This window comes from Bufo gargarizans, chromosome 2 (genome assembly GCF_014858855.1).
Source record: "Bufo gargarizans isolate SCDJY-AF-19 chromosome 2, ASM1485885v1, whole genome shotgun sequence".
Lineage (NCBI taxonomy): Eukaryota > Metazoa > Chordata > Amphibia > Anura > Bufonidae > Bufo > Bufo gargarizans.
The window spans coordinates 345202285-345490642 of NC_058081.1; the positions used below are offsets into that span (position 1 = coordinate 345202285).

The 288358-nt window shown below is 42.6% G+C and overlaps 2 protein-coding genes across 51 annotated transcripts; both read left to right on the forward strand.

Moving 5' to 3' along the window:
• The first annotated feature begins 78165 nt into the window (after nt 1-78165).
• On the forward strand, nt 78166-212532 carry MYBPC1 (myosin binding protein C1). Of its 50 annotated transcripts, XM_044280647.1 has the most exons (41): nt 78170-78434; nt 98796-99038; nt 104845-104892; nt 111423-111467; nt 113366-113410; nt 116240-116281; nt 126837-126878; nt 128211-128255; nt 129868-129912; nt 137005-137040; nt 137391-137429; nt 141969-142001; nt 145117-145206; nt 146187-146335; nt 150360-150477; nt 152030-152081; nt 153553-153609; nt 156745-156908; nt 158287-158419; nt 158779-158903; nt 160184-160289; nt 161379-161545; nt 161779-161941; nt 164921-165027; nt 165110-165246; nt 165389-165548; nt 166283-166387; nt 166601-166789; nt 172060-172194; nt 174346-174750; nt 179270-179641; nt 190949-191116; nt 192000-192088; nt 192617-192812; nt 196644-196783; nt 198000-198159; nt 199145-199281; nt 202206-202392; nt 205956-205999; nt 207002-207041; nt 211969-212532. In XM_044280647.1, exons 1-40 carry the CDS (start codon nt 78410-78412, stop codon nt 207020-207022), a joined length of 4764 nt encoding a protein of 1587 aa, XP_044136582.1. In that variant the 5' UTR covers nt 78170-78409; the 3' UTR covers nt 207023-207041; nt 211969-212532. The 50 variants fall into 50 exon arrangements, with proteins under 50 accessions (XP_044136626.1, XP_044136581.1, XP_044136582.1 ...); XM_044280665.1 differs by lacking the exon at nt 205956-205999 and having other exon boundaries at nt 211969-212077; XM_044280646.1 differs by lacking the exons at nt 205956-205999; nt 207002-207041 and having other exon boundaries at nt 78169-78434; nt 174352-174750.
• An 11800-nt stretch (nt 212533-224332) lies between these two features.
• CHPT1 (choline phosphotransferase 1) lies at nt 224333-255141 on the forward strand. Its single transcript, XM_044280692.1, has 9 exons — nt 224333-224649; nt 236756-236903; nt 237044-237185; nt 245840-245924; nt 248930-249061; nt 249983-250141; nt 252061-252186; nt 252914-253024; nt 254979-255141. Exons 1-9 carry the CDS (start codon nt 224407-224409, stop codon nt 255021-255023), a joined length of 1191 nt encoding a protein of 396 aa, XP_044136627.1. The 5' UTR covers nt 224333-224406; the 3' UTR covers nt 255024-255141.
• Nucleotides 255142-288358: the final 33217 nt, after the last annotated feature.

Here is a 288358-nt window from a genome sequence, read left to right on the forward strand (position 1 = left end):
TTTTATTTTTTGGGGATGTTACAAGGCTTAGAAGTTTAGAAGCAAATCTATAAATTTTTCAGAAATTTACAAAAACCCAATTTTTAGGGACCTTTACAGGTCTGAAGTCACTTTGCGAGGCTTACATAATAGAAACCACCCAAAAATGACCCGATCTAAGAAACTACACCCCTCAAGGTATTCAAAACTGATTTTACATACGTTAACACTTTAAGTGTTGCACAAGAGTTATTGGCAAATGGGGATGAAATTTGAGAATTTAATTTTTTTGCCAAATTTTCAAATTTAACCCATTTTTTCCACTAACAAAGCGAGGGTTAACAGCCAAACAAGACTGTATCTTTATTGTCCTGACTCTGAAACTTTTTTTTGCTATTAAACTTTTTATTATGTAAGGTGACCAAAAAAATCTTTTTTTGCACCTTTTTTTTTTTTTCTGGACCGTGTTAATCTGGGGGGTTAGGTCATGGGGTATTTTTATAGAGGAGATTATTACCGATGCGGCAATACCTAATATGTCTACTTTTAATAAATTATTTTAGTTTTAGTTTTTTTGGGTGTCTCAAGTCTGAGAACCAGTTTTTTTATCCGATGTCAGTGCTAAATTGGGATATACATTTAGTACTCCATGGAAGTGTGATTCTCCCTGAAGCAACCAATATTGCAGAGGCCCGGATGATCGGGGCACGTGTCACATTGAGTAGTGGTGTCCTTCCGTATCCCCTTCCTGTGGCACACTCTGCACCTTTTTTGGGTTTGTCCCTTCTTTCCAGTATGGAGGACCACACCTGGAAAGTGTTGACCAGGGACGATCCGGGCACCTCCAGTTCCCGAGGTACTCCGGCCTGCTCTTTCCCGGTCCGAAAAGATCAGGGCCTTGAGGACTGCCTCATAGAACTAGAGGAATGTCCCTGGGTTGCCAGCGCTCCGGGACAGCGCAAAAGAGTTGTACATGGCAACCTGTACCAAGTAGACCGCAACTTTTTTGTACCATGCCCGGGTTTTGCGCATGGCGTTATATGGCTTGAGGACTTGATCAGAGAGATCAACTCCTCCCATATACCGATTGTAGTCGACTATACAATTGGGCTTGAGGACCGTTGTCACAGTACCTTGCACAGGGACAGGGGTGATGCCGTTACCATGAATTGTGGACAGCATAAGGACATCCCTCTTGTCCTTATACCTGACCAGCAACAGGTTTCCAGTGGTAAGGGCGCGGGTCTCACCCCTGGGGATAGGTACTTGGAGGGGGAGGGCAGGGAGGCCACGTTGATTTTTCCGCACGGTCCCACAAGCGGACGTGGATCTGGCGGCAAGGGACTGGAACAAGGGGATACTGGTATAAAAGTTATCCACGTAAAGGTGGTAACCCTTATCTAGCAGTGAGTACATAAGGTCCTACACAAGTTTCCCGGTAACACCCAGAGTGGGGGGACATTCTGGGGGTTGAATCCGGGAATCTCGCCCCTCGTATACACGAAATTTGTAAGTGTACCCTGAGGTACTCTCACAAATTTTGTATAGCTTCATGCCATACCTCGCCTGCTTGGAGGGCACATACTGGCGGAAAAGGGCCTGGCCAAAAAGGAGCCCGGGTGTTGAGCAACGATCTGTTGGGCGTACAGGTTCGTCTGCTCCACCATCAGATTTACCAGTGGGTCACATATGACAAAAAGTCATATTCAGTGTAGCCCACTGTGGAAATCTGGATTCCTGATTGGCCTACAAAATCAGGAATCACGGGCTCGTATCGCTCTGGGCTACACCAGACTAGTTCACCGGCAGCGTGCTCCGGTGGATTTAACTGGTGGGCCAGAAAACTAGTATGAGCCCCAGAGCTGCTCGTACTAGGCTGGGCCACAGGGTCCCTAACATGGCGGTCCCCTTGCTCCGCCTGGACCATCATGAGCCCCGCTAGATGATGAGGAGGACGCGGATAACAACAGGAATGTGGGGTCATCCTCGTCCTCACTGGGACTCTCGGAGTCGAAGGCAAGCTGGGGGTATGCCTCCTCGGCCGAGAACGTCCGGCGGGCCATAGGGGAGTGTGTGTCTGCGTGTGTATGTGCGTGCGTGTAAATCTTTATTTGGTGTGTGTGTGTGTGTGTGTGTGTGTGTGTGTGCACGGGTGTGCACGGGTGTGCACGGGTGTGCACGGGTGTGCACGGGTGTGCACGGGTGTGCACGGGTGTGCACGGGTGTGCACGGGTGTGCACGGGTGTGCACGGGTGTGCACAGGTGTGCACAGGTGTGCACAGGTGTTCGCGAACTCACCCTAAAACTAACAGAATAAAAATAAAAACTGCTGATCAACCATCCGAAGTTGATCAGCGGTGGGGTGTGCGATTCGCTAACAGTGGCTGGACGCTAAGAGTGTACACCAAAAAAAAAAAAAAAAAAAAAAAAAAAATCCTGCACCCCAAACTTTCCCTATGTACCTGAAGTTCAGATGGGGGGTGCTGGGGCACAGATCGGGTCCTGGGGGGCACAGATGGGGTGATGCTCGCACCGATGGACGACATGCAGGCAGCTCCTCTCTCCTCCGGCTCCGGAACACAAAAGGAGGAGGAGAGGAGCGCTTGCAACTTTTGAATATCCCTCCGTCCCACCCACCAACCAATCAGAGGCGATCCTGAGAGGTGATGTCACCATCACCATCCTGTTCCGGGTTATTGGGTCTTCAGAGAATAAGCCGGAAACGCAGAAACCGCAGGTCTGAATTGACCTGTGGTTTTCTGCGATCGCTGACTTGGGGGGAGGGGGGGGGTCACAGGACCCCCCGGCGCATTTAGCCTAGGTGCCTGCTCAATGATTTGAGCAGGCATTGGGTTCTGATCACCGCCCGCCGGGCGGCAGTGATCGGAACCATACATGACGTATCGGTACAACAGAGGTTAAAGTAATTTTGTCGCCGGGCTGAGGTACCAACACAGACATACCACATGCTGAATCACCTACCTCAGCCTCTGGCCTCGTCACCTTCTCCACGGCCTTCCCTGGATTCCGTCCCACAGTCCGTCCGGCAGCTTGTCCAGCCACTGCTCTTTTCATTTTCTTACCAGCTGCTTGTGCAGAAGCGGGCCTTTCCATAGCATCCTGCTTTCTCGGGTGCCGATTCAAATTGTCCAGAGAGGACCCCAGGCTGATTTCTCTCCTGGGACCCCTCCGGACCTCACCTGGTACTCCATTGGGCTCACTGCAGGTATCGCGGCCGCTCCTGGTAGCGGGGCCCCTCCTGCCAGCGGTTCTCCATTTCTTGTGAGCTTACGGCCGCTTGCTGCGGTGTCATCGTCGTCCACCTCCAGTAGCGCCGAGGTATCTAAGCCCAGGTCTCCAGTCCTGGAGGCCCTCCTCGCCACTCGCGCATCTCCGCTTTTTCTGTTCCGTTTTTCCGTATGGCATATACAGTGTACAGTAATTACATTGGGCTGGGCATAACATTTTCAATAGATGGTTACACAAAAATGGAACGGATACGGAAGACATATGAATGCATTTCCGTATGTGTTCAGTTTTTTTTTTGCTGACCCATTGACTTGGATGGAGCCACGGAACATGATTTGAAGGCAATAATAGGACATGTTCTATCTTTCAACGGAACGGAAATACAGAAACGGAATGCATACGAAGTACAAACGGTTGTGTGCATGAGGGCTTATCCTGTACATATAGAAACTGCATAGCACCACTTATCCTGTCCTGTATACTAAGTGTAATTCTCAGTATCAGCTCTTATTCTGTATATATGCACACTGCACTGTACCACTTCTCCTATTCTGTATACTGGGTGTAATTCTCACTAGTATCTGCTCTTATTCTGTATATATATATATATATATATGTGTGTTCGGATCGGCTATCAGAAAGGTGTCCCTAACCTATCTAACCCTATCTTCAACAAGCAGTAGAATTGTGCCGTAACTGCTGCTGTAGGGCAGCCTAAAGGGGGCCACCCCTATATGAAGTGACTGTAAGATGGCGTGGGTGGGTGGGTGAAATCAGCTGACCCGTCGTCAGCCTAGGCCTGCAGGAGCCTATAAATAGCCTAGTACCCACCCAGCCTGGCCTCACAGGTGCAAGTAAGTAGCCGTGTAATCAGCCTCTCCTCTCACAAATACAGCAAAATACTAGTATTTTGCTTAACACTTGTGTTCGGATCGGCTATCAGAAAGGTGTCCCTAACCTATCTAACCCTATCTTCAACAAGCAGTAGAATTGTGCCGTAACTGCTGCTGTAGGGCAGCCTAAAGGGGCCAAAAAGCATGGACCTTATTTAGAGTAAATATATACATACCATTACGATGCCCGCTTTGAACGCCGAAAACTCCGCCCGATGAAGGTGCGGAATATACCGTACATATCAGCGACTTCTATATACCTTACCTCTTTGTCACGTGCCGTTGTTTTAGGAGGTAGCTAAAGTTGATGTTTTGAAAGAGCGGTCGGTAGTCAGAAACGATTTACCCCTATGTTGACGATCATATGAACATATTGCAAGAAGGTCTGAACCCGGGAGCTGCGGACTGAAATAACAATGGTGAATGTGATAGAAGACTTAATGAAGTCCAACCATTCGCTAAGGGCCCTGCTCGGACACCAACTATTGCTGGTAGCAAATACTACACCTATACTTATCCCCCAGGCCACTGCTTAAATTATTTCTTATTATTAATAAAGGACCCAAAAACTTAGAGGATGGCATATGCCACTTAACTCTGATAATGGATCGGGACGTAATCGCCTGTAGTCGTGACAGGACTTATTAACCTGTAGACGTGACAGGATTTCGTAATCGCCTGAAGACGTGACAGGACTTATTAACCTGTAGACGTGACAGGATTTCGTAATCGCCTGAAGACGTGACAGGACTTAACTGCCAGGCGCGAGAGACCCTAATGGCGGGGCCAGGCGTCTGCGAGGGAAGAAATGTAACCTGAAGGAAAGCAGCTATGTTCATTAGGAGAACGGTATCAGAGCGGTGCACTGACTGCCCCCGAGAAAATACTGAGTAACCATGATGTAGCAATGAAAAGAAAAATGCGGCCTTAAGTGGAAGCCGAAGTGATGTATGAACAGGTGGGTGAACGCAGCTCTGGATGTGAGTAGTGCCTGAAACATGGTATGGGCCCAGCTGTGAGCATGAAGAGCACTGTATAACGCAGCTGTGAATGCAATCTGAGCTAACAGGGTATCAATGTTATGCAACAGCAACGCATGAACGCAGCTCTAGTGGTGAACAGAGTATGAATTGTAAATGCAGACACATGGACATAGCTATGAAGGTAACGCCCCCACTTAATGCTGCAGGCTTTTTTTTTTTTTCCCGGGATGGTCACCACAGCACCACCAAAAAAGAAAAACAAAAAACAAAACATAAACGTGTATGAACATGAACCTTGAAGCAACGACAATAAGGCAACATATAATGCACCTATACCCCAGCACAGAACCGCTGACACATGCGTGCCCATAACATACAGTTTATAGATAAACCACTCTTACCTTACCATAGGAGCATCAGAACTCAAATGCGGGCGCCTCGACTGATCTGCATGGATCCCCACATGCAGACCCCTGGTATACATACCCCAACTCCTTGCCTGTTTGGCATTAGCTACGGATGTGCCCCTGCATGCTAAAAACACACTTTTTTTTTTTTTTTTATAGAGGAAACCTGCGACCATACCTACACCAGGCGCCTGCTAGGCCAACAACTGTATGCAATGACCCCCAACAAGCCTCTAGACAGCCGAGCATTCCCTAGACCGTTAGCCCCCCGCTCTGCTTTGAACCAGAGTACTGCGCATCGCATGCCGCCCTGTAGGCACCATGCCATCAAATGCAATACCACAGCATTTTTTTATATATTTTTTTCCTTACCATTGATATAAAACACAGCGTGCATGACTTGAACCAACTAACAACCCTCATTCAACCGTTTAGCGCCCGACTCTGCTACATCTCAGAGCGCTACATGTCGCGGACCGCAGCGTTGGTCCCGTGCAAACCACTCCGATCCTACCGTGAATACCAGCGCCCTGCTAAGACATTCTGCCATCGCCCAGCCGTAAGGAGCCTCCACACCATGCTGCTGTATCCTAGAGCTGACTCACAGGTAGTGAAATCAGCTGAATCGTCGTCAGCCTAGGCCTACAGGAGCCTATAAATAGCCCAGTACCCACCCAGCCTGGCCTCACAGGTGCAAGTAAGTAGCCATGTAATCAGCCTCTCCTCTCACAAATACAGCAAAATACTAGTATTTTGCTTAACACATATATGTTCTTATACTTTATTTACGGGCACTGTACAGCATGGTTGCCAACCATTTGTAAATTTACAGTCCACAATCAGATGTTTTTTTCTACCCTCTTTAGTGTCTGACAGAAGAAAAAAAACCAGTCCTTGATTTATTTTTCAGTTTCCACTATTTGTGCTCGGATCGGCTCATTACGAGAGGGTCCCCACCCTAAGCCTATACTCCCCCCCCCTACCTAGAAGCAGCAGAGTTATGCCGAAACTGCTTATCGAAGGGTAGCCTAAAGGGGCCCACACCAATGATGAGTCCTGAGAAGAAGGGAGGGCTTCTGGGTGGGTCGAAAGCATTCGAACCGACAAGTGGGGGCAGGAGAGCCAGGTTTAAATAATTAAAGCCCCGCCTCCCCTCACACAAACACGGCACTCTTTAATTGCCTACCACTTGTGCTCGGATCGGCTCATTACGAGAGGGTCCCCTACCTAAGCCTATACTCCCCCCCTCTACCTAGAAGCAGCAGAGTTATGCCGGAACTGCTTATCGAAGGGTAGCCTAAAGGGGCCAAAAGAACCATGCATAGGAGTTTTGAAAGACTTTGATAACAGAAACTACAAAACCAAAAACACGCGGAACTCCAATGACCCAACCGTTTGATTACATGTGCTGGTACCTTATGCATGGACGCCGCAGCTGCTGCGCCCCTGTGGAAGGAATGTCCTGTGATCGAGAGAGGATCGACCCCTGAACCTGTTAACTAAACCCGAATGTGCTGAATACCTGCCAGGTATAGTTAACAGTGCTATAGGACAGGTTTAATTGAGAGTGGCAAAAAACCCGACGAAGCCCAATAGGTGAGTGATAGTCCCCCCGGCCAGCAGCCGGGTAGGTGTTCATATTTCTGATACAGGCGCCAAGCTGTCTTGTAAGCCCTCAGGGTATTACTGGCCAAGGAATTGGCCATCAGTCTGTTAGCTATGGTGAGATGAGAGACTAGTCCCAGCGCAGCTGGGCCTGGTGAGGAATTGGCATTGGCAACCGATCTGCCCCTGGACAAACCTGAAAGAAAAAGTGGATTTTTTTTTTTTTTAAACGGAGAAGCCATGCGTGAGACTCTAATGGCAGAGTCATATGTGTAAACCTAAAACTGAGAAGCCATGCGCGAGAGACTCTAATGGCGGAGTCATATGTGTAACCTAAACGGAGAAGCCATGCATGAGAGACTAATGGCGAAGTCATATGTGTAAGCCTAAACGGAGAAGTCGTGCGTGAGAGACTCTAATGGCAGAGTCATCTGTGTAAACCTAAAGCGGAGAAGCCATGCGCAATAGACTAATGGCGGAGCTATGCGCGAGAGACTCTAATGGCGGAGTCATATGTGTAAAACTAAAACGGAGAAGCCATGCGTGAGACTCAGATGGCGGAGTCATATGTGTAACTAAAACGGAGAAGCCATGCGTGAGAGACTCTAATGGTGGAGTCATATGTGTACACCTAAAACGGAGAAGCCATGCATGAGAGACTCTAATGGCGGAGTCATATGTGTAACCTAAACGGAGAAGCCATGCGTGAGAGCCTCTAACGGCGGAGTCATATGTGTAAACCTAAAACGGAGAAGCCATGCGTGAGAGACTCTAATGGAGGAGTCGTATGTGTAAACCTAAAACGGAGAAGCCATGCGTGAGAGACTCTAATGGCGGAGTCATATGTGTAAACCTAAAACGGAGAAGCCATGCGTGAGAGCCTCTAACGGTGGAGTCATATGTGTAAACCTAAAACGGAGAAGCCATGCGTGAGAGACTCTAATGGAGGAGTCGTATGTGTAAACCTAAAACGGAGAAGCCATGCGTGAGAGACTCTAATGGCGGAGTCATATGTGTAAACCTAAAACGGAGAAGCCATGCGTGAGAGACTCTAATGGTGGAGTCATATGTGTACACCTAAAACGGAGAAGCCATGCATGAGAGACTCTAATGGCGGAGTCATATGTGTAACCTAAACGGAGAAGCGATGCGTGAGAGCCTCTAACGGCGGAGTCATATGTGTAAACCTAAAACGGAGAAGCCATGCGTGAAAGACTCTAATGGCGGAGTCATCTGTGTAAACCTAAAGCGGAGAAGCCATGCGCGATAGACTAATGGCGGAGCTATGCGCGAGAGACTCTAATGGCGGAGTCATATGTGTAAAACTAAAACGGAGAAGCCATGCGTGAGACTCAGATGGCGGAGTCATATGTGTAACTAAAACGGAGAAGCCATGCGTGAGAGACTCTAATGGTGGAGTCATATGTGTACACCTAAAACGGAGAAGCCATGCATGAGAGACTCTAATGGCGGAGTCATATGTGTAACCTAAACGGAGAAGCCATGCGTGAGAGCCTCTAACGGCGGAGTCATATGTGTAAACCTAAAACGGAGAAGCCATGCGTGAGAGCCTCTAACGGCAGAGTCATATGTGTAAACCTAAAACGGAGAAGCCATGCGTGAGAGACTCTAATGGAGGAGTCGTATGTGTAAACCTAAAACGGTTAAGCCATGCGTGAGAGACTCTAATGGCGGAGTCATATGTGTAAACCTAAAACGGAGAAGCCATGCGTGAGAGCCTCTAACGGTGGATTCATATGTGTAAACCTAAAACGGAGAAGCCATGCGTGAGAGACTCTAATGGAGGAGTCGTATGTGTAAACCTAAAATGGAGAAGCCATGCGTAAGAGACTCTAATGGCGGAGTCATATGTGTAAACCTAAAACGGAGAAGCCATGCGTGAGAGACTCTAATGGTGGAGTCATATGTGTACACCTAAAACGGAGAAGCCATGCATGAGAGACTCTAATGGCGGAGTCATATGTGTAACCTAAACGGAGAAGCGATGCGTGAGAGCCTCTAACAGCGGAGTCATATGTGTAAACCTAAAACGGAGAAGCCATGCGTGAAAGACTCTAATGGCGGAGTCATCTGTGTAAACCTAAAGCGGAGAAGCCATGCGCGATAGACTAATGGCGGAGCTATGCGCGAGAGACTCTAATGGCGGAGTCATATGTGTAAAACTAAAACGGAGAAGCCATGCGTGAGACTCAGATGGCGGAGTCATATGTGTAACTAAAACGGAGAAGCCATGCGTGAGAGACTCTAATGGTGGAGTCATATGTGTACACCTAAAACGGAGAAGCCATGCATGAGAGACTCTAATGGCGGAGTCATATGTGTAACATAAACGGAGAAGCCATGCGTGAGAGCCTCTAACGGCGGAGTCATATGTGTAAACCTAAAACGGAGAAGCCATGCGTGAGAGCCTCTAACGGCGGAGTCATATGTGTAAACCTAAAACGGAGAAGCCATGCGTGAGAGACTCTAATGGAGGAGTCGTATGTGTAAACCTAAAACGGAGAAGCCATGCGTGAGAGACTCTAATGGCGGAGTCATATGTGTAAACCTAAAACGGAGAAGCCATGCGTGAGAGCCTCTAACGGTGGAGTCATATGTGTAAACCTAAAACGGAGAAGCCATGCGTGAGAGACTCTAATGGAGGAGTCGTATGTGTAAACCTAAAACGGAGAAGCCATGCGTAAGAGACTCTAATGGCGGAGTCATATGTGTAAACCTAAAACGGAGAAGCCATGCGTGAGAGACTCTAATGGTGGAGTCATATGTGTACACCTGAAATGGAGAAGCCATGCATGAGAGACTCTAATGGCGGAGTCATATGTGTAACCTAAACGGAGAAGCGATGCGTGAGAGCCTCTAACGGCGGAGTCATATGTGTAAACCTAAAACGGAGAAGCCATGCGTGAAAGACTCTAATGGCGGAGTCATATGTGTAAACCTAAAACGGAGAAGCCATGTGTGAGAGACTCTAATGGTGGAGTCATATGTGTACACCTAAAACGGAGAAGCCATGCGTGAAAGACTCTAATTGTGGTTTGAAATTTTTATTTTATTTTTTTTAAACTATAAACCACTTACGCAGCTCCAGTATGGGCACAGCTCTGAGTACGAGCACGAAGAGCATGGTATAACGCAGGTCACCTGCACGGACTAACTAACATCCTGTGCCTAAATGACCCCCTTGGAACCTTCTGTACGGCCGGCAGCAGGAAGCCAGCCACCGCCTATGATCTGCTCCCCCTGACCGAGCCTAGTACTCCTTCCTCCAATCCCTGCCTACCTAACGGCACGGCGGCCCGTGCCAGACTTTATTGAAGATGAGGAGCGGGGAAACGGTGTCCTGCACCTTTACCCCCAGCCGCGTGGGGAGCTCACGCTGCTCCCTGGCAGAGTGCACCAGTGCAGGGGAGCCCCCCCCCTCAGCCAGGGCCGACCCACCGCCGGCTGGACACTCGTCCCGCGTGGGGAGCAGCGCCGCTCCCTGGCAATGTGCACCGGATCAGAGGGAGCCCTTCCTTTACCGTGAGCCCCGACCCCCGCCGGTTTGAATCGTGTGCCGCGTGGGGAGCCGCATAGCTCCCTGGCATTATGCGCCGGCGCGGGAGTGCCCCCACCTGGGGGCTGGTTATTGTGACTGGAACCCGCTGGGAGACTAAGGCCTGACCGGACCTACCTGTGACCGTGAAGGCTGACCCCCCAGGCCGTGGCTGACCCGCGTGCGTAGACGTGACGCAACTACCTGTAGATGCCCACCCAGTGCCTGTAGTCAACGGGAGTGCGACCGAGTCTGTGGATGTAACCGACTGGCCCCTGTAGTCGCGAGGGGACCCTACCTCGGGAGTAGCGGTAACAGACCATCGCCTGTAGACGTGGTAGTATTACCTCACGAGTCTGTTGACATGAGACTAATGCCTGCAGTCGTGGCAGGGCTTTATAACGAGTCTGTAGTCGTGACAGACTAATGCCTGCAGTCGTGGCAGGGCTTTATAACGAGTCTGTAGTCGTAACGGATTTGTGCCTGCAGTCGTGGCAGGGCTTTAGAGCGGGTCTGTAGTCGTGACAGACTGATGCCTGCAGTCGTGGCAGGGCTTTATAACGGGTCTGTAGTCGTGACAGACTGATGCCTACAGTCGTGGCAGGACTTTATAACGAGTCTGTAGTCGCGACAGACTGATGCCTGCAGTCGTGGCAGGGCTTTATAACGGGTCTGTAGTCGTGACAGACTGTTGCCTGCAGTCGTTGCAGGGCTTTAGAGCGGGTCTGTAGTCGTGACAGACTGATGCCTGCAGTCGTGGCAGGGCTTTATAAGGAGTCTGTAGTCGTGACAGACCTGGCAAAGCAACATTCCTATCTATACCATTTTTTTTTTACTTCTTTCCCCCCCACCAAAGGCCACGACTGTAGGCGCCACCCTGTAAGAGATGCGCCAGAGGCCTGGCCATAATAGTCCACCATCCCCCGTCCCCCAAGCCTATGCAGGAGAAAAGGAGGGGGTTGGCCCACGCCTGCACCACCCCTGCACCACCCCTGACTCACCTGGCGGCCATGACAACCACAAACACCACAGTATCGTAAGTTAGCCAACCACCTGTGGACCTGAATAAACAAGGACAGACATGTGAGTGAGCGCACGGTGGCTGGGTGACCCTTCACTCCTGCTACCGCTCCTTAGCTGTCCACCGGATTATTGCGACTGCGCCTGAACCAACCCCCTGACTCGCCGTATGGGTGGGCTTGTGGGCGGCCCGGCTGCGTGCGCAAAGTGACGTGGCCAGCCCCCCTCTTTGGAGCCCTCTTTATATTTGATCCTTAAAACATATCCCAAATATATAATTTTTTATTTATTTTTTGGCCTGCCTTAGTACCTAGCCACTGTGCCTGAGCAAGGAGCCCTGTACCTGGACTGCAGTACCAGTATGGGCCTGTAGGTGTCGCCCTCTATCAAGCCAGGCCTGCTGGAGCGCAGCAAGCCAGTGAGCTGCGCTGAGGAGCCGACGGCCGGCGTGACCGCTGCTCTGGGTATGTGAAGGACGTGTGACCCGTCGCTGCTGAGCCACAGATGGGGGTGCCCGCCTGGGGGACGCTGCACGTAGGAGCAGGGGTGCTTGGCGCGGGGCCTGGAGCGGATCGGGGTGCCTGGAGCGGGGTGCCGGAAGCGATCAGGAGTGCGGGCAGTCACCAGCGCGGCTGGGGGCCGGCGGCACGCTCGGCAGCCCCCCCATGTTATACATAGCGAGACGGGTGTGCAGCCACCCTGCCTACCTAATCACCGAAGCGACGAGCCCGACGCAGCCGACCACCCGATTCTCCAGTGACGCACGCACTTCTCTGGCACCAACCCACGAGCCGATTCGAAAGCATTCGAACCGACAAGTGGGGGCAGGAGAGCCAGGTTTAAATAATTAAAGCCCCACCTCCCCTCACACAAACACGGCACTCTTTAATTGCCTACCACGTATGTGACAATACATGATGTACACAGTGCCAATCAGATGCTCTGCCTGTTCTGCAACCAGAGCTCTGAGGAAGGGATGCAAATTAAATGGACTGACCGAGAGTTTATTTCAAAATAAAAATATTGATGGGGACCCCAAAAAATTTGGGGTCATGATTTAGGAGTCCACGGGGCACAATTATTAAGACTGACGTCTTAAACGAGGCTCTAAGGGAACCAAGGAGCTTGAGCCCACCCCTTGGTACACTGAAAGCTTTCATTTGCATAAGGCCTCATGCACATGACCATATTTTGTTTCAGTGTCCGATCCGTTTTTTTTGCGGATAGGATGCGGACCCATTCATTTCAATGGGTCCGCAAAAAACGCATACCGTGTGCTGTCCGCATCAGTATGTCCGTTCCGTTGCTCCATAAAAAAAATTGTGCATGTCCTATTTTTTTCTAGTTTGCGGACAAGGATAGGCATTATTACAATGGATCCGCAAAAAAAAAACTGATCCGCAAAAAAAAAACGGATGCCATACGGAACGTCATCCATTTTTTTTGTGGATCCGCAATTTGCGGACCGCAAAACACATAAGGTTGTGTGTATGTAGCCTAAGAAATATGTTTTTTTTCCATATCACCACTACACATCACTACCACAAAGGCATGCTTTCAGTCAGAGGGATCAGCTTTAATATGGTTGGTCTTGCTTACTGATGCTGTTTTAGGATTGGGTGGACTATAAGCAAATATATCTACTGGAGACAAAGCCAGACACACTCATTACACTTAAAATATGGACTCCTAGTTTATGACCCTGAAACCATTTTACAAAATTTACTAATGTGGTCAAATGGAGGCACATCTCCATTCAAAGTGTCAATATCTGGAATCCAGAAAACGCCTTTAAAATAAATTCTCTTTTGTATTGCACGGTTCCGAAGGATCGTTTACAATTGGGGAAGATGCAGACAACAGTCATTTATGTTGAGTGGTAGGTTTTAAAATCACTGCATTTAAGAACTTGGGAATAGTGTAACACTACCATATAGTAAAGTAACAATCATATCTATATACTTACACAAAGTATTAGTATTCCTCACACAGAAAGCATATAAAGCATGTCAGCTTACTACTGCACAGATCCTATGTTATATCCAATGCTGCATTTCTATGTTCCGTTTTTTTAAATCAATGAATGGTTCTTAAAAAAAAGGGGGGAAAACATTTACATGGAAAAAAAATTACAACCCCCCAAAACCAAGATGCATCATTCAGCAAGAGGAGATTGTGACACTGTCTTGTTTGCCAGAACACATGTTGCAAGCTAGCAGATTGAACAAAGCACTTGGCATGGATTAGGTATGAAACAAACAAAACCAGCATTTGTTTTATAGCTGTCCCAGAATAGCCACGGCAAAGTACTTTAAAGTCTAAGGGATCTCAGGGGTGTAATTACTCTGGGTAGTTATTGTTATTGTTTTTTGGTTACCCCATTAGTTGTCTAACAGCTGTCCATAGATTACCCTCAGGGGGTCATGAAGGTAGAATTAATTCACCAGGTATGAGATGATGGTAGGTTTAATGGAGAAGAGAATTGTGGAAGGGTAATGTGGACCCAATGAGGAGCTTCACTTTTACAGCAGTTTACATGAATAAGTCTCTTAACAAATAGTATGTCGCCTTGCAACGTAGACCTGAAATCATTTGGACCTTCATTTTAGCTGTGATAGGCATTACATGGCCATAGTCTGCCATGAATAAAGTGCACTTTAATGATGTTTTCAGAGCAACAAGTACACCACCTCAACAAAACATGGAGCTCCCTAGGGAGGCAACAGTGCTATATCCTGGAGTCTGTTTCTGCATGCTTTGGTTGGGTTTCCCAGGGGGGATTTTTGACAGGTGTTAGCTCCATACTTGGACTAAAGTCACTGCTTCTGCAAATGATATCCTCATGAGTGCTTCAAACAAATACGTGCTGCATACAGCTCTTCCACCCCCACTTTTGTTGCCTCTCCTTGCATGTAAGTGGGGGAAATTTTATTGCTTTGTTCATGTGAAACTACTTGGCACCTAAACAATTTGAAAGATAAAGGTCATGAGTCAAGGTTTGAAATAGATCATGCAAGCAATTACTGGTGTCACTTTTCAGTGCAAGATAATGTAACGTGCCTCCACTCATCTGTGTTACTCTAATGACTCTGTAGACTTCTTATTTATTTCCTGCTACCATCTACCACCAACATATTCTGCGGCAACGTCTGAAAAATATTTTAAGAAATTACTATTCCTCAAACATTGATGAAATCCAGTAACATAGACAACTTACTGTCATTTTATGTCAGAGGTTTTACAGAGAGTGCTCCGCCCAACAATAGATGACAACCAGTGTTGGATTGGGATTTCCAGGGGCTACCAGATGGTATTATTTCAGAGGACCAACTCAATTATCAATAAACTTGAATGGGTTTTCAATCAAAGAAATAGACCCTAGTGGCAAGTGACTAGCTCCCAAAGGCAGCCATATGAGTTTGTTCTCCTGGATCTTGGGGCTCATTATGGGCCCATTGGAGGATCCTCTGGTACTCTACTGGGCCAGTCCGACCCTGATCATAACATACAGTCCTCTCTGACTCCCGCTCTGCACTGATATTTATGATAAGCATAGAGAAGGAATGGAAAGCTGATTAACTAGAGATAGGCTAACCTCAGTCAAATTTTATACAGCAGGACATCACAGGAGCCTGAAGGGGTCACAAGTACTATCTTAGACTATCTTACTATCTTAGACCACCAAGCTGACACTGCCCTACTTTTGTATGGGGGGGATACTAGTCCCTTTTTGGTTTGGAGCTCTCTCTGTTTTTATACAATTATTTGTAACACCGTCGTGTTCCCATGATTTGCTGTTTTTTGTATATGTTTTAATGATATACCATTTTTTGGATGTCTAATAAAGGAATGAATTGATTATAATAATTCTCTGTGTGGATGCTTTTTCAGCAGTGTAGGTGATAATACGAGTAACTCCATGTGAGATATTTATGATATTTTTGTTTTGGTGCTTTATGGGCTTACTAGATCCAGATCAGCTCTGCAGTGAATTTGAGCAGCCTTGTACAACCTCGTTGTGAAAATTTTTTTAAAAACAGACCATTTTCTCCCCTTTTCAGCATTTGACTAGTATAACAAAATAAAAACAAAAAATAATAGAAAAAATATATATAATCACTGAAAAAAAAAGACATAAAAATGATTTACGTAACCTGGTGGGATAAAAGTTTTGTCTTTCGGAGGTGCATGTTCTAAAAAATGGAAAATGTGTCTGCTATGAAAGGTGGGGGAAGTAAATGGCTTGGTCTTGAACTGGTTAAAAAAAACACTCCTGGCTTTGGCTTTAAATGCTGCATCGAAAAAACTTAAAGGTGTTTTCCAAGTTTTTACTGATGACCTATCCTTTGGATAGATCACCAGTCTCTGATCAGTGGAGGTCCAACACCCAGGAGCGAATCGGCTGTTTGAGAAGGCACTGGTGCTCGCAGTTGTGCTGCAACCTTCTCCAGCTTTTCCTAGGCCGTGTGACTACATGTTCATCGGTCGCATGTCCTAGGCGCAGCTGAACCCCATTAAAGTAAATGGGGCTGGGCTGCGATACCAAGCACAGCAGCTGTACAATGGACGGCTCTGTGCTTGGTATGCAGAGAGAAGATTGCAGCGCTACTATGAGCTCCGGTGCCTTCCCAAAAAGCTGATCAGCAAGGTCCCTGGGTGTCAGACTCCCACCTATATGATACTAATGACCAATACTGAAGATCAGTAAAAAAAAAACACTTGGAAAACCCCATTAATGTGGAAACCCATCCTTCAGAAAGGCAACAGAGGAAATGACACAATTATCATGTGTAAAAGTAGTAACCATAATAGCTAACATGGGGCCTGCAACAGCAGCGACTCTGGACAGGAGGACTGCTTACTACAGTAAACAGGTGCCCACTGGCAAAAGCTGCTGCCTGCAGAAGCACGTATATAATACATTTCAGCAGCACAGCACTCACCACAGGCTGTAACTGGATTACAATGGGCAGGGAGCGAGTGCAGCAAGTGTCCAGATGATCTTGACATGACTGTCATCTCTCCACTTCCTCCACTGTGGGCCCTGCCTGCTGACCTTTGCACTAACCACGCAGTGCAGTCATTGTCACACTGACACTGTAAACAGAGAGAGAGCATCCTTGCCTCTGGCCCATATTTTGGAGTCTGTGCAGAGCCTGGTGGTGAGATTTTGACATTACATACACTCAACAGTGTCATCTGTTGTGTTACGTAGGACTGCAGGTGATATCTACTACATTATCTGTACACAAAGAGTTATCACTGTGTTATCTGTTGTATTACATAGGACTGTATGTTACATCTACTACATTATCTATACACAAAGAGTTATCACCTTTTTATCTGTGGTGTTACATAGGACTGCAGGTGACATCTGCTGCATTATCTGTACTCAGAGAATGATCGCAGTATTATATTTGTACTGTGACATAGGACTGCAGGTGACATTTACAATATTATGTATTATCTGTACTCAGTTATCATTGAGTACACATGACACTGTGTGTTATCTGTGGTGTTACATAGGACCACAGGTAATGTTTCTCTGGTTCGTCTACTGCCATGTCCCTCAACTTATCATCTTGCTGCCTGCACAACAGATCAATTCCTGCTGGAATTTAGGCAATAAATGTCTGATTAGTGGAGGTCCACTGTGTCAGTTAATCATCGCACTGATGGGGGCCATGGCAATCCTGTGAGTTCTGCATCTCGTTCATCCATGTACAGTACAGACCAAAAGTTTGGACACACCTTCTCATTCAAAGAGTTTTCTTTATTTTCATGACTATGAAAATTGTAGATTCACACTGAAGGCATCAAAACTATGAATTAACACATGTGGAATTATATACATAACAAAAAAGTGTGAAACAACTGAAAATATGTCATATTCTAGGTTCTTCAAAGTAGCCACCTTTTGCTTTGATTGCTGCTTTGCACACTCTTGGCATTCTCTTGATGAGCTTCAAGAAGTAGTCACCTGAAATGGTTTTCACTTCACAGGTGTGCCCTGTTTAATAAGTGGGATTTCTTGCCTTATAAATGGGGTTGGGACCATCAGTTGCCTTGTGGAGAAGTCAGGTGGATACACAGCTGATAGTCCTACTGAATAGACTGTTAGAATTTGTATTATGGCAAGGAAAAAGCAGCTAAGTAAAGAAAAACGAGTGACCGTCATTACTTTAAGAAATGAAGGTCAGTCAGTCCGAAAAATTGGGAAAACTTTGAAAGTGTCCCCAAGTGCTGTCACAAAAACCATCAAGCGCTACAAAGAAACTGGCTCACATGCGGACCGCCCCAGGAAAGGAAGACCAAGAGTCACCTCTGCTGCGGAGGATAAGTTCATCCGAGTCACCAGCCTCAGAAACCGCAGGGTAACAGCAGCTCAGATTAGAGACCAGGTCAATGCCACACAGAGTTCTAGCAGCAGACACATCTCTAGAACAACTGTTAAGAGGAGACTGTGTAAATCAGGCCTTCATGGTAGAATATCTGCTAGGAAACCACTGCTAAGGACAGGCAACAAGCAGAAGAGACTTGTTTGGGCTAAAGAACACAAGGAATGGACATTAGACCAGTGGAAATCTGTGCTTTGGTCTGATGAAAAGGTGAACGGATGGACTCTACATGCCTGGTTCCCACCGTGAAGCATGGAGGAGGAGGTGTGATGGCGTGGGGGTGCTTTGCTGGTGACACTGTTGGGGATTTATTCAAAATTGAAGGCATACTGAACCAGCATGGCTACCACAGCATCTTGCAGCGGCATGCTATTCCATCCGGTTTGCTTTTAGTTGGACCATCATTTATTTTTCATTAGGACAATGACCCCAAACACGCCTCCAGGCTGTGTAACGGCTATTTGACCATGAAGGAGAGTGATGGGGTGCTGCGCCAGATGACCTGGCCTCCACACCGGACCTGAACCCAATCGAGATGGTTTGGGGTGAGCTGTACCGCTGAGTGAAGGCAAAAGGGCCAACAAGTGCTAAGCATCTCTGGGAACTCCTTCAAGACTGTTGGAAGACCATTTCAGGTGACTACCTCTTGAAGCTCATCAAGAGAATTCCAAGAGTGTGCAAAGCAGTAATCAAAGCAAAAGGTGGCTACTTTGAAGAACCTAGAATATGACATATTTTCAGTTGTTTCACACTTTTTTGTTATGTATATAATTCCACATGTGTTAATTGAAAGTTTTGATGCCTTCAGTGTCATGAAAATAAAGAAAACTCTTTGAATGAGAAGGTGTGTCCAAACTTTTGGTCTGTACTGTACATATGGCTGTATTTGTGCTTTTTCACTTAAACAGGACAAGATGCAGTGTTCGGCACAGCCATCTTATGGGTTAGCCATTGTGTCCATGTAAACAAAACAATGGGGTGCATGACTTGCAGAAGCACAGGAACACCTTTCATTTTGATGATTGGTGGGGGACCTGCAGTTCAGAGCCCCATGATCAGTATCGATAGCCTACAATATTGATGTATTGATGTGTGACTTGTTGAGAGATTCTATTAAGTTAACAACCCATAACAGATGGGTGGGTGGGTTATGTATGGAGCACATGGTCCAGCCTTTTCTAGTTAACAGAATGTAAGTGGGTCTATAAAGTAGAATCACAGATTTTAGCATTTCCATTTGGTATTAAGCTTAAGCAGGGTACTGGCCCTCCTTCAAAAGACCAGCTGTGTATGGTGTTATTGGCATTGTTCAATGGGAAAATAATATGCAAAGAGGTATCCCCAAGGTAAAGAGAACAAACTTGCTAGTGCCACATTTTGGAAGTGTCTCCCTATAAGTTAAAGTCTGACTTGGGACAAGGGAAAATTGCTAAGCCATAGACAGCTGTTTCAGTGTTCTTGCCCCTCATCAGTATGGAGTAGGATTCTGGCTAGCTGAGTACAATGCCTTGAATCAGCCAGCCAGAATCCTACTCCATACTGATGAGGGGCAAGCACTCAGAAACCACTGTCTAGAGATGGATATTTGGCTTGTCAATTTTTTCTTGTCATGTCCCAAAGCTTGTTAAAAAGTTGGACTCTGATTTATATGGCAGTTTGTATAAGAGAAGTGGTAATTCCAGGAATATTTAATTTTTCAAAGGTTTCATTTTCCTGGATTCCAATGTAAATTCTGTATGGTCTTCTACCTGTTATTTACAATTCTGATGTCTTGTTACATAGCAGAGGAGACTTGAAGCCCACTCAGGCAACTGAGCATTCCTTACTTTTGCACCCCCTATAGCTTTGCCACTACTCACTGTTTATGAAATGTGGCAATCTACTCACCCTTTCTTTGTAGGCCAGTTGCAGTTATTTAACAGGGACTGTATGTTAGGGCTAAAGTGAGGGAAGTTATTTACATGGGACAGTGAGGTGGAGTGATGTTCATTACATGTGACTGTAATTTGGAAGTGGCTGGGGTAGGGTGATCTTATTTACATGGGACTGTATGTTGAGGGGTAATGTTATTTATATGGGACTACATGTTGAAGGCAGCTTTGGGAGGGAGGAATTTTATTTACATGGGATTGAATGTTAAGGGGTAATGTTATTTACATGGGACTGCATGTTGGAAGTGGCTGGGGAGGGGGTGATTTTATATACATGGGACTGTATGTTGAAGGTGTCTGGGGGAGGGAGTGATGTTGATTAATATGGGACTGAATATTGAGTAGATGATGTTATTTACATGGGACTATATGTTGAAGGCAGCTGGGGAGGGGGTGATGTTATTTACATCGGACTGTATATTGTAAGGGGCAGGAGAGATGGTGTGATGTTATTTACATGGGGCTGTATTTTGGAGTGGGCTGTAGATAGAGAGGGATGCTATTTACATGGGACTGTATATTGGAGGGGGCTGGAGAGATGGTGTGATGGTATTTATATGGGACTCTATGGCGGAGGGACAGGAAATAGTGTTATTTATATGGGACTGTATGGCGGAGGTGCTGAGGAATTATAATTTCTGAGGACACTAAACGGAGGAATATAACTACAGGGGGCACTGCAGGCGGCATTATAAATAATGGGGGCACTTAAGGGTGAGCATTATAACATTAGGGGGTAACATAAATACTGGGGGCACTGTGGGAGCATTTTAAATCCAGGGAACATTAGGCATTCTTATAACTACTGGGGGCTCTATAGGAGGGAAATATAGATCCGCATTATTTCTACTAAGAGCACTATGGGGGGGTCTTATTACTACTGAGGGGTCTGTAGAGAGCTTTATTACCACTGTGGGGACAATAGGGGCCTTATTTCTACTGGGGGCTCTGCTCTGGGAGGGCATTATTAATACTGGAGGGCTCTTTTACTAATTGAGGCACTCTTGTGGAACATTTCACTGTTGGGTCCAGTAGGGGGCAGTATTACTAATGAGAGCATTCTAGAAGGGAATTACTATTGCTGGGACTATGAGGAGTACTGTTACTATGGGGGGCACTCATTTTTCTTCAGGATAGTATTTGGGGGTACCGAAAAGTAAGGAAGCTAAGATGTCTGTGCGTCACACTCTGCAGAAACGAGGGGGATGAGAGAAGTTGTACGGACTGAATGGAGACGATGATGACAGAGAAGATCTACATCAGGGGAGACGTCACCTGGGAGGCCCTGGAAGTGAGAGGTATGTGCTGCTGTATAGCAAGTACAGGAAAGTGTGATGTGTGTGGGGAGGGGGGGACTTAGAGAAATGGGGCTTGGGCCCCGGATCTTCATTGGGGCTTGGGCCCCGGATCTTTTGAGACTCTAGCAACACCCCTGCTGGCGTGACTGGTAAGCGGAGCAGGGTCAGACCCATTTTAAAAGGAAGATGATGAATGCCTAAAGATGGTGGCCGGGTTCCCGTGTGTCCTGGATATCCACCGTTGGTCCGGACTCTGTTGACGTTTTCTCTTTTATCATTGTGGAATATAGGACTTCTGATATAGCAGTGGACCGTAATTTTGCAGTCTTGCTGCATTATCTATATATGTCTATGTATTATCTATTAGATTGTGAAGATTTCATATAGAAGAGAATTTTCTCTATTTATGAGGTGCCCCCTGATGAGCCAGGAATTAAATAATGGCGAAACGCATTGAAACAATTATATATTTGTTTAGGAATGGGGATAATCTTTTCCTTCAGAAGCAATGAATAAGTATACAAAAATATACATCGCAATTACTTTATTAACCCTTTCAGGACCAAGCCATTTTTCACCTTTCTGCCCAGGCCATTTTTAGCAACTCTGAGTATGTGTCACTTTATGTGATAACTTTAAAACGCTTTTACTTATCCAGGCTATTCTGAGATTGTTTTCTCATCACATATTGTACTTCATGACACTGGTAAGATTGAGTCAAAATATTTAATTTTTATTTATAAAAAATACCAAATTTACCAAAAATTTGGAAACATTTTCAAATTACATTTTTTTTTATTTCTCTACTTTTATAATAGATAGCAATAACTCCAAAAATAGTTATTACTTTACATTCCCCATATGTCTAGTTCATGTTTGGATCATTTTGTGAATGCCATTGTATTTTTTGGGACGTTAGAAGGCTTAGAAGTTTAGAACCAAAATTTTGCTGAAAATTTCCAAAACCCACTTTTTAACCACCTCCCGACCGCTGTACGCACGGATGCGTCCGGGAGGTGGTTGATTTACTCCTCCTGGACGCATCCGTGCGTCATCTCGCGATAGCCGAGATTTCCTGTGTACGCGCGCACACAGGCGCGTGCGCTCACAGGAACAGAAGGTAAGCGAGTGGATCTCCAGCCTGCCAGCGGCGATCGCTCGCTGGCAGGCTGGAGATGTGATTTTTTTAACCCCTAACAGGTATATTAGACGCTGTTTTGATAACAGCGTCTAATATACCTGCTACCTGGTCCTCTGGTGGTCCCTTTTGTTAGGATCGACCACCAGAGGACACAGGTAGCTGTGTAAAGTAGCACCAAACACCACACTACACTACACCCCCCCCTGTCACTTATTAACCCTTTATGAACCACTGATCACCCCATATAGACTCCCTAATCACCCCCCTGTCATTGATCACCCCCCTGTAAGGCTCCATTCAGAGGTCCGTATGATTTTTACAGATCCACGGATACATGGATCGGATCCGCAAAACGCATACGGACGTCTGAAAGGAGCCTTACAGGGGGTGATCAATGACAAGGGGGTGATCACGCATATAGACTTCCTGATCACTTCCCTGTCATTGATCACCCCCCTGTCATTGATCACCCCCCTGTAAGGCTCCATTCAGACGTCCGTATGATTTTTACGGATCCATGGATACATGGATCGGATCCGCAAAACACATACGGACGTCTGAATGGAGCCTTACAGGGGGGTGATCAATGACAGGGAGGTGATCACCCATATAGATTCCCTGATCACCCCCCTGTCATTGATCACCCCCCTGTAAGGCTCCATTCAGACGTCCGTATGATTTTTACGGATCCACGGATACATGGATCGGATCCGCAAAACGCATACGGACGTCTGAATGGAGCCTTACAGGGGGGTGATCAATGACAAGGGGGTGATCACGCATATAGACTTCCTGATCACTTCCCTGTCATTGATCACCCCCTGTCATTGATCACCCCCCTGTAAGGCTCCATTCAGACGTCCGTATGATTTTTACGGATCCACTGATACATGGATCGGATCCGCAAAACACATACGGATGTCTGAATGGAGCCTTACAGGGGGGTGATCAATGACAGGGAGGTGATCACCCATATAGATTCCCTGATCACCCCCCTGTCATTGATCACCCCCTGTCATTGATCACCCCCTGTAAGGCTCCATTCAGACGTCCGTATGATTTTTACGGATCCACTGATACATGGATCGGATCCGCAAAACGCATACGGACGTCTGAATGGAGCCTTACAGGGGGGTGATCAATGACAAGGGGGTGATCACGCATATAGACTTCCTGATCACTTCCCTGTCATCGATCACCCCCCTGTCATTGATCACCCCCCTGTACGGCTCCATTTAGACTTCCGTATGATTTTTACGGATCCACTGATACATGGATCGGATCCGCAAAACACATAGGGACGTCTGAATGGAGCCTTACAGGGGGGTGATCAATGACAGGGAGGTGATCACCCATATAGATTCCCTGATCACCCCCCTGTCTAAAAATGCCCTCCTAAAGGAATTTGGGCCCCTTTGCACATCTAGGCTGCAAAAAAGTGTCACACATGTGGTATCGCCGTACTCAGGAGAAGTTGGGGAATGTGTTTTGGGGTGTCATTTTACATATACCCATGCTGGGTGAGAGAAATATCTTGGTCAAATGCCAACTTTGTATAAAAAAATGGGAAAAGTTGTCTTTTGCCAAGATATTTCTCTCACCCAGCATGGGTATATGTAAAATGACACCCCAAAACACATTCCCCGACTTCTCCTGAGTACGGCGATACCATATGTGTGACACTTTTTTGCCGCCTAGGTGGGCAAAGGGGCACACATTCCAAAGAGCCCCTTTAGGATTTCACCGGCCATTTTTTACACATTTTGATTTCAATCTACTTACCACACATATGGGCCCCTAAATTGCCAGGGCAGTATAACTACCCCACAAGTGACCCCATTTTGGAAAGAAGACACCCCAAGGTATTCCGTGAGGGGCATGGCGAGTTCCTAGAATTTTTTATTTTTTGTCGCAAGTTAGTGGAATATGAGACTTTGTAAGGAAAAGAGAAAAAAAAATCATAATTTTCCGCTAACTTGCGACAAAAAAAAAAAATTCTAGGAACTCGCCGTGCCCGTCACGGAATACCTTGGGGTGTCTTCTTTCCAAAATGGGGTCACTTGTGGCGTAGTTATACTGCCCTGGCAATTTAGGGGCCCATATGTGTGAGAAGTACTTTGCAATCAAAATGTGAAAAAAAAAAGCCTGCGAAATCCGATAGGTGCACTTTGGAATATGTGCCCCTTTGCCCACCTTGGCTGCAAAAAAGTGTCACACATCTGGTATCGCCGTACTCAGGAGAAGTTGGGGAATGTGTTTTGGGGTGTAATTTTACATATACCCATGCTGGGTGAGAAAAATATCTTGGTCAAATGCCAACTTTGTATAAAAAAATTGGAAAAGTTGTCTTTTGCCAAGATATTTCTCTCACCCAGCATGGTTATATGTAAAATGATACCCCAAAACACATTCCCCAACTTCTCCTGAGTACGGCGATACCAGATGTGTGACACTTTTTTGCAGCCAAGGTGGGCAAAGGGGCACATATTCCAAAGTGCACCTTTCGGATTTCGCAGGCCATTTTTTACACATTTTGATTGCAAAGTACTTCTCACACATTTGGGCCCCTAGAATGCCAGGGCAGTATAACTACCCCACAAGTGACCCCATTTTGGAAAGAAGACACCCCAAGGTATTCCGTGAGGGGCATGGCGAGTTCCTAGAATTTTTTATTTTTTGTCGCAAGTTAGTGGAATATGAGACTTTGTAAGAAAAATAAATAAAAATCATCATTTTCCGCTAACTTGTGACAAAAAATAAAAAATTCTAGGAACTCGCCGTGCCCCTCACGGAATACCTTGGGGTGTCTTCTTTCCAAAATGGGGTCACTTGTGGGGTATTTATACTGCCCTGGCAATTTAGGGGCCCATATGTGTGAGAAGTACTTTGCAATCAAAATGTGAAAAAAATGGCCTGCGAAATCCGAAAGGTGCACTTTGGAATATGTGCCCCTTTGCCCACCTTGGCTGCAAAAAAGTGTCACACATCTGGTATCGCCGTACTCAGGAGAAGTTGGGGAATGTGTTTTGGCGTGTCATTTTACATATACCCATGCTGGGTGAGAAAAATATCTTGGTCAAATGCCAACTTTGTATAAAAAAATTGGAAAAGTTGTCTTTTGCCAAGATATTTCTCTCACCCAGCATGGTTATATGTAAAATGACACCCCAAAACACATTCCCCAACTTCTCCTGAGTACGGCGATACCAGATGTGTGACACTTTTTTGCAGCCAAGGTGGGCAAAGGGGCACATATTCCAAAGTGCACCTTTCGGATTTCGCAGGCCATTTTTTACACATTTTGATTGCAAAGTACTTATCACACATTTGGGCCCCTAGAATGCCAGGGCAGTATAACTACCCCACAAGTGACCCCATTTTGGAAAGAAGACACCCCAAGGTATTCCGTAAGGGGCATGGCGAGTTCCTAGAATTTTTTATTTTTTGTCGCAAGTTAGTGGAATATGAGACTTTGTAAGAAAAAAAAATAAATCATCATTTTCCGCTAACTTGTGACAAAAAATAAAAAGTTCTATGAACTCACTATGCCCATCAGCGAATACCTTAGGGTGTCTACTTTCCGAAATGGGGTCATTTGTGGGGTTTATCTACTGTTTGGGCATTGTAGAACCTCAGGAAACATGACAGGTGCTCAGAAATTCAGAGCTGCTTCAAAAAGCGGAAATTCACATTTTTGTACCATAGTTTGTAAACGCTCTAACTTTTACCCAAACCATTTTTTTTTGCCCAAACATTTTTTTTTTATCAAAGACATGTAGAACAATAAATTTTGTGAAAAATTTATATATGGATGTCGTTTTTTTTTCAAAATTTTACAGCTGAAAGTGAAAAATGTCATTTTTTTGCAAAAAAAACCCTTAAATTTCGATTAATAACAAAAAAGTAAAAATGTCAGCAGCAATGAAATACCACCAAATGAAAGCTCTATTAGTGAGAAGAAAAGGAGGTCAAATTCATTTGGGTGGTAAGTTGCATGACCGAGCGATAAACGGTGAAAGTAGTGTAGTGCAGAAGTGTAAAAAGTGGCCTGGTCATTAAGGGGGTTTCAGCTAGCGGGGTTGAAGTGGTTAAGGACCAGTTCAGGTCTGAAGTCACTTTGTGAGGCTTACATAATAGAAACCACCCCAAAATGACCCCATTTAAGAAACTACACCCCTCAAGGTATTTAAAACAGATTTTACAAAGGTGTTCCACAAGAATTAATGGAAAATGGAGATGAAATTTCAGAATTTCACTTTTTGGGCAGATTTTCCATTTTAATCGTTTTTTTTTTCACTAACAAAAGCAAGGGTTAACAGCCAAACAAAACTCTATATTTATTGCAAATAAATAAATACATAAATAAAAATTGCCCAATAGTGAAGTGGGCAACAGTTCACATACAGAAGTTGCGTTTTTGGTTGGACCGCGCTTTCTCCAGATCACGGAAGAAAGTTCCTGCACCAGAACCATTCAGAAAAATTGGACATGGGAAAGCATTCAAGCCACACAAAGCCTCCCTCTCTCTTTCATCCAAGCTTCTGTGAAAGACCAAAGGTTGCGACAATAGTGAAGCACCTTTACAAGAGTTGAGTTAAAAGGATTTATTACACTCACAAACTCAGTTCGATAACAAGTAGTGTACAGAAAGATAAAACACCATCTTTCTGTACACTGCTTGTTATCGAAACTGAGTTTGTGAGTATAATAAATCCTTTTAAGGGCTCTTTCACACTTGCGTTGTCCGGATCCGGCGTGTACTCCACTAGCCGGAATTACACGCCGGATCAGGAAAAACGCAAGTGAACTGAAAGCATTTGAAGACGGATCCGTCTTCAAATGCTTTCAGTGTTACTATGGCAGCCAGGACGCTATTAAAGTCCTGGTTGCCATAGTAGGAACGGGGAGCGGGGGGAGCAGTATACTTACAGTCATGCGATCACGTCATCCATGCGCCTGGGGCGCCCTGACGTCACTCTGGAGCGCCCCGGGAGCCGCACGGATGGTAAGTATGCTGCTCCCCCGCTCCCCACTAAACTTTACCATGGCTGCCAGGACTTTAGCGTCCCGGCAGCAATGGTAACCATTCAGAAAAAGCTAAACGTCGGATCCGGCAATGCGCTGAAACGACGTTTAGCTTAAGGCCGGATCCGGATCAATGCCTTTCAATGGGCATTAATTCCGGATCCGGCCTTGCGGCAAGTCTTCAGGATTCTTGGCCGGAGCAAAAAGCACAGCATGCTGCGGTATTTTTTTCGGCCAAAAAACGTTCCGTTCCGGAACTGAAGATATCCTGATGCATCCTGAACGGATTTCACTCCATTCAGAATGCATTAGGATAAAACTGATCAGGATTCTTCCGGCATAGAGCCCCGACGACGGAACTCTATGCCGGAAGACAATAACGCAGGTGTGAAAGAGTCCTAACTCAACTCTTGTGAAGGTGCTTCACTATTGTCGCAACCTTTGGTCTTTCACAGAAGCTTGGATGAAAGAGAGAGGGAGACTTCATGTGGCTTGAATACTTTCCCATGTCCAATTTTTCTCAATATTTATTGCCCTGATTCTGTAGTTTACAGAAACACCCCATAGGTGGTCGTAAACTTCTGTATGGGCACACGGCATTGCGCAGAAGGAAAGGAACGCCATATGGCTTTTGGAAGGCAGATTTCATTGGGACAATTTTAAGCTGCCATATCACATTTAAAGACTCCCTGATGCACCCCTAGAGTAAAAACTCAAAAAAAACTAAAAACTCAAAAAAACTAACACATTTTCGAAACTTTGCTATAAGGTGGCAGTTTTGTTGGTACTATTTTAGGGTACATATGATTTTTGGTTGCTCTATATTACACTTTTTGTGACGCAAGGTAACAAAAAATAGCTATTTTTGGCACCGTTTTTATTTTTGGTTATTTACAATGTTCATAGGACAGGTTAGATCATGGGGTATTTTTATAGAGCAGGTTGTTACGGATGCGACAATACCAAATATGTTGATTGTTTCAGTTTTACATAATAAATCATTTTGTGTCTCTATATTCTGAAAGCCATATATTATTTTTTTTTTTGGACTGTCTTATGTAGGGGCTCATTTTTTTGGGCATGAGATGATGGTTTGATTGGTATTATTTTAGAGTGCGTATGACTTTTTGATCGCTTGGTATTACACTTTTTATTTTTATTTTTTTACGGTTTTTACCTGAGGGATTAGGTCATGTGATATTTTTATACAAAAGGTTCTTATGGACGCTGTGATACCTAATATGTATACTTTTTTATTTATTTATTTAAGTTTTACACAATAACAGTATTTTTTTATACATATTCTGAGAGCCCTAGTTTATTTTTTGGGGTGATTGTCTTAGGTAGGGTCTCATTTTTTGCAGGATGAGATGATGATTTGATTGGTACTATTTTGGGGTGCGTATAACTTTTTGATCTGTGTTGCTTGGTGTTACACTTTTTATGATGCTTTGGCTTTTTTGACACAGATTTTATTTTATCTTTTTTACGGTGTTCACCTGAGGGGTTAGGTCATGTGGTATTTTCATAGAGCAGGTTGTTGCGGACGCGGTGATACATAATTTAAAGTCTGACTAAATAATTTCCTGTTGGTATTTATCCTTGAGATGGTTTTCTTATTTCCGATTTCTTTTGTCATCTGGTGGTTGATTAGATGGGAGATTGAGGATGCGTGTGGGGGAGAGGAGCCTAGATGGGAGAGGAGATAGAGGTGCTGGTAAACAGCCGGACCTCTATTTCTCTTTCCCAGGGAGGCACCTCAATCTCCCATCTAATCAACCACCAGATGACAAAAGAAATTAAGAAAACCATCTCAAGGATAAATACCAACAGGAAATTTTTTAGTCAGACTTTAAATATGAAAGGAAAAAGTAACCCTAATTTCAAAATAAACTTGGATATCACATAAAACCACATTTGAGAAAAAACGCACATAAACCGCATCATAAACGCGGGGACTGCATTAATATCAACAATGGAACAACACCCTGTTTAGACACAGATATATACAATAGAAATAACCAGGTCAACATAAAATAAACCATGACTACTACCAAACTCCTACCAGGTCACAACCTGAAGTGATAAACCATATAACAGAAAGAAACCATCATGAATACCACTCAGACAAGACCAAAATAACAAAGTGACGACAAAACATCACACATATAATTCACATTATATTTACATCCAAAAATCCGATTTTAAACAAAAAGTAACATCCTGAAAAAAAGAGAAAGGAATAAAGCGCACTGTAACCGCATATATATATATATATATATATATATATATATATATATATACTTAAATAAAACCGCTAGCAACACACAGCGGAAGAAGAGGGAATATAAATCTAGGGATGAGATCCAAAATATATAACATAACTTTCACGTTTGTAATACAAAACACTTTTAATGAGAAATGGACTACAACACAGACAATGTGAATATGCACTTATTTATCTTATTTATCTTATTCTGGCCATCAAACTGTTAACCAAATCCAGACCAGGATTTACAGAACCAAATCCAGACCAGGACTTACAAACAACTCAATTAAATTTAAGGTAACACCCCTTAAAGAAACCAGCATTTAAATCCTCACTCGCTCCTGACATACCACAACTTGACCACTGAGGAAGGGACCAAAAGTGTCCCGAAACGCGTCTGGTCTGAGGAACCAGTGAGGACTAAAAGGAAATCCATTACTTGGAATTGAAAATCATTGGAAAATAACATATCCGTCTCAGCGATACCTTTTCAAATTTCCTGCAGCAAAAGGGATTGGCCAATCAGGAACTAAACACCGTGTGACGTCAACTTGCATCATCATCACGTGCAACATCACATGGTAAGGCGAGCGATCACGTGGGACGCCACGCAGGTCCTTGCACAAAGGAATACATCGGAACAGATGAAGAGGGGTAAAGTAAACTTTCTAAACTCTCTACTATTCCTCCGCATTTGAATATATTGATTTTGCCAAAACATAACGGATACACGAAAGAACTATATCGGGAAACCATATAATAGACTTGAATTATATATATTATCATCAGGAGACGTGCTCTCTCCTCAAAAGGCGGACGTCTTACTATTAGGAAACCCGGTGAATAGAAGAATAACCATTGCCGATTTCCAACCAGCAAGTATCTGACATTGTCTTAATATATATAAAAAACACTACCTAATCCATTTGAAATTCACTACTTTTAATCAATATTGATCTACCAACTTTTATTGTGCACAATATATATTTGACTGAATGAACACCATTTTTTACCCTTTTTACTTGTTTGAATATATTTTTTCACATATATTTTTTAACATTTTCTTGATTGGATTCTTACTGGACTGCCTCCTATTTGCAACTTTATTGCACATGTATTGAAGAACAATAATACTTCATAAAAACGAATCAACATATTGTATTTCGATCTATATGACCTTATATTCCAGGATCCGATGAATAGACTCCCCAAATACCTTGAACACTAGATATAATTTTATATATTTTTTATTTTTTTCTTTGTTCTCAATATCTCTAATTTTATCCCCATCTCCATTTTTATTCTATTTTTAATATATATACAATTATCTATTAACTATATATAACAACGTAAATCAAATATTTAACTAAAAATAATAAATACAGTTTATTAAACCAAATGTGAGTGTGCCATCACAATTTTTTCTTTTCTTTTTTTTTTTTTTAATAGATATCTCTTTATTTCCATTATCTCAAAATTCCTCATCAATAGATTGGATACAAGTTACATTTTTGAACCATCAAAAAAGAGAGGACATTCCAATCCTATTCCATACATATACAAATATTTTTTTACTCCCCAATTACCCCCCCTCCCACCTCCCTTGGGGAGTGGGAGAGGGAGACGTGTGAAAGAAAAAAAAAAACAAACAAACAAAAAAAAAGTATATCTATCCAGCCCTAAAGTAGCCACCTCTTCCATATTTCATCCATAGTTTTTTCTTTACTGCTATGGCCCTCCATCACCCGTTCTTCTTTAATCATATCATCCACTGCTTTTCTCCACTGCCTAACTGTTGGAGGGTCAGCACCTACCCATTTCTTAAGTATTAAAAGTCTAGCTTGAAATAGCACCTTACTCAGGACCATACTTATGTCTCTATTTAGACCCAGATGTTCGGTTGCCCCCAGAATACAAGTCATGGGATCTTCTGATATTTGAATCTTCAAAATTCGGTGTATAGTATCTGTTATTTCTGTCCAATATCTAAACAATCTGGGGCATCTCCAAAAACAATGCATTAAGTCAGCTCTCTCTCCCCCACATTTTACGCAATCATCCGAGGCTCTAACACCCATTCTTTTCAATATCCATGGGGATCTATGCAACCTATGGACTACAAAGAATTGTGAGATCTTATGTGAACCCCTATTTGAGACTCGAGAATAGTTCTTTAATGCGTCTTTCCATTTTTCTTCCGTAAAAAATTGGAGTTCATTCTCCCATTTTTTCCTAGCTAATATTATAACCCGTTTCTTTTTTCCGTCCATCAATATCTTATATCTTTTTGCCGTTATGCCTGCTCTTTCACCCACATTAGTGAATTTGTACAATAGCTCAGATCTTTCCATCTTATATTTTTCCTCTTGCTTAGCTGACCTCAATGCATTCCTAAGCTGAAAATATTTATATAAGTCCTTATGCGGTATACCAAACTCTCTAACCATTGTATTAAAATCTTTCAATTTACCCTGTTCAAATATCTGGTTTAAATATTTCATCCCATTTTTTTCCCAGTTTATATACATCTTAATCCCCTGCAGTTCTTTAAGGTTAATGTTTTTCCATAAGGGTGTGTATTGCAGAAACCCTTTAATCTCTAGTATTTTTTTAATCTCCACCCATATGTATTCCGTTAAGTTTAAAACTCTATTTCCAATACTATTTCTCCCCAAGGTGCCTGATTCCAGTACTTCTAAAAAGTTCCATTCGTCTTTCCATCCCAATCTGTTTACTACCTGCCTACCCACCAAACCATCTAAGCTACTCTTTATTTGACCATATTGCGTGATTATATAATAAAAAAAACAGTTCGGAACTGCTAGTCCACCTTCTTTCACTGGGAGCTGAAGTATCTCTCTCTTTATTCTGGGAATCTTACCTTTCCAGAGGAAATCACCCATTAAACTATCCAGTAATCTAAAAGTGTCCTGCGACAGTCTAATTGGGGCATTTTGAAGGACATATAATATTTTAGGGAGAAAGACCATTTTTATTAAATTTACACGACCCTGTATTGAAATTGGTAATCTACGCCAAACATGTATTTTGGTCCTAAGTTCTTTTATTAGGGGAAGTACATTAATTTTTCATATTCTCCTATGTTTCCGGAAATTTGTATCCCTAAATATTTAAAGTTTTCTTGTTTTCCCAACACCTGAACCTTGAAAAACCCCTGTGGTTGTGCCTCTCCCAGCATCAGCATATGTGATTTCCCCCAATTAATATTTAATCCAGAAAAGCATCCAAACTTATCTATTATATCTATAACTCTATTAAACTGGTCTCCAGTATTGTGCATAAGTAGCAAAATATCATCCGCATACATTAACAATTTTTCTTCCCCACCCTCATAGTGAAAACCTTTAATTTCCCTATCGTTTCTTATTATACATGCCATAGGTTCAATCGCGATAGCGAATAATAGTGGAGAGAGAGGGCATCCCTGCCTAGTGCCCCGAGATAGGGCAAGGGGCGGGGACAAGCTCCCATCCACCATCACTCTAGCCCGCGGATCCTGATATATTAATTGTATCCATCTTATAAATCCTTCCCCTATACCGACCCTTTTTAATACTGCCCATAAATATTCCCATTCAATACAGTCAAATGCCTTTTGGGCATCCAATGATAATACAGCTTTCTCCCCCGCTTCTGTTCTATTGGCTTCGATATTTAGATACAGCCTTCTTATGTTTGAGTATATCGTTCTACCAGGTATAAAACCTGTTTGATCTATGTTTATTATACCTTTAACCACCTTTGAGAGCCTATCGGCCAAAACTTTTGCCAAGATTTTAACATCAGTATTTAAAAGTGATATTGGCCTATATGATCCCGGATCCAGTTGTTCTTTGCCTTTTTTTGAAATAAGTGTTATAATTGCCTCTTTCATAGAGTCTGGAAGGTCCCCAATTTTTTTAGCCTCGTCCAATGTTGTTTTTAATTCAGGTACTAACACCTGGGAGAAGGATTTATAGATTTAAAATGGGAGCCCATCACATCCTGGTGCTTTTTCAGATTTTACCTGCCCCAAGACCTTATTTATTTCTGCAATTGATATTTCTTTTTCTAAGAATGTCTTTTGGGCCTGGGATATCTCCCTAAGAGGAATCTGATCTAAATACAAATCTATTTCTTGTTTTGAATATTGTGCCTTAGACTTATATACAGTCATGTGAAAAAATTAGGACACCCTTTGAAAGCATGTGGTTTTTTGTAACATTTTTAATAAAAGGTTATTTCATCTCCGTTTCAACAATACAGAGAGATTAAAGTAATCCAACTAAACAAAGAAAACTGAAGAAAAGTCTTTTCAAGATCTTCTGTAAATGTCATTCTACAAAAATGCCTATTCTAACTGAGGAAAAAGATAGGACACCCTCACATGTATTCCCTCTTAAATTGGCTCAGATCTCACACAGGTATATCACACCAGGTGCACATAATTAGTAGATCGTTACTCTGCATGTTGAATGAGGCTTGCCCTATTTAAACCTCAGACATTTAGTTTGGTGTGCTCCTGACTGTTGAAGTGAGAGTGAGCACCATGGTGAGAGCAAAAGAGCTGTCAGAGGACTTCAGAAAAAAGATTGTAGCAGCCTATGAGTCTGGGAAGGGATTTAAAAAGATCTCAAAAGATTTTGAAATCAGCCATTCCACTGTCCGGAAGATAGTCTACAAGTGGAGGGCTTTCAAAACAACTGCCAACATGCCCAGGACTGGTCGCCCCAGCAAGTTCACCCCAAGAGCAGACCGCAAGATGCTAAAAGAGGTCTCCAAAAACCCTAAAGTGTCATCTCGAGAACTACAGCAGGCTCTGGCTACTGTTGATGTAGAAGTACATGCCTCTACAATCAGAAAGAGACTGTACAAGTTTAACTTGCATGGGAGGTGTGCAAGGAGGAAACCTTTGCTTTCCAAGAGAAACATCGAGGCCAGACTGACATTTGCCAGAGATAAAGTTGACAAAGACCAGGACTTCTGGAATAATGTTCTTTGGACAGATGAGTCCAAAATTGAATTATTTGGACACAACAGCAGAGGACATGTTTGGCGTAAACCAAACACAGCATTCCAAGAAAAGAACCTCATACCAACTGTGAAGCATGGAGGTGGAAGTGTCATGGTTTGGGGCTGCTTTGCTGCAGCAGGACCTGGTCAGCTCACCATCATAGAATCCACGATGAATTCTACTGTGTATCAGAAGGTGCTTGAAGAACATGTGAGACCATCAGTTAGAAAATTAAAGCTGAAGCGGAACTGGACCATGCAACATGACAATGACCCAAAACATACTAGTAAATCAACCAAAGATTGGCTGAAAAAGAAGAAATGGAGAGTCCTGGAATGGCCAAGTCAAAGTCCAGATTTGAATCCCATTGAGATGCTGTGGGGTGACTTGAAAAGGGCTGTATGTGCAAGAAACCCCTCAAACATCTCACAGCTGAAAAAGTTCTGCATTGAGGAGTGGGGTAAAATTTCCTCAGACCGATGTCGAAGACTGGTAGATGGCTACAAGAACCGTCTCACTGCAGTTATTTCAGCCAAAGGAGGTAACACTCGCTATTAGGGGCAAGGGTGTCCTATCTTTTTCCTCAGTTAGAATAGGCATTTTTGTAGAATGACATTTACAGAAGATCTTGAAAATACTTTTCTTCAGTTTTCTTTGTTTAGTCGGATTACTTTAATCTCTCTGTATTGTTGAAACGGAGATGAAATAACCTTTTTATTAAAAATGTTACAAAAAACCACATGCTTTCAAAGGGTGTCCTAATTTTTTCACATGACTGTACCTCCTGGAAGTATTTTAGGAACACCTCTTTAACTCCTTCTGGTGTATTAATTGTCCTACCCATTTTATCTTTAATCGCCCCTATCCAGGATTTCTCTCTTTGATTTCTTGCTATATTTGCCAAGATGTTACCGACTTTTTCTCCCTCTGTGGCCAGACAGATCCCTTGAAAATGTAATTCTTTCCTACTTCTCTCCATATGATATACCTTTAACTTTTCCTGTTCTTCCTCCCATATTTTCTTATTGTAGTCAGTGGGGTATCTCATACATGTCATTGCCAATTCTTGAACTTTTTTTTCCAGAACAATCCCCTTTTCCCTGGTGATTTTTTTCCAATGGTTCACTTTTTTACAAAGCAATCCTCTTAGATATGCTTTAGCCGTATCCCAAACAATTAGCCTACTAGCGGAATAATTATTCTCCTAAAAAAGTTTTTTAATTCTTCCATTATACTTTCTTTATCTGGGATCATTGGTAACCAATGGGAGTTAAACTTAAACGGTAGTGAAACCTTCTTTTTGTTCAAATCTAGTTCCACTACCATAGCATTATGATCTGATAAAGCCATGGGAAGATACTTTATTTTAATCCTATTATAGGACATCAGGTTTTTATTTCCCAGGGCCAGATCTATTCTAGACCAGGTTTGGTGTGTTTTGGAGTAGCAGGAATACATGTTTTCATCCGGGTTCTGGAGGCGCCAAACGTCGATCCAGTTAAATTCCTGGGCTAGTTTATAAAAATCTACTTTTTGTATTCTTCCCCCTCTGCTAGATGTTCTATCCCTGAGTGGATCCATTACTGCATTATAATCTCCAATCGCAATCATTATAGATTCCTGTCTGTCCAGCATGAATCCATACAGTTGGTATAAAATCTCTGACTTATACGGTGGAGGGATATAGATGTTTGCAATTACCATTTTAACCCCCTCAATATTACAACATAGAAAGAGGTATCTGCCATAGTCATCGGCCTCACACGTCAGACACTCAAATTTAATTTTATTATGAACCAAAATTGAGACCCCTCTTGAATAAGTAGTGTATACGGAATGATAACTTTCCCCAATCCATCTCTTCTGCAACCATCTTAAAGATTCCTTATCCAAATGTGTCTCCTGTAGGCAAATGATGGCTGGCAGAAACCTCTTCATCCACTCAAGGATAGCATACCTCTTCACTCTCTCCCGTAAACCCCTCATATTCAGCGAGACAATCCTAACCATCTAGCAGAGGGGGAAGGAACGAAAAAAAGAAGAAAAAAAAAAAAAAAACACGTCTCCCTCTCCCACGGCCCACACCCCCCCTGCCCTCCCAAATAGTCCCCCTCCCTGCCGTCCAGCAGTCGGGGTGACTCCATACCTTAGCATAATAGCTCCTTCCCCCTCCGCACCCCCCGGTCTCATAGGCCCTCCCCATCCGCCCAATCGTTAACCTCCTCCGGGGTCTGAAAAAAAACAGTCCTGCCTTTATATTCCACCCTTAATTTTGCCGGAAAAAGTAAACTATACTTGAGACCTGCTCCCCTTAATCTTTTCTTAACGGCAATATATTCTTTCCTCTGGACGTTAGTGTGTGCAGAATAATCTGGAAATAACCTAATCTTTACACCCTGTATCTGGTACTTTTCAGAAGTCCTGGCATCAGATAATATTGTATCACGGTCCCTACTTAATAGACATTTGACCAGTATCTGTCTAGGGGATTCTCCTGGAGCCCTCTTTCTTGTAGGGACCCTATGTGCTCTTTCAATGGCAAACAATGGGGAAAGAGCACCTTCCGTACAATTATCCCTTATCCATCTCTCCATATATTCGGTACAGTTATCGCCCTCTGCGCGCTCTGGGATCCCTACGCATCTTATATTAGATCTCCTTGATCTGTCTTCCTGACTTATTATTTTTTGCTCCATCCTAGTATTCATTTCCTTTAACGAGACCACTTCTTTCTCCAATTTCTGTACCGAATGTTCCAGAACAGGAACCCTTTCCTCCATCTCATGTAAGCGCTGCCTTATTTTCTCCATCTCATCCCGGATTACACCAACATCTATTTGCACTGCCCCGAGCTGGGTCACTATATTCCCCATTACATTCTCCAACCTCGAGACAGTGCAAAATATGTCTTTCATCAACTTTGCATCAATTTCTGTAAATGCAACTGCTGTTCCCCTCTCCCCTCCTCCCCCCTCGGTCCCACTGTCCTGCACCAGACCATGAGACCCAGGATCTATCGTTCTCTCCTTCTGTGGGGACCCAAGACCCGGCGAGTTTGGAGTCAGAAATTTATTTAAAGCCTGCTGTTTGGGCCCAGTCTCCAATCCCGTAGCTGATCTCCTATTACTACCCCCCGTAGGGCCTTTCTTAGGTGGCATTTTGAGCTCCCCCTATCTCCCACTACAAGTCCCAGGGAACCGGAAGAGAGTTTAACAGGAGTATTGACAATTTGTTAATAATACACAAAAAAAAGAAGGAAACAAAGAGGAGAAGGAGAGAGAGGGAGAGAAAAAAAAAAAAAAAACCACAACAGCAAGAGGGGGATGGAGATATAGCAAAAAAAAAAACGTCCGAGGTTATAGATGATGTCCTTATTTTCCCTGAAGGAACTCGAAGTCACCTCTAGGGAAAAAAAAAAACGAAAAAAAAAACACAGCAACTTAATATCCACTTGTCCGTTAAATCTTCAGCATGAGGTAAGTAAAGGTGATAGATGATAGTCCGTTAATCCAGATTAAGTCCAGAGGGAGGGTTAGGGATGGAAGCGTTAGAAAAATTAAATATTAGAAGGGTTTAGAATTCATAAAGGGAGGGGTTCTTCAAACAATTAAGCACAATCAAGCTGGGAGAGTCAGGAACTGTAGCGACTACCATATGTTATCGTAGACCACCTGCTCAATGTTTCCTCTTCCCAGAACCCCCCCGGTTTTTTTTTTCCTTCCCTTTCCTCCTGTTTTCCTCTTCTCTTCTCCTTTCTTTACTTCCCTTCCCTTTCCCCTCTTTCACTTCATTACTTTATTCCACCGATATTGAGAAGACCGCATCGGCTTCAATCGACACTTTCCAGAGCATACCCCTCTAGTTTCACATTAGATTTTCATATTTAATTTCACTCTCGAACATAAATTTCTCCCCCATCCACGTCTTTCTTCTCCCTCATTTAAGGGTCCTCACCCGCTTTTTACTGGTCTGCAGGAATGCTTATCCAACTGAGGAGAGGGGGGCAGCTCTATCAGCCAACATGCCGGATTGCAAAACAACTTTGAAAAAGTACCTTCTCAACAGGTCCCCTTTTTCTACCGGGGTCTACTGTTACCTCCTGCTCACCGCCGGCTGCACCGGTCCTCACAGCGTCTGCACGCCATACCACCACTCCACCTCAGCAGCCTCCTTCGGTCTCAGCAATCCAGTCACCACTCCGGTGGCAGGGAGATGGCCAAAATATCCAGCAGACCGGCGGATCTGGGCGCCGGTGGGGTGGAAGACAGGGCAAGGGCAACAGCAGGAGACTCTCCCGACTTCTCACATTACAGGTCCGGCGGCGTAGCAGCGTCTCAGCGTCTCACTTTGGCGTCTCCATGAACACGCGATCCGACGGACCAGGCGACCGGCGTGCCGGAGGGGTCGGGGGGCGGAGCCTAGCGTCGCAAGTATGACGCTCTCATGCTCAGTTCCTCTAATCCCACAATTTTTTCTTTTCAATACAACACTTCAATATGTAGTATATACAAAATGTACATATGACTGTATAGAATTAGCAGTGATTCTGATTGCTGAATTCAATTTGAAGCCATTACAAAGTAACTTTCCCATGGCCCAGTTCCAACATTAGCTATGGAAAAAGCACCCAGTGTCCAGTCTTTGATCAGTACTATGCACTACAGAATTTATTTTACTGCTGGAAGTCACAATATATGTCAGCTTTACTCTCGTATGTGCTCCAGATTATCCTGTACCAATTGTTTTTGTTGGCTACATGGTTGACTTTGACTTCACTGATTTATTGTCTTCCAGGCAGAATCTGAACCTAAGCCTGAGTATCCAGTTTCAGAGGAATGAATATTTTGTTTGGTGCCACTGCTTTTATCCAGTCCCTCTTGTACATGATATCTAACATTTATCTACACAAAGTGTTCATCTCTATGGTGATGACTTCTCAGTAGCTGTAATGTTATATACCTTCATATTATAGCCAATTATGAGTTTTAATGGTAAAGGTAAAAATACAGAATGAAGAATAAGGCAGGGTCACAATGAAATAAATATGTAAATTAATTGTATAACTTCAATACAATATTCTACATTTATCTTCAGGGTCCTATATGAAGCCACAAGTAGAATATATGTTCTCTCATGTTTTGCAGTTTTTGATGTTTTAAAATGAATAAAAGACAAAGATTATGGCATCTCTTATGTGATTCGGAAAAATATGTAAATCCTGCTTGTTAACATCTATTAGCAATCCACAGCCTGTGACGCTGGAATTTCTCATAGAATCATGCCTGCAATGAAGCATTTTGGAAGTATATTTTTTAGCCGTTACATGTTGTATAATAGTCATGTACATTTTGCATCAAAGCTCTAGAGTTTTGCTGCAACTTCATCCTTCTTGAAATTATTCCAGAGTCATTTGAAACATTTGACATTTAGGCTAGGTCTACACGACGACATTTGGGGCGCAACGTTTGTCACGCAACATTTTGTTGCACTAATGTCGCGCGACAATTTTTATAATGGCAGTCTATGGTGTCGCACTGCAACATGCTGCGACTGCGACGCAACAGTTGCAGAAAAATCTATCTCGAATGGATTTTCTGCGACTGTTGCATCGCAGTCGCAGCATGTTACATGTTGCAGTGCGACACCATAGACTGCCATTATAAAAATTGTTGCGCAACATTAGTGCAACAAAATGTCGCGCGACAAATGTCGTCGTGTAGACCTAGCCTAACAGTGAAGGCAAAAATGAGATCCTATCTAAATCTAAAAAAAATTTCAACAATAAATCTGTCAGCTGTTTTGTCCTTGTCTTCTTGGGCCAATAGGACACCAGTAAATAGGCAACCGTCATATTGTTTAGTCATGGTTGATGGACAAGCCAAAGAACACAACAGCATGGTTTGTATGGGACTGACCACCTCAGTCTAGAAATGAGAGGTGGGTCTGTCCATGTTGTGCGGCAATTATTGCAACTCATTGAAGTGAATGTGGCTGAGCTGCAATACAAGAAACAACCAGTTTTCAGCAGCCACTGATAGCAGAAACTAAGAGCGGATGGAAGCGGGTTACTGCTGCATTTAAGTGAATGGGAGCAGAGCTGCAGTACACTGACACGGGCACTGCACAATGGCTAAATCCACTGTTTCGTTTCTAGTCCTGGGGACTGATCTGATATAAAAAATCTGGAATACCCTTTAAGTGCCCAGGAGGTGGATCTTCACTGTAAAATGTCCTCTGCATGGAGCTTAATCATATCCCCTCCCCTTTGCTCTGAGTGACAGCTCTAACACTCAGCCAGGAGACCGCTACCGCTGTCACTCAAAGGAGAAGATAGTGGCTGTGATGCAGCTTAATGTAGAGACCAGAGTGCGCTTCAAAATGAAGCTTAACCTCTACTTAAAGGGGCATTCGGATGACTGTAAGTGTTTTGCTGTCTGCCAACCGCGGATCCGCAAAACACGGATACCGACCGTGTGTACACCACATCACGGTGTGGACCTATTGACTTCAATAAGTCAGTGCTCTGCATGTCGTGGCAAAGTATAGGTCATGTTCTATCCTTTGCGGAACAACTGCACGGATGTGGAAGCACATGGAAGCCAATGGGTCTGCCCCATGATGTGACGCACACGCAGCCGGTATCTGTGTTTTGTGAATCCCTAGTTTGCAGACCGCAAAACAATTGCAGTCATGTGAATGCCCCCTTATGAGCAGAATCTGGCAGAATGAAAGTTTATATTCTCACTACTCCTGATATTAAAGGGTCCACAAAAGATAGGTTTGTGTTGCTCGCCCCAGCCCCTACCTAGAGCTTTTAGTACTTTGGCATAGTCAAAACTACTATTAGACCCTTTAAGATTGCAGTGGAACATAGCTTTAAAGCTCTTTGGTTGCCCTTTTTGAGATATTAGACTTAGAAAGGCTGAAAAACACTATATGGCACTCAGATCCAGATTTCATAATCACTATTTGCCTTTAGTCACCAACCAGTTCACTTTTTTCATTTCCTAATCTATTAAAAACATGGAAGCTGAAATCTCATTGGTTGTTGTGTGTAACTGCTCTTTTAGGTTACGTTTTATAGTATTATAGTACTATAAAATATCATAAAGTTGTATATAAAATACTATATAGTAGTATAAAAATGCTATATAGTAGAACTAATACAATAAAATATTATATAGCTTAAAAGCTGCAATCCTCTTAGTAAATTGGGTGCATTTGAAATTGTCTGTTTGAATTTCTTTTTATGTTTGCTGTAAGCAGCCAGACATTTGTACTTAAATTAGCATATTTTTATACCTATGCCTCTGATAAATGTGGCTAAAAGGATATTTGTTTTTTTACCAATTTTTTGGGAGTCAGAAGATACATGTGTGTACATGTGAAAGGCCAATTATGTGTATTCCACTGCAGCCTAGAAAAACACATCTAAGATACAGTATGATACCAATAAAATGGCATTTCAATCGCTCAGTTCTACTATAGTAGAATTAAAGGGGTATTCCGGTTATATTTAGTTATCCCCTATCCAAAGGATTTAAAGAAAAGAGGGAAGAGCAGTGCTCATAGGTGGGACTGCTGGATACCGGGGTAAGGGTGCTGAATACAGAGGCTCACCTGATAGTGTTGCGCTGGGAATGCAACACTCAAAACAGTGTCAGTATGCCGATGCTGCCAGGCTTTTCCCTAGAGGTACGGATGTGCACAGTCAAGAACAGTAGTTGGATGAACGGGATCGGCAGTGGCGCAACCAGCTACGTCCAGGATGACAGATGACAGATGTAGAACAGTAACGTTTATTGATTATGTTTCCTTTTATGTAACGCATTTTCAGGGCCACTTGGAACTGTGCCTTTTTACTGTTGGATGTACTACTACTCTTATTCTGCACTTTAGTAAAGAGAGACATATTTATTTACTACAATTGCCCTGGTTATTGACTCCACCATATGCCGGTTATTGCACTTACAGCTCCTGCCTTGCAACTGAACCAACACATAACACCAAGGGCACCCCAACTACCACCAGGCAGGATCTCCAACATCAGGGTGTGGCCTGAAGATAGAAAAGGGTGCTCCCTCCTGCCACTGCACTATCCTAGGGGGTACTGGTGTGAGGATTGCTACTGTGATTTATGTGGACAGCTATCATTGCCAGAGCTACTACCACTCTCATCCTCTATTCAGTGCTTATGTGCTCACTGCAGACCTGCCTAAAGTGCACTGAAAACCTTATTTGTATTTAAAAAGAAGCATTTCTTGGGGTAAGAGAATCAGATTTTCATAAAAAGGGTATGGTTATGTTTTGGGACACTTGCTCTATGTGGCGGTGTGCTTAATTTGAGCCCTATTTTGGAGGTGACAGGCTTTATTTTAGTGAGCAGGATTTTATAAAATCTCTTTCACACTAATCAGCAAAAATCTTAGCAAAAATGTAGACAATCTGGTATTTGTAACGCAGATTGCATGTAGGAACATGTTTTATACATTACCCATCACAGCCACTAAATATGAACATGGCCAGACTGAAAATGGTGTTCTAAAGTATACATGTGCTTAGAAGTTAATGGAATGGCAGAGGTCATATGATTAAAATACCTTTGTATTCTTTCTTTAAAAAAACACTGTGAACATAAATAGCAAAACAGCACTGCAAAAACATTTGTTAACTAATCTTGTACTAATCCTGAGTTACAGTATATAGCCCGTCCACATATGCATTCACAGTTCTATAGGGTACAACTGATATCACAGACACCAGTGATCAGCTGTTAGCCCCCTGAAAAGTCTCCTCTAAGCATAAATGTGAGCATCAGTGATGGCCAGTTCGCAGTGTTCGCCAGCAAACACATGTGGGCTGCTATCTTGACTCACCCATCCAGCGATGCACAGGTAAGCCCTTACCTGTGCCTGTGCCGCGAGACGGTCTGAAATCAAATGTGGTCACCGGGAGCAGGCAGTTCCGAGAACAGCCACCGGGGGCCTTCATCGGGCTTTTCTCGGAACTGCCTGCTCCCGGTGACCACATTTGTTTCAGACTGGCTCTCGGGACAGGTAAGGACTTACCTGTGCCTCGTTGGACTTGTGAGTCAAGATGGCAGCCCGCATGTGTTCACTGGCAAACACTCTGAACTGAACATTACTGGTGAGCATTACATGCTGTCCTTTCAAGTGATTGGCCATCCATGTAACGCTCTTACAGAGCGGCACATGAAGGGGGAGCTGAAAGGAACCCACACAAGACCCTTATGCCCTTATGGGTAATATGGACAAAGGTTGTTATTCTGAGACAAACCATAGGCCCTTTAAAATTTTGTTTAATTAGATGTAAGTTTGGAAAAGAGTTTGAAAAAGAGAATCTAAATGTTCTAGTTTTTTATATTCAAAAACTTGTCTGGGGTAGCCATATTGGAGTTGCAGAATATCGCTCTCATATTGTTTGTATAGACCGTACATTAAATTGTTCAGGTAATGGGAGTCAGTTGACAGAGAAATGTCATAGTTTATTACAATATCCCTGACGTAATAGAGTTTATTTCCTCCACCAGAGACCAGGGAGTGACAAGGGAGATGCATATAGAACCTCATTTAGAAAGTTTGAGGCACCATAGAGTTGTAATCAACTTGTCTACCCTCTGATAATGAGATGTCTCTGCTCACCTTATTCCAATCTATACAGAAAGGCAGCTGACAACAGATCTACAGAAAGCAGGGAGCAGTAACCTATTGTGTCCACTACAGTGGCTAGTATATAAACTGGAACATTTCAAGGTTTTACTTATTTAAGTTTTACACAATAATATCATTTTTGAAACAAAACAAAAATTATGTTTTAGTGTGTCCATAGTCTGAGAGCCATAGTTTATTTTTATTTTTTGGGCGATTGTCCTAGGTAGGGCATCATTTTCGCAGGATGAGATGATGGTTTGATTGGCACTATTTTAGGGTGCATATGACTTTTTGATCGCTTGCCATTACACTTTTTGTGATGTAAGGTGACAAAAAAAGGCTTTTTTGACAGCTTTTTTTTTCCGGTGTTCACCTGAGGGATTAGGTCATGTGGTATTTTTATAGAGCACGTTGTTACTGATGCGGTGATACCTAATATGTCAACTTTTTTAATTGTTTTTACATTTAACACAATAAAAGCATTTTTTAAAAAAAATTGGGGGGCACACGCCTTTTTGATCGCTTGGTGTTGCACTTTTAGTGGTGTAAGGTGCAAAGTAATGTTTTTTTAGCACAGTTTTTATTTTTAGTTTTTGACGGTGGTCATGTGATATTTTTTAATAGAGCTGGTCGTTTCAGATGCGGCAATACCAAATATGTCTGTTTTTCAATTTTTTTTACTTGAAACGTAATTTTTTTTATTATGGAAAACAATGTTTTGGTTTTACTTTTGTTTGGTCCCACTCTCGGACTTCAACTTCTGGAGGTCTGATGCATCACAATACGTCTGTATTGTAATGCATTGACTGTAAGTTTATTACTCACTGTAATACACTTATATCTTCCTGCCTGTGAGATCCAGGGAGCTGGAGCTCACAGGCTCTCACGGAAGGCAGCCAGGATACCTAAGGAAGGCATCTGGCTCCCTTCCCTGCCATCGGGTCCCCGTCCATCAAATTTTTCTTTGTCACTAAATAAATTATACTTTTGCTGTTATCCTTAAAAAACATACAATGTATATGGAGATGTATATTCAGATACCATTACATTATGAATGGGTAGAATACTTTAGAGGTTTATAGTCAGAGAAAATCCTTTCTACTACTAATTGGAAAGGTTTCTGCCTCCCATACAGCAGGCCCTTGGTTCAAGACCCAGCAGAGACAATCTGGAAAAAAGATGAATAAAATAAATATACAGTGGTGTCCTCAAGCACCATCCTCCTTTATGTCAGAGGTCCGAATCTGAGACTCCATAGAAAAGAGCAGGGACTCCTTACAGTCTCAGAAAGGGGCAGGGGCATTTGGTCGGGCTCCCCAACTGGGTGGGCCCCATAGCAACCATGTGGTCTTCCTCTATTGACTGTATACCACTGTGTTCTATTTATTTCTGAGTTCAGAAAACAGAGTTGAGTAGGTGTGCATGTTGGGAGTTGTATTTTCACAACAGTTGGAATGCTGGAGGTTGCCGACCTCTGCTTTATGTGAAATACTTATAATTTACCAATCTTTAGTCATTGCTCATACTGTTGATTGCCATTTTTTTAGTTTGTAAAAGGTGGGAAAATACTGCAGATGGAGGGGATATTGGCCCCATGTAGCAGTGTGGTCCAGCTGCCATATGATGGCCCCATGAAAAATAAGCTCTTTATTGCTTGGGGCCAAAAGCAGTGCAGTGAAAAACGCTGTCCACCTTGTCCTGATAAGTGGTGATGTGGCTAATCATATGCCTAATGCATCGCCTGCTCAAGGAGGCAGTTGTAGGAGTTGCATAAAAGAGAGGATGCCACCTCAACAAGCATGGGAGGAGAGGGATCTTCCTCTTCACAGGTTTACTGCCAAAGTTGGCTGCAGATAAGATGGCTTCAGCAAGTTTAGCTGTCCCAGCAGAAGATGAAAACCTGAGCTAAGGTACTTGAGGCCTATTGAAGCCAAATGTCACCCCTTAAATCACTGCACCTCCGTGGAGAACCATTATCTCTACTGTGCCTTTAAGGAACTGCAGCTGCCAAGCAACAGTTATGTGTACCCTGTGACTATGTTATACAGGAGATGTGAGCGCCAACCTATGAAAAGAACAAATGCCTACATTTTACAGCAAAACCTGTGTGTCTGCCTGCCCACACTAGCGGTAGAGGAACAGCATGATGAAGTTAATCATATCCAGCATTTCCGCATACCACCTTTCCCCGCTGGTATTGTAGGGGTATTTGTCAGCACTAATGCTGATGTTCTCCCTGGCCACTTCCCTATTATTCTTATCTCCTTCTTCCCATAGTACTGTTAAACCTTGTTTTGACAAGTATTTCTAAGCAGGCCCCCTTTGATTAATCCTACATAATACCAACATGTAATGCCAAGATAATGTTGGTAATATACGGCCTAACTACTACCAACACATAGGGCCAGATTTATCATGACTGACAGCTCACTCCACTTTAACATATGGCTGAAGTCAGTTTTAGCCAAGTCAGATTTATGATCGGCCCTTTAAGACTGTAAAGAATGTGGTTTGACTGTAGCAGTTTATCCATCAGTAAGCAGATTTACAAAAGTCGCACATATTTACGAAAAAGTCGCAAGTTTTTATAAAAAAGTCGCATGTTCTATTGAAAAGTCTTATAAGATAAGCATGGTCCTCACTGGAGTGAAATTGCGACTTTTTGCGACTTTTTTGCGACTTTTTAAATAGTCCCAATAGTAAATCTGTCTAGACATTAATTTACATAAGAAAACACGCCCACTTTCAGAAAACTGGCGAATATAGTGCAGAGCGGAAAAAAGTTGCAAATTTGTGTGCAGTTTTAGCATTTGGGACTTTTTTGGGGACTTTTTCACTCCATTATTCTGACCTGAGCTAATGATAAATCTGGCCCATAGTGTCCAAATGATATGCAGAATCCAAAAAATGTTGATAATACTACCATCAACTGCTAAGTAATACAGGATGGTTTTATCTAGCCTATCTAGCTAGGCGCAAATAAAATCTAGATGTGACACAATTTGGTACAATTTATGCTAGAATCTAAGTGCACTGACATTAATGTGGACCAATGTATTATAAAATCTTTTTTGCAACGTGTGCTCATATGTGAATAAAGTTTGCCATCCAGACCTCTTACCTGTTTTATATATAAAATACTACATTGCAGTAACATTAACCTAATAAAGTGTATGGCTAAGTACCTTGAATATATTAACTATAAACTGAGTACAGGGCCGGCGATTCCATAGAGGCAAGGGGGGCAATTGCACTCGGGTCCCCGAGTCCTTAGGGGCCCCCCCGCACCGGCACGCAACTAACTATAGGCAGGACAGTCACACGGAGATGAGTGCTTCCTCAGGACAGCTATACAGATGGCTGTGCAGCAGGGCAGGGGACGGAGAGGTGTGCCCCTTCCCCTTCCTCTGATAGGCTGCCGGCCTAGTGTCATGACCGGCGCGCCGATCACATACGTGACACAAAGGGAGGGAGAAGGGAAGGCCCTGTCCAAGGGAGAGGGAAAGGTGGTGACCCCTAACTCACCTTGAGGCTGGCACCTGACTGCCCTGATGTCACTAGACGGGTTCCTCACCCGTACGCCAATCACGTGCCTAAAACCCTGGCTTTCCCTAAGATGAGCCCTAGGTAGTGAATAGGGCGGTGGGAGCACTAGTCCGCACCACTAACACTAAAGGAAAACACCAAGGAGAGGACAGACAATACAGACAAAACATATAATCCCAGGTGGGCGACCACAATGGACAACAAAAGCCCAACAGGGATCCGGAGGGTAGCACTCTGGAACAACAACCAGGGATCACAGCTCCAGTGGGTCAGTATAGAAGTCCAGGCAGGAAGCTCTATATCTGGCAACCAGAGAAGTGGGAGAGGAGAATATAAGGAGGTTGGGAGTGACAGACAAGAAACAGCTGAGGAGAAGAAGCTACGGATCCCTGAGTGAGACAAAAAGGATTGCAAGGCAAACACAGAAAACTATCATTAAGAAACAGCATGATCTTTAGACATAGAGCGCGCAGCCACCCGCTGCGACTTCCTGACCCCGGGTATAACGGAGTCAGACGTGGCTCTTGACACCCTCGTGACACCTAGTGCCTGCAGCCTATCAGAGGCCGGCGCAGGCAGCGCGATGACGTCATTGCGCCGCCTGAGCCCTGAGCAATACAGTGTGGGACACAGGCCGGAAGAGGCCTGCATCAAATCGCTGCCAAGGAGGTAAGTATAAGCGTTTTTTTGTTGTTGTTGTCAATACTGGTGGCTACTGGCACATGATGGGGGGCTCTGGCTATTGGCACATGATCGGGGGGGCTATGGCTACTGGCACATAAGGGGGGCTCTGGCCACTGGCACATTATAGGGGGGCCCTATGGCTACTGGCACATGATAGGGGGGCCTATGGCTACTGGCACATGTTGATGGGGGTTCTCAGGCTACTGGCATATGATAGGGGGGCTCAGGCTACTGGCACATGATAGGGGGGTCTCAGGCTCCTGGCACATGATAGGGGGGGCTCAGGCTACTGGCACATTTTTGGGGGACATCTATGGAGGCACTTATTACTGGCACATTGGGGGTACTTATTACTGGCACATTATTGGTGGGCACTATAGGGGCATCTACTGAGGCCACAAAGAACGGTTATTTTATATGGGGGCTCTGTATAGGGGCATTTTATACTGGGACACATTATGGTGGGTAGTATGGGGGAGGTGGGAGAGGAGTACTATGGGCTCATCTATGGGGGGCACTAAGAAGGGGTATTTTATACTTACAAATTATGGGAGACACTGAGGGCATCTACTGGGGCACTATATATGGGGCATTTTATACTGGTACATTATTGGGGGCACTAGGAGAGAGGGGGGAGAGGAGCACTATGGGGGCATTTACTGGGGGCACTATATAGGGGTATTTTATACTGGCACATTATGGGGGCACTATGGGGACATTAGCTCAACTGGGGGCATTACAAAGGGGTATGTTTTGCACATTATAAGGAGAATTATTTCTACTGGGGGGGCATAATGGTGGGCTTTATTACTCCCCCATGGTATGACCCCCTAGTAGCAGCACCAGCCTCTCCCTGCTCTGCTATCCCTCTGCCCATTCTCCAAATCCTTATTATGAAATCTTTCTCATTAGGATAAAACACATCAGCTCCACCGAGCCCCCGGCCAAAGTGTTCAAGTGGTGTCCAAGATCCCCAAGGGTCAAGCCAAGTAACTGTAAGTTTTCATGTGGAATATGTTTATTATACACATATAACATACACTGTGCCACACAATATACAGTTTCTTCTGTAAAAGTCATCAAGTGTCATGGAAGGGGGGGGGGAAACCCTTATTGTTTTTCGCCCCAGGGCCCCATTTCACCTAGAACCGACCCTGACTGAGTACATAAGTACATGAAAGGCTAGGATAATTATGTCATTGGTTAGCTTAGGATAGTCTCATGTGTAAATGTATTACTGTGATAGATCGTACTGCTGACATATGCTGCACATATTTTATCAACCATTACCTGGTGTGACAGGAAGATTTAGATGACCGTGTGTGCCTGCCAGTAGGTGGCTCCAAGGCTTTCTGTTTCTCGAAACAATATTCTTAAAATAACTCTGCAAAGACAAAAAAGTCAGACACTAAGCTTGTAATAACAACGGCATGACCACATTATACATGAATGCTCCAAGGCCTCATTTGGTTACATGTTTGTATTGATACTGTTCCATTCTCCTAAGACCATAAGCCTTGCATTGTCTCCAAACGGAGCATTTATTTTTAGTGAAGGAATCTTGTAACAATAGGGTAACGAATGTGAGTTTTATTTGACTATACATCTATTACAGCATTTCTAAATAATACATTTTACTTATGCATTAGCAAACTGAATATTTAAAATGCTATGTCTGTGGACATTACTCATAGTTGAATTATTTTGGGAGCAAATTAAATCAGTTGTCGAATGAAGGAAAACATTTATTTCGGTACTTAAAGGGGTTGTCCCACAAAAAATATTCTAAATTTTTCAAACCAGCACCTGAATCGGAATACTTTTGTAATTGCATGTAATAAAAAATTTTGTATAGCCACTGAGTTAGGCCTCATGCACACGACCATTGTTTGTGTCCGCATCCGAGCCGCCGTTTTTGCGGCTCAGATGTGGACCCATTCACTTCAATGGGGCTGCAAAAGATGCGGACAGCACTCCATGTGCTGTCCGCATCCGTTGCTCTGTTCCGTGGCACCGCAAAAAAAATTGAACATGTCCTATTCTTGTCCGTTTTGCGGACAAGAATAGGCATTTCTACAATGGGCCGCCCGTTCCCTTCTGAAAATTGCGGAAGGCACACGGGCGGCTTCAGTTTGTTGCGGATTCGCAGTTTGTGGACCGCAAAAAAACGGAACGGTTGTGTGCATGAGGCCTTATTCAGTGAAATCTATCTGTATAGCACCGCCTGCTGTTTGCTCTTTTTTAAATTTCTCTGTCCTGCTAACTGAGATGGAAGCGCATGCTCAGTTCCATCCTTCAACTGTCGCCAGTTGAAAGGACATGCCCCCTGAGAAAGAACACACCTCCTATTCTCCCAGTTTGAAATATATCTAGCAGAGCAATCTCTGGATCCATTTGAGATACAGGGTTGGTTCTAAGTTTGTTAGAGAAAGATCGTCAATATGTTAACCCTTTAATGAATACTTATTAATGAGAGTTGTTATTGTGATCTTTAGATAACACTAAATACCTGTATTTATAATCTGGGTATTGGATTGGAATAGGTTGGATTTCGGAAAAGCCTGTCCATAAGATGCTGTCAGTACAATCTGGCATGGGGAAATATTATGGTACAGTAAACTACACGTTAAACCTTATGGTAAAGACGGTGTATGGGCAAGTTAGACGTTGTCCTAATGTAGGATAGGTGACAAGAGTCTAATTGCTGGTGGTCCGACCAATGGGACCCCCACTAATCCAGAGAACATTGTTCCCATGTCCCCTGTTGGAATGGAGCAGTTGTGATGTATGTTCACGACCACTATATTTATTGCACATTGACTAATGAAAATAGTCGGACACTGCATGGTTCCATGGACCTTTAATGGAGCAATAGCATGCATTTAAATTTGGGGCAATGGACCATTGTTTATGTGATGAGTGAGGGTCCCATTGATGACAAGTTGGGGTGTAGGCGACAACTGACAATTTTGGGACAAACCTTTGGAACATCCCATGTGTGCCCATCAAATTCAGCCTTTTATATTAACAAATTCCAACTCAAGATCTCAAGGAAGGCAAAAATAACCCAATAATAGGGTCCCTGGATAAACATTCAAAGGGAATATATTATCAGAAGTATTTTCAAGAAATGGAAGGGTTTATTCTTTTTTTTTAATGTCCATGTCACTCTCTATATGGGTTGGTATTGTATGCTATAATTTAGCTTCTGTTTGATAGACAACTTATTCTTTCCCATATCAATTGTGATCTATTTTAGGTATAACTGTCATGCAGTAATAGCCTTACAATGACTTCAAAGTCCAATGACTTTGACCTATACAATGAGTACATGTGAGGCACAGTATCAAATCTCAATACAAAGTCTAAGTTCAGTATATTACATCAGGTGCCAGCCCTTTGTCCATAACAAGTCTAAGTGCAGTATGTTACATCAAGTGCCATCTCTTTGTCCATACTTCTCCTTGGTTTTTATGTTTGCAAAACATTGTGGCAATTTATAAAAACTGGTGCAATATAAAAAAACGGCACATGCAGCAATGAGTGATGGCGAGTGGTAATGGTTCCAGCCAACTGCGGTATCTAATTGCTAGGCAACCAAATGCCTCTTCTTCTGGTCCTGATGGCTTCCTTGCCGGATTTGTCTGGGTCTCTCCTTACCACGGTTGGTGGTATCACTTTGCTGTCAGGCTTTTTCCTTCCTCCATTATTATTGCAGTAAGGAAAAGTAAGAAAATTGAAGCAAAGCTTCAGAAGCACTTCACACATAGCACTGCTGCCCCCAGAAGAGTCAGGTTCAAAAGTCCAACATAAAGTCAATAACAGACTGGTGCTTGCTGCTAATCACAACTATCCAGATAGAATAAGATTAAGATAAGTTGCAGGAACCCAGAGTCCACAGTTCTGTTATAACAATGTTCCTCACTAGTTCCCATGTTGCATGTCTGCAAAACCACCAAACACCTCCTGGTAGCCAGGTCAAACTGATCTCCCTAGATGAGGGAAAACAGGACCATGGCCCACGTGGTGAAATAACGCAGCAATGGATGAAATGCAACACACTTTATTATACTCACAGATGACACTGATAAAATCGCATACAAAATATCAAGAGACGCCCAACTCAAGTTTCACATACCACAAGACCACTGCAGCCAATCACTGGCCTCAGTGGTCTTGCACCATGTACTGCTAATGCCAGTTATTGCTCTAGTGAGCATGTGCGGTATACAGGCATCTGATCACTGCAGCCAAAAGTGTTTTTAGGACATTTCGCATGGAGTTTTTAATTTTGTGATATTTTGTACAGGAATTTTACCAGGCATTTTTGAAATACCATACTTAGAGCATGCTGCATTTTTATAAAGATGTCACCAACTCCAAAAATGCCAATGAAACCCCACAAATCAAAATGCTATGTATGTCAACAGTCTCATACATTACCATAGACTTTCAACAAATGGCCACTGCCTTTCAGCCCCTAAAACAAAATGTAGGAAACACTGCTGCATAAAAAATTATATGAAACATGGCTAAACACTGAGGGCTGTCTTTTTGCTCATAGTAACCACCATCACAGGACAGATTTCATCTTTAAGGAGCACAGCCCATGTGATCACAGTGCTGTAAGTCTGGGGCTACATGGAGATCTTGGCCATTCTGTTGCATGACCAAAGAACACTGTGTAGCAGTGCAGCCTAAAGGAACTGGGAGCATTTTACCAATTTGTTAAACATTATGAATTCATATTTATTACAAATAGCAGGATCTTTAGCCTGGGTTTACATGCTGCTGCAAAAAACTCAACACAAACTGCATAGTAAAATAAATATGCATGCTTTTACCACTAAGGCTGGGTTCACACCTGAGCGTTTTACAGCTCGTTCCTACGCGCTGTAAAACGCTCAACAAGGAGAAACCAATGATTCCCTATGGGAATGGTTCACACTTGGGCGTTTTACAGCACGTTCCTACGCGCTGTAAAACGCTCAACAAGGAGAAACCAATGATTCCCTATGGGAATGGTTCACACTTGGGCGTTTTACAGCGCGTACGATCGCGCTGTAAAACGCCCGACGCTCAAAAAAGTACATGAGCGACTTTTGGGGCGTTTGTGGCCATAGGACACTGTAGTGAATCACACAAACGCGCGTCAAACGCGCGTTTACTATTACAAAAACGCGCATAAAAATGCGCGACAAAAACACGCGTAAAACGCGCGTTTGCGCAACGCTCAAGTGTGAACCCAGCCTAATGCCTCATTTTTGTAATGCAGAAATTGTCCCCTTAATTTTTACAGATGAAACTCATGTAGTTAACATGTCCCTCCTATAAAAGCCACATGGGTGATTATAAACCAAAGTCGCAGTGATGGAAACCATTGGGGATTGAGTGGTGAGTATATCTTCTTTTATTACTTTAAGGGCGAGCTCACACGAACGTGTGTGATCCGTGGCCGTATTACGACCCGCAAATTGCGGGCCGCAATACACGGTCACAGTTCCGTGTGCATTCCGCATCACGGATGCGGACCCATTCACTTCTATGGGTCCGCAAATCCGGAATTGCGGAACGGCCGCACGGAACGGGACCCTCGGAAGCACTACGGCGTGCTTTCATGGAGTTTCGTCCCGTACTTACATTCCGCAAAAAGATAGAACATGTCCTATCTTTTTGCGTAACGGGCGGATCGCGGACCCATTAAAGTGAATGGGTCCACGATCCGATGTGGCTGACCTACGACCGGCGATTGCGCATTGCGGCCCGCAGCACGGGCACAAGTCACACACGTTCGTGTGAACTCGCCCTAACTGATTTAACCACCTCTGGACCGCCTAACGCATATCCGCGGTCCGGAGGCGGCAGCTCTGCGCAGAGTGACGCGCCGGCGCGTCATCTCACAAGAGCCGAGACTTCCTGTGAACGCGCGCACACAGGCGCGTGCGTTCACAGGAATGGAAGGTAAGAGACAGGATGCAAATTTTTTAACCCCTAACAGGTATATTAGACGCTGTTTTGATAACAGCATCTAATATACCTGCTACCTGGTCCTCTGGTGGTCCCTTTTGTTTGGATCGACCACCAGAGGACACAGGTAGCTGTGTAAAGTACCACAAAACACCACTACACTACACTAAACCCCCCCTGTCACTTATTAACCCCTTATGAACCCCTGATCACCCCATATAGACTCCTTGATCACCCCCCTCTCATTGATCACCCCCCTGTCAGGCTCCGTTCAGACGTCCATATGATTTTTACGGATCCACGGATACATGGATCGGATCCGCAAAACACATACGGACGTCTGAATGGAGCCTTACAGGGGGGTGATCAATGACAGGGGGGTGATCACCCATATAGATTCCCTGATCACCCCCCTGTCATTGATCACCCCCCTGTCATTGATCACCCCCATGTAAGGCTCCATTCAGACGTCGGTATGATTTTTACGGATCCACGGATACATGGATCGGATCCGCAAAACACAAACGGACGTCTGAATGAAGCCTTACAGGGGGGTGATCAATGACAGGGGGGTGATCACCTCATATACACTCCCTGATCACCCCCTGTCATTGATCACCCCCCTGTCATTGATCACCCCCCTGTAAGGTTCCATTCAGACGTCCGTATGATTTTTACGGATCCATGAATACATGGATCGGATTCGCAAAACACATACGGACGTCTGAATGGAGCCTTACAGGGGGGGTGATCAATGACAGGGGGGTGATCACCCATATAGTATCCCTGATCACCCCCCTGTCATTGATTACCCCCCTGTCATTGATCACCCCCCTGTCATTTATCACCCCCCTGTAAGGCTCCATTCAGACATCCGTATGATTTTTACGGATCCACGGATACATGGATCGGATCCGCAAAACACATACGGACGTCTGAATGGAGCCTTACAGGGGGGTGATCAATGACAGGGGGGTGATAACCCATATAGATTCCCTGATCACCCCCCCTGTCATTGATCACCCCCCTGTCATTGATCACCCCCCTGTAAGGCTCCATTCAGTCATCCGTATGATTTTTACGGATCCACGGATACATGGATCGGATCCGCAAAACACATACGGACGTCTGAATTGAGCCTTACAGGGGGGTGATCAATGACAGGGGGGTGATCACCCATATAGATTCCCTGATCACCCCCCTGTCATTGATCACCCCCCTGTAAGGCTCCATTCAGACGTCCGTATGATTTTTACGGATCCACGGATACATGGATCGGATCCGCAAAACACATACGGACGTCTGAATGGAGCCTTACAGGGGGGTGATCAATGACAGGGGGGTGATCATCCATATAGATTCCCTGATCACCCCCCTGTCATTGATCACCCCCCTGTCATTTTTTTTTTTGTCACAAGTTAGTGGAAAATTATGATTTTATTTTATTTTTTTCTTACAAAGTCTCATATTCCACTAACTTGTGACAAAAAAAAAATATTCTAGGAACTCGCCATGCCCCTCACGGAATACCTTGGGGTATCTTCTTTCCAAAATGGTGTCACTTGTGGGGTAGTTATACTGCCCTGGCAATTTAGGGGCCCTAATGTGTGAGAAGTAGTTTGAAATCTAAATCTGTAAAAAATGGCCGGTGAAATCCTAAAGGTGCTCTTTGGAATGTGTGCCCCTTTGCCCACCTAGGCTGCAAAAAAGTGTCACACATCTGGTATCACCGTACTCAGGAGAAGTTGGGCAATGTGTTTTGGGGTGTCATTTTACATATACCCATGCTGGGTAAGATAAATATCTTGGTCAAATGCCAACTTTGCATAAAAAAATGGGAAAAGTTGTCTTTTGCCAAGATATTTCTCTCACCCAGCATAGGTATATGTAAAATGACACCCCAAAACACATTCCCCAACTTCTCCTGAGTACGGCAATACCAGATGTGTGACACTTTTTTGCAGCCTAGGTGGGCAAAGGGGCACACATTTCACCGGTCATTTTTTACAGATTTTGAATTCAAACTACTTCTCACGCATCTGGGCCCCTAAAATGCCAGGGCAGTATAACTACCCCACAAGTGACCCCATTTTGGAAAGAAGACACCCCAAGGTATTTTGTGATGGGCATAGTGAGTTCATGAAAGTTTTTATTTTTTGTCACAAGTTAGCGGAATATGAGACTTTGTAAGAAAAAAATAAAATAAAAAAAATCTACATTTTCCGCTAACTTATGACAAAAAATAAAAAGTTCTATGAACTCACTATGCCCATCAGTGACTACCGTAGGGTGTCTACTTTCTGAAATGGGGTCATTTGTGGGGTGTTTGTACTGTCTGGGCATTGTAGAACCTCAGGAAACATGACAGGTGCTCAGAAAGTCAGAGCTGCTTCAAAAAGCGGAAATTCACATTTTTGTACCATAGTCTGTAAACGCTATAACTTTTACCCAAACCATTTTTTTTTACCCAAACATTTTTTTTTTAATCAAAGACATGTAGAACAATAAATTTAGTGAAAAATTTATATATGGATTTCGTTTTTTTTGCAAAATTTTGCAACTGAAAGTGAAAAATGTAATTTTTTTGCAAACAAATCGTTAAATTTCGATTAATAACAAAAAAAGTAAAAATGTCAGCAGCAATGAAATACCACCAAATGAAAGCTCTATTAGTGAGAAGAAAAGGAGGTAAAATTCATTTGGGTGGTAAGTTGCATGACCGAGCAATAAACGGTGAAAGTAGTGTAGTGCAGAAGTGTAAAAAGTGGCCTGGTCATTAAGGGTGTTTCAGCTAGCGGGGTTGAAGTGGTTAAGGGCAGTGTTGAGGTTTTCTTGTAAGTTGGTGTAATGCAACTGGTGAGGACTTAAGTCTTACACACACGTCCGTGGAACACAGACCGTGTGATACCGACCTGGACTTCTTCAGAGTGCAGGAGCGCACAGCGTCATTGGTTGCTATGACGACGTGTGCGCTTCCTGCTGCCGCCACAGTGCCAGTGTATTACTGTACTGCGGCGGCCCACACTGTGGCGGCAGCAGGAAGAGCACGGCGTCATAGCAACCAATGCTGCTGTGCGTTCCTGCACTCAGAAGAAATCCAGGCCGGTATCACATGGTGCGTGTTCCACGGATGTGTGTATGAGGCTTTACTCTGACACTGAACAGATTTGCCTAAGGGCTGCTTCTAAGGGAGTTGTATAATTGGCCCCCTGGTCTTCACCCTTAACATCTGTACAGGCATCGGTACACCACTGTAAGGGAACCTCCAGGTTGGTACTTCTAAAAGTTTTCTCTGCTGAGAGACAGTTGACCCAGACAGTGCAAGGGACACAAGTGTGTGGCACCAAGGGAAAAGACAGGCAGAAGGTCACGAGAGGAAGCACAATATGAATACGGACATCAGGCAAGAGTCAGGGAAGGCAGCACATGGTCAATCCGGTACACAGGTAGTAGACAAAAATTTAACAGTCAGTAACAGAGATGCCAAACAAGGCCTACAACGTGGGACCAAACTCTGAGGGCTACACCTGCTGGGAGGGTGCAGATGGATGCCGGAGAACATGAACTGGCAATACAGAGTCGCTGGAGGGATTTGTTTTCTGGCAGCCTTGGCTGTGGGCATGGACTTCTGGCATTACAGGTGGACAACCTGTTTGACTATAAAACCAGATCATCAACACAAGAAGCAAAATAAATTAAAGAAAATAGAAATACTGAGATATATGGTCAAGGACAGACATTATCTCACCAATAGCATACCACAGCACAGGATACTTCCCCAACAGTATAATATATCACAGTGTAGCACAAAACTCCTCCTCACCAGACGTGCCACAAGCCAAAGTGAAGCATGAAATATCTCTCCAGCAGCACTCAATACCACAGTGCAGTACAAAATACATCCCCAAAAGAACCAGATTCCACAATGTAGCACAAAATACCTTTCCAGCATTTCCAGTATAGAACAGCAAAAAATACCTCCTTAGCAGCACCAAACAAATCCACAGTGCAGCAATATCCCTATTCTCACCCCTTCCTCACCGGCAGCAGCATTCTCACCCTTCCAACTCCTCCTCCACTGACAGCAACAACACTCGTGTCCATCTGACAGCTCCCCCACTGGCAGCAGCATTATGATTAAAATCATATTAGACAACATATTGCTCTACAACATATACTAGTATAATGCAATATTTTACTGCTCTTCACCTCCCCTAAATAACCTTAAACTGAATGTTCTGCCAAGTCATTGGTTTAGTGGACATTAAATTATTGTTCGGGAATCAAGGGCTTTGGTTTTGGCACAAGTGAGAGCTCATTATATGAGATACAGTCTCAGCTGTCAGCACCTGAGCGGCTCTTGTTAGCACTGCAGCTAGAATAGTGGAATATTTGCAAGCCGCACCATAACATTCTACACAGTATATATATATATATATATATATATATGTATATATATACAAAGGAAAAATGGCGGCACTGGCTGTAATTAGATGAAGATAGGGTGCACGATCCTAGGGTATAGACTTCTCACCCCACAAGTAGAGTCCAGAAAAAGGACGGCACTCCAGTAAGATGAAAAGAAAAGGATCTCAGGTAGATGGCGCTCTTATGACGAGATCCTAAGTATAACAGATCCATGCTCTTTGGGCTTCTGGAGAGCCAGGCAGTTGACACATTTTCTATCTTCTATTCCGAACTCTACGGGATATGATAGGGCTCTCACATCGTTTGAGAAGATATGTGTTGGGGTAGGCGCCTATAGACATTCCCTTTCTGAATGTTATCAGTCTTTGATAGCTCCTCGTCAGGACTACCTTCCTCCGTTTGTGGCCAAATGGTCACAAGACCTAGGTGTTAACATCCCCCCCGACCACTGGTTGAAACTCTTCACTCTACTGTACAGGGCATCCATAGCGAGTAGGTTCCAAGAGGCGGGATACAAGATAATGTCCAGGTGGTACTACGTTCCAACCAGATTGCAGAAAATGTTCCCGTCTGCGTCCCCTAATTGCTGGCGCTGTGACTCCGGTATGGGCTCCATGTTACACATTTTCTGGGAGTGCCCAAAAATTTGTCCTTTTTGGCTGCTGGTCCATAAGACCCTGTCTTCAATTTTCCGACTCACGATTCCATTCACCCCTGGTTTCTTTTTATTATTTTTCTCGGATCTGCCAATGAGTGTGCTCCGGAAGTCCTGTCTGTGCTCCCTGGTGATAGCGGCTAGGTCTTGTATCCCCGCGAGATGGAAACTCTCGGTGCCTCCAACTGTCGGGTTTTGGATCCAGAAGGTAGAGGAGATCCGGAGAATGGAGGAACTTACCTCTCAGCTGAGAGCCAAACATAAAGCCTTTCTTGATTCATGGGCTCCCTGGTTTTCTTTTCAGGAGTCTCAGGAGTTCCAGGACCTTCTGGTCTAATTGGTGGATTCCACTTGATACTTTTTATTTACTCCTTATGTGATATCCTCTCCCTCCCCCTTTCATGTCTACTGTTTGTGTGTATTGTCATCCTTCACCTGTTGTTACTGCTTAAGGTCGCTCGTCCTGGTCTGTGCCCATTTAGGCATTTTACTCATTCTGGGAGTTTTCGGTATGAGGCTAGGATGTTGTCCGTGGTTTGTCTCTTTTTTTTTTTTTTTTATGGGCCAGTTATAAAGGGTCCTTGCTTGGGCGAGGTGCCTTCCATTATGCCACAAGTGCCATAAGATATTATTATGGGAACTGTTGTTTGGTGTAATTTTATTTTATGTGCTATATTTTTGTTACAAGGATTGTATGTCCTTACGAATGCATATTTGGACTTTGATATTTGCTTAAATAAAGAATTAAAAAAAAAAAAAAAAAAGAAAAAAAAAAAAGAAAAGAAAAGGATACCTTTATTCAACCATCCGATGCAACGTTTCGGCTCTGAATGAGCCTTTTTCAAGCAGGGTATATATATACTTTGATTATTACATTTTTATTAATAAAATATATAAGTCATGAGGCCCCCCCAACACATTGCGCTTTAGGTTATGGTCACACATTAAGACTTCATGGCCCATTTCATTGCTTATAAACAGTTTTACACATTGTGTGCCCCATTTATCAAAACTGTCTAACAGAAAGATTGCCTTTCTTGCCCACAGCAACCAATCAGAGCTAAGATTTCATTTTTATAGAGCAGTTTAAAAAATGAAAGCTGAGCTCTGATTGCTTGCTATAGGCGACAAAGACTATACTACCTTACTAGTTAGACATTTTAAATAATTGTGGCCATGTTTATCAGACCTCTGACAAATGATGGGCTACAAAATTCTTAGGACTATTTGAAGGGGATGAGCCAACCTGATTCTATAAATGGAATTGGGTAACTTCTACTCCTCAAACTAAAGGTAGAAATCTACTTTCAGTATTAGGGGCAGGCATTCCAGATTATGGGGGTTAGTTATTAAACAGAAATACGCCTATTAGGCGTATTTCTGGTGCAGATTTCAGCACAAAAAGTGGGCGTGGCATGGCCAGGGCCTGTCTCATTTACCATTTGTCTGGTCTAGGTGTAGAAAATGGTCTAAATGTAAGACGGCTAGTAAGCCGTGTGTGAGAAATTGAAACAGCTTATTGGAGTAGTCAGATGTACTTCGTAGACACTGATCTGGCACAATCCCACATTACCTGAATTTTTTTGATTGGAGGGCTTTACCCCTTGGGAAAACTCTAGGGGTGTTAGTTGTGGAGCAGTTGCATAGGGCCGCATAAATCACTTTATCAATATTGGCAATTGTGCCTTGCATGAAACAAGGAAAAAAGACATACCTGCTTGGTGGTACACGATTATTCCATCTTTTATATTCTTGAAAAAAGGAAAATATGCAGGGATTTATTACGTTTTATCACGCTCTATTAAGTAAAATCTTCAAATATCCTCCAAGAATTAAAGAAAAGTGGGAAAGAGATATTAGACCTATCTCTATAGAGCAATGGACAGCCCAGTGGCTTTCACTAATATATTTACTCCATTAGTTATATAAGTCTCCTGCCTTTTTGAATAATATTGGTATTTGTGCCAATTCTCAGTGTCCTTGATGTGACACCGATTCTGTAGATGTTTTTCATATGTTTTTGTCATGTGACGCTATTGCTCATTCTTTGTCAAATCTTTTAATCTATGTAATCTACAGTACAGACCAAAAGTTTGGACACACCTTCTCATTCAAAGAGTTTTCTTTATTTTCATGACTATGAAAATTGTAGATTCACACTGAAGGCATCAAAACTATGAATTAACACATGTGGAATTATATACATAACAAAAAAGTGTGAAACAACTGAAAATATGTCATAGTCTAGGTTCTTCAAAGTAGCCACCTTTTGCTTTGATTACTGCTTTGCACACTCTTGGCATTCTCTTGATGAGCTTCAAGAGGTAGTCACCTGAAATGGTCTTCCAACAGTCTTGAAGGAGTTCCCAGAGATGCTTAGCACTTGTTAGCCCTTTTGCCTTCACTCTGCGGTCCAGCTCACCCCCAAACCATCTTGATTGGTTCAGGTCCGGTGACTGTGGAGGCCAGGTCATCTGGCCCAGCACCCCATCACTCTCCTTCATGGTCAAATAGCCCTTACACAGCCTGGAGGTGTGTTTGGGGTCATTGTCCTGTTGAAAAATAAATGATGGTCCAACTAAACGCAAACCGGATGGAATAGCATGCCGCTGCAAGATGCTGTGGTAGCCATGCTAGTTCAGTATGCCTTCAATTTTGAATAAATCCCCAACAGTGTCACCAGCAAAGCACCCCCACACCATCACACCTTCTCCTCCATGCTTCACGGTGGGAACCAGGCATGTAGAGTCCATCCGTTCACCTTTCCTGCGTCGCACAAAGATACGGTGGTTGGAACCGAAGATCTCAAATTTGGACTCATCAGACCAAAGGACAGATTTCCACTGGTCTAATGTCCATTCCTTGTGTTCTTTAGCCCAAACAAGTCTCTTCTGCTTGTTGCCTTTCCTTAGCAGTGGTTTCCTAGCAGATATTCTACCATGAAGGCCTGATTCACACAGTCTCCTCTTAACTGTCACGACCATGGTTATGGTCGTGACTCCTGGAACCGCATGCAGTTGTCTGCGGTTTGGTCTTGTTGTCAATCACAGGTGAGGGCTGTAGTATGTTACCTCACCTGTGGTTGCCTTATGTATGCGGTTGCACCTGGCAACCTGTCTTTGTAGGTGTGCCTTTTATATGCTTGGTGTGCACGAGGTTTGGGTGTGTGCACTGTGACATTTTTTCCTTCACTTGTGGTTGTCTGCGGCAACGTGTTGTTTATGTACATGTGGTGGCAGTGTCTCTGCCTTTTGACTGGCTCCCAGGACATGGTTGCCACGCATGTCATTGCCGGTGGTAACAGCTGCTGTGTGATAGGTGTTTGTTCACTTCCCCTTTATGTGGCTGTTTTCCTATGCCTGGTGTAGGAAGGGTTAAATCCCTTCTGTGTGTGTGAACACTGGGTGTGTCTGTGTGGGTGTGGCTACTTGGGCCTATGTAGCTTCTGCTGTGATTCAGAAGTCTGAGGGATACTTCAGCTATGGTAGCTGGAGTAACCCTCCTTCTTATTTACCATCTGCCAGTGAGGGCCACCCTTGTGGTCATAAATGTTATATGTGATGTTTAGTTGCTGTTGCTTTTCTTTCTATGTTTTATGCAGCTATGGAGCTGGGTTCCTGTGTGTATATGTGTGTGTGTGCTGTGTCCATTTATGTTTGGTGTGGACATCAGCTTGTGTGAACGGTATCCAGTCAGCAAGGCTGTGGCAGGTAGGTTTGGAACTAGTGTAGTTCACCTGCCATATCCATATGTCTGTTTGTGTTCCCCTTTTCCTTGCAGCTTGGCCAGTGAGACTCCTGTTCCTCCGTGCCTAGGAGGAACAGGTCGTCTTACCCTGCTTCTTGTTCCAGGGCAATCCTGAGGGCTAGCAGGGATTATAGGTTCCGGTGTATGAGCCTTCCCACCATCAGGGTTGGCTCATATGGTTAGGAGTCAGGGTCAGATTAGGGACGCGATAGGAGGTGACCTGCTCCCTAATTCTGTTGTTCTGGCCGAGCACCCACTAACATCTTCTGGCATCGCACGGCTGAGGGTTTCCCCCATCCTCAGCCGTGACATTAACAGTTGTTCTAGAGATGTGTCTGTGTCATGGTCTTACCTCCTTGCTGTTCTCCTTCGTTTGACATGTGCTGGCGGCCATCTTGGTTTCTGGGTTTCTTGTAGCCTCCCACCCTGCGGCTCCTCCTTCCCACTGGGAGGAGCTGGATGCCTAGCTCATATATATAGGAGGTCTGTGGCTTCAGTTCCCTGCTTGGTCCTCCTGTGCTCACATGCTTCTAAGACTGCTGCTGCTTCTGGTTCCTGATCCTGGCTTCGTCTGACTACCCTGCTGATTCCTGATCCTGGCTTCGTCTGACTACCCTGTTGGTTCCTGATCCTGGCTTCATCTGACTACCCTTCTGGTTCCTGATCTCTGGTTTCGCAAGACCCTGCTTCGGTTTAGCCATCCGTTTGGACTTTTGCCTTACAGCTTTATTTTCAATAAAGCCTTCTTATTTCCACTCATCTCTTGTTGTACGTCTGGTTCATGGTTCCATGACATTAGGACCAAGCCATGAATTCTGACGGTACAGGGCCATCCTCGCTACCTACGCTGGTTGCCAGACTTGATCAGCAGGATCACCTGTTGGGTCGGTTCGCTGTGGCGTTGCAAACCCTGCTTGAACGCACGGCTCATTTAGCTTCCGTTGCCGATGGGTCGGTTGTCGCTCCTGGGCCCGCTCCTACTGCCGCTCCGGTTGTTGCGCCAGAGTCTACCCCGATACCTGTTGCTGCGCCTGCGGTGTTTCGGGGTATGATCGGTTCTGCCCCCCTTCCACAGCGCTTTGGGGGAGAGCCAACTCAGTGCCGAGGTTTCCTTAACCAGGTGGGCATTTACTTCGAGTTGCTGCCACATGCCTTTCCTACTGAGAGATCAAAGGTGGGCTTCTTGATCTCGCGGCTCTCGGACAAGGCCTTGGCCTGGGCCAGCCCTTTATGGGAGAACAACAATCCGGTGGTTGCCGAGTTTTCCGGTTTTGTTGCTTCTCTTCGGAAGGTATTCGATGTGCCGGCTCGTGCTGCCTCTGCTGCGAAGCTCCTTATGTCCATCAGACAGGGTTCACGATCCGTAGCTGAATACGCCATTGAGTTTCGTACCCTGGCAGCAGAGGTGGGCTGGAATAATGAGGCTCTGGTCGCTGCTTTCTCTCATGGTCTCTCGGATGCCTTGAAGGATGAGGTTGCAGCTAAGGACCTACCTGTGGAGCTCGAGTCTCTTATTTCTTTCCTGATTTTGATTGACACCAGACTCAGGGAGAGACCTTCCTTTCAGGAGAGCCTGCGGAGGCCTTCTAACAGATTGGCGCCTACGTTTGCTGTCCCACCCGTGCCTCCCTCTCCTCCCACGCCTCCTGGGGATGACTTGTCTGGGGGTGAACCCATGCAGCTGGGGTTTGCTCGCCTGTCCGAGGGGGAGAGGGTACTCCGGAGACGTGAGGGCCGATGCATGTACTGTGGTCTCGGTGGGCATTTTCGGTTGGCATGCCCGAACCGTCCGGGAAACGCTCGCACCTGAGATCCTGTCGGGGGCAGATCTTGGGTGGAGTCTCCTCGTCCCCGGTTTCCCGTGTTGACAAACCACTGATTACTGTTGTCCTCTCCTGGGTCGGGGGCTCGGTGACGACCCAGGCGTTGGTGGACTCTGGTGCTGGGGGTTTGTTCATTGATAGTGTGTTCGCTGCCACCAATTCCATTCCTCTGCAGCCTCGAGGTTCCCCACTGGCTCTTGAGGCGATAGACGGCAGACCTCTTCTGCCGCCACACGTGACTCATGAGACCCTTCCAGTGGGGATGGCCATTGGTGCCGTTCACAGAGAGTCGGTCTGTCTCCAGGTTATTTCGTCTCCACACTACTCGGTGGTCTTGGGGTACCCCTGGCTCCAGAAGCATAATCCGACTTTCGATTGGAGATCGGCCGAGATCCTCTCGTGGTCACCGCAGTGTGGGGCTAGTTGCATCCATGGGCCTGTCAAGTTGCTGTGTACTTCCTCGGACTCTCTGTTGCCTCCTGAATACGAGGAGTACCGGGATGTATTCGATAAGGTGCGTGCGGTTGCCCTACCTCCGCACCGCCCATACGATTGTGCCATAGAGTTACAATCTGGTGCCGTTCCTCCTCGTGGCAAAGTCTATCCTCTGTCGGTAGCGGAGAATGAGGCCATGGAGGAGTACGTGAGGGAGGCGCTTTCACGCGGACACATTCGCAAATCCTCGTCCCCGGCAGGGGCTGGATTTTTCTTTGTGAAAAAGAAGGGCGGTGAGTTGAGGCCTTGCATCGATTACAGGGGTCTCAATCGCATCACGATCAAGAACGCTTACCCGATACCCTTGATTTCCGAGCTGTTCGATCGCCTCAGAGGGGCCACGGTCTTTACCAAACTCGACCTGAGGGCGGCATATAACCTGGTAAGGATCAAGGCGGGCGATGAGTGGAAGACCGCGTTTAACACCAGGACCGGTCATTATGAATCCTTGGTTATGCCCTTTGGGTTGTGCAATGCGCCCGCAGTCTTCCAGGAATTCATCAACGATGTTTTCCGTGACCTGTTGCAGCAGTGTGTGGTGGTCTATTTGGATGACATCTTGGTATATTCTGAATCCATGGAGGCCCACATTCTGGATGTCAGACGAGTGTTGCAACGGTTACGAGAGAACAAGCTGTTCGGTAAGCTTGAGAAATGCGAATTTCACCGATCCCAGGTAACCTTCTTAGGTTACATCATTTCCGCTGAGGGGTTCTCCATGGATCCTGAGAAGGTTTCGGCTGTCTTACAGTGGCCCCAGCCCAGTGGTCTTCGTGCCCTGCAGCGCTTTTTGGGCTTCGCCAATTATTATCGGAAGTTCATCAGGGACTTTTCCATGCTAGCCAAGCCTCTCACGGATCTGACCAGGAAGGGCAGTAATCCCCAGGTCTGGCCGCCCGAGGCCATCCGAGCTTTTGAGGCTCTAAAGTCCGCCTTTGTGTCGGCTCCGATTCTGTCGCATCCCAACCCTGGGTTGCCGTTTGTCCTCGAGGTGGACGCGTCTGAGACGGGAGTAGGCGCCCTCCTGTCTCAGCGTAGAACACCAGAGGGTCCTCTGCTTCCTTGTGGGTTTTACTCCCGGAAACTGTCTTCCGCGGAGTGCAACTATCAGATTGGTGACAGGGAGTTATTGGCCATCGTGCAGGCCCTTAAAGAATGGAGGCACTTGCTCGAGGGCTCGGTGGTTCCGGTTCTCATCCTGACGGACCACAAGAATCTGACCTACCTCTCTGAGGCCAAGAGATTGACACCACGTCAGGCCAGATGGGCTCTGTTCTTGTCACGTTTTAATTACGTGGTCTCCTACCTACCCGGTTCCAAGAACATCAGAGCGGATGCCTTATCACGGCAGTACTCCGAGCTGTCCGGGGAGGAGTCGATTCCGACTTCGGTCATACCTCCGAATCAGATCCTGGCCGCCATTCGCACCAGCCTGACCTCTCCCCTGGGTGAGCAGATTTTGGCGGCTCAATCTGGTGCTCCCTCTGGGAGACCTAACGGCAGGTGTTTTGTGCCTGAGGAGTTGCGCACTCGGTTGTTGCGAACCTACCATAACTCCAAGGCCGCGGGGCATCCTGGAAAGAATCAGCTGTCCTGGGCTGTTTCACGTCTGTTCTGGTGGCCTTCTCTACGTTCCGACATCGCCGCATATGTAGCGGCATGCTCCGTTTGTGCCCAGAGTAAGTCCCCTCGGCACCTTCCGTTGGGCCTTTTGCAACCCATAGCCACCGGGGAGCGTCCATGGTCACACCTGGGGATGGATTTCATTGTGGACCTCCCTGCATCCCGAGGCCATACGGTCATTCTCATGATAGTGGATCGGTTTTCCAAAATGTGCCACTGTGTACCTCTCAAGAAGTTACCCTCTGCACAAGAGTTGGCCTCGATTTTTGCCAGGGAGGTCTTCCGGTTGCACGGTTTGCCCAAGGAGATTGTGTCGGATCGGGGGAGTCAGTTTGTGTCCAGGTTCTGGCGCGCCTTTTGCTCCCAGTTGGGGATTCATCTCTCTTTCTCATCGGCCTACCACCCTCAGTCCAATGGGGCCGCAGAACGATCCAATCAGGCCTTGGAGCAATTCCTTCGTTGCTATGTCTCCGATCACCAAGACAATTGGGTTGACCTCCTGCCTTGGGCTGAGTTTGCCAGGAACACGGCGGTGAACTCTTCCTCTGGGACGTCTCCCTTCATGGCCAATTATGGGTTCCAACCTGCCGTGTTACCGGAGGTATTCTCTCCCCAGGATATTCCGGCTGTGGAGGATCACCTTTCCGTCCTACGTGCTTCTTGGGTACAGATCCAGAGGTCCCTTGAGGTCTCTGCGCAGCGCCAGAGACTCCAGGCTGATCGCAGATGAGCGCCCGCTCCTTCCTACCAGGTCGGAGACCGCGTATGGATGTCCACCCGCAACCTCAACTTTCGAGTGCCCACTCCCAAGCTGGCGCCTCGCTTTGTTGGTCCCTTCCGAGTGCTTCGCAGGGTAAACCCGGTAGCCTATGCCCTTGCGCTTCCTCCTGGCATGCGGATCTCCAACGTGTTTCATGTCTCCCTCTTGAAGCCACTGGTGTGTAATCGTTTCACTTCCTCGATTCCTCGGCCTCGTCCGGTCCAAGTGGGCAATCGTGAGGAGTATGAGGTGAGCAATATCCTGGACTCACGCCTGGTCCGCGGCCGGGTGCAGTTTTTGGTCCATTGGCGTGGTTATGGTCCAGAGGAGCGTTCCTGGGTTCCCTCCGCAGATGTCCATGCTCCTGCCTTGCTCCGAGCCTTCCACGCACGCTTCCCTCAGAAACCGTTCCTTACTCCGCGGAGGAGGGGCCCTTGAGGGGGAGGTACTGTCATGGTCTTACCTCCTTGCTGTTCTCCTTCGTTTGACATGTGCTGGCGGCCATCTTGGTTTCTGGGTTTCTTGTAGCCTCCCACCCTGCGGCTCCTCCTTCCCACTGGGAGGAGCTGGATGCCTAGCTCATACTGTATATATAGGAGGTCTGTGGCTTCAGTCCCCTGCTTGGTCCTCCTGTGCTCACATGCTTCTAAGACTGCTGCTGCTTCTGGTTCCTGATCCTGGCTTCGTCTGACTACCCTGCTGATTCCTGATCCTGGCTTCGTCTGACTACCCTGTTGGTTCCTGATCCTGGCTTCATCTGACTACCCTTCTGGTTCCTGATCTCTGGTTTCGCAAGACCCTGCTTCGGTTTAGCCATCCGTTTGGACTTTTGCCTTACAGCTTTATTTTCAATAAAGCCTTCTTATTTCCACTCATCTCTTGTTGTACGTCTGGTTCATGGTTCCATGACAGTCTGCTGCTAGAACTCTGTGTGGCATTGACCTGGTCTCTAATCTGAGCTGCTGTTAACCTGCGATTTCTGAGGCTGGTGACTCGGATGAACTTATCCTCCGCAGCAGAGGTGACTCTTGGTCTTCCTTTCCTGGGGCGGTCCGCATGTGAGCCAGTTTCTTTGTAGCGCTTGATGGTTTTTGTGACTGCACTTGGGGACACTTTCAAAGTTTTCCCAATTTTTCGGACTGACTGACATTTCTTAAAGTAATGATGGCCACTCCTTTTTCTTTACTTAGCTGCTTTTTTCTTGCCATAATACAAATTCTAACAGTCTATTCAGTAGGACTATCAGCTGTGTATCCACCTGACTTCTCCAAAACGCAACTGATGGTCCCAACACCATTTATAAGGCAAGAAATCCCACTTATTAAACCTGACAGGGCACAGCTGTGAAGTGGAAACCATTTCAGGTGACTACCTCTTGAAGCTCATCAAGAGAATGCCAGGAGTGTGCAAAGCAGTAATCAAAGCAAAAGGTGGCTACTTTGAAGAACCTAGAATATGACATATTTTCAGTTGTTTCACACTTTTTTGTTATTTATATAATTCCACATGTGTTAATTCATAGTTTTGATGCCTTCAGTGTGAATCTACAATTTTCATAGTCATGAAAATAAAGAAAACTCTTTGAATGAGAAGGTGTGTCCAAACTTTTGGTCTGTACTGTATAGCTCATTAATTTAGCAAATTAGACTTTCCCTCTCTCCCCTGAACCCCTGTTTTAGCCTGGACAGATGTTAGAGTAACGAATGAACATGTCAAATTGGCTCTGAAACATATTCTCCACCAGGTGCAGAAATGAATGGCTAAAAACTAACAAGATTGCTAGGCCCCTACTTTATAAGAATTTTTGGGTAGGATTATTCTTACGATTAACCTAGAGGAAGCAGTTTACCAGAAGTGTAGAACCCTCACTAAATTTGAAAAAATCTGGGGGGTTATGGATACAAGAGCAAGAAGCTACTATAGTAATTTGAGAATAGGTAGAAGGTGTAGTGTTAATGACATAACTACTGTGTATATCATGAGGTCCATTTCTTGCCCATAATTAATAGTAACCTGATATGTGGGACACACAACTTTCTATAAAGACTAAAGAGGGGGAGGGGTTTTATGTTATGTGTTTTGCACTTTTTCTTTTAATGTAAAAATATACAATAAAAACTGTATTTGACAAAAAACAACTCTTTTTCTGAGGTTCTCAGAAATCTCTTTTGTTTGTCATGACATGATACACTTCCACAAATGTTCTGTGAAGATCAGACTTTGATAGATCCTTGTTCTTTAAATAGAACGGGTCATCCGCTCATACCTAATTGTTATTCTATTGATTGAAAACACTTGACTTACATTTTACTCTATATTTATATAGAAGCTGTCCATCATCAGTGAAGAGGGCTGAGATGGCCCCCTGAGCATTGGCCCACCTGTAAATCTTTCTGTGGGATCTATGGCTAGTCCACCCTTGATATACAGTGATATTCTAACAGCAGGTTTTCTTGATATAGGAGAAATATTAGAATATTGCTATCTCTCATTAAATACATTTAAAGATCTGACCATTTGTTTTCCTGTATTCTTTAAAAAGTATACAGCAGGTTGCTGTACTTCATCACCTAAATGCTGTCTCTTTTTTTAAGACTAATATCTTTCAGCTGTCTCTTCCAGAACATAAAAACTCAATGGTGAAACTTAACCTATGTAAGACTGGATGTCTAAAGCTCCCTCCCACACTTTTAAATATCAATTTGTGAAAATAACACCACTCCCACACCACAATCTCTTTACTTTGGACCATGTCCACATTATACTAGTGTTCAGTCTTCACTCATCACCTTCACTTTAGGAAACAGTCCCATAACTGGCATGACATTTTGGAATCAGCTATTCATACTAATTAACCTTTCACTGTACTTTAGTCCATTTACTGTAGGCCTTCTTTCAAGTTATTGGTTATTGGTTAAGTTGAAAGTTAATTTAAAGGGGTTGTGTCACTTCAGCACATAGCATCTATCAAGTAGAGAAAGTTAATACAAGCCACTTACTAATGTATTGTGATTGTCCATTTTGCCTCCTTTGCTGGCTGGACTAATTTTTTCATCACATTATAGACTGCTTGTTTCCATGGTTATGAACTTATGACCACCCTGTAATCCAGCAGCTGTGGCCATGTTTGTACACTATAGTAAAAAGCACCAGCCTATGTGCGCTCCCACAATCCCGGCCACCAGAGAGGCCGACACTTTTTCCTATAGTGCGCAAGCACGACCACCGCTGCTGGACTACAGGGTGGTCAAAACCATGAAAATGAGCAGTGTATAATGTCATGGAAAAATGAGTCAATGCAGCAAAGGAGGCAATATGGACAATCACAGTACATTAGTAAGTGGCTTGTATTACATTTTTCTACATGATAAATGCCAGTCATGAAAATAAAGAAAACTCTTTGAATGCGAAGGTGTGTCCAAACTTTTGGTCTGTACTGTATACTATACATCTGTACCCACTATGCAGTGTGTGTGTGTGTGTGTGTATATAGAGAGCAAGTGCAGTGTACTGATGTGAGAAGTACCAGGTATAATAGATACAGTGGGTACAGATATATGTTGTCAGTTATACCTTATAGTCACTGTGTGAGGTACATGAGGTAGTGGTGGTTGTAACTGTCTTCAATATTATATATGAGTGAAATATTAGTGAAAATAGGGAAGGTGGGGCAAATGAAGAGATAAGGGGAGGACCTCCTCTTAGCACTCCACTCTAGTCTCAATGGAGCACTCATCCTGTGCAGTTCTTCTCCTTGCTGTTGGGGGTTGAAGGACATCTGATGATGTCATCACTGGTCCTGGCAGATGCACCTTTCTAACCTTGGAACTACACCATTGTCTGTGCAGGTCCTTTACTAGATATTCAGGACCTATAATGAGATCATCACAGGTCCTTTAGCTTTCAGTTATGATAGTGATTCTAGACTCGAGTTGGACAGTAGCCTGTTTTGAATGTAATTAGGGGCAGGGCCTTTGGTTCACTGCAGGGGTCCCCCCTTACTCACGGGCTCCATAGCAGCTGCGTGTTCTGCCTGTCTTGGAGGTGCACCACTGGTTAAGGGTTACGTTAAAGGGGTTGTCCGGTGAGGAATATTTTTTAGGAAAAGGCTCGAGGGGACTAGAAAAAAGAAAAGTAATACCAGTTTCATTCTAGCACTTTTTGGGTCCCTGCTCCTCTAACAGAGCAGAATTCCAGAAATGACTAGCGCAATTGCGAACATGGTCTCAGTAAAGAATTTACCATAATTGGAACCAGGAACGAGAGAACTAGAGCCATCTATAATAAACAAAATCTTATGGTATATCATAATTCATACTTTTCAAAGTAAAATTTCTTAGTGCAGAAAATGTACCCTTATCTGCACTAACTTATTTTAGCAGCATTTTCTCTAACTGCGGACTCTCTTTAAGTTTTCAGAAACGTCTTTAGAGCCTGTGAACCCCCCCCCCCCTTGTATCGGTGATTGCTTTAAACCGCAGGTCAATTCTGACCTCAGGTTTACAGCGCTGTCCGAAGTTTCTGATCTCCGCGGTCCGTGACTGCGGTGCAGGCGGTGCTGGGGGGCGGGTGGACGGTCGCGTGATCATCTTGCCTGCACCCTCTCATTTCCAGGATGGCCGAGCGGTTAGTTTACAGAAACACCCTATATGTGATCGTAAACTGCTGTACAGGCACACGGCCCCCCTCCCTCCCCATCACCTGCTGCTCAGAGCATAACAGAGCAGCGGGTGGTGGTTACCATGGCAACCGGGCGCCTTCACAGGCTTCCGGGCTTCCATGGTGCTGATCAGACTTATGCTAAAGGCAGAAGTCTGATCAGACTAAGTGTAAAGTGAAAATACAGTACAGTACACTATACAGTGTACTGTACTGTATTATACAGAGATAAAACCCACTGGATCTTCAAGAACCAAGCGCGTTTGGGAAAAAAAGTAAAAATAAAAAAACATTTATCACTGATTAAAAATAAAAAAATAAAATGCACTACACATATTAGGTATCGCCGCGTCTGTAATAACCTGCTCTATAAAAATATCACATAATCTAACCCCTCAGGTGAAGACCGTAAAAAAAAGGTTTAAAAAAAAAAAGCAATTTTTTGTCACCTTACATCACAAAAAGTGTAATAGCAAGCAATCAAAAAGTCATAGCACCCCAAAATAGTGCCAATAAAACCATCATCTCATCCCACAAAAATCATACCCTACCCAAAATAAATGCCCATAAACTGAAAAAACTATGGCTCTCGGACTACGGAGACACTAAAACATGAATTTTTTTGTTTCAAAAATTAAATAATTGTGTAAAACTTACATAAATAAAAAAAAGATACATATTAGGTATCGCCACGTCCGTAATAACCAGCTCTATAAAAATACCACATGATCTAACCTGTCAGATAAATGTTGTAAATAACAAAAAATAAAAATGGTGCCAAAACAGCTATTTCTTGTTACCTTGCCTCACAAAAAGTGTAATATAGAGCAACCAAAAATCATATGTACCCTAAAATAGTACCAACAAAACTGCCACCCTATCCCATAGTTTCCAATATGTGGTCACTTTTTTGGAGTTTCTTCTCTAGGGGTGCATCAGAGGAGCTTCAAATGGGACATGGTGTCAAAAAAACAGTCCAGCAAAATCTGCCTTCCAAAAACCATATGGCATTCCTTTCCTTCTGCGCCCTGCCGTGTGCCTGTACAGCAGTTTATGACCACATATGGGGTGTTTCTGTAAACTACAGAATCAGGGCCATAAATATTACATTTAGTTTGGCTGTTAAACCTTGCTTTGTAACTGTAAAAAAAATATTAAAATGGAAAATCTGCCTAAAAAGTGACATTTTGAAATTTTATCTCTATTTTCCATTAATTTTTGTTGAACACCTAAAAGGTTAACAAAGTTAGTAAAAATCCGTTTTGAATACCTTGAGGGGTGTAGTTTGCAAAAAGGGGTCATTTCTGGGTGGTTTCTATTATGTAAGCCTCACAAAGTGACTTCAGACCTGAACTGGTCCTGAAAAAGTGGGTTTTAGAAATTTTATGAAAAATTTCAAGATTTGCTTCTAAACTTCTAAGCCTTGTAACATCCCCCAAAATAAAATGGCATTCCCAAAATGATCCAAACATAAAGTAGACATATGGGGAATGTAAATTAATAACTATTTTTGGAGGTATTGCTATGTATTATAGAAGTAGATAAATTGAAACTTGGAAATTTGCTTATTTTTCCAAATTTTGGGTAAATTTGGTATTTTTTTATAAGTAAAAAATAATTATTTTTTTTTACTTAATTTTACCAGTGTCATGAAGCACAATATGTGATGAAAAAACACTCTCAGAGTGGCCTGGATAAGTAAAAGCGTTTTAAAGTTATTCACGCATAAAGTGACACTGGTCAGATTTGCAAAAAAATGGCCTGGTCCTTAAGGTGAAAATGAGCCAGGTCCATAAGGGGTTAAAGGGGTTTTCAAGTTTGAGTCAACATCCTTTAAAATAATCATTTATGAAGAGAGCTATTTTCTGGGCTGTAACTTTCTTATTTTCTGTGATGTCAAAGCAGCAATAAGGACAGTAATAGGAGATTATATATTTAACTAGCTGGATAGGAGGAGCTATAAACTAGTTTGTGGCATGGTTAGAGACAGTGCTGGATCTGGGGCAGAGAAAAGAGAAGTGCATCATGGGCTTGGTTGGATACAGCAAGTGCTACATACAGGATGTGAACCACCCAGAGTGAGTGGTATACATGCTGAAAATGGGTCAGGAGAGTCCTAGGTTGATAAAAAAAATAGCTGAAAAAATGGTGTGGTGTTAAACAGGCAGGAAGTGCTCAAACCCATATGCAGTTGTGCATATATAGACAGGGGAGCAAATCCTGCCCTTGTGGCCCGTTGCTATTGGTGATCCTCAGCAAAAATGCATACAGTGGAGGATGCCTGTCTTTTCTATTATTATATTGATAAAAACAGAAAAAAAAAGTTTTTATAAAAAAAAGCTAAAATCAACCCCTTTCCCTAAACTTTAAATAAAAATAAACAATTTGAAAAAAATCATAGGCATCGCAGCATCCGAAAACACTTTTAGCATTAAAATATAAAAATATCCAATACGGTGAACGGCAATATGGGAAAAAATAAAAAATGGTTAATTTGCTATTTTCTGTCAATTTACCTCCCCAAAATAATTGAATAAAAAGTTGTCAAAGTTGTTGTTTTTTCAAATTCCACCCCATTTGGAACTTTTTTCCAGCTTCCAACTACATTGTATGCAATATCAAATGGTGCCATTAGAAAGCACAACTTGTCCCTTAAAAAATAAGCTCTCATATGGATATGTGAATGGAGAAATAAAAAAGTTATGGCTATGGGAAAGCAGGGAGAAAATGAAAGCAGGGAGAAAAGGAAAGCAGTGAGTTTTGTTTATTCAACAGAAACTCCCATTATAGCACCCACAGGAGCTGTGGTTGTTTAACATTACTGACATAGGGACACGAAATGTATAGATAGATTTTCTACTTCGGAGAAGGGGAATGCTGGGTAAGATCCCATGTGGGAGCTCTGAGTGTAGTAAAATGAGAGTCCAATATTGATGGCATATCCTCAGGATAGGTCATCAGTGTCTAATTAGTGGGGATGTGACTCCCGGTGACCCCCCCCCCCCCCTCCTGTTCAGCTGTTTGAAGAGACTGGGATGCTCCGGTGAACGCTGCAGCCTCTGCTCAGAATACCAAGCATAGCACCATACATTGTATAATAGTCGTGTTTGGTAGTGCAGCCCAGGCCCTATTACTTGGATGGGACTGAGCTACAAATAGGCCATATGACCAATTAATGTGATGTCACTGACCTAGCAAGAGGCCACAGTGCTCTGTAGAGCGCCATGGATACTTCAAACAGCTGATCAGTAAAGGTGGCAGAAGTCAGACCCCCACTGATCAGATATTGATGACCTATTCTGAGGATAAACTGTCAATATTCTACTCCTGGAAAACCTTATTAACCCCTTCCCGACATCCATAGTATCTGACAGGTCTTTAAAGATAGAGCCCTGCTCCACAGCTGCCAGATGCCTGATTTTTTTACACAGCAACCACCTGGTTTTTAATTCCCCATATTTTATGGTCAATTGAAATCCTGGGAACCAAACAGCTCCCCCCGTGAGGAGATTGCGAGAGAAATTCGGCTGTTATCGCAGCTTTGTGAGGGCTCCAAAGTTTCTATCAGGTCCTGTGATTCTCCCATAGGCTGCAATGGTAAATCACTGCAGTCTATGGGAGAAATGATCACACAATTGCCTTTCAAAGTTCCCTTAAAAAAAAGTGAAAAAAAAGTGAAAAAAAGCATAGAAAATATTTTAAAAATACAAACATAATTTAAATCACCAAATGATCCCATTTAAAAAATAAACTACAAAAAATACCAGTACTATTAAACAGAAAATTGCTGCTTCAGGAAGGGGTTAAGGAATTCCATGTGTCAGCCGCATATCTGTAATTTTTCTTGCTTATTCTGTCACTATAAATGAGATCCCCCACACCGGTGTAGTTTCATTGCTATATCTCCAGCATCTGAATGTGGCTTAAGAGAGACATTTTCCAAACCTTAGTTAATTGGACCAAACCTCTATCACAAAATTCTAGAACACAGGCTATATCAATGAGAATTTGTTCAAGCACAGAATATGGTGCCTCACAGCGTAGAGTTGTACTCCGCTTGCAGCTGTGCAGGGGCCATACCATGGACAGACTGTTAATAGACCCTACCAAGAAACTTCCTGATGATCTGATTCGCAGGGGGCTACCTGAGTCCATCTCACAGCCACTGGCTACATACATAATGACCTGACACTCCCAGCAAGATACCAGCTGGCACCTGCAGGTACCCTCCGGAATTCAAGTGTATCACCATCCTTAGGATAGCAATACAGTTGAATACCATGGGAGAGCAATGCAGCTGATGCCTTGACATTTACCCTCATAGGCCACTAGACCTGAAATCTGTAAGTTAGTGTATGACCGATGTGGTGGGTCACAAAGTGATGACATCATTGTGATCATCTGCGCAGGGACACAAGCATCTCTGCCTGCGTCTTTGTGCACAGTATAAAAGCGGCAGCAGGATGACACTGTTGAAGTACCAGGATGAAAAGTTTGTGTTGAGAAGGTGGTGGTATAATGGAAAGATGAGGAATCTAAGATGTCTTTATTGCAAACTTTGCAGAAACGAGACATGGCTTAAAGAAGTCATCATGGTGGTCTGGGTCTAAAGGAGAAGATGAGAGAAGAGAATGTCTACAATCAGAGGAGACTTTACTGGATGTAATAGGTATGTAGTGCCTTATTCTCCTGTATGTTTGGTACTGTTGAAAGACCAGGCAGCCTACTGAAGGTAGGCCTGGCTTGGTTCTTTGACCCATGTCTCACCTCTTTAGCTTCTCCACATCTTAATTAGAGACAACTGGAGAAGGAGGATAACAGAATCATCCCTTCATACAGATGATCGGTGAGGGTGCTGGCTGTCAGACCCCTGTCGATCTGATATTGATGACCTATCCTGAGGAAAGCCCGGAGAACCCCTTTAAACTTCAAATACTTTCCTGGTATATACACAGGATACACAGCTTTGTGATAAAATTGCATCAGCTTTATTTTAGCCCCTATAAATGAGGAAGAAAATTGTGGGTAAAGTAGATTTAAGGTTGATATAAGAGGCTTCATTTCTAGGATTTTCTTTAATGCAATTGTCCATTATATTCCTTTCAAAATTGCTTGATATTAAAAATATATTGGTAAAAAAATGTTATGCAAAAATAAAAGATGTGAAGTGCTGCAGTATAGAGTCAGAAAGAGTATTCAGAGCTAGGGATGCTTTGTACCCTTAATACCATCTCTGATTCCTATCTGTTTGAGCGAGCAGCTGAATATAGAAGCTCAGAGATGTTCTCATCGGCCACATGAGATGCAACAAAGATTCTTTCCAAAAGCTGAAAGAGCAGACCGTTCAGACAACAGATGGGAGAGTTCCCATAACTGTCAATTTTCTTGATATTTGCATAGTAAACAGAGGAGGTGCCATCTGATTGATATTTCAATGCTGTATATAAAGTGGAGGAATTCCTCTCCCCCTCTGCTCTCTGTCTGATCTTCATCTCTCTAGTGTGTCCACCTGGCTGCTGGTAAACTGGTGTTTTATTTTGTGGAAGGTTCAAAACTCTTTGGGAATAAAGAGTTTTTGATAAAATGCCCGAACCAACCAAGAAAACGGGTGAGTATCAGTGGCATCCTTGCCACATTTACTAGTGTACCCCACTTTAACATTTCCATTAACTCCTAACGTAGCAGCAAAATTACAACTATTGATATTGCAGATGCATTTAATATGAAGATCCATCAGCACCAGCTTTTACCAGTAACAGACTATTAATACCAGTACTTTGCTGATAGTCCTATGCATTATTAACCACTGCTTAACTGCAAGATAAAGGAGCAACCCACAGCATCCAATGGCAAGGCACAATGATGAAAGTTATTGCAACTTTAAAATTATGTTACTCCTGCAATACATTTTTCAGTTCATTCTAACAATACTATCTAAGTATATACTGCCTGTACCTTTCTCCACATGTAGTGATGGAGCTTGGTCTGTTACATGCCAAAACCTCTATAGTTTTAAACCATCATTATTTGTTAAAAATATTGTATTTTCATCCTCACCCAATGAATCCCATCCTAAAGACACTTCCAAACTAGCTACTAAATACCGGACCAGTACCTGTACATACCATGTAGTGGGGACTGATCCATAGCATGTTATAATGTGTCCAGTGTCCACCAGTCTTGACAAACATTGGACTATCATGTTAGAAGAAATGTGTTTGTATTATGTAACTATACATGTGGTATTACCGTGTAAGTAGTAGTTTATTTCATTTGAAAGTTTAGCGGCTTTGTTGCACACCACATAGGTAGTCACAACCTAAAAGTCTGCAACTGATATCATTAACAGTCCAAAGCTATTAGAAAAGATAAAGCAAACATTTGCTATAAGTTCTATTAACCCATGAGACATTCTTTCTCTTCTAGTTCAGTAATTGCCAACTAATGGTTGCTTATGGAATGGGAGTTTAAAATGTGAGCACAATACATTTTATTTAGTTCCGAAGTGTACAGTAATTCAAAGTTAGGATCGATTCTATATCTATCTATCTATCTATCTATCTATCTATCCATCTCATATCTATCTATCTATCTATCTATCTATCTATCTATCTATCCCATATCTATTTCATCTATCTATCTATCTGTCTATGCATCTCATATCTATCTATTTATCTCATATCTATCTATCTATCTATCTATCTATCTATCTATCTATCTATCTATCCCATATCTATCTCATATCTATCTATCTATCTATCTATCTATCTATCTATCTATCTATCTATCCCATATCTATCTCATATCTATCTATCTATCTAACTATCTATCTATCTCATATCTATCTCATATCTATCTATCTATCTAACTATCTATCTATCATGTATATATCTCCTATCTATCTGTCTATGCATCTCATATCTATCTATTTATCTCATATTTATCTATATATCTATCTCATATATATCTATCTATCTATCACATGTTTTTTCCAGATCTAGATAAGGTTTGGGTTTGTATAGGTTTTATCTTGCATTTTTCTATGGATAGATCTCAAATAAAGCGAGAGCATTCTGATGTGAGTGATCTTTCAGAACATGCCATTGGGAGTATCTTCACTGCAAAGCATTCCAGGAGATTATTTCAGAATCCTTATATCCCACACTGGAACTTTAAATATTCAGCTCCAGCTTTATGACTCTGAAAATATCTGTAACAGGCAATCTCTTGGCTCACAATTCTTACCAAACATAGCCAGGTTGATCACTATTATAAACCGTTGCCACATTGTTCATTCCATACACCCTGTGGAGGAACAGTCTTCATGTTCTGTTTTAACAACAGCAGCAATTCCAGTAGGACAATACTTTAGAGGTAGATGTAATGCATAATGTGCACACATTCATTAATCCAGCGTTTCAAAAAGTAGTCCAAAAATCTGTTAATCTGGCACTGGGGGTCGTCACAGAATTGCAAAATAATGTTAAATTTTACAAGATGAAAAGAAGACTGAATAGAGAAAACTATTAAGAAAACAAAATCATATTAAGCATAATTCTGTTTACATTTTAATTAGGGTTACCCTTCTGAGGTAGTTTGATATATGGGAATACCGATAAACCAGCATATCTGATAATGTGGAAAATTGGTTCATCTAGGTTTTTGTTTATTGCCCTATTTGTTATTCCTTTTAGTCAGTTTTAGATTTTTTGCCATGCTGAAAATGTCATTGAACATTTTTCGGTTGAAGGTTTGTGTAGCAGAAACAAATGGTGTAAAAATTGAAGGCAGAACACTGGTTTAAATTATTCCATTGAAAAGTTCCTTCCTTACCATTGCTCTCTCAATAGCAGTCTCTCAATATACTGAATTGTATACAGTGTGGTTTAGAGCAGTGTTCCCCAACTCCAGTCCTCATGGCCCACCTACCGGTCATGATTTGAGAATATCCCACAGAATGAATACCTGATGCATGGACACTAATTATATCACCTGCTCAATACTAAGGAAATCCTGAAAGCATGGCCGGCGGGTGGGCCCTGAGGACTGGAGGTGAGGACCACTGGTTTAGAGAACATAGCAGGACTTCTAATCATGGGACTAGTTTGGTGTTCTAAATCATATAATTAGGAAATATAATATCACAATACATAAATAGATTTCACAATGTGAACGACCTTTGAAAGTCTGTACACATAGCACAGTGTGGCAAGTACATCCTGCATAGACTTTCTCACCTATTGCTTTATACAGTTTGGATAATATGTAGACCACAATAGCTGAAAAAGCTGATAGCATTGAATTTCTTCATACGTATGTAGTATTGTTTTATTCTATTGGCCTTTTCTTTATGGCATATGACCTAGTTGTACCAATACTGGACTGTTAATGGTCTCATTAGCAGCACTTTTTGGAAATTTTTAATTTCTATTTAGAAAAGTAGTAGGACAAGATGTTTTGGCATTCAAGGCCAACACACCAGCATGTACCGATCTGTGTAGCCAACTAGATGTAAGTACTGTGGCTGAAGCTGACCTTAAAAGGGTTGTCCAGTCCTTTACAAGTGATGGCTTATCCTCAGGATATCTGATCTGCGGGAGACCAACAAACCGCACCCTTGCTGATCATCTGTTGTGCTGCTGAATGGAAGCAACTCTACAATACCCAGCTCCATCCACTGCACAATCAACAAAGCTGTGTAGTTCCAGTGCCAAAGCTTCTACCGAACAGCTTATTGGCAGCATACAGGATGCTGGACCCCTCCCGTTCTGATAGTCATAGCCTATCCTTAGGATAGGCTATCTCATGGAAAGGGACGTACAACCATTTAAAATTGATAATCCTGCTTTTTAAAACCTGTCATTTTGAGGTCCAACATTTTGTGCCCTCCTCCACTATTGGGGCGTTGTTTAAGAGATAGACAATGCCCCTAATGTCTCAGATGAATATACCTTTACAGCAACTGACATTTCATTTATGCCCTGCATCGACAATAGGGTTTATATACCAAAACTGTCCAAAAGTAAGACTTATTGTGTTGCCTATAGTAACCACAGTTTAGCTTTCATTTCTAAAGCTGCTCGGGAAAAATAAATGCTGTGCTATGACAGGTTGCTAGGGACAACTAGGAAAATTTAGCTAAATCTGCCCGATAATGTTTAGCTTGTGAGCTTACTGAGGGAGGGAGCTTGTGAGCTTACTGCATACTGTGTTTACTTTAAAGGGGTTCTCCTGGAATTATGGCCACAAGCAAGCCATTATAGAATGTAATTAGGATAGATTACGCCCACTTGTAGAGCTGCCTGGAGCTGAGGATGTGGGGCCTAATTACACACTGTGCTCGACACCACTACATGTGGCCTTCACTTTACCCTGAGCTTTCCAGATTCACATCACTAGAAAGCACCTCACTACTCAAGCAGGCTGAGTGAGGACCAAACTTGATTCAAACTAATTGATTTGCTTATCTCTACAAGAGACTGTTTGAAATGCTTCTCTAATCCCCACTGGAGCTGCAGATTCACATCACTAGAAACTATTGTACTGCAGGAACGCTCCTCTACAATAGATCATAATGATCAGATTCTGATTCCTGTTACTTTCAGGCTGCCCAGCCATGATGACATATTGTAGGCAGGATCACATATTCCCTTCACAGCACCAAGGTCTACATAAAGCTTTTCGCACGGTCAATACAGTATGGAAGCATTAGTTTTCTAGTAAAATAAATAAGAAATGCAAGACAAGAATAGAGGGGCAGCATGTGCAGAAAGAACAAAGGCAGGCTGAGAAGCCTGCCTCTACAGCACACAGGTATTCGTCTTCAGCATCCAGTACAACGTTGAAGATCGAATTTTTTTAGCAATGCTCAGTTGCTAAGGGAACACTTTAGGTCACCTGCACATGTCTCGGAATGCTCATGGTTTTGCCGCAAGAATTCACATCCAGAAAAAAACGCTGCATAATACAGTACCAACAATGGCATGAAATTACACAAATCTCAAATACACTTTGCTTCTTTCTTCCATGCAGAACTTGCTGAGTAGATTTATAAATCCGCAGCAAACCAATTACACATGCGGTATTGGTGCGAAAATAGAAATGTGCGCGGATCTTCTGCACGTTTACCCGCACCAGTGTGCAGGTACTCTTAGAAGCACTTTCTAATAAAGTTTAACATAATTAACTAATAAAGTATATTATAAAAATCATTTGTATCACTGCCAGGCATAAAATTGACAGATCCAAGTTAGATGTGCAACAGGCGGCCACGCCCCAGGGCCCTCGATGTCATGTCCCAGGTGTAGGAATACCCAGCAGTATCCAGATTAACTGGAGTCCAGACCTTCAGATGAAGCTCAATGGCAGCTTTACTTTGAATAAACGTTCTCCAAAACTGTTTACAGACTTTGTCTTGGTTCCAGCAGGCTTTAGCATGAAACTGGCAGGCAAACTCAACTCTGCTATATCTCTGTTTCTCTCTGACTCTGCTGTACTGACTGGCTGGCTGTATACCTCAAGTTCTTCTGTAGGCTGCACTTCTTCTCTGTAGTCTGACTCTAGGTTATGCCAAGGAATTTTCCTCCTGGCTCCTGAGGCTTTAAGCTTTGGCCTCTATGGCAAGTAGAGCTTAAGGTGCTCTGACTGGCGTGGGCACGTCCAGCAGAGACATGCCCCTGCACACCCTTCCCCTGTCTAGGGAAGACCTAAACTGGAACTAACTGATCCCCACTAGTGATGGACGAACATCAGCTGGGACGGTTCTCAAACGCTGAACCGAGGTAGCTGAGGTAACGCAGCAAAACCACAAACCAATGCTGCACTAACCAAATGCACTTTATAGAAAGTATATAATCGGTATATGACACCCCTGCTTCAATCAGTTTTTTTGAGGGGCAACTGGTATATCAGACCAGTAGACATTATTTGTTCCAATGGCGTTTGTCCTTATCTGTAGCTGAGTTAATGCAGCAAAACCGCAAACAAATGCTGCACTACCCAAATGCACTATATAAAAAGTATATTATTGGTATATAACACCCCTGCTTCAATCATTTTTTTTAGGGGGCAACTGGTATATCACACCAGTAGAAATTATTTGTTCCAATAGCGTTTGTCTCTCTGTGTAGCAGCAGACCTGCACACAACTGCTGCACAATACAAATGCACTATAACATACTTTCTATGTTAGAAATTATATTATAAGTATATTACACCTCTCTGTGTATCACACCAATAGATAGTACACCTATACCAGTCCTTAAAAGGACTTTTGTGGCCCTATTAGCTAGCGTTTGGTGTCCCGAATTGTCTGTCCCTGCTCCACACAGCAGCCTCTCCCTACACTGGCAAAAGACTGAATTTAAAATGGCAGCCAGATCAGGTTTATTTATAATGTAGGGGGTATGTCCATATGCTGAAAATGAAACGTCTCAATTGGCTGTCCTGTACCACCTGATGGATGTGTCTTGGGTCAAAGTTCTTCACAATGTAAAAGAATATGGCGCCGGTGGACATCTCCATATGTTCGCCTGGTTAGCGAATCGCGAACGAGCAAAATTTGCTGCAAAACGACCGCCAGGCAAACCGCAAGGCCATCTCTAGTCCCCACCCTTCCTGCAGGAAGTAGTACTAGCCCACTTCTCTCCGGGGAGGGGGTTAAAATGGAATGAAAAGTTCCATTCTATATAAGATAGCTCTGCCAGAAAAGCTGCCACCTGCTAGTGAACCAGATACATTACATGAACAGTTACATAACAACATTATTAGGAATGCGCAGGGTGGAGGACCTGGAAATAAATGCATAAGATGACATGAGGTTAGACCAATAAAGACAGTAGCAGGGTGCAGGAGTGGTAACAGCAGTCAATCAATGGGGAAAGGGGAGACTCTTGAGCAGCAGTGTCAGCTCCTCACTATTCAAACAGGCTGAGTGAGGACCAAACTTGATTCAAACGAATTGATTTGATCATCTCTACAAGGCACTGTTTGAAATGCCTCTCTAATCCCCACTGGAGCTGCAGTGGTCACGTGTCATGCATAGTTAACGTTACCCTTGTAGTTAATCAGTGGCCTCAGAGATAATAAGTGAAGGAATGGCACATAACTGCTACAGGCTGGGAAAGGATGGGGCTACAGGACAATTATATGGGTTGTCTCACTTCAGTAAATAGTATTTATCATGTAGAAAAAGTTAATACAAGGCACTTACTAATGTATTGTGATTGTCCATATTTCTTTGTTGGCTGGATTATTTTTTCCATCACATTATATGCTGTTCATTTTTATGGTTACACCCACCCTGTAATCCAGCAGTGGTGGCCGTGCTTGCACAATATCGGAAAAATCTCTGGCCTTTCTGGAACCACGGGAGCTCACATAGGCTGGTGCTTTTTTCTCTAGTGTGCAAGCACGGCCACCACTGATGGATTGCAGGGTGGTCGTAACCATGGAAACGAGCAGTGTATAATGTGATGGAAAATGAATCAAGCCATCAAAGGAGGCAATATGACAATCACTGTACATTAGTAAGTAGCTTGTATTAACAAACATTGTCAACATGATAAATGCCATTTGCCGAAGTGAGACAACCCCTTTAATGGGTGAATTTGGGACTTTTCATTTTATACAGCCCCCTGCTTGCTAGCACTCCTACTCAATGATGCAAGCTCCTAGTGTTTTGGGCAGTTAAAATGTTATCATTGAACTATTTGTCCTATCATTAGAAAAAAGTTTCAGTGACTATAAAGATAAATTAAGAAATATATCCAAAATATGTAATTCCCTAACTGATTATATAAATCACAACCACATATTTCCTATAAATCAGGAAGTTTATGATAGTTGCTCAGTACCGTAATTCATGAACCCCTACCAACATTGGTTAACCAACTGAATGTGCATAGATTGTACAATAGTTTATGGATTGTTCTAGAAATCTGGGAAGTCAGACAGTTTTGGTCTTTGCAACTTTTGAGCTTTTGTGGACAGTGCACAGTTGAAATCATGAGTATAGCATTCATTCCCCATACCAAACCATGCAGCTGCTATGGGTCTCAGCTGCTCAGAGCTTATACATCTTGGGGCCTTCATAACTGATACTAATTCATTCAGCCAGTCATGAGATGTGACAGCTGCTATTTAGGCTCCACACTAGTTAAAGTTTGATAAGTGCCTTTATATTGCTAAGGAATTATTTGTTGGGCGTATCGTTATTTTAGAAAATCAGGGGTAATTTCTAGCAATGTCTTCTCTAAAATTTTGTCAAAATATTCTAAGGAATCTAGTGGGTGGTCTTAGCGATTGACAGCTATCCCTGTATGCAAAGTACAGATCCTATATACTTTTTTATAAGTTTGTCCTTCAGTGCTATCCACACTGTCCTAGTGCCAATCAGTATTCAATAGCTGCAATGTCCTCCTTTTTCTCTGTTGTCACATATTTGCAGATGTGCAGTGGCCAGGTTTGGGGTGGCCCCAACGCTACACAGGATCCCTAAAAAACATTGCAGTTTTATCACATGTTGCTGCTCTCCAGAGGGGACAGTAAGGCATGGTGCTCCCCAATTTGAAATAAGTCCAAAGAGTCAAAGTTTGCCGTAAACTAGAGTGTTTCTTTACTGCGGGAACAATATAGACAGGGCATTGAGTTGGCTTCTCCAGTCGCCTCCCTGGCAGAAGATGGTTCTGTTCTGAGGAAGGACCTCCCTGTCCCTTTCACGCTCTCAGAAGGCTGGTATCTTGGCCATAGGACTGGTGGCTCAGTCATCTGGAGTGGAGAAGTACAGAAGTCTATGTGAATGACTAAGCAGTTTTTCCAAGCATAAACAAGTTTTCAGATGCAAACAACAGAGTCAGACAGTTAGGCTACTTTCACACTTGCGGCAGGAAGGATCCGGCAGGCTGGTCTCCCTGTCGGATCCGTCCTTCCGCTGTTTTGCCGTATCGCCGGACCACCGCTCCATCCCCATTGACTATAACGGGGACGGGGGCTGAGCTCCGGTGCAGCACGGCGGTGCACGGTGAAAGCCGCCGGACTAAAAAGTCGGACATGCGGAACTTTTTAGTCCGACGGCTTTCGCCGTGCACCGCCATGCTGCGCCGGAGCTCCGCCCCGTCCTTATTATAGTCAATGGGGATGGAGTGGCGGTCTGGCAATAAGGCGAAACAGCGGAAGGACGGATCCGACAGGGAGACCAGCCTGCCGGATCCGTCCTGCCGCAAGTGTGAAAGTACCCTTAGAAGGTCAATATGTCTGGTTTTTCCATCCCAAACTTTGCATAGTCCTTTATAGTAACTGTGGATTATTTCTAACTTCTCAGTGCATAGATAGAAAGTGTCAATGTCTCTCAGTATTAGCTGGCTCTGTATTAACCCTTTCCACAATGCAGTGCAGATATAGTGCAATAACAGTGCATAAGAACATTATATATTGCAATAAACGTATAAAATGCAGTTCAACAACATATAAAACAGTAAAAATGTAAACAACGACATAAATCATAGTTCAAGTTAACCATTCCAGGTGCACTAAAATAGAAAGTTGATGGTTTTGCGCAGTAGCAAGGACAATAGTCCAAAGTACCCCTGCTCCAGAATTCTACAAATATAACTTCAGCTTAAAGGGGTTTTGTCACTTCAGAAAATGGCATTTATTATGTAGAGGAAGTTAATACCAGGCACTTACTAAAGTATTGTGATTGTCCATATAAGGCTACTTTCACACTTGCGCTTGATCGGATCCGTTCTGAACGGATCCGATCATATTAATGCAGACGGAGGCTCCGTTCAGTACGGATCCGTCTGCATTAATAACTTTAAAAAATTTCGCAAGTGCGCAAGTAGCCTCCTGCGCGGATCCGTTCAGACTTTCAATGTAAAGTCAATGGGGGACGGATCCGCTTGAAGATTGAGCCATATGGTGACAAGCGGATCCGTTCCCATTGACTTACATTGTAAGTCTGAACGGATCCGCACGCCTCCGCACGGCCAGGCGGACACCCGAACGCTGAAAGCAGCGTTCAGCTGTCCGCCTGTCCGTGCGGAGGCGAGCGGAGCGGAGGCTGAACGCCGCCAGACTGATGCAGTCTGAGCGGATCCGCATCCATTCAGACTGCATCAGGGCTGGACGGAGGCGTTCGGGTCCGCTCGTGAGCTCCTTCAAACGGAGCTCACGAGCGGACCGACGAACGCTAGTGTGAAAGTAGCCTTACTTCCTCGGCTGGCTGGATTTTTCCATCACATTATACACTGCCCGTTTCTTTGGTTATGACCACCCTGCAATCCATCAGCTGTGCTTGCATAATATAGAAAAGCACCAGCCTATGTGAGCTCCCACGGTCCCGGTCACTAGAGAGGCTGACATTTTTTCCTATAGTGTGCAAGGATGATCAACACTGATGGACTGCAGGGTGGTCATAACCATGGAAACGATCAGTGTATAATTTGATGGAAAAATGAATCCAGCCAGCAAAGGAAGCAATATGGGTAATCACAATACATTAGTAAGTGCCTTGTAAAAACTTGATAAATGCCACGTGACAAAACCCCTTTAAGTCTCAAAAGCCATCAAAGCACTGGCATGAGTGATTTGTATGAACCCCCAATAAGGATAATCTTAATGTAGCAAAACAGAGCGCATAGCAGGACTTATGCCTGTGGATCACTAAATTTAACCAATGAGAATAGTTCTGCAATCTAAGTCTGCCAAAATATCATCTTCCACTGACATGTCTCACATGTGGTTACAATATTAATTGGTTCTAGAATGACCATCGTAAGATGGAAATATTGTAACCTGAGACCATAACTCTTTGGAAAACTGGTAATTGGTTCCAAAGCTCCAAAATGTCATCCCCAAAATAAGAGAAAATGAAGATGAAAGAATAATAAGCAGATAACTAATGCCGATAAAGCAAGAGACTCAATCACCGGATTCTTTCTTCTTTGGTATTTTAATAAAGGTCACACGATTCTTCTTTCATCATTTTCAAGTGATATTGCAGAGTTCAGGAATGCTGCAACATATACTAATTAGCACATATATCACTCTTCTGCTCTGTCCCCCTGTTCAGCAGGTCAATGATCCATTTAGTGAGTGCAATTAAATCTACTAATATGACTTTAGTAGAGCAGCAACATTCGATATTTCCATGAAGAATCAAAAATCTAAAATGTAAACTATCTACTACAGCCAGAAGCTGAAGAGGCCCTCCTCCAGCCCACACCCTGCCCACTTTTTGGAAAAGTAGTGAGGGTTGAAAAAAGCTAAAAAGTTGTAACTTTTGTTTTAAACCAGGACTTGAATCAAAAATTGCAACAACTGGCCTAGAAGCCTGATAAATCTCCCTCTCGTGTCTAGCATGTCATAATTGAAACAAATGTGTGGCACATACCCTTCGTATATATTTGATGCAGCGAGTGTGCACCACACATTCTGGCACAAATCAAGAAATTGATATATCTTCCCCATTGTGTACAATTCTGAGCACTTATGTATAAGAAGGACGTAGTGTGGGTGCAGAGGGCAGCCAACGTAATTAAGGGAATGTGTGGTTTGCAGTGCCAGGATAGGTTATCACACTTGGGATTGTTCATTTTGTAAAAAGTATGGCTTTAGAGGAGACCTAATTATAATATCTAAATAATAATGTAATAAATAAACAGTACAATACAAATATATTGCCAATGATGTTTTTAAAATTTACAGTAAGCCTGCAACTATTACATGGGGGAATTCTCTACATTTAGAAGAAAGAAGGTTTCATTGTCAACATAAACAGAGATTCTTTACTGTAAGAGCAATGAGACTATGGAACCCTCTTTAAGATGAGGCTGTGATGGCTGATTTATTGTACAAGTTCAGGAGAAGTCTGGATGCCTTTCTTGAATGTACAGTCGTGGCCAAAAGTTTTGAGAATGACACAAATATTCGTTTTCACAAGGTTTGCTGCTAAACTGCTTTTAGATCTTTGTTTCAGTTGTTTCTGTGATGTAGTGAAATATAATTACACGCACTTCATACGTTTCAAAGGCTTTTATCGACGATTACATGACATTTATGCAAAGAGTCAGTATTTGCAGTGTTGGCCCTTCTTTTTCAGGACCTCTGCAATTCGACTGGGCATGCTTTCAATCAACTTCTGGGCCAATTCCTGACTGATAGCAACCCATTCTTTTATAATCACTTCTTGGAGTTTGTCAGAATTAGTGGGTTTTTGTTTGTCCACCCGCCTCTTGAGGATTGACCACAAGTTCTCAATGGGATTAAGATCTGGGGAGTTTCCAGGCCATGGACCCAAAATGTCAATGTTTTGGTCCCCGAGCCACTTAGTTATCACTTTGGCCTTATGGCACGGTGCTCCATCGTGCTGGAAAATGCATTGTTCTTCACCAAACTGTTGGATTGTTGGAAGAAGTTGCTGTTGGAGAGTGTTTTGGTACCATTCTTTATTCATGGCTGTGTTTTTGGGCAAAATTGTGAGTGAGCCCACTCCCTTGGATGAGAAGCAACCCCACACATGAATGGTCTCAGGATGCTTTACTGTTGGCATGACACAGGACTGATGGTAGCCCTCACCTTTTCTTCTCTGGACAAGCCTTTTTCCTGATGCCCCAAACAATCAGAAAGAGGCTTCATTGGAGAATATGACTTTTCCCCAGTCCTCAGCAGTCCATTCACCATATTTTCTGCAGAAGATCAATCTGTCACTGATGTTTTTTTTGGAGAGAAGTGGCTTCTTTGCTGCCCTTCTTGACACCAGGCCATCTTCCAAAAGTCTTCGGCTCACTGTGCGTGCAGATGCGCTCACACCTGCCTGCTGCCATTCCTGAGCAAGCTCTGCTCTGGTGGCACTCCGATCCCGCAGCTGAATCCTCTTTAGGAGACGATCCTGGCGCTTGCTGGACTTTCTTGAACGCCCTGAAGCCTTCTTAACAAGAATTGAACCTCTTTCCTTGAAGTTCTTGATGATCCTATAAATTGTTGATTGAAGTGGAATCTTAGTAGCCACAATATCCTTGCCTGTGAAGCCATTTTTATGCAACGCAATGATGGCTGCACGCGTTTCTTTGCAGGTCATCATGGTTAACAATGGAAGAACAATGATTTCAAGCATCACCCTCCTTTTAACAGGTCAAGTCTGCCATTTTAACCCAATCAGCCTGACATAATGATCTCCAGCCTTGTGCTCGTCAACATTCTCACCTGCGTTAACAAGATGATTACTGAAATGATCTCAGCAGGTCCTTTAATGACAGCAATGAAATGCAGTGGAAAGTTTTTTGGGGGGATTAATAGTTAATTTTCATGGCAAAGAAGGACTATGCAATTCATCTGATCACTCTTCATAACATTCTGGAGTATATGCAAATTGCTATTATAAAAACTTAAGCAGCAACTTTTCCAATTTCCAATATTTATGTAAGTCTCAAAACTTTTGGCCACGACTGTACTGTAATATTTCAAGTTATGGCTACTAGAGTTTTGGAAATTGGAATTTGATTCCTGGATTTAGAGTTGGGAAGCGATTTCTATAGCAAAAATTGGGCATTTGGCATCTGCCTCAGTGGGTTTGGTCTTCCTCTGGATCAGCACATTAATTGACCCGTGTCTTCTTTCAACCTAATCATTATGTACAGTAATTATGTAACTCAGGCATTTTGCTCCTCTTCTGACCTCTGCTCTTGACCCTCAGGGATGCCCAGGCAAGCAGTGCGCAAATCGTCAGATGGTGAATTTGAACGTTTCTCTCTGCTGTCTTGCCTACTACAATCTCCTGACCATGTAAATGCTTCATTTGGCCTGGTCCTGATGCTGCTGATGTTCATCGAGCTGGGCAGCCTGGCAGAGTACGAATTTTTAATCTGTTGCTAGTAAAACACAAATATCAGGACTTGGGACACTCTGCCTGCAAACATATATAAAAGTTTGCAAATCTTACCATAGATTCTTACAAACACTAGCCAGTGCAGGTGAAGATGCTATTTTGTACCTGTGTTTAAAAAAGTAACAGCGTAGAGACGGGGCCCAACATTTATAAAGCCCAAAGAATTGGGACGCGTGACATCACTCTCAGGAGGATTATTAGGTTTTTATCCTATATGCTGTGCTTAATTTCAATCTCCTCCAAATATTCCAGGACTAGTGCAGCTGTACTATTCTTAAAGAACAATTCTGATAAGAGCTCAATTGCATGCCCTCTTCCCAGAATTTCAGAGGAGAATAGCCTGACCTATAAGACTTCTCATGTTGGTTAGGCATTCTCCATAAGGAGATATAGTATCCCTCAAATCCTGACTTGGCCTCTCACCCAGTTAAGCCAGTATTCTCTGCTCTGCACTGATGAGGGGCAGTCACATCAAAGCAGCAGTCTGCAGATGAGGTGCTGGCTTATTTAATATCCGAGTCATGTCTCGAGGCTTGTTTAAACGGTCAAACATTGATTTAAGGTATAGCTACTGTCACGACGGGGAGTGGGGGAACCCCCTATCGCGCAATGCCCTAAGCTAACGGGCCACAATGCAAGGAAAAGGGAGCTGGTCACCTCCTCAAGCTTCCCTCAACAGGCCCTAGTCTCCTAGCTGTATGAGCCCCCTTCAAAGGTAAGAGGACTCATACCCACGTGCCTAGAGGACTAGGAATCCCTGCATTGCCCTACAGATGGTGACAGGGCAGAGAATACCTGTACATCCATGAAACAGATGACAGGCGTCTCCAGAGGCCCAGTAGCTGACGGGGTGCAAGACTATGGGTGAAACAGTACGGCAGGTAAGTAACACACCCACCACACCACTAATCATTAACCCTGTGTAAACCAAAATGGAGAAACACCATAACCAAGGAAAAATGCCTCACATGCAAACCACGTTGCCAACGGCAACCGCACGTGCAGACACAGGGTCATGACCTTACCAAGGGTCGTGACAGCTACCTTACATCTGGTGGCATTAGCGGCAGATCTTGTTAAAAGTAGTGTTGAGCGTGAGATGCCATATTCGATTTCAACGAAATTCGCGAATATTCGCTACAATATTCGTCTCATATTCGTTGAAATCGAATATTCGTCATTATTCTAGTTATCGCGATTAATATGCGATTTAAATAATCGCGTATTGCGATTTTAACTTAATGCAACTGTCCTATTGTTTTGATATCTAGAATTAGCGAACATGACGAATATGACAAATGTATTGGTCATATTCCTCAAAACAAAGATAACAAAATATTCTGCATCTTCGTTTTAGCTCCATATTCGTCAACTTCGCTAATTCTAGCAATCATATAGGAAAGTTGACTATAGAGACAGCAGTGTTTAATTCGCTATGCAATTATATTACTTTGCTTTTTTTATAAATAGTATAATTTTAATAATTATCAAGTATTATAATGATTCTATAAAAAAAAAAAAAGTAATATAATCGCATAGCGATTTAAACACAGCTGTCTCTATAGTCAACTTTCTTATTTGATTGCTAGAATTAGCGAAGTTGACGAATATGAAGCTAAAACGAAGATGGAGAATATTTTGTTAACTTTGTTTTGAGGAATATGACGAATACATTCGTCATATTTGTAATCTTCGCTAATTCTACCAAGCCAACCATAGTAAACCAGGTCTAAGTTGAAATCGTAATGCGATTACTTCAAGGTATATTAATCGCATTGCGATTTTAACGCAATTCTCAAATCCGACAGTACATTCTAGTATGGAGGCGTTTTTTTATGGCGATGGGGATGCTCCATGAGCACGGAAGTCGTCAGAAGCGGCAACGGGCACTGACTGGAGCAGCCAGGAAGCCAAGAATCCTAAGGACAGGTAAGGTAAACTACTTTTGGGAAGTGGGAAAGAAAAAAATATAACAATAAAAAAAAATGAATATTCGAAATAGCGAATTTATAGCACCATATTCAAAATATTTACGAAAAAAAATTGCTATTCGAATATTCGCGCTCCACACTAGTTAAAAGCTCATTTGCAGAGTAGTATCCCCAAGTCCTAGTGATAGGCGTTATATCACCACTCAGTATGTTAAAATGGGTAGGTCATACTAATTACATTACCAACATTTATCATTCTTGGACAAGCAAATAATGACAAAGTCAATAAGTAACATGGATATTATGTATTTTATGTGGCATCTCCTTTAGGCCTCATGCACACGACCGTTGTGTGCATCCGTGGCCGTTGTGCCGTTTTTTTTCGCGGACCCATTGACTTTCAATGGGTCCGTGGAAAAATCGGAAAATGCACCGTTTTGCAGCCGAGGCCGTGATCCGTGTATCCTGTCCGTCAAAAAAATATGACCTGTCCTATTTTTTTGACGGACAACGGTTCACGGACCCATTCAAGTCAATGGGTCCGTGAAAGAACATGGATGCACACAAGATTGGCATCCGTGTCCGTGATCCGTGGCCGTAGGTTGCTTTCATACAGACGGATCCGAAGATCCGTCTGCATAAAAGCTTTTTCTGATCTAAGTTTTCACTTCGTGAAAACTCATTTCCGACAGTATATTCTAACACAGAAGCGTTCCCATGGTGATGGGGACGCTTCTAGTTAGAATACACTGCAAACTTTGTACAAGACTGCCCCCTGCTGCCTGGCACCACCCGATCTCTTACAGGGGGATATGATAGCACAATTAACCCCTTCAGGTGCGGCACCTAAAGGGGCTAATTGTACTATCATATTCCCCTGTAAGAGATCAGGGCTGCCAGGCAGCAGGGGGCAGACCCCCCCCTCCCCAGTTTGAATATCGTTGGTGGCACAGTGTGCGCCCACCATCGCCCCCCCTTCCCTCCCTCTATTGTAATAAATCGTTGGTGGCACCGTGTGCGCCCACCATGGCCCCCCCCTTCCTCCCTCTATAGTTAAAAATCGTTGGTGGCACAGTGTGCGCCCACCATCGCCCCCCCTTCCTCCCTCTATAGTTAAAAATCGTTGGTGGCACAGTGTGCGCCCACCATCGGCCCCCCCTCTCTCTATAGTAGTAACAACCATTGGTGGCAGTGTGCGGCCTCCCATTCCCCCCCCCCCCATCATTGGTGGCAGCGGAGTTCCGATCGGAGTTCCAGTTTAATCGCTGGGGCTCCGATCGGTAACCATGGCAACCAGGAAGCTACTGCAGCCCTGGTTGCCATGGTTACTTAGCAATAGTACAACAGTAGAAGATTCATACTTACCTGCTTGCTGCTGCGATGTCTGTGACCGGCCGGGAGCTCCTCCTACTGGTAAGTGACAGTTCTTTAGCAATGCGCCGCACAGACCTTTCACTTATCAGTAGGTGGAGCTCCCGGCCGGTCACAGACATCGCAGCAGCAAGCAGGTAAGTATGAATCTTCTACAATTGTACTATTGCTAAGTAACCATGGCAACCAGGGATGCAGTAGCTTCCTGGTTGCCATGGTTACCGATCGGAGCCCCAGCGATTAAACTGGGACTCCGATCGGAACTCCGCTGCCACCAATGATGGGGGGGGGGGAGGCCGCACACTGCCACCAATGGTTGTTACTACTATAGAGAGAGGGGGGGCCGATGGTGGGCGCACACTGTGCCACCAACGATTTTTAACTATAGAGGGAGGGGGGGCGATGGTGGGTGCACACTGTGCCACCAACGATTTATTACAATAGAGGGAGGGAGGGGGGGGGCGATGTGGGGCGCACACTGTGCCACCAACGATTTATAACAATAGAGGGAGGAAGGGGGGGCCCAATAGTGGGCGCACACTGTGCCACCAACGATATTCAAACTGGGGAGGGGGGGTCTGCCCCCTGCTGCCTGGCAGCCCTGATCTCTTACAGGGGGATATGATAGTACAATTAGCCCCTTCAGGTGCGGCACCTGAGGAGTTAATTGTGCTGATCACGGCCCCCTGTAAGAGATCGGGTGCTGCCAGGCAGCAAGGGGGAAGTCATGTACACAGTTTTTCAGTATATTCTAACCTGAAGCGTCCCCATCACCATGGGAACGCCTCTGTGTTAGAATATACTGTCGGAAATGAGTTTCACGATGTAGCTCATATCCGACAGTATATTCTAACGTAGAGGCGTTCCCATGGTGATGGGGACGCTTCAAGTTATGTTCGGGTGTCCGCCTGGCCATGCGGAGGCAAGCGGATCCGTCCAGACTTATAATGTAAGTCAATGGGGACGGATCCGTTTGAAGATGACACACTGTGGCTCAATTTTCAAACGGATCCGTCCCCCATTGACTTTCAATGTAAAGTCTGGACGGATCCGTCTGAGGCTATTTTCACACTTAGAAATGTTTTAACAATATAATGCAGACGGATCCGCTCTGAACGGAGCCACCGTCTGCATTATGAACACAAGTGTGAAAGTAAAGGGACTCCTGACTTTACATTGAAAGTCAATGGGGACGGATCCATTTGCAATTGCACCATATTGTGTCAACGTCAAACGGATCCGTCCCCATTGACTTGCATTGTAATTCAGGACGGATCCGTTTGGCTCCGCACGGCCAGGCGGACGCCAAAACGACTTTTTTTTCATGTCCGTGGATCCTCCAAAAATCAAGGAAGACCCACGGACGAAAAAACAGTCGCGGATCACGGACCCGCGGACCGTGAAAAAAAACTGTCGTGTGCATGAGGCCTTAAGGTAAAAACATTAATCATCTTACAAAAATTAGAGAACATGATTGGTTGCTTTTGGGTTACTTTTTCATGCATTACTTTTGATTTTTTTCTCTCAAAAACCTATTGGCAGAATAGTAAAAAATATACCACATATCCCAGTTCCAGAAAATATTCACAAGTCCGGCAGCAGATGTCACTTAGTCTTAACACGTATTATTCCATTACCAACCATACAACATGCCTCACCTTATTGCTAATCTGTTCAAAATCTCTACGAATACTGAATTAAAGTCCTTTTATACAGTGCAATTAGAATGGATTAAATGTTACAAGACCAACTATCTGTTTTAATCAACCATGAATAGCATTCAATATTGCAATTTTTTTTTGTCCCCTAGTGGTGCTTCTGCAAACCTCAAAGTCTTTACACGCTATTTTATACCATTAATTAAGAAGTGTATACGAATCACAGTAACTACTGTATGATTCTGTCTGTACTATACAGTAATCCCCTCCCCACACACACTGATCTATAGTTTTCCTACTGTACAAAGATCACTTGTTCCACAGTTATTACATGTACATATGTGTTCTATAGTTATGTTCATGTGACTGCATGTGAGACTGACTTATTGAGACATTTGATCTGAAAACACAAGGAATACATGTTTTATCAAGCCTATATTGTGGCATTGTACTATATCAAGAGAAATGGCTTAGTAGAGCATGGACACTTGTTCGGGACCCTCATCTTTTAACCAGACCATTGTCTCTCATTCTGGACCCCCTGTGTAATGCTTCATGTCTCCTCTAGTTGTGCTACAAGGAATTTAAACACTTACTGCTGGATTCACAGCTGATTGCAGGGAGTCCCAGTATTGGAACATTGTGTGATCAATTTATCAAGACATCTTTCTAATACTGGCATTTTCCAAAACTAAGCTCCCCTTTTAGGAAAACTCCATATATGAATTTAACTAAGTTTACACATTTTACCTTACATATCTCAATATGGAAGTGTTTCAAAATACGTTGCAATTATTGATGTTTAGCTATTAAGGTTAAAGGGGTTCTCTGACCCTTGAATATAGGTTGTTAGTGTTAAAGCCCTTAAAAGGGTTGTCCTCATTTGGAAGCCTTTGGCCAGACCCCCTCCACTTCACTGGACCCACGGATTGGAAGCATACTTACCTAAACCCGCTGGGTTCTATTTTCTTTGGTCCCCCACTGCCAGCTCCTGTCCCTGCTAGTAAACTTACTGTTTGATGCATCACATAACTGGGTGACACATGGGAAACATGTGACTGCTGTTGCCAGTCATTGACTTCAGTAGCCTTGTGACCCCCATCAAACAGAAAGTTTTCCAGTGGGTAACACAGAGTGGCAGCGGTGGCATGGGACTGAAGGCACCTGAACCAAACAACAGGGTGTAAGTATGTTTTCCTTTTGCAGGTCCAGAAACGTGGGGGTGGGTCTGGCCGAAAAGCCCCCGAAGGTGGACGGCCCCTTTAAGATTCCTTTTAAACATGTGCTTGAATCATCACATGTAGACATGTGTTTTTTCCCAGTGCCAATGATTATCTGAAAGCCTGCATTAAAGAATATAGGGGGGGGGGGGATTTATTCATATTAGTATTTCCTATGCCAGTCTTAATACAAAATGTGCTGGAGTAAGATGCTCCACATTTATTAGAAGGTGCATGCCAATTTACCGCAAGCTCTGCCAGTCCATCCGCCAGAAAAACAATCATATGCCAGCTATAAGCTGACATAGATCTGAGCTATACGTTTTTCTGGTGTATTATAGTAAATCTGTGAGGCCGCTGGAGGCCATGCCCCTCCCGATAAGCCTCATACACTTTTTCCAGAAGGGGAAAGTGTGGCATAATGCCACTTGAGCAAACATTTTCCGCTTTTGTATGGCAGAACATTAAATGAGGCCTCTCATAGGCACAAACCGTTCCGATTTTTGGATCATATAGAGTAGTCTACTGTAGTTTAAATAGATTGACTAGTTAATGGTTTCCTGCTTCATACAATGTACGCCTGCCTTACCATAAAAAAGCCAAGCTAAAATTAACTCATTCATAAATGCATGCTAACATCCACTATTTTTGTCACAAAGATCACAAGACAAGCAGCATATATACAGGGCAGCCCTGTCTGAGCTTCCTGGTAATTACATCAGAATAGCTATCATGAAAAAGTGAATTTGGCACTTGTCTGTGCTGCACCTGTCATAAAGACTAATAAAGCAGACAATCCTTTTGACGCTTAAAACATCTAAATATAGTACTGACAAAAAGCTTGTGAAAACACAGCTCTGTCCCTTCTGTAGGCAAGACAAGGTCTTTCTTTTTATATTTCAGGCTCTACTTTCACTGAACAACAAAAGACTGTTCATGTAGCAGGTGGAAGCAGAACGGAGATCACAACCCAGACCGTCAAGACTGGGGTCCAAGTCAAATGGCAGCAGGATGGAAAAACAGAAAAGACAGTCAGCCAAACAGAGCACACAAAGCGCACAGTAATGGTAGATAATAAAGTCACCCATCAAGAAGAGTTTTCCGTTGTGAGTGGAGACTCCAAAGTAAAAGGCGGCCTAAAAGAAGGTATGAATTCAACCAGACACACATACTTGTTGAGAATATACCGTATACTTTTTCATGGCCATATCTAGAAAAACACAAGCATGATATCCCTAATTGGACTCTTTCAAGTCTATCTTTATCAATGAACATTATTAGGTTATTTTCACACCAGCGTTTTTGCTGGACTCGTCATGGATCAGCAAAAGCACTTCCGTTCTAATAATACAACCGACTGCGTCCATTATGAACGGATCCAGTTGTATTATCTTTAACATAGCCAAGACGGATCCATCATGAACTCCATTGAAAGTCAGTGGGGGACAGATATGTTTTCTATTGTGTCAGAGAAAACGGATCCGTCCATATTGACTTACATTGTATGTCCGCAACACAATGCAGACAGAAAAACGCTGCTTACAGTGTTCTTCTGTCCGTGATGGGAGCGCAACCATACGGAATGGAATGCATTTTCGAGCATTCCGTTTTGTTCAGCCCAGTTTTGTCCCTATTGACAATGAATGGGGACAAATCGGAAGCATTTTCCCCTGCCATTGAGATCCTATAATGGATCTCAATAGCGGAAAGGGAAAGCGCAAGTGTGAAAGTAGCCTAAATTTTATATACAGTACAGACCAAAAGTTTGGACACACCTTCTCATTCAAAAAGTTTTCTTTATTTTCATGACTATGAAAATTGTAGATTCACACTGAAGGCATCAAAACTATGCATTAACACATGTGGAATTATATACATAACAAAAAGTGTGAAACAACTGAAAATATGTCATATTCTAGGTTCTTCAAAGTAGCCACCTTTTGCTTTGATTACTGCTTTTTTTTATTATTGCTACTACACTCTTGGCATTCTTTTGATGAGCTTCAAGAGGTAGTCACCTGAAATGGTCTTCCAACAGTCTTGAAGGAGTTCCCAGAGATGCTTAGCACTTGTTGGCCCTTTTGCCTTCACTCTGCAGTCCAGCTCACCCCAAACCATCTCGATTAGGTTCAGGTCCGGTGACTGTGGAGGCCAGGTCATCTGGCGCAGCACCCCATCACTCTCCTTCATGGTCAAATAGCCCTTACACAGCCTAGAGGTGTGTTTGGGGTCATTGTCCTGTTGAAAAATAAATGATGGTCCAACTAAACGCAAACCGGATGGAATAGCATGCCGCTGCAAGATGCTGTGGTAGCCATGCTGGTTCAGTATGCCTTCAATTTTGAATAAATCCCCAACAGTGTCACCAGCAAAGCACCCCCACACCATCACACCTCCTCCTCCATGCTTCACGGTGGGAACCAGGCGTGTAGAGTCCATCCGTTCACCTTTTCTGTGTCGCACAAAGACACAGTGGTTGGAACCAAAGATCTCAAATTTGGACTCATGAGACCAAAGCACAGATTTCCAATGGTCTAATGTCCATTCCTTGTGTTCTTTAGCCCAAACAAGTCTCTTCTGCTTGTTGCCTGTCCTTAGCAGTGGTTTCCTAGCAGATATTCTACCATGAAGGCCTGATTCACACAGTCTCCTCTTAACAGTTGTTCTAGAGATGTGTCTGCTGCTAGAACTCTGTGTGGCATTGACCTGGTCTCTAATCTGAGCTGCTGCTAACCTGCGATTTCTGAGGCTGGTGACTCGGATGAACTTATACTCCACAGCAGAGGTGACTCTTGGTCTTCCTTTCTTGGGGCGGTCCGCATGTGAGCCAGTTTCTTTGTAGCGCTTGATGATTTTTGTGACTGCACTCGGGGACACTTTCAACGTTTTCCCAATTTTTCAGACTGACTGACCTTCATTTCTTAAAGTAATGATGGCCACTCCTTTTTCTTTACTTAGCTGCTTTTTTCTTGCCATAATACAAATTCTAACAGTCTATTCAGTAGGACTATCAGCTGTGTATCCACCTGACTTCTCCACAACGCAACTGATGGTCCCAACCCCATTTATAAGGCAAGAAATCCCACTTATTAAACCTGAGAGGGCACACCTGTGAAGTGAAAACCATTTCAGGTGACTACCTCTTGAAGCTCATCAAGAGAATGCCAAGAGTGTGTAAAGCAGTAATCAAAGCAAAAGGTGGCTACTTTGAAGAACCTAGAATATGACATATTTTCAGTTGTTTCACACTTTTTTGTTATGTATATAATTCCACATGTGTTAATTCATAGTTTTGATGCCTTCAGTGTGAATCTACAATTTTCATAGTCATGAAAATAAAGAAAACTCTTTGAATGAGAAGGTGTGTCCAAACTTTTGGTCTGTACTGTATATATATAAAATTTAAAAGTAGTGTCCTTTTAAATGTATTGGTTAATTTAGCCTGTGCTGATCCTGATTTATTGCACAGTTGACATGCACATCTCATAGCAATTAGCTTCCTAGAAAATGACATCCAGCTATTATTCTGCCTGTGTGTTATATCCATGGCCGATTCTAGCCTTTCTGTGGCCTCAGGTGAAAATTGAAATGGTGCCGCCCTCCACTCGTACCTATATTCTCTCTCCTCTTTGGCCCTACTGTTAACAACAAATGTAGATGAACATTACATTCAGCGCTAACACACATAAAGGAGAATACTCCACCACATACCTCTTACATCCAGTGACATCTCTGATGTAGATGTTCTCATCCTCTCCATCGGAAGCAGACTGCCATGATGACATGGTCTCTGCAGAGTTTGCCACACAGACATCTTAGGTACCTCCCTTTTCCATCATCCTCATCCTCCTGGTGGCCAAACAGTGTCATCCTGCTGCTGCCCCCAATACAGTGCCCGTTATGCTCGCCAATGACCACAAACACTATACTGCAGAAACAATAGTGCTATACAGATAGTCCTCTCCACCGTAATAGTGCTCACAGACTGCCTTCAATATTAATAATGCCCCCCATAGGGCATTAAGTCCCCCTATAGTAACCCTAGCAGTAAAAAGGCACCCCTTTACAGCTTCCAGTAGTGATAAAGTCCCCATAGTGTCCAAAGTAGCTACAATGCCCCCAGAGTGACCCCAGTATTTATAAAGCCCAATGCCATGCCCCCTGTAGTTATAATGACCCCCTATAGTGTACTCTGTATTATAATGACCCCTGTAGTGCCCATATGTATAATGCCCCATGGTTTATAATGTATCATAATGCCCCCTGTAGTGATCCTACCAGTATTATATGCCCATTCCTGTAGTGCCTCTTGTAGTGTGCCGGCCTGTAATATAATGCACCCTGTAGTGCTTCCTGTATTATAATAGCCCCTGTAGTGTCCTGGACTGTATTATAATGCTTCATATAGTGCCCCCTGTAGCATAGCATCCCCTGTAGTGCTAGCATAATGCTCCCACCTCCCCCTCCTGTACTATAATGCCCCCTGTAATAGTAGTATATTTAATGCCCCCCCCCCTGTGTAATTCCCCTGAAGCAGTAGTATATATATAATGCTCTCCCTCCTGTAGTATAAAATGCCCTCATATATAAAATGCGCTTCCCTGTAGTATAACTCCCCACATATATAATGCTCTCCCCCCGTAGTATAACTCCTCGTATACATAACGCTTCCTCCCTCCTCATAGTATAATGCCCCTGTATATGTATTCTCTTGTTACAGAACCATATCATATCCCACCAGTATGACATATAACAAGTTGACAATATGCTGACAGCAGTAAGGTTTCGGTATACGCATTCATAATGTCACCATGAATAAACTAACACAACTGCTGTCAGCAGCAAACTGGTATCACTTGTCACATCTTGTTACCGCATGGCAGTTTAGACAGTGTAAGCAGTCGGTATTATATTAGTAAACAGATGAACACACAAGTTTAGAGATTTTTTTCATTAACTTTTTAAGGCTACTTTCACACTAGCGTTTTAGTTTTCCGGCATTGAGATCAGTCATAGGGGTTCAATACCGGAAATAAACACTTCAGTTTTGTCCCCATTCATTGTCAATGGGGACAAAACTGAATTGAACAGAACGGAATGCTCCAAAATGCATTTCGTTCCGTTTAGTTGCCTTCCCAGACCGGAGACCAAACCGCAATATATTGTAGTTTGCTTTCCATCCTGGGATGCGGAGGAAAACAGATCCGGCATGACCCCCAATGCAAGTCAGTGGGTACAGATCCGATTTCTCTGCAACAATAAAAAACTGATCTGTCCTCTATTGACTTTCAGTGGAGTTCATGAGGGATCCGTCTTGGCTATGTTAGAGATAATACGACCGGATCCGGTCATAATGGATGCAGATGGTTGTATTATCAGTAACGGAAGCATTTTTGCTGAACCCTGCCGGATCCAGCAATAACGCTAGTGTGAAAGTAGCCTGAATAACAGTCAATAACTTCTCTCCTTATAGAGGGCAATTTTCATATATGTATACAGTATATGAAACCAACTGGCACAAGAATAATGCTAAAGTGCTATATGGAGACAGCAGTATGAGAAAGATTACCAATACTTATTCCAGGTTAACGTCTCTAAATACACTAGTGTTCAGTCACTCAAGGTGGTTAATCTCTATATCTTCTGGGGGTCCTCTTTCTATCCCTTTGGCCTCTCTAGAAACGTTCACAAAAGTCTCTCGACTGAGCCTCCTGTTTCTGCACCGATCTCTTTACTCACAGTTCTGCAGTTTAAAGGGAACCTGTCATCGGGATTTTGTGTATAGAGCTGAGGACATGGGTTGCTAGATGGCCGCTAGCACATCGGCAATACCCAGTCCCCATAGCTCTGTGTGCTTTTATTGTGTCAAAAAACGGATTTGATACATATGCAAATTAACCTGAGTTGAGTCCTGTATGTGAGATGAGTCATGGACCGGACTCATCTCAGGTTAATTTGCATGTTTTGTTTTTTTTGCCTTCATCTGGATCAACTTTTGACGATGATAGGGTCAATTGGATAGAAATGTACCTTTTTCAGTTTTACAAACTATTGGGGTCATTTATCAAACTGGTGTAAAGTAGAACTGGCCTAGTAGCCCATAGCAACCAATCAGATTCCTCATTTCATTTTTGACAGCTCCTTTGGAAAATGAAAGGTGGAATCTGATTGGTTACTATGGGCAACTAAGCCAGTTCTACTTTGCACCAGTTTCATAAATGACCCCATGTGCACTATGTCCAATCCTTTTCTCTCTCTCTTGTTAACCTCTACTATCGCTATCTCCACATAGCACAACATAATACATAAAACATACCGAAACTGTAGCAACTTATACCATTCTAATAAAACAATTAAAGATGACAGTTTTAACTTAACTCTATCCCCTTGCACTAGCATACTAGAAAAACGTATGCCTTTTCCTTAGTACAATTTAAAATGCAGGGATAAAACATGAAAAGATAAAATTACAGGATGGTATAATGCCGTTATGGAGACTATAGCTGGAAGTTAGAAAGATTGTGCTTGAATAAGAATTTAGTGCATTCAAATGTTAGAGCAAGGGAGAGCATCGGAGCATGAAATACTCCAATGATCCAATGATCAGCTCTGAACCCAGACAACCCCTTTAATCAATGGACACTACCACTACACCTCATGAGCATTATTAGGTAGGGTGTTCAAGTCAATACATACTGTATAAATGAGGGAAATGCATATTGTTTGCTTTGAGAAAGGTAATGCTTCTATCACATAAAACGCTTTGTTTGCCATATACTCTATGTCAGATATCTGCTACACTGATCTACAATATGGAAAAGCAATTGCAATTTCTGGCAATTTCATATCTGTATCACAGATGAAGACATCTGATTAATGGAAGACGTATTGGTCTGAATATAGGAGCAATTATATGTTTCAAAGTCCTAAACTTTAATTTTATTTGTTACAGAGGGGAAACTTAAAGAAAGCCATGTAATCCCACCACCTCCTGGAGCAGGTCAGTATCCCGAGTTTTAGTGACTCTGCAATCATTTGTTTTTCACCATGTAGCCTGGAGGTATTACAGTACGCTAGTCCTGAGGACTCTCATTCTGACACTGGGGGCGTTCACACACATCTATTTATATAAAATCCTTATTAATAATTATAATTGCTATTCTCTTATCACTTATATAGTTATACACTAAATGTTGAGATCTAAAATGAATTCAGAACAATTCTGACCAATTTGGAGACACTTCGAAAATATCTCAATAGATATATTCCTTTAGACATTTTAGTATATTCTTGTACTTTTGAAAATTATGACTGCTGTATCTATCTATATATCTGTCTATTAACATACTGTGCAGTTTATATACCATTTACTTGTTTTTTTCATGGTGTATGATAGTTTTTCATATTGTATTGTATTGAATACCCAATATTAATAGAAAAATCCCATGATGCACTGATGGGACTGTATTTCTCCTAAGTATGACTTTCAGGATGGTACACATAAGATGACATTACACTTCATCCATCTAGGGGAGCAGTCAAAGAATTTCCATATAAATGAACCTACAAACAAACTCTCAACAGGGAGAAACAAAGGCATAAAGGCTGAAGGAATGCATAAAAAGATTTTATTGATACACATATACATAAATATAACAAAAATAAATCAAAATGAGGACAAAAAGCATCGAATTATGAAATGGTCTTCACACATGCTGCACTGAATACAGAATCCCTCACATGAACACTCTCCCACAAAAGCTGGAAATACGTTTTGCTATCATAGAGGTTAATAAGCCTGTTGCATCCAAAAGTAATCTGAGACCTATGTAGGGTAAATTCTGTGCAGTGAAGCCAACACTGCAGTGGGAGTAGGGTAAGACCCCCACCTAAAGATTCCTGCACTCCCCAGTCACTGTAGGACCAAAAAACTGAGGGGAGGGGGAAAAAGGAGCATGAAGAAGAGGGCCCAGAGTGCGCCTCAACGCGTGTTTCGCATAATAGCTTCATCAGGAGGGTGAATAGTAATTGAATAGGGCCAGATAAAAAAAATGAAGGATACCACCAATCTACTGTTGGATTTCCATAGGAAATGTGCATAAATGCCACCTTATTAAAGAGGTAGTCCTGCTGGTCAAAAAATCTAAAGTAAAAGTCAGAATGGCTTAAAAAAAATCAAGTATGTCATACTTACCTCATTCATATTCACACAGCCCCAATTCCAACACTTGTCAGAATGGAAAGGGGGTGTCAGTGAGGTTAATATTAAAAATATAATTTTTGAAAATATTTCACTGACTGGACAATGCCTTTAACAATGTTGTACACCCTCAGAAATATTTTTAATGGGGTTATCCTATGATTTATGCTGCTGCAGCACAGGGGGTGTCTCTTTTCTGCTACAGCTCTTTCCCTGTAACTGTCACAGCTTCTAACTGTGGATATGGCTGGTGGCAGTTGAAGGATGAAACTGAGCATGTGCGACCAGCAATATAAGGTGGGCATAGAAATAACAACAAATAGCAGGTGTCGGTGTTATATAGGTAGAGTTTATTGATTAACTCAGTGGCTATACTAGATTATTAATTACATGCAATTTCAATGATAAAAGTATTCAGATCCAGGTGCTGCTTTAAAATGTAGAATTTGTTCATGGAACAACAGCTTTAAATTGTTCCAATGCATCTAAAATGATAAATGAAGCATCTTTATTTCAGTTACAATTCTTCTATACTTACGTGTCCACAGCCCCCATGCAAACTTTCATATTTCCTAAATAACAGACTACAATCACACTCAAATTCATCTCTTCCCTACATCTTAATGGTGATATGAGCTGGTATATACTGGCGTGCCATTTTTACTGTATGAAATATTAAGCTACTCAAGAATAGTGTTGAGCGAACGTGTGGTTTCAGGTTCAGCGTACAAAGTTTCTGGTTATCTTAGAATTGTTAGATCACCCGAACCTGAAGGATCGTGGTAGCGGAATCCATAACGGAATTCTTAGATAACTTGAACCTGAAGGTTCGTGGTAGCAGAATCCATAACGAAAATACGCCGAACTTGAAACCACAAGTTCGTTCAACTCTACTTAAAAAACATCCAGTAAAAAAAAAATAGCATTTTCTTACAATGAGACCTTATGGTCAACGTACGTCACTGTATGCCTATACAGGAGCAGACATTGGAGAGATATGTAAAGAAAAATACTGTACCTCTGTCAGGAGAGAACCGCTTTTACTGTAAATTCACTTGCAAAATTCTTTAAATTTAATTTAAATACAGAATCTATAGAAAGTATAGCCTCCCTAAAGGCTATTGTTGCATTTGTACTAGAGAGATTGTCAAGGAGCACTTGCTGCAATCTAGAGTGCTCAGCAATGTAGCTTATACTGTCTAAGACCAGCCTGTCTGCCTTTTTGAAATAACAACCTACTATAAATTCTCTGTGCTTAAGCTCAAAGTATCCCACATATGGACGACCCGAGTTCCTAGAAAACAATTGCATTAGCACTTCTGTGAATGGCATTGTTGGTTAATTGACATATTAAGAAACCCCATAGAGCATGGTTGATAATGATTTTCACATTTAACACCTGCTAGATTAGCTGCTAGAGTAGGCATGATACAAGTTTAGCATCACATGTCTGCTTGTCTCCTACTGTTAATCCCATCTGAGAAATGGCATGAAACATGAAAGCATATTTGTTGGCATAATCCAAGTTCCAATTGTCTTATTGGAGACAAGAATATTATAATTAATCTATTTAGTATACTGTTTGATGTGCTGGATTAAATGGTCCTGACACTGAACAAGTAAATGCATATACTTTATTCTTTGTTGAAATCATGTGTCCCAAACAACCAGGACGCGTTTCGGCAATATGCTTTCATCAAACTGCATTTATGAAGACACAGCTGCTGGGATTTTTCGTATGTTATTGATTGGAGTTCGATCCTTCCCTGTGCAGCGTGCACACACGAGCGAGTGCCGGCCGGCTCTGCTGTTTACACTGCACAAGTAACACCCGCAGCTTTTTGCCTTAGGACATGAAGTTCTATTGTAAAAAAACAAAAACGAATAAAGTATATAATATATTATATGCTCAGCTGAGATGGTGTCAGGTCTGCTTCAAGTAGCGAATTCTGCTGTCTAAGACTTCCTAAAAACTTTTAACACTGTGGCACTTGAGGGACTGCCACCTGTATTGGAATGTGTGACGGAAGGCACTCATTCTTAGCACAGCATTGCCAGATTGCCACTGGCTTGCAGTGTGAAGGTGGCATGCCATGTGTTGAAGCCAAAATATGCCAGTCTACTGCTAGCCTCAAATGTAAAGCAGATGGGATGATCAGTGTTGAAAAATGGCTTTCTTAAAGAGTAAATAAATCTTTGTGTCAAATTTTAATTAAAACCATTCTAATATACTTTATTAATTACTTTTATACCTTTACTATACTTTTTCCACCCTAAAGCGCACCATTCACTGTGCGCTTAAAACTCAGTTCTCTATACACCACTGACAACTCAGCGGTGTACGGAGTACGGACTGTGAAGTTTATGAATGGGGATGCATAAGCAGCGAATAGGGGCACGTGTGCATATTGCTACCCCAAAAGTTTACTAACTGAGCTGAGCAGAGTGGGCTCTTGCTTTGCTAAGCTAGGAGAGCTGCATGTCAGCTCTTAGCTTAGCGAAGCAGGCAGAAGCAGGAGCCCGTTCAGCTAATCCTAGCATAGTACATGGTTACAGGGTACCCATGTGCTATGCCAGGAGTTAGTAATCCTCCAGGGGGGCACGGGCAGGAGCAGCAATATGCGCTCCTGCCCGTACTTCCTGCTTATGCGGCCCCATTCATAAACTTCACAGTCCGTACTCCGTACACCGCTGAGCTGTCAGTGGTGTACAGAGAACTGAGTTTTAAGTGCACAGTGAATGGTGCGCTTTAGGGCGGAAAAAGTATAATACAAATACAAAAAATATATATATATATATATTAGAAAAAGTTTTATTAAGGAATTAGGGACATCTTATAAAAATTTGACACAAAGGTTTAGTTACTCTTTAAATATTAGATTACTGATCTCCGATCTTCTGGATGGTTTGGGGTTTCTTTATCCATGGCAAACAATGAATAGAATTCTGTTTCTTCAGCACAAAACAGGGTTTGCTAACAAAAGGTTAAGTAAATTGAACTGTGGGAATGGTTTTGATGACAACTGAGAATTCAGTCCTTCAATCTCTAATGATATCCATAAAGTATCTGAAAACCAGAGACAACAAATGAATATCTGGGGTTTCTTGCCACGTACTTTCAGTATCTTGAAGATCTTTTTGGTCGCTGTCTTCTTGTCACTCTTGTTAATACATATCACCTTCAACCCTGCATGAAAGATGATCTAGTGTTTGCATGCTTGAAACTGTGGCAGGCTGGAAACTTGACAGATACTTCAATGTGGAAAGGGCAAGGATACACCCGGCAATTAGAAGTATGATAGACGAGCACTTTACATTTCTTACAAAAACCTTCTACACTGTACAGCTGAATATCACCTTGATTCAAATTGTATCTAAAAATTACATTTAGGGCAAAAGGTAAAGTGACTAAAATGCATAAGTGTTCTCCCCGTGTTTGCATGGGTTTCCTGCCACACACCAAAGACATACTGATAGGGAACTTAGATTGTGAGCCCCATTGGGGACAGCCTGATGCTAATTAATGTCTGTAATGCACTGCACAATATGTCAGCCCTATATAAGTGCATCAAAATAATTATAAATGCATCTACTGGCAGGTTCAGAATTGTATTTTTTTTATCAAAGCTTGTGTTATTAGAGAAGACTATATTCAAGAACAGATGATAATCAAGTTCATTAAAAGGGTTATTGCTAGTGTTGAGCGCGAATATTCATATTACAAATTTTTATCGCGAATATCGGCACTTCGAGAATTTGCTAATATTTATAATATAGTGCTATATATTCGTAATGATGAGTATTTGTGTTTTTGTTTTGTTTTGTTTTTTACACATACTGATGTGTACTACATCAGGTGATCATCCCTCTCTTCTTCTAGCTTGTGGGCCAATGAGAAGGCTTTGTCACAGCTTAGCAACATCCCTAGTAACCAACAGTAAAGTTGCCTACCCCTTACTATATAAGAACCTCCCCAGTAGCTATTTTCTGTAGTTTATTGTAGTTATGAAAGAGACAGCAGCGTCATTGCTGTGCTCTGTGCTTTGTTGTATTACATTAGACCAGGCATGTCCAAACTACGGCCCTCCAGCTGTTGCAAAACTACAATTCCCAGCATGCCCAAATAGCTGTAAGCTATCCAGGCATGCTGGGAGTTGTAGTTTTGCGACAGTTGGAGGGCCGCAATTTGGACATGCCTGCATTATACAGTTAACTTATATATACATAATTCAGATAGTTAGGGGGAGATAGTCAGTGTAGGTTAGATTGATCTATAGTGTAGGTTCCAGCTCAGGGTGTTCGGCAGTGTAATAGGTTCTGCTGTCCATACATACATGCTACAGACATACTGCTGTGATGTCACAAGTTGCACGTATTGCGAAAAAAATATGCGCATCATTAATTGCCGAAAATTTGCAAGCGCAAATAAATTGGAGCACTCTATCTGCATATAAAGCTATTCTAATGTTCTGCCGTACCAACCATTTTCTCCAGTCTCAGGAAACTTATACCAGCTTGAAAAATGTAGCAACAGTGACCCACACCAGTATTTTACGTGCATTGCGCAAATAATACATTGCCGATTTTTTCGCAATCAAGAATATAATCTCAAATTCTCGAATTCGCTAATATATGACGAATATTCTATAAAATATTCGCGAAATATTGCCAATTCGAATATTACCCCTGCCGCTCATCACTAGTTATTGCATGAAGGCATGAAACCCTTATCCATATTCTCAATTAGGGTATATGAACATCATGGAGGTGGGTCCCACGCTCAGGACCACCTCTATGAGCCAGAAGAGCTGCTCCGTAAGAATACTTCCCAATCTGGGAAGTATTCCATGTATTATATGGACAGCTGTTCACCTGAATATCATGTAATATTACATATCCCCTTGCAAAATCAGGTATTTGGTGGGGGTGCCAAGAGATAGATTCAATCAATGAGACAGCCCGTTTTATGAAGAATATGGTGTATTTGCTTAGGTAAGGTTTAGATCTTCTTAAAAATGTGAGTTACATTGATAAAAAAATAGATTGATAGGTAATGATGAGAAAACAAGTGATATAAAAATATGTTTAGGAAATTTCCATTGTTGAGGTTTATGGTGGCCCAGAGGATAGCACTGTTGCCTGGCAGCATTGGCTTGAATGCATTGTTTGCTATCTTTCCAGGCATACATAGCTTTACCTCAGGTATTCAAGTTACTTTTCACCCTCCAAAAACACATAAAAGTTGTCCACCATGTTTGTGTGCTTGAGCTATGAACAATAGACTGTGATTAGATTTATTTCTAAATCTGAAAAAAATGATTTCACTCCAGCAGAGGAAATCAAACCTCATGATGAAGTCCCTGAGAAAGAGAAAGGTGAGTGGCGCATGGGATATGGTTTGAGTTAAGTAGACCATGTAGAGGGCAGTAGTGAGTTTGTATGAATTTTGCACAATTCTTCTTTTTACGCATGATGCCACCAATGTATCAGAGAATGTTGTGCGTCTTTATTGCATTATCAGTTATTTCTGTTGGCTGTCATTTTACATTTAAAGAGGTGTCATGAATAAGTGATAGGGCCCCTATTCGCTGATTTTGCTATCCCCATTAACACTTCACCAAAATCATGACTGCGCATCCAAACAGCTATTAAAGTCTAAAGCTGTCACAAAAATCAAGAAAGCAGTACTCGACTCTTTCTTTAAAGGAGATGGCTTAATTCATTTTATTTATAAAAAATAAAAAAAACAGGGTACCACATATCCATGTGTGACTGGCGCCATGAATAAGGGACCTGTTCACTGATTTTGATGTCCTCATATACAGTACTTCAAAAAGTCATGGCCGCGCATCTAAAAGGCTATTAAAGTCTAGAGCAGTCACAAAAAGAGTCAAGAAAGCAGTACTTGACTCTTTCTTTAAAGGAGATGACCGAGTAATTTTATTTATTTAAAAAAAAGACATACGAGGGCTTATTTTATGTGGGATAAGTTGTATTTTCTAAGGCCTCTTTCACACTTGCGTTGTCCGGATCCGGCGTGTACTCCACTTGCCGGAATTACACGCCGGATCCGGAAAAACGCAAGTGAACTGAAAGCATTTGAAGACGGATCCGTCTTCAAAATGCTTTCAGTGTTACTATGGCACCCAGGACGCTATTAAAGTCCTGGTTGCCATAGTAGTAGTGGGGAGCGGGGGAGCAGTATACTTACCGTCCGTGCGGCTCCCGGGGCGCTCCAGAATGATGTCAGAGCGCCCCATGCGCATGGATCATGTGATCCATGCGATCACGTCATCCATGCGCTTGGGGCGCCCTGACGTCACTCTGGAGCGCCCCGGGAGCCGCACGGATGGTAAGTATGCTGCTCCCCGCTCCCCACTGCACTTTACCATGGCTGCCAGGACTTTAGCGTCCCGACAGCCATGGTAACCATTGAGAAAAAGCTAAACGTCGCATCCGGCAATGCGCCGAAACGACGTTTAGCTTAAGGCCGGATCCGGATCAATGCCTTTCAATGGGCATTCATTCCGGATCCGGCCTTGCGGCAAGTGTTCCGGATTTTTGGCCGGAGCAAAAAGCGCAGCATGCTGCGCTATTTGCTGCGGCCAAAAAAAGTTCCGTTCCGGAACGGAAGACATCCTGATGCATCCTGAAGGACGGACTGTCCATTCAGAATGCATTAGGATAATCCTGATCAGTATTCTTCCGGCATAGAGCCCCGACGACGGAACTCTATGCCGGAAGAAAAGAACGCAGATGTGAAAGAGCCCTAAGGGCACCATTTAATTTACCCTGTCTGTTATTGGAAAATGGGAAAATATTTGTGGGGTAAATAAAACAAAAACAAAAACGATTACACCAAAGTTTTGGGGGTTTGACATCACGGCATTCACTGTGCGCTAAAAATCGTCCTATTTACCCTAGTAGAGATCTATTAGGGTGAATAGGATTTTGACATGCTCCCTGCCTAGCTGAGCTTTGTGCACAGCTTAGTAGGGAGCTGAAGCTTGGGAAGCTCCAGTAGCACTCAAACACGGGCTTCAGCACTCTTGTGCTCTGTACTGCTGAGGCCAATGATTGGCTGCAGCAGTCACGTGTGGTATAGAAGTATGTCATTACTGCAGCCAAAACATGATGTGGTGGCTGCAGAGGTTTGGAGGAGAGGAGCAGCAGAGTTGAAAGTTGTCCACCATGTTTGTGTGCTTGAGCTATAACATTAGATTGTGATTAGATTTATTTTTTCCTAATTCTGGAAAAAATAATTTCACTCCAGCAGAGGAAATCAAACCTCATGATGAAGTTCCCGAGAAGGAGAAAGGTGAGTGGCGTCTGGGATATTGTTTGAGTTAAGTAGACCATGTAGAGGGCACTAGTGGGTTTGTTTGAATTTGGCACAATTCTTTTTTTTTATGCATGATGCCACAAAGGTTTTAGAGAATGTTGTTCATCTTTCATGCATTATCAGTTTTTTCTGTGGCCTGTAATTTTACATAAGCAACCTGAGCACTTAAAGGGGTATTCCCATCTTATACATTTATGCTATATCCATGTGTGACTGGCGCCATGAATAAGGGGCCCGTTCACTGATTTTGCTGTCCTCATATACTTCAAAAAGTAATGGCTGCGCATCTAAAAGGCTATTAAAGTCTAGAGCAGTCATAAAAAGAGTCAATAAAGCAGTACGCGACTCTTTCTTTAAAGGAGATGACTGAGTAATTTTATTTATAAAAAAAAAAGACAGGGAACCTATTAAACTAAGTACCGGGCCCATTTTTGTTTTGCATTTTTTCCTTCCCATGTTCCAATAGCCATAACTTTTTTTAAATTTTCCATTCATCTAGCCATATGAGGGCTTGAAAATGTAAAAATAAACGGCATTCACTGTGCTCTAAAAATGACATGGAATCCTTATTTTTCAGCTCAATATGAATATGTCAATACCAAACCTATTAACCTATTAAAATAGTATAAAAAGAAATGCTATACTTACCATCCCATATCCTCCGTTCCAGACCTCGCGCTCCATCCTCTCTGCTGGGCTTTGTTATCCTGACTGTAATGATTATGTGGCCAAACACTGCACATGACCGCTGAAGCCATTCAATGGTCTCAACTGAAGCTGTAGCAGTCACATGTGGTATACAGGCATGTCATTACTGTAGCCAATACATGATGTCATGGCTACAGTGGTGGGGAGGAGAGGAGCAGTGGCATTGGAATCAAAGGGGCGAATATAACATTATTTTATCTAATAATTACGGTAACTCAGTCACCCCCTTTATCTCCCCTAGTCTCCAGTGAAGTGCATAGTGACGTGTGGAAGACCCTTTTAAAGACATTTATCTATTATTTGAAATGCATGTTTTTGATGGCCGATGCTATTTTGTGGGCTAAACCATTATTTTATTTAGCCTGTCAATTTCCTGAAAAAACGATTGACGTGCAAGGCCAAAATAAAGTTTAATTATCTGAAATATTTCCATTGTGAGTTACACAAATTACACTTTAAAGGGAGACTGTCAAACTGGTAACAGTGCTAGGTAAGGGCCATGGACAGCTGTTTAACCCCTTAAGAACCGGTTTTCATTTCACACAGCCATCTGAGCGGAGGGCTCATTTTTTAGGGAGTATTGGAAAATGGGGAAGTTTTGGAAAATGGGGAAAACCACAAATCCGCCATGGTTTTTTAGGGTTTGATATTACGTCCTTATTCTGTGGGTCAGTAAGATTATGGTGATAACAAATTTGTATAGTATTTATTATATTTATTAAAAAAAACTCTTTGCATCGCCATTTTTTGACACCCGTAACTTTTTTAGGTTTCTGTCTACAGAGCTGTATGAGGGCTTGTTTTTTGCTGGACAAACTGTAGTTTTTATTAGTACCATCTTGGGGTACGTACAACCTTTTCATTACTTTTTATACAATTTTTAGGACAGACAAGATTACCAAAAATTGGCTAATCATGGATTTTTATTTTTCCTATTGCGACTTTCACTGTGCAGGAAATATATATTGATATTTTAATAGTTTGGACATTTTCAGATGTGGCGATACCTGTTATGTTTATTTTTGTATTGTTTATTTTTATATGTAGAATTGAAAAAGGGGTGTTTTGTTTTGTTTTTTTTACTTTTTATGGGACTTGAACACACAATCTTCTGATTCTGTGTTCTATAGAGTAAAATTGAATACTATTGCAGTCTGTGGGATTTTCACTGCCTGTCTGTCAGGCCGTGCCACGGGCTTGGCTTTTAAGGTAGTCAGCCATAACAGCTCTGGGGACCTTTACAAAGCCCCATGCTGTCATGGCAACCATTCTGAGCCCTGTAATTTCCCCATCATGGCTCCAATAGTAGTACAGAGGGAGCCCCATCCTTCTGTCTAAACTCACAGATGCTGCCGTTCTTATTGACTGCGGTATCTGAGAGATTAAATGACCAGGATCGGCATCATTGCTGATCCATCATGGTCACTGCCAGTGGGAGCCTGCTGGAATATACAGCCAGCGCCCACCATGTTTGGAGTGAGCTCAGCATGTGAGCTTGCTTTATATATCTTTTTAATGGCAATCCGGTACATGTGTGTGATTATGCTTTAAGGGGTTAAAGATAAGTTGGTCAGAGCTTCTGATATTAGAACGAAGCAATGTAAAAAGAACTTTGAGCTCCCACAAGTTCTCAGAAGACTTCCCCTCATACTGAAGTGCACAATGTTCTCATCACTGAACTGCTTCACAGCTCTTACCCTTTATTCTAAGTGATGGCTGTCACAAATCTAAACAGAAAATCGCTACTTTTGCGATTGCAAACAAACATCTTTTTCACAGTGCTGCTGATAATAAAAGCATTGACAATGTATGTCCATAGCTCTTACCTAACACCATCAGCAGTTTTGCAGGATCAGAACTAGTGATATGACCCCTTTAACCTCAGTGTTTCTTACAGAAATTGTAATGTTTTCAAATTTATTGAAATTCAAGTATTGCTTCAGTGGTGGTCGCACCTGCATCTTTTGACCAAATGCCCTATTAGGGCATGTAGAGTAGTAGTGTTAATCACCCACTCACAGCAAGCAGCAGTGCAGTGATTTTATATAAAAAACAAAACGTCTTGTAACATGGAAAATGATTATACTTCCCATGCAGAGCAAAGTAAGCCCACTGATGTTGAGTCTGGGAAAGAAACAGGTGAGTGGACTATAGCTGCAGGATGCCTGTGTAGAGCAGTGTTTCCCAACCAGTATGCCTCCAGCTGTTGCAAAACTACAACTCCCAGCATGCCCGCACAGCCAAAGGCTGTCCAGGCATGCTGGGAGTTGTAGTTTTCCAACAGCTGGAGGCACAGTGGTTGGGAAACACTGGTGTAGAGGACTACTGCTTGTCTGATGTCTCCTTATCTGCACCACTGAATGTAGTAGTAATAGAATTTGCATTTTCTGCATTTTCCATATTTTTGCATGCATTGTAGTAGTAGAAATTCCAGTTCACTCTTTTTACTAATCTAAAATGTTTGGTACACTGTCTATAAAGTATTCATTCCCCTCAACTAGTATAATGGTGCATCTTATAGGGCACAAAATATGGTACTTCCCCATCAAAACTAAATATCACAGTGTAGCATAATACACCATATTTTTTGCCCTATAAGACGCATGGGCCCATAAGACACACCTAGGTTTTAGAGGAAGACAGCCCCAGTCAGACCCCCAATGTTAATTAGTCCCCAATAAGACTTCAGATCAAACCCCAAATCAGACTTCTGATCAGACCCCCATGCCACAGGTCAGCCCCCCCATACTATACTTCAGCCCCCCATGCCGCAGATCAGCCACCAATGCCAAAGATCAGCCCCAATGCCTCAGATCAGCCCCCATGCCACAGATCAGCCCAAATGCCACAGATCAGCCCCCAGCTTCATATCAGCCCCCACCGTTAGAGCAAACAAAATATAAAATCCACTTACCTCTCTGTCATGCTTCGGTGTGGGAGGGAAACACCACACCAAGCATAGGAGGGAAGGGGGGAACAGGGAATCAGACCTGAGAACTAGGGAAGGAAAATGAACACCTCCTAGTGAATAGTGATAGACGATCATCGGCCAGGACGATTCGCAAACGCGGTCAAATGTTTGCGAACCACAAGTTTGCGGCGGGCCCCATTCACTTTAAAGGCAGGCGAACCTGAAAAACCTTCAGCTCATATTTGCAGCCACCAAATACTTACTAGAAGTTCACAAATAGTCCCACAACATGGACAGTGACATACTACAGGGGGATCAATGACAAAAATTCCCACAAAAAATATGTATTTTAATCATGGGCCATTTTTATGCGTCTTAAAGGGAAATTCTCAAAAATGTGCCCTACTGCAGCCAAATTTTTATTTTAGGCCACGGGAGTGCCGGGCCTAAAAATTTGGCATTTACCTGACATAAAAGAAATTGTGATTATGTGGCTCAAGGAACATTATGCAGTCACTGAATAACAATTTTACTGTAGCCCACTGGAGTAGAGGCCCCAAACATTAGGCATTCACCATACAGAAAAGTGATTATGTGGCTGGAGGTATATTAGACGGTCATTGGATATCAATTTAACTGCAGGCTAGTACAAATACATGTCAAATACATATGTTTAAAAGAACTAAAAATATAAAATTGGATTAAAAACATGGCTAACGAAATCCCCCCTCTTGAATAAACTCCTAATGATAATCATTGGATATCAAATTTACTGTTGGACAGTGGAGTACAGGCCCCAAACATTAGGTATTCAGCAGACAGAAAAGATCAAGTGATTATGTGGCTGGAGGTATATTAGACGGTCATTGGATAACAATTTTACTGTAGGCCAGTGGAGTACAGGGCCCAAACATTAGGCATTCACCATATAGAAAAGAACAAGTGATCATGTGGCTGGAGGTACATTAGGCGGTCACCGTAAAACAATTTTACTGTTGGCCAGTTAGATTATATGCCCCAAAAATTATGCATTCATTATACAGAAAAGATCAAGTGATTATGTGGCTAGAGGTATAATAGGCGGTCATTGGATAACAATTTTACTGCAGGCCAGTACAAATACATGTCAAATACGTATGTTTAAAAGAAGTAAAAATATGAAATTGGATTAAAAACATGGCTAACTAAATCCCCCCTCTTGAATAAACTCCTAATGATAATAAGTGATATTCGATAAAACTTGGTCGTCACAGGTGTTGAATTCCTCCGAGACCCCAACAATTAGGCATTCACCGTACAGAAAAGATCAAGTGATTATGTGGCTGGAGGTATATTAGACGGTCATTGGATACCAATTTTACTGCAGGCCAGTGGAGTACAGGCCCCAAACATTAGGCATTCACCGGACAGAAAGGGCCTTTTATGCCGCTGTATTTACATAAGACAGGGACCATTCTTTGTTATGTGTGGTGACGGATATGTGTGGGCTGGCATAAGGAAATTCAATTAAACGTGGTTGTCACAGGTGTTCCTAAAAGATCCATGCCTCGTTCATTTTTAGAAATGTGAGGTAGTTCACACTATCTTGAGCTAGGCCAGTGCACTTAACGGTCACGATCCCCCCTGCTGCGCTGAACGTCTTTTCCAACAGGACACTCGACAAGGGGCAACCAAAGAGGTTCAATGGCAAATTGTGCCAGCTCTGGCCACAGGTCAAACCTGTACACCCAGTAGTCCAGGGGTTCCTCGCTTCTCAGAGCATCCACATCGGCCATTAACCCGATGTAGTCGGACACCTGTCGGTCTAGGCGTTCCTGAGGCTGGATCCGGAGGGCTGCTGTCGATGGGTTGGCTGCAAGAATGATCTTATATCCGAAGTGACCAACCACTCTTCAAGTCTTCTTCCATGCGTGGTAGGATTGGTACCCGCAACTGTTTCTCTGTGGGTGGAAATTACTCTGCCAGCACCCGCAACAGCAGAATACAGCATCTCTTGCAGCAAGGCCTGAAAATGCTGCATTCTGACAGCCCTCTGTGATGCTGGAATCATGCCCGCCATTTTGTGTTTTTATCGGGGGTCTAAGCACTTTGCCACCCAGTACCGTTCCTTGTTTTTTAAGCTTTTAATACAGGGGTCCCTCTTCAAACACTGAAGCATGAAGGCCCCCATTTACACTAAATTGTAAGAGGTGGCTCCTGCTCATCGCCCAGTAAAGTGTCGTCCTCGGTCCCCAGCCACGGACAACACCAGGGATCCCCGAAAAGTTTAAAGCCTGCTCTTCTTGCTCCTCCTCCTCCACCCCAGGCACCACCCTCCTCTGACTCCTCTTCACACTCCTGCTGACTTGTCTCAGATGGAGTAGCCCCCCTGGGAATTCATTCAGCATTGTGACTTCCTCATCTTCCAGCTCCAGCTCCTGCTCCTCGACGGCTTGATCAATGACATGACGCAATGCGCGCTCCAGAAAGAAGGCGTAAGGTACGATGTCACTGATGGCACCCTGGCTATGACTGACCAGTTTGGTGACCTCATCAAATGGCCGCAGAAGTCTGCATGCGTCGCGCATGACAGCCACTGGTGCAGTGAAAAGAAACCAAGCTTCCCCGAACCTGTCCTTCTGCAGAGTTCATGTAGGTAGTCGTTAACGGCACGGCAAGCATATACAAGGTGGAGTTCCAGCGCCTGGGGCTGTCACAAATCAGATGTCAGAAGGGCAGGTGGTGTTGCCGCCGAATGTCAGCAAGGCGAGCCATGGCCATGTAAGATCTTCTAAAATGGCCAGAGATTTTCCTGGCCTGCCGTAAGACATCCTGGATCCTGGGGTATTTGGCAACGAATCTCTGCACGACTAAGTTCAGGACGTGTGACATGCACGGCATGTGTGTCATTTTGCCCTGCATGTGTGCACTCAGCAGATTGGTACCATTGTCGCACACCACTTTACCAACTGTTAAATTGAGTGGGGTTAGCCACTGATTGGCCTGTGACCGCAGAGTTGAAAGCAGTGCAAGACCGGTGTGGCTCTTGACTTCCAGGCACAACAGCCGCAGCACAGCATGGCAACGTCTCACCTGGCACGTCGAATAGGTTCTGGGGAGTTTGGGGGGTGCAGCGGAAGAGACAGTAACAGTGGAAAAGGAGGAGTCAGCCAAGGAGGAGACGAAGGATGGAGTAGGAGGAGGAGACATGCAATCCATGGCGGTAACACCAAATCCACACAGGTTGCATGCTTGACAGCCATCAGAAGGTTTACCCAGTGGGCAGTAAAAGTTATGTACCTTTCTAGCCCATGTTTGCTAGACCACGTGTCTGTGGTCAGATGTATCTTGGCACCGACACTGTGTGCCAAAGATACATTCACTTGCCGCTGAACGTGGCCATATAGCTCTGGGATGCCCTTCTGGGAGAAATATTTCCTTCCGGGGACACTTTTCATTGCGGTGTGCCAATGGCCAGAAATTTTCTAAAGGCCTCCAAGTCCACCAGTTTATATGGTAGTAGTTGGTGGGCTAGCAGTTCCGACAAGCCAGCGGTCAGCCATTGGGCAAGAGGGTTATCCGGCGTCATCTACTTTTTACGTTAGAACATTTGGGCCACGGAAGCCTGCCTTTTGCCAGATGAACTCGACGATGGCACGGTGGAAGATGGAGTGGAGGACAAATGGGAGGAGAGAGGAGAAGGAGAAGCGGCAGGACATAGAGCACCGGGAGTGTGGCTTTGTGGGTTCTGACGCTGTTGCTCCCACTGGGCCAGGTGCCTTCTTAAGGCAGTCGTCCCTAGGTGAGTGTTGGGCTTACCGTTATGTGTTGACAGCACAGGCTGCAAATAGCAACACTATTGTCAGCAGCTGACACGTTAAAAAAAAACACACTGCGGAGGCATGTGCTGGCGTCCTGGTAGTGCCAAATGTGACCGTGCATGGTGGATGGCTCGCTCCAGATACATTTGCAGTCTGCTTTTTGCCTCATGTGCACTGCGTGCTCTGCCTACTTCTCCTCCTTCTACCCCCATCTGCTGCTCTGTCTCTCTCTCTGAACTCCCCTCCTCTTCCTCTCTTGTGGGCACCCACGTGACATCCATCAACACGCAATCATCGTCACCTTCACCACCACTGACATTAGAGATCTCGGAGTAGGCAGCAACAGCGGGGACCTCCGTCCCTGGGCTGATCTGGATACTGTCGTCAGACCGCTGGGTGGCGGCCATTGCTACCTCCTCTTCCTGATCCGATGCCAAGAATGGCTGCACATCAGTAAGGTCTGTGATTGGATGGGAAAATAATTCCTCCGACACCAGAGGAGGGGCTATGGTGGTAGTGGCGGTGTCTTTGGGGGTGCACACAGCAGAGAGTGAGGAGGGTGCTGATACAGACGTAATCGCACGCACCTTCTCCAACTTACCACTTGGGCCCCAGGCTCCAGCCTGGGGCACCTGCCTGACCTCTACCACCCCTGCGGAATGGCCTGCCTCTTCCTCTGTCTGTCATTTTCAAAATGACCCTCTGACAAAGTCCCTATAGAAAAGCAGTATTTGTGGAAGCAGGTACATTGCAGGCCTCAATCAATATTTGGTGGAAGTCGGTATATCAATCCCCTCTATGAGTATTTTGTGGAAACAGGTATATAGAACCCCTTAATTAGTATTTGTTAGAAGCTGGTAAATCAAACCCCTTAATCAATATTTGTTGGAAGATGGTGTATCGCAGGCTTCAATCAATATTTGGTGGAAGCCGGTATATCAATCCCATCTATCAGTATTTTGTGGAAACAGGTATATAAAACCCCTTAATAAGTATTTTCTGGAAGCCAGTATATCAAACCCCTTAATCAATATTTGGTGGAAGCAGGTATATTGCACCCCTTAATCAGTTTTTTGGGGGGCAACAGGTATAACACACCAGTTGCAGTTAGTTATTCCGATAGCGTTTGTCCCTCTATCTAGCTGCGGTATCTCAGCAGAACCGCACACAACTGCTGCACAATACAAATGCACTATAATATACTTTCTATGTTAGAAGGTATATTATAGGTATATCACACCCCTTAATCATTTTTAGGGGGGCGGGAAGGGGGGCAACAGGTATGTCACACCAGTTGCAATTAGTTATTCCAATAGCGTTTGTCCCTCTATCTAGCTGCAGTATCGCAGCAGAACCACACACAACTGCTGCACAATACAAATGCACTATAATATACTTTCTATGTTAGAAAGTATATTATAAGTATATCACACCCCTCAGTATGTCACACCTATCGATAGCACACCTATACCAGTCCTTAAAAGGACTTTTGTGGCCTATTAGCTAGCTTTTGGTGTCCCTAACAATCTGTCCCTGCTCCACACAGCAACCTCTCCCTACACTGGCAAAAAACTGAATGTAAAATGGCTGCCAGATGTGCTGAAACATCTCAATTGGCTGTCCTGTCCCACCTGATAGATGTGTCATGACTCAAAATATAGCGCGTGCGAATATCGCTATATGTCCGCATGTTCGGCGAATCGCAAATAAACAGAGTTTGCCGCTAAACAACCGCTGGGCGAACTGCAAGGCCATCTCTACTAGTGAAAACCCTAACCAAAATCCTAACTGACTACCAGTATGACCAGACCCCAAAGGTAGGTGAGTTCATACACAGGAATAACTAGAGTCCTATCAAGTCCTATAGGACCCTGGTACTAATGGCAGGGACGAGACTACCTGTTCCTCCAAAAGGAAGGATGAACAGGAGTCTCCTACAGGCCTAATACAAACAATAGGGAAATACAACACACAGAACTCAAACAATGACAAAAGGAAAAGGAAAGACTTAGGGCTCTTTCACACTTGCGTTGTTCTTTTCCGGCATAGAGTTCCGTCGTCGGGGCTCTATGCCAGAAAAATCCTGATCAGGATTATCCCAATGCATTCTGAATGGAGAGAAATCCGTTCAGGATGCATCAGGATGTCTTCAGTTCCGGACCGGAACGTTCTTTGGCCGGAGAAAATACTGCAGCATGCTGCGCTTTTTGCTCCGGCCAAAAATCCTGAACACTTGCCGCAAGGCCGGATCCGGAATTATTGCCCATTGAAAGGCATTAATCCGGATCCGGCCTTAAGCTAAACGTTGTTTCGGCGCATTGCCGGATCCGACGTTTAGCTTTTTCTGAATGGTTACCATGGCTGCCAGGACGCTAAAGTCCTGTTTGCCATGGTAAAGTGTAGCGGGGAGCGGGGGAGCAGCATACTTACCGTCCGTGCGGCTCCCGGGGTGCTCCAGAGTGACGTCAGGGCGCCCCACGCGCATGGATGACGTGATCGCATGGACATGTCATCCATGCGCATGGGGCGCTCTGATGTCATTATGGAGCGCCCCGGGAGCCGCACGGACGGTAAGTATACGCTCCCCCGCTCCCCACTACTACTATGGCAACCAGGACTTTAATAGCGTCCTGGCTGCCATAGTAACACTGAACGCATTTTGAAGACGGATCCGTCTTCAAATACTTTCAGTTCACTTGTGTTTTTCCGGATCCGGCATGTAATTCCGGCAAATGGAGTACATGACGGATCCGGACAACGCAAGTGTGAAAGAGCCCTTAACTTTAAAGGAACAATGGAAGCACCAGGAACTCAGCTGAGATCCAACCACTATCTACCCAAAGGTCCAAACAGAAGCTATAAACCGCACAGCATTGTGGGAGAAGCAACTATAAATAGAGAAGGCTAAATGACCCTAATAGCCACACCTCGGGAAAGAAGGTGTGGCAAGCACCAGAAACAATACAGACGTCATTTGATCCAAATGGAAAACATGTCAGATCAAACGACGTGTTGCCAGTCTCACGATCTCCTGCCATCAGTTGTGGGGATGTCCGTGAAACTCTTCTGCTCTGGACGCCTCCGCTCCTCACTTTCAGTGCTCTTCTTCTTTCTGCCGTCGGCTGTGCTGTTACTCAATGCACATAACATGAGGTCAAAGAGCGCCCTCATTCTGTGCACAGCCACAGTACAGCTGACAGTAGAGGACCAGGAAGCAGTAAGTACAGAGCCCGGGGAGTGCTGCATTCACCGCTTCCCAGTCCTCCAGTACTAATGAGCACTTCCTTAATGGAAGCGCTCATTAGTATTTGTCCAATAAGACGCAGGGACTCCCCCCCCCCCCACACACACACTTTGTGCATCTTATGGGGCGAAAAATACACTATATTGTGCTACACTGTGGTATTTTGTTTTGGTGTGGCAGATTATTGTATTACACTGTGATATTTGGCTCTGCTGGGCAGTATATTGTGCCATGTTGTGATATTTGGTTCTGTTGGGGCAGTATATTGTGCTACATTGTGATATTTGGTTCTGCTGGGCAGTATATTGTGCTGTACTGTGATATTTGGTTCTGGTTGGTAAGTATATTGTGTTGCACTGTGGTATTTGGTTTTGCTTAGGCAGATTATTGTGCTGTACTTTGATATTTGGTTTTGCTGTGGCAGATTATTGTGCTACACTGTGATATTTGGTTTTGCTGGGGCTGTATATTGTACTACACTGTGGTATTTGGTTCTGCTGAGGCTGTATATTGTACTACACTGTGGTATTTGGTTCTGCTGAGGCTGTATATTGTACTACACTGTGGTATTTGGTTCTTCAGGGTAGTATATTTGTGCTGCACTGTGGTATTTGGTTTTGCTGGGGCAGATTATTGTGTTATATAGTGGTATTTGGTTTTGCTGGGACAGATTATTGTGCTACACTGTGATATGTGGTTCTGCAGGGCAGTATATTGTGCTGTACTATGGTATTTGGTTTTGTTGGGGCAGATTATTGTGCTGCACTGTGGTATTTTGTTTCTCTGTGGCAGATTATTGTGCTGCACTGTGGTATTTGGTTTTGCTGGGGCAGATTATTGTGCTGCACTGTGGTATTTGGTTTTGTTGGGGCAGATTATTGTGCTGCACTGTGGTATTTTGTTTCTCTGTGGCAGATTATTGTGCTGCACTGTGGTATTTGGTTTTGCTGGGGCAGATTATTGTGCTACATGGTGGTATTTGGTTTTGCTGGGGCAGATTATTGTACTACAGTGTGATATTTGGTTCTGCTGGGCAGTATTTTCTGCTACAGAGAGGTGTTTGGTTGTGCTGGGGTATTATTTTGTGCTGCTCTATGGTATTTGGTCCTTCTGCAGAACCAAATAATAAAGTGTAGCATAATATACAGTACTTTCACTTTATGGTATTGCTGGCCCTGCTTATTTGAGTAGACCCCCACCAACTCGTGTTGGCCCCATCTTCTGTTACTTTTGGACTGCCTACAACATTGGGACACTTTGTTTTTTCTAGGGCCACTTTAAATTCCCTGTCTACCCCTGATAGCTTGCCTAATTTAAGCCACCTATACGTTTAGTAAATCTGCCCCATTGTCTCTATGTGCAATGTAAAACAACGGAAGGTTCTAGCAGACAGGCAAGCAGCGATCAGCTGATAGCAGGAGCGGCTTTCCTTCAAGGTATATTGAGACATGGCAGATTTGTTGAAGAATGGGACCTGCAGAAATCCTTGCACATGCTGCAAAAACAATTCACATAGATGGAACAGAATTTATTTTCAGAAATTTCTGCAACAAATCTGCCTCTTGTGATGAAGGAGAGAGAGGCCTGTACATACATAGGGTGCAGTCACACAACTGTGTCCGTTTTGCAGACTGCAAACTGCGTGACTCTGGGTCCATGTGGCCACACCACAAAAGATACGACATGTCGTATCTTTGGCTGCAATATGCGGATGTCACAGATGTTCCCGCGGCAGGAGATCAGGGAGACTGGCAACACGTGGTTTGATCTGACATGTTTTCCATTTGGATCAAATGACGGCTGTGTTGTTTCTGGTGCTTGCCACACCTTCTTTCAGGTGTGGCTATTATGGTCATTTAACCTTCTCTATTTATTGTTTCTCCCACTATGCTATGCGGTTTATAGCTTCAGTTTGAGTTGTGGATAGCTGGTGTGTGGATCTCGGCTGAGTTCCTGGTGCTGCCATAGCCACTTGAAGTTAAGTGTTTTCTTTCCCATTTGTATTTTTTTTTTTTTTTTAAGTTTTGAAAATACTTTATTCTGATTCATGAGCAGAAAATACAAAAGATGCATCCACCCCACATCAGGGCACTTTTTATACAAATCATACAATCAGAGATGTAACAAATTTAAGTACCTACAATAGTGGGGAGGGAGGTGGGGGAAAAAGGGGGAGAGATGGGAGAGACAGAGGAAAAAAGGGGGGGAGGGGGGGTTAAGGGATTCCTACTTTCCCTAAATCACCTGCTGAAAAGCTCTGTCCACGTTAGGAGGAGAAGCCTCTATATTTTTTCCATGGGGACCACATGGCCTCGAACACCTGTGACCTTTTGGATTCCCACCCTGCAATCTGCTCCAATCTATACAGTGCATCACACTTCACAGTCCATTGGGAGATGGACGGGGCTCTGCGACTCTTCCAATTAAATGCTATAAGAATTTTTGTATGTTTGGGTTATTTTGTGTGTTGCATTTCCCTGTCATTTGTATTAAGGCCTGAGGGAGACTCCTGTTCATCCTTCCTTTTGAAGGAACAGGTTGTCTCAGTCCTGACATTAGTACCAGAGTCCTATAGGGTGAGTTAGGACATTAGGATTACCCTGGAATCCTATGATTCCCCAATAAATAAATCCATCCAATTCCAAATCCAAGTTATTTCACAGATTTCTATCTAACCATTAGTGAGTTACAAATCTTAAATGTTTTGCCACATGGAAAATAATTGCACTTCCCGTGCAGATCAAAGTAAACCTAAAGATGTTGACGCTGAAAAGGCAAAAGGTGAGTGGACTGTAGCTGTAGATTGCCTGTGTAGAGGACTACTGCTTGCCTGAGGTCTTGTTTTCTGCACCACTGAATGTAGTAGTAATAGGGTTGGCACTATCTGCATTTTCTATATTTTTGCATGCGTTTTAGAAATAGAAAATCCAGTTCACTCTTTTTACTCTTAAAAAACCTTTGGTACAGTGTCTATAAAGTATTCACTTCCTTCAACCAGTATAGTGAAGTTCCAATATTACTTACCAAGAACCTACCTGCACTCTGGATAAGTATGTTTGAGTAAATGCCTGTATTCTGTATAATATAACAATTCAGGATAATCTTTTCTTATAACTCTGTACCGTTCCTCCTAAATAGGGATAAACTAACTTGTGTTTTCAAGTTCGGCGTACAAGATTCGGGTTCAGTTTATCTAAGAATTCCGTTATGGATTCTGCTACTATGGACCACAACTTATTGTCCGTGATAGCGGAATCCATAACAGAATTCTTAGATAACCTGAACCCAAACCTTGTACGCCGAACTTGAAAACACAAGTTCACTCAATACTACTCCTAAACATTTATTAATAAATTGAGAAATGAAGGTTACCAGCTGGGGGCACGTTCCTGATGTGTTCAGTGTTCACAATTTTACATTATGCAGCGACAAAACCCTTTAACAAAGTAAATCCTAATACCCAGTTGACAATTTATTTATAAATTCCTAGCAGTAGTAACAGAGTTACTATATAAGAACAGATGCTCCAGTATCGACAGGTGCAATTTTTGCTTAGACATAAAGTATCAAGTGTGGAGACAGGTCCTTTTTAACCTGGTTTTCTTATCTGAATGTCCAATGGCCATATGCCCTATGTAGACCTTGTTTCCCTATCTATTAGCTAGAATGGAGAACCACTAGGAAAAAATAAAATAAACACTTTCATCGATATGAAAATGTACAATGTAAAACAGAAAAACTTTTTATCTCCCATAATAGCGGGAATCAGCTTATTGCAAGGGCTTCTTGGTTTAGGGTATTATCATATATGGCAGATTTGCTGCTGCCGTGTCTTTGACTTCCTCATGTATCTAAATGAGACCTGCAGAAATCTATACATATGTTGCAGAAACAACCCTGTTCACATTTATGGAACAGAATTCCAGTTGCACAAATCTGCCTCATGTGAATACACAGAGGTGGGTTAGAAGATCCATTGAGATCATTAGTGTTACCCTGGAACCCTATGATTCACCAAGAGAAGCATCCATCCAGTGATTTCATTGATTTATATCAAACCATCAGTGAGATCCTAAATGTTTTGCAACATGAAAAATAATTGTACTTTTCCAGCAGAGCAAAACAAACCTAAAGATGTTGCCCCTGAAAAGGCTAAAGGTGAGTGGACTATAGATGTGCAATGCCTGGACTGTACATGTGGACTACTGCTTGCCTGAGGCCTCCTTTTCTGCACCACTGAATGTAGTAGTAATAGAGTTTGCATTGTCTGTATTTTTTGTTTTTGCATGCATTTCAGAAGTATAAAATTATAAAACCTTTGGTACAGTGCCTACAAAATATTCACTCCCCTCAACTAGTATAGTGAAGTTCCAATATTACTCCAGATAAGTATGTTTAGGTAAATGCTTGAATTCCCCATAATATAACAACTTGGGATACTCTTTTCTTATAATTCTGTAGTGTATGTCCTAAACATTTATGAATAAACTGAGAATTGAAGTTTACCAGTTGGGGACGAGACCCTGTAGTGTCCAATCATTGTTGACAGATACTGTATAAGAAAAGATACCCCAGAGTTGACTTTTCTTGGATAATACAGGGGCAGTCTTTACTTAAACAGACATAAAGTATCAGGCGTGTTGGCAGGTCCCCTTTAAAGTGTTTTTCCTACTTGAATATCCAGTGGCCATATGACCTATTAGGAGATGAAGACCTGGTTTCCCATTAGCCATAGTGGAGAACCACTAGGAAGAATGACTCCCACTTTGGAAGACATAGTGTATTGACATATCGTAGTTTTTTTCCGTCCACCTCTCGGCATGTTTGCCATGCTGCGGCCCGCCCCTATTATAGTCAATGGGGCCGGAGAGGACTTCTGGCGGCGCAGTGCACTAGCGGCAGCACGGATCCGGCAGGCTGTTCCCCCGCCGGAACAGCCTGCTAGAGAAGGCTGATGCTAGTGTGAACATAAACTAAAACAGACAAACTTGTTATCCGCCATAAGGACAGCAATCAGCTGATTTCATAGTGGCTTGGGTATATTCATATATGGCAGATTTGTTGCTCAAATGTCTTTGACTGTCTCCTTCATCCAAATGGGACCTGCAGAATATGTGCATGCATATGTTGCAGAAACAACTTTATTCACATGCATGAAACAGAATGTCAGTGGCACAAATCTGCCTCGTGAATAAACATAGAGGTGGGTTAGAAGCTCTAATGAGATCATTAGTGTTACCCTGGAACCCTATGATTCAACAAGAGAAGCATCCATCCAGTGATTTCATTAAAGGGGTTACACAGGAAATAATATTGATGACCTATCCAAAGGATAGGTCATTAATATCACTTTGGCGGGGGTCGAAGTCCTGGCACCCCTGACGACCATCTGTTTTGGGAAGCTGTAGTGCTCACTGGAACTCTGTTAAGCACAGCAGTCTCCCGGGCACTTACTTAGCACAGTGCTATACAGTTTACAGTGGCTGTGCTTGGTAGTGCAGCTCAGCCCTATTGACTTGAATGGGGCTGAGCTGCAACTAGGCCATGTGACCGATGTACGGTGAGATCACATGGCCTGGGAATATACTGTGATGATCATGAAGCGCCCTTCTAACAGCTAATATCAGATAGGCTGATTTGATCTGATATTGATGACCTATCCTGAGGATAGATCACCAATATTAATTCCTGGATAACCCCTTTAATTTATATCAAACCATTAATGAGATAATAAAGTTTTGCAACATGAAAAACAATTGTACTTTCCCAGCAGAGCAAAGCAAACCCAATGATGTTGCCCCTGAAAAGGCTAAAGGTGAGTGGACTATAGATGTGCAATGGCTGGACTGTAGATGTGGACTACTTTTGCCTGAGGTTTCCTTTCCGGCACCATTGAATGTAGTAGTAATAGGGTTTGCATTGATGGAGTTTTCTGTATTTTTGCATGCATTTTAGTAGTAAAAATTCTAGTTCACAGTTTTAAGCTGCATATCCCAATGGTGTAGGCAATGCAGTGGCCACAATCCCGCTGAACTGCAGTGGCCAATGGCTGCCAATACCACTGACCACCTCAGGATGCAACATAGAGGCCACCTCATAGAAACCTTGCCTTATTATTAAAAAACTGAGTAACCTCTTAGATTATTTTGCAGCACCATTGAATCACAAAGGATTTATTTATGCGTTATTGACACTGACAAAATCACCTATTAATCATGTATTCCCAACTGCAACATATTCCAAAAATGCCTGATTGATTCAGGTCCCACCTCTGGGACCATCACCTATCTCTATAAGCATAGAACCATCTCACAGCACCGCCATGCTTTACAGTGGGGATGGTATGTTCTGGGTGATGTGAGGTTATTGTGAAACTTAGCTTAAGCTAAATAAAGTGTAACCATTTTTTCATCTTATTTTTTATATTGGTGCTAATCATTTTTGTAATATACTTTATTAGGAAGTGTTTTTTAATAGAAAACAGGGTGTAAAGAGTCTCCTTAGCATCCTTCTGAGCACTGCTAAGTAGAGTTTTTCTAGGGGCTTCCAGTCTGCGTCTTCTCACTACCCTTTCTCTCTATATCTGCCTTATCTATTAAACATTCCTGTCCCAACACTTTATTAAAAGTAAACCAATACAACAGTTTACACTTTAAATCAGAGGACCAGTCCAGTCCAGTCTCACTTGTACAAGCGGCAAATGCTTGTTGTCATAGGTTTCTTGATCTCCTTTCATCCTTCTTCCACTCAGTTTTGAGGATGACCTGCTGTGGGCAGATTTATAGATATGTCCTACCTCTTTTAAAAGGGTTACCTCGTAAATTATATTGTTTGTAGTAAAATCCAGTCCATAATTCTAAAGTGGTTTTCCTATACTTGGCACACTAGAGCTCAGCCCATTGAAGTGAATGGAGCTGAACATGGTTGGGCTGCAGTACCAGGGACAGCCACACTAGTATGGACATTGCTGTGCCAGGCACTGCAGTGAAAGAGATGCAGCACTCCAGCCCAGGGACCCCTTTATAAAAATAACTAGTAGGGGTCCCCGGGTTGGGTTCACACACTGATGACATACGCTATGACTGTTTTTACACTACATTTTGAAATGTACGTTTGTTGTCAAACATATTCATAGGCCCTCAATCAGTCAATGGAGGCCAAAGAATGTCCTTTTGGATGCTTTTTTTGCTGCAGCATATAAAATAGTATAATTCTTGAGTCATAGGCAGACCCTTTAGGCCTGCAATGGGCAAAACACAGTGGGCAGATTTATTAAAACTGTCTTAAAGAGGTTGTGCCATGACTGATACAAAAATTGTAAATAGTACATGACAAACAAACAACAAAGCTAAAACCAGCCCTGTACTTCACATGGATCTAGAGACACCCCCATTCATTGTTTTCTTCAGGCTGATAGCTCAGTGGGTATGTCCTTTCTGCTGCAGCTCTCTTCCTATCACAGGTCAGGAGCTGTTTCTTTTCTGCTGCAACTCTCTCCCTGTAATTGTCACAGCCTCTAACAATAGAAGGATGGAATTGAGCATGTGCGACCATCTCAGTAGGTGGACATGTGCATTACTATACAGCTTCAACACCAGGGCATCATTATGATGAAGTGAGAATATCTCACAACTGGAACATTTTGTAACCAAAAATAAATCACGAAAGTAAGTTTTTCATGCTGAATTATATTAAATTAACATTTAATGGTGGCACAACCGCCTTCAATTTTGACAGCTTTACCTCAAAATGATGTCCTCATGTTTAGCAAGGTGCAGAAAAAAATGTCTACAACACTTAGGCTTCTTTCACACTAACGTTAGACAACAGCCTCTCGGAGCTCTTTTGGTCCAGAACTGCTGGATAATACCATAATGCCCACTGTCCCCATTGCGCGTAGTGGTTTTGTCCAGCCGAATCCTGGCATACTTGTCAGGTAGCATAGTCTATGGGCCGTTGGGCATTGGGGTAATATCTGGCAAGGCCAAATCCAGAGAGCTACGTCCTGCCGTAACTCATAACGCTAGTGGAAAACTAGCCTTACTAAATGTGGTATATACTATCTATGCTATATCTGTCACTCGATTTGATTAGTAAATCTGCCCCAATGCATACAATTTGCCTGGAGTGCTCCTTTAAGAGATTTTCTTAATCAGCACAGTGTATTCTTTTGTCAGCATTATTTGCATGAAGCAACATGGTGTTAATGATAATGATAGTTTGGTGGGCTTTAATTGTAAGACCTGTATTCTGTTTCTCCACTACAGGAATAGATATGCTTCTAACCATTTATATAATATGACTCAATTTATAATTGTGGTCCTACAGCAGAAAGAAGTTGTCATAAGGGACCTGATTTGCAGTGACATTTTCAAGTAGCTGGGTAACTTGATAGATTAGTTTTCTTGGCACCTTCTTATAGGGCATAAACCACTGACCTTTGGCTCAACCTATCACTAACATTCCAAAATATCACTTTCGGCCGCTGCTTTGGACTTGAATGTTTGTTGGTGACACACTTGTCAGAAAATGTGTCCCTTGATTCGGCCTCTCAGTTGAAGGTTAATCTGTTTGCATTGCATTGTACCAATAATAGTCCTATAAAAATCTTGGGCACTTGGGGCATGGAAGTAAAAACTGGTAAGTTTTACATATACCCAAGTACGTTTTGGCTGTCTCTTCAGCCATGGTGTTGGATCCCTTCCAGGGAATGAAGAACATGTGAAGATGCCTGAGAGAAATGAGCTCATCATCTTGTCAGCTTCCTGCAGGATATGACATGCTTAATTGCTCGTCTATATGATCTTATTAATGCTATGTAGTTCAGCTCTCCTGTCTCATCAGGTTTCTTGACTTGGATTGCTAATTTTAGTATTAGAGTATCCATGAACGCAAGAGGTTATACATATAACATGCTTGTATTAAATGGGGTAAAGGCTAAGAATTGTCCAAGCATGTCCCTGGATTATATCACACCATACAGTAGCTCATTTTGCAGGAGGCCATCTAGACAACGGTGAACAGTAGAAAGCTGTATATATAGTATATATAGTTTCAAGATGGCCATATGCATTAAACAAAAATAGGTTGATGGTTGTACAACCATTCAGTGAACAATTATCTGGTAAACAATTATTCCAACAATACAGTCATACACATTTCAGTTCGGTTATTGACCATTACAGTCATTTCAACAGGTCATGCATGGTCAATAATAACACTGAGTGGAGGATGCAGGTCTTTCTGGGAACGTTCTGTCAAAGAAAAATATTTCACCCATGAACAATCTTTCGTTTGTCCAACTATCGGAGGAAAATTCCAAACATGGTCGACCTCTTTTCAGACAATGATGTTATATCATCAGTCAATTAAAATTATCACTCCTTAATCACAAATTGTTAACAAACATGATTAAAAGATAATGGTGCAGGAGATAAAAAGCGACATCACTGGAGGAAACATACAGTGGATATGAGTACCCCAGACGAAGGTATGCCGAAACGCGCATTGGGGTTGGCACCATCCTGGAGGAGACACAGTATGGGTAATTGTCCGATGTCCTTTGATATTGATGAATTTTCTGCATTTGCACTTTATTGATTCTGATTCTTGTAATATAATGATGGACTGTATATGGACTCATATCCACTGTATGTTTCCTCCAGTGATGTCGCTTTTTATCTCCTGCACCATTATCTTTTAATCATGTTTGTTAACAATTTGTGATTTTTGTAGTAAAATATTGATGCATTGTAAGCGGTCTGGCATTTTCTATGTAGGTTATATAATACGGTGGCATGCCATAGGCTTATGCTAATTACTTGTATAAGTAATCATCCCCTGGTTGGGGTATATATCGGATATCGTATTAAAATTATCACTCATTGTTAAATTTCACCTGATGAACAATCATTTTGGTTGAAACCATCCATGTTGATTAACTGTAGACTAACTATGATATAAACCTCTTTACAATTCACTAAAGATGTGAAGAATGTTTTTGTGCAGAGGTATAATCCTGATATCTATAACTCACTTTATGTCCTGTGCTCTGGTGATTATAACTGCTGGAGCACAGAACATAGAGTGTTATGATAGAGGCTCTTAAGATGAGCCTTGTCAGGCATTTGGGTCTATAATTTAAATAATGGTATCTCTGCGGTGGAATAAGGCATAAAGTGGTGAAAAGGAGCTTGCTTCATTATTAGGGTGCAGTAGGTGAGTTTTTTATATAATGCTTTTGGTATTCAGTTTTACACAATTGGTCAGATAGCAACTCTGATGGCTCAGTCTTTAGCCCTTAACTCTGGACTACTGAAGGCTTATTGAAGCCATATTCTTATTAGTTTGTTAAGAATCGAGCCATAGTGAGTGTTTAAAGGGACACTGACAGGCCTTCTGAGCATAATTAGCTCTTTATATGCCCCCCTAGGTCTTATAATAAGTTCCCAATTCATATAAGTATTATCCCTGTGCGCATTATGAAACGTTAAAAATAATCTTTATAATCACCTCTCTTTTCTGCCCAAGGGGCGTTCTTTGTGCCGCATTTGTGCCCAGCCGCGTCCCAACTGCCGGATCCTTAGACACACCCATCTCATTAGTATTCACTTGGCTCAATGTGATCCCGGCGAGCGAGGGTGCCGGGCGCATGGAAAATACCGCCCAGCAAAGTGAATACTAATGAGATGGGCGTGTCTAAGGATCCGGCAGTTAGGAAGCGGCTGGGCACAAATGCGGCACAAAGAACGCCCCTTGGGCAGAAAGGACAGGTGATTATAAAGATTATTTTTAACGTTTCATAATGCGCACAGGGATAATACTTATATGAATTGGGAACTTATTATAAGACATAGGGGGGCATATAAAGAGCTAATTATGCTCAGAAGGTCTGTCAGTGTCCCTTTAAGAGCTGTCAGGAGTTCAGAGATAATGGCAGATGGGACTCAGCGTAGAAAGAGTCAAAGTACCGTAATAGTCTGTAAATAGAAACTGACAGCTAAACAGAGAAAACCACAGAAAATTTTTAATAAAGACAAATTAAAAAAATGTTTATTTTTTTTTACTAAACTGTGTACAATGCAATAATAAAAATATAATAAAAATGCCCCTAATGCTGTCCAAAGCCTTTATGCTACAGTATAATACATTCATCTCATCCTCATCTGTACAATAAGAGAATAAGCGTCTTAGAAAATTTGGTCTGTTACAGTGTAGATTTGTAACAGATGGGACTGGAAACCTCAAGCCGTAAAAGATACCCTGACAGTTATGGCTGCCTAGTATGTGGTCTGTCAATAAAGATCAGGGAGGTTTAGTTCCAGATTATCACACAGCATCTTTGCCTTTATGAGATATCTACCACTTTTCCATATGTGGCGATAACAGTGATACTAGAATTATACTAGTATTCTAAAGTATAATTTTATTTTATTGGAATATAATGCATTATATTATATAGAGGGTCCGAACTACAAACAGAGAAATTATATAAAAATGTTATTATTAATTTACAATTTACATGCATGTAAAATACGGTGAAAAACATTTGAATTCATTCATTTTACCTACTACAGATCTGTGTTGTCTATTTCTGAAGTCTGTAGCACAATACACCTAAAATAAATTACTGAATTAAGAGATTTTAAAAGACATGGCTGTTTTATTCCAGAAACAGCATCACTCTGGTATTGCAGTTTAGTTCCATTAACTTGAATGTGAATGTCCTGCAGTATTAGATATAGCTCATGGCCAAGACTAAATAAAATAAAAACAACTATATATATAATTACTTTATATTGCTATTAAACTATTCTTCTTTTCCTTTGCATAATCTTATAATATAATGTATAGTCAAGTCTTCCACGGATGTTAGTTTTTTTAGATTTCACTGGAAAAGAACAATTATAAGACAAGAAAAACACAGATTTACTGAAGGCATTATACACCAGTCTTCCCTAAATATTAAAAGCATTTCCAATAAGTCATCAAACCAAGTCTTGGTTGGTTAAAACTACCGTATGCCTCTCACAATTATTTTTATGTAGGACTATCAAATTCAATTTACATGCACATGAATTATTGGATCTTTAGTCCAAATACATCCAATGTTCAATTAACTAAAAGAACACTGATGTTAGAGTCTGAAAGAGTGAACTGCGGCTCTGGCTCTAACTCGTTGTCCAGTTTCCCAAATTGATGACCTATCCTTATCAATATAAGATCGACGGGGGTCCAACTCCTGGCATCCCCACCAATTAGCTTGTATGACCACAGCACTCTCTTCATTGTTTGCATGCCGTCGAAATTGCAGCGGCCATGCAATGTAATTACAGCTTCTCTGTCCCATTAAAGTAAACGCTGCGATCATTGAGGTCTTTTGAAACAGCTGATTGGTGGGGATCCGTCTCCTGGCACTGATCTGATATTGATGACCTATTCTGTTTATAGGTCATCAATATGGGAAACAGGACAACCCCTTTAAAGGACAGTTCCTGTTACAACAGATTATACTGTATCCACTGGACCAACTGCTGGGACCCCTACAGATCACAAAAATGTGAGTCCTATGTCCCCTGTCTGAATGCAGTGGCATTCTAGAAGACATAAACCACTCCATTAGGATTTTAAGGGACTGGCAGAAGAGATGATGAGCCGAAGTGTACAAGCTCGACCATCACTCCATTCATATGGGTCCCTGGACCCCCATTCCTGTGATCGGTGGGAGTCTATAAGGTTTTACCTCTATCCCTTATTCAGTGCATAGGAGACAATGTCCACCCTTAACTACCCTGTTATAATGTCTCCTACTGTATAATGTAATATTGACCTGTGTTTAGTCTACTTGTCCCATTTTCAGGTGATTAATGTATTATTCACTGTGTATATGGTACACATTTACTTGCAGGCATAGAAGACAGTGATGTCACATCGTCTTCAGAAGGTCAGATGTGTGGTTGGCGATCATTTCGATGTGTTTCCTTTTCCTTGCTGATGTTCTAACATGTTCAAGGCTCCTGAAAGCTCTCCATGTTTTCATTTAATACTGTTCACTGGTTTACATTTCACTTTTTCCCTTTCATTTCCTCTTCACTGATGGTTGGTTTCTCATTTCAGCTAATGAAAGCTTTTTTCCCATCATTTTGCAGCTTCTTGAGTGTTTCTGGCTTCCACTGCCACTCAAATTTTTGTTTGCAGGGCTTTTAAAAACTTTTTCCACTACAAGGGATATACTCAACATTGCACATACAGTACATGTATGCATGGACCAATAACTGTATCTTATGTTTGCAGATGAAGATGAATCTTCTTCAACTAGTACTCCTCCTCCAGGTAGAATTTTCTTTGCTGATTTTTTTCTTTTTCTTTCTGTTAGCACTGAAATAATGGAAATTATTGCATAAAACTACTTTAAGTAATACAAAAGTTCTGCATATGCACAACTGGAAGCACAAACCTTTCAACTGTCCTGTTAATTTTATGGTATTCTGGGCGGTTACGAAGTGAAAAAGTCTTCGGAAAGTCCACAACTTAACAACATTTGTAATTCCTGTCAGTTTCAAAAGAGAACCCCCAAACTGTCAGAAACCACCATTTTACTGCATATTTGCACCCCTTTTTTGATCCAGTTCACAAACAAATCTGCTGGCAAGTATAACACTGGATACTATGGCCCACATTTGCTATGATAAGTGCATTCTTTTTATTTGCATTTTAGACACATTTGTTATTCAAAAAAGAATTATTTTTTTTCTGCCCTCCTCAACACTTCCTGGTTTTAAACTAGAATGGGGCATGGCAAATTTTTGTCTACCTTTTAGATACATTACTGAAGCTGAAAAATACAATTTTGATTAATAAAAGCAGCGCAGATTAGACCAGCTTAGAGTTTGCCTAAAGTTTTTGGTGGACAGAATTTTGCCCCAGAAGCAAAATTGTATTGCGGAGACAAAATTAAGGCGTGTTGGGACACATTTTCAGGTGGGCACCTTTTCAGAGTAAGTTAAACCAACAAATGGTATAAACTAGATTAGACAGTCTAAGTATGCACCATATTTATAATCCAGCATCAGCCACTGTGATAAGTTTGGCGCATTTTCATACTACCTGTGTTCAACTCTGTCTACAAATTTGGCCTTATGCACACAACCATGTCCATTTTTTTGTCTGCACACTGCCAATTCGCAAAATATGGATGCCCTTCTGCATCTTCTTTATCTGCGGTCCGTGTCACGTCCACATTTATAAAAAATTTTTGCAGACTCATTGACTTCAATGGGTTTGTGGTCTTTTTGCAGCATGGACATATTGATGTGGAAAGCACATGGATCATCTGTGTACTTTCCACATCCGTACAGTATGTCCATGAACCTCGTGTATGAACACTAGTGCAGACAAGATATAAAGGCATTGTCCATATTATTAGCAACACCTCCAGTTTTTGTCTTCACTAGTTTTCATATATAATGTGCATTAACTTTTAGTATGAAGTATGCCACCATTAATTTGCAGATCTTATATGCCACTCTTCTTCCATCAGAATGGGGTATTTTTGAACTGAATATTCATAAAAAAAACTAAAACTTTTAGTTGGTTTCATTTCAGCAGTATGATGATATTGAAAATTAAATTACTAATCATTGTCCTTCTGTAGCAGTAATCTCAGAGAGATAAAAGTTCTCAATTGGACAGCAAAGTAATATCAATTTATGGCACTTCTACACAGGGAAGGGCTTATCTGCAAGGTAATCATCATTAGAATGGTATGTGGAGGACTGGAATGACCGAGAGAATGACAACTCAATTGTTCTCATGATAGTCCTAGAAAAACATGCAAACAGAGGAGTGGTTCATTGATAAGAATAGTGAGACCAGCCACACTACTGGGATAGCAACGGTGAGGTGTGGTGCTCTTATTGAGTCACATCATCCTTCGGTCTGACTGCTGCCATGGTAAAAGTCTAGACAGAGAGGAAATGAAAGATTCCAGATAAGAACTAATATACATGTAGTGACTGTCCTGTTCCTTTAAGCCACTCACAAGTCTCAGCTGGTCTAGGAATACTCAGCCTCTTAATTTAATTGGCTTTCTTAATTAAACCTACATTAGTCTTTAGAAAGACCTCCACTTCGTATTTTAGTAAATTGTCAGATTAAAAATAATTATTGTTAATTAGACATATTTTATGCATTGTCCTTTATTTTTTAGATTGGTGTTGCTCGAGAACACGAGCTGTAAAACATTTAGAGGCAAGCATGTCTGTGAAAAGACATGTCATGCTTTAGAAAGTTTAGATCCGAGGTATTAACGCCTCAGTGCACCAAAGAAAGGATTAAAGCTGAACTACGTAAACCTCACATTAGAACAGTCGCAAATTACCGTAGGTCCTGTTATGGCACATCTCACCTACGCAACTGTGAATAAATAGCTGCTAAGAGTCATAGCATTCACTAATTGATTTTCTAATTTCCTTTGGAAACATTCCTTTACCTAAATACATGGTTTAGGTTAATAGTTATTGATGACATTTTAATTTAGATTGCTGTAGGGTCATTAAAACAACTTACTATAGACAGTATACTAAATAAACTGAATTTACTGGTACATTCCAACTAACTATAGATATAATGTATATCTAATATTTTTTAATATTTTCACGTTAGAAGTTTACAGGGTTGACTAATGTTATTTTTATTACGTATTGAATGACTCTTTTTATTTTGACTGTACTACAAGATAACTATTTAATGACTTATCATATCCACTACACAATGGGCATAACCATATGCTTCTGGTTCCATGGACTGTATAGCCTTCGATGCTGGCAGCTGCCCAAACCAGCTGATTGGTGGGAGTGCAGGTTGTCGGACCCCCACCGATCGACCCCCGCAGTCCCATTCAAACAAAGCTGAGCTGCAGTATGCTGGTGATGTAAATTACACTGGATGCCTTCTCTGAGCCTTTTATCCACTGAATAGTTTCTGGTGCTGGTGGCTGCCCAAAACAGCAGATCCATGGGGGTGGTGGGTGTCGAACCCCCACTGATCTGATATTGATGACCTATCCTGAGGAAAAAAATTACAGTCTGCAAACCTGATGGTCAGGAATATATGCATTAGATAAATGAGGTCTAGCAAAAGGAAAATGCTATTTCCGCACATACCTAGTACTGTTCTGGCCCCTTTGTCTACATGCAGTTGCAGAGCTGTGGAGGGTGTGATGATCTTTTCATGAATATTTGGGTGTGTCAGCTAAGACTGCTTTCCCTTCCCCTTGCACTGTCTTGGTTCTCTCAGCTGACACAGATCGCTCTTCTGCTGCAGCTCTTCACAGTAGTCACTGACCTCACACATTCTTTCTTCAGGTTGCTCTCCTGGCCATTGATATCTTGCTACTTCTTCCATTTATACAATCCAGTAAACCATTGGGGGCGTGGCTTGTCCCTCCAACAAGCACAGCCCACAAATCAGACTTCAGTGACGTTCTGTGTACAGGGCAGGACTGCTCCCTCCTGCAGCGATAGGCTAGTGCACGGAGATAGGCTGCAACACGATCTAGAGATGAGCTAAATTCTTAAAAATTTTATTTGGCTGCTTCGTTGAATCTTACAAAATTTTTTCCTTTGTGATGAATTACTCCGTCACTATGCGCATTTCTTTGTACGTAGTGGGTGCAATAACAGAAAATGGCGATTGCGCCGTCTTCTATCATTGATCGCCGATCGCAGAATTTGATGTATAAATGCAGGCCTTTAAGGGGGTTAAAAAAGAATAATACTCACCTTACCCGGTTGAGTGTGAAGAAGAAGCCGCCTCGGCCATCCTGCTAGAAGATCCTGCGCGAAATCACGACATGATTGTCCGGCATTATGACGTCATACATCACTGTGGATGAGATATAGCGCAGGATCTTCAAGCAAGATGGCCACAGCGCCCTCTTCTCACTCAAATGGATGAGGTGAGTATGATTTTTTTTTTATTTTTACCATTTCAGGGAAAATGTATTAATTACCACAAAGCACAAGGATATTTGGCTTTGCGTTGAATCAAATTTTTTCAGAAATTCAAATTGAAAGTCAACTTCAAATATTTCAATTAACTCAACACTAACGTCAGCCTTACTTTTTTCAGATCAGTACACTTAGGCTGTGTCAGAGGTATGGCCTAAGAGAATGTTTAAAGGTACAGTCTGTCCACATGTAAAACATTTTTGTAGATTTCTTCTGCACCAAATCTGGAATATAAAATGGCAAAGCCAAAGCAAATTTCTGAAAATCTCATTCATTTTAGTGATATTCGAATCTGTACAGATTTTCCATCCAAAAATCTGAATGGGAAATCCGCTGAAATTTTGTTATATGTGGATGAACCCTGACACTGATAGGCAATAACACTTAGGGATACTAAGGCCCTGATTTATCAAGACAGGTGTGTGCTACCGGCGCATGCTTCTTCATAAATGAAATGTCTCCTCCAGCAGCTTGCAGCTGACATTATTTCCACAATTTTTGGGAGTAAATGTTGATAAATGTTCCAGGGCCAATGGTACCACCCACACCCTACCCTTGGCACACACCCTTTTTGGAAACCTGGTTAGGGCGGCCTAAAATGTCGGTTGTGACTATAAAAGTCCCAATGGCATTTAAAAAGTCACAGAACCGGGTTTTGAGACTTTTTAACACCAGAAAACATAAGGGGAATGATAAATTCCCCCCTTTGTATTCCAAAGTATTATATTAGTGATCAAATGATCACAGCTTAAAGTACAGTACTGGGACGAAAAATAGCAACTGTAACAGATACAAATGCTTTATACAATTTCTGTGGCTTCATATTATTCATACTTTTATCACTACCCCATGTTTCTTCCAGATGATTCACGTTCTTCGGACAGAAAAGGCGCTGGTAAGTCACCATGGTATCTTCACACCAAATAAAACGAATACTCCACAAGCCATCAAAATATAGCTAATAATAGCTAAATAACCCTGGATCACAAAACTATAGGAGCTACAGGGTAGCAGTACATAAATAATTGTGTACAATTTTACATGGGTGAGTTTAGAATATATTAACCCCTTCCTGCTGCAGCAATTCTCAGTTTTTGCATTTTCATTTTGCACTCCCTTCTTCCTCGTTATTTTTCAGCTCACATAGCTATAGGAGGGCTTGTTTTTTTTGCAGGTTATGTTGAACTTTCTAATGGGACCATTTTATATTGGATAACAAGTAGTGGGAAGATGGAAAACTATCCAAACACAATTCCACCATAGTTTTAGGGTTCTCGTTTATACACAGTTCCTTATGCGGTAAAACTGACCTGTTACCTTCATTCTCTGGGTCAATACAATTACAGTGATGCTACGTTTACGGTATATACTTTTTCTTCTGTTCTAACACTTAAAAAAAAGCTTTGAAATTTTTCTTTCTTTGCATCACAATATTCTGACCCTCATTTTTTATATATATAGTTACGTCTGCAGAGCTGTGTGGGGGCTCATTTTTTGTGGGGGCAATCTCTAGTTTGTATTGAGAACATTTTGCAATGTGTATTATTTTTTGATCACCTTTTATTAAAAAAATTGGGGAGGTGAAGTGACAAAAAAATTATTTACCTTTGCAGCCTATGGAAGATTCACTATGTTCCTGGGTCTCAGCACAGGGCAGCCATTTGCTCCCAGAGAAGGACTTGTCAGATGCCATGGTCACAACTGGCATTGGCATCTGAGGGGATAAAAGTCTGTTATAGGCGTTATTGACAATCACAGACTTTGCCTCAGGGTGTCTGTTGGCTGTGGCGCCTGCTCGGTAGAAAACCTTACATACATCATATATATACGGGAATGGGTTAAAGGGGTTTTCAAATTTTCAAATACCTAATTATAAAATTCTGAGTTAATTTGGAGTCCCCTCTCCAGGACCTTCATCTGATAGAAGGGACAGCAGCTACAAACATGGGGGCAGCTTTACTAATTAGAAAGTGAAAACTTAGCCTAGGTAGTCTAAAGATCTGCCAGATTTATCACTGAATGACAAATGTGATGCACCTGTAGCATGTGTAGACTAAGTAGACACAACCTATTAGTTGGTTTACTTTGCACCACACTTTTGATCCAGAATTCTGGCACAATTTTGGTGCACTATGTCACATCTTAATCCATGCCCTTTCCCACTAAAACACACCTACATTCAGCTAAGCTATATTCCCTTGCCGAAAAGTGCCTAAAACCCATAATATTTGTTAAAGGGGTTCTCCAGAAATTAAGAAAATGAAAATACTTAAATATTACTTTATTGTAAATATATTCCCAAATACCTTTCATCGGTTATATTGGCTTGTATTGTCTGGGAAGTAATCATCAGGGGAAATAAAATGGCTGCCGTCCTATTAGTACACACAAAACCTGTCCTAATCACACAGCAGGATAAGTTACTGCACAACACTGAGGTAAAAAAAAATCCTCATCCTCTTCTACTTGTCAGGGATTATGAACTTCAGCTCAATCTCTGTGGGAATGGAGTTCATGAGGAGACATGAAGTACAAAGAGGATGGACAGGACAGACAGTGGTAATGTGGGGCTGTGATAACGGAAACTGCATACAACTGCTGATGCTCATCAGCCTCACCCCACCTCCTCTCTCTACTTCATGTCTCCTCATGGACTCCATTCCTTCAGATTCAGCTGAAGACCTTATCATCTCTATTCAGGATCATAATCCCTGAAAAGTAGAGCAGAGAGGAGGATGAGGCAAATCTTTGGCTCAGTGTGCTGAAGTAACTTTCCCTCCTTAGGACAGCTTTTGTGTGTACTAATAGGATGGCGGCCATTTCATTTTCCTATATGATTTCTTCCAAGACAAAACAAGCCATTATAACTAATGATAGGTATTTTGGAATATATTTATAATAAAGTAATATTTAAGCATTTCCATTTTCTTAATTCCCGGAGAACCCCTATAAGGAATTCTGACTCTATCTCAGCCACAATGATGGTACATTTCTAATAGTAAGTCTGCATTATACCTATGGTAGTTCATTGATTGTATAGGAACTATGTGCTGCTTTATTTAGGACACCACCGAGAATCTGAATAGTTGCTCTGGGCTTCCCCACAGATTACTGGTCATCTATGGGAGTCATACAATCAGCTCTTTGTCAGCTTTTAGCAACACCCTTTTTAATTCTAGTTTTCTGCATTTCTATCTGTTAGTACATAACCTACAACTAAAATGAATATTAGCAAATATAACTGTCTGTTTTGTTCATTTTAAATTCTTAAACTAGGAAATCTAGCTTTGTCAGGTGAAATAAAATAAAAAACCTGCAAAAAAAATCCTATTTACAACTATTTCAGGGCTCATTCACACGGCCGTTGTTTGGCCGCTCCATGCATTTGTGGTCCCCAATGCACAGGCACCACCCGTGCGGCTGCCACTACGGATCCAGATCCATTCAACTTGAATGGGTCCGTGATCTGTCTGCACCACAAAAAAATAAAACATGTATTTTTTTGCGGTGCGGAGGCACGGAGAGAAACCCCACGGAAGCAATCTGTAGTGCTTCCATGGGATTCCATGCCTCCGTCCAGCACTAACCTTCCAGATTGCGGACCCATTCAAATGCGGGGTGCACACTGCTGGTGCCTGCATATTGCAGACCCGTAGATGGGTAGACTACAGGAAAATGATAAATGCCCCCATAATTCAAAACCATACTAATGTTCACACTCCAACCAGTATATTTACTTTCTTAGGTCTTCATTACCAGGAAAACTGCATCAGCCCCGTCTTATAAGAAAAAAAACTAGCATATAACACTTTTCTTTCCTTCTGCAGATATTTCTTTCCAGAATTGTACATAGAAAAATTAATCCTGAAGTTAATTTTCTTTTGAATCCTCTTTTTCCTTCACTATTCTCAGTTATGACTTTGAACGACGGTGATAAGACTGGAAGTTGGTCAAAAACTGTACAGGCCTTATAGTTACCTTAATAACATAATTTTGTCAATTTTGCATAGCTTGGTCTCATGGAGAAGGACAACCAGATGATGCAAACAAGCAGGATACTTTATTTATTGAGAAGCCTAATAGTGGAACTGTAAGTGTGGGTAAGTACTTAACTCATACATGACTTTTAATATTAGCTTTATACATTTAAAAAAACAAAAATCACAATTTCAGACTATAGATATTTATTTCCTAACACTGTAATTTTTAGATCCAATGTAATAATTAGACACATAGTTTTGGTTCCCAGATTAAAACGCTGTCTTTCTTTTGTTGATCCGAGGCTCAGTTCCCGAGTTACTGATACTTTTTCTACATATGCAAATTAGGCCTTTGGTGCAATGAGGGTATCTCCATTGCTCTTGGTACACCCAAGCTCCGCTCCTTTCTGTGTCCAGCCCCTCCCTCGCTACTTTGATTGACAGGGCCAGGCAATGGTGATGTCTTGATTGCACCTAATTTGCATATTAAGAAAAAGTATTAATTCAGGAATGGAGCCTCGGATGAACAAAAGAAATGCTGCGTCTATGCAGACAGTTTGATAGGAAGGTCGCTGATGACAGATCCCCTTTAAGTTATATTTCTATTAAATAATATTTCTGTCACATACCTGTCAATTTTCTAATTTGTCTTTATGGGGAGAGGGGCCAAGTTATAAAGTGTTTTATATTGTGAGATTTTTTTAATTGTATTCACAGAGTGATCAGTAACCGTTTTAGGGGCTGGCAGAAAGAGTAGGGATCTGGATCACTTGGGCAGCAGTAATGAGGATGAATTGGAGGGTTGAAAGTCTGTTTGCGGTTAAGTCACCAAGGAGGTTATTACAGTAGTAGTCAATAATTCAGGTTTTGTTTTATTAAAAAATGTTGTACACATACTTTATGGTGGGAAGGGGGGTTTCGAATTTTTAGGCTTATAAAGAAAATATAGTAAAAATTAGTATTTTTTACATTTTAGCTAATATTATCTTCGCATAAACTTTTCTATCTTCTGTAAAGCTTGAAAACAAAACAACTGCATAAAGAACAGTCATAAGCAATACATGTATGTAAACTATTGCATGTTGTACATTTTAATGAAGGAGGTGATATAAAGTTTGTTGCAAAAGTGGAGGCAAAGGATCTTCTGCGTAGACCAGTTGTAAAATGGTTAAAAGGAAAATGGATGGACTTGGCAAGCAAAGCTGGAAAACATCTTCAGCTGAAAGACACCTTTGATCGTATTAACAAGGTATTGATGTTATGTATTTCCAGTAATAAGAGACTAATATTTGGCATGCTAAATTTGACAATAAAAGTTGTATGTGCAATAAAGCAAAGGCTTGATTATACTTACTGTAAATAATAGGATTTTATAACTAGTTCATAGACGAATTTGCTAGTTAATTTATAATCATGAAGTGTTGATGTCTTGGTATGGCCGGCCAGAACCTAATGAAGGTCAGAGTATTCAGAGTATTCGTAGCAGGTTGTGCCTCTCTGGCACAGCCTGCTGGTGGATGTCAGCATAGAACTGACAGAATAATACATTGCATTGCATAAAAAAAAGTTTAAAAAGTTTTATTGAATAAAAAAATTCCAAGTTAAAAAAATTACACCTTTTTCCATTAGATAAAAATTGCTAAAATAAAATCCATTCCTCTCACATATTTGGCATTGCGGCGTCCGTAATGACCCGAACTACACAATTATCACAATTGTCAAAAAGTGTTATATACCCCAGAAAGATACCTAAAAAAAGTACAGGTCCCACAAAAATGAAACTCTGTAGAAAGAAAAGTAAGAAAAGTTATGTCTTAGAATGTCACTCAAAAACATTTTCTTTTTTTTTTCTTTAAAAAAAAAAAAGGGCTTTATTGTGCAAAAGTAGTAAAATGAAAAAAATAAATAAAAACTATCGGGGAAATTTATCATTTGAGATCATTTTCATGTCACTTTTAAGTCTGGTTAACATTGTGTGGTTACAGAAAATTTATGAAATAGCACACAGTTTTCATGTATTTGGTGCAAGGCACTGTGTTATATGACTTATATGCTTAAAAAATGCACCAGAGGGCTGCCTGCCCTAGAATGTGACATTTTACAACTTTTCTGCGACATTTTAAGTGTTGCAGACAATAAATGAGCCATACACCAAGTCTAATCCCACTTTTAGCTCTTAAACATAGAACTCTGTGAAAAGGGGAGAGGATCAGAAAATGTCGCAAAAATGTTGCAGTTGTAATAGAAATGACACAAATGCGACATTTCCATGGCAACTACGACTTGCAACTTTCTTGCAACACAAAACTGACGTATCTGATTTAATTAATGACCCCCTATATGTATTAGGTATCACTGTATTTGTACTGGCCCAGAGAACAAAGTTAGGCTAGTTTCACACCAGCGATTTTCAATCTGGCAGGCTGTCCCGAGGATCCCTCTGTATTCCGCCGTTGCCGGAAGCTACTGCATCGCTGTCCAGCCCCATTGACTATAATGGGGACCGGTGGAGATCCGGCCACAACCCAGCAAATATGCCAAGAATCGGCCAGATGAATACTGCTGAGCACAGCATTTTTTGTCTGGCCTATTCTCGGCATGTTTGCCAGGTTGCAGACAGATCTCCACCAGCCTGCCAGAGATGTCTAACACTAGTGTGAAAATAGCCTTATAATATTATTTATGCCGACAAAATGAACGCTGCAAAATTTATATGGTAAAAACTCAAATGGTGGTATTGCTGTTTTTCCTTTTCCCCTCCAAGAAATTGTTAATAAAAGTTAATCAGTAAGTTATGGCTACCCCGAAATGTCCCACAAAAAACAAGCCCTCACACGGCTATATTGACAGAAAAGTAAAAAAGTTATAGGTCTTGAAAAGCGATTGTGAAAAAATGAAAGTAAAAATTATTTGATCATTAAGGCCCAAAACAGGTTGATCACTGAGGGTTTAATGGAATTATCCAAAGATTACTATACCTTTGAAAAATAATGCAGCCTTAAATGGGTTGACCACATTACGTATAATCTTTACAAATATGTGGGAAAGGTTATATAGGCAATTTACTAATATGTACACATTACAAGTGTCGCAATGCTTCATCACTCACCCTGATCATGTTAAACCACTCATCCTGATTAGCTAAGTCTTGTCCCCACAATAGCACACTTCCAAAAAATGGTGATGACAGAGGGTCATTCAACACACATATTAGCAGCCTTCTTTGAAACACACAGTGAATGTGCTAGTAACCTGACTTGGTAGTAAGATGACAAAATACTTTAAAGGGATTCTGTCATCAGATTTGTGCCCTATAAGCTAAACATATGGCCATGTCGGTGCTAATAACATGAATCCTAAACTGCCCTTATTAAACCTGCTTGTGGCTCTATTAGCCCCAAAAACAGGTTTTTATAAGCTGTCACTCACCTACCTAAGGTGCCCAAGGGGTTTTACGTTAATCCATGGTGCCCGTCTGGACCCCTTGCCGTCTGGTGCCCAGCGCCGCCTTCCTCACCTCAGCGCCGCCTCCTCAATCCACCCGTCCCTCTGCCAGATCCGGCGCCTGCGCACTAGGCTCAGCCTGATGCGCCGCGGACTCCTGGCAGCGGCTTTGTTGAGCAAAGTGCGCATGCGCCGGCATCCAGGAAGACATCCAGGAAGCTAGCACATGATCAGTGTATTTGGATACAATGGATGTTGCTGATGAACCTGTTATATATGACCCGCCACCTGTGGACATTGCTTGGACAAGAGTCGCATACTGTCAGGAGAAGACTTTGCCAATTAGAGATTCACATTATCAGGAGTGATAAATAGTACATTACTTCTAATGAGTATATGTTAGTGAGTTGCCTCTATTTCCCTTTCCTACACATTTTTGAAGATTAGGGTGTCATTTATCATTTAAGGTTATTTTTGAGTCAGTTTTAGGTCTGGCTTTGCTTTGTGTGCTTGCACCAATTTTATGAACGGGTGCACCTTACTAATATACGTGACATGCGTGCAATGTTGTTTACACCTTTAGGTGTAAAAGTACAGCAGGGTGTTGCCTAGCGTAGGTTGCAACTTTTGTTGCAACCTACACGAGGTTGCACGTAGTAAATGAGCCATAAAATCCAGGTCTAATCCAATTTTTATCTCTTAAACATAGACCACTTTGAAGAGTGCTGAGCAACTTCAAATGTTGCAAAAATTGACCAAATTTGACCAATCATCATGAGTTGCAACTTAAAACTAAAACTGATGTACCTGCCTTGATAAATGTCCCCTATAAGCATAAAGCAGCCCATTCCTTTAATTTCCTTGCATCCCCTCATATGGCAAAGGTTGCATGCTCTTCTGGTGTCCATTCCTTTCCCTTTGACCAGTCCTTCCACACACCATCTACTGTATACCAGACCACTTCTACTGCAGCTCTCTGAGTTTGTATTCACATCATGTTTTTCTCCTACATTTAACAAGAAACTGTATGGCATCTGCCTGAGGCTTCCATTTAATGTGTATGTCATGTATATACATTGAATGTGGGACAAAAATGTGAACACAGACTTATGTGTCAGACCATTGCTTCCTCATATCTTCTATGTACCAAATCACCACTTCCTGAGCTCTGCTGTGTCTGGTGGCAGATTTCATTCAAGCCAACTTTAATGAAATCCTGAAGTCCCCTCCTTCCTAATGTTATTTTTCAATACTACATTATCAATACTTTATGAATAAATATATTTAAAAAAAAATGAGGCAGCACTCTAAATTCCATGGTAAAAAATATGAAGTTTCCTTTATTCACCCATGAAACATTTCAGCCTTTTCCCAATTTTGGGGGGTATTGTTAGTAGGACGTTGGCCTTGGATCCTGGAGCGATAGCACCCACTAACGTGGAGCTGTGCTGCTTTCTTCTGACATATATGAATAAATATACATTTTTATACTTTTGAGTCACAGATATCTAAAAACAAAAACTGGACACATTCCACACCACACAATGTTTTTCAATATATGATTGGATATTGACTGTAATGAAAAGATGCCAATAAGCAGTTGTAAAAGGTAGAAGAGTTGTGAAAACTGATGGAAATCATTGACAGTCTGTTTTCAATTTGCTTCAAAGTGAACGTGATCACTACAATGGAACTCTAGTTGTTCCAGGATACACCTGTCTATTTTCACATCTTAAAGAAACAGAGCGATTGCTTAGGAAAATCATTTTCATTCAAATATGCCTTACCATAATCTCAAGTAATGAAACAGTAAACTTTTTTTTTTTCAGACATATACATTTGAAATGCAAATCATAAAAGCAAAAGAGAACTACGCTGGGAACTACAGATGTGAAGTGACCTACAAAGATAAATTTGACAGTTGCTCATTTGATCTTGAAGTCATTGGTAAGTACAAGCACTTCTAAGGTGTGTATTTAAGGGTAGGTTCGCATGACATTGTCATTTGTCAATAAGATCAGTAAGTATACGAAACAAAAAGAACACATACATCACAAAGAAGAGTTACAGCCTTTCTCAAACTCTATATTATTTTCTGGATTGATCAAATGTTTTTGAATCACAATTGGTATCCATTTGATGTGGAGTTTTTTTTTAAAGAGAAAGCAAATTTTTACTTTTGGATCCAACTGCAAACTGTGCAATGATACACTCATATATTGGATCCTTCGACCATTATAAAAGTAAAGGTAAGTTAAAATAGCCAACACTTAAGGCAAACCCAACCAGACTCATTGGGGGAATTTATCACATCCAGCACTCCAGAATTCTTGCTTCAAAAAGTTGGAAAATAGGAATTTAGCTAATTTTTGCATTTTACACCACTCACACCATTTTTAGAAAAGTGAGTGGGGAAGTGGGTATGGTTAGCTATGTTAATGTGTTCACTCCAGATTTATCACAACTTAAAAAAAAAAAGCAGAAAAGGTCACAAACTCACTCTAGTATTTGGGGTGTAATAAAACTGTAATAAAGTAGTATTTCTATACAAAAGTGTTAAAGGTTTAAAGTTTATATCTAACAACGTGTGCTGTTTGATAAATTTTGTCCAAAGTACTAACATATTCAAGCAAAACTGACTTCAAATATTATTCTCATTATTTTATCTAATATTAGAATTTTTATGTTGAGCTTTCTGAATATGTGATAGATGTTAAAGATTTGTAATAAATATAATTAATTGTTTATGCAGAATTGTTTCCAAAAAAACATACAGCAAGAAAAGTTATTTTTGTCATATTAAGATGTATATGAACCTGAAGAGGTTTTTTGGACAAGAAAGTATTCAAGTGTTTATGGTACCTGTGAAAAAATGTCTGAAGGGTCCTCTTTTCACACGTTTGGCCAATAGAAACCTGCAGTATAACAAAATCATGTTATTTTTTTGGAAATTCTGTTTGGGACCTAAATATTTTCTTCTGATAAAGCTAATAAGCTTTGTGTGAAAGGGTCCTTAACAAAATACCGTTATCTTCTGCCACAAAAATATTTTGGTCCTAATTGCCCAATAGGCTGACTAAAGCTGTTTTTCACAATGCTGTTTGTGCCATGCATATTCATAGGCTTCCCTCACTCAGGCCAAAAGAGTGTCCCTTTGGTCTCAATATGACTGGTATACATTGGCATGCCATGTACTGCTGTATGGAATAGTGAAGCCTAATAAATAAAATGCTGTGAGGAAATCCCATAGAGTGCCATCTTTTTGATCTTTACCACAGGATATCCTCCTGACACATAACTCTGATGGATATTTCAAATGCAGCCAGCTTACAGGGAGGAATAATTAATCTGTATTGTAGTATTGTAGTATTAATCTAATAGCTACAATTTTTGAGTTCCAAGAGAATAGTTTCAGCCAACAGTCATGCTCCCTCATTCTTATATTGTATACAGCTATTTGAAGATATATATATATAATGTCCTTTTCCCCCCGATATAGCCTCTTCTGACGCATCCCAAGCTCTAGACATCCGATCTGCTTTCAAAAGAAGGTAAATTATTGCACTGGACTTTTATGCCTGTTACATAAAAAATGCCATGTCAGACTAGAAGGAATTGAAATTATTGGTAATGGGACCCTCTGCTTTTCCAAATACATTCAATTGCTGAACACAACTGCTCAGAAGATGTTATTTCCATAATTGGAAAACCTTGACCAGAAGCCATTAGGCTGGGGCTATGCAGCCACTTTGACCATGACAAGCACCGCTGTAAAGCCATGCCTATATTGCAAGTAATGTAAGTGAAAGGTATCACATTGTGACCCCAAAGTTGCATCAGGCCAAGAATCACAAAATAAATTTGACCATGCTGGATTTTTTTGCAACTGTCAGATTGCAGCATCACGACGTGACCCCATACACTTAGATTGCTTATGATACAGGTAGAGCTAGCGATCTTTGGTCATGCAATGATGGTCATGGCCAAACTTGCCAGTTATCCCCAGCCTTAAACCTAGAAAATTAATACATAAATGAATAATTAAGCAGGGAAAGTCATCAGAAACAAACCTATGCAAAACATGAAAAGCAACCTTTCACCCATATTCCCATCTTCCATACTTTATTATCCTACCTTGCATTAGGCAGGAACCAATTTTCATGGGTTCTACCTGGTTGCCCAAAACAAGAGGTGCGTTGAAGGCAAATCTGGAGAATTTTTTTTCTTAATTTACCCAGGAGAAATGGGCACACACATTACATTTTACTTCACATTTCAAAAGTAGAATTCCTAGAAACATGTATTTTCCTATTTTGCCCGTTTTTCCCCAGATGATGTTCCAATTTGTATCAAATGAGAATGACAGTATGTTCCTTACAATCTTCTTTAGTAGCTTGCTGCACCAATGAACTGTTGCTCATTTTTTCATTGTCGTCAATGACTTTTTTTACCTAAGTTTGTGTTTGTCACACACATCGTGAACAAGCTTTTCTGCATACAAAAACTATGTCATGTAAAAAATAGTCTTGTGATAGTATCTCGAGATGCCGCAATATAGTAGAGCTTATTTATGTGGAGCAAACAGAAAACATGTTTTGCAACTGAGCCAGATATTACATATTACCTCCAGGGGTGCACCACCAATGAGGGGATCACCTCAGGTAGCACCAGGTAAGGGGCAAGAGCTGGGGCAGACAAAGGGCCATGGGCTGAAGGGAAGGGGTTTAAGAAATTGGCATCAGGGAGGGAGGGCACCATTTCAGTTTTTGCTTCAGGCAGCATAAAGGATAGGTGCACCCCTGATTACCTCCATCTCGGAAGTTAATATCTGACTATTTGCTACAGGTTAAAACATGGTTTCTGCTTGCACTAGTATGCGTAATAAGCCATATTGTGCTAACTTTTCACAAGCAACAGAGATGCGACTCCCTTATCACTTTTATGTTGACATCTCTGTGTGATGATATGTTCTTGATGAGTGTTGTGAATGTTCCATAATTGACATCTTTATATTAATGACAGCGGTGAAGGACAAGAAGATGCAGGAGAACTTGACTTTAGTGGTCTCCTGAAACGTAGGTGAGGAATGAAGTGATGCAGTGCACAGCGACAGCTATTACCAACGATTACAAAGCAGTTATCCCTTTTCTTATTCCCTTTCTGAAATTTAACTAGATATAATATCACATTTTCACTATAAGTTCCTCACATACATGTAAAATGCATGAAACTCCATGATTTCATGATGCCACAATTTCTGTATACTAATGCATGTGCATGTGGGTGTTTGTGCATGTGGTTCTTTACTGTTAGTAAGTAGCATAACTGATGCTCTATCAAAAGCTAGAAGGTCAAGAATTGTTGTATCACATCTCTATGCAACCTCTGAACTGTAGAGAGGTGTAAAACAACAGCCATGGAAGTCTATGGAGCTCTATTGTATCTCTGCCTGCATGCAGAGGTATTATCTCCATAATATGATGTTTTATGGATGCACTATATGGCAGTATATGGAGTGCTTGCCGTTCTACAGTGGAAAGACATGCTTGAATTTTCTCTGCCATGCACATGAATCCCTAAGCCTGCAGATTCATGCAGATAATTCTGCATGAATCTAACAGAAAATATATTGTACCATATTATGGAGCTATTCTTCTCTTTCCACTAGTGGAAAATACCTCTATAATATGGTGCTCTACAGAGGCACCATACAGCAGCACCAGGTATATGCTTTCCTACAGGCTCCATTAATTAGCTCTGCCATGTGCATGAGGCCTTATGCTGACAACCAAATACTTTACGATTACTGTACACCCATGGGGGTCTCAAATACTAAAATTCATGTTAACCTATACAAAAGAACTTACATTAAAATGTATATATGTTGTGTATATCTGTCTACATACAAATCTATATACATCTACCAGTATTTAGTCCTGCAGTTAAAATGATGGCATGCAGGCAACAATCATTTACAATGGGAGTAGTAGTATATGGATTTTTTTTCATATTCATTAAATGATTGTTGTATAGTCATATTGGATGACAATTTGTATCTTTTATGCTACTTTACTAAGTAAAAAATATAAAAGCATACCACAACCACAAACTTGGAATTTTCTTATAAGGTTTTTTTTACTAACATGATGTAAAAAATATTGGTCACAAATGAAGAGCAACCATTTAGATGAGTGCTTGTGCTAGTGAAGTATAATTAGAAATGTCATCAATGTATTAGCTGCATCACCTTATTAAAGGAGTTTTCAGAGATTTCTGGATAGGTCATCAGTATCTGATCGGTGGGGGTCCAACACCCGGGACCCCACTGATCAGTTGTTCGAGGAGCCACTGGCACTCTTGTGAGAACCGTGGCCTTTTCTCTGCTTTGCCTATGCCAGTGACGCCATGTTCATCGTTCACGTGGCCTAAAAGTAGCTCAGGCCCATAGAAGTGAATGGGGCTGATCTGCGATACCAGGCACAGCTGCTATACAGTGTACAACACTGTGCTTGGGGAGCTGTGAAAAGGCAGCAGCGCTCATACGAGCACTGGTGCCTTCTCAAAACAGCTGATCAGCGAGTTTCACGCGTGTCTGATCCCCACAGATCAAATATCCTGAGGACAGGTCACCAGTATTAAAATCTCTGAAAAACCTTTTAAATGACTCGATTATTATGTTCTTCCAATATAAAGAAAGTGAAATGATGGTTGTATCTGAGCCACTTTATGTGCTCAGTCACTGGATCAGAGCACGATACATTGTGAACTTTGAACTATTCAAAGGGACATTCAAGGAATAAGTGACAGTAATGCCTAGTGAAAGTGCGAAGGCTACTTGTATTATCTTTAAAATAGCAATGACGGAGGCAGCAATAAAACCATTGTAACCATTGTGGGTGCTGGACCCATTTTGTATTGTGTCCGAGAAAACGGATCAAGGCCATTGACTTACAATGTATTTGATGCCGAATCCTTGCTTGCAGCGGTATTCTGTCCTGTATGGAAACGCAACCAAATGGAACAGAGTGCATTTTGGAGCATTCCGTTCCCTCCAGTTCAGTTTTGTCCCCATTGACAACGAATGGGGACAAAATGGAAGCGTTTTTCTCCAGTATTGAGATCTTCTGCCGGAAAAGAGAAACGCAGATGTGAAAGTAGCCTGAGAGGGCAATGTATGACACAGAGACTGAAAGAGCAAAGACAATAGTCATACACCTATACGTCATGCGTCTCCTCAGACCCTTTACTAGGCATGAAACAGTGACCTACATTTATCAACCTCTGTACACCAGAAAATTTGAGTCAAAAGGTCACACAAAATCTGCAAGTTTTCAGGGGTTTGCACTCTTTCACCGCTTTCCCAAAAAGTGAGTGGAAAAGAAATTTACACCAGGAAATTGGCACAAAATATATCTGAAATCTACACCAACTCCCTATGCCAGCTAACCAATGTGGGATATGCATTGGTATGCATATTCATTTCACACATAAAACACATGGACTTTTTTTTTCAATAGATTTTTCCAATTGGATTACAAGATATAAAACTGATGTCATATTCCTGCATTTTTTATAAGCATGTCTCCTCAGAAAGACAGGGCCATGGCTATAAACCATAATTATATAGTTAGATAAGTGATAGGGCTGAAAACAGACACAGGACTATCAAGTCAAACAAAAAAATCCAACAGTGTTGATCTAGAGAATGGCAAAAAAAATCACTAATGAGGCAGATTCCAAATGTTCCATATTGGGGGAGAAAAATTCCTTCCCGACTCCAAATAGGACAATGCGAATAAATTCAGGATCAATGTCCCTTCCCCAGAAATCAAGTGCCCGTAACCTGCAATATTTTTACTTTCAAGAAAGGTATCCAGGCCCCACTTGAACTTGTACCATGAATGAACCATCACATTCACAACTTCCTTTGGCAAAGAGTCCTATAGTTTCAGTGACGTCACAGTTAAGAATCGCCTTCTGTGTTGATGGTGAATCCTTAGAAAATGTCCCCATGTGGTTATAGTCCTAGGTATAAAAAGATCTTCAGTAAGATCACTGTACATTGTAAATAGTAATTAATCTCCCCTAAATAGTTTTTTTCTGGACTAAACAAACCCAAGTTTGAAAACCTTATCCTTACAATTCCTGATCCCCTATTTAAAACTGATATGTTACTCAACATGCTGCATGCATTTTTTTGTTCTCGATGTAAAGAGAGGTTAAACCTGAAGAGGGTCCAGAGATAGATGTCTGGGAGATCCTGAAAAATGCAAGTCCCAATGAGTATGAGAAGATTGCATTTCAATATGGCATCACTGACCTAAGGGGCATGCTAAAGAGGCTGAAACGTATGCGCCGGGAAGAAAAGAAGAGTGCAGGTAATCTGCATCATTTTTACAGGAATAATTGAATAATAATGTAATAGTTATGTAAGATGTATAGCGCCACATACTTCTGAACAATGGTTTGAACAACATTTTTTCATTACAGAATAAATTAATTTGCAAAACATTTTTTAACCAGTTTTAATGCAATTTTACACATAGGACTATCTATCTATGTTGTATCTATCTCATGTCTATCTATCATGTATATATCTCATATCTATCTATCTATCTATCTATTGTATGGGATTGCTCTTTCAAGCAGGGCGGCGATGACAGATTTCCTTCTCAGACAATGGATTTAATGTCCAAACTGTGGTTTATTTTTAGGCACCTCAGCAAATACAGGTGATTCCTTCCCAGTTATAACTCACTGGGTGAGGTGAGGTTTCAGCATTACCGAAACATAAGCAAAACAAAATAAACTCCTGCCTGTCTGGGCTCTATCTAACACAAAAGCTGTCTCTAGCTCACCTATTGAGCGCAGGTCACACACGGGAAATCAGGCTTCAATAGCTAACAAGCCAGCCAGCTTCCTAGGCTTTTCCAGGCATAAGTCCTCAGGCTGACAGCCTGGAATGGGCTTTATTTCCCACTAACGATCCCAGCTGGACTCACCTGGGGATCCCTCAGGCTAAGGGAAAACATGCCCTGGAAGGGGGGTGGACTGGGGAGGTCCCACTATCAAACCTACCTTCCCAGTCCAAATAAAATACAGCCCTTGAACTTTAACAACAGCTGAAGCCAGCGCCATCTTTATGGATTTTACTTACCTCACCCTCTTGAGGAACCTGGGTGGAATTTACACCCCTTCCAGGACTTTACCGTACACTTTACTACTCTATCTATCTATATATCGTATCTATCTATCTATCTATCTATCTATCTACTCTATCTAGAAACCAAGAAGCATTCTCCAAAAAATAAAATGTAAAGTTCTTTTAATCACCTGAAATGATTGCAATGTTTTAGCTGACCTTTACAGCGGCTTTTTAATATTATCTATTCAATTTGGGCCCCGTGAGTTAAGTTCCCTGAGGCTTGCACCTCTATTTTGTGCTGCTATTTTAAGACTATTTTTATTTTATTTTTTATATTTCTATCTATGTATGTGATATCTATTGGATAGCTATCCCATATCTATTTGTATGTCTGTCTATCTATTTGTCATCTATCTATATCCATGTGATATTTATGTCTATCTATCTATCTATCTATCTATCATCTTAATCCTCTATATACTTTATATATCTATTGATAAATCAGTCTCATGTCCATCTTATTGTCCCTTAAATCCTTATGTCCTCCATGTTTATTTAGAATATAATTTTGTATGAGTGCACTAACCAAATAATTTGTTTTGTGTCTTAAGCATTTTCCAAGAAATTAGACCCTGCTTATCAGATTGACAAAGGAGGACGAGTGAGGTTTGTGGTTGAACTTGCTGATCCAACAGTTGAACTCAAGTGGTATAAAAATGGTCAAGAAATCCGTCCAAGTGCTAAGTAAGTAGAGTACTCTTAATTTAGTATTTTAAAGAAACATTCTCTTATTTTTTGCAGTTATGTTGGATATGCACAGACAGATCCTGACAAAACAGGATAAAATTTGATTTAGCCATCCTACATATTGGCATATTAGTTTGATCATGTCATACAGCATGTGTCACTATTGTGGAGGTCTTTGATACAAAACTAATAATAGGGCAGTGGATTCCATGCCCCATCAATATAAACATCAAGGACTTGTAAAAAAGAATTTGATTTACATTAACCTCTGGAAAAATATCTTAGATATTTGCATTCATATGTGACAGTGAGCATTTCATCATTACATAGAGATGATCATAAAATGTATATTTCAGATACATATTTGAGCACAAGGGAAATGAAAGGATATTATTTATCAATAACTGCACATTGGCTGATGATGCTGCTTATCAAGTGTGCGCTGGAGACGAAAAGTGCTCAACTGAGCTGTTTGTCAGAGGTAAGTTTTGATCTGTTGTTTCATTGGATAAATTTATATAACATTTGTGAAATTTATATGAAATTGGTCCTCACTGGACCTCATCAAAATGTGTTGCCTGAAAAAACATATAGTTTAGAAAATGAAAGCTGAATTCAGACCAATTTTTTTTTATAAAGGTTGAGGTAGCCATCACGGCAAGAATAGTGGGGTCCATCTTATGACATTTGGATCTGTGGTATGGGGATGCAGGAAACAGCATCGTAGCTATCAATATAAACAGGAGGGTGACAGCAGGTATCAATAAAGCCTAATAAAGTTGAAAGCTAATTTTATTTCCAAAGTTACCAACTCATTATAATATAGTTAACTATAATATCTAAATAATGAGATAAAACACGCTATAAATATAGCATGAAATTCCCTGTGCATTGTAAAAGAAAGACTTTTGTATGAAATGTTACCAAATGTACTGCTGTACTGATTTGCTCTCCATAGCAGAAGAAGGGAACAAAAGTGATGGAGCTACCTTATGTCCCAGTGGGCACCCAGAGATTTCTTTGGGGTGGAAAAACCACTTGATAAGTAGGGTGGCCTTCTTATATCACTATTTGAGCTAATTCATCTTTTCAGCCAGGCTTTCTAGCTAAACTGGAATTCAAGGAATGAGGGAGCCCAGACAGGTTATACCTAAGCTTCAGCTACTGGTTCTCCACCCGTGTTGCCTCCTGGCTCAGAGAGCCTGGTATAGCTTGGTCCTTCCCCTTTTGGTATGGCACTTTAGATGAAGAAAACACAATCTCAGGGTTTCAAATGATAAAAAGAGAAGTGATCTGTTCCACAATGCACAAGACATCTCCACCTGAAAACAACACATATGGGGGTTCTGACTAAACAGAGACAACAGTTGTTTCCCAAGTTCCCACGATGGAAAGCAAAGCATGCAAAGGCAATAAATAAGTAAAATAAAGATATGGCCAACATGTTCTTGACTGCTTAACATGTTAAGGCAACAAAATCACATTGCAGTAATGCAACAAATCGTGTTAAAGTGACTATTCTGGCATAACACTGACTACATCTGTACATCACCTAAATGCTTCCTTTGCACTTCCCTGTATATGAACCCAACATTGTATAGCTGGACCTACTCTTTAATGGGGTTGTCCACTTTTGGAGGCCTATCGGACAGACCTCCCCCTGCCTACATTGCCGGACCTGTATCTCCACAGCAAGAACTTTATATCTACAGACAGAAAAGTTATGTCTAGTTTTAACATAAAATCTTGTTTCTATGGCAGAGCCACCCATCCTGGTTACAAAAGAACTGGAAAATATTAGCACGTACTGTGGAGAAAGAGTAGAAATGGAATGTGAAGTATCTGATGCAGAGGCAAATGTGAAATGGTAAATTGTTATACCGTGATTGATGTAAACATATTAAATCCAATATCACATAGTATATGACTTTGTCTTTCTAACAAAGCTAGAACCAGCACTGTAGCTCACATTTGTCTAGAGATCTCCATATTCATTGCTCCAAATGATCTGCTAGATTTATTTCAGGCTGGCAGCTCAGGGGGGTGTCCTTTATGGTGTAGCTCTTTCCCTGTAACTGCCACAGCTTCTAATAGAATATATGGCTGGTGGCAGTTGAAGATTTAAATGTGCAACCACCTTAGTGAGGCGTACAAGAAATAAGTAAAAGAACAAACAGCAGATGGCGCTATACAGATACATTTTATTGAATAGCTCAGTGGCTATACAATTTTTTTTTTACATGTAATTAAAAAAATATTCAGATCCAGGTGCTGGTTTGAAAAATGTACAATCTATTTTGTGGCACAACCCCTTTAATCATTATATAAGTTGCTATTAATGCATGTTTAATTTAATTTTGGGCGATCTATCTATAAACAGATGCTGCAAAATGGTGTCACATTTTGGAAAGAATTCCAGTTGAGTCATTAATGAGATTCTTACTACAGTGTTAGTATCTATGGAGGATCCTTGCATTTTATAGGAGGGATAGGAGGGAAATTGCTATTTATGCTAACAAAATACTGCCCTAATAATAGTGCGATACTGTGCCTACAAAATGTAACCCTATAGTGCCATATAGTAGTACCAAACACTTAATACTTCTACAGGGTATCTACATAAAGTGCCATGGAGTGAACATTTACCAGTGTCATACTTTACCCATAGAAGAGTGTATACATAATACTATAGCTTTACACAATGTGATCAGGTATAAGGTGATGAGGTATAGTAAAAGCATAAATACTGTTTTATGTTGTCCTTAGTGTAATATAGCCTTGTGTAATAAAGCCTTGCTTTTTCCTGGCACATATGTCAAATGTGAAGAGAGTTCCCCAGCATGAAGAGAAATACTACGTGAAAAGATCCTAATACATTTGAGATCTCTCAAGTCACTAGTTCTCAGGATACTGTTGTACATATTTAAGTGGCACAAGTATCATTTCTATTTTCCAGGTTTAAAAATGGTGTGGAGATCACCAACGAGCCTAGATCAAGATACAGGCTGAAGGTGGATGGTAAAAAGCACATACTGATTATAGATGAGGCAGACCGAGGAGATTCAGCCACCTATTCTGTGATGACCACAGGAGGTCAATCAGCAGCACAACTCCAAGTGGACCGTAAGGGCTTGTCTTTGATGTCTCCTGTCTTCTGCTTTACAATCTCTTATGTGTCACTGATGCCTTGTTTGTCGCCGTTTCTTTTTGTATCACATATACTGTATGCAACCAACTATAGACTGATATCATTAATGTAAAATTGTAGATCTAATCTCTAATACTATGTAAGCAGAGACCCGCAGTGACACCTAATGTATACTTATTTCTTAGAAAATGTCTGTTTTTTGTTAAAGTGCGACCACTGAAGATATTACAGCCTCTGACTGATATGACTGTGAATCTTGGCAAGGAAATCCATCTGAAGTGTGAAATCTCTGAGGTTGTGCCTGGAAGATGGTACAGAAATGGGCAGCTCGTCCATGGTGGTGAACGTGTGAAAATATTTCATAAGGGAAGGTGAGATCACATAACAGAGCTGTATCAATGATTCTTTAATTGGTTGACGTATAATCATTTTACACAAAATCTTGTATAACTTTTTTTCTTTTTAATGTTTTGGCTGAGGTATGATATAAACCTTCATGATACAGGTTTAAAGGGAACCTCTCTCTAAGAAAATGCAGCATAACAGCATGTTATAGAGCAGGAGGAGTTTAGCTGATTAATATATCGTTGTTTGGGAAAAGATTCATTTAGCATGTATTTTAGTCATATAAATCTCTGTTATTTTTACTCTTAGGAGTCCGGTGGGTGGTCTTAGTAACTAAGAGACTTCCCTGGTATGTAGAGATAACTGTCAATCACTGAGTAGGACCACCCACTGGACTCCTAAGCCTAGAAATAGCAGGGATTTATAAGAATAAATCCCTGCTTTAGCACAGTTGGTGGTTTAACAGTTGTAACTAGGGATGAGCAAACTTGTGTATAACGGAACCAGACTGAGCAGTTATGCGGCCCATAGACTTCTATTATGACGGAATGCCTCTTAAAGGCATCCGTTATGTATTCCGTCATAGAATTCCCTTTTGGCCTGTGGCAATGGAATCCATAACGGAATTGTAATAAAACATGAAGCCCAAACTCGAACTTGTAGAACACAAGTTCACTTATCACCAGTTGCAACTTTTTTATTTGTTGGACCACCAAAATTGTTTTTACATTTGTTTTTTATGTGACAAATAGGGCTTTTTTTTTTACTATGTTTTAAGTAATTTTTTATTTTTAGTTTGATTTGGGGAAAACTGCAAAAAAAATTGATTTTGATATACATTATACAGTATATAGTTTCACATGAATGGGGCATGACGGTGACGGTTTCAGCTGGTGAGTAGTGATGAGCAGCAGTGATGGCCAGTTCGCAGTGTTCGCCTGCAAACACATGCGGACTGCTATCTTGACGCACAAGTCCAGCGATGCACAAGTAAGCCCTTACCTGTGCCTGTGCCGCGAGCCGGTCTGAAACAAATACGCTCACCGGGAGCAGGCAGTTCCGAGAACAGCCACCGGGGGCCTTAATCGGGCTGTTCTCGGAACTGCCTGCTCCCGGTGACCGCATTTAATTTCAGACCGGCTCGCAGCACAGATAAGGGCTTACCTGTGCATCGCCAGACTTGTGAGTCAAGATGGCAGCCCGCATGTGTTCGCAGGCGAACATTGCAAACTGACCATCACTGATGAGCAGCATAGGCAATATTCGAATTCGCAATATTTTGCTAATTTTTGGCTGACTATTCGCCATAAATTTGCAAATTTGAGAATTTGTGATCTCCAGTCATTATTTACTTGATTGCGAAAATTGACAATGTTATATATTCCCCATTAGAATATTGCGCTAAGGGGTAGGCAACTTTCCTATTGGTTGCTAGGGATGTTGCTAAGTGCTGATATTCGCAATAAATTCACGATAAATTAGCGATTTGAATATTCGCAATCATTACTATTCGCAAATACGAATATGTAGCACTATATTCTAAATATTTGCGAATTCTCGAAGTGGCGATATTCGCGATTAAAATTCACGATTCGAATATTCACCACTAGCTAATATCCAGAGTGACCAGGTGCAGAACAGACAGCAGTTTAGACGGACTGGGAGGGACTCAATAAGGTCCTGGTAGGTCATCACAGGTATCTGGAACTACACTGAATGCAGAGCATCCCACAACTGCTGGAGGGTGTGGGGGTTAGGATTCATAGAAAGAACATGATTATCGGGTGGTCCCAAACATGCTCAATTGGGTTCAAGTCTGGGAAATTAGTGGGCCAGGGTAGTACTTGGAATTATTAGTCATGCTCTTCCAACCAACGTCGAACTTTTCACATTGTCCTGCCCGAAGGTCCTCTCTGTCTCAGGGAAGACAATAACCAACTATGAGTGTATATGATCTGCAAGGATGGATGATAGTGCCTTCCACAGGGATGAGTGGCCACTGAAAAATAGATGTTAAAAACTGTCTCCTTAAATTGTATGGGGGCAGTAAAAAAACGGCAGACATGTTTGGTACCTGGACTTCTTCACAGAAGTTCAGGTTTGGTTTCAGTATTCTGTAAATTTCACTATTTTCCTTTATAACATGGTTATAAGGGAAAATAATAGCATCCTTAATACAGAATGCTTAGTAGAAGGTCAATTCAGGGTTAAAGGCCCTGAAGAAAGAACAGGAGACCAGCAGCTACGCGATCAATTTGAGGAGGTGAGTTAATTTTTTATTTTATTTGTAATCGTTAATTGACCTTCTACTAAGCATTTTGTATTAAAGAATGCTATTGTTTTCCCTCATAACCATGTCATAAGGGAAAATAATACAGTGAATAGCAACTATGCGTGAAAATCGCACCGCATCCGCACTTGCTTGCGGATGCTTGAGATTTTCACGCAGCCCCATTCTATGAAAAACACACAATATAGTGAAAAACACACAATATAGAGCATGCTGCAATTTTCACGCAATGCACAAGTGATGCGTGAAAATCACCGCTTATGTGCACAGCCCCATTGAAATGAATGGGTCTGGATTCAGTGCCGGTGCAATGCGTTCACCTCACGCATTGCACCCGCGCGGATATCTCGCCCGTGTGAAAGGGGCCTAAGAGTTCACCAATGTTATTTTCCAACATATTTAAAGGCCACCAAATGACCAAGCAAATCTTGTGCTTCAATTAAAACTAGCTCTTCATAACAAATCATGGCAAACTACATACTGGGGGACTGATTATTACTGGCACACCATACAAGCAGTGCCCACTTTCTCTGACTCAATGTTCAATGTATTTGGGCTAGATAACTTGCACAAATACATTGATAAATGTACCCCATTGGGTTTAAATGGATGTACAAGCCCACTCACATTAATTGAGCACCATCAATAACCGAAAGAGAAACGCAAAAATAACTTCTAAAGCAAAAAACTAGTGTTTCTTTTTTAATTTGCACAGGACTCACAGATTAGTAATACCACATTGTCTAGTGGAAGATGAAGGGGACTATGCGTTCGTTCCAGATCTTTATTTAATCAATATTCCAGCCAATGTACATGTTATCGGTAAGAATACACAACTACTTACTGGACAAATTTGAAATGAAAACATGGAAGTCAGGTTTCCTAACTGGTAATTTCTTTACAGATCCTCCAAAAATCCATTTTGATACTCTGAATTACCCTGATAACACTGTGGTGGTTGTAGCAGGAACAAAGCTGAGGCTTGAGGTGCCTGTAACTGGAGAACCGGCGCCTAAAATTATTTGGAGCAGAGGAGACAAGGTAAATTGTGTCTCCAACTCTTGTTGCTAACATACAATAGATGTGCACGGTCTGATGAGCTTTTATACTATGCAGTGAAGTATTTTCCAACACAGTACCTACAGTACATTTTGTAATATTCTGTCTTAATATATCTCATTAGTGGATCACAGATCTGAGCGGTCGTATCAGGGCAGAGTCATACTCTGATCATGGGCTCCTAGTCATTGACTCTGCAGAGAAAGACGATACCGGAGTATATAGGATGATGGTAAAAAATGAAGCTGGAGAAGCTGTAGCTCACATCAAAATTAAGGTTGTTGGTAAGTTAAAATCATTCAAAGTAATATTGTAATGTACAGTATAATTTTAGCAGACTGTTGGACCATACCATTTGCCAATTTTTATTCACCAACTCCTAAAAAATCACAAACTGGCACCCTTTGGAATTGCTGTGGATTTTTGATAAGGAAGTACTGTATGTGGATTTTCAAATCTGCACCATGCTCACGACGTTGTGGAAAAGCTGATGATTTTCACTGCAGATCACATTCCATAGTATGAACTCCACTCCAAATATTAGACAACATCTGGCCGTGGATTTTATTAATTGTAGATTCAGTTCACCAACTAATCTGCTGATGGGCATAACCAGGGGCGTAGCTATAGGGGATGCAGAGGTAGCATTCACTATCAAGCCCAGGAGCCTGAGGGGGCACAAAGACCCCTGTGCCACATAAGAAGACACTGGTATTATAGAAAGTGCATGCTGTTCAAGTTACATCTCTGGCTGGAGGGAAGGAGAAAGGTCAAGAATTTGGCATTGGCGATGGTGTTTCAATTTTTGTCTCGGGCAGCACGAAGGCTATGTGATTCCATGCCCCTGGCCACAAAGCACTGGGGAAGGGGTGGAGGGGGGGGGAGTTGAACTCTTGCACCAGGGCCCATGAGCCTTTAGCTACGTCCCTCGGTATAACACTGCATCTCCATACTGTGTATTTTTTTTAATAATATTTATTTGTATATTGCTAATACAATGTCTGTCACTTTTTTTTAGACATCCCGGATGCCCCCTTAGCTCCAGATGTAACAGAGGTCGGGGAGGATTGGTGCACTATGAAATGGGACCCACCATTATATGATGGAGGATGCCCACTTCTGGGTGAGTTAAAATGTACCCCAATTCTCATTTGTATGGTTCCAAGTGCGGAATATTAACATTTACCTGCATCTGACATAACTACATACATCAGCTATACCAAAAATACTGTGCATATTTCATAGAACATTGTAAGAATATTACTCATCAATATAAATTGCTGATTATTTTGGAATATTTTACAAGAAACAAAACGAATGATAATTTATTTTCTAGGATACTTTATTGAAAGAAAGAAGAAACAGAGCTCCAGATGGATGAGGCTGAATTTTGAACTATGTAAAGAAACAAACTTTGAACCCAAAAAAATGATTGAAGGTGTTGCTTATGAAGTCCGGATCTTTGCTGTCAACTCTATAGGAATTTCTAAACCAAGCATGCCCTCCAAGCCCTTTGTTCCACTGGGTAGGTATCTGTACTAAAGAAACAGTACAACATACTATGCAGTACTTAGAAATATTTCTAAAACTGATGTTCTGTTACAACTTGAGTATATGCTACAATTTGTGGGCTACTGCCGCGTGGAAAGTCGTTTACGTCCCAACAGGCCAGTTACATATTACTGTGCAGGTTTATCTTTGGAATCTTTTTATGTATGGGGGTGATGAGATGTTAAAGCTGGGCAGCCACAGTAGTATACAATTTCTCTCTGTCTCCCAGATAAATCTCATCAGTCCGCCTCTGCTAACAGCGAGGAGTTTAATTCACAATGCTCAAATGAATTCATTTTTGCTGAGATTTGCCATTCAAGATTCTGTAAGATTTTGCTCACTTGCTTCTAGCAACAGAGAACTGTCTAAAGATGAGAGTCACTAGTAAGGCCACTTTCACACTAGCTTTTTTTTGCAGATCCGCCATGGATCTGCAAAAACGCTTCCGTTACAATAATACAACCGCATGCATCCGTCATGAACGGATGCGTTTGTATTATCTGTAACATAGCCAAGACGGATCCGTCATGAACTCCATTGAAAGTCAATAGGAGACAGATCCGTTTTCTATTGTACCAGATTGTGTCAGAGAAAACAGATACGTCCCCATTGGCTTACAATGTGTGCCAGGACTGATCCGTTTGGCTCAGTTTCGTCAGGCGGTCAGCGTTATGGTGTCCACCTCCAGAGCAGAATGGTAACTGAACTGATGCAAACTGATGCATTCGGAGCAGATCCTTTTCTATTCAGAATGAATTAGGGCAAAACTGATCAGTTTTGTGCCGCTTGTGAGAGCCCCGGACGGATCTTACAAACGGAAAGCAAGTGTGAAAGTAGCCTTAGAAGCTAAGGAGCAAATGGGGATCAAATGACAGATTTGTGACTGTGGAAAAAGTTACTGTTGATACAGCTACTTATATAATACAGTGTTATACAGTATAAGTGGCTTCATCATCACTTACTAAATCCTTTTCCCAACTCTACACAAAGGTATCATGTCTGGTAGTAAAGGAGTTTTCCAGGACATAGATACTGATTACCTATTCTCAGCACAGGTCATCAATATCAGACCACTGGGAGGCCGATGCCCTGTACCTCCACTGATCAGCAGTTTCAAGCAGCCATTGGCTAACTATACAGTGGATGGAAGGCTCTGTACACTGTGCAGATTACAACACCGGTATACAGCAGCCAGTGGCATAACTATAGGGGTCGCAATTGCTACTGGGCCCCTAAGCCGGGGGGCCCACAGGGCCCTCCTTGCCAGTGGCGCACAGTGCACTTCACATTTTCCCCTTAAGGGTGCACCAGAGTTGATAAATACGGGCTGGAGGACTGGATGCTCTGTAAAAGAAGACATTAGCCATCAAAGAAGATGTCTGCATCCAGTCCGGTGCGCTGCAGTCTCCTCTTCTATAGCGACTGTTACCTTGCCCCCTCTGGTCATGAGACCTGCTTCTGAGCTCCAGTAGTTGTGCCCATCCCACACTCCCAGCATAACTTTTCAGAGCAGGAGCCCTCAACATAGGATGACTGGTGGCTGACTTTCCGACTGGTTGATGACTTTCCAGTTGTCAGCTGGACCTCAACAGGTCTGCTAGTCTCCTGTCACTGCATGCAGCTCGGCATGGGCAGGGAGTCTCCATCTACTTCCTGATAGAAGGGGTCAGAACTGGAAGAGAAGTCTGAGGAAGCAAGCTGACAGCAGACAACAGGTGACACAGGAGAAGGGGAGGCATGTGTGGCTTCTCATGCCTGCATGTACGGTATGTATTTAAGTATACATGCTTGTGACCTCAGTAGATGGTGGCTAATCAGGAATAGTATGGTTTCAGGGATTTATCCACATGTTCCCATCTCTCAAATTGGCCCTCAAGGCAAGAAATACTGTATTCCCACAATACTACCTTCCTCATGTGTATTATAGATGTTTTAAAACTTTACTTTATTGGTGTCTTTTTTCATAAATATGTAGGGCAAGTCAAGTGATTCTATTACAAAACTGCCTCTCCTGGGGGCTAATTAGGGTGCATTCACACAATCGTATGTATTTTGCAGTCTGCAAAATGTAGATCTGCAGAAGATACAGATGACGTCTGTGTGACGTCCATGTTGCATCCGTTTTTTTCCCCAGACCCATTATAACAACGCCTATTCTTGTCCACAAAATGAACAATAAGGCTCCATTCACACGTCCGTAATAATGGGTCCGCATCCGTTCCGCAAATTGCGGAACGGGTGCGGACCCATTCATTCTCTATTGGGCAGGAATGGATGCGGACAGCACACAGTGTGCTGTCCGCATCCGCATTCCCGGAGCCCGCCGCCGATCTTCTGGTCCGCGGCTCCGAAAAAAAATAGAACATGTCCTAGAATAGGCATTTCTATGGTGGTGCCGGCCGGGTGTATTGCGGATCCGCAATGCACTATGGATACGGACATGTGAATGGACCCTAATAGGACATGTTGTATATTTATGCGGGACTTCGGTATGGACAAAGGGATGTGCTGTTCGCATTTTTTGCTACTCATTTGAAATGAATGGGTCCACCATCTGCAAAAAATTTGGATTGGATGCAGACAAAAAAATATGGTTGTGTGATTAGTCAGCAATACATATCACACATACACTGTGAGCGCTCACCACTGATGTGTATAAAACAAACAAAGTATGTGGTAAAAATAATCAGAATCACTTGACTTGCCCTACACATTTAAGAAAAAAAAACATGAATAACAGTTACACTCTAAAAGCCTAAGTGAGGTTATGAACCTGTCAGTGCTCTGTATATAAACATGTAGTATTACACTGTATTGGTCATCAGCGATGGCCAGTTCGCAGTGTTCACCCGCGAACACATGCGAGCTGCCATCTTAACTGACAAGTCCGGTGAGGCACAGGTAAGTCCTTACCTGTGCCTGTGCGTGAGCCGGTCTTGTTGTGGAAATTTTATTAGGATGTGTATTTGATATATTGTGTATTGTCATCATGTCTCTCAGTGTCAGGGTAAACCATTGGAGTGGATATCTTCCCGTGTATGTCCTGTCACAGCTGCTGGGCGCAGGAGTCTCCATTGGTGAATGGTCCATGTGCTAAGCACTGGGCTGTGGGCCGGGGGAGACTGATGTGTTCAGCAGAGCAGGGTTTTGTTGGCTCATGTATTGCCGCTGGCTAGGGCCCCTGCGCAAGACGCGGATTTATTGGCTTGGCGTGGATGCATTTGTTAAGAGAACAATATAAACAAAAGGAACGTGTGTTTGTTGTCTCTAGTGCGCCTGATCAGCCGCTGGAGATAATGACCTTGTCCTGTAAATAAACCTGCATGTGGATCATAGTAACTTTATCTGGCATTGATCACTGAGCAAAGCTGGATAAAGTTTGCTCCGGTGGAAATGGGAGATTATTGTATCTAAATGCTTGTCTTCCTATGTCATCACTTCCTGTATTGTATACATGTGTTTGTGAGCTGGCTATGTTATTCTAAATGCTTGTCTTCCTATGTCATCACTTCCTGTATGTCATCACTTCCTGTATCCTTGTCTTGGGCCAGCCCCTTTTACACTTTTTGTTTAGTTAATAAAAGTGAAGACACTGAGCAAGGCGGGAGGAGAGGCTCAGCAGATTTCAATCAAGATGGTAACAAGTGGGTCTGTCTCTGACTGCAGATGATAAGAATGGATTTACCTTTTTCCTTACACAAACTTTGATGCGAGCTGATTACACTATTCATTTTTCTACAACAGATTATTACAAATTTCTATTTCAGTCTGAAATGAAATGCGGTCACCATGAGTTCCAAGAACAGCCTCCGGGGGCCTTCATCGGGCTGTTCTTGGAACTTCCTGCACCAGGAGACCGCATTTCATTTCAGACTGGCTCGCACACAGGCACAGGTAAGGCCTGTGCCTCCCCGGACTTGTGAGTTAAGATGGCAGCTCGCATGTGTTCGCGGGCGAACACTGCAAACTGGCCATCACTGTTGATCATGAGCAAGCAGATTGTTCGGCAGCCAGAGCCACCATCTGATTTCTTATGTGCCTGCAGGTAACATAGCCACTGTAAAATCAACACCCAGAAGTGCTATTAACAATTATTAGATAAACTAACCCCCCACCATAATTCGCTAGTAATTTGGCATTCCAAGGGTTTGGGGTTAATGACATTATTGGTTGCACGGTGTCAGGTGACAGTGCAGCACAAGCCTGAAGTGCGACTGGCAGAGAGGATGCTAGTGTGGAGAGTGGCAGCGGAGCAGGAGAGGTAAGTTAATTTTATTATTTTAAAATCTGATCTGATATGGGCATCTGACATGGAGGTCTAATGAGGGTCTGATCTGAGGTCAGATATGGGGGGTCTGACATGGAGATCTGATCTGAAGTCTGATGTGGAGGTTGACATTGAGGTCTAAAGGGGGAGCTGACCTGAGGTCTGGTGCGGGGGTCTGACATGGAGGTCTAATGAGGGTCAGATCTGAGGTCTGATATGGGGGTCTATGTCAGAAGAATCCCAGCAAACGCTCAGTGTTTCAATAAGGTATATTCTTTATTTCAGAAGATAATCAAAGATAAAAAAGGATGCGTTTGGCCCATCCAACCTTCCTCAACTGCTCTGTTACCCTGTATATTTCGTAGAGCTGTAGGTAATGTTTTCCAAGTATGTCTTCAACAGTAGGGCTGGAGTGAAGGGGTTAGGTTGAGAATTTGGCATGGGGGGGTGCCATTTAAAGTTTTATCTCAGGCAGAAAGGCAATGTGCTCCCCTGCCCATGGCCACAAAGCACTGAGTGACAGGGGGCCCAAGCTGAACTCTTGCACCAGGGCCCATGAGCGATTAGCTACGCCCCTGACAGCTGTCTGAAAAAGCTAATTTTGGGGGTGCCCAGTGACGAGTGTTGGTCCCTCATTAATCTGATATTGATGCCCTGTCCTGAGAATAGGCCACCAGTATCTAAATATCTAACCCCTTTAATATGTTACCAACTGAGGTGAAAAACAATACACTTTACAAAAATGCATACATTATATTCATTGTTTTCTCTCTATAATGGTTTTATAAAGGTTTATGCAGTGCTATCTGTTATCACTAACAATACCTGTCATGAATATATTAATCTAATTGAATTTCTCCATGAAAATGGAGAAGAGGATCAGTTTACTAGGCAGATACAAGTCAGTAGTAACTCTACAGCATATGTTTCCTATACAAATAGACAATATTGCTCTTTTTTCATTGGTTTCTTTCTAGCTGTCACAAGTGCTCCCACTATGCTAACAGTAGATGGAGTAACTGACAACACAGTGACAATGAAATGGCGTCCCCCGGACCACATTGGCGCTGCAGGTTTGGATGGCTATGTCATTGAGTACTGTTTTGAAGGCGGTAAGTATACAACACTTGCAATTTTTATCCATACACCTTGTACACAGTCGAGTCACATTATTATGACCACCAGCTAATATCCAGAGTAACTGCTTTGTGCAGCATGGACAGCAGCTACACGGGCTAGGAGTGACTAAATAAGGTCCTGGTAGGTAATCACAGGTATCTGGAGCCATGCTGACTCAATGCATCCCACAGCTGCTGGAGATTGCGTGGAAGAGGATCCAGAGGGTGAACATGATGATCAAAAGGGTCCCACAGATTCTCAATTGGGTTCAAATCTGTGGAATTAGGGGCCTTGGTAGTAATTGGAAGTCTTGGTGATGCTTTTCCAACTATGGTGGACATTTCTAGCCATGTGACATGTCGCATTGTGTTGCTGGAAGATCTTAACCTCCCCAAAGAAAACAATCAGTATGTATGGTATACGTGATCTGCAAGAATGGATTCATAACCAAATCGGTTGAGAGTGCCTTCAACATGCCCAGAGAATGCCTTGAAAATATTCTCCAGACCATAACGGTGCCACCACCAGCGTGTGTTCTTTCAGGGTTTTTGCCTCCAATGTTTCTTCCCTGACATGCCAACACCCATCTGTTCAATGAAGCAGAAAACGTGACTCATTGGAGAAAGCAACCCTTTGCCAATAAGTGGAGGTCCAATTCTGATACTGCCACAAAAATGTAAGTATTTTCTGCAGATGCAACTTCGTTAGCATAGGTGCAGTTGCCATCTCTCTGCCGTAGGGTTAGCTGAACTGTTGTTTTAGACACACATCTAGTAGCCCCCTACCACACTGGCAGCACCCCAACATATCACAAGCTGCTCAGTTTCAGAAATATTGCCACGCTTGCCCCAGTAGCCAATCATCCAAGCTAAGTCATGACTTGTAAATCCCTTCATAAGTTACACGCTACCAACGTTAAAAGTAATAAGTGGTCATAATAATGTGACTCGACTGTGTAGTACACAAACTAATGAATGGCAAATTTAAGAAGGGTAGCCTTAGTGATAATTTCCCTGAATGCATATTGTAAATAGTTACAGACTAATACCACTTTAACTTTTAGCATTGTCCAACAATGTCTTAATATAATCATTAATCTTTTTAAATTGATTGATACGTCTATATCATCGGTTTTATGTCAGGTAAGTGCTTTGAATAGACTGCAAGAAAATGGCTTGCACATTTTGCTGGAAAAGTAATACTGACAGTGGTTAGGAGCATGCGGTAGATACAATGTTTGTTATTCTAGAATGTCTTGTCTCTTTCCCTCACACACTTCATGATTGTGGATCTAAATACAGTGATCCCTCAAGATACAATGGCCTCAGGATACATTTTCAACATACAATGGTCATTTGTGACCCATCGTAAGTTGAAACTAGACTCAACATATAATGCCTTAGACCCAAATCCAACCAATCAAGGCCACTTCTCTGGTAAAATAGCTGTCTTAGTTATCTCCTTATTTTTCTCTTATCTTAGATGACATTTTGGGGCTTTAGAACCAATTACTCAAGTTACAATGGTTTCAACATACAATGGTCGTCCTGGAACCAAATATTATTGCAACTTGAGGGACCACTGTAATGACATTGAAGAGTATGTCCTATCTCAACATTTATGGCATCACTAGGACATGCTGCAAATGTCAGATAGATGCGGGTCCAACCTTGCTCTCCATTCACTGCTAAGGGATTTTCAAAAATATCCAAATGTGCTCTGTAGGCTATTTTTTGAAGGCCAATAGCAGTGAATAGAGGGTGGACACACATGCACAGTGTACTGTCCTTCATTTCAGGGCTCACTTCTGGAAATAGAGGTGTGTACCATAGGTGGGAGACACACCCATCTGACATTTTTGGTATATCCTAGCAATAAGCCATACATGTTGAGATGGGAAACCCCTTTCGCTTACAAAAGTTACTAATTTGCATACTAATAAACCCACTGGTAAACAGTGTCAGAAAAGCTGACCCTGGTGCGAGTGCCTGTTTTAATTCTAGCATGGATGAATTGTGCTTGTTATGTAACTCCAAAGTAAAAAAAAATAAAAAATACAAAACTAATGGACAAGTCAGACCCAACTGCAAGCCCAACCCTTGATCTGGAAAACAGCATTTCTGAGGTTAGTGCCTATTTACCAGGAGCAGATGACAAGCAGGAGAAGCCCAAATTCACAGATAAGGAGTTGGAGTTGTTAGTGGATTCTGTGTCAAAGCATGGGCCACAAATCTGTGGCGTACAGTCTGCGAAGACCACGAAAGCAGAGAAAAGTAAAATATGGGCGGAGATCCAAGCCACGGTCAATGCCAAGGGTGGCAATAACAGATCCATTGCAGACTTGAAAAAAGAGTGGAATGCACTTAAAAAGCATACCAAGGACAAAATATTGAAAAACAAAAAAGAAAGCAATGCAGATAATTCTGTAGAGGCTGACCCTACCAAGGATCTGTCGAACCTAGAGAAACTTGTGGAGGCTATGATACAGCTTCAGGAACAGGAAGGAATCCCTGACACTGAAGATGATCTACAAGATGATATAAATGGAGGTAAAACACTAAGACTGAATTTCTACCATGTAAACTTCCATTGTTAATTGTACTGATGACTGTTTTAAAATATCCAGCTAGTGTAGTGAAATTTGGTTTATATGGCAGTTAAAGGGTTTCTACCACTTGCATATGACATATTTGGTGTTCAGACACTAGCGATCCGCTAGTGTCTGATGTACCATACAAGCTAATTATTACATTAATCTGTTCGGCCGTTTTGTCAAAAAAAGCACTTATATATTTATGCAAATGAGCCTCTAGGTGCTATGCGGGCGTTTTTCCAGCACCTAGAGGCTCCGTCTACCTGGCAGTTTGCCGCCCAGCGCCTCGCTCCAGCACGCCCATCTTCAACTCTATTCGATCCTCCCCCCTGCTTCTGCCTTCCGAAATCTCGCGCCTGCGCCGTTCGTCGCGGCATTCGGCGCAGGCGCAGTCAATGTCTGACCACTCCGTGCTCAGACATTTCCACTGCGCCTGCGCCGATGACATCGGCGCAGGCGCAGTGGAAATGTCTGAGCACGGAGCGGTCAGACATTGACTGCGCCTGCGCCGAATGCCTCCGAATGCCACGACGAACGGCGCAGGCGCGAGATTTCAGAAGGCTGAAGCAGGGGGGAGGATCGAATAGAGTTGAAGATGGGCGTGCTGGAGCGAGGCGCTGGGCGGCAAACTGCCAGGTAGACGGAGCCTCTAGGTGCTGGAAAAACGCCCGCATAGCACCTAGAGGCTCATTTGCATAAATATATAAGTGCTTTTTTTGACAAAACGGCCGAACGGATTAATGTAATAATTAGCTTGTATGGTACATCAGACACTAGCGGATCGCTAGTGTCTGAACACCAAATATGTCATATGCAAGTGGTAGAAACCCTTTAATTTACTTTCCAAGGTCACTAAAGATGTGAAAGCATTGAAATGGAAAAGTCTTTCAATTGCATTATTGGATTTTTTTTTTCAGTCTCATATGTTTCTAAATATATGTATCTCAAAAACCATATACTGGAATGCTTGTAAGAGTATAGCAGTATTCACATACAGTATATGTAATTTAGTGGCCTTATATACTCCCATTGTATATGAAGGTCAAATGTGGTATATAATTAAAGAGCATCTGTCAGGTCAGTTGTTTTAGAATGAAAGGGTTTTATTCTTACATGACTTATAGTGCGACACCCCCTCCCTAAATTTTATATGGCTTTCTAAGGCTGCATGCAGTAGTAGTTTATTATGTGTGGATTTCCCATATTGATTTATCTATAAAATATATACAGTAAAATACATCAGCAAAGTAGACAATGTTAAAAACAAATGATTTGCAGACATTGTCCACACACAAAATTATATGCAAGGCAGCGTGTAAATTTATTTCGCAGACTTTCACGGTGGATTTTAATGTGAAATCTGCAGCAGATATGCTCGCCTCATGTGTAGGCACCCTTAAAGGGATTCTGTCACCAAGTTTTGTGCTATAGAGCTGCAGACATGCACGGCTAGATCGCCGCTAGCATGTTCGCAATATATCTGTCCTATAGGGCTATGTGGTTTTTAATTTCTTTAAAAAAGGATTTTATAGATATGTAAATTAGTCTTGTATGTGTCCAAGGGGCTGTACTAACCTTCCTGGAGCCCAGCCGTGCCCAGCCACGCCCGCTTGTGAAGGAGCCCAGCACCGCCTATGTCCTCCGAATCTCCTCCTTTCATCAACTATAGATTGCCGTAATCTCGCGATGCGCGAGCTCGTGCATGCGCATTGCCGGTATAGTGTTCCTTCCCTGTGCTGGCATCAGCCTCAGGGAAAGAACTGCGCATGCGCGAGCTCGCGCATCGCGAGATTACAGCAATCTATAGTTGATGAAAGGAGGAGATTCGGAGGACATAGGCGGTGCTGGGCTCCTTCACAGGTGGACGTGGCTGGGCATTGCCCTTACTCCTAGATGCTCAGCTCCCTCTGCAACTGCCACGCCCTCTGCAATTTGATTGACATTCACTCCAGGACCTTGTGTTTGCTGCACTGCCACAGATACTGTTGAAAAAGGTCATCATTGTGACCGAAACGTTCTGAACATTACATGTTGCTAGAATGATTACTATTGGATAGTTATTGGATATAACTACAGTCATGTGAAAAAATTAGGACACCCTTTGAAAGCATGTGGTTTTTTGTAACATTTTTAATAAAAGGTTATTTCATCTCCGTTTCAACAATACAGAGAGATTAAAGTAATCCAACTAAACAAAGAAAACTGAAGAAAAGTCTTTTCAAGATCTTCTGTAAATGTCATTCTACAAAAATGCCTATTCTAACTGAGGAAAAAGATAGGACACCCTCACATGTATTCCCTCTTAAATTGGCTCAGATCTCACACAGGTATATCACACCAGGTGCACATAATTAGTAGATCGTTACTCTGCATGTTGAATGAGGCTTGCCCTATTTAAACCTCAGACATTTAGTTTGGTGTGCTCCTGACTGTTGAAGTGAGAGTGAGCACCATGGTGAGAGCAAAAGAGCTGTCAGAGGACTTCAGAAAAAAGATTGTAGCAGCCTATGAGTCTGGGAAGGGATTTAAAAAGATCTCAAAAGATTTTGAAATCAGCCATTCCACTGTCCGGAAGATAGTCTACAAGTGGAGGGCTTTCAAAACAACTGCCAACATGCCCAGGACTGGTCGCCCCAGCAAGTTCACCCCAAGAGCAGACCGCAAGATGCTAAAAGAGGTCTCCAAAAACCCTAAAGTGTCATCTCGAGAACTACAGCAGGCTCTGGCTACTGTTGATGTAGAAGTACATGCCTCTACAATCAGAAAGAGACTGTACAAGTTTAACTTGCATGGGAGGTGTGCAAGGAGGAAACCTTTGCTTTCCAAGAGAAACATCGAGGCCAGACTGACATTTGCCAGAGATAAAGTTGACAAAGACCAGGACTTCTGGAATAATGTTCTTTGGACAGATGAGTCCAAAATTGAATTATTTGGACACAACAGCAGAGGACATGTTTGGCGTAAACCAAACACAGCATTCCAAGAAAAGAACCTCATACCAACTGTGAAGCATGGAGGTGGAAGTGTCATGGTTTGGGGCTGCTTTGCTGCAGCAGGACCTGGTCAGCTCACCATCATAGAATCCACAATGAATTCTACTGTGTATCAGAAGGTGCTTGAAGAACATGTGAGACCATCAGTTAGAAAATTAAAGCTGAAGCGGAACTGGACCATGCAACATGACAATGACCCAAAACATACTAGTAAATCAACCAAAGATTGGCTGAAAAAGAAGAAATGGAGAGTCCTGGAATGGCCAAGTCAAAGTCCAGATTTGAATCCCATTGAGATGCTGTGGGGTGACTTGAAAAGGGCTGTACGTGCAAGAAACCCCTCAAACATCTCACAGCTGAAAAAGTTCTGCATTGAGGAGTGGGGTAAAATTTCCTCAGACCGATGTCGAAGACTGGTAGATGGCTACAAGAACCGTCTCACTGCAGTTATTTCAGCCAAAGGAGGTAACACTCGCTATTAGGGGCAAGGGTGTCCTATCTTTTTCCTCAGTTAGAATAGGCATTTTTGTAGAATGACATTTACAGAAGATCTTGAAAAGACTTTTCTTCAGTTTTCTTTGTTTAGTTGGATTACTTTAATCTCTCTGTATTGTTGAAACGGAGATGAAATAACCTTTTATTAAAAATGTTACAAAAAACCACATGCTTTCAAAGGGTGTCCTAATTTTTTCACATGACTGTATAGAAACTCATTTAAACTTAGTCATCGGATATAACTATACTGTATGGAAACTCATTTATACTTAATTATTAAAAGCATGTGAAAAGACATCTCTGGAGTGCCGGAGGATTTTCTATATTTTATGTTCAACATCTCTTCAATACATTGGGAGTGCAGATCTCAAATTACCCACTATCTAGAAGCAACGGGGGCATTGCCCTTACTCCTAGAGGGTCAGCTCTCTCTGTAACTGCCATGCCCTCTGCACTTTTGACAGGGCCAGGCAGTGAAAACGTCATTATACCAGGCCCTGTCAATCAAAGTGGGGAGGACATGGGCTCTAGGTGTAAAGGTAACGTCCCCACTGCTCCTAGGGGCTCTTTTGCATATATTAAAACATCATTTTTCTCAGCAATGGCCAACACAGGTGCCTTCAGCTGCCAAGCGCACACGCAACAGGTCAGCCAGTGTCATAGGTACAAATCTGCTGACAGATGCCCTTTAATAAAAAAAATAAGCCAATCCCATAAAATAAATCTTAATTAGAATTTTGTGAAAAATTGTAAAATGACATATGGTAGTTTAATGGGATGCTCCCAAGCAAATAGAGTATTAAAAAAAAATGACACATGCTCTTTAAAACTTTTTAGACATCAGAGAAAAAGTTTTTTAATGTGCATCATGCTGCATAAAGTTATTTTTTTTATTGGCCAACAAGTGATCTTTGTTAATGCAGAGCTGTATAGCCTGGAGAATATGTGTATCAATAAATATGTCTGAGGTTACTCCATCTTTACCAGGAACTGCCGACAAGCCGAAATTTACTGATGATGAGCTGAATATTTTAGTGGATAACATTGCCAAACTAGGGCTGCAGCTCTTTGGAAGCCAAACAAGCCCAGCAGATAAGGATAAAATGTGGGCGGACATCCAAAAGCAGCTAAATGCTGTGGGGGGCAAAAACAGGTCAATTGAGGAGATTAAAAAAGCTTGGAATAAACTCAAAAAGCAAACAAAGAAAAAAGTAGAGCACAACAAGACTCAGAAGTTACTGGAAAGCAAAGGACAAGAAGCCAACTACATTGAGCTAACACGCATAGAGAAGCGGGTAGAAGTTATGTTACAAAACAAACAAGTCTTTTCTGAAGACTTCCATGAGGAGCCTGATGAAGGTAAACTCATATTCCCAAAATATGTGCTATGTGTGCTTCACCAATCATGCATTCATTCCTTGATTCTATATGTAGAGAATGCAAATGCTTACCTTTAATGCAGAATGTTGAACTTCTGTTAGCTTTCTATTATATTGTCCACTTTTGCTTTACATTATATGCTGTGCACTAGAATTCACTGTTGCCATGCTGTCATATATTTCCTGCTGTTACTAAATGTCATGTCATTCCTGCCAACGAAACAGGGTTCTTTAACTCTGACTAAATGTAAACTACCTGGTCTCCCATATGTGTAGACTAAGGTAAAATAAGTAGTAATGTAGAGTAAAATAACCACTAGTTTGCACTCCCTCCCATCTCCACATACAATATGTCAGTGTGTAATAGAAGGGCATATAAGTTGCACTAACTAGTGCAGACACTGCCAATCTGCCACATAAGACAGTGGTAAGCCACCTATAGCTGCTATTTGTATAATAAATACACCTGTCCATGGGATAAGGCAATACTAGCAGTAACAGCAACCACTACCTTTCATGCAACCATGATCTCGGCCTCGGCCATCAAACTTCACTGTGTATCCCGGCTTCTTTTTGCTCCTTCTTCTGTAGCACTGAAAATAGCCTGCTTCTCAGTTCTTTCCCACACTGAACTCATTGTACCACACATCTGCAGGAGCTGCCCTGGCAGGTGGCATGCTCCAAAACAAAAATGAAGCTAACCAGCTGACTTGGTGATGTCACCACTGTAAATATATATATATATATATATATATATAAAAGGGATTGTCTCTTTTCAGGGGGTCACACTCACAGTTATCTCACCAGAGAACGGATTTTCATGTCCAAACTGTGCATTTATTTTGACAGTCTTCTTATAAAGGATAGTCCAGTTATACATCACTGGGTGGGGATAGGTTTCCACACCGCCAACACTTAAAACACAAATAAACTCCTGCCCGTCTAGGCGCTACATAAACAAAATACGTCCCTACCTCACTCATAGAGCTCAGTTCACACATGGACATTATATGCGGCTTTCCTCAGCCAACATCAATACTGCAGCCTCCAGGCTGTGGCAACTCCAGTACCTTTTGGGGGAGTGTGGCCCAGTAGTCCTCCAGACGCTGGGCGTGCAACCCTCGTTCTTTAGGTGTCGCTAGGTCCTCCAAACCTCAGGCTATTCAAAGCCTTGTGGCCTCTCAGTCCTCCTGACTGAGACCACACACAGAGCCTCTGCTTCACAAAACAGTCTCGCTCTCCCTCCTCAGATTGACCTACTCTGAGGTGCTTTATGCCAGCCTGATTACAGCAGGCCCCACCTGTGATCCCCTCAGGTAGAAAGAAAAACCCGTACTTGAAGGGTGTGGACTGGGAACTCCCTCTACCAAGCCTAGCCACCAGTCCAAGTAAAATCCAGCCCAGAAAATGTATACAGAAATGTCTCAGCAAACTATGCTTTGCTGAGACTACTGCCACTCTCTGGATTTTATCTGTCTCACCCATCTGAGGTACCTGAAGTGGGACAACACACCTTCCAGCACTGTTCACATTACCACAATATATTATGTATATATATATATATATATATATATATATATTAGAGTGATGATGTCACCAAGTCAATCGATTAGTTTCATTTTTGTTTTGGAGCATGCTACCGGCCGGGGTGGCTCAGACAGATGTGTGGTACACTTAGACCCTTTCAGACATTAGCTATTATTGACCTCTCTTGACATTTGTCATTGCTGTATGTTGAAACTTCAATTTTATTGATATATGATCAAATCTAAATAATAATAAAAAATGGGTTAAAAATGGGGAACGCTTCCACCTACATTCGTATGAGCTACTTAGTATTCAGTTGCTTCCCTCTATACGGACTGTAAATTGCTAAAGACAGCGAGCCATTAAAACAGCTATTTGTTCGCACACTGCCCCCTGACATGTTTCGCCAGATCCTTGACTTCTTCAGGGGAATATGGGCAATGAGCACCAGTCACATCGCTAATGGGGCTTTCCTTAGACGGCATCCATGTTGTTGCCAATCTCCTAAAGTCGCATGTCATCCCGGCAAGGCAGGGCATGTGAAGTCATTGTGAGCAGAAATACATGGAGACAAAAAACTATTATAAAATACTGATAGGAGTTTGGAGTTGGGAGTTTTACTAAGGGACATAGATGAGGCGGAAAATCATAATGAGGTTGTTTTTATGGGGAACTTCAACTACCCAGATATAGATTGGGAAACTGAAAGCTGTAAATCTCATAAAGGAAAGATTCTTGGCAATAACCAAAGACAGTTACCTTCTCCAACTGGTTCACCATCCGGCTAGAGGCATGGCCATAGTGTACTTAGTACTAACCAATAAACCTGACAGAACAATAGATGTGTAGGTTGAGGAACACCTGGGAAATAGTGACCATAAAATAATAACCTTCCAATTGTAATCCAAAAGAGTGTTTCTTCAGGGAAGCACAAAATACCAAACTTCAAAAAAGCTAAATTTGTCCAGCTAAGAGAGGCCATTGGCCTCACTAACTGGGACAAAGTCCTCAAAAATAAAAATACAGCCACAAAATGGAATATTTTTAAAAGCATCCTAAATTCTAATTGTGAGGAGTATATATCTTATGGGAATAAAAGGGTAAGGGACGAAAAAAAACAATGTAGATACATAGAATTGTAAAGAAAGCAATAAATGACAAAAAGATAGCATTTAAATTACTAAAACAGGACACATGGAAAAACTAGTAGGAAAAAATAGAATATGTAAAAGACAAATAAAAGCAGCCAAACTGAAGACAGAGAGATTCTTTGCCAAAGAGAGTAAAACTAACCCTAAAATGTTCTTCAATTATATAAATGGTAAAAAGAATAAATCTGAAGGATTCGGACCTTTACAGAGTGATGAGAGGAGCTGTAGAGAGTGATAAGGAGAAAGCAAACCTATTAAATATCTTTTTCTCCACTGTAGTCATTAAAAAAAGACTGTAAATGTAAATTTCCCATTAAAAGTGGCCTGTCTCACCAAGGAAAAAGTGCAGCAACGTCTTAAAAAGATTAAAATAGACAAATCGCCAGGACCAGATGGCATACACCCCCATATCCGAATAAAGTAATGTCATAGACAGACCCTTATTTCTGATATTTAAGGACTCCATATTAAAAGGGAGTTTTCCACAGGATTGGTGCTTAACAAATGTGGTGCCAATATTCAAAAAGGGGTCAAAAACAGGGCCCGGTAAGTTTAACATCTGTCGAGGGTAAACTGTTTAAAGGTCTTCTAAGAGATGCTATCATGGAGTACATCAATATAAATTATCTTCTAACACAGTATCAGCATGGCTTCATGAGGGATTGGTCATGTCAAACTAATTTAATCAGTTTCTACAAGGAGGTAAGTTCTAGACTTGACCGGGGTGAGTCAATGGATGTCATATATCTTGACTTCGCCAAAGCATTTGATACTGTGCCACATAAAAGGTAAGTAACTGGCTCAGTGATAGAAAACAGAGGGTAGTTATTAATGGTATTTATTAATGATCTTATACATTTTTGCAGATGACACTAAACTGTGTAAAATAATTAACACAGAAGAGGACAGTTTACTGCTACAGATGGATCTGGATAGATTGGAGGCTTGGGCTGATAAGTGGCAGATGAGGTTAAACACTGACAAATGTAAGGTTATGCATATGGGTAGGAAAAATACATGTCACCCGTACATACTAGATGGTAAAACACTGGGTAACACTGACTTGGAAAAGGACTTAGGAATTTTAGTAAACAGAAAACTAAGCTGTAGAAACCAGTGTCAGGCAGCTGCTGCCAAGGCCAATAACATAATGGGTTGCATCAAAAGGGGCATAGAACATACAGTAGTCCTGCCACTTTAGAAATCACTAGTCAGGCCACACATGGAGTACTGTGTACAGTTCTGGGCTTCTGTGAACAAGGCAGACATAGCAGAGCTGGAGAGGATTCAGAGGAGGAATGGGGGGACTACAGTACCCTGAAAGATTATCAAAATTAGGGTTATTCACTTTAGAAAAAAGACGACTAAGGGGAGATCTAATTACTATGTATAAATATATCAGGGGTCAGTACAGAGATCTCTACCATCATCTATTTATCCCCAGGACTATGACTGTGACGAGGGGACATCCTCTGCGTCTGGAGGAAAGAAGGTTTGTTCACAAGCATAGAAGAGGATTCTTTACTGTAAGAGCAGTGATACTATGGAACTCTCTGCCTGAGGAGGTGGTGATGGTGAATTCACTAAAAGGGTTCAAGAGAGGCCTGGATGTATTTCTGGAGTGTAATAATATTACAGGTTATAGGTACTAGAGAGGGGTTGTTGGTCCAGGGAGTTATTCTGATTGCCTGATTGGAGTCAGAAAAGATTCCCCCCCACCCCACCTAAAGTGAGGAAAATTGGCTTCTTCCTCATAGTTTTTATTTTGCCTTTCTCTGGAACAACTTGCAGGATAACAGGCCGAACTGGATGGACAGATGTCTTTTTAAGCCTTACAAACTATGTTAGATATTATTTTAATTTTATTATGTATCAATAAAAGTTTTAAGATACAGCAATGACAAATGTCAAGAGAGGTCATTAATAACCAATGGCTAATTGTGAATGGGTGTAGAGCAAACACCCCACATTTGTCAAGGTCAATGGTATATAGCAGTACACTGAGACCAGTGTGGGAAAAAACAGAGAAGCAAACTATTTGAAGGGCTACATAATAAGGTGCAGAAAGAAGCTGTGATACACAGTGAAGTTTGATGACCGAGGCCAAGATCATGGTTACATAACAGGTAGTGTTTACTGTTACCGCTAGTATTGCCTTATCCCATGGACAGGTGTATTTCTTAAACAAGAAGGCCGGCAATGTGGTAGATTGGCAGTGTCTGGCCTAATTAGTGCAACTAGTATGCCTTTCTATTACATGCTGACATACTCTCTAGATATTGGAGGTTGTGCAAACCAGTGGTTATTTTATTGTGTAGTCAATTTATTGTACGAGGACGGGCAGTACATGGTTTTGCAGCACCCAGTTTTATTATACATTTACTTAGTAAGTAGCACCAATAATTATATACGTTTTTACTTTGTAATGTAGCGTGTTTTACTTCTGTACTCCTATATACAGGTGGTTAATAGAAGCCTTTAAATAGATCGGTGAATTATAGCATCTATGTGTTATACATACATAGATAGCTGTCTGTCACTGACAACTGTACACGGGGATGCGTTATCAGTAATTGATAGCATTCTCTGTATAAGAGTGTATACATAGATAGCTGTCAGTCACTGATAGTTGTACACAGGGAGGTGTTATCAGTGATTGATAGTATTCTCTGTGTAGGTGTGTATACATAGATAGCTCTCAGCCACTGATAATTGTACATGGAGGAGGTGTTGTCAGTGATAAATATCATTCTCTGTGTAAGTGTGTATACATAGATAGCTGTCAGTCACTGATAGTTGTACACAGGGAGGTGTTATCAGTGATTGATAGCATTCTCTGTGTAAGTGTGTATACATAGATAGCTGTCAGTCACTAATAGTTGTACACAGGGGAGGTATTATCAGTGATTGATAGCATTCCCTGTGTAAGTGTGTATGTATAGATAGCTGTCAGTCACTGATAGTTGTACACAGGGAGGTGTTATCAGTGATTAATAGCATTCTCTGTGTAAGTGTGTATACAGAGCTAGCTGTCAGTCACTGTTAGTTGTACATGGGGAGGTGTTATCAGCGATTGATAGCATTCCCTGTGTAAGTGTGTATACATAGATAGCTGTCAGTCACTGCTAGTTGTACATGCGGGAGGTGTTATCAGTGATTGATAGCATTCTATGTGTAATTGTGTATACATAGATAGCTGTCAGTTACTGATAGTTGTACACAGGGGAGGTATTATCAGTGATTGATAGCATTCTCTGTGTAAGTGTGTATATGTAAATAGATGTCAGGCACTGATAGTTGAACATAGATGAGGTGTTATCAGTGATTGATAGCATTCTCTGTATAAGTGTGTATACATAAATAGCTGTCAGTCACTGATAGTTGAACATAGATGAGGTGTTATCAGTGATTGATAGCATTCTCTGTATAAGTGTGTATACATATATAGCTGTCAGTCACTGATAGTTGTACACAGGGGAGGTGTTATCAGTGATTGATAGCATTCTCTGTGTAAGTGTGTATACAGAGCTAGCTGTCAGTCACTGATAGCTGTACACAGGGGAGGTGTTATCAGTAATTGATAGCATTCTTTGTGTAAGTGTGTATACATATATAGCTGTCAGTCACTGATAGCTGTACATGGGGAGGTGTTATCAGTGATTGATAGCATTCTCTGTGTAAGTGTGTATACATAGATAGCTGTCAGTCACTGATAGCTGTACATGGGGAGGTGTTATCAGTGATTGATAGCATTCTCTGTGTAAGTGTGTATACATATATAGCTGTCAGTCACTGATAGTTGTACACTGGCAGTCTTAAAGGTATCATCCAAGAATTTATCATGATAACCTATAGTGAATATATAAAACACACCACGTGGAGTTCCAAGACTGCAGGTCCTGTACACATAGGATCTGTTAATCCCCAAAAGAAACAATCTCAATCAAAAATGCACCAGATAAACGTCTTAGTATAAGGAAAGAGTTGTTATGACGCTTCTGTTTGTAATTGTATAACTAATGATGCTAGTCCCTTGACGCGTTGTAGGTGGCTTGCTCAATACTCTTTCCACCTTCCTACTATACCTCTGCCTAGCGAGACTGCAGCATCATGAATATGAAAGGCTGAATTTATGATCATCAATTTGATATAATGCTGTTCGTACTATATGGTTTTTAATGCAACAATACAGCGATATTTATGCTGAGAAGATTGTCTGATGCATTTTTGATTGAGACTATCCTCAGGATATGTCATCATTATCACATCAGCGTGGGTCCAAGTCCTGGCACCCCTTCTGATGAGCTGTTTCAGGAAGCCACCATTTTCCACTGTGCTCCTGGCAGCTTTCAAAGCACAGCACCATACATTGTATAGTGGCTGTGCTTGGTATTGCAGCTCAGCCCCATTGACTAGAATGGGGCTGAGCTCCAACTAGGCCATGTAATTATTATTATTATATTTTCTTTGTATAACTTCAACTGTGCTGTGTACTGCTTAGAAGTAGAAAAACAGCCTCTAAACTTGAATGTGAATGCCCACTGCAATATTATGCAGCAACTAAATTTCACTTACCAAAATGATAAATAATCACCCAGAAAAAAATACATTATTATTAAGAATCCGTCATTCTGCTTAGACATCATATACATAATCTTTCCTGACTGCAGGTTGGGATGTAGCAAGTATTCTGAGATGCTCATGCACATGACCGTAAGTGATTTGTGGTCCGCAAACCGTGGATCCCCAAAAACATGGATCCCGGCTGTGTGCATGTTGCCATTTTTTTCAAACTCCTGTAGAAGTATCCTATCTTTGTCCACAAAACATACAAAAATAGGACATGTTCTATTTTTTTGCAGGTCAACAGAATGGACAAACTTATGAGGACAGCACACAATGTGCTGTTCACATCTTTTGCAGCCCCGTTGAAATGAATGGGTCTGCTTTTGAGCTGCAAAAAAATGTGGATTTGATGTGGACTGCAAATATGGTCGTGTGCATGAGGCATTAGGGGGATATATGGAGTTTTTAGCTATCATTTGAAATATAACTGATTTTCTGTAGCATCATAATGGAGAAAGGTCATCAAGCGTTTTTAGATACAGTGACTGTCCAACAAGCCAGCTTACATTACTCCTGAATAATTACTAACCAAGGGCTAAAATGACCCAACCCCAAAAAACTTGTTTCGCAAGAGACCAGAAGATAAGAAGAAATGTTATTTAATACATTCCACAATACAAAGTACTTAGAACATGAGAACCAATTATCCATTATTTCTAAAGGCTCAACATATTCTACACAATGTACAGTACATAACACGTGCAGCTCCCATTGGATCTTAATATTTCTTTACATAGTAAGGTCTATTATGCATAAAAGCAAATGTACCATGTAGATAGAGACTATTCATATAACCAAAGTCAGATATATTTCACAAAAAATACACATTCTGTAACTATAGTGAACATTATAAAGACAATTTTATCCAGAAAGCTAAGATTATAAAGATTAAAGGGACATTCTGGTTTCATTATATTGATATTCAGGATAGGTGATCAGACTGGTAGGGCTCCAACACCCAGCACCCCCACTGATCAGCTGTTTGAAGAGGTTGTGACACTCTTGTGAGCTCTGCATCCCTTTAATGTACCTGCATGGTGCATTGTAATTAAAACTGTACATCCCATCTAGATGGCAGGCAGGTAAACACTGAAGAGGGTACAGCACTCCCACGAGCACCACAGCCTTTTCAAACAGGTGATCAACGGGGTTGCCAGGAATCAGACCCCCATCGATCTGATATTGAAGACCTATTTTGAAGATAGGTCATCAATATCATAAAACCAGACAATTACTTTAACAGTATACTTGCAATGTCCTATATATGGCATAAATACTGTAGAAATGTACTTGAAATTGTTAATAAGGTACCCATAGACTTCAGATTGTTGCTACCCAATCTGATTAGTATTGACAGAAATGATCCAAAGTAAAGAATGCTTATAGAATCTATAAGACAGAGAAAAGAAGACATCACCATTAACCAGCTTAAGATTTTCTTCAATACAGCTAAATCCTACTAAAAGCTGCTCCACCATTTCACATAACAGTCCATACAATAGCATCCATTGCTGTCATTGCTTCAAGTCATCATATGCTTTTGCTTGCTCCTGTGTCTCTTATATACATTTGAGTAATTTATCCCTAAGCACTGGACGATACAACATGAAGATGATTTTCAACCTAAAAGATTCTAGAAGACATTATTCAAGAAGCCTGGTGATTTCTCTTATGTGAGCCTTGCAGTTAGTAAGAAGCCTGATCTCCTGCTCCATGACGCTCTTGATCACTTCAATCCACTTAGAGAAAAAATCGGGAAGCTATTCTTATGACCAAGAAGCTGATGAGAAAAGCATCATGAAATCCTGGCAGAAGATCATCAGAAGGGAAATACCTCACAGACTACATCCAGTGTTATTTTCGGGCTTGCTATATAGCCTCATCTTCTAGTGTACATACAGAATGAATCAACATATAATAAGAATGACTGAAGACACGGAGCAATATATTAATTTTAATGTGTGATGTCTTGATAAAGGCAATGCAGTTGTCTCTCTGACCAGCTGCTGCTTGCTAATCCTAAAATGTCTCTGAAATAGAAATAATGGCAGAGTTGTACCTCCTGGACCCCTGTGCAAAATCTGAAATCCCCCATCTTGTGCGATTTATAACACCAGTCTCTTACGCAGAAAGATCCCTAGACACCGCTCGGCCCCAGAACCTCACTGTCTGCTACCTCTTCAACCACTTATTGTTACAGCCCTGAACTAATCCTGTCCTTTTAAGTTTTTAGCCTCTTCCCAGCTGTTAGACAATGATAATAGAGATTTAATTAAAACAATAACAGCATTAATATGCCTTCTTATGGCTTAAATACTTATTACATTTTGTTAATAAGCAAATTCACACAATGCATTTATACAGTAAGGACCATTTATACACAGTGGCCAGGGATCAGGTAGCATAAAATACTGTAGTAAGCATTGAGATAGATAAATAGATAGATAGATAGATAGATAGATAGATATGAGAGAGAGAGCTGAGACAGATAGATAGACAGATAGATATGAGAGAGATAGATATGAGAGAGATAGATAGATAGACAGATATGAGAGAGATAGAGCGATAGATAGATAGTACAGAGTGTAACGTCAGATCGGTACAAGATAAGCAAAACAACATATTTACGTTACTCAACTTTAGTTTTTTTTCAATATAAAATATTGTAATATACAGGGCAGCCCACGATAAAGTAGCCCGCCTCCAGCGAGAGTATGACAAGATGAGCGAGCAAGTGTATTGTTTTTTTAAATTACCCACAAGTCACGAAAGAAGGTGAAAATGGGCCCTGTTCACGTCTATGCATGTTTGGGCACATCGGATTATGTTGGCTGATACGGCGTGTTATGCTGTGGATAGTGTTTGTGATGTTTTCCTTGAGGTCATCCAGTGTATGGGGATTGTTAGCGGACACATTTTGTTTTAAATTTCGCATGTGGACAAGTCCTACAGGGCACTGAAAAAATGAAAGCTGAGCCCTGATTGGTTGCTTGTTTGATTTGGAGATATTGGAGGCGGGCTACTTTTTTGTGAGCCATCCTTTATATTTAGTGGGTATAAATGTTAATTTATACATATTATTAAAGTTCTTAAACCCACTCCCACACTCCTAGAAAGACAGTTACTGTACCTATAATAACCAAAGAGATTACAGAAAAAAAGTTGTAAAAAAAATAAAAATAAAAAATAGATCTGGTTGGTTGCTTTTTGCCTGCACTACTTATTATTCATACAGTAATCTGTGTTTTACTTTATCAAGCTCCGTATTACAGGTCCATGCAAGAGTCATACGTATGTGCCAAGGCTGGGATTGAATGTGGTCCTGAATGCAAGCTCAGAATAACTTCTCCTAAGGAACTGCATTGAGAAGGCATATCTGATCTAGCAGTATAGGGCCTGATCCCGTCCTTGTTTAGCAAGGCACTTGTTTAGATTTCACATTGAAAATCCTAAAGTGATGTGTCAACAGTGGCAAATATAAGGCACCTTGAATAACATTTTGTCACCTAAAACAGAAAATACATAAATTAAAGGGGTCTTCAGGGAGCACAATATTGATGACCTATCCTCAGGAGTCCGACTCCCAGCACCCTCACTGATCAGCTCATTGAAGAGGCTGGTGAGCTCCAGAGAGAGCTGTGGCCTCTTCCCGGGCTAGTGACATCACATTTATCGGTCACATGGTCTATGCGCAGCTCAGTTCCATTAATGGGCAATGGGCCTGGGCTGCAGTACAAAGTACAGCTGTTATACAAAGTACGGCGCTGTGCTTTGTATGCTGTAAGGAGACCATAGTGCTTACAGGATCGCTACAGCCTCTTCAAACAGCTAATCAGCGGAAGTGACAGAACTTTACTGATTAGATTTTGATGACGAACCCTGAGGATAAGTCATCAATACTTTACTCCCGGAAAACCCCTATAAATATGGAATTGAGATTTGAATACTATGTTACCTTACCTTTTTATCCAACTTTTTATTAGCGGAAGAGTGGATTGTTGCCAATCCAGAACTCACTGACAAAACAAGGTTCACCATTGCTGGCCTCCCTACTGGATCCAAGATCTTTGTAAGAGTGAAAGCTGTAAATGCTGCCGGTCAAAGTGAGCATAGATTACACCCAAATCCGATCCTGGTAAAGGAAGTTATAGGTAATGACCAGAATAAATGTTGTTGGCTTAACGACAATGACTAATTTACTTTGTTGTATGTATAGCATTTTACATTTGTTAATGAAGTACAAGATTTTTCTGCCACAAACCAGTTTTTTTGGACTGTGTCTACAGGTTGTATTACACCTGCCAATTTTTTGGCAGATGATTGCTAATGAACATTCATAGTAACGCTTGTTAGCGATCATCTGGCAGTCTAATACTGCCGCCAATTGCCCGATGAACGCTCGTTCATTGGGCAATCCAAATCTATTGACATGTTAAAAAATTATTGTTTGCAGGCGGCAGATAGTGGTGGCTAATTACGATCTTCTGCCAGCAAACAATGATTCAGTATAGGGAAGAGCGATGGTATAACGATAACTCCTTCTTATACTGAGGAGGAGATTGCTGCATGAAATTGCTGCGGTCTCCCCCGCTAGTGAGCAGACAATTGCCGGCTGTCTAATACACCCTTAAACAAAGTCAATTCAGAATCAAGTACCAAAGACAGCATGTTCACCGTGGTGGGTACAGGTGTGAGTAGGCCCATTAAAAAGAGTAGGCCCATTAGAAATACTTCATTGAAGTTACCTATGCACCAGACCCATTTTCCATTGGTAGACAAGCAGGTTGGCTCTACTCTCTGGCTAGTGTACCCTTCCCAAGTATATTAATAACTGATATGATGAGATCCATGAACTGTGAATCACCAGTTGTACTTTAGTTCAAGTAGAAAACTAAAGCATAATAGAATATAGGTTACAGAGGATCCCTGAAATAAAGTTTGGAGTGTATACCGTACATAGAAATTCTTTTATTTTTTATTTTTCCTTCATAAACCTTACTTTGCGGTAATGTTACATTCATGCTTTTCTCTTAGTGCCTCCAAAGATCCGCCTTCCACGGCACTTAAAGCAAACCTACATCCGAAAAGTAGGAGAGGCTGTAAACCTTGTAATACCGTTCCAGGTAAGTTTAGATCATTTTTCTATACATTAATTCTTATGGCATGTATTTACTAAATGTATTCCTTTAAGAGGTTTTCCTATTAACAACATTTAGCAGCTATACACTGACTAGTCTAGGTGATACTCTCTATAGGTTGCATGTCCTGACACTCTCTATAGGTTGCATGGCGGTTTAAAAAAATGAACAATTTGCTAAACCATCAATGAAAAGTAACTTCTAGTGGCAATAAAGCAATATCTATTATACTATCATAATCTGTATGAGGACATATTTTCAAAGTACAAACCACACTCAGGGCTAGCTCCGGGTGTATGAGGCAATAGTCCCAATGAGCTATTTGTCTGTCTCACCATCAGTCTGACAGGCAATTAAATCTGAGTATCTAAATTCCCATGTGCCCTCAAAACCTGAGGGCCCTGGCATCTGCCCAGGTTTGTATGTTGTCCATGCTGGCTCTGCACTTCAATTTTGTTCTGTCTCAATCATAGATGGCTGAGGGTAATGTGGTATTGATAACTTCATTCTTAGGGTAAACCCAGACCTAAGGTGTCTTGGAAAAAGAATGGATCACATGTGGACAAGACACAAATAAGTATTCGCAACAGTGAATGCGATACCATCATCTTCATCCGTAAAGCAGAGAGAAGTCATTCTGGAAAATATGATTTGAAGGTGAAAGTTGAAAACCTCCAAGATAAGGCATCAATTTACATTCAGATTGTTGGTATGTATTATTTATATCCTTACATATATGGTATGTATTATTATATCCTTGCTATATAGTACGACAAAGGTCTCCCAATTCTTTTTATGGCTATGAATAATAATGTCATAATAAGTGTAAAAGAGGTTTTCCATGCTGATCTTGATGTCCTATCCTTTCGATAGGTTTTGAGTATCAGATCAGTAGATGTCCTGTGCCTGGTACCGCCACAATCGGTTGTTTATGACAGCCACTGGAGCTAGAATCATAACAGTGGATGAAGATGGGAGAAGAAGGTTCCATCCACTGTGTAGTGTCCATGCCGGCATACTGCAGGATTAAAGTGAGTGGAAGCTGAGCTGCAGTATGCCGATATGGCTACTGCACAGTAGATAAAGAATTCTCCTTCTGCCTTTGTCCACTGATATGTTTCCTGTGCTGGTGGAGGTTTACGGGCATTGAATGGACCACCCTCTGAAACGAGGAGGGGACTGGGACAGGAGAATATTGCAAAGGGAGACATGGTGGATATTTTTATTAAAGGGCGATCCTAAAGGCCTTAATAAGCAACTTCTATATGGCTGTTATATCTGATACGCTGGCCTTTAACCCTTGTTTTTTTGTTTCTCTTTTTATTTGAGTAAGGGAATTTATCTATTGAAAATACATGCTCAGTATTTGTTATGTAACATATAATATACTGACTGTCACCAGTTGCTTTTGTGGGCCTGTAGTTCTAAGCCCTAACTCATGCTATTCGCAGTCACCAAACTGCGCAGGCGTATGGAAATTGGTATGTCGAGCTACCACATTAAACCTTAGTGAGAGCTCCGGAGGATGTAGCTATGTGCCCAGGGCACCTCCGTGAGCGTTCATCTAACCACACCTCCTTAGAGCGTTATTTGGAGGGGCGGATGCGCAGTAAATGGCGCACGCCTAGCTGAAGGACAGGACACGTGACGGGGTCTGATCACATGATGGATCACATGACCCATCATGTGTCTAGAGGGGGTGGAATTATCGGCGGTCCGGACATGTTAAATTGGGCTACCTGGATGCCAACCAGTTTGCTGCCAAACGCACCATGGTGGAGGCCCCACCGCATGTTAAGCAGGATCTTCCACTACACGCTTACCGGTAGTAAGGGCCCACTACTTATGACCTGAGCGAACCATAACTCGGCCCCTGTTCTTATTGTATGGACTCTAGCTTAAGAATATTGCTGAGCACATCTACACTTGGTTCCCCTAATGATTTGGCCCTAGGCCAATGAAACGCATTGGGACACTGATTTATATATTCATACTAGGATTTCCCTGTTTGCCCACTGATGAAGCTGGGCACAAGGCTACATAGGGACAACCAGGGACACCTAGGTAGTCAGGCAAGGCTCAATGGGTTAGTAAAATTGTAGTAATAAAGATATGGCACTCATATATCTGGAGGGCTGCTCAAAACAAATTCCTTTATTTAAATTCTGTTGCAGTTTTCAATATTAAAATAATCACAATATTAAAACGTCATACAAGATACGCAAATTGTACAGAAATTAAAAAACAAAAGGATAAAACATCACAAATGACGGTAAGGTAAAAAATCACTCGAGGTATAGATTATCCTATAAGTCAGACAGCATATAGGTGCTTAATAGATTCCTGATAGATTCACCACAGAAAGATCTGATTATCGATAACCAGATTTTCCTGTGGTAAATTATCGATAATTCACTGAAGTTCTCAATTAAATAGTCACCAAATCTTCGGTTAATATAATCGTCGATTCTTGGTACTATAATGCACTTATACACTTTTCGATTTGATTATGAATTCTTGGTTCGAATTATTGAAAGGGTCACATTAGTTCTTATGTAACAGTTCATAGGCTATTGAAATTTTGAAATTCGGGAGTTATTAGCTCTAGGTGGCGTCCCACCTATTGTCGAGCTATCTTATTCCCTTACCTCCAACCTCTGAATGCGGCTTGTTCGTTTGAGCGCCGTTCCTTCAGCGTCCGACGTGCTCGACTTCTCACTAGCTCTGATCAAGCTGAAAATGGAACTGTGTTGCTCCAGGAAGTTTGCGAGCATAGATTCTTGTATAGGATGAGTCAGTCACTTAAGAGGCTGTTAATAAGGAGGTAAAATTGCAGATGCTTTTGCGTACGCCAAAGTGGTGGTAGTGTGGGGTCCAGATTCCTCCCAGACGCGTTTCGAAGTCCCAAACGGTACTGACTTCTTCCTCAGTGAATACTCGTCCTATACAAGAATCTATGCTCGCAAACTTCCTGGAGCAACACAGTTCCATTTTCAGCTTGATCAGAGCTAGTGAGAAGTCGAGCACGTGGGAAGCTGAAGGAACGGCGATCAAACGAACAAGCCGCATTCAGAGGTTGGAGGTAAGGGAATAAGATAGCTCCACAATAGGTGGGACGAATTTCAAAATTTCAATAAGCCTATGAACTGTTACATAAGAACTAATGTGACCCTTTCAATAATTCGAACCAAGAATTCATAATCAAATCGAAAAGTGTATAAGTGCATTATAGTACCAAGAATCGACGATTATATTAACGGAAGATTTGGTGACTAATTGAGAACTTGAGTGAATTATCCATAACCAGATTTTCCTGTGGTAAATTATCGATAATAAGATCTTTCTGTGGTGAATCTATCAGGAATCTATTAAGCACCTATATGCTGTCTGACTTATATGATAGTCTATACCTCGAGTGATTTTTTACCTTACCGTCATTTGTGATGTTTTATCCTTTTGTTTTTTAATTTCTGTACAATTTGCGTATCTTGTATGACAATTTAATATTGTGATTATTTTAATATTGAGAACTGCAACAGTAGAATTTAAATAAAGGAATTTGTTTTGAGCAGCCCTCCAGATATATGAGTGCCATATCTTTATTACTACAATTTTACTAACCCTCTGGTGTTTTGGAGTTAACACTTAGATATTGAGCACCATTCTATCCTACTGATTGGTAGAGCCTTTTTAGGGTGAGCATATTACTTCCTGGGCACTACAATTTAGTTCAGGGTAAGTAGGGAAATATAGGGGAAGAGACCCAGCATTGGATCCCTCCCTCCTCACCCTCCCATTCCTTCAGTCACCACTAGACTTCAGGATGACCCTTGCTTTTTAGGCCGAATGCACACGACCGTGTTCCACGGCCGCTGTGGTAACCCGGCCTGCCATCCTGCTGAGAGCAGGAGCAGACGGCGTCATTGGTTGCTATGACGCCGTGCACTTCATGCCGCCGCTGCACTACAGTAATACACTCGTATTTATTCTGAGCACTGATAATCATTGCAGATCGTGCATCATTTTTATTTTATTTGATACCTTATTATGGGCTACTATTTTATATGAAGTATTTAATAAAAGTTATGTATTAAGAAGGTTGACCTTTATTATTTTGGTTTATCTAATTCCGTGTTGGTGGCTGCCACAAACAGCTGGGCGCGGGGTGTCTGATCCCTGGATAGGTCATCAATATCAAAAAGTTCAAGAACTTTTTATGGCCTCATGCACATGACAAAAGTCACATGCATGGAACCTGTATATCGGCACATGCAGTCCTGGAGGCTCCATCCTAAAAATTCATAGAGACTCTGCTACAATAAGTACCCCAACAACAACAAGCGACACCTTTACATCAGCCAACTATCAGGAATGGGCCGTTGTGGCATATGACAAAGCAACAATGCTTGGCTTAAATTCTTATGCATGTACATTTCTTTTAAATTAAACTATCAGTCAAGAGGTTGCCATTTTGGAGGTAGAGTTGACAACCATGTACTTCAATAAAACTTTGAATAGATAAATTTTTTGTTTTATACAGATCGACCTGGACCTCCAGACTCAGTAGTAATTGAAGATGTCTGGGGAGAAAATGTTGCATTAGAATGGAAGCCACCAACAGACAATGGCAATGCGGCTATCACAGGATACACCATTCAGAAGGCTGATAAAAAAACAATGGTTTGTTGTATTAAGTGTTGACTGATACGTAATTGATAAAGGTGTTTGCCATTACTAATCAAAAGTGAATGACTGAAAAGGGGTATACGGCTTTAAAAGAAAATAACAAAACTTTATTATTATATCAACATTAAAATGTAGAATAGAATTATCCCCTAACAAATAATAAATATAACAAGGGCTGGTTTGGGTGGGTGGCAGATGTGCTGCAGGACGGATGCTCAATCGTGTTCATGACCTACGCTGGGCACCACCACGTCCATATGGCAGCACGGGACATTCATAAACCAAAGTGAGAAGTCAGGCTGGGATTCTTGTATATATATGATCCCAGTACCCTGACCACATCTATACACATACGGGGTCCCTGTAGATAATAGAAGGGATCTGCACAAATTAAATCCCCCAGGAACTGCTGAGCTGCAATTATGAATAGCCTAACTGGCCCTGCCTAGTAACACTAGCCCTGCTCAATGCATTTCTGAATATTCTATAGCGAACTTCTCATCAGGAGCACGGAGGGAATTATACGCAGAGGCGCCCAACTAGCAGAGAGGATCGGCGTTCCCTGCACGTGGGAAGCACAGGAATTTATATATAGTGGTGGCCAAGTATGTGCTGCTGTCCCACATGTCTGTGGAGAGTGCCATAACCAGAAAACTAAACTGAAACTATAAATTAAAAAGGGGTTGTCCCACAAAAAAATATTCTACAGTTTTCAAATCAGCACCTGCATCTGAACACTTTTTTTATTGTATGCAGTTCAAAATGTAGTATAGCCTTTCTTTGAGTTATTCAATAAAATGTATTTGTATAGCGCCACCTGCTGTTCGCTATTATTGTAACATCTCTGTCTACCTCCTGAGGTGGACACACATGCTCAGTTCCATCCTTCAGCTGCCTAAGAGGCCAGCTTGAAATAAATATCGCAGAGCAATGAGTAGGGAAATCTTTAGATCCATGTGAGGTACAGGGCTGGCTCTAGCTTTGTTAGAAAGAGGTTATCATGCTCTGTGTTATGTCTGATGATGATATATTAATCATGGGATAACCCCTTTAAAATAGAATTAAATGCCAGGCAGGTTTCCGGCAACTGCACCTAGAGGTTTCCATGGATTAGAATCAAAATGAGCGAATAAACGTTCGATCCTTCTATGATCATATTTATCTTGATGACCAATTAACATTGCTGACCATGGTATTGTGTTTTTTTCAGGAATGGTTTACAGTTCTGGAGCACTACCACAGAACGAGTGCAACCATTTCTGATCTTGTGATAGGAAATGAATACTACTTCCGAGTATTCTCTGAAAATATGTGTGGCCTCAGCGAGACAGCGACAAAGACACCAAACAGTGCACTTATTGAGAAGGAAGGTCAGACATTTGGTTACATTTTAGTTATAATTTCCTACTGGAACAAAAGCAGAATTCTGATCTCGGTTATATATTGGTTCACTTCTTATAATTCTTTTAAGAAATTATTTGCGGATGCTTGAGATCCTGTTCAAATCATGTTCCAATGATCAGACTGATTTTTGATGTCATTATAATTCTTATATTAGCATCATTAATATTTGTATAGTAAGTGTTCTCTATAGTGGCAACATAAAGTTGCAGCAGGTCTGATTATTTTTCTCACTAATCCTAAAAATATACATCAGTTGGACATGGGCTTAGTTCAGCAGGTATTGTTTAATAAAAGCTGATGTAGTCTTTGCAAGCCATGAGGGTAGGGCACACATTGCAGTGTCCAGTGGCTGAACCTGCAGTAGCCAAGAGACATATACGTTTTGAAGTTAATATCTTAGTTTTACCTGCAAAATTGTGCAGCCATTGGCCACTACATGTTAACAGGGTCAACATGTGTCCCTACCCATAGGCTGAGCTCACATGCTGCAGCTACAGTGTGGCTGAGGTGTATCTGCAATGCAGCCGAAACTGCACCAACATGCAGATAGACAAGATTTTCAAACTATAATCCTAAAAGCTGTTATTTTCTTATTGATCACACAGCAAACTGAGTGCAGCTTAACCATGCAGCTATTAATAATGAAACTGCCTTTATCTAAAGTCTTGAAAACTGCACCAATGTGCTTGTCAGTCTAACTTGGTCCACATCGTACCTCAGGCACTATGCAGCCCAACCATAACTCTTTTATTCCATCAAAGTGTAGGTTTACTTAAAAGGGACTTTTAACAAATAGCTGGTAACCTTTACATGTGTAATATATTTGAGTTATGTTGGTCATGGAATGAAAAGCTGGTTACTGACGAGAAATCTGTGTAGTCTAGACTGCCCAATAGTATATTTTAAACCAATATGTAGATTTTGATAACTATATTTTGCTTTCACTTCTAGGAAAACCTTATAAGCGTCCAGAATACAACGATTTTGACTTCACAGAACCACCACAATTCACACACCCCTTAATTAATACAGTAGCCATTGCTGGATACAATGCTACATTGAACTGCAGCGTACGTGGAAATCCAAAGGTAAGTTTCAAATTAACGTTTATAAAGGTATTTTATTCTTTGTTTCGCATTACATAAGTGGCCAGGTTTTCATGTTGAGTTTTTTTTTTTAACACCTTGTAATGCCTTTGAAAATTAACTTTTTAAATTCATACAAACTCCTTAAATAGATATACCCATCACAGATGTTTCTAGGTCACACATATATAGTACCTTTTCATCCCACCCAAAAATGAATTAAGACTCTTAAAGGCTAGGTACACCATCGGGGGCAATTTTTTTCATTATTGCATTGTACTCAAGCTGATGATCGTTATTGATCGTTATTAAAAATGTTTAACCCCTGTCTCTTTGCAGCATTGAGTTTCTCTAGTAGCATGCTCGGAATTTCTACTTTGTTCAGTCAGGTAGCTCAGCTCCATATCTCTAATCTCTGACCTCCTAAAAACTCATTATAGTGCATTGCTTAGTTTACTGATTAGAATGTGGCTTAAATAAGTGTTTATGACCTTAGTAATTTAGGGATAAGGTTTATTAGATGACAGCACATATGTAAAGTGAAAGTATGATTCACACAGCTAGACAAACAATTAACCCTTTGTGACAGAACAGCTCAATATTTTTATCCCAAAATAAGTAAAATGCAAAAAAATGCAATAAGTAAAATTGCCCCCAAAGGGGTAAATAGCTTTTAACCAAATCAGAAAGCATTTTAAAGACATCAGACCAGGCAACACAATTACATACCTCTCCTCCTACGGTGTGTAGTTCTCTTTACGCCCTAGCATAAGCAACACCAGAGGAAGGAGTTAGGAGGTGGTGTCTGAAGCTTACTCTTCAGGTGCCCCTTTTTGAGGTTAATGTTTGGGATAGTAGGAAAGTATCACATAAAAAACCTTCAACAACCACCAAAAACATGGTTGAAAATCTCCCTTACTAAATATAAATAACCCACACAAACCCCAACTCTCTCTTAACCCAAAAGCCTATAAACTCCTCTAGCACACCAGATGCTCCTAACCCCTCTGCCATTGACTTCACAGAGAATCCCCTCCTCAAGCAAATGGTATCTGGGAAAGTGCCCCTCCTCATATTACAACACATGAAACTGCATCAGCTACTCACCAGTCCAAAAGACCTCAGAGAACCTCAGATCCTTTATGTTACTGCTTCCTGCTCCTCCTCCTCTTCATCCAGGCTTGTAGTGGATTCAATTCCTCATGCCTGTGCACCCCCCCCCCCCCCCCTGTATTCTGTAAGGGACTGTGTGATTTTAGGCATAGCTTCCCTTTTGCTAGTTAGCAGAGCATCTGTCAGTTACTTGGGCTGAGAAGCTTTCCATCCCTCAGAACTTCTGGGTAACTGCCTAAAGTAGATCTTGCCCTACAATGTCCAAAAAACTGAACAACATAACTCTCACTGATTTTCCCTCTTATTAAGTAAGTCTTGAGTTAGAAGCTTGGCCTCCTCCTGCCACAGGCCATATAGCAGCTGTCTATATTGCCTGCATGGTAGGTACTCTATTGGCTGGGGAAAGAAAGATTGGTGAAGTTGAATTTTACACCCTCTATCCTTTTCTTCTCAGGGATGGTAAGCCACCACCAGAAGTGTTTGGCAGTGGATTACTCCCCTTTTCCCATTCAGAGCACATGCACACCCAGCTAGCCAGCGTGCAGGTGTATGAGTTCAATGGGAGGAAGAGCTGTCGGACAACAGTGCTAAAGTCACACAGATGACATTTCTTACTTGCCGTCCTCTGCTTTAATTACTACCACAAGTTTGATTGATTATATGCATGTGTATAAGTGGTTCTAGAAAAGTGGCTTCTGAGTAAATTTCATGGAATGCAGCAGCAGAAGGCTTGTAAATAGATACAAACATCTTTCAGGATCCATCGCTCCAGTTTGGTACCAAAAAACTTCATCGCAGCCCAACCCCCACCTAATATTTCTTCCTTGCTGGGAGAAGATCCTTTACTGGCACGTTACAGCTACTGTTGAGCAAAGTGAGCTTCAGATCATAGATACGAAGTCACTTCGTTCAAAACTTCTTTTTAATACTGTATGGAGATTCGTCTCCGTTCAGAATTCAAATCTATGGGCTCCAGGGAGTAAAATTCGTTATTCCTGAAGTCTCGCAGGACTTCAATGATGAACTTCGGAATTTGATTGTTAAACTTTAAAACCATTTTAAAACATGGATCCAAAGTCAGCTTCAGTACCAAGGTATCAGTCAGTACTGAAGCCAACTTTGGATCCATGTTTTAAAATGGTTGTAAAGTTTAAAAATTGATGGCCGAAGTTTTTCATAACTGACTTTGCCTCGCCGGAGCCCATGTATTTTACTGCTGTACGGAGACCTGTCTCCGTACAGCATAAAAACGAAGTTTGGAGTGAATCGACTTCAGATCTAGGATCCAAAGCTCAATTCGCTTAACACTAGTTACAGCAGAACCTGTGCAACATAGTGTATTTATTAGGTTTATTATGCAGCTCCTGTTTTTCTACTTGTAAAGGATAAATATTTTGGACAGCTGTATTTCCAATACCATTCCATATATCCTTTATAGCCATTATATGACTATTTTTTTATGTCATGCATCTGCAGAACCACAGGCTGAACCAGTGCTGCTTTTCCCTCATTCTCAGGATCAGTGAGGTTTATAAGATGGGAAAATCCTTTTAAGATTCAGCCTATAGCTACAGTATATTTCAATAGCTATGTTATGAAACAATTTTGGTGAAAAAAACAAGCTTCCTATGAAGCTTTCATTAACTAAGACTTGCTATGCAAAACGTTTAATTGTCTATTAGACTTTTTCACATCATGTTTGGGGTATTTGTTTGACATAAGCTCTGAGTAGTTATCAGAGTAAATAGGAAGGGAAGCATTATGATGTGTACGTGAAATTTAATTTTATTTCAACTAGTTACTATTATTTGCAGCCTAAAATTACCTGGATGAAAAATAAGGTGGTTATAATGAATGATCCACGATACAGAATGTTTAGTAACCAAAGTGTATGTACCATGGAGATACGTAAGCCAAGCCCATATGATGGTGGCACATACACCTGCAAGGCCGTCAATGATCTCGGTGAGGCTGAGGTTGAGTGCAAACTTGAAGTGAAAGGTAAGATGTCACATGTTCATATATCCACATTATTAAAAACTCATCATAATTTAATCAAAAGTAGCATTCAAAATATTTTACGCTAATGTATTCTACCTATCAAAAACTGCATCACTGTAGCTTGAAACATTAGAAAAATAATAATATACTTTATTTTCTCATTGAAATAGATGACAAACCAAGGTGTTAAAAATGAGTCACACATGGAAAAGTGGTGACACTGTTGATGGAAAGTATAATCAAAATATCAGTATAAATACAGCACACCACTTATCAGTGAACTATATTCCAGCATAGCAATAACCCTTAAAACTAATATCCTTTATTCCAATTACTTAAAAAACTGGGAATTGGTATCCCAAATAAAGAAAGACAGTTATCAGTGCAGGTCTAATATGTATAGACCCAAGGGGGGAAATCTTTCCCTTTGCTATCCCTATTCTATTCCTCAGTCCAGCGACGGCCCCTAATGGTGGGGACTCCCTGTCCTCGAACCTGGGCTGTTGTTACCCTTACAAGACCATGAGGGGTACAAAAAGAGGGTATAAATAGCCGAGATACCCTAATGAGGGTGCTTAAAAAAAAAAACATTTGAAAAGAAACACAAAACATCCAACCCTATGAATAAGGGTCTATTGGTGGGTCACATTTACACTTTCAGTCACGGTATTGCCAGGGACCTGAGAGTGAATGTGTAATCCACCTCTTGATTTAAATAGTACAAACAAACCCCGACACGTTTCCCCCATTCACAGGTTCATCAGGGGGTCAATAGGATTTGGGTGATGAATACCAAAATAGATAGTATGGCATCCACAACTAGAAAAAAGATGCCAAAAGATATGCGATAGGGCACCGATAGTCGATGGCAGGAGGAACAATCATTCACTATAGGCAAAGCATAGCAGTATGACCAAAAGCCAGAACCAGTCGGCAGTTATGCCCGTCACAGGACCTATGTGAAGTTCACCGCATATATAGTCTGCATAAGATAACATGAAACGTCACAGGTCCAAGGGTGCATCTCATAGAATCCTTTAGCACATACCACTGAAATAAAAATACAGTAGCGAGCAAGTGCCACATGTAGGTATCACATGTTAACGGAGTTATCATAAAGAGGTTTTCATATTGATGGCCTATCCTCCGGATAAGTCATCATCAATATGGGCTTGGTGAGGTTCTGACTTCCAGCACCCCTGCTAATCAGCTGTTTGAAGAGGCCACAATGCTCTGTGAGCACTGAGGCCTCTTTCTAGCCCATGTGATGTGATTCATCGGTCACATGGCCAAGGTGTGGCTCAGTCCCATTCAAGTGATTGGGGTTGACCTGCAATACCAATGGGAATCAGACCCCCACTGATCTCAGATTGATAACCTATCCTGAGAATAACCTATCAATATGAAAATCCCAGAAAACCATTTTTAAATTGTCACAAATTGTGTCCAATAGAGTAAACCATTTTATATATTTTCCTGTGGCTTAATAAAGTGTATTAATTTTCTAATTTTCAGGCTGCATTGAGTATTTTTTTTGATAGGTATTCTGAATCGAGCCGTGTCATTTACCTATAATATTTATAGGCACCTTTCTAATTGACAATTTACACCTTTGTTTTGCTGACGTATACTCTGTCTCACAACGTACTCAGGCATGTACACATGTAAATAGTACTATTGCAGATTCTCAGTTTCTCTATAGTGTACCATTCTGTTTATTTTTTTATAATATACCATTTAAATGTTATTAATTGTATTTTTTAAATCAAGAAAATTGTCAACCCACTTTCCAAATGGCTAACATGAAGGAGTCATAATATGCAAACTTTTGTGCAAGTAGTATGACTCTACAGTCAAGCTCATAGACTGAGCATAGACATGTAATGAATGATTAGAGAGAAGAAAGCTGATCCAGGAGACCTCTGGCAGGGGCTAAATTTCCCAAAAACAAAAGGATTGGATGTAGAAATCCAACATGTCTGGTCCTTTTTCCTCTGATATTAGCCATCGGGAAAGAGTGGGAGCCCCCATACAGCTGAACCTACTGAAAATGGGCAGATTTGGCATACATAGATCTAATGTGTATGGCCAGCTTAAATAACTCAAGTGGCCATGAGATCTCTTAGATAATATCAGCATTTCCCAAGGTGCAGTAGATTGTAAACTTCTTACTGTCTCAAATTGACTGTATGCAATCGGATGTTTACTTCACCTGTAGATACCTAGAACTATATAACAAGCACATTTTTCCTCCTAATTTGCCAAAAAAGTGTTTTGTATAAATCTTACTCCTTTTATGATACAAAACTGAGTAACATCCTGTGAGAATGTTTAAAGGATATACCATTGGGTGACATAGAAAAATGATGGGTTATCAGGTAAGATTCGGAACGTACCATATTCTGGATGCATGTACGGATGTAGAAGTGATACATTAAAATCAATTGCAGTTGCTTTGGAATCTCAATGCTGATTTAGGGTACATCCACACGGAACGAAAACAAAGCAACGTAAATTGTCCTAAGATGTGGATTTTTAATCTGCAGCATGTCAATATATGCTGAAATCCCATGCAAAATTCCATACAACAATCCACAATAAATCCACCAAGCAACATAAATTTGCAGTGGAATTTGCACAACAGAAAATCTACCCCATGTGGCTGTACCCTTACAATTTAACTGAACCCATTCACAAAGGCCAAAAAATAAAATGGATCCACTGCCTCGTAACCGAAAGCTGCTTGCCTAGAGTCCCACGGTGCAATTCTGCAAAGATTGTGGAGCTTCTCTTGATCCAGAAGATAAACACAATTCATGGCATAATCTTTTCATCAACAAGAGGAAACGGACAAAAACTACCATCCATCTGATTACATTGTAGAACCCCAGGAATAGAAAGTTTTGGGGGCTGATCTAATTTCAGTAAAAACTGAATTCACCTTATCTTTAAATAATTCAGTCTGAATATCTGCATAGAAAAACTAACCTTAAGTAGCTTCCAAACCATCTTCGGCCTATGTATGTATAGCTAGTAGCTACCCACTTTCCCTCTCATATATGTAGTATTCTAATGTGAACACACCTCTTACACCAACTATTATGTCATATGACAAGGGGCCTGATGCTGCCTGAAATATATACTTAAAGCTGTTTGCACTATCGTTCTTTATGGGATCAATACCAGATAAGAAAAATCTACTATACTGCTGACAGATCCCATTTGCTAATGAGTCGTAAGGTTATTGTGTTCTTACTGGATAGAACAGACTGTGCAAACAGCAGCAGAATCATGATAGAAAAGAATGTAACGGAACCTACAAAAAAAATTCCATCGCCTTTTTTAGAAGACCAACCACCCAATCTAGACCTGTAGTAGATCGACAAACATTTTGCAGATTTCCGCTAATTCCTCGCCCAATCAACTGGTAAGAGTTCTCTTGTAAGGTGATATGGAGTGTCTCAGATTACATAAATTAACCAAACAGAAAATGACATTTCAGCCAGAAACTACTAAAACAATTCCATATACTGTATATCATTTGAAATGTTCTAATTCTACAGGGTCAATAGGCGGAGAACCATTCGACTTATGGAAACAGAAGCAGGTTTACCACACAAATATTACATTTAGCGATACTTCACAATGAAATAATCTCTGCTCTCGTTAAACCATACCTTGCATGTAAAATTGGCATTTGTAATCCAAGACCAGATTACAAATCCTGTTTCATGGTAAAACATTCCCATATATCATTTTACCATGAACACTTTAAATAACACTCAGTATGATTCTTAATAGCAAATAGTTGCAAAAAATATCTAACATAAAATAAATTAATATTTAAAAAAAGATATGGACAGTACATAATGGAGCTCATGTCTGATTTAGAGGCATCACTGCTCGTATCAACCAAAGAGAGTCACTTTATTCTCAATCTAATCTCTGCTTGGTTACTATGGGCAATGTGGCTTTTGTCACATGAGGCCCATAATGTCACATTTTAACTATTGATCAATTAAAATTGATCAACTATATTGTACGGTATCTGAATTTTGAAAGATCAAAGTGTCCATTCACAAAATTTTACAATACGGGGAAGCAAGTCCCTGGTTAACTAAATGCAATCTTTGTAAATGAACCCTTATCTGAAGGAGGATGAAAAATATCTATCTATAGTTCAACTATACATATATATTATTTGCATAATATATATGTATATATTTAGATATTAGGTGTGATGTGTCTGTATATATATATATATATATATATATATAGACATTTGTATATATATCTATATATGCTGTATATATATATATATATATATATATATATATATGTATATGTATATATATATATATATATATATATATATATATATACTATCAACTCATCTTTCCCAGAAAGGTTAACCAGGTTTATTTTAAACAGTCTGTGTGTATTAATATGATCAATTATTAATTAATTTATAGAATTTTGTTGGGTTCCATTTTTCATATGCTTTGACCACACTCACTAAGCTCTCATGACATCACAGCTTGCTCCATTGCATCACTATGTTCTTTCTTGGCTTCTAAATGCTCATTACTTCTCTTTCTCTCTCCCTTAGTTGCACAATAAGGATTATTGAATGTGTATTGTCATCTAAGGTAAGCTTTCATATGGTCATGTCATATGAAGCTTATAATTTTCCATGCAGAACATCACTAACTTTCCATATCAGTAGTTTGTTTCATGAGCTAACACATTGTTCTTGTTCATTCAGTGTTAAAACAATATGATCCAACAGTTTACTAATAAATATTGCTTCAATCTGGCTTTTCCAATCACAAGGTTCTATATTCTCTTAGAACTATTTTAATAACTGCGTAGACTTGACAACTGGGCTTTGTATTTCCCTTCTACAATGTCTGTGGGGACTTGACAGCTTGGCTTTTTGCATTTCCCCTCTACAATGTCTGGGTATAACAGTTAAATATGGATATATTTTGGAATCAAACCCATGATATGATCTAGGATCCTAAGTTCATTATATTGCACAGCCATAATGGTGGTCAAGTATGTACAAGTAAACTTTCAGAGTTTATCCTAATATCTATTCCTATTCTACAGCTTTTCCATCTAGAGGTTTGATTGCAAAGATCAAGACCAAGAAGACTTTTCAATGTATTGACACTTCACCCGCTTATATCATCCATTCCTTTACATAACAACTAAAATTCTCCATCTCATATGTACATCTTAATTTACATATGTAGATGATGAGTGTCAGAAACTATACTTGGGATATGATGGAAAATTGAGCTGCATGTAATATCTACAGCAATAGATTAATCTCCAGATCATGTGACAGCTCATACACATACATGTAACATGTAGGGTATGTAATAGCTGTTCATACACATGATATGATGATGGCAGATTAATCTAAATGTGATCTTATATGTAATGGTTTACCGGTTCACCTACATATAATACATAGACTCATCTACAGATACAATTCTGCAATGTATACAGTACATATACTCATTTTGAGTCCACAGATACTTCTCCCAACGCCATCATAAACATGAACGCTGGGCTCGATTGAGTGTGCTTGCGCTTTCAATAGGAGAAGGTAGTCTTTCTCATCTATTCCTAGATATCTGAGAGGAGGGGACAGTCGGAATAATCCCATACACATTAGTCAGCTAGCCCCACCAAAATGGTAAGGTTTGGCAACAGCTCAGCTGATTATGCACCAGATTCCCCAGCCTTAGTTTTAAGAACAATAACTGTCTGACAGCAACTATTGACAGCCATATTAGCTTGAAGGGGCTAGTTTCCCTTTGACCTAGTAATTTCCTCCCTCTCTCAGTTCTCTCTGGCCATTCTTTACTGTAAGTGACAAGGGTTAATTTGATACTGAAAGGGGTTCGCCACTTTTTGATTACTGTTGACCAATGTGTTTGTATGCTGATTATATGGCACTTACTAATATAGCCTTTGTTGATATTCTGCTACATCTTCTATACTTCATAAGGTACGCCCCCTTGTTTGCAAAGTATTTTGTGCTGTCCACACAGAGGCCTTGTCCATAAAATAACTGCTGATGGAGGGTCATGTGACCAGGTAAATCCACCTCTAAGTGATGTCTCCTCCATTCAAATACACTGAATCCATCTGCCATCTGCACTTGTACTGTTGAGAGTTTCGTGCAGGTGCACTGTGTTTGAGTGGAGGAAGCTAAGTGATGTTTCTGGTCACATGACCCTACAACAGCGGCCATCTTATGGACAGAACCTCTATGCAGACAGCATAGAACAGTGATAGTGAACCTTTTACAGACTAAGTGCCCAAACTGTAACCAAATCCCACATATTCATATTCATCTCAAAGTGCCAACACGGCAATGTAACCTGAATACTACAGTCCAGTATAGTAAATCTTCCATGTACTTTATCATTCAGCTATAATACCCTGCCTACATTCAGTGCGCTGCCTGTGCTGCACATAGTGTGCCCTGCGCTGATGAATGGCAGGAAGAGTCTAAGGCATATTGGTACACCATAGACTTTTTCCCGGGTGCGGGTGCCCTCAGAGAGGGCTCTCAGTGCCACCTCTGGCACCAGTGTTAGGGTCCATTCACACGTCCGTTTTTTCTTTCCTGATCTGTTCCGTTTTTTGCGGAACAGATCAGGACCAGATCTGGACCCATTCATTTTCAATGGGTCCTGGAAAAAATCGGACAGCACAATGTGTGCTGTCCGTTTCCGTTGTTCCGTTTAAATATAAAACATGTCCTATTATGTTCCGCAAAAATCGGATCCTGGTACAATGCAAAGTCACAGGATCCGCAAAAAACGGAAGACATTCGGATGTCATTCCGTATGTCATCCGTTTTTTGCGGATTCCGTTCCTGGAAACACATAACAAATTTTTTATTTATTTTTTTCAATTTTTTTTCAATGAATTCCAAACAACTTTATTTGATTATTGAAATTTATACATGTTTCCGTTTTTTGCGGATCCGCAAAAAACGGATGACATACGGAAACATTTTCAGGAACAACGGATCCGCAAAAAACGGACCGAAAATCGGGATATAGGAAAATACTGACGTGTGAATGTAGCCTTATAGGTTTGCCACCACTGGCATAGAAGATTTCCCCAACAAGCGGATATAGCTTATGAAATATAGCAAATGACACAGAATACCAACAAAGGCTACATTAGTTAATTCCATATAGTCATCTTACCAACACATTGGTTACAAGTAGCCAGAAAGTGACCAAGTGTCCTTTAAACTTAAAACTATTGGCATTAGTGGGGGTCATTCATTCCAGTCCATTGAGGGGTAGCAGAGCTATATTCCATATAGTGCCGCCTTGTACTTGCATCTTCTTTATTCTGTGATTGTGTCTTTTACTTCAGTGAGACTAAGCACACTTTGAATAGAATCCTATTTTCGGTAACATGACTATAATGACTTCCCTTTTACTTTTTGTTTTTAATACATCTAAAATGTGTTATGAACAAAAACTGTGCAATTCAACAAGTTTTCTAGAGACAGTACATATCAGGAAAGGAAATCAGCATTTTAATGGGATTATGTAGATACGTAGACAAATACTCATAATTATTAAGCATGGTTCCTTAACTGAAACAATAAATATGGATTTTCTGCATGCCAAATTGTTAAGTTGTTATCTGTTTGGCTGTTATTTAAGCTATATCTTTTTCTGGAATGCCGTGTGACACTTTTTTACCACTGTTACAGGTTTGCATAGAAACTATAATGTGAATCTGAGTCTTGAGCACTTTTTTCTTTTTGACTATAATTAGCTTCAAAACTTCACATTGTTCTAAAATATGTATTCCATACCACTTCCATCTTGAGGCTGCCAAGCTAGTCATCATTTGCTCCAAGAGATACCATTCTTTAAAATTGAAGGGTGTCATGGCCTGCCTTATTTCCTGCAGGGGATTTTTCTTTCTGTGATTTGTCCCAATAAATCTCAAATGAAAAAATAAGCATCTTTACAATAGGTCTTGATTTAAAGGAAACCTGTCACCTCCTAAAGTGATATAAAACTGCCAGCATTACCTTATAGCAGCCCCCAGTCTGTTACTGATCATGTGTGTGAGCCAGAAATGTGTTAATCCATACTTCAGAAAAACGCTTTTTTAATCTCCCTGAGCGCTCTGTTTGCAGTCAGGCTTGAAGTCAAGGGGGCAGCGGCCTCCTTGCTTCAAGTCAAGCAATGCCCGCCTCTTACCCGCCCCCTCCTGACTATGATTTACATATTTACCATTCCTTGGGATCGTGCCAGTCTGGCGCCTGTGCTGTGCGCCGCTTGTGACTGCATGATCCCATCTCGGGCTCCCGCAGTCAGTCGGGCATAATGTTGTAACTGCGCATGCGCCAGCCAGCTCAATTTGGCCATATATTTGTATACCGTCAATATCTAGTCAAAGCAGATTATCTTATGTACCTTCCAAAATATTATCTACTGTACTGTTATATTTGTCTACACCTGCATTAACAGTAGAGATGAGCGAATCGAATCCCACGAAGTGAATGAGATTAAAAAAGCGCCTTTCTGAAGTATGGATTAACTAAATTCTGGCTCACACACATGATCAGTAACAGACTGGGGGCTGCTATAAGGTAATGCTGGCAGTTTTATATCACTTTAGGAGGTGACAGGTTCCCTTTAAATAATTATATTGCTTTGTTTCTGCTTGAGACTGTGTCTATAGGTGCAGGCAGCAAACAAATAGATTGTAGTGTAATCCTGCAGTCTCACATTCTCCTGCTATCTTCCATTTGTCCCTTACTTTGTGCTAGCATAGATTTGGAATGTGACCTACGAATAGAGGACACATAGGAAGGGATATGACTGCAGGATCAGACTACGCAAAGTCTGCATGTTGTCTGTTACCATGGGGACGCATAGTCTGGATAGAAACTGCAGAATAAAAAGAGACATTTGTAATTAACACCTTCTTGAAAATTTACGTCATACGTCACCACGCACGGGATTTCAGGCGAGATCTTCGATCAAGATGGCGGCCCATTGATTGCACATAGGAGTTATGAATTTTTTCAGTTTTTACACTATTTCAGGTTAAATCGATTCGCCAACACGAAGCACAAGGAAATTCGGCTTTGAGGTGAATCGAATGTATCCGAAAATTCGGATCAAATTACACTTCGTGGGATTCGATTCGCTCATGTCTACTGTTAATGCAGGTGTAGACAAATAGAACAATACAGTAGATAATATTTTGGAAGGTACATAAGATACTCTGCTTCGACTAGACATTGACGATATACAAACATATGGCTGGATGAGTTACCTTTGTGTACCTTACATTTTTTTCAAGAAAAGCCCTTGATCAATGAGCATGAACATATGTTGTTTTTAACTGCATGGACGCAACAGTTAGTGGAAGGTACTTAACAATCAAATAATCTACAGTAGGATTATGATATTCAGTGTCATGCGCTTACGTGGAGGAGCACACCCCCTGCTTGAGGGTAAACTGAGATTACCAGGAGGATGTTTAAACCTTTCTTTATCTGCTTTGCAGGTGGAGTGACATTTTACCGCCTTCTAATGCAAGGTGTGCCTCTGTCTGTCATCGACTCTTATTTGCGAGAGCTGGATGCAAGTAAGCAGGAGAGAGCGTGAGCAAGTCCAGTCAGCTGCTTTCCTACTGCATCAATCTAGACATCAGCGTGAACGTGTTTGAGCCTGAAGCCGCATTTATAGAAATGTAGTCAATTTCTGTCTGCTGTTTTTCTCTGCTGCATACAATTGTGATTATTGCATGGGTTGGTCTAGGGAGGGATGGATGAGCTTAAAGCTTGGTTTGGGGCTTTTTTACATCAAGACAGTACCGATCATTGGTACCCTTACTTGGAGCAGCACAACACTTGACTTGTTGGTATGGACTGAACTGCTTACATAACATTGATAGATTATGCTAGATCAGTTTTCTTTCTCCGAAAAAAACTAATTACTCCAGTATTTCATTTAATTTGATATTAGACTCGCTGATCACTGCTTATTAATGTGATACTGCTGGTAAAAAGTTGGAAGCAAATTGTGTAATTCAAGCAATGTACAATAGATAAGAACACTTTCCATGTTTCATTGATGTGTTATCATTTTCTTTAATGCAAGCAGAAAAGATTTCAAGCAATGAGATGAATCTGCAGTGTATTGTTGTCAATAATATTGCAACTACATGTAAAATATTTGGAAAAATATAAAATCGACTATCCTTTCCAAATGTAGTGTATGTGACATTTTGGAGCGAGGAATACCAGGAGAACAGGATTTTTATATTAATAATAATGAGATTTATTATCATTACAGGAATAATATGATAAAGTTCACCAATATACTATATTGTCCATGTCAATGTGATGAAGGTATCATGTTGTAGGTCAGGGCCCCCTTTCTTAGGCCTCTATGTGTCTCTGTCTTGTAGCTGTCAGTGTTCTTCCAGCAGTGACCCTCAACAGAGGGAGAGAGCCCACCTGTCAGCCATAGCTAGGTGTGTCTTACACATGTATGTGATTTTGCCTTCTTATAGGAAAACCTTCAAAAATAGGACTTGACATACCCATAAAGAACTCCCCCCTTGTGTATTAAAATAGATGATGTCAGGTTTCTAGTGAATTAGTTACATACCAATTATCTTATAGCACATTACATTTAACACTACACTATCTATATGAACCTTTGTATCCTACAAAACAATTGACATCAAATACATTATAGTAAGCAAAATCTACACTCTGATTTCCACCATGTTATTTTTTTCCTTAAAGGGCATCTGTCAGCATGCTCAACCCCCCATACTGTCTGGTAGGGTTGATCATGCTGATTAAAACTATACCTTTCTTTTGTCTAAATGTTGAACAGCTGCAGAGAGATCTGTATTTTGTATCTATATGCAAATAAGCACGTTCACACAGCAAGGGGCTGGACAGAGCCCTTGAAGCACTACTTTTGTAATGCCCCCTTTGGGGCCGTTCATACGATGGCTTTTCCTGAAAAGTCTGGGCACTTACAACTGCGCCAACACCTGTAGGTGGTTGTGTTAATTCTGTCCCCTATACATCTCAATTGGAGGCAGTACTTTGTACTTTTATTCCGGCCACCTCTCGGCATGTGCTGCCGCCGTAACTCCGCCCAGCCCCCATTATAGTCAATGGGGCCAGAGCGGTAGTCCGGGGGCACACATGCACTAGCGGCAGCACAGATCCGATAGGCTGTTCACCCGCCGGAACAGCCTGCTGGAGTTCCTTGCTGCTAGTGTGATGTAAACCTCTTGATCCCTTTTGGATCACTATGCATGATATACACTCACCTAAAGAATTATTAGTAACACCTGTTCTATTTCTCATTAATGCGATTATCTAGTCAACCAATCACATGGCAGTTGCTTCAATGCATGTAGGGTTATGGTCCTGGTCAAGACAATCTCCTGAACTCCAAACTGAATGTCAGAATGGGAAAGAAAGGTGATTTAAGCAATTTTGAGCGTGGCATGGTTGTTGGTGCCAGACGGGCCGATCTGAGTATTTCACAATCTGCTCAGTTACTGGGATTTTCACGCACAACCATTTCTAGGGTTTACAAAGAATGGTGTGAAAAGGGAAAAATATCCAGTATGCGGTAGTCCTGTGGGCGAAAATGCCTTGTTGATGCTAGAGGTCAGAGGAGAATGGGCCGACTGATTCAAGCTGATAGAAGAGCAACATTGACTGAAATAACCACTCGTTACAACCGAGGTATGCAGCAAAGCATTTGTGAAGCCACAACACGCACAACCTTGAGGCGGATGGGCTACAACAGCAGAAGACCCCACCGGGTACCACTCATCTCCACTACAATTTGCACAAGCTCACCAAAATTGGACTGTTGAAGACTGGAAAAATGTAGCCTGGTCTGATGAGTCTCGATTTCTGTTGAGACATTTAAATGGTAGAGTCCGAATTTGACGTAAACAAAATGAGAACATGTATCCATCGTGCCTTGTTACCACTGTGCAGGCTGGTGGTGTAATTGGGGGGGATGTTTTCTGGGCACACTTTAGGCCCCTTAGTGCCAATTGGCCATCGTGTAAATGCCACAGGATACCTGAGCATTGTTTCTGACCATGTCCATCCCTTCATGACCACCATGTACCCATCCTCTGATGGCTACTTCCAGCAGGATAATGCACCATGTCACAAAGCTCAAATCATTTCAAATTGGTTTCTTGAACATGACAATGAGTTCACTGTACTAAAATGGCCCCCACAGTCACCAGATCTCAACCCAATAGAGCATCTTTGGGATGTGGTGGAACAGGAGCTTCGTGCCCTGGAAGTGCATCCCTCAAATCTCCATCAACTGCAAGATGGTATCCTATCAATATGGGCTAACATTTCTAAAGAATGCTATCAGCACCTTGTTGAATCAATGCCACGTAGAATTAAGGCAGTTCTAAAGGCAAAAGGGGTCCAACACTGTATTAGTATGGTGTTCCTAATAATTCTTTAGGTGAGTGTATATGTGTATACATACAGGATATATATATATATATATATATATAAACTATAAAACTGAGTGTATGTATGTATGTATGTATGTGTATGTCCGCTAAAGGAATCCGCATCGTCGCATTTACAATCACAAAATTTTGCACACAGGTACATCAGGTGTCCGGTAAGGTTTTAGACCGGGTTTCAGCACTCTAGCACGTACTGTTCCTGAGATATTCCCAAAAAATGCAAATATGGCACATCACAAGACCTACATTAGCCAATAGAAGCCTGCAGGTCTTTCTCTTCATATCCCAACTGCCATACACACGGTCACATGTCCCTTATCAGCTAATAAAAGCTTGCAGGTCCTTAGTCTCCACATACACACAGTTTTACACCAGGTTTCCATAACAACCCAGCCATGCCCCAGATCCGGTTAGGCAACGCCCCCTCCCACTCCGCAGCCGACAGGGATTGAAAAAATGAAGGTAAAAACCTACTTCTGTCAGCCCAGTCATAACAACCCAGCCATTTTTCTTCACTGCTGTAGGTCAGATTTAAAGGGGCAGGGCGCTGTGGATGACACTGTTAAGGGAGCGGAGTGCTGTGGTGGTCACAGTTCAGGGGAAAGTAGTGTGGCCATTTAGGCCACCCTCAAAAGACAGGTTTAAAAACCCTGCCCCCAGGTCCCGCTAATCCACGCCCCCTCCCACTCCGCAGCCGACGGGGATTGAAAAAATGAAGGTAAAAATCAACTTCTGTCAGCTACAGGGGTGGGAGGGAGGGTGACTTTCTCCCTGCAGCTCATGCTCAGACAGCACAGTTCTGCTGTCTGAGAGTGAGCTGTTCAAAAAAACATCCCTGTGTCCGTCCAGGCCCTGCGCCGGACGGAGGACAAGGAGTCTGAAAGCCGGACTGTCCTGCCTAAAACCGGACCTCTGCCATCCTAGGGGCAGGCTGCTGTGGAGGTCACGGTTAAGGGAACGGTCCGCTATGGAGGTCAGTGTTAAGGGGACAGGGTGTTGTGGAGCTCACATTTTAAGGGAACAGAGCTCTGTAGAGGTCACTGCTTAAGGGGGCGGGTTATTGTGGAAATCACTGTTAATGAGACGGGGTCCTGTGGAGGTCACTGTTAAAGAAGAGGGCGCTGTGGATGTTACTGTTAAGGGGGCAGGCCGCTGTGGAGGTCACAGTAAGGGGGCGGGGTACTGTAGATGTCACTGTTATAGTGGATACTGGCAATATCTTTTAACGACACATACAAACATTAAATGAAATAGATGAAATATACCCGTGCAAAGCCAGGTCCTTCTGCTATTATATATATATATATATATATATATATATATATACCCTTTTACAACCATATTCCTAAAGCTACTATTAGTATATTCAATAACTTTTTTTTTTAAGATTGCATTATCTATCAGGTATAAGTAATCACGTGTTACTTTTTAATATACGGTATATACTTTTTCATTGTAAAAACAACTGCCGAGGTACTAAAAGTACATACCTACGTGGGGATATAATTATTCATTTATTTTACTCACTTATATAGGGCTGACATATTACACAGAGAAAATGTACCACTGTGGAGGTCTTTGCAAATTAAAGGAAAAGTCTGTAGTAGAGATTTGAAATAAGGGGTTTTCCAAATAAGAAGGGCTACAATAGAGCAAAAAGAACAAACAGACAGACTCTACATGTAGACATGGAAGAACAAAAACAGAAAGATTCTAAAATCATTAGGGTTATAGGAACTTATGATAGTAATGGTATTTCAAGGACATCAAAAGGATCTTAAGAAAACATTGGTCCATACTTGTTTCAGACCTGGAGTTAAAAGAGGTATTACCATCATATCTTAGTTTGATATACCGTAGGAATCACTGAAAAAAACACCAAACAGATATACCACTGACTATACTAGCTGGTCATACAAGCAGATAATAAAAGCTGAGACTTTTGCCAATATATTCCTGTCAGGAAGATATCGGAGCCCATCATGCACCACGTCACGGTCACTCAGCATGGCAAGGGGTCCTACCACTGCACTAACTATGGTGTGAATACGGTCTGAAGGTGATGAAATCCAGCTCACAGCCAAGCTTCCACACAACCGCATAGCAGGTCAGCTAATGCAATGTGAAAACAGCCAGACTGTAAGCCACACCCATATCAGACCATGTGATGGAGGTTTCCAGGTGCAACAGAATGTTCAATTGCCAGATGGAGGCACATTCAATACATATAAAACAACATCACAAAAATATAGTGGCCAATATGGGGGAACTGTCTCAACCACAAACACTGTAGCGTGTCTTTCATTGGGCGAGCAGTCCCACCACATGTGAACCACAAAATACCGTGGCAAGTATGGGGGAGCTGCTCAAACCCCAAACACTGTAGCGTGTTTATCATTGGGGGAGCAATCCCACCGCATGTGGACCGCAGGAAACGACCATCCCGAGCAAGTAATGTATACAAAGGAGGACGCCAGCGCGGTCCACATGCACCACAAAAACATCCTACACAGAAAAGAGCATTGTACGGATGAAAATACAATCATATAAATCACTGAAAAAAAACACCAAACAGATATACCACTGACTATACTAGCTGGTCATACAAGCAGATAAGATATCGGAGCCCATCATGCACCACGTCTCAACCACAAACACTGTAGCGTGTCTTTCATTGGGCGAGCAGTTCCACCACATGTGAACCACAAAATTGGCTTACGGTCTGGCTGTGTTCACATTGCATTAGCTGACCTGCTATGCAGTTGTGTGGAAGCTTGGCTGTGAGCTGGATTTCATCACCTTCAGACCGTATTCACATCATAGTTAGTGCAGTGGTAGGACCCCTTGCCATGCTGAGTGACCGTGACGTGGTGCATGATGGGCTCCGATATCTTCCTGACAGGAATATATTGGCAGAGATGGCAGCAGAATCTCCTGTTTTAACTACACTACTCACAAAAAGTTAGGCATATTTGGCTTGTGGGTGAAATTTCAGGATGAACCTAAAATACACTCTAACCATTACTGATGAACTTGATGTGACCTTCTTTAAACTATTGAAAGCACATGTCCCAACTGTTTAAAGTTTCAGTACTTTTTGCACAACTTTATGTTCTGTAACAAAGAGCTTAACGCCAAAATTCACAACAGGTGTTTGATCTATGAATCGCCCAATACATTTCCTGGTTCAATTAGAATTGTTATTTAAACAGTCCTCTTCATCATACTGTTCACATTTTGACATCATGAGACCTAACAATAGACGACACCTAACAACTGATCAACAGTACCTCGCCATTGCGAGGCTTCAAGCACAATGTTCTCAGATGGAAGTGGCCACTGAGCTTAGAGTGTCATGAGCAGGTTGCTTGCTAGATGACCTGACCACACCACCACGCATGGGCGTCATTGTCTTGCATAGGCCAGGGAGCATCCATGCTGGATGAGGGAGCAGTGGGCTTCAGTGCTGTTCACTGATGAAAGTAAATTCACGCTGAGCAGAAATGATGACTGCCAACGATGTTGGAGACGTCAAGGAGAGCGCTATGCATCAGCCACTGTTGTCACCAGACGAGCCTTTGATGGTGGTGGTGTTACAGTGTGGGCAGGTGTGTCTACTTATTACAGAACTGCCCTAAACTTTGTGAATGGTACAGTGACAAGCCCATACTACTTGAATAACATCATTAATCCAGTTATTGTGCCTCTGCATGAACAACACAGGCCTAATTTCATCTTCATAGACAACAGTTCACCAGCGCATCGAGGTCTCATCATTAAGGAACGGCTGTTGGAGTCTGGGGTACCTCAAATGGAGTGGCCTGCCTTTTTTTCAGGCTTGAATCCTATTGAAAACGTATGGCATTGCAGTGTAGAGGCTCGTGACTCTGTAGCCCAGAACCTCAATGACCTGAGGGTCGCCGTTCAAGAAAGGTGAGATGCCATGCCTCAGCAGACAATAGGTTGACTTATGAACAGCATGAGACATAGTTGTCAAGCTGTAATGATGCACAAGGCCACATGACAAGTTTTTGAAACATTGACATTTTTTGTGGTGGTATATCCACCACTGTTGTTGGCTTTTGTTTCAATAAGTTGTTTGAGGTGAGGAAATCCCCATTGCATGCTTCTACTTAAATGCCTTACTTTCATGATATAATATCACTGTAGCTTGAAATGTTTACGTTTTCCATAAATGTCACCCAAAAGCCAAATATCCCTAAATTTCTGTGAGTAGAGTATGTGTAGTCTATGGGTAACATCATAACAGCTAACTTTCACCTACTAAAAATTATAGATTGATCCTGCAGAGGGGAAAACTGCTACAAAATGCTGGATACAAGTAATATAATGTCCAGATATAGTGTTATTCCTCATGTACAGAGAGATGGAAGCGAAAAAGTCACCTGAAACACTAGTTACATTTTAAAAGGGCTATCCCATGAACATAATTAATTACATAGCTACAGAATAAGGCCTCATGCACACAGCCGTACCGTGTTTTGCAGTTCACATTTTGCAGAATGGAAGGTCTGGACCTCAACAGACCAGTCCTATCCTTGTCTGTGATATGGACAAGAATAGGACATGTTACCTAATGGGGGTATGGACTCGGATAGCTCATTGAGTATTGTCCACATCTTTTGAGGCCCGACTGAAGTGAATGGGTCTGCATCCAAAGGTTTGTGTGCATACGGCCTAAGTGATAAATTATATATCTCTAGAGGTCCAATGTTGGTACCTCAAGGGATTCTGAGAGCAGGAGTTCCAAAGTACCCTGTCAGAACTGTCTATTTCAGTCCCATAGAAGTGACTGGTGTGCAGGATCGACATGCACACTACTGCTCCATTCAGACATGGACTCAGGGACTACTGTTCTTGAGATCACTGGCAGTCTCAGAGGTCAGCTCCCCAGTAATCTTAGGCTACTTTCACACTAGCGTTCGTCGGTCCGCTCGTGAGCTCCGTTTGAAGGGGCTCACGAGCGGACCCGAACGCAGCCGTCCAGCCCTGATGCAGTCTGAATGGAGCGGATCCGCTCAGACTGCATCAGTCTGGCGGCGTTCAGCCTCCGCTCCGCTCGCCTCCGCACGGACAGGCGGACAGCTGAACGCTGCTTGCAGCGTTCGGGTGTCCGCCTGGCCGTGCGGAGGCGTGCGGATCCGTCCAGACTTACAATGTAAGTCAATGGGGACGGATCCGTTTGAAGATGCCACAATATGGCTCAATCTTCAGGCGGATCCGTCCCCCATTGACTTTACATTGAAAGTCTGGACGGATCCGTACGAGGCTATTTTCACACTTAGCTGTTATATGCTAAAATAATGCAGACGGATCCGTTCTGAACGGAGCCTCCGTCTGCATTATTATGATCGGATCCGTTCAGAACGGATCCGATCGAACGCTAGTGTGAAAGTAGCCTTACATTTATCTCCTATTTTGTGGAAAGGATATAAATGCGGTTTGTGGGAAACAACATGCCACCGATTACAGTAATAACCATGCACACATGGCTAAACAACAATAAATTGTACCTTGTGCTCACTCTGTACGTTAGTTCAAACATCAGTGCCCAATTTGCCTAATAATATACATTAAACAAGTACAACTCAACTTATGTGAGAAATCAGAGATATTTGTAATATATATTTTAGTTGGATATTTTAGAGAACATATTTGTAACAAGGCTGTCAAAGAACTAGGGTATGGAGGTCTTACCCTAAATCACCTCTATCACTGAGTAGGGCCCTGCCTGCCCTACAACAGAATAACCACCCCAATACCACACAGGAACGTAAACTAGTTCACCTTGAATGGTCCCTGCCGGTAGTACGGAATCCCAGGTTGCATTTACAGGGTAGCTTCTAGCAGGTGGAGAGATCAAGTGGAGAGGTCATACTAGCCAGGTTCAGAACCAGAGGGGGAAAACATCAAAGCCAAATCAGTAACTAGTATCCTCAACAGAGACAAGTCAGGTCACATCAACAGAGACATAAAGTACTGGCACTGGTCAAATGGACAGCAGGATTTAAGCAGAGTACAGTCCTAACTGCTTGGCTCTGAAGCCAAGCCCCCTCTTTCCTTACTGCTCCATCTCAGAAGCTAGAATGGGTGAGTTCATCGCAGCTGTGAGTCTACACTCTTTCCTGCCTCTTTGCCTGGCTTCTGGAGCATAAACTGGCAAGGTTGTTACAGCATTGAGCAGACTATTTGAACACGTGAGTATATACAGGACACCTTGTCAGAGCTGCATCAGAATGATAAAGCTGCAGCTTAAAGCCACATGTTTATGTGTGACCAAGGAGCATCCTAACTTGTCTACAGGAAGTTAGGTGTTGGCCATTTATTGTCCATTTTTATTATGGAAACACCATTATATGATACAAAAATATAATCATTCAAGTTCAGCACCAATGCCTTGCTCTGAGAAGTGCCATCCCCTTGTTATTACAGTCCTAGGAATAGACAACATGACATTCCAGTACTATCAATGGCCCTTATTGAAAACCACTGTGCAAACAATGGATATGCACCTCACACATCAGGTCTGGCTGTGGCTGCGTCCCGATGGTTGAATAGTTAACACAGGGAGGGAGCTCCCTCCCCCATCAGGCTGCTGCGCTGCTGTGGCAGCGTCCCAATGATTACGATGGCAACCAGATGCCTTCACCGGCATCCTGCTTGCCATAGTATATCTAAGCCTGATCAGGCTTAGTGTAAGTGAAAATACACTGCAGTACAGTATACCGCAGTGTATTGTACAGTCATCAGAATCAAGTGGGTATGGGTCCAAAAAGTGCCCATCTCACTTCCCAAAAAATTGTATAAAAAGTGATCAAAAGTGAGCTATGTGGGTGCCAAATATCACTGTGTAACTTTATCATCACACTACACATTAGTAAGGCCTCATGCACATGACCGTATGTATTTTGCGGTCCGCAAAACACGGATCCGCAAAATAAACGGATGACATCCGCCTGCATTCCGTAATTTGCAGAACGGAATAGCTGGCCCCAAATAGAACAATCCTATCCTTGTCCATAATGCGGACAATAATAAGACATGTTCTATTTTTTTTCGGAACGGACATGCGGACATACAGAAACGGAATGCACACGGAGTAGCTTCCATTTTTTTTTGCGTACCCATATAAATGAATGGTTCCACATACGGGCCTAAAAAAAACCTGAATGACAACGGAAAGAAAATACGTTTGTGTGCTTGAGCCCTAAGTCAGATAATGGCATATCCAGCTCATTTGTGAAAATGGACAGAAAGTTACACACCTCTTTAAAGGGAGTCTATCACTAGGATATTCACCATTAAACCAGGCAGAATGCTTTGTATATCTAGCTCAACTTAGGCCCCTTTCACACTAGCGGCAAGGAGCTCCAGCAGGCTGTTCCGGCAGGTGAACAGCCTGTTGGATCCGTCCTGCTGCTAGTGCACGCGTGTCCCCGGACTACCGCTCCTGTCCGATTGACTATAATTTCGTACTTTTAGTCCGGCCGCCTCTTGGCATGCGCTGCCGCCGGGACTCCACCGCGCCGCCATCTTAGTCAATTGGGCTGGAGCGGTAGTCCAGGGGCGCGCATGCACTAGAAGCAGGGCGGATCCGACAGGCTGTTCACCCACAGGAACAGCCTGCCAGAGTTTCTTGCTGCTATTGTGAAACTAGCCTTAATCTAATGATACTTTTCACTTTGTAATCCGTTGCTTCATTCTGGGGAAATGCTTAATTTTCCTGGCAAATACCATATTGCTCAATGTATTTTCACGAGATAACTCTTGTATAAATATATTAATAATTCTACCTCTGATTGCTTTCATATAGTACATGATAAAACTGGCTGTCGGAAGCCACCACTAGATGGAGCTTAGCGCAATTTAAACAGGAAGCTCTATAAATCTTTGTGCACTGAGCTAACCCTAGTGGCAGATACCAGAAAATGCTGTGAATTTACGCAGGAACAAAACAAAGTCAGCACTTGTCCTTAGGAGGCACAAACAGTTGCAAAATTTGGTTAAAGGGGTTTTCTCATCTCAGACAATGGGGGCATATCGCTAGGATATGCCCCCATTGTCTTATAGGTGCGGGTCCCACCGCTGGGACCCAAACCTATATCAAGAACGGAGCCCCTAAAGTGAAGTAGAGCGCACTGCGCATGCGCAGTTGCCCTCAATTCATTTCTATGGGGCTGCTAAAAATAGCCAAGCACTGGCTCAGCTATTGCCGTCTGCCCCATAGAAATTAATGGGAGCATGGTCCGCGCATACGCTGCACGCTCCCATTCAATTGGGAGAGGCGGGGATTAGCGCTTGGTGGTGGACCGTCCCGGGAAATCTGGGGTCCTCCAGCCACAGCGCTCCCCGCTCCGCTCTCAATATCTCCTATCAGACAATGGGGGCATATCCTAGCGATATGCCCCCATTGTCTAAGGCTACTTTCACACTAGCGTTCGGGTGTCCGCTTGTGAGCTCCGTTTGAAGGCTCTCACAAGCGGCCCCGAACGCATCCGTCCAGCCCTAATGCATTCTGAGTGGACGCGGATCCGCTCAGAATGCATCAGTCTGGCAGAGTTCAGCCTCCGATCCGCTCAGCAGGCGGACACCTGAACGCTGCTTGCAGCGTTCGGGTGTCCGCCTGGCCGTGCGGAGGCAAGTGGATCCGTCCAGACTTACAATGGAAGTCAATGGGGACGGATCCGTTTGAATATGACACACTATGGCTCAATTTTCAAACGGATCCGTCCCCCATTGGCTTTCAATGTAAAGTCTGGACGGATCTGTCTGAGGCTACTTTCACACTTAGAATTTTTTAACAATATAATGCAGATGAATCCGTTCTAAACGGAGCCACCGTCTGCATTATATGAGCGGATCCGTCTGGGCAGACCCCAGACGGATCCGCTCTGAACGCAAGTGTGAAAGTAGCCTAAGATGGGAATACCCCTTTGAGCCTAGAGTTGTCAGCTCCCTGTTCCACCATTCAGTGGCCTTTGTTTCTCACAGTTTGTGACTTTTTATTGTCCGCATTATGGACAAGGAGAGGGCTGTTTTATTAGGGGCCAGCTGAATGCACATGGACGTCATCCGTATTTGTTTGTGGATCCGTTTTTTGCGGACCACAAAATACATATGGTCGTGTGCATGAGCTCTTAATCCGAAGTTTTGAACAAAGTGACTACAGATGTAACATGAAAAGCTCACTTTACTCATCACTTCTTACATATCATGACAGTCACACATAGAAGGTTTCAGTGCTATTTCCCCCCTAATAAGTGTATATGAAGATGCATGGCTGTGGGGCTCGGGTCCTGTGCACACACGGCCACAACGCCCCTGCCAGTGCTGCTCTTCCGGGGTGAAGCCTCTGGTCCGGCCCCCTCAGGCTGCAGGGACGGAAGGCGTGAGCTCGCGAGCAGGAAGAGGCGCCGGACGGGCAGGCAGCAGGAGAGGATGGCCGGGGTGTTGTGTCTGCCGGAGCCCCTCACGGCCCTGCAGCTGAAGCGGCTGGAGGGGCACAAGTACAGCGCCGCCGGCCGCTCGCTGCTGGAGCCCCTCATGCAGGTCTACTGGAACTGGCTGGTGGAGAAGGTGCCCCTGTGGCTGGCACCCAACACTATCACCTTGTTCGGGCTGGTCATGAATATTGTTACTACGCTGATTGTCGTCTACTATTGCCCCACGGCCACTGAGGAGGTGAGGAGGTCGCAGTGCTGCCATATGTGCTATGTACAGGTGTGAGTGGCAGTGCCAGGTCTATCAGTGTACTGTCAGTACCTGCTACAGTGGCAGTGCCAGGTCTATCAGTGTTCTGTCAGTACCTGCTACAGTGGCAGTGCCAGGTCTATCAGTGTTCTGTCAGTACCTGCTACAGTGGCAGTGCCAGGTCTATCAGTGTACTGTCAGTACCTACTACAGTGGCAGTGTACTCTTCCCAGTACCTGCTACAGTGGCAGTGCCAGGTCTATCAGTGTACTGTCAGTATGTGCTGCAGTGCCAGGTCTATCAATGTACTGTCAGTACGTGCTGCAGTGCCAGGTCTATCAGTGTACTGTCAGTACCTGCTACAGTGGCAGTGCCAGGTCTATCAGTGTTCTGTCAGTACCTGCTACAGTGGCAGTGCCAGGTCTATCAGTGTACTGTCAGTACCTACTACAGTGGCAGTGTACTCTTCCCAGTACCTGCTACAGTGGCAGTGCCAGGTCTATCAGTGTACTGTCAGTATGTGCTGCAGTGCCAGGTCTATCAGTGTACTGTCAGTACGTGCTAGAGTGGCGGTGCCAGGTCTATCAGTGTACTGTCAGTACGTGCTACAGTGGCAGTGCCAGGTCTATCAGTGTACAGTCAGTACCTACTACAGTGGCAGTGTACTCTTCCCAGTACCTGCTACAGTGGCAGTGCCAGGTCTATCAGTGTACTGTCAGTACATGCTACAGTGGCAGTGCCAGGTCTATCAGTGTAGTCAGTACCTGCTACAGTGGCAGTGCCAGGTCTATCAGTGTACAGTCAGTACCTGCTACAGTGGCAGCGCCAGGTCTATCAGTGTACTGTCAGTACCTGTACAGGTCTATCAGTGTACAGTCAGTAAGTGCTACAGTGACAGCCCTGATAGCGTACACTGTGGTGGGCAGTGTACTCTTCCAGTGCCAGCTCTGATATCTGCACAATCTCCTGAAGACGATTTGCAGCGAAACATGTTGGGAGGCAGGGTGTGCGTCTGTATGCGTTTTTAAAACCGTAGTAAGCAGTTAGCCTACTAGAAGTAGTGTCAGAGACTAGCAGGGTCACACTGAAACAAGATGGCGCAACCAGGGCGCGCACTCGCTGTATACTGCTACAAAGTTGCAGAGTGCTGCTCTGAAATATAACAGCAACACCTTACACACTTTTGATGAAAAAAAAACTATTAAGGCTACTTTCACACTGGCGTTTTGTTTTACGGTTTCTGAGATCCGTTCAGGGCTCTCACAAGCGGTCCAAAGCAGATCAGTTTTGCCCTAATGCATTCTGAATGGAAAAGGATCCGCTCAGAATGCATTAGTTTGCCTCCGTTCTGTCTCCGTTCCGCTTTGGCGTCCATCTGACGAAACTGAGCCAAACTGATCCGTCCTGACACGCAATGTAAGTCAATGGGGACGGATCCGTTTTGTTCTATTATCTGAACGGATCCGTCCTATTTAATTGTCTCGCAACTGTAAAGCTCTGATAGGGTACATCATGTATGTGACATTGTGCGCCAGTACATGCTATAGTGGCAGTGCCAACTCTAATAGGGTACTCCATGTATGACATTGTGCGCCAGTACATGCTATAGTGGCAGTGCCAGCTCTAATAGGTTACATCATGTATATGACATTGTGCGCCAGTACATGCTATAGTGGCAGTGCCAGCTCTAATAGGGTACCCCATGTATATGACATTGTGCACCAGTACATGCTATAGTGGCAGTGCCAGCTCTGATAGGTTACATCATGTATATGACATTGTGCGCCAGTACATGCTATAGTGGCAGTGCCAGCTCTAATAGGGTACACCATGTATATGACATTGTGAACTAGTACATGCTATAGTGGCAGTGCCAGCTCTAATAGGGTACACCATGTATATGACATTGTGCGCCAGTACATGCTATAGTGGCAGTGCCAGCTCTAATAGGGTACACCATGTATATGACATTGTGAACTAGTACATGCTATAGTGGCAGTGCCAGCTCTAATAGGGTACACCATGTATATGACATTGTGCACCAGTACATGCTATAGTGGCAGTGCCAGCTCTGATAGGTTACATCATGTATATTACATTGTGCACCAGTACATGCTTTAGTGGCAGTGCCAGCTCTAATAGGGTACACCATTTACCGCATATGACATTGTGCACCAGTACATGCTATAGTAGCGGTTGCATCCCTCGGTTCTCCAGAGTCCTTGTGTGTACAGCGCCATTACATTCTGTGATCATGTGACTGACTGGGCAGTTTACCAGGGCATGGTGCCAAGATTTTATGCAATCGATTCAGACTGCTGAGAAACACATTCATGAGAAATCATTACCCCTGTAAAAGCCGTTACAATAGAGTAGTAGGTTTACTGCAGTCCTATGCAAAACCTCAGGTAACATGAGCTATACCAAATTGTAGCTCTGCTACATTTCTGTGCTTGAAATGAATACAGGGTTAACAGGGTTTGTCTTCTCCGTTGTCACCTGATTATGTGTCACTGCCACCTCAGCAGTCACAGGCTGACAAATCCCAGGCCTGACCTTTCACCAGCACAAGGTGTCCTGGGGCATTGGATTCTAACATGATTGGGTGCAGGGTCTCCATCAGTAAGGTCCTGTGTACAGCGGGGCAGATGGCACCACACTCGTACTATTAGAGGCACCCTATGGGCACATGGATTGTCTTTATGGGCACCATATCTTCATGCTTGTCCTATAGATCCCAGTACAACCATGAGACTTGCTTTCTCTAGTCTCCTCACGGGCTCCAGAGTCCTATAAACTGCTGGGCCATGTCAGAAATGTGACTTCCCCGGCCACCCTGCTCCTAGTTTGGATCACGCCCATTTGTATTGACATGGACTCTGTTCCTTACACTGTATTATTAACCATAGGACCTCTACAAGTGGCTGAACTTAGTATTTAGGAGAGGGAGGTTTCTTGCCCTACTCCTCACCTCATCCATGGTGCCATCATGTCACTAAGGTGTTTTGCTACATGTGAAGTAAGAAATGTCTCATTGACTATGTACTGTCCTTCTGACAGGACAGGCGAGTGTCGTATTCCTTTCTCTACTCAATCTTCAGTTTTGGCTATTTAGAGTTGACCTCAGGACGGTTCATGTCAGGTCACTATTTCTAGCAGAGGTTATTGTGGTTCACATTTCCTTTTTGCAGAAAAGTCACACACAGCATGCCTTGTTCTTCGGAAAGAGCTCAAATTTCACCCTTGCCACTATAAAATCTGCTTCTAGGCAGAGCGGATTTGTTGCGTACGTAAAAGGCCTCTATTACATGTCCATGATGACATCTGTGACAAGTTAGTCAGTGGTTCATCTCCATGTGTTATCCATATTCCACGTACAGTGCCAGGCTGAAAACTGGTTTCCAGAGCACCTCCTACCAACGGTCCAAAAAAACCATAGACCAAACACGGGTGGCATCCGTATTGTGTCCGTGGTTTTCACACACCCATAGACTATAATGTGCCTGAGAGATCTGTAATCATGGACCAAAATAGGGCAAGCTTTCATGGTGTCACCATAGACCAAGAGTCCTTGGTAAACTACTGATGTGTGAATACACACGTTAAAGTCATTGCGCACGTGTGCTGTCCATGGAGACCACGGACAGCACACGTGAAAAAAGACTAAAGCTTTATTCACACATCAGTGTTTGGTCAGTAATTCCCATCAGTGATGGTGAGCCAAAGCCAGGACTGGAGCCTCCACAGAGATGAGGTATAAGGGAAAGATCTGCACCTGTTCTGTGGTTAGACCCGCACCTGGTTTGGGCTCAAAATTACTGATGGAAATCACTGACCGAACACTGACTGTGTGAATAAAGCCTAAGGTACTTTTACACAGTCAGGCGAAAACTAGGAGTGGAGCCTACACAGAGATAGGGTATGAGGGAAGGATTTGCACCTGGTTTTGGCTCACTATTACTGATGGAAATCACTGACTGAACACTGACTGTGAATGAGGCTTATGGCTGTATTCACGCTGTGTTTTAGACCACCTCTGGGCTTTTCGTGCATTGAGTTTGTTTCTGTCTTTTTATGTTGGGCAATTTAGTGTGGTAGAAAGCTCCAGACATTATATGTAATCTCATCTTTATTTCTGTCTAACACATCAGCTAGATCTCATCACCCCTGGGTCACATAAAGTGCTTTAGTTAGGGGTGCACCGAAATTCCGGCAGCCGAAAATGAGCCTAATCCATTTCGGCCGATATTTGTACATATCGGCAGAAAATAGCGGGGAGGGACTGGGAGGAGGAGCTGGGGGCCGGTGCGTTCACTGTGCTCCGGCCCCCAGCTCCAGTAGTTATAAAATGTGTACAATTAATAAGGATTCTATTCATGAGGCCCCCTCTGCAGTAGAACATTCAATATAGCCACATCCTACTCACAGGGCTGTTATCTTAATGCTGGCCGGCCGGGCAGACGAGCGGCAGCAGCGTCACGACTGACGTCATGTGCCCGGCCTACTTTCTGAATGAAGGAGGCGGCGCAGGCATGTGACGTCAGTCGTGACGCTGCCGCTCGGGTGCACGGCCGGCCAGCATTAAGATAACAGCCCTGTGAGTAGGATGTGGCTATATTGAATGTTCTACTGCAGAGGGGGCCTCATGAATAGAATCCTTATTAATTGCACACATTTTATAACTACTGGAGCTGGGGGCCGGAGAACAGTGAACGCACTGGCCCCCAGCTCCTCCTCCCAGTCCCTCCCCGCTATTTTCTATTAATTGTACACATTTTATAACTAGTCTGTACTGGAGCGGCAATGGGGGGGGGGGGGGTGGGTGGGTGGGGGTCTGTGGATGGCACTGTTATGGGGTGGGTGGGGATCTGTGGATGGCACTGTTATGGGGTGGGTGGGGATCTGTGGATGGCACTGTTATGGGGTGGGTGGGGGTCTGTGGATGGCACTGTTATGGGGTGGGGGGTCTGCTCTGTACTGCGGACCGAACAGAGCTCGGCCACGCTACACAGGCTACACTAGAGGTGACAAGGGAGGGGGGGGGGGGGTGTAAAATGAGAGTGACAAGGGGGTGTGTAAAATGAGTGTATGAGGAAGCACCATGTTATATAATATGATTTATTAAATTCATGAAAAATAATTATTAATAAAATCATTTAAAAAAAAGTATTTTAAAAGTATTTGGGCAAAAAGGCAGTTTCTGTTTCGGTCAAGGGGCATCCTGAATTTTCGGTTTCGGACCAGAATTTTCATTTCGGTGCACCTCTAGCTTTAGTGCTATATTCATATCTCTAGTGCCAAAATGGCCTCCAGATATTAGATCTGCAGCATCAACGGTGCAAAAGTATACAATAATTATCACCATAATACCAGAACAATAACAAAAGATTGCATAATACAATACCATCATCCGTATGTATATATAACAAGTGCTTTTTGACCCAAAGGGGATGACTGCAACCCAACGTACGTTTCGCCCAGCTTCTTTCTGGGGGCCTCCAGAAAGGAAGCTATTCAGTGTCTGAGTGAAGGCTCCCAGACTTATCATTGCTAAGTTCCCATTAAAGCCAGGGCTTCAAGAGACGTGGTGTTATTGTTTTAGACAGCAATATTATTTTATAGCAGTCTATGGTGTGAGCAATCCAATGATCTTAATACAATTGATGGAATATTAAAGGGAACCTGTCACCAGGATTTTGTGTATAGAGCTGAGGACATGGGTTGCTAGATGGCCGCTAGCACATCCGCAATACCCAGTCCCCATAGCTCTGTGTGCTTTTATTGTGTAAAAAAAACGATTTGATACATATGCAAATTATTCTGAGATGAGTCCTGTCCCTGACTCATCTCACATACAGGACTCATCTCAGGTTAATTTGCATATGTATCAAATCGTTTTTTTTACACAATAAAAGCACACAGAGCTATGGGGACTGGGTATTGCGGATGTGCTAGCGGCCATCTAGCAACCCATGTCCTCCGCTCTATACACAAAATCCCGGTGACAGGTTCCCTTTAAAGGGTTTCTGTCATGGGAAAAATGGGTATGTAGCTGACTGACCTTAGCGATGTGCTAATGTCAGCAGAACATAACTGTATGTTTTATAACTCCCTGCCTGCCGTCGTTCTCCTAAAAAAAAAACTGACTTTTATAATATGCTAATGAGCCTCTAGGTGCTATGAGGGCGTTGCTGCAGCACCTAGAGGCTCGGTCTACTCACCTTTTGGCACACCCACGTCCACTTGATTGACGTCCTTCTTCTCCTCATCGTCCTCATAATCCCGCGCCTGCGCCGTCCCGTTTAGTATTCGGCGCAGTGAATGAAGGAAGCTGGCAGCAGCCGAGCATCCTTCACTCACTGCGCCTGCGCCAAATACTAACCGGGACGGTGCAGGCGTGGGGTTATGAGGACGTCAATCAAGTGTTTGTGGGCGTGCCATAAGGTGAGTAGACCGAGCCTCTAGGTGCTGCAGCAATGCCCTAATGGCACCTAGAGGCTCATTAGCATATTATAAAAGTCAGTTTTTTTAGGAGAACGGTGGCAGGCAGGGAGTTATAAAACATACAGTTATGTTCTGCTGACATTAGCACATTGCTAAGGTCAGTCAGCTACATACCCATTTTTCCCATGACAGAAACCCTTTAATATTCCCTCAATTGTATTAAGATCATTGGATTGCTCACACCATAGACTGCTATAAAATAATATTGCTGTCTAAAACAATAACGCCACGTCTCTTGAAGCCCTGGCTTTAATGGGAACTTAGCAATGATCAGTCTGGGAGCCTAATGTCAGTCAGCTACATAACGATTTTTCCCATGACAGAAACCCTTTAAAGGCGCCATTAGAAAGTTTCGGCAAAAATCAAGCCCTCCTATGGCTGGCTATGTGAACGGAAAAGTAAAACATTTTGACTCTTGGAAGGCAGGGAGGAAAACAACAACAAAAATAAAAGGACTGTGGCCCTCTAACTATAGATTGTCAGATCTTAAGCTGAGAACCGAAACGGGTAAGCTAGGCGCTGTCACTTTTTGGTGCATTTGCTTCATACAACATTATGCTCTTTGCCCTGTGACTTTCTACTCCATGTAGTTATTTCCTTTCGTACAGATCAAGTATATTAGGAAAATGGGTTGGCAACTCCAGTTCATGATCACTTGCCTTCTGTTGCCATTCTTTACTCTCTATAGCAGGGCACTCCAGCTGTTGTGAAACTACAACTCCCAGCATACATACTTGCTCTTCTGAGAACTCTCATAGAAATTAATGGAGCATGCTGGGAATTGTAGTTTCAGAACAGCTGGAGTGCTGAAGGTTGCTGACCCCTGCTCTTTGCCTTTAATTTCATTGCCTTTCACTGCAGTCTGCTGACAAATTCTCATATATCGCTCCGGACTTAAAGGGGTATTCCTAACACATACAATGGAGGCATATCTCTAGGATATGCCTCCATTGTCTGATAGGTGCGGGTCCCACCTCTGGGACCTGCACGTACAACAAGAACCGAGCGGGGAGAGCTGTGGCTGGGGTTCCCCGGGGTCCGTCCACCACCAAGCACTGCTCTTGTACAAGTGAATGGGAGCGCACAGCACATGCGCGGCCTCTGCTCCCATTCATTTCTATTAAGCAGACTGAAATAGCCGAGCCAGCGCTCAGCTATTTTCGGCGGCGACATTGAAGTGAATGGAGGCCGGCTGCGCATGCACACTGCGGCCTCCATTAATTTCCCCGCTCCATTCTCGTTGTAGGTGCAGGTCCCACCTCTATCAGACAATGGGGGCATATCCTAGTGATATGCCCCCATTGTATGTGATGGCAAAACCCCTTTAAGCTCACATTTATCATTACCTTACACCAATTTTATGTCATCAAAAAGCCCCAAATTATAGTTTTTGGTGGGTGTGTGCCTCGCTGTCCAGTTTTCCAAAAAGTGAGCAGCAAAGCACGTTTATTCTAATTTACCCCAGGAAATTATTCCTGAAATCTAAACTAGCTGCGTATTGGCATAGATTCCAGTTCTGGCACAAACACCAGCTGGGATGCACCACAATTATCAACAGGGACATGACATCAGTGGTGCAGAGATTAAGACTGGCTCCTCTTCAGGGGGGCCTTTCTGCCAGATCTCCCAACAACCTCCACAGTCTCTGCATGTCAGTGACCCAGCCCAGTGATATGACACATGGGGGACACATCACCACTGTGGGCATATCACCCGTGTCAAACAGGAGCCGGGGAGCTTTCCTCTGCATCCCAGCCATGTGGGGAGGGGTCTGGCAGAAAGGCCCCCTGAAGATGAACAATCAATGTCCGCTTAGTTTTTTGCTAGGGAGTGAGAAGGGGGATGATATTATTGTACAAGCTGTACATGCTCTTCCTGTTTAAGGTTGAGTTCACCTCATGGCAGAGAACAGATCAATATTTCTTGAAATCCAGGTTCCAAAGGTTGTTGCGGTGTACGCTGCGGATACACGTTGTGCTGGTATTAGGAGTCACTAACTGATTGTGAAGCTGTAGAATAGATAGAAGTGAATGAGTCTGCAGTCTTTCAGTTCAGAGTTTACATCTTGAACCCTTCTTTTTACCATAAGAAGGCTGAAGGCTGAGCTATCATATCTTCTGTCAACAGGTCTTACACAACGTTCTATTTGTAAAGCTGCCATGGCCAATTTAGGGTGTGTTCAAAATGACGCTCATTGTCTTCAGTCCTTCACTCGTGCTGGATGGACTTTTTATCCAACCTAAGCAGGCACTTCTGCCGAAAAATGACCATATCCTCATCGGATCCCGTTATAGTCAATGGGGATCCGGCAGTTCATGGCATTATCTAGCTATGCTGGATACAATGAACTCTGACAGGCTGTTTCTCTGTCGGATTTGTGAACGCAGTTGTGAATGTGCCAAGCTGACCATACATGTGAGAAAAGTCAGTCGAACCCTCCAACACTGTGCCTTCGAAGACAGATCTTAAAAAGGGTGGGGGATAAGCATGTTGGATTTCAGCATTCCAGATCCTTGTCCTTGCAGTAACTAAACCTGTACTAGAACTACACCCATTGCCAAAAAATATATGCGTGAATGTAATGATGAGATATGTAAGTGATTACAACTAGGGATGAGCGAATCGATGTCGCATAAAACTTTGTTCTAATACTGTACGGAGCAGGAGCTCCGTACAGTATTAGAATGTATTGGCTCCGTAGAGACGAAGTTATTGCTTCCAGAGACTTAGCGTAATAACGTAATAAATTAATTTGTACTGTAAAAAACATTTCCCGAATTCGGGTTCAGTTCCGTACAGTATTAGAACAAAGTTTTATGCGAATCAACTTCAGATGTTTCAATCGAAGTCGATTCGCTCATCCCTAATTACAACACTAGAGGGAAAGGAGAAGATTATTGGGGAAAACTGTACAATTGAAAGGAGGCTCTAGTACCCTCATGGGCCACCTCTAGCCTGGACACAAGATAAGATACGGTTGGGCATGGAAACATATAGGTTCCATGTGGTATCCTGCGGCACATTTGTCCACAGGTGTTACGTCTGGGCCTGCAGATCCTGCGCATTTGTAGGTCACTGAAACTGGCATCCCAGCTGGTCTCTTAAACGCTCAATTGGCAATCAATCTGGTGACCGGGCACACTATGGAGGAGACATTCCTGGGAGATTCTTGTGTGGGGGAGCATTATACTGCTGAAAACTGGAAGCCCTGCCATAAGTGGCAACACATGGCTGCAGGGTGTCCTGTTCATATCACTGAGCTGTTAGCGTCCCTCGTATTGGGGGACAGTGTGTATACGGTGGCTCCACAGATCATCATACCAGTAGTTGGGGCAGTGTGGTGTTCCACAGTAAAGGCAGGATTAAAGCGCTCACCAGGAGGCAAACCTGACTGTTGTCTGATCCTACACAGAACCTGGATTAATCACTAAAGATGATAAGGTTCCAGTCCATAGCAGTTCAGTTTGCTGGCTGTCAATGGTAGGACACATAGTGGCTGCCATGACACCAAATGTCATTCTGCTAAGTGCCTGGAAATGGTCAGACCAGAGACGGGTGTGTAATGAAGGTGCCACCTGTGTTTGGATGGTGGACAACAAAACTGTGTTAGCTGCTTCTGCTTGTTGGTGGATCAAATTATCATCTCTACTTGAGGTCTCTCTGGGCCATCTGGAGCCTGTTATTCGTGCACATGTCCTCATGTAACCACTGCTCCTACCACCTAACAGCTAGCTCAGGACAGCCTAGATCAGGGGTGCACAACCTTTTCTGGTTGGGGGCCACATTGTCAGCCTGAACCAATTCAAAGGGCCGAAAATAAAACTTAAAGGGGTATTACCAACTGAAATACTATATTTATGGCATATTGAACATGCAGTATATATTGTTAATGTCTCGTTACACTTCTAGTACTCTCATCCAATGGGGGAATACATGAAAGATACATGTGAGCAGCCACAAAACATGGACATACATGTGTTGCCCACATGGTTGGGGGCCGCACAGAATGGTATCGAGGGCCGCATGTGGCCCCCGGACTGTAGGTTGTGCACCCCTGGCCTAGATGGTAGGCAATTTGTCAAAAAGATAGCTCATCAGTATTATATTTCTGGATAACTCCTTTAATCAAAAGGCAAGGATGACAGAGACTTACTGATGTACAGTAGTAGGTCTCTGTTGACATACAGAGTGGTCATTATATGACAGTATTAGCATGTTTTCTATGCTTTGAAGGTGCAGTCTTTGACATCTGATGAGAGATAGGTTACTGCTACACGGTCAGGTTTCCTGATGCAGAGTTGGAAGCCAAAATTAGGAGTGAATTCACTCCTTGGCTTTGAAACCTGACAGCTTGTCCTTATCCATAGAGCTTGATTCTGTCAGTAAAGGTATCCAGCTTCAAATCTTCATAGCCAGGTGGACCCAAATAGTCACTGGATGCATGAAAGGGCTCTGATTTTCATTAAGGCCAGATTTCTAGTTGCCATAATGACTCAAGTGTATTCAGCCCTGATTTATAATATTCAACATTCAGACTGTAGCTAAAGAAAGTTCAGAGATCCAGTATATGCTGCATGTTCACTGCATTGAAATTCCTATAAATGCAAAACACACCAGCGGTAATGTTCATACAAATCTTTTTTAAACATATATGCATACAAACACAATAAATTAATAATGAATGATTAAAACCCAGTAGGGAAATGCAGTGCCCTGTGAAAAAGCCAGTGAGCGAAATGGTCGTCGGGCCGCCCCCCCCCCAGCCAGGTTGGTTATTCACTTGTTATGTACTGAGTATGCCAGTATGCTGCTTGTTGGGGTCCACCGGGAGCAAGCTGTTCTTTGTTTAATGTTATGCTCATTGGTCTCCTCAAGCCGCCCAGGGTTGGTAGTTAAACCCGGGATGTGGTCGAGCATTCATTGAGGTGACTGATATTTGAGCGCACTGATTATTGCATCTTGTTTGATATGGTTCCCGGAGTACCACACAAGCAGTGGCAACCTGATACAACAACAATGTATTAATATATGTACTGGGTTGTTTGTTTTTTTTTTGTTTTTTTGGGGGGGGGGGGGGGGGGCCTTTTCATCGACACTTCTCTGCATTTCCCTACTGGGTTTTAATCATTCATTATTAATTTGTGTTTGTATGCATATATGTTTAATAAAGATTTGTATGACCATTACCGCTGGTGTGTTTTGCATTTATAGGAGTTTGATGGTTTCTGGTTTCAGTTTTTGTTGGTATATTATGTTCACAGCATTGCGGTTACTCTCCACTAGCCTAGTCGGTGTTTTCTTTGTACATTATGCACTTTTGGGCTGGATGGATATTGTAATACAATATAATAATATATAATAGTATTTACACTGGGGCAGAATTCTAGTTTATGAACAAATCGACAATACATAGTTTTACTGTGTACATCCGCTTTATATGTGAGCACATACATTTTGTATACTGGGAGATGCCAGCATGAGGTACCTATATTGGGAGGTTTATACAGATTTCTGGAGAAAATGTTCACTGTTCCCGTTCTTTGTAATGTTGTAAACTTCTTTCTCATGCCAACAAGTTTCTGTTTTGCCACAGGCGCCATCATGGGCACTTCTGCTTTGTGGTTTGGGCTTGTTTGTGTATCAGTCATTGGATGCTATTGACGGGAAACAAGCTAGAAGAACGAACAGTAGCTCCCCACTAGGGGAGTTGTTTGACCATGGATGTGACTCCATATCAATAGGTAACACTCCTCTTCACTGGACTTGATTCTCTGTTTCATAATCTTTCTATCGCTTCGTTTTTGGTTCTCTAGTTTGTTACTGAGATGCTACAAATGAGTAGTGAGTTCTGTGTTGTAATGTTTGTTCTTTTCCCATGCAGTGTTTGTAGGAGTGGGGACGATAGCAGGAGTACGTCTTGGAACCATGCCCGGCTGGATGTTTTTCTGCTGCTTTATCAGCATGTTCATGTTCTTTTGTGCCCAGTGGCAGACCTATGTGTGCGGTACCCTGAAATTCGGATTGTAAGTTGTTTTTGTAGTGTATACTTTTCTTAATGCTTTATTGAAACATATTTAATATGTGTTTGTAAGCTAATTCACTAATATACAGTGAGAAACAGAAGTATTTGAACACCCTCCAATTTTGCAGGTTTTCCCACTTAGAAATCATGGAGGGGTCTGAAATTCACAATGTAGGTGCTTTCCCACTCTGAGTGACAGAATCTACAAATAAAATTCAAGAAATCACATTGTATGATTTATTTGTTTATTATTATTTTTTTCCCCAGTACAAAATGCACAAATAAAACAATTTAACAATACAGAAATCCAGTTTCCTTGGTACACAATCTACCAAGACAATCAATATAATGAGATGCAGTAAGCAAAAACACTAAAGAGCTAATAAGTAAAGTATTTCTATTTTGGGGGGTACCCAAGCCCCCAATTAAATTTCACATCATATTTATTTCAATGTAGCCAGATTGATTGTCACCCGCATTAAGTACATGCCCCCCCCCCCCCCTCCTCTCGGTGGTCCTCTGGGTGCCCGCCACTGGTGGTAGCTCTCCTCTCTCTCTCCCTCACCCCCCCCCCTTCAGGCGCCAGTCATCCGCTGCGAGCCGCATGTTCCTCGAACCTCTCAATCCGTGCAAGTAAATTTTTCCACTCCGTAATGTTTGGTGCTTTTTTTGATCTCCACTCTCTTGCAATAATCACTCTTGCTACCATAACACCTCGCATCCAAACCCTTTTTTTCTTTTTATCTCTAATTAGTGGAGGCATGCTACCGAGGATGGCCACTTCCGGATTGAATGGAAGAGATATTAAAGACTCTGCACTTGTTGCATTGTATGATTTTTAAAGAATGTATTTGTCTTGCACTGCTGAACATAAGTATTTGAACACCTGAGAAAATCAGTGTAAATATTTGGTACAGAAACCTTTGTTTGCAATTACAGAGGTCAAACGTTTCCTGTAGTTCCTGACCAGGTTTGCACACACTGCAACAGGGATTTTGGCCCACTCCTCCACATAGATCTCCTCTACATCTGTCAGGTTTTGGGGCTGTCGCTGAGCAACAGGTAGTTTTAGCTCCCTCCAAAGATGTTCTATTGGATTTAGGTCTGGAGACTGGCTAGGCCACTCCAGAACCTTGATATGCTTCTTACGGAGCCACTCCTTGGTTATCCTGGTTGTGTGCTTTGGGTCATTGTCATGTTGGAAGACCCAGCCATGACCCATCTTCAATGCTCTGACTGAGGGAAAGAGGTTGTTGCTCAAAATCTCACAATAAATGGCCCCATTCATCCTCTCCTTAATACAGTGCAGTCTTCCTGTCACCTTCGCAAAAAGAACCCCCAAAGCATGATGTTACCACCCCCATGCTTCGCAGTAGGGATGGTGTTTTTGGGATACAACTCATCCCTTTTTCTCCAAACACGACAAGTGAAGTTTAGCCAAAAAGTTCTACTTTGGTCTCATCTGACCACATGACTTCCTCCCATGCCTCCTCTAGATCATCCAGATGGTCATTGGTAAACTTCAGATGGGCCTGGACATGTGATGACTTGAGCAGGGGAACCTTCCGTGCAATGCATGATTTGAAATCATGACGGCGTAGTGTTCTACTGACAGTGACCTTTGAAACTGTGGTCCCAGCTCTCTTCATGTCATTGACCAGCTCCTCTCTTGTAGTTCTGGGCTGATTCCTCACCTTTCTTATCATCAGTGATACCCCACGAGGTGAGATCTTGCATGGAGCCCCAGACCGAGGGAGACTGACAGTCGTCTTTAGCCTCTTCCATTTTCTAACAATTGCTACAACAGTTGATCTATTTTCACTAAGCTGCTTGGCAATTGTCCCGTAGCCCTTTCCAGCCTTGTGGAGGTGCACAATTTTATCTCTGGTGTCTTTTGACAGCTCTTAGGTCTTGCCCATGGTAGTATTTGGCATCTGACTGACTGTGGGTTGGACAGGTGTCTTTAAAGAGCTCAGACAGATGTTGGATTAATGAGTGGAGTAGAGGTGGACTTTTTAAAGGCATAGTAACAGGTCTCTGAGAGCCCGAATTCTTTCTGTTTCTCAGGTGTTCAAATACTTATGTTCAGCAGTGCAATACAAATACATTCTTTAAAAATCATACAATGTCATTTCCTGATTTATTTATTTATTTTAATATTTTTTTTTTAATTCTGTCTCTGAGAGAGTGGGAATGCACCTACAATGTGAATTTCAGACCCTTCCATGATTTCTTAGTGGGAGAACTTGCAAAATCGCTGGTTGTTCAAATACTTCTGTTCCTCACTGTATACCAGACTACACAATCACTTAGCAAAGATAGGCTACCTGCCACACATGGAGTTATGCTTCATAGGAAAAGTGCTGCTAGATATGTGAGGAAGCCTTTAATACCAGGCCCAAATGTTTCCTTACATTTTGTACTGTCTTAGGCGAGGTACTAGTCGGAACCGAAGCGGAGTTCGGTTTCAAGTTTTAAAGTGGTTTTCCACTTAAAAAATCAATTACTGAAGTTATTCAACAAAGTCACACGCAACTTGGTTAATAACTTACTTCGGCTCATCGTAGCCCATACATTCTAATACTGTACGATGACGAATCTCCGTACAGTATTATAACGAAGTTTTGAACAAAGCGACTTTCGGATAAAGCATCCTGAGTTCTGGTAAACGTGCAGATGATCAGCATGAATTTCCATGCAAATTTCTGTGCATTTCTGCACCAAAACCGCTCAAAAAACGACATGTCTTACTTCTGGTTTTTGGTGTGCATGTGATGTGGTCTTGCTGCAGATCTCACCTTTCCATTGAAAAGGGTGAAATCTGCACCAAAAATCGCAAGCATAATTGACATACTGCAGATTTCTGAATCCGCACGGCAGGTAAATTTCCACATGGAACAAAAAAAGCTAAGTGTATATTTTGCTGGTACAGTATTACGCAGGTTTTTATTTTGCATGAGAATCTGCTTGGGAAAACCGCGCATGAGGCCTCATGGACACGACCGTGTCCATTTTGTGGTCTCCAACATACAGATGCCGACTATGTGGCATCTGCAGTTTTTGCAGACCTATTGAGTTTAATGGGTCTATGGTCTGCATTTCCGTAACTGACATGGATGCAGAAATCACGCAGATGATCCATGTGCTTTCCACATCTATGTCAGTTCTGCAAAAGGATAGAACATGTCCTTTACTTGGCTGCAAAATGCAGACGGCTGACCCATTGAAGTCATTGGGTCTTCAAAAAATGCGGATGCCACATGGTCAGTATCTGAATTTGCAGACCACAAAATACATATTTTGTGTTCAGGTAGCCTAAGGTCTTGCCACAGTGTCTAAATGGTATTCAAGTCAGGGCATTGACTTGGCCACTTCAAAACCTTATTTTGAGCCATTCATAGGTGGACTTCGGATCATTGCCCAACTGCGCTTGAGCTTTAGATCACAAATCGATAGGCAGACATTCTTCTTCAGGATTTTCTGATAGAGAGCAGAATTCATGGTTGACAAGTTGCCCAGGTCCTGCAGAAGCAAACCAAACTCGCGCCATCAAACTACCACCACCATGCTTCAGCATTAGTATGTTCTTAGGGTGAAATGCGGTGTTGGTTTTAAACAAGATGTAATGGGACCCATGTCTTCTAAAAAAGTTGCAAATTTGACTCAGTTTACAGAGTATTATACCGAAAGTCTTGGGTGTTCCCTATGTTATATATTATTATTTAGCAAATATGAGGGTCCTTTGCTTTATTTTTTGTCAGCAGTTGTTTTTGCCCTTAACTCTCCCATGGGTGCCATTTTAGGCTACTTTCACACTAGCGTTCAGAGCGGATCCGTTCTGAACGGATCCGCTCATATAATGCAGACGGTGGCTCCGTTCAGAACGGATCCGTCTGCATTATATTGTATAACATTTTCTAAGTGTGAAAGTAGCCTGAGCGGATCCGTCCAGACTTTTACATTGAAAGTCAATGGTGGACGGATCCGTTTGAAGATTGAGCCATAGTGTGTCATCTTCAAATGGATCCGTCCCCATTGACTTACATTGTAAGTCTGGATGGATCCGCATGGCCAGGCGGACACCTGAAAGCTGCAAGCAGCGTTCAGGTGTCCGCCTGCTGAGCGGAGCGGAGGCTGAACGCCGCCAGACTGCTGCATTCTGAGCGGATCCGCGTCCACTCAGAATGCATTAGGGCTGGACGGAAGCGTTCGGGTCCGCTTGTGAGCCCCTTCAAACTCACGCTCACAAGCGGACAGCCGAACGCTAGTGTGAAAGTAGCCTTACCCAGCGTGTTTCTTATTGTGGAATTGCGTACGTTGACCTTAAGTGAGGCGAGAGAGGCCTACAGCTCTTTAGATGTTAGTCTTGGTAAAATTTTGTTAGGCGAGCCACTGCTGGGGAGGTCCAACACTGTTCACCAACTTTTCTCTATTTGTGGATAATGGCAGTCATTATGGTTCTTCCCAGAACCTTGGGGTACGACCACACAGGTTTCCAGATGCAATTTTGGAGAAAAACTATAAAGGACAGACACAGCTTCTCCACATTTTTAAACTCGTTCCTGATTTTGGCTTTCAAATCTGTATCAGGAAACCTGATCATCTGGCTGTACCCTTAGAAATGGCTTTCCAACCCTTTCTAGATCGGTAGATTTTAATTACTTTGTTTTGCATCTGTTTTTGAATCTCTTTAACCCCTTGACGACATATGACGCACTAGTACGTCACAGCAGGAAGTGACTTCCCTCAAACTGACGTACTAGCAAGTCATGATGATCTGGTGGGCAAACAAACGCTTGTTAATGATCTGGCCGACCCTCTGCAGTTCTAATACAGCCTTAAGGGAGCAGTTACTTTTCCACATAAGGCCAGGTAGGTCTAAACAGAATTTCCTTCAATAAATATCATTTGAAAACAGCATTTTGTATTTATTTGGGTTATCTGTGTCTAATATTAAAATTAACTTGATATGAACTAAGTGTGACAAATATGCAAACATAGAAGAAACTGGGAAGGGAGCAAATGCTTAACTGCATTGTATATATAATTTTACTATGTTTTTCATAAATATTGTTTGGTTCAACTTAATGGTTTGTCTTTGGATTAAAGGGGTTGTATGTAATTTACAGAAACCTGAGTAAGGAAATGGTATTACACAAAAACGAACCATTACTTATCCGTTAAATCTCTTGCTGTTCCTGTGGTCCTCACCAGTCCTGCAGCGTTGACGTCCTGTGTATCATTCATGTGCCTGTAGCAGCCAATTGCTGGCCTATGCAGTGATTCTTGGATGGAAGTCACGAATGATGTACATGACATCATCTGTACTGGATCATCAGGGACCAACCGAGCGGTAGTCCTGGAGTCAGAGGGAATTTAACAGGTAATTGTTATTATTTTAATGTTATACCATTTCCTCCTACTACTTAAGTCCTTTATTTGCAAGAAGAAACACTAAGGCCAGACACACATGAGGGAGTTCAGTGCGAGACTGGGGCACTGTGTGGTTCTGACCTCTGCTCCTCTGGCACAGCATTATAATGATTTATAAGGTTGTGTGTCCCTGTGAGACCTGAAATCTACTGAATTAGGCCTCATGCACACGATCATATGTTCGGTCTGCATCCTATCTGCATTTTAAAAACAAGTGACCTGTGATTGGTTGAATTTTTGGACAAGGAATATGTCAATGGGAGGACAGTCTTGCGTCTTCATTAAAAAAAACATTTTTTAAATAGATCCGTTGAAATAGGCGGTGTCCTTGTGGAGGTTTTGTGAAAAAGGGAATTACCGACTAATTTGTTTTTTCCCCTCGTCTCCACAACAGCACTGCCTATTTCATGGTCAGGTGCCATCATGGAGGTTTCATGGAAAATTAATTACTGGTAAGACTAATTAATTTATTATTATTTATTTTTTATAGAAGCCTATGTAAACCGATCAGTAAACAGTTTATCTGAAGCAAAAAAGGGGTGTTCGGTAGCTCTAAGGCTTCATGTACACAACCATATTTTTTCATTGGTGTGTTATCCACATTTTTTGCAGATAGCAGACTGACTCATTTATTTCTGTGGGGCCATGCACACATTTGTATTTTTTGTGGATCTGTGTGGCCTTTCTGCAAATAGTACAGATGTCGGATTCTTGTCCGCATTGCAAATGAGTAGCCCTTTCTATTAATGGAGTGAGGAAAATACGGAATGCGCACAGATGGGTATCTGTGTTGTGTGGATTTTTTGGGAGGACCGAAATGCGGACAGTCGTGCGCACGAGGCTTTATGATACGACCATATGCAAAGTAAAATCTGTGGATTTTCTTCAGCGTTTACTGTTGTAGCCGAGCACACTAGATTTTAAAACATTTCATCCAAATCTGCACAGGATTTAAAATTCACAGCATGTCAATATACAGTATGTTGCAGATGTCTGCCACAGATTTCACCCTTTGCAATTTTGGCCAGATCTTTTTTCCTCTAAGATTATGTCCTAAAACAGTTTTTACTACAGGGCAGTTCCTATAATCTGGAATCTGATACATTTTTACAAACAGTGAGAGTACACGTGTGAGGAAAGTTCTCTGACTTAAAATGTAAGGGGGTTGTCCAGCCTGTCCTCAGGATGGGCCTTCACTAGATGATCAGCAGCGGTCTGGCACCATGCACCCTTGCCGATCAGCTGTTCTGTGTCGCTTCCTCGATGGAAGTCAGTGCCGATGCTATAGAGCACCTTCCCCATTGTAATGGACAACGCTTGTCACTGCTGCGCAGCTCCCATTAAAGGGAATCTGTCACCATGAATATGTAAAATAATCTGCAGCAGGATGTTAAGCATAAGATGCAGAGCAGATTGCTATATAGTTTTATTGGAAAAGATTCTGTGTAATTTATAACGTATTTATTTAAATTCCTGCCATTCTGGGCTTTGAAGTCAAGGAGGCGGTGCTATCAATAATTGACATTGTATACACAGTCATAGAGGGAAAGCTGTCAGTCACTGGTCGGACCATTTCCTTGACTTAAAATCTCAGTGGTCAGGAATTTATATGAAGAAATTATAAGTTTTACTAAATATATTCCCACAATACTGTATATCAACCTGCTCAGCTCTTCCTGCTCTATAACTTGCTGCCTTCATCTCAGACACCATATTGAACGGGACAGGTTCCCTTTCGGAGCTACATAGAACAGCTGATCAGAGTGTGTGATGTGCTGGACCCTACCGATCAGCTAGTATTGGCCCGAGGATAGGCTATCCCTTAAAAAAGCCTGGACAACCCCTTTAATAAGTTGTCATTTAATTTAACTGCATTATTGAAAATCATGGGAAGACAATGCTGTGCCGGTAATTGAACCTAGACCACCCTTCATGCAGGTGAACCAAAAGGGCTAATACTAATGACAGCTGGACCGATCTTTAGAAATAAGTTAATTCATGCAGCCACACATTGGTGGGAGACTAGGGGCCATGATTTTTCTCTGTCCCAGTCCTGAAATGACTGCCCAGCTTTGAGTGACAGGGCCAGGCAGGGGAGATGTAACCTTGCCTGGCCCTGTGTTCTCGCAAGTGCACCGGCGCTTCAGTACATCCCTGACTTGCCAGTGCTCTGTAGTACAGATTACTTCAGCCATGGCAAGCGTCAGGACTGTCCATCTCACCTGCCTGGCCCTGTCACTCAAAGCTGGGGGAAGGGCTGACGCAATAAGGAACCAAGCTTCTGGTGCAACGGTGATGCCCTCATTGCATCAAACAGCTTATTTGTATGTCAAAATCAACAAGGAATGTGGGCACTGATTGGGATGGAGGAAAATGTGTTGTAGTCCCGGACCAGAGCACATCTGACACTTGACTTGGATTACTACGGAGTTATGTGGTGATAAATTCCTTTTAAATGTGCATGAAAAAAATATGGAATTTCTAGGTCATTTTCCATCTTTTTAACATATTTGTTTGACAGATGGGCATATCTTTTGAAACATTTTGGGTCCGCTGGAAAAAACATATACATTATTAATTACAGTTTTTAGTTTTTTTTTTCTAGTTTTTAAAAAAATCCTTCCCAGGTATTTATTTGTTAAAAACAAATACATTTAACAGACAGAAACACAAGCCCTGATTTATGAAGGTTGGCATCTGGTGCCTCGGCCTTGATGGGGCCTGTGCTGCTGGAGGAGGCATGTAATATATGATGAGATACTCATCATAAATTACCTACCTCCTTTTGCTCTCCATGCGCCGGAATGAAATCGGAAGCTGCTTAGAGCTGCCGTAGTTTTTAGTAATTATTTACGCCAGTTTCTGGCATAAATGCATATGAATTAACTAGGAGTTGCAAATGCACTGAAAAGTATTTGCCAACTACTGCAGGACTGAATAGGCATGGTATGCTCTGTTATTCTGTCCTTTGGAAAAGAATAGAGAAATGAAGAAGGACGTAGATAAATGTATGCACTTTTGAAGCACATTTGTCCACGTTTATAGAGCGATATGTTAACGAGACGTGAACGCCCCTTTATTCTCCGCAGTCCTCCACTACAACTCCCTCAACAGCCCATATAACCATGCAAGGATACATTTTATGTGAAATGTAGGTTTTAAAAGGGATTTTTATTTCACAAAATTGTAAATGATATCTGAAAATGTCATTTCTTTCTCCAGGATTGATGTAACAGAGCTGCAGCTTTCTGTGGTAGCAGTGTTTTTGCTGTCTGCAATTTTTGGAACTTCACTTTGGGACTATGAGGTAACGTGTGAACTAGTAATAGGCTTTCATACTGTGTATGTTAAAGGGGACCTTTCCCACTGAAAGGCACTATATTATGGAGCAGGAGGAGCTCCAGTGTAACTATGCTGAGTGGTCCAGTGGGTGTCCTACTCATTGATTGACATCTATCTCTGATGTAAGTTTGTTAATCACGGAGTTGGACCGCTCACTAGACTCCTAAGCATAGAGAGAGCAGAGTCATAAAACTATATACTTGCTTAGCTCCTCCTGCTCTATAACATGCTCCCTGCAGATAGAACTATATGTAAAATGTGCTGCATCTGAAAGATGAAATAAAATTTAGTTCTTGTAATGTTCAGAACAGTTTTGTGTGCTTTTCCGGGACCATTCTCATTCCCTCATCGGGAATCCTGTGCTCACTTTCTCTATTATGTTATGCTTTGCCTATCTGCCACTTCATTGGCACTGATCTGGCTCAGAGATACCATATCCATATGAGGTACCTCAGAGTGAATCTACCAGTTACCAGTATATTCGATGCACTCATGGCTAGTGGTGGTTGTCCGTTTGGACGTGCATGTGTTAGAGTGGAGCAAGCTGCTGCTCCTGAGAACGAAAGGATCATACATGCCAAATTCCAACATCCTTCTCTCCCCCGACATCTGCCACCCACATACACATGAGATGGTTGGCTACAGGCTGGTGTAGACTTCAGCTATTACTTATGCCACTTTCTGGTTAAAGTTATAGTAAATCGGGTCGGCGTGGTGTAAAGCACCTCCCCTCTGGCTAAGTGCCACCCCTTTTATTGGCATTTTGTGCCAAGAAACGTAAAATGTCGCAAATTATAGGTGCACGTATGGCATGCACCATAATTTACAACCATAATAGTGGCATAATGCCTGTAATAAAAATCTTTTTTTTTTTTTTTTTTGTGTGTGGGTAGTTTTTAATTGGATGCAGTCTCCTGTCACTATTAATAATTGGGGCCCTCTGCTGTCAAATAAATTTTACCCTGTGCTAAAGATAAGACACTCGATGGCTATTGCAGGCTCCTGTCACACAGACGTAACTTGTAATTGGCACCCATATTATCCAATGAGCACCTTCTTTTGTAGTATGAGAAAGTGCTCATTGGGTACTTAGTGGCTCCTGTCACACAGTTTCAGGCTATGTCTGGATGAACTGCATTAGCTAGGGAGTCTTCTTTATAGTCCTGCAAGGGCTGGTCCATCAATTGCCCGGAGGCGTGTACCGAATGAAGGCCTTGGGTTGTCCACCCCTGCCTTACACTTTTTAGGAAACAAACCCAACTACTAGGGTTTATCTGCTCAGCAACCCCAATGTTGCTTATTTTTCCTGCAGTGCCTTTGCAGGGACAGCGCAAAAGTCTAATGGTTGAGCTTTATTTTTTTACTGCTAGCTGTTTGAGAACGCTGGTTTACGCCATAACTGGCATCTTGGCACAGAGACCTCTAAACTTTCAATCTGAGGCACTTATTTGTCTTTTTTTCACTTTCTGCTGCCAATGGAAGATTTGTAAAGACCAAAGAATTTCCAGGTATTTATTTTAATGGTTGTTTCATGAAAATTTGTGTATATTATTAAACACTTTATTGAACTTACTAAATTAAATATTGCAATTTCAAACCATTTACTAATGAGTTGAATTACAGTGAGAGGTGTAAAGTGGCAGTGCTGGGGCAATGTCTGGTTCTATCCAGGTGCTACTTAGATGGTGCTGTCTGGGTTAGATCTCTGGTCTCGATGCCCGACTTCAGCTTCTCTATGACTTTGTATATAAAAGGTACTGCGCGACGTATACCCCCTTCGTTTTCCCTGCCTCTCGGCACTTGAAAGATCAGCAGTGTATATATACAGAAGCTCGCAGATTTTAGAATACCTTATCTTGGGTTTTCGTCTGCGAGGGCTGTTTCTCCTGCGTCTTTCTTGATTTTTAGGTATTCTAAAATCTGCGAGCTTCTGTATATATACACTGCTGATCTTTCAAGTGCCGAGAGGCAGGGAAAACTAAGGGGGTATACGTCGCGCAGTACCTTTTTTATATACATATTACACACATCATTTATTTGATTCTCAACGGTGGCGATACCGTTGCGGTACCGCAGCATCAGTTATATTTATTGTGCTAGCGCCGGTGTATTACCAGTGTTTTTCTCTGACTTTGTTGCATCCACCATCACGCTATATTATACAAAAGTGCTAATAACTAGGGAACTACTGTATATTCTCAGTGAATGAATATGCTGTAGAGCAGTGGTCTTCAGCCATCTTTCGAAAAACTACAACTCCTAGTACATCCTGACAGCTGCCAGAACATAGCAGTAGGACACTAATGTAAATGAGTTCAAAGAAACAGTATGGATTAACACAGTGGCTGTCAGGGCATATTGGGAGTTGTAGTTTCTCAATGGTTAGAGCTACGACTTGGAGCCCACTGCATAAGCGTATTGCTACACTTAAAGGGGTTATGCAGGGGGCTCAGGATAGGTCATCAATATCAGATCAGCGTTGGTCCGACACCCAGCACCCCCACCGATGAGTGCTGCTTCCTCTTTAAGAATAGACTGCGCATTGTTTCACTTGTGGCATCCCAGTGTTATTGCAATTTCTAGTCCTGACTGTCCGCCGTTTCTACAAGTGAAATGACGCGCAGTGTAATCTTGAAGAGGAAGCAGCGCTCATACGAGCACCGCCTCCTCTTGAAAGAGGTGATAAACGGGGGTGTCGGATCCCCACTGATCTGATGTACGTCATCAATATAAACTCCCTGCACAACCCCATTTAGTAACAACATCTATAATTTAGTCTTGTTAACACTACTCTAACCAGTTGTAGATTTCTATGACCCCCCCCCCCCCCCCCACACACAAAAAAAAAAATATATTTTACTATAAGCTTTCAAATGCCCCAAATAAAAACCACAGTGAAACACATCATTTAAGGCACTGCTAAACTGTGTGTGTGGACCCAGCCTTACCCATTGTATGTTTTCTTTGAAGATTCCTATGACTGGGTTGCCGATGAAAGTCCTTCCACTTATGGGGATTGTGTTAGGATCAATTTACTCCTGTAACAACTATTTTAGAGTCATTCTTAGTGGTGGAGTAGGTAAAAATGGATCTACTGTAGCAGTAAGTATATTTTACATTTACTGTATGATATGGATGCATTTTACACATTCATTTAGTGTAAAGGTAGATTACAAAAATGTACAATATTGGGTCAGAAATAGATAAAAATTGATTAGTATGTCTTTGGCTATTATTAATCCTCATGCATTCTAGCCTCTGGCAGCTACCATGAAAGCCCATAAGCACCCAGTGATCTTGTGTGGGGCGCAAGTGAACTTACAGAGGGCTTCTATAGGAGTGACGAAGCACTGTTTACTTGAGTCCTATCGGAGTGGATGGAGCAGTGGTCCAACACAGGCACCTTTTGCTCCATTCAGAAACTGTACCCTTCATTCTTCAGATCACAGGGGTCTTAGCGGTTGGATAACCTCTTCAGCGTGTTACATTACGCTGGTAGCTCTAGTTTACTAGTTATGAAAAATTGTCTGGCATAAGGGCCTATTTACTGCTACACAGGCAGATAATCTGTAACAAGTGGAGACTTGATATAGCATGTACATTTACATGCTGCAGTTATGTTAAATGACTGTTCCCCACTGTATGCATTATTGGCATCAGCACGCCCCCCGACAAACAATGATTTTTATGCATTTGCTTGTTTGTCAATTGATCACTGGTAATGAGCGGGAATGCATATTTGTTCAATTGTTCAGCTGAATAACCTGGGTTGTCATTTTTCTGTCTCTGGTGCTTGTAGACTGTTCTGTGTAGTCTTTCACCAATCACATTGACTTGCGCAGCAGAATATGTGGGGGGTATAACAGGCTGTCATCATGTAAGGGAAGCTGCTAAATTATGTATTCCAAGAGGGATGGACAGGGACTGCTAAGCTTTTGAGCAGCTGTTTTTTAAAATCTATAGAAAAATGTTGAAAAAGAAGAAACAAATGCACATAAATAACCTCTTTCCGCCTTCTGACAGGGAACAAGTGTGTTATCTCCTGGTATTCACATTGGTCTGATTCTTGTATTGGGACTGATGATTTACGTAAAGTCAACAACAGACTTATTCCACCAGCATCCGTGTCTTTACACCTTTACCTTTGGGTTCGTGAGCGCCAAAATCACTATTAAGCTCGTGGTAAGTCTCTGCATGAACTTTTTGCTGAATGTTTTAGTGTCACTAACTTTTTTTTAAATGTGTCGAGGAAGTAATTAGGGGTATTTTTGTAATATGCTTTATTAGACGATTTAGTATTTTTCCTTAAAAAAAAGAAACTGGCTCTGAAGTTGCCCCTTAATGCTGTCTAAATGAGAGTTGCTAAGAAAAACCCATCTTCAGTGTTCAGCACAGTAAAGTACTGTCCACAGAAGATGCTCAGACCGAGCCAGCCTCTATAGGTTCACTGCCGCCCTGGTACTGATACTATAGAACTGTCCCTATGTACTATATAACCACTGCTTCCTGCCATCTGTACTGTCAGTGGGGAGCGCTGACAATGTATTTCTCCTCTGTATCCCCAGCATGCTCACCAACTTCCAGGGAAATACAGCCGAGTCTGGTAGTCAGCACTCACCAATCGGTATAGAAGGCAGGGAGACTGGGAGAAGCTGTATGTATATAACATGTATGCATATATCTGTCCCTACATACTGTAGCACTGCTTCTCTGTCTCACTGCCTTCTGTACAGATTGTATGTCAATGGTGAGCGCTGACTATCCGGTATCCTGTATTTTCCTAGCAGTAGGATAGAGATGAGAGATACTCTGTAAGCGCTCCCCACTGACAGTACAGATGGCAGGAAGCAGTGGTTATATAGTACATAGGGACAGTTCTATAGTATCAGTACCAGGGCGGCAGTGAACCTATAGAGGCTGGCTCGGTCTGAGCATCTTCTGTGGACAGTAACTTTACTGTGCTGAACACTGAAGATGGGTTTTCCTTAGCAGGACCCATTCAGGCAGCATTGTTAAGTGACAACATCAGATCCAGTTTTTTTTTATAAAAAAAAAGTACTAAATAGCCTAATAAAGTTTATTATAAAAATAATTATACTCCATTTCCCCACACATTAAAAAAGCAAGTGACGGTTACACTTTAAGGCTTTCTTATTTCACTTGTAATATTAGGGTAGAACAGATTATTCTTTACTCTTAGCTTGAATGTAATAAACCTGTATAACTTGTATAAAGTTAAAGCTACATCTGAGGCATAAATTAATATTACATCTATCCTGGTCTACAGAACAACGCAGATGCTATCGTTTTCAGAGAAGTCTTACATAGTTTTACACTAAAATGTGTTACGGCCCTTTCACACTTGCGTTATTGTCTTCCGGCATAGAGTTCCGTTGTCGGGGCTCTATGCCGGAAGAATCCTGATCAGGATTATCCTAATGCATTCTGAATGGAGTGAAATCCGTTCAGGATGCATCAGGATGTCTTCAGTTCCGGAACGGAACGTTTTTTGGCTGGAGAAAATACCGCAGCATGCTGCGCTTTTTGCTCCGGCCAAAAAAACTGAAGACTTGCCGCAAGGCCGGATCCGAAATGAATGCCCATTGAAAGGCATTGATCCGGATCCGGCCTTAAGCTAAACGGTTAAAGTGGTTAAAGTGTAGCGGGGAGCGGGGGAGCAGCATACTTACCATCCGTGCGGCTCCCGGGGTGCTCCAGAGTGACGTCAGGGCGCCCCAGGCGCATGGATGACGTGATCGCATGGCACGTCATCCATGCGCATGGGGCGCTCTGACGTCACTCTGGAGCGCCCCGGGATCCGCACGGATGGTAAGTATACCGCTCCCCCGCTACTACTATGGCAACCAGGACTTTAATAGCTTCCTGGGTGTCATAGTAACACTGAAAGCATTTTGAAGACGGATCCGTCTTCAAATGCTTTCAGTACACTTGCGTTTTTCCGGATCCGGCGTGTAATTCCGGCAAGTGGAGTACACGCCGGATCCGGACAACGCAAGTGTGAAAGAGCCCTAATAGGAGCATATAAATGTGTGTAATATAGATCATGTTCTATAATCTCAGCTTATAATAACTTCTTTCAGTTGGCCCACATGACCAAGAGTGAACTATATCTTCAGGATTCTGCATTTATTGGACCAGGCCTTCTGTTTCTTGATCAATATTTCAACAGTTTCATTGATGAATACATTGTTTTATGGTTGGCACTCGTAAGTAATTCTTATTGAAATGACGTGTGATCCTTGAACTAATGTCCTATATTAAGTTTTAAGTTTAACCTTACCAAAGTCTCTGGATACAGAGAACTGCAAGTGCAAAGTTTTCCAGAATCAGAGTTTTGCAGGGCCATGTTAGATATGGTTTGCTAGAACTAAATATATACACTACCGTAAAAGATAAAGAGGGCACCTAAAAGGAGCTAAGATAAGTCCTTACAATATGGCAGTGCTGACACATATTGAGCAAAGTTCCAATATCCTTACTTTACATACGGATGCTCCACAGACTTTTTGGTCTGGAATCACTGTTATCCAGGTGTCCTTTTTTTTTCATTTTCCACTAGTGTATATTAATTGTTTATCTTTATAATATTTTATTTTTACACCAGTAATCATAAACCACCTAGTCCCTCAAATACACAAGTATATTTTAATAGTGACAACATAAATCTGTATATAAAACTACATAGTATCTAAAATGTTTATAATACAGAGTATGTTTTTAGTTTGTTTGAATACTTGTATCGCAAGTGTGTAATTGTACATAAAATTAGGGTAATATTTAATCTGACATGTAGTCTTTATTGAGATTGAACTTCTCTGTCTGAACACAGGCTGGATGTAACATTTCAAAGCAACAGGTGTAAAATAATGTGCATTTATGAATACAGTACGGGTACATGTAACTTGACTGCTCCTCTTTCTTTTTATCTTTTAGGCTATTTCGTTGTTTGAACTGCTGAGATATTGCATAGGTCTTTGCCTGCAAATTGCAACACATCTGCGAATATCAGTCTTCAGAATCCCCCCTATGCCATCTGCAGAGCAGGTTCAAAATCAAAAACATAGTGACTGACTGCTAACACAAGTGGAGGAAAAGAAACATTGAGCAATTATTGCATGCTGGGTTTTGTAGTACTAAGCAGTAAAATAATCAATATGATGCAGGTTAATTATTGTCTAATAACTTGACAATTAGTGCTCTAATTAAGCAAAAGATAATTGAAAATTAATCCTTTGGGAGATACGCACAATTCCTTTTTCCCCCACATCCATCTTGATGTAGAGAGGAGGGACATTGTTACAGAAACAGTAAATACCTCTCAGCTTCAGTGACCACATCCACCTCACATGTGGTGGGTTCTTGCTGGTTCAGAAGTGTGGTTTATATGGTTTGCATTATAATGGAATTCCCAGCGGTTTGGATGCCATGGCTCTGTGTAAATCACAGACTGTATTTCGTTTTTTGATAGAAAAGTTGGTTTGTGATTAAAAGTATTAACAAACCTATGCTAAAGTCTTTTCCAATTGTTTCACAATCCGCTATTTTGTGACTTGGACTTGCTCTTTATTGAGTTAATCGTTTTAAATAATTTGCTATTCTCATGAAATTGTTACGTTTCTTCTCCTCCATATGGGCAGTTCTAAATTTTTATATTTTATATTAAGAGGAAATTTTGTTTTATTAAAAGGGCATCTGTCAGCAGATTTGTACCAATGAAACTGACCTGTTACATGTGTACCTGGCAGCTGAAGGCATCTGTGTTGGTCTCATGTTCATATGTGCCCGCATTGCTGAGATGTTTTAATATCTGCAAATCTCAAGGTTGCTCCTCGATGCTCATTTGCATATATTAAAACATCATTTTTCTCAGCAATGTGGACACATATGAAGATGGGACCAACCCAGGTGCCTTCAGCTGCCAAGTGCACATGTAACAGGTCAGCCAGTGTCATAGGTACAAATCTGCTAGCAGATGCCATTTAATATTTCTATTTATTTAGAAAGAGAATTAATTCTGAATTTTCAGAATTTTTTATTTTTTTTGCAAGGATTTCAAATTCCCATGTGTGACCTGAGACGCTTCTGGACCAACAATTTTTTATTTATTTTTTTGCAAATAATCATAGTTTTAAAGCAATTTACAGTATTAATCTGGAAAACAATCTTTTTTTCTGAAACATATTTGTGCTCTTCATACCTGCATGTTCTGTGACGCTAATAATTTATTTTCTTTATAAAAGGAAAAACAAAAAAAAGGTTTATTCATCAGAATTATGTTTTTATGTTTAATAAATGTTTTATTAAATATACATGACTGCGTTGTGCTTGAAATTGTGCACACTTGCACAACTAGTGAACAGACTAACATTTTTGCTCTGCCATGTGTCAAAAGAATAGGCCTAAATCTGAAAATATGTAATGCAGCAACATAGTGTGTAAGGTATTTCTTCCATTTTTTTTTTTTTTTTTTTAAGAGGATTTTTTAGCAAAACAGTTTAGAAGACCTAAGACACTGTACTAGTGAAATTTATATTTACCCACAGACATAAGCTGATAAATTAAACTCCAATGTAGTCTACAGAAGATCACTACATATCTAGTTAAACAGAAAGAAGTGTGTGTGTGTTTGGTATCTGTATTCGGTAAAGTTACGAAGTCATTTTACACAAAACATAAACAGGGGATATATATATATGTGTTAAAGGGGTTAATGGCAGTAAAAAGAAGGAAAGAAAAAGGGTGCACTTCCCAGAAACGGTGTCCCTCTGATACCTGTCAAGCAGTGCAGTCTCTGGAGGAGGGGGTGAGGTGTATGGACAAAAAAACTGGCATTTTCTACTCTAATAGACTCTATGCAACAAATATTTTTAGTTTTGAACATAACCTTTATATAACAGTGAACTATTTAGTTAGGTCAACCAAACATAATTTTCTAAAACATGACTTAAAATGCAACTTTGTGTATTTGGTGGATAATTATATATTATATGTTACATAGGTACAAGTTATTCCGTCAGGGAGCCATCAGAATAACATTGACTGAAGAGACTTTCGGACGCTTGCCATCTCTTGATGTTGCTGGCAGAAGAAAAAGGACAAATATGTTAAACTATTTTTATACCTATTTCATATTTTCATAATAAAGCTTTCTGGAAAAATAATTGAGCAATGTGTCATATCACAATGGATTATTTGACCTTGACTTACAGTGTCCATCAATATTCTCTTTTGTAGCATAGCCATTTCCTTCCTGAGCTCATTTTGAGCACCAGTTAAGAGGTTTTCATTGGTTTTTTCTAGTTCATGCATGCTCTAAAATAGAAAAATATCTGTAAACATATCTACGAGAGCATATCACAGGCTTTGGAGGTTCAATCTGGTTTCTACATGGAAAATGAGCAGCAAACAGTGGGGTACAGGAACAATCATTGCCTCTTGACCATCAGTGGGGCACAGCCACATTCTCTGTACAGTACAGTAGGAGTGCCAAAGGTTTCTGACCTGTGATTTAGAGAATTGCTTTATGGCAGATCCATGGGTCATAGACACAATGGACAGGAGTTGACCTTATTAGTTTCTATGGGAGAGTATTCTAGGTAGTTTTTGGTCATCTACCTTGGTCACAGTAATGGTGCTCAGTGGTAGGATACATATGTACAACCACCATAAGAACAGAAACTAATAGCACAGGATTCATATTAGTTTTTTCACGTTATCATGACACCACTGTTGATCTGATTTTGATCAGCATACCTGGTGGGGTTAGTTGGCCATAACAAACAATCAGGTTCCACATTTTCCAAAGGAGCTGTGAAAAATGAAAGATGACACTAAGCCAGTGTCCCTTTACACCAGTTTTGATAAATCTCCCCCTGAGTGTCTCTACACGTCCACTAAGGATTGACTTAGGGAGGACCGAAACGTTGGCCTCAACATTGCATTTGGAAAGCTTAGAGGACATGTCACCACAAAATGCAATGCAATCTGCAGGCAGTATGTTACAGAGCAGCGGGAACTGAGTGGACTGATACATGTTTTTTGTTGGAAAAGATTCAGTAAAAATTGATTTTTTTTTTGTACTCACCGTAAAATCCTTTTCTCGTAGTAGGCATTGAAGGACACAGCACCATGGGTATATGCCCAGCTGCCACTAGGTGGCTGACACTAGAAACAAAAAAGTGTTGGCTTCTCCCAGGTGGGCTATACCCCTCTGCCAGAGCCGAGAGAGGTCAGTCGGTACAAAAGCAGTAGGAACACCACACCTGGACCAAAAATAAACTGAAAACCAACAAGTCTTCAACTGGGGAGACCGGACGACCACACAGGCAACGTCGGGACCACAAACAAGAAGAAACTCAAGAAGGGTGGGATGTGTGTCCCCCAATGCCTACTACGAGAAAAGGATTTTACGGCGAGTACAAAAAAAATCTATTTTTCTCGTGCATGGCATTGGGGGACACAGCACCATGGGACATCCAAAAGCAGTCCCCGAGGGAGGGAAGAAAAAACACCATGCCGCCAATCTAAAGCACAGCTGCTTGCAGAACCTTGCACCCCAGGCTGGTGTCAGCAGAAGCCAGGGAATGAATATGGTAAAACTTAGAGAGTGTGAACTGACACCCAGGTGGTGGCCCTGCAGACCTGGGAAGCCGATGCCTGATGACGCACCGCCCAGGAAGGCCCTTAGCGACATAGGCCTCCTTGACCGCCGACCGAACCCAGCGAGAGATGGTGGCCTTGGAGGCAGGCCAACCCCTACGAGGGCCCGCCGAGACCACAAAAAGAGTCCGAGTGACGGAAGGGTTCCGTGAGGCGAAGATACAGGCGAAGAGCCCGAACAACATCCAGGCAATGGAGGGATTTCTCCCTAGAGTGAGAAGGATTAGGGCAGAAAGAAGGAAGGATGATTTCCTCATTAATATGAAACAAGGAGACCACCTTTGGGATAAAGGAGGGAACTGGGCGCAAAACCACCTTGTCCTGATGGAACACCAGGAAAGGCGAACGGCAAGAAAGTGCCGCCAGTTCGGAGACCCGGCGGATGGAGGTGACGGCCACGAGGAAGGCCACCTTAAACAAGACAAACAGAGAGAGGCTGGTTCTGGGGAAGAAGAGAACTCTTACCGCCAGTGGCCTCAGAGATGAGTTCCTCCAAACGCTTCCCAAAGAGCTTTCCACCAAGAAAGGGAAGGGAAATTAGAGCCTGCTTGGAGGCGGAATCCGCCGCCCAAGAACAAAGCCGGATGGTGCGGCGAATGGCCACAGAGTTAGCGGCCGCATGGCCGGAGCGGCGGGCCGATTCCATAGAGGCATCACAAAGAAACTTGGACGCCTGGTAAGTTTGAGATGCAAGCACCGCCAGATCCCCCTGGACCGAGTCTGGAGGTAAGGCTCAGACAAGCTGTTTAGCCCAGATAGAGCAGGCCTTAGGAAAAGGCATTGGCCTCCAGCGGGAGCCCAGGCTCCAAAATGGCCCCCAGGAGGTTGGAGAAGTGCCGGAGGCACATGGAAGAGGTGAGAGGATGGGCCCCTGGGGGTGGGGGGAAGAGGCTACAGGGTCCCTGTAATGGATCCAGGATCTCTACTTACCTTCCGATGTCTTCAGGCGCAGCAATGACCACCCCCTCGGCGGACTCAACACGGGAGCCGTGGGTCCACCGGAATTCCACTGCGGAAGCAGTTCTAAGTGGGGACTGAGTGGCTGCCAGGTAGCTGAGTACGCGCCCGCAGGGGCGCAACTAAAGTGGAACACGATGGAGCCACCCCTGCAGCAGGCTGAAACCTGCAGAGAAAAAAGAGGAAGGAATAAAAATAAAATAAAAAATTTGCAGGATGACCTGTGAAAAAAATATAGCAGGTCATGTCTGCCTCCTACGGACACTAGAACTAGACTGATCTCTCTTGGCTCTGGCAGAGGGGTATAGCCCACCTGGGAGGAGCCAACACTTTTTTGTTTCTAGTGTCAGCCTCCTAGTGGCTGCTGGGCATATACCCATGGTGCTGTGTCCCCCAATGCCATGCACGAGAAACTTGAATTTTATAGATTTAAATCTCTGCTGTTTCTGAACTGAATAGTCAAATAGGACGTCTTATTAGTGATTCACAGCTATCTACATATAAAGTAAATGCTATCAACCACTGGTGTTTCTTTGTACAATCATAAATGTGAAGGAACAGTTACCGGTATATTTGGGCTTACCCAATGTCTCTTTCAGCCATATTAGGCCTCATGCACACATTTACATTCCGTTTTTTTGTGTTACGTATATGGACTGTATGCATTCCATTTCCGTTCCGTTCAAAGATAGAACATCTATTATTGTCCACATAACGGACAAGGATAGTACTGTTCTATTAGGGGCCAGATGTTCCGTAAAAAACAGAATGCACACGGATGTCATCCATATTTTTTTTGCGGTCCGCCAAAAACGGAACCGCAAACACTGAAAAAACGGTTGTGTGCAATAGGCCTAAGGCTACATGCACACGAACGTATGTGTTATGCGGTCCGCAAAAAAACTAAATGGATGACATCTATTTCAGTGCTCCAGACTAAAAAAAATACCTGGTAGCCATTGGCTCCTGAACTGAAAAATTTAGGAGCCAAATCTAATTTTTTAGTCGCCAAATCGAAACCGAATCAAAATTTTGGTATCGTGACAACGCTACTCCGATCAGATCGGCATAGGGTTGTTTTGATACCAAAATTTTGATTCGCTTTCGTCACCATAAAGTATTGCGATACTCAATACCGCGCAAAAAAAAAAAAGCTGCGTGCATTTTGCATATTATGAAATGTTCGGCCCATAATAGAGCAGTCCTATCCTATTTTTTGGGGTGACAAGGTGACTAAAAAATGGCGAATGCTCACCGCATAGGAGATATTTTTTAATAATTTAATAGTTTGGACAGCGCTATGTAATATGTTTATTTATTCTTTATATATTTTATATGTAAAATTGGGAAAGGGGGGATTTAAACTTAATATTTTAGGGTACTTTCACACTAGCGGTTTTCTTTTTCGGCATAGAGTTCCGTCACAGGGGCTCTAAACCAGAAAAGAACTGATCAGGCATATCCCCGTGCATTCTGAATGGAGAGTAATCCGTTCAGGATGCATCAGGATGTCTTCAGTTCAGTCATTTTGACTGATCAGGCAAAAGAGAAAACTGCAGCATGCTACGGTTATATCTCCGGCGAAAAAAACCTGAAGATTTGCCTGAATGCCGGATCCAGCATTTTTTCCCATAGGAATGTATCAGTGCCGGATCTGGCATTCAAAATACCGGAATGCACCCGCACTAAATCCGGACCCATTCACTTCTATGGGGGCTGTGCACATGAGCGGTGATTTTCACACATCACTTGTGCGTTGCGTGAAAATCGCAGCATGTTCTATGTTGTGCGTTTTTCACGCAACGCAGGCCCCATAGAAGTGAATGGGGCTGCGTGAAAATCGCAAGCAAGTGCGGATGCGGTGCGATTTTCACTCATGGTTGCTAGGATGAAGGTCTATTCACTGTATTATTTTCCCTTATAACATGGTTCTAAGGGAAAATAATAGCATTCTTTAATACAGAATGCTTAGTAGAAGGTCAATTCAATAAACATTGGTGGCGCAGTGCGCCCCCCCATCACCCCAGTATGATAAACATTGGTGGCATAGTGCGCCCCCCCCCCCACACCCCAGTTTGATAAACATTGGTGGCGCAGTGTGAGCCCCCAATATAATAAACATTGGTGGCGTAGTGCGCCCCCCCCCCCCAGTTTGATAAACATTGGTGGCGCAGTGCGCCCCCCCCCCAATATAAGAAACATTGGTGGCGTAGTGCGCACCCCCCCCCCCCCAACACCCCAGTATAATAAACATTGGTGGCGCAGTGTGCCCCCCTCAATATAATAAACATTGGTGGCGCAGTGCGCACCCCCCCAACACCCCAGTATAATAAACATTGGTGGCGCAGTGCGCCCCCCCCCAATATAATAAACATTGGTGGCGCAGTGTGCACCCCCCCCCTCCCAACACCCCAGTATAATAAACATTGGTGGTGCAGTGTGCCCCCCTCAATATAATAAACATTGGGGGCGCAGTGCGCCCCCCCCCCCCCCTCAATATAATGAACATTGGTGGCGCAGTGGGCAGTGCCAATGAGGGTTAAAAAAATAAAATAAAAATTAACTCACCTCCTCCAATTGATCGTCTCCTGTTCTTTCTTCATGACCTGTCAAAGGACCTGTGGTGACATCACTGTGCTCATCACATGATTCATCACCATGGTAATGGACCATGTGATGAGCTCAGTGACATCACCACAGGTCCTGAAGCAAGAACAGGAGACGGCAGCTACTCGATCAACTGGAGGAGGTGAGTTAATTTTTTTAAATTATTCTTTAACCCTCATTGGCACTTCCCACTGTGCCACCAATGTTTCTTATACTGTGGGGTGGGGGGGGGGGGGGGGGGCACACTGTGCCACCAATGTTTCTTATACTGGGGTGTTGGGGGGGGGGGGGGCACACTGTGCCACCAATGTTTCTGATACTGAGGTGTTGGGGGGGGGGGCACACTGTACAGGGAGAGAATCGAATGAGTCACTAGCTAAGGCTACTTTCACACTAGCGTTCGATCGGATCCGTTCTGAACGGATCCGCTCATATTAATGCAGACGGTGGCTCCGTTCAGAACGGATCCGTTTGCATTACCATGAACAAAAAAAAAAAAAAATATATATATTTTTTTTTTGTTCATGATAGTGCAAACGGATCCGTTTTGACTTTACATTGAAAGTCTGGACGGATCCGTTTGCCTCCGCACGGCCAGGCGGACACCCGAACGCTGCAAGCAGCGTTCAGGTGTCCGCCTGCTGAGTGGAGCGGAGGACAGACGGAGCCATACTGATGCATTCTGAGCGGATCCGTATCCACTCAGAATGCATTAGGGCTGGACGGATCAGTTCGGGGACGCTTGTGAGAGCCTTCAAACGGAACTCACAAGCGGAGCCCCGAACGCAAGTGTGAAAGTAGCCTTAGTCTGATCTTTAGTTCTTTTCACCTGTGACTCATTCGATTCTTTCTCCCTGTACTTGTCAGTGACTCAGAGCTGCTAGTGCTCGCCTTGCCTCAGCTCTGATTGGTTGGTGGGCGGGGAAGGGAGGGGCTGGCAGAAGCAGCTTCCACTCTAGGATCAGATTACACTCCTCCCAGCCCCACCCCTCCCTGCTGCCAGCGTCTCTGTGTGCTGTGACCGAGCTGACTGAGAAGAACATCGGCGGCGGTGGGGCAGAGAACTATCATCTCCTGTGCCCGCCGCTGTTCTACTGCAGAGCTGCCGCGGAGGGTGTAGTCGCAAATGGCGACAAGACTAAAAAGTCTTGTCGCCATTTGTAAATTCTTAGTCGCATTGGCGACCATTTTGGTCGCCATCTGGAGCCCTGTATTTGTTTTTTTTTTTGCAGATCCATTGTAACAATGCCTAAAACGGACAAGAATAGGACATGTTCTATTTTTTTTTTTTTTTTGCGGGGCTACAGAACGGACATCTTTTGCTGACCCATTTGAAATGAATGGGGCAGCATCCTATCCACAAAAAAAAACTGAACGGACACGGAAACAAAATACATTTGTGTGCATGTAGCCTTATTCTGTGTTTCAGCTGCACAGCTAGATGCATTTCACTCAGAAGCAGGGGGGTTTATCCCTCCGTTGCAAGTCTGCCAGCACTGTAGTGCTGTGACATTCTTTTCCTCACTTTCCACTATGTTTTCAGCTCTGGAGCTCGCATAACAGATAAGGAGGGAAAAGTCACAATCGCAAAAAGGCAGGACACTCCTGTGATGTTCATAAGCAGTTGTTCTATCAGGCTTGCTAGCTCTGACATGCCCCCATTTCCTCTCTGCCATCTTCTGTTTCCAGGGACAGATCTTGCCTGACTACAGGCAGTAGACTGCAACTTAGGTGGAAGTAAGATCCAAAGTGGTCATGACTGTACAGCTTTTTTTCATTTTTTTATATGCAGTGATTTAGAAATTAGCTAATTAAAACATTTCTCTATTAAATAAAATTGTGTGAAAGTACAGTGACTCTTTAAGTTCCATTTATAGTGCCTAAACATTGGAGTGGTCGTTAGCAATAATCTGTCTAAAGGTGCAGCCGATTACCTGAGGAATGAGTGAAAAGCTGGTTTATCCGGTAATTAGATCATTCATGCGTCATCTAAATCATTGTTTGCCAGCAGTATATTGTGCTGTCTAGGTTTGCATCGGGTATCGAATTATTGATACCCAATCAATACTTTTGTACCTGGATCGATTCGATACCAGGATTTGCCTTTTACTGTGCAGCCTAGTATTAGAGACATTGGCGTGCGCTGCTCCATGTTCTCAGCAGCATAGTGGAGAAGGAGAGAGTCTCTCCCACCCTCCCCACTGTGCTGCTGCCACTGCCACCAATGACAGATGGAAGGGGAAGAGGAGGGGACCACTGCGCCACCAATGAAGAAACTCACACATTAATTCAAATACAGGAGGATAGTTATCTTCATTGGTGGTGCAGTGCGTGCCCCCCCAATCCCCAGTATTAAAAACATTGGTGGCGCAATGCGCCCACCCACCCCAGTATTATAAACATTGGTGGCAGTGGCCATAGGGTCCCATCCTCCTCATTGGTGGCAGTTCCGATCGGAACCCCAGCAGTGTAATCGCGGGGCTCCGATCGGTTTCCATGGCAGCTAGGAAGCTCCTGAAGCCCTGGATGCCATGGTAAGCTCCCTGCTGCCATGTGCACAAAGCAGCAGTGAGAGTGTGAAGTCCTATTCACCTTAATAGAGCTCTATTAGGGTGAATGGGACAAGGGTTCTAGGCCCTAAGGGGGCTAATAGTAAATAAAAAAATAAGTTTAAAAAAACAAACGCCAAAATATTAAGTTTAAATCCCCCCTTTCCCAATTTTACATATAAAATATATAACCACTAAATAAACATATTACATATCGCCACTATTAAAATATTTAAAATATATCCTATGCGGTGAATGCCGTAACAGAAAAAAAATATATAAAAAACGGTTTTTTTTTCCGTTTGTCACACTGTCCCCCAAAAAATAGGATAAGACTGTTCGATTATGGGCCGGACGTTCCATAAAATGTGGGCGGCATTTTTGGTGTTTTTATTTTTTTTACGTGGTATCGAGTATAGCAATACTTTTTTATGGTATCGAAACTGAATCTAAATTTTGGCAGCGTGACAACCCTAGTTCTGTCTAAGCACCCTCTGCTGCTGGCTAACAATTATTCGGTATGGGGATGAGAGATGGCATTAGCTTCCTTCCTGAAAATCACATCTGCATTTAGAAATCCAGCAGGCTGCTAGTCTGGCATGCACTTTGTGTGGCCGAAAGCCGGCATTTCTGCCGGAAAGCGTCCAGATCCCCCTCGTATCCCATTGTAGTCTATGGGGATCTGGCTATGCCAGATATGGTGAACTGCGGCTGCCTGTTGCTCTGCCAGAACAAGCTGCCGTAATTCTAAACAAAGATGTGAACTTAAACTAAGATAGTGCCCACTCTGCAGCCTCAGAGGTGAATGAGGTCTATCAGAAACACTTGTATAGAATTATAAAGATCAAATGTGGTGCCTAAACATATTTGATATTCATGCTTTGCTATGTAAATCCTGTAGAGTACTTGTAGGTATCGCACTATATTCGTTTTCTATGTCTCTCGAATAAACATCTGTAATATGAAATACCTTTAAGAAGTGTTCATAGAGTTGCTTGATTGTTTTTAGTCTCTGGTTCTGAACTATTCTGGCTTGTTGGAAAAGCTTCTGTTGCTGACGGAACATGTTCTAGTTTGTGAGGTAAAGGGAAAAAAACACTTTTATTTAGTAGAAATCTCAGGTTTATACTACAGCCTAATTCTCTCAGAAAAAAATGACTTCGTTTTCCGAAAGTCCCTAGCTCTTTGTACATTACCACCTTTTGCCCCCCCCCCCCCCCGCCTTTCTATATTCTATCCCCTGTCCTCCTAATTTTTCATGGAAGCTTTTCTCTTTTTGAAATATAACTACTTTCTCCATGTAATAACAATACTAGAGCTTCTATTTGTTATGACTTTATCCTCTGCAATTCCTTTGACCCCTTCAAACGACAGCCAGTTTGGACCAAATGCCGGAGCCCCATTTTTCAAATCTGACATGTGGTAATACTTTTGAATGCTTTTACTTATCCAACCATTCTGAGACTGTTTTCTCGTGACACATCGTACTTAATGATAGTGGTGAATTTGAGTTGATAAGTTTTACCTTTATTCATAAAAAATCCAAACTTTGCAGAAAAACTGGAAAAAGTTGCTATTTTCAAAATTAGAATTTCTTTGCTTTTGAGACAGTGATACTTCATAAAATAGTTATCACTTTACATTTCAGAAGGAAAGGAGTACCATATTATTAATGGAGGGCAGATTTTGCTGGAATGGTTTTCAGCTGCCATGTCACATTTGAAGTGACCCCATTTTGGAAACTACCGCCCTCGAAGAATAAATTTAGTGGTGAAGTAAATGCTTTGACCCAACAAGCGTTTCATATAATTTAGAAACAGATGGCTGTGAAAATTAAAAATTAACTTTTATTTTCCCTTCACCAATGACAGCACCATACGGAGATGGATCTGCTTCCACAACTGGACAGGAAGCCCCAGAGCAATCAAAAAGGAAACACCCACTTTTATGACTGCACTTGGGGACACTTTCAAAGTTTTACCAATTTTTCGGACTGACTGATCTTCATTTCTTAAAGTAATCATGGTTACTCGTTTTTCTTTACTTAGCTGCTTTTTTCTTGCCATAATACAAATTCTAACAGTCTATTCAGTAGGACTATCAGCTGTGTATCCACCTGTGAAGTGAAAACCATTTCAGATGACTACCTCTTGAAGCTCATCAAGAGAATGCCAAGAGTGTGCAAAGCAGTAATCAAAGCAAAAGGTGGCTACTTTGAAGAACCTAGAATATGACATATTTTCAGTTGTTTCACACTTTTTTTGTTATGTATATAATTCCACATGTGTTAATTCATAGTTTTGATGCTTTCAGTGTGAATCTACAATTTCCATAGTCATGAAAATAAAGAAAACTCTTTGAATGAGGTGGTGTGTCCAAACTTTTGGTCTGTACTGTATACCTGCTTAGTTGAAAGCCTGGTCAGCTGAGTGCCTGTGCATCTATGCCTGGTTGGTTGAACACTTGTGAATCCATGCTGGGTCAGCCTTGGGGTCTCCGCTTGTCTGGCTGACTGCCTTTGACTCTTTGCCTGGTCGGCTGACTGCCCTTGAGTGGTCGGCTGGCTGCCCTTGAGTCGCCGCCTGTCTGGCTGGCTGACTGCCCTTGAGTGTATGCCTGGCTGGCTGGTTACCCCTTTGGGTCCATGCTTAAAAAATGATGGGAGCCTGGGACTTTCTGGTTTACTGCCTTGAGCCTGTGGTAATAATAATAATAATAAAAAAAAGTCAGTCTCTGTGGCAGGGTAGCTTTTTTCATGGCCTTATGTTCCTATAGAGCTGATTGCTTCTACAGTATGTTATGCTTGCCTGGGATGACTGTTCCTCCAGCTTTGCATTGTAGCTGGCTGCTTCTGCTGCTGGGCATATCTAGTGCAGCTGTGTTTGTTCAGCTGCTTACTTTTCATGGGCCGTGTCTGCATAGTTAGTGGCTTCTGCGGCTCTGTCTGCATGGTTGGCAGCTTTGGTCACCATGGCCGTGTGGCTGGCGGCTCGTGCCGCCGTGTCTTGATAACTGGCGGTTCTTGCAACAGTATCTGGATGACGGTACCTGGCTCTGAGCGGGTGTTTGTGACCAGCTGTGCCTGAGATGCAACCATGTCTTGGTGGCGGTCTGCCTTGATGGCTGTGCCTGCATGATGAACTGGTTCTGTGGCTATGCCTGATTGACAGTTTGTAGTTTAATTATCTACAATAAGCATAGTACACCAACGAGGCCCTATAAGTATCCTACTTGGGAGTGAAGATATGGACTGGACCATGTTTGGATGGCCTACAGGACATATGGCGTACCAACAAAGCCATTAATGGCTCCTAGTTGGGAGTAAGAAGATGGGCTGGTCCATTTAGTCTAGATGGCCTACAGGAGGTATGGCTCACCAGCAAAACCCTATAAATACTTGCCGCCGATCTAGAACTTCCTAGGGAGTCCCTGGAGGGTCGGCGGTTGTCTGCTAGGATCCTTGTGCGGTAGTTTACGGCGGTAGGGACCCTAGGAGGTCTGAAGAGTCCAGGGGAGCTTTGGACTCCTTGGAACAGATCAGTGAGCTCCTCTAGATAAGGGATTGATGCCACGGTAGGGTTCCATCATAGATGCCAGATTGCGAGAAAGTTTGGAGATTTTGGCATCCGAAGTTCTTCTGGTCCTCCAGTGGATCTTGGATCACTGGGTTGGGAACGTGCTGGGTGAGTTCCCCACTACGCGCTCCCTGAAGATTCAACAGTGCAGGTGGCGTGCCTTGGAAGGGCCTTTCCTGTGGAAGAAACATCTGTCGCGGAATATAATCTGCATCAAAAGAATCTGTGTTCAGCAATCATCTTCAGTTTGATCATTCTGCGTCAAGATAAGTACTTCTATAAGATGTGGTGTTAAATCTGTTATGATTTATGTTAACACTTCATGAGAAGTCCATATAAGATTTATTTTAAAAGATTATCCTGGGTTTAAGATATAATGTTGAAATTCCTAAGTTAGGATGTTTATTGTTCCCACTTTTTTAGTTGGACCTCTTGTTAGCTTTGGGGTCTTCATAGCTTAACCACTTCCCATCTGGGCCATTTGCCCCCTTCCTGACCAAGCCTAATTTTGCAAAACGGACATATCTCACTTTATGTGGTAATAACTTTGGAACGCCTTTATTTATCCAAGTCATTCAGAGATTGTTTTCTCGTGACACATTGTACTTCATGATAGTCATAAATTTGTGTCAAAATATTTCACCTTTATTTATGAAAAAATCCCAAATTTACCCAAAAATTTGAAAAATTTGCAATTTTCAAAATTTCTATTTCTCTGCTTTTAAAACAGAAAGTGATACCTCATAAAATATTTATTACTTAACATTCCCCATATGTCTACTTTATGTTGGCATCATTTTGGAAATGTCATTTTATTTTTTTAGGACGTTAGAAGGCTTAGAAGTTTAGAAGCAATTCTTCAAATCTTTAAGAAAATTGCCAAAACCCACTTTTTAAGGACCAGTTCAGGTCTGACGTCACTTTGTGGGGCTTACATAGTGGATACCCCCCATAAATGACCTTATTGTAGAAACTACACCCCTCAAGGTATTCAAAACCGATTTTACAAACTTTGTTAACCCTTTAGGCGTTCCACAAGAATTAAAGGAAAATGGAGATCAAATTTTTAAATTTCACTTTTTTGGCATTTTAATCAAATTTTTTCTTTAACACATCGATGGTTAACAGCCAAACAAAACTCTATTTATTACCCAGATTCTGCGGTTTACAGAAACACCCCACATGCGGTCATAAACTGCTGTATGGGCACATGGCAGGGCACAGAAGAAAAGGAACTCCACATGGTTTTTAGATGCCATGTCCCATTTGGAGCCCCCTGATGCACCCTTACAGTAGAAACTCCCAAGTGACCCCATTTTGGAAACTAGAGGATAAGGTGCCAGTTTTATTAGTACTATTTTTGGGTACATATGATTTTTTGATCATTCATTATAACACTTTATGGGGCAAGGTGACCAAAAAATTGGTTGTTTTAGCACAGTTTCTATTTATTTATTTTTACAGCGTTCACCTGAGGGGTTCAGTCAAGTGACATTTTTATAGAGCAGATTGTTACGGACGTGGCGATACCTAATATGTATACTTTTTCTCATTTATTAAAGTTTTACGCAATAATAGCATTTTTGAAACAAAAAAAACGAGATTTTTGTATTACTTACCAGTAAAATCTCTTTCTCGCTCTTTCCTTGGGGGACACAGAAGACCTTGGGTATAGCTCATCTCCATAGGAGGCGTGACACTAAGTGAAAACTGTTAAGCCCCTCCTCCACAGCTATACCCTCAGCCTGGAGAGAGAGACTGCCAGTTGCGTGTCCAAGCAGTGAGAAAAGGCAAAGTCCAAAAGTGGAACCAACAAGCCAACTACCCAACGGGTAAAACAAACTCGGAAACCGTGCAAAGAAAAAACAAGAATGGGTGGGTGCTGTGTCCCCCAAGGAAAGAGCGAGAAAGAGATTTTACTGGTAAGTAATACAAAAATCTCGTTTTCTCGCCCAGTTTCCTTGGGGGACACAGAAGACCTTGGGACGTTCAATAGCAGTCCAAGAGGGGAGGGACCACAGCACCAAGGCGAAGCACCCGAAGGCATCAAGAAAACACCGCCTGCAGACCAGGCGGCCCAAGGCAGCATACGCCGAAGCCCGAGTATGCCCCCAGTAGAACTCGGTAAGGTGTGCAAGGAAGAAGTGACCGCCCTGCACAAATGAATGGCCGAAACCTAACACCCCCGCCCCAGGAGGCACCGACTGCTCTGATGAAATGAACGGTGACACCGAAAGCAGAACCCTGCCATTGGTGCGATAACCACAGCAAAAGCCACTCTGAGAAAGCGGAGGAGGCCACCCTGGAGGTCATCAACCTTTGCACTGACCTCCTGGAAACACAAGAGACCGAACGCCGACCGGAGTCGGAGATCTCCAAGTAAACAACTGCAAGGCCCAACAACCTCCCAACGGTAAAGCGTCCGTACCCGGGGATGGGTGGAAAAGGACGAAAGCCTCGTTGATAAGAAGGCAGATACCACCTTCAGAAGGAAGGAAGGAAGGGACAGGACGGAGAACAGCCCTGTCCTGGAAAAGGACAGAAGGCACAGAACACGAAGGGCCGCCAATCAGGCACCCGTCAGACATGATGGCAACAGAAACACAACCGTACAAGACAGAAGGAGTAGGAAGAACTCCTGCAACGGCTCCAAGGGAAAGACTGGAGCGCAGAGAGCTCAGTATGTAGTTCCCAGGGCGGAACCAGGAAACGATAAAGAGGAACCACAGAGCCACTCTGTGGAAGAAGGACATGACAAGGCCCAGGAGGGCCAGGAAACGCTGGAAGGGGAAGGACAGCGCAGACACTTGACACTTCAAGTAACAGAAGTCCCAGTCCCAGGGTCAGGCCGGACTAGCGAAAGACAGAACCAAGGGCGAGAAGGCAGAGTGGGGGAATGCCCCGCTTCCCACAAAGCCCCAGGTAAGAACCCTAAGCCCGACAACCAAACCTGTACTAAACAGTCGGGAGCGAACACTAGCGTGCTCGCAGGAATCACCCAGCAAGCGGGAGAAAACCCAATGGGATCAGGCGCAGACCAGTAACACGGCCGAAGGATCGGAAACCACGGTCCTGTCGGCCCCCGAACAACATAGCCCCGTATCCGACCGGAGTGGGGGAGCAGAAGGACAGACGGAAGAAACCAGAAGGGTCTGCCCAGCATCCGACAGATGCCCAGACCAGACAGGCCAAGTCCAAGTCGATGTAGCCACCAAAGAAAGGAGTTCTACAGCCCCGTGTGGGAGATCCAAGGACAATCCTAACCGAAGGGCAGTCCTCCCAAGTCACTGAGAAAGTAAGTCCCACAGGACCATACACCCAGAACGGAAAGGCAATCTGCACCCAGTGGGAGGACAAAACGCGGTAGGCCCGGCAAACAGCTAGCACCGCCAGCGAGAACGAGGGAGATGGTACGAGACCGCAAGTAACACCGGAACCATCCAAGCGAACAACCATGCTCACCCCAGAGGAGGGGGGGGGCAACGACGGACCAGCCACTGAGGCCTGGCCGGGGCAGCAGCCACATTGGAGCGACAAACCCAGAGCAGAAGCCAAAAAACCGAGCCGGCGAGGAAAGGCAGAGCCGAATCCCCTCTACTCTGTGAGACCACCTGCACACCGTCGCAGCAGGCGAATACCCTGAAGAAACCAAGGTGGAGGTCCCCAGGACCTGGACAATCAAGCACCCAAGAGAGTTGGGCGACCTACCCGAGAGGAGCAGTCTGAACCTGGTAGCAACAGACTGGAGCGCAAAGGGCGCCAATAGGAAGGACCCACACCACACTGCATCCGAGAAGAGGAAATGGTAGTAGGCGAGGGAACCGTAGTCCCGCCAGAGCCAACGTAGAGGTCGAGCGGCACTGTAGACAACACTCTCGACCCCGACCGGTTGCGTAGGGAAACAATGTCACGAAATGACGAATGGGTACGCATCAAGGAACCCCGAACACTCCCCAGGTGGAAAGGCCAACGAACATGGTGGGTGCCGACAACAACGGGACCCCACCGGAGAAAGGGTACCACTCAGCTCAGTGCAGTAGCGAGCCAGCAGAGCCCGTCTACGTACATACAAGATATACAGCTGTGAATACATTGAGCATCCATTGTTGCGTGTCGGACAACAACACCTTAGGCTCACAAGTGGACAGAACGATCTCCTCAGAGAAGAGTGCAAGCTTGCGACAAGCAAACACACCCCAGAGAGAAAAAAAGTATGTCGCAGGAAGAAGGGAGGCATACGTACTAGCAACCCTGCAGGCAGCGAGAAGGCCAACCCACCCAAGGGAGGAGAAGGCATACACGGCCCAAAACAACGCACAGAGCGCACAGCCACAGCGTCCCACAGTATCCACGGAAGTGTAAAGTGCAACCTGAAAAGGAGTTATGCACAAGACCAGTACCGGCATGTGAAGGAACGCAAGTAGTCCGCCCGGAAAAAAAGGGGGGGGGAAGGTACCTGGCAACTCTGCCGATGGCAAGAGTGCAAAGGCCCTGAAAAGGGGGGGCATGCACCGGATATCCTAGCAATAAAAGATTGTGCAATAATCTACCCAACACCGAATTTCGCGAGAGTGCAACTACTCCGCCCATGAAAGGGGAACGTCCAGTACAGCATACACACGGACAGCCGTGAATCTCGTGAGCGTACAAATTTCCGCCCATGGAATGAAGTGGTTATGCACAAGGCCAGCACCATTCCCAAAGGGAGTGCAAGCAGCGCACCCCTGTTAGAGCCATCCTCACGGCCCGCAACGCATTTGGTGAAAGTGCAGTGACCCAAACAAAAAGGGGGAGGGGGGTTGCACATGGCCGCCATCGCATCCCAGGAGAGCGCGAGCATCCGCCATGGATGGGGGTCATGCACCTGGCCGGCAACGTGCTGGCACAATGACACCCAGTCAGTAAAAAAGTGCATGAATGTCGCCTGAGGAGAAGAGGCATGGCCACGCCGGCAGCAATCCAGCGAGAGTGCGGAACACCGCCCACGGAAGGGGGCCATGCATATAGCCGGCAGCGGATCTGGTGAGAGTGCAAGCACTCAGGCACGTGGCCAGCAACCTACCGCGAGAAATGCAAACCAATAAGAGTGCAGCCTTCCGCTTATGAAAGGGAGTCATGCACATGGCCGGCAGTAAATCCAGTAAGAGAGCAGTGTTCCGCTTATGGAAGGGGGACGTGCACATGGTCAGCACCGCATCTGGCGAGAATTCGGAATTCCTCCTATAGAAGGGTTTCATACACATGGCCGACAGCGAACCCAGCGGGAGTGTAGCGTTCCGCCTAAGGGGGTTACACACATGGCCGGCAGGGAATCCAGTGAGAGTGCCGCGTTCCCCTAAGGAGGGGGGGGGTCGTGCCCATGGCCAACACTGAATCCGGTGAGAGTGCAATTATTCCGCCCCAGAAGGGGGACATGCACCTGTCCAGCATTACAACCAGTGAGTGCAGCGTTCCCCTAAGGAAGGGGGGTGTCGTGCCATGGTCAGCACCGATCCGGTGAATGTAGTATTCCACCTATAGAAGGGGGTTATGCACATGGCTAGCCTGCGGCCAGACAGCGCAGAATTCCACTCAGGAAGGGGTTCATGCCCATGGCCAGCACCATAACTGGAAAGGTGATGTCCTGCCATAGAACGGGCGGAAGAGGGGCGCCTACACTTGGCTAGCGCCGTATCCCGGTAGATGGCAAGGGTCCGCCTAAAGAGGAGACTTGCAGCCGGTCAGCACCGCAGCCGGGGAGCGCGACATGCCGCCTACGGAAGGGGGGCATAGCATGCAGCCAGCACCACTGTATCATGCTGCAGCGTCCTGCGCAGCCATTCCGTTATTTAATAACTCCGCCATGGAAGCCCTTTCTCTTTTTTTTTTTTTTTTTTTTTTTTTTTTAAAAACACAGCCACTCTGAGGCAAGAAAGGGCCACCATACAGGGAAATAGCCTCGTATAGGCTTATTAGGAAGCCCACCAGAACATAGAGGGGGTCCTCCAGAAGGGAGCCGGCCCTTGGAGATGGCCGGCACCCAACAGGTTAACAAAGATCCGGCCTGGGGGGCGGCGCTGCGATCCCCTGGGGGGCGGAGGACGTGCGGGCGGGAAGAATTCGCGCCGCGAGACGTTCCCGCCCCCTCCAACAGAGGCCGGGATGTTGCGGCCTAGTAGGACCCGAAGCCGGGGCCTAGATTTTTGCGGCGCCCAGCCGGCCAAGAGGCAACGACGGTGAGCCGGGACCTGGAGGGAGCCGGCTGACGCATGTACCAAACGGCCGCGGGTGCCCACCCCGCGGGCCGGCAGAGACAGAGGTCCGGAGTAGCAGGCCAAAGCCTGGGTCAAAGTCTGCGGCACCCGGCCGACCGGAAGCATCAGCAGTCGGCCGCGGCCTGTTGGAGCATCGCGTCCACATGCAGGCCGCGAGGCCCTGCGTCCGGCAGCGTCTGGAGCGGCCCTTTGGCTCTAGCACACCGGTAAGGAGGGAGACCCCGAAGGCCAGCACTGCACCCCCTGCCCTAATGGACATCTGTAGGGAGAGACAGGGGCAGCTAGCGCGGGCCCCCTACTGAACTGCGACCGGCAAGGGGGAGGGTCGGCATAACCCCTGTGTTAGGGGCAGCTAGGAGCAGGTCTCTGGCCCTATATTCCTCCACAGCAATGCCATGCTCACCCCTGTGCAATCCCCTATGGAGGGGCATTGTATTGTCGCCCTGCGGCCACCAGTATGGTGGTGGTGTGGGGCTATATAATTATTGGGCAACAGCTAGCCCAGGAGCCAGCGTAGGTCCGCCGGGACCAGCATGGGAGTCCAGCACGCAGGAGGCCAGGGAGGGGGACGTAGGGCTGGAGAAGCCTCTCTCTTACCACAGCCGTCTTCACCCTCGGTCCGTTCCAGCAGGGTCGCCCCTTCAGCTACTGGCACCGTAGTGGCAGGACGCTGGCGAGGGACTTGGCGTGCGGGCGACCCTTGCGCTGGCGGGATGCAGGGGAGCTGGGCTGCCCTGGTCCACCTTGCCTTCTGTGGGGGAGGCAGCAGTGCGGGAGCCCGGCACTGGCGCAGCTCAACCCCGGGAGAACAGAGAGGTCTAGTGCGTCTCTGTTGTCCCTGATGATCTGGAACAAAAAGAAATAAAAAAGTAAAAATCAAAAAATTAAACAAAGGAGAAAACAGCCCTGCAGAGCAGGGAGTGTCTTGCCTCCTTGGACACTAAGCAAAAAACTGGCAGTCTCTCTCTCCAGGCTGAGGGTATAGCTGTGGAGGAGGGGCTTAACAGTTTTCACTTAGTGTCACGCCTCCTATGGAGATGAGCTATACCCAAGGTCTTCTGTGTCCCCCAAGGAAACTGGGCGAGAAATTATGTTTTAATGTGTCCATGTTCTGAGAGCTATAGTTTTTTTATTTTTTGAGAGATTTTTTTATGTAGGGGCTCATTTTTTGTGGGATGAGATGACTGTTTTATTGGTACCATTTTGTGGGACATACGCGTTTTTGATCACTTGGTGTTGCACCTTTTGTGATGTAAGTTGACAAAAATTGCTTGTTTTGACACAGGTTTTTTTTGTTTTTACGCTGTTCACCCGAGGGGTTAGGTCATGTGATATTTTCATAGAGCTGGTTTTTACGGACGTGGCAATACTAAATATGTCTATTTTATTTTTTCTATTTTAAAATATTTTTTTTTATTCCTTACTTGGGGACTTTTTTTTTTACATGTGAAACTTTTTTTTATTTTCTTTTTTCAACCCTTTATTTATTTTTTTATTTTACACTTTTCGTCCCCGATAAGGTCATACAAGACCTCTGGGGGACATTTACTTCACTTTTTTTCATTTTTATTTTTCACTGTTGATTTCTCCTGTAACTATGGCTGACATAGTAGCCCCAGTTACAGGAAAAATACACCCCCCAGAGAGGCTGTACAGCCTCAGTGCAGGGCTGATCGAGGTCTGTGAAAGACCTCACACAGCTCCTGCACTCTCCGGTCCCGGCGGTCAGCCGGAACAGGAAGCGCATAGCGCTTCCTGCTCTGCATACACAGCGCTCGGTGAGCGCTGTGTATGCAGCGATCCAGAAGGCAGGGACACCTGGGCACTGTCCCTGCCTTCTCTAAGGGTTGCCCTGCTGTCACTGACAGCGGGCAACCCGATCAGCAGCTGCACGATTAGCGTGCAGCTGCAGTTTCTTAACGGATGTTCAGAAACGTCCATTCAGAAATAGAGATCCCCACCCATAGGACGTTTATATCCTATGGGCGGACGGAAAGTAGTTAAGATTACTTTTCAAGCACGTCCCTCCCGAGGGGTGTCTTTTTTATCTCTGGTAGTCAATCTCTCTATGGTGCTGTCATGGGTGAAGGGAAAGATTATCATTACACTTACCGGTAATTGGATTTTCTAGAATCCATGACAGCAACCCTCTAATTCCCTCCCTGGTGCTTACTGTTAATGAAAATAGTTTCTGTCTTTCAAGTAAAAAGAAAAAGGAAGAATGAGGTTATAGGAATTCTATTTTGTACGGCTCCTACTGATCTACTCTGGAATCAACACTGAGGGAGGAAGTGGGTGTTCCCTTTTTGATTGCTTTGGGGCTTCCTGTCCAGTTGTGGGGGCGGATCCATCTCTCTATGGTGCTGTCATGGGTTCTGGAAAATCCAATTACCGGTAAGTGTAATTATAATTTTCCACTATAAAGTTGCTTTATCCCCAATTTTTTTTATTTTCACAAGGGCTAACAGGAGAAAATGCAGCCCATAATTTGTTATGCATTTTTTCCTAAATACGGCAACACCTCATACGTAGTCATAAACCGCTGTTTGGGGGCACGGCAGTATTCAGAAGGGTAGAAGCAGCATCAGGATTTTCTAACGTGTTATTTACTGAAATTAGTTTAGTGCTCATAACATTTGTATTTTTTCATCAGTGTAGCTGTGTGGGGACTTGTTTTTTTGCGGAATGGGCTGTAGTTTTTATTGGTATCATTTTTGGGTACATATGTCTTTTTGATCACTTTTTATACCATTTTGGTGGAGGTGAAGTGGGCAAAAATGGCAATTCTGTTAGTGTTTTTTATGGGGCTCCTCTTGTAGTAAATATTATATGATTATTTTATTCCGTAAGTTGATACGGTTATGGTGATACGAAGTTTATGTATTATTTTTATTTTTATGTTTTACTACTATTTCAGCATAAATATTACAAGTAGGTTACACAAAACATAGACATACACATAAACGGTAATTAAATATACTATGTTAAATAGACCCGGAAAAATTTTGTAAAAACCCACTCAGTGTACATAGATACACCAAACAACGAGAATGAACTGAGATTAAATGGGTATATCATCAAAAATAAATCCTTTATCGAATAAATAACATATAGACGAGAACATGAGACAACAGATAAAAAATGGCTACGTCTGAGGAGGCATATCAGCACAAGTCAGACATAAAGGGGAGGGATGGAGTACAAGAACGGAGGCAGAAAAAGAGTACAATACCTCACTAAATTCTGCATTTACTTCTGTAACCACAATTACTCAGTATATGGGGGCAAAAAAAAATTGAAAATACTAAAGTGCGAGTGCAAATGATAAAACACGACATCAGTAAATGGTTACAGACTACACAGCAACATATGGATGTGTAATAGTTCCAATAGATGTATGGGAATATACAACAGCCAAGAGAAAATTAAAGTGCAAGTGCATACGTACATTCTTACGTATAATTTTCTCTTGGCTGTTGTATGTTCTCATACATCTATTGGAACTATTACACATTCATATGTTGCGGTGTAGTCTGTAACCATTTACTGATGTCGTGTTTTATCATTTGCACTTGCACTTTAGTATTTTCAAGTTTTTTTTTGCCCCCATATACTGAGTAATTGTGGTTACAGAAGTACATGCAGAATTTAGTGAGGTATTGTACTCTATTTTTCTGCCTCCGTTCTTGTATTCCACCCCTCCCCTTTATGTCTCACTTGTGCTGATATGCCTCCTCAGATGTAGCCATTTTTTATCTGTTGTCTCACGTTCTCGTCTGTTATTTATTCAATAAAGGATTTATTTTTGATGATATACCCGTTTAATCTCAGTTCATTCTCGTTGTTTGGTATTTCAGCATAAAATTTTCCTTTGTGTTAAAAATAAATTACATTTTGCATCGCCTTATACTAAATTCCATAACAGTTATATTTTGTTACCAATGTAGCTGTGTAGGCTGTTTATTGGTATCATTATGAGGTACATATGTCTTTTTGATCACTTGTTATTTATTTTTTTGTGGATGTGAGGTGACAAAAACAGCAATTCCGTCAGTTTTTTCTACATTATTTTTTACGGCGTTCACTGCACAGGATTAGTAATATGATACTTTTATAAATCAAGTTATTACGGACGTGGCGATACCAATTATGTGTAATTTATTGCTTTATTTAATTTTTTTTATGACATGAATGGATATGAGAAAAGACCATTTTTATTTAAATGTTTATTTTTTTAAACTTTTTTTTACACTTTTTTATTTATCACAAGCCATCTGGATCTTTGTAAGGCATCTGGTTGCCATCGCAACCATCGGGCCTCTGCCATAGCAGCAGCAGCGGCCTGATGAAAGATAGAGGGAGCTCTCTCACTCTCAACCCCATGGATGCCGCAGGCGGATGGAGTTAAACGGCCAAGATTGGCGCCAGCACCGATTTCGGCCGTAGCAGCAGAGTGTCAGTTGTAAGTTACAGCTGACACACTCTGCTGATGGCACCGGCTCCGTTCCATCAATGCTGGCAGAGAGGACATTGCAGCAGGGGGCAGCAGGGGGCATCTGGGGGGCGAGGGAGGGCAATAGCCGCATGTGGGGGGGCACTTAAATTTATCGGGCACGGTGGCAGTCATGCCTGATTTCAGGCTGTGATCTCCGGCTGTTATTTCAGCCTGAAACCAGCATTTTTCTTAATCAAGTGCTCTGATTGGTTAGTCTCTGCAGACTAACCAATCGGATCGCTTGCCAGCAAGGGACCACTCTGATTGGTCTCTTGCCGGCTTCCCCAGTGTCTCTGCTCTCCGGGAGAGCAGAGACTCCGGGGCTGTGACACTTTATAGTGTCACAGCCCCGGTAAGCAGATTGGACGTGACTGTACGTCCAAATGCAGTAAGTCACTTCCAATTTTGACATACAGTTGTGTCCAAATGTGTGAAAGGGTTAATATTCCTGCTGGAAGTTGTGACTGAATGACTAGTAGTTTGCATGAAGGTCCATCTGGGTGTTACAAGTTGGGGATGTGTCCCTGCACAGTCTGATGCTATTGTGCTGCCAGTGACAAACTGTTTAGGGACACACACCCAATTGGTGACACTCATCTGGACCATTATTGCAATTGCTAGTAATTCATAACATTTAACAGGAATAATAGTGGTTTAGAAAAACATAGTCATCAGAATACATTTTCCAGAATTATTACAAGGGAAATGCAAGTAGTTACTAAAACGGGTATGTCAGGAGAGGTGACAGGATCTCTTTAACAGAGGATGGGGGCATTGTACATAATTGCAATAATGTCACATGACATGTTATAACAGCCACTGGGGCAGATTAACTTAGGCTACATTTACATGACTATGACCCCGACCCCCCCCCCAGAAAATGGTCAATTTTTAATGGTTGTTTTTCACAGATGCCATATTAAAAAATGGCCATTAAATACTGCCCCTTGCATTGTGGGCTGTCTGTCTGTGAATAGGCTGAAATTGTTCATTACATATCACACAGCCATTTTTCGTGTAAATGTACCTGAATCTTTTAGCTGGTGTAAACTTAGGCTGTATAGACCTGCAGCAGATTTATCACAGGGTTCAGGCTGGATGATAAATGTGGTGCAGGGATAGACCATTTTCTCTGGCTCTACACCAACTATTAATTGGCTTACTTTGAGACAGGATTTTACACCACACCCCCTTCCCCTTACTTGTATGAATAGAGCAGAATATTACCGTTACTTTTTCTTCTTGCTCTTCTGATTTTTGCATGTCATCTTCCCATTGTTGAAATAATGCCTGAAATTGTTGAGAATACTCATCGTTCATCTTCTGCCTGTAATAAAGGATCAGCTCTATATGTCACAAGATGCTGCCGTTATTCCTGGTAGCTACTAAGTATGTCACCATAGGTTGAAAATAAATATTAACCCCTTTCTGTTCAATAATAGTGTAAGGTAGTTATTCCCACTAACCACAATACTATTCTGGCACAGTGAAGATACAGGCAGAGGAACATCAAGTTCAGCCTTTCTCAATTGATCGTACAATTCTAACCATCAATGCCATTTGCTATTAGAGAAGCATTGGGCCCCTTTTTTGATGCTGACATAGTATTTGCCATCCCTTGTAGCAGGACATTCCATAGTTTGATTAATTGTAAAGAACCCTTTGCTGTACTGATGTCTAAATCACCTTTCATGCACCATAGTGAATGTCCCCTTTAGTAAAGTCCTTGAGATGTATAAATCATGTGCTGTTCTAACTTGTCACCTCTAAAGCATCCATTTTCCAGGTTGCAGAAGCATGGTCTCTTTAAGCTTCTATAAAAGACATTTCATCATATTTAATAATCTAGCTGCCTATGCATATTTCAGTTGCTGCTCAAGTAAAAGTAGCTATCTTGCTGTACTGGATTACTACAGGTGAGAAGACTGTCACCAAGTGTAAGGGTACTTCTAACTCTACTATAGCACTTTCTGAATACTAGTTATTCCCCTGGTAAGACATAAACAAAACAAAGAGTCGCTATAGCCTAAAGTGCAAAAATGCTAAATACTTTAATGATGACATTAAAGGAATTGTCTGGGCTCTCCTATATTGATGACATATTCTCAGGATATGTCATCAATATCAGTCCAGCACCCCTGATGATCAACTATATGAGGAGATGTGTGTATGTGGCGTCTCCCTTCTCTCTTCCTGCTCACCACTGCTGTCTATGGCAAAGCAACAGCAGAGCAGGAAGAGAGATGGGAGACGGCATGTGCACACTGCGCAGTGCGCGCAGTCTCCTCATACAGCTGACCTGTGGGGGGTGCCGGATGATCTGATATTAATGACCTATCTTGATAGGTCACCAATATTGGAGAGCCCGGAGAACCCCTTTAATGTTATCAACTTATCATTAAAGTATTTTGTATTTTTGCACTTTGGGTTAGGCGACTCTTTGTTTCGTTTACTTCTTAACAAGTTGACAAGTGAGCTCGTAATTTGGGAAAATTTTTCTTCCCTCATCCATTAACCTCATTGGCTGCAGTTATTGTAGCTGCATGCCTGATTTTTGTCGTACAGTAGCACCAGTGTAAGGTATTTCATGTAAAGACCTCTCTAAAGGTAGAGGGAATGATTGTTGAAATGGTAAATTTTTCTTGCATAGGACCTTACCTCTGATCTTGTTGTGTCTTCCACACGTGTTCAATCTTCTGGTTACTGGTTTTTAAAGATGCCTTTGTGTACATTTCCAACCTCTTTCGTTTTGCTAATAAAGCCTTGTTAATGTCCGCTGCATTTGAAAGATTATCAAAAGTGAAAAATTCTTAGCAAAGTATGAACAACCTTCTTAAAGGGTTTCTGTCGCCACAATTATCCCTATTAAACAGGCTGACATTATACATGTGCAAATGTCATCTGAATCTAACTGTGCTATTCTTTTTCTTAGGTATGCCCCCATTTTTGTGCAATTTAACGTTTTATTATATGCAAATTAGTCTCTAGGAGCAGGGGGCGTTGCTCCTGCTCCTAGAGGCTCTGTTCTCCCACCTCATATCCCGCCCTGCCATCCTTGATTGACAGGGTCAGGCAGCGTTCACCTCCTCCTGCTGGCCCTATGCACTGGGGAAATCTCGCACCTGCGCCACCCCGTTCAGTATTGTCCAATTAATTAAAAAGGCTAGCAATAGGGTAGTTAATAAGGGCAACACGGGATCCGACAGGTATGGGTGTATTATCCGGGCTAATGATTCTGCAAATAACGTGTAACATGAGCGGGTTTTCCGTGCGGGTGCAATGCGTGACATGAACACATAGCACCCCCACTGAATCCTGACCCATTCATTTCAATGGGTCTGTGTACATGAGCGTTTTTTTTTTTTTTTTTCACGCCTTGGTTCTGCGTTGCGTGAAAAATGCAGCAGGTTCTATATTCTGTGTTTTTCACGCAGCCCTGGCCCTATAGAATTGAATGGGGCTTCAGTGAAAAATGCATTGCATCCGGAAGCAAGTGCGGATGCGATGCATTTTTCACTGATGGTTGCTAGGAGATGTTTGTAAACCTTCCGTTTTTTATCACGTGCGTGAAAAACGCATGAAAATGCATTGCACCTGAGCAGAAAAAACTGAACGCTTATCGCAGACAAAAATGGCTGAACTTGCTTTCAAAATGGTGCAAGTTTCACTAAAAATACCCTGAACGCATCCGGACTTAATCAGTCACGCTTGTGTGGAAGAGGCCAGTGTTATTTGGGTCGTAATAATATTCACCACTGCCCAAGATGAAGAACTCCAAAGACGTGTTGTCGGCAATGGCCGCTATCTGTTGTACCTCTACATAAAACAATTTTTCAATACTTGTTTGCGTGGGCAGTATTTTAAAGATATCCAACTCTGATTTAGAGTACTCGGCGGATGCGTCATGTACAAAAGCCATAGTTGCTAATTAGATGTCGCTCGGTGAAGGGCTTCTTGTTTTCTGGCGGCGACGTCTCTTAGTCGGCTCTACTTTATTCATAAAAGGGGGTAGGATGACGCCGTTGCAACCGTGTTTTCTTTTCAGCGTTTCTCTCCACAATTGCACGACACCAGAGCCTTCCTGCCCTTGCGTAGGTCCATTTATTTGATCCATAACGGCGCTTGATGCCATAGCTACATCTTTAGTGATATTCCAGGCAGCTGTTTTTACGTGCGGCTTTACAAGTTCCACACCTTTCTTGAATAGGGGAACAACTCGCCGGAACAACCCACAAAATAACCTGGCGAGACCAGGACCGTGCATGAATTCTGCGCCGTGAAAGCCGTCCAAACCATGACTGGCTTGCGATTTGAAATAAGGAGATTTTTGTATAACTTACCAGTAAAATCTCTTTCTCGCTCTTCATTGGGAGAGACAGGAACCATGGGTATAGCTATGTCCGTTGGCGGTGACACTAGTAAAAGCTGTTAGCTCCTCCCCTGGCAGCTATACCCCCTCCAGCCTGGAGAGAGAGCTTCAGTTTGTGTACAAGCAGTAGGAGAATCAAGGCAACCAAGAAAAAAAACATGGAACACCAACCATGCCAAAAGGACCCAACGGGGTTCTAACCAGCAACAGCTACAACTGTGGCTGGACAACAATACTGGGTGGGTGCTGCGTCCCCCAATGAAGAGCGAGAAAGAGATTTTACTGGTAAGTTATACAAAAATCTCCTTTTCTCGCATATTCCCTGTGGACGTTCAAAAGCAGTCCACAGGGAGGGAAAAACCACAGACCCATGGAAGCACGCATCCCTACAGTCATCTAAGAAACTAGCCGCCTGCAAGACCATGTGGCCTAAGGCCGTGTCCGTCGATGCAAAAGTATGCACCTGGTAAATGTTTGTGAATGTGTGTAAGGAGGACCAGTAGCCGCCTTCCACAACTGTGCAGCCAAAGTCCGATTCCTCCGAGCCCAAGAAGCGCCCACCGCTCTGTGGAGTGAGCCGTGACACCTAAGGGCGGAACTCTGCTTTGGGCACGGTATGCTTAAGCAATTGCAGACCGGATCTAGCGGTGATCGCCACCTTGGAAGCCGCCAGTCCCTTCAAGGAACCTTCGGAATGACAAAAAGGGGCCCGTACGGAGGAAGGGACCGGAGGCTGCTAAATAGATCTTCAGAGCTCTGACAACATCCAAATAGTGTAACTCCTCTCCCGTAGGGTGTGAAGGAGAAGGACACAGTGAGGGAAGACAATTTCCTCGTTAATATGGAAGTCAGCGACCACTTTCGGAAGAAAAGAAGGGACAGGCCGGGGAACCACCTTGTCCCTATGAATAACCGTGAAGGGTTCTCTGCAAGAGAGCGCCGCCAACTCAGACACCCGTCTGATGGAAGTGATAGCGACCAGAAAAACTACTATCCAGGACAGGAGTCAGAGAGAAATCTCCCGCAAGGGCTCCAAGGGGGAGCTTGGAGCGCTGAAGGTCATCTCTGAGTGGCAGTGACTAAGGACGTCTCTCAGAAGGAGCACGAGGTCCACGTGCGACGGCCAATCCCCGGAGCGACTAGGATAGTCTGATACCCTCCATCCTGATTTTCTGTAGAACTCTGGGTAGGAGGGGGAAGGGGGGGAAATGTAAAGGAGGGAGAACCCCTGCCAAGGGGATATCAGGGCGTCCACGCCGCAAGCTTCCGGATCTCCTGCTCGGGAGAGAAAGGTGGAAGCTTCTGAGTGAGTATCGAGGCCCTCAAGTCCATGTCCGGGCGACTCCAACGCAGACAGGCCATCTTGAACACCTTCCGCAGTCCAGGAATACAGAAGGGAGAGGCTGGTGACCGTTCTGTTCGAGGAGGAAGAATAATAGAAGAGTGTTCCGTTCCATGAATGGAACGTCTATCAGCGTTTCAAGAAGTGACAGCAACCCCGCTGTGTGTGACGCATGGAGTCTCGTAGTCTACCCCCAGAATGGCCGGTGGAAAGGAAGATCAGCAGAGGGCTGACGTGACCTAGACATTAGTCATGTCTTGAGAGGTAATGTAGATACAGGTAGCACACCCAGGACCAATGGGAAGGATTCACCTGTAGAAGGAGAGATGTGGAGTGCACCACAGCCCACCAGCCGGGTCCGGAACTCTGGAAATAGAAGGCCACAAAAAGAATACCCTGTGCAAATGCAGATGCAACCAGGGATTTAGTGGCTGTGCCAAAAACTCTGCCTGAGGAGGAAGCCAAGCAAAGGAAGCCACAACTGTATCGCTAGCCCATACCCCAACGGAGGAGGGGCCACACTACAGAGGCCACCATTTCAGTGTTAGAAGAATCCACCACCTGACGAAGGAGCTGTACAGTAAGAACCATAGTATGTAGCGGTAACGTAAATATCACTCCCCCAGTAGTAGCCAGCGCCTGCCCCATCGGCGCAAAACTGAGGGGGAGGCCTGAGGCTATCCTGCAGAAGCCATGGCACCATACTGCCCCATTTAAGTAGAACTAGCCTCAACACTGTACCTTGGAAGGGCTCTGAACAGGAGCAACAGCAAGCTAGCGTCAAGGTAGAACCCCCAGCTGAGGGGGATTACAGAGTCATTGAACACTCAACTCGCTGGAACGTACTCCCCATATTATGCGCAATGGTTTATTGATGAGAACAATATCATGACCGACTGGAACCGAGGGGGCCCAAGGAGATGGGTGGTCTCTAGGACACATAAGTGTTGCAGGCAACCCCTCTACTTCAGCTGCTCTCCCTGAATCTGCGCAGGTGGAGGATAATCAACCAACGACCCTGGAGGGTGGCTTGGGAACTATGAGAGGTCCTCCCTTGTCCGGTATAGGACACGGCCCCAGCCTCGTACCACATAGACAGGGAGGTCCTGCGGTCATGAGGGCTGAGGAGGGGGCCCGTGTAACCCGCATTTTTATTTTTTTAAATTGTATTTTATTGAAAACTAGGATGTCCAGCGTCAAGTGGGCAGAGAGACAGGAAGGGGTTAACTGCTTCAACGTAAGGCACATTGCACTGGAGATAGAACCCCCGGAATGTCTGTTGCCGACTTAAAAAGGTGGCTGGCCAGAAAGGGTTAAGCTGCCTTTTAGAGGACCGGGGCAGAGCCCAACGGCTTCTGGGGGAGGGAGTGAGGCGGGAAAAATTTGCACCAGATTGCACCCCCACCCCCATACCAGTGGATATAGCTGCGGCCTAGTAAGAAGCGAAGCCAGGGCCTACGTTTATGGACACAGCCGACCGGGAGCCTGTCGGTCGGCCAGGGCACAGAGGGACCTGGAATAGTGAGACGGAAGCGCCCGCTTGTACTCACCGGCTGGGGGTGTTCACCCCGCGGGCTCGGAAGAGCGCAGGCCGGATCTCTTGCAGTGCCCGGCCGATCGTCCTGGCGTTAACCCTTCCGGAGCGGTGGAGGTAGCTGCTCGAGTGGGCACACGTGCTCAGTCACCTGCGCATTACATATGGTGGAGCTTCCTCCGCTTCTTTCCCTGCCTGTCCGACCGATGCATGGTCCCAGTCCGCAGCGGTGTGCTCGGCCTCCCGCTGTGTCTAGTTATTAACCCCCTAAGTGCCCATGTAGCTGACAGCAACCCCGCTGTAGAGGGGGAGTGAGAGGGGGTCCTGGGCTACCATAAATAAAGCCCTGTGTTAAAACAATTTTCTCCTGGGACTTGATCTATATTCAAGGCCATTACTACCCTGTTAACCCTAGAAAAACTATTGCCACCAAAGAGGGAGGGAGGGGGGAGAGGGTTAACATACTTACCTAATCCCATGTACTCGCCTCATCTGCCTTATCTTCTCTTCACCCTCCCTAAGTGGGCCCATAAGGTTACCTTTTCCAGCAGGGTCACCTCCTCAGAAGCTGGCACCGGAGTGGCAGGAGTCTGGTATGGCGGGAGGGTCTTCTCTTTGGCAGACCTAGGTGACCCCTTGGCTGGCAGCGAGGCTGCCCTGGTCCACCTTGTCTTCTTGTGGGGGGAGGAGGCAGTGTGGCGAATCAATGCTGGCGTGCTCCCCCCGGGAGAACAGAGAGGCGAGGTGACCACTGTTTCCCACCTAAAAGAAGAGAAAAAAATAAACTAAAATAAAAAATCTTCAGGAGCAGAGCAGGGAGGTCTTTCCTCCTATTGACACTAGAAAAAAACTGAAGCTACCTCTCACTCCAGGCTGGAGGGGGTATAGCTGCCAGGGGAGGAGCTAACAGCTTTTACTAGTGTCAACGCCTCCTAGAGGACATAGCTATACCCACGGTTCCTGTGTCCCCCAATGAATATGCAAGAAAATGTGTATACGCATCCAGGTCGCCGTACACTCTCTGGGACATTTTAATGCGCCGTCACAGCACGAGGTCTAAAGTGTAATCGCACGATAGTTTTCCCGTATTTGAATTTAACAGGTTTAGCTTGATCCATATACTTTTGCATGACTATTTCACAATTTTTGCCGCTTAGCTCCACAGTTCTTAAAAGCTGTATGCAATTATCGCCAACAAGTTGATGTTGAATGATATTGGTATAAACAAACATTGTATAAAATCCGGCTTTAATATCGGGGTGAATTTTTCTCTTTATAGTTAAAGAATCGTTTTACAGTCCTGATAAAAAGTTTAAGACCACTTGAAAAATGGCAAAAAATCATATTTTACATTGTTGGATCTTAACTAGGTTCCAAGTAGAGCTTCAACATGCAACAAGAAGAAATGAGAGTGAGACAAAACATTTTTTGAGCATTTACTTAATTGAAAATAACGATTAAACTGACTGCTTTTCAGTTGATCCAAATTTGAGGACCACATGCCTTTTAAAAGTTCAAATCTGTGCAAAGATGTGGATTAATTGTCATTTTCTGTCAGGTAGTCACACGTTCTGATGGCAAAAGTAAAAATACTCTCCCTTTTTGAACGTGGTCGAGTTGTTGAACTGCAGGGTCTCTCACAGCGCGCCATCGCTGCTGAGGGGGAACGCAGTAAGACAGTCATTTGGAATTTCTTAAATGATCCTGAGGGTTATGGAACAAAAAGTCAAGTGGAAGACCCAAAAAAATTTCACCAGCACTGAGCTGGAGGATCCAATTGGCTGTCCGTCAAGACACTGGACGATCCTCGACCCAAATTAAGGCCCTTACTGGTGCTGACTGCAGCCCCATAACCATCAGACGGCATCTGAGACTGAAGGGCTTCAAAAACAAAAAATATCTTCAAAGACCTCGTCTCCCTGAACGCCACAGAACTGCTCGTTTGGACTGTGCAAGATAGCACCAAACATGGGACATTCAAAGGTGGAAGAAAGTTTTATTCTCTGATGAGATTTTTTTTTTACCTTGATGGTCCTGATGGTTTCCAACGTTACTGGCATGACAAGCAGATCCCACCTGAGATGTTTTCTACGCGCCACAGTGGAGGGGGCGCCATAATGGTCTGGGGTGCTTTTTCCTTCATGGAACAATGGAGCTTCAGCAAGTGCAGGGGTGTCAAACGGACGCTGGCTATGTCCAGATGTTGCAGAGAGGGCCCTGTGTGGTAACGACTGGGTTTTTCAACAGGATAACGCTACAGTACACAATGCCCGCAGGACAAGGGACTTCTTCCAGGAGAATAACATCACTCTTTTGGCCCATCCTGCGTGTTCCCCTGATCTAAATCCAATTGAGAACCTTTGGGGATGGATGGCAAGGGAAGTTTACAAAAATGGACAACAGTTCCAGACAGTAGATGGCCTTCGTGCGGCCGTCTTCACCACTTGGAGAAATGTTTCCACTCACCTCATGGAAACGCTTGCATCAAGCATGCCGAAATGAATTTTTTGAAGTGCTCAACAATAACGGCGGACCTACTCATTACTGAGTTCATGTTTGGAAGTTGGATTTCTGGTTTTTTTTGGGGGGGGGGAGGGTTAGCTTTTTTTTGGAGGTGTGGTACTAAACTTTTGATCAGCTGAAAAACTGCCTGTTTCAGTTTATTCATTGTTTTCATGAAATTGAACGCTCAAAAAAAGTTATTTCTCACTCCCATTTCTTCCTGTTGCGTGTTGAAGCTCTACTTGGATCCTTGTTAAGGTCCAGCCATGCTAAATATGATTTTTTTGCCATTTTTCAAACTTTTGATCAGGACTGTATTTTCCTAAAACTAAATAATCACCTGCTAAAACATCCACGAAATGTTCTAAACCAGGCAATCCAGATTCGTTGTAGCACAAAACGATGTGCTCCGCATCTACATTGTTGCTTGACCGATCGCACGAGTACCCCTGGAGCCCCAATATATTGCCTAACTTTTTACCAGGCATAAACTTGTATAAGTTCGATTTTGTTACATAAATGGTTCTATCAATCTCGTCGTATCTTAGGCAGTATTTTTATAAAATCAAGATTGTTATTAATGGCTTTGATCAGCTTGTTCATATTAAGGTAATAACCGAATTTAACAAAAAACACTCTGACAGGGTCATCGCGCTGGGCGACGTAGAATACACCATCGCCAGTCTCAAAGGTTTTCCACATATGAGAGTACTGAATCTCTACTAACGCCACTTTATAAGGACCGCAAAGATAGACTGCTTTTGCTAATTTAGTGGTGTAATCAGCGATTGTATTTTTGGGGTAAAGTTTGGCGGAGACATTGCAGGGTAGCATACTAAAAAAACGAGCCGTCTTCCATAGTTTACACGCTCACCAACTGCTTTTCTGGAACCCAAGAGTTAAACTTTTCGGGGTAACCGACCCACTTTACAAAATACAGCGTTTTTCCCCTAACCACCTTCTTTTTCATAAATTTTTTCTATCCGGTTCTTCAATGAGCTTGTCGGCCAGGTCTTTCAAATTATAAAGGGGTCTGAGGCCCCTAGTGTTTACAGCTTAAATGGTAAATATCTTGTCCGTTTAGGTTTGTTCATAACCCTTTGTGAACGTCCCCTTATAGCTTACAAATCTGACGTGGTCGCCTATTTTGAACCCTTTCACGACCGCAATCTATATATATACGTGATAGCTGCACATACCCCGTGCAGCTACCACGTATATATATGTTCTGGCAGCTCTTTAATCCAAGCGCTGCAAAGCGCTTGGATTAAAGCTTCTGACCCTGCCCTGCTGCTGTCACGGACAGCATACAGTGCAGTAATGCCGGCAAGGGACCAATCAGAGTGGCCCCTTACCGGCAATCGATCCGATTGGTTAGTCTGTGCAGACTAACCAATCGGATCGCGGCAGTGTTAAAATGCCGGTTTCATGCTCTGATCTGCGCTCTGCAGATCAGAGCATGAAATCAGGTAATGTGTCCTCGTAATACACCCCCCCCCCCCCCGATCTGTGGCTGTGCCCCCCCTTGTGCCGCC

What these genes read in the sequence shown, in the direction of transcription:
- MYBPC1 (XM_044280642.1), top strand. Translation starts at nt 78,410, where the DNA reads ATGCCCGAACCAACCAAGAAAACGG. An exon ending in CGAACCAACCAAGAAAACGG is followed by an intron (nt 78,435 to 98,795) that starts GTGAGTATCAGT and finishes TTTATATTTCAG; the next exon opens with GCTCTACTTTCACTGAACAA. An exon ending in TGACGCTGAAAAGGCAAAAG is followed by an intron (nt 126,879 to 128,210) that starts GTGAGTGGACTG and finishes GTACTTTTCCAG; the next exon opens with CAGAGCAAAACAAACCTAAA.
- CHPT1 (XM_044280692.1), top strand. Translation starts at nt 224,407, where the DNA reads ATGGCCGGGGTGTTGTGTCTGCCGGAGCCCCTCACGGCCCTGCAGCTG. An exon ending in ATGTGACTCCATATCAATAG is followed by an intron (nt 236,904 to 237,043) that starts GTAACACTCCTC and finishes TTTCCCATGCAG; the next exon opens with TGTTTGTAGGAGTGGGGACG. An exon ending in TTGTTTTATGGTTGGCACTC is followed by an intron (nt 252,187 to 252,913) that starts GTAAGTAATTCT and finishes TTTATCTTTTAG; the next exon opens with GCTATTTCGTTGTTTGAACT.